The 288358-nt window shown below is 39.5% G+C and overlaps 2 protein-coding genes and 1 pseudogene across 4 annotated transcripts; 2 read left to right on the top strand and 1 right to left on the bottom strand.

Annotated features, from left to right (window-relative positions):
- Positions 1 to 78646: 78646 nt before the first annotated feature.
- EFHC2 (EF-hand domain containing 2) lies at positions 78647 to 277877 on the top strand. Of its 3 annotated transcripts, none has more exons than XM_016947523.4 (15): positions 78647 to 78802; positions 108254 to 108442; positions 148035 to 148185; positions 159599 to 159822; positions 170379 to 170630; positions 171907 to 172020; positions 172413 to 172551; positions 178528 to 178696; positions 185361 to 185503; positions 188131 to 188327; positions 191032 to 191162; positions 242395 to 242592; positions 244572 to 244664; positions 256996 to 257101; positions 272125 to 277877. In XM_016947523.4, exons 1-15 carry the CDS (start codon positions 78761 to 78763, stop codon positions 272224 to 272226), a joined length of 2250 nt encoding a protein of 749 aa, XP_016803012.1. In that variant the 5' UTR covers positions 78647 to 78760; the 3' UTR covers positions 272227 to 277877. The 3 variants fall into 3 exon arrangements, with proteins under 3 accessions (XP_016803012.1, XP_063660843.1, XP_063660844.1); XM_063804773.1 differs by lacking the exon at positions 78647 to 78802 and adding an exon at positions 106702 to 106807; XM_063804774.1 differs by lacking the exons at positions 78647 to 78802; positions 108254 to 108442 and adding an exon at positions 143838 to 143901.
- On the top strand, positions 108646 to 113761 carry LOC104003880 (ribonucleoside-diphosphate reductase subunit M2-like; annotated as a pseudogene).
- LOC107971170 (putative deoxyribonuclease TATDN2) lies at positions 133862 to 137349 on the bottom strand. The gene has a single exon (XM_054677157.2). The coding sequence runs from the start codon at positions 136749 to 136751 to the stop codon at positions 134793 to 134795; it is 1959 nt and encodes a 652-aa protein (XP_054533132.1). The 5' UTR covers positions 136752 to 137349; the 3' UTR covers positions 133862 to 134792.
- Positions 277878 to 288358: the final 10481 nt, after the last annotated feature.

The following is a 288358-nucleotide window of genomic DNA, read 5'->3' as shown; positions in this document are numbered from 1 at the left end:
CTCTTCTAGAAACTTCTGCTTATTCCTATTGTGTTGAAGTTATCTTGATGTAAGCCTATTTTCTCCCACTGTGCTGTGTTCTAGGCAAGCTCCTTTTATCTGACAATTCACATCCCTGAGTTTGGAGAAAATTTTTTTTTATTCTTTCAGTGATAATTTTCCCACCTCTGCTTTCAGCATTCTTTTCTATAACTCACATTTTTCAAGTGTTGTTACCACTTTGTCTGGTTGTTTAATTTTTTCACGTTTCTTTCCTCACTATTTTTCTTCTTTTTGTCCTTGAATTTCACCCCTGAGTTTTTAATTTCTGCTATCATTTTACTTAGCTGGACAGAATCTCTAGTTAGATGTTGAATAGAGGCAGTAATAATCCTTGTTTTGTTCTTGATTTAATTTTTAAGGTAATGTTCTCATGTTTCAGATTTAGGTATTAGGTTGATTTTAGGTGTTTGGTAAATAAATTTTATTAGGTATCTGTTATTCCTAGATTGTTAGGCAATTCTATTCCAAATAGGCACTGAATTACATTGAATGCTTGTACTGTATTTGTTAAGATAATTTGTTTTTTCTGTTTTTATCAGTGAATAAAAATAATGGATTTTCTAAAATTAAATTAACTTTACCTTCCTGGGATAAGCACAGCTTAGTTTTAATGTTTTCTGTCTCTTCATTGCTGGATTCAGTTTGTATATATTTTGTTTAGGTTTTTATATCTGCATTGGTGAGTGAAATTGTTCTGCAGTATTCTTTGCTTATACTTTTCTGTTTTTGCTATGGAGGTTGTATATAACACAGCTCTCAAAGCAGTTGGAGAGCTAGAGAGTTTTCTTTCTATTTCTATTCCCTGGAAGAATGTTTATAATATTGGAATGATTTCTTCTTTAAGTGCTTAGTAGAACTTGACAACAAAATAATCGGGGCATGATGCTTTTACATATTGATTTTATTCCCTCATTGTTTATAGGACTACTCAAGATTGCTGTTTTTCTTTGAGTCAGTTAGGGTTGGTTATATTTCCTAGGAGTTTTGCCTTTTTCAAGTCCTAAATATATTGGCATTAAAATTTTCATAGTATTATCTCTTCAATACACCAGTTTTTGACTTTGTTGATCCTCTTTGTTGTCTGTCTTTTGTTTTTTTGGCTTTTTTTCAGAGACAGGGTCTTGCTCTGTGCCTAGGCTAAAGTGCAGTGGTGTGATCATAGCTCACTCTAACCTCAAACTCCTGAGCTCAAGAGATCTTCTCGCCTCAGCCTCCTGAGTAGCTAAGACTACAGGCATGTGCCAGGTAACTTTAAAAACTTTTTGTAGAGAAAGGGTCTTGCTATATTGCCCAGGCTTGTTTCAAACTCCTGGCCTCAAGCAATCTTCCCACCTTAGCCTCCCAAAGCACTGGTATTAGAGGTGTTAGCCACCATATCCAGCCTGTCTTCTCTTTTATTATTTAGCTTTATTATCTCTTTTCCTTGGGTTTATCCTGTTTCTCTTTTATTAACTTTTTAAGTTCAATGCTTAGCTCATTACTTTTCATTTTAGCTTATTTCACAATTTTAACTTTTTATTTCTAAGTAATTGTAGTTCACAGAAAGTTGTGAAAATAATAAAGAGAATTGCTATGTACCCTTCACCCAGTTTCTCCCGGTGGTTACATCTTAGGTAACCATCGTACAATATCAAATCCAGGAAACTGACATTGGTACGATGTGTATGTATAATTTTATGCCATTTATCACGTGCATTGATTTGTGTAACCTCACCATCACAATCAAGACACAGAACAGTTCCATCATTACCAAGATCTCCCTCCTACCTACCGTTTATAGTCACACCCATTCCCTTCCCATCCACCATGCCTAACTCCTGGTAACTACAAATCTGCTCAGCATCTCTATGGTCTTATCATTTTGAGAATGTTATATAAATGAAATCATACAGTATGTGACCTTTGAGATTGACCCTTTTCACTTGGCAAAATGCTCTTGCGAGCCATATAAGTTGCATGTATCAACAGTTTGTTCCCTTTTATGGCTGAGAAGTCTTCCATGGTATGGCTATACCACAGTTTGTTTAACCATTCATCTAATGAAGGACATTTAGATTGCTTCCAGTTGTTGATTATTATTCAGTTATTAGAAAGAACTATCCAGGAGTTTTTATGTAGAATCCTTGAAATTTTCTATGTAGACCATCATATCATCGAAAAATAGGGATGTTTTTATTTATCCCTTCCTGATCTGTATGGCTTTTATCGTCTTAATGCACTTACTAGGATTCTAGTATTATGCTGAATAAGAGCGATGAGAACAGACATCTTTGCCTTGCTTTTGAACTTAAGAGGAAAGCATTCAGTCTTTCACCATTGTGTATGATGTCAGCTACAGGGTTTTTGAAGATGTTTTTTATTAAATTGAAGAAGTGCTCCTCTATTCTTAGTTTTCTGAGCATTTTATTTATTTTATTTTATTTTACTTTTTTGAGATGGAGTCTCGCTCTGTCACCCAGGCTGCAGTGCAGTGGCGGGATCTCGGCTCACTGCAGCCTCTGCCTCCCAGGTTCAGGCGATTCTCCCGCTCAGCCTCCCAAGTAGCTGGGATTACAGGCATGTGCCAACATACCCAGCTAATTTTTGTATTTTTAGTAGAAATGGGGTTTCACCATGTTGGCCAGGCTGGTCTTGAACTCCTGACCTCAGGTGATCCACCCTCCTTGGCCTCCCAAAGTGCTGGGATTACAGGTGTGAGCCACCTTGCCCAGCCAGTTTTCTGAGCATTTTAATCATGTATGGGTGTTGAATTGTTTTTGCATCATTTTTAGGAAACAAAATTTACATATAAAAATTCATTATTTTAACTATTTTAAAGTGTACAATTCAGTGTTTAGTGTTTTTTAGTATAAACACAATGCTGTTCAACCAACATCACTGTCCAATTTCAGAACACTCTTAATACCTCAAAAGGTATTAAGAGCCATTAAGCAGTCACTTCGCATTTCCCCTACCCTTCAGCCCCTGACAACCACTAATATGCTTTCTGTCTATGAATTTATCCTGGATATTTCGTGTACATGGAATCATACAATATGTATGTTTTTTGTCTGGCTTCTGTCACTTAGCATAGTGTTTTCAACTTCATCCATGTTGTAGCATATATCAATACTTCATTTCTTTTAATGGCTAAATAATATTCCATTGTATGGCTATACCAAAATTTGTTTAACCATTCATCAGTTTAGCTATTTCTACTTTTCATCATTATCATAATTTGAGCTGTTCATCATTATTCATCATTTGAGTTATTTCCACTTTTTGGCTATTATGAATAATGCTGCTATGCACATTCACATTTGAGTTTTTATATAAAGATATGTTTTCAATTCTCTTGGGCATATACCTAGGAGTGGAAGTGCTGGGTCATATAGCAATTCTATGTTTAACTTTTTAACAAACTGTTCAAATTTAGTGGTAGGCAAGATAAAGGCAAGCTTTTTAGCTGGCCTTTCAGATGGGTCAGAGGAAATGATTACGATTCTTGTGAATGCAATCTGTTCTACTCTTTCCCACACCAGCACTAGAAGGCAATTATTTTCAAGGCTACCACTGAGGTGGGGAGTGAAGGATGGGAATAGGGTAAGTTAACATGCCACGCAGTTTGCTGTTCTTACTGAGATTCAGCTTGTTTTTCTTGATTAAGCACTGGGCTGGTCATTGCAAGCTTCTGCTTGTTTCCAGAGTTCTAAAAAAGTTGATTTTTTGCCAGTTTTTCCATTGCTTTTATGGAAGAACAGACTTTTGAAATTCCTTATTCCACCACCTTCAATAACATCTTCAATAATTTGGGTGTTAAATTTTGTCAAGTACTTTTTCTGCATCAATTGATATGATCATATAATTTTTCTTCTCTAGATTTAAATGAGGGCTTATGTGGATTGATTTTCAAATATGGAACCAGCCTTATGTCTCTGGGATAAATCTCCTTTGTTCATAATGTGTAATTATTTTCTATGTTGCTCAATTCTATTTGCTAATATTTTCTTAAGTACTTTTGTGCCTAGATTCATGATGGTTATTTGTCTGCAGTTTTATTTTTTTCTGGTTTTGGCATCAGAATAATATAGGCCTGATAAAATCAGTTGGGAAATGTTTCCTCCTTTTCTATTCTTTTGGAAAATATTTTGTAGTTTTGGTGCTAAATCTTTTCTAAAGGTTTGATAGATGTCACTTGAAATTTATGTTTGGTAGAATTCATATGGGCCTGAGGATTACTTTCTTGGGAGTTTTAAAGTTACAAATTCAGGGCTAAGTGTCGTGGCTCACTCCTGTAATCCCAGCATTATGGGAGGCCAAGGCAAGAGAATCACTTGAGACCAGGAGTTTGAGACCAGCCTGAACCACATAGTGAGACCCCTGTTCTTTACAAAAAATAGAAAAATGGGGGTGGCTTGAGATGGTGGAATAGAAGGCCCCACTGATCATCTCCCCTGCAAGGATACTAATTTAGCAACTATCCACACACACAAAAAGCACCTTTGTAAGAACCAAAAATGAGGTGAGCACTCACAGTACCTAGTTTTAACTTCATATCACTGAAAGAGGCACTAAAGAGGTAGATAAAACAGTCTTGAATCGCCCATGCCACTCCTCCCCTCTCCCCCATCCCCTAGCAGCCAAGGTGTGGTGTGAATGGTGTTTTTGTCCCCTGAGGAGAGGGAGAGCCAGCAATTGTGAGTCATTGAACTCAGTGCTGCCTTTGTTATAGCACGAAGAAAAACCAGACCAAATGTAGCTGATGCTTGCCCATGGAGGGTGCATTTAAACCAGCCCAAGCCAAAGGAGAATCACAGATCCCAGTGGTCAGAACTTGAGTTCTGGCAAGCCTTGCCACAACTAGCTAAAGTGCTCTGGGGCCCCAAATAAACTTGAAAGGCAGTCTATCCCACAAGGACTGCAACTCCTAGGTGAGTCCTAGTGCTGAACTGGGCACAGAGCCAGTGGACTAGGGGGAACACAACCTACTGAGATACCAGCCGGGGCAGCTAAGAGATTGCTGGCATCACCCCTCCCCTAGCCCCAGGCTGTGCAGCTCTAGGCTCCAAAGAGACCCTTTCCTTCCACTTGAGGAAAGGAGATGAAAGAGTGGGGAAGACTTTGTCTTGCATCTTAGATGCCAGCTCAGTCACAGCAGAATAGGGCATGGGTCAGAGTCATGAGGCCCCCTTTCCAGGCCCTAGCTCCTGGGCATTCCTAGACACACCCTAGGCCAGAAGCAAACCCGCTGCCTTGAAGGGAAGGACCCAGTCCTGGCAGGATTCATCACCTGCTAACTGAAGAGTCCTTGGGCCTTGAATAACCAGCAGCGATACTCAGGTACTACATCAAGTGTCTTTGGGTGAGACACTGAGGCTTGCTGGCTTCATGTGAGACTCAGCACATTAGCTGTGGTGGCTATGGGGCAAGATTCCTCTTACCCGAGAAAAGCAGAGGGAAAAGTAAAGGGAACTTTGTCTTGCACCTTAGGTACCAGCTTGGCAACTAAGCGGGTAGAGCACCAAGCAGGCTCTTGGGGTCCCTGATTCCAGGACTTGGCTCTTGGATGGCATTTCTGGACCTGCTCTGGGCCAGAGGGGAGGCTACTCCCCTGAAGAGTGAGTCCCAGGCCAGGCAGCATTCACCACAAGGAGATTGAGGAGCCCTTGGGCCTTGAAGGGAGCATCGGCAGTAGTCCCCAGAGGCCTATGGTAGCAGTGGTCATGAGGTGAAGATCCTATGCCTTTGGAAAGGAGCAGGATGAATGGGAAGGACTGTGTCTTGTGGTTTGAGTGCCAACTCAGCTGCAGTGCAATAGAACACCAAGTGGACTTCTAAGGTTTCTGACTCTAAAGTTTTGATGGCAACTCTGGACCTGCCCAGGTCCTTGGGGGAGCTCGCTGCCTTGAAGGGAAGAACATAGGCCTGGCTGGCTTTGCCACCTGCTGATTGTAGAGGCCAAGGACTTTGAGCAAACATAGGTGTAAGCCAGGGAGTGGTTACAGCGGGCCTTGGGCAAAATCAAGCACTGTGCTGGCATCAGGTGTGATTCAGCACAGTAACAGTGGTGGTAGCCACAGGGGTGCTTGTGTCACTCCAGCTCCAGCTCCAGGTGGCTCAGAACAGAGAGAGACTCCATTTGTATGGAAGAAAGTAAGGGATGAGAACAAGAGTCTCTGCCTGGTAATCCAGAGAATTATGGATCTTGTCTAAGACCATCAAGGCAGTATGAGTCTGCAAGAACCACACTGTTACTGGGCTTGGGGTCCCCCCTAAAGCAGTACAGATTAGATCACAACACTCAAGTGCTTTCAAGTATCTGGAAAGCCTTTCCAAGAAGGGCATGTACAAACAAGCTCAGACTACAAAGACTACAATGCCCAGACACAGACGAACATCTATAAGTATCAAGACAGTCCAGGAAAACGTGACCTCACCAAATGAAGTAAATAAGGCACCAGGGACCAATCCTGGAGAAACACATATGTGACCTTTCAGACACAGAATACAAAATAGCTTTTTTGAGGAAACTCAAAGAAATTCAAGATAACACAGAGAATTCAGAATTTTATCAGATAAATGTAACAGATTGAAATAATTTAAAAGAATCAAACAGAGATTCTTGAGCTGAAAGATGTAATTGGTATACTGAAGAATGCATCAGAGTCTTAAGAGCAGAACTGATTGAGCAGAAGAAAGAATTAGTGAACTTGAAGACAAGTTATTTGAAAATACACTGTCAGAGAAGACAAAAGAAAAAAGAATTTTAAAAAGTGAAGCATGCCTACAGGATCTAGAGAATAACCTCAAAAGGGCAAATCTAGGGTTATTGGCCTTAAAGAGGAGTTAGAAAAAAAGATGGGGTAGAAAGTTTATTCAAAGGGATAATAACACAGAACTTCCTAAACCTAGAGAGAAAGATATCAATATCCAAGTACAAGAAGGCTACAGAACACCAAGCAGATTTAACACAAAGAAGTCTACCTCAAGGCATTTAATAATAATGAAACTCCCAAAGGTCAAGGATAAAGAAAGGATTCTAAAAGCAGCAAGAGAAAAGAAACAAATAACATACAATAGAGCTCCAATATGTCTGGCAGCTGACTTTTCATTGGCAACCTAACAGGCCAGGAGACAGTGGCATGACATATTGAAAATACTGAAGGAGGCTAGGCGCAGTGGCTTGCATCAGTAATCCCAGCACTTTGGGAGGCCAAGGCGGCCAGATCACCTAAGGCCAGGAGTTTGAAACCAGCCTTGATCAACATGGTGAAACCCCGTCTCTACTAAAAATCCAAAAATTAGCTGGTCATCGTGGCATCCACCTGTAATCCCAGCTACTAGAGAGACTGAGGCAGGAGAATCACTTGAACCCAGGAGGCGGAGGTTGCAGTGAGCCGAGATTGCACCATTGCACTCTAGCCTGGGCAACAAGAGTGAAACTCCGTCTAAAAAAGAAAAAAAAAGAAGAAGAAGAAAGAAAGAAAGAAAGAAAGAAAGAAAAAAGAAAATACTGAGGGAAAAAAACCTCTTACCCTAGAATAGTACATTCAGCAAAAACGTCCTTCAAACATGAAGGAGAAATAAAGACTTTCTCAGACAAACAAAAGCTGAGGGATTTCATCAATACCAAACCTGTCTTACGAGAAATGTGAAAGAGAATGTTTCAGTCAGAAGGAGAAGGACATTAATGAGCAATAAGAAATCACCTGAAGGTACAAAACTCACAGGTAATAGTAAGTACACAGAAAAACAAAGAATATGATACCACTAAGAATATGATACCACTGTAATTGTGGTGTGTAAACTACTCTTAAGTAGAAAGACTAAATGATGAACCAATAAAAAATAATAACTACAAATTTTTAAGACATAGTATGATAAGATATAAATAGTAACAATAAAAAGTTAAAAAGCAGGGGGACAATGTGAAGGCATAGAGTATTAGTTTTCTTTTTGCTTGCTTATTTGTTTATACAAACAGTGTTAAGTTCTTAGCAGCTTAAAATAATGGGTTATAGGATGGTATTTGCAAGCCTCATAGTAATCTCCAATAAAGAAATGTACAATGGATACACAAAAAACAAAAAGCAAGAAACTAAATCGTATCACCAGAGAAAATCACCTGCTCTAAAAGGAAGACAGGAAGAAAGGAAAAAGGGAGAGAAGACCACAAAACAACTGAAAACACATAACAAAATGGCAGGAGTAAGTCCTTACTTATCAATAATCACATTTAATATAAATGGACTAAACTCGCCAATCAAAACACATAGACTGGCTGAATGGATAAAAAGACCCATTCATCTGTTGCCTACAAAAAACACACTTCACCTATAAAAATACACACAGATTGAAAATGAAGGGATGGAAAAAATATTCCATGCCAATGGAAACCAAAAAAGAGCAGGAGTAGCTATACTCATATCGGACAAAATAGATATCAAGATAAAAACTGTAAGAGACAAAGAAGGTCATTATACAATCATAAAGGGGTCAATTCAGCAAGAGGATATAACAATTTTAAATATATATGCACTCAACACTGGAGCACCCAGGTGTATAAAGCAAATATTTTTAGAGCTAAAAAGAGAGATCAACCCCAATACAATAATAGCTAGAGACTTCCAGACAGAAAATCAACAAAGAAACATCAGATTCAATCTACACTATAGACCAAAAGGATCTAATAGATATTTAGAGAGCATTTTATTCAACAACTACAGAATATACATTCTTTTCCTCAGCAAAGAAATCATTCTCAAGGATAGACCATATGCTAGGTCACAAAACAAGTCTTAAAACATTCAAACAATTGAAATAATATCAAGCATCTTCTCTGACCACAATGGAATAAAACTACAAATCAATAACAGAGAAATTCTGGAAACTATACGAACACATGGAAATTAAACAATATACTCCTGAATGACCAGTGGGTCAATGAAAAAATTAAGAAGGAAATTGAAAAATTTCTTGAAACACGTAATGGAAACAAAATATACCAAAACCTATGTGATACAGTGACTAAGAGGGAAGTTTACAGTTATAAGTGCCTACATCCAAAAAGAAGAAAAGCTTCAAATAAACAACCTAACAATACATCTTATAGAACTAGAATAGCAAGAGCAAACCAACCCCAAAATTAGTAGAAGAAAAGAAATAATAAAGATCAGAGCAGAAATAAATGATATCGAAATGAAGAAAACAATACAAAAGATCAATGTAACAAAAAGTTGGTTTTTTGAAAAGTTAAAAAAAGAAAACCTTTAGCCAGACTAAGAAAAAAAGAGAGACAATCCAAATAATCAAAATCAGAGCTGAAGGAAACATTATAACTGATACCACAGAAATTCAAAAGATCATTAGTGGCTAGTTTGAGGAACTATATGCGAATATACTGGAAAATCTAGAAGAAACCAACAAATTTCGACCAGGTGTGGTGGCTTGCACCTGTAATCCCAGCACTTTGAAAGGCCACTTGAGCCCAGGAGTTTGAGACCAGTCTGGGCAATATAGTGAGACCCCATCTCTACAAAAAATACAAAAATTAATCAGGTGTGGTGGCATGAGCCTGTAGTCCCAGCTACTCAGGAGGCTGAGGTGGGAGGATCACCTGAAGCCTGGGTAGGTTGAGGCTGCAGTGAGCTGTGATTGCACCACTGCACTCCAGCCTGAACAATAGAGTAAGACCCTGTCTCAAAAAAAAAGAAAGAAATGGACAAATTCCTAGACACATACAACCAATAACAAGTAACAAAATTGTATCCCTGATGAATATTGATGCCAAAATTCTCAGCAAAATACTAATAAACCAAATTCAACAGTACATTAAAAACGTCATTCATCATGACCAAGTGGGATTAATCACAATGCAAGACTCGTTCAACATACACAAATCAATCAATGTGATACATCATATCAACAGAATGAAGAACAAAAACCATATGATCATTTCAATTGATGCTGAAAAAAGCATTTGATAAAATTCAACATCATTTCATGATAAAAACCCTTAAAAAACTGGGTATAGAAGGAACATACTTCAACATAATAAAAACCATATATGACAGAAACACAGCTAGTATCATACTGAATGGGGAAAAGTTGAAAGTCTTTCTCCAAGATCTGAAACACAACAAGGATGCCCACTGTCACCACTGTTATTCAACATAGTACTGGAAGTCCTAGCTTGAGCAATCAGACAAGAGAACGAAATAAAGGGCATCAAAATTGGAAAGGAAGAAGTCAAATTATCCTTGTTTGCAGATAATATGATCTTATATTTGGAAAAATATAAAGACTCCATCAAAAGACTATTAAAAGTGATAAACAATTCAGTAAAGTTTCAGGAGACAAAATCAACATAAAAAATCAGTAGCATTTCTATATGCCAACAGTGAATACTCTGAAAAATAAAATTAAAAAGTAATCCCATTTGCAATAGCCACAAATAAAATTAAATACCTAGGAATTAACCAAAGAAGTGGAAAATCTCTATAACGAAAACTATAAAATACTGACGAAAGATATTGAACAGGACACCATAAAAATGGAAAGATATTCCATGTTCATAAATTGGAAGAATCAATATTATTTAAATGTTCATGCTACCCAAAGCAATCTACAGATTCAATGCAATCCCTATCAAAATACCAATGACATTCTTCACAGAGATAGAAAAAACAATCCTAAAATTTATGTGGAGCCACAAAAGACCCAGAATAGCCAAAGCTATCCTAAGCAGAAAGAAGAAAACTGGAGGAAACGCATTATCTGACTTCAAATTATCCTACAGAACTATCATAAACAAGACAGCATGATACTGGCATAAACACAGACACATAGACTAATGAAACAGAATAGGGAACCTAGAAATGAATCCACATACCTACAGTGAACTCATTTTTCAACAAAGGGTGCCAAGAACATACACTGGAGAAAAGATAGTCTCTGCAATAAATGGTGCTGGGAAAACTGGATATTCTATGCATAGTAATGAAACCACCATGCTTAGCTAATTTAAAAAATATTTTTTAGAAATGGGGTCTCACTATGTTGCCCAGGCTGGTCTTCAACTCCTGGGCTCAAGTGATCCTCCAGTCTCAGCCTCCCAAATAGCTGGGATTACAGGCAGGAGCCACTGCACCTGTAAAAATAATTCTATTCTCTTCAAGAGATATAAAATAAAATAAGATATCCTTTTTCAAATTACCAGATTGGAAAGATTAAAAAGACTAACAAAGTGGTATAGTTGCAGTAAATCAGTTATCACTGACAACATAGAGAGAAGGTAAGAGGAAAACATAAATACAAAACAAAAGAGAAAAAAAGCACTGTTATTTTAAAAATGACAATATTCAGCATCGGATAAGGTATAGGCCAGAGTTTCTCAGCCTCAGCACTGTTGACATAATTCTTTGTTGTGGGGGACCGTCCTGTGTATTGCAAGATGTTTTGCAGCATTCCTGGCCTCTACTCACTAGATAACAGCAGCATCTCCAACTTCTGTCCCCAGATTCTATATTATTTTTGAATTTATTTCTTGGTACAGATTTTTAGCGGTTGCCCTAGGCATTACATTATACTCCCATCGGTTATCACAGCCTTCTAGTGTCTACATTTTACCACTTTGAGTGAAATATAGAAATCTTACCTCCCTGCAAGTCTTTTTACCCTCCTCTGTTTATAATTGCCTGAAATATTTCCTCTACATACATTGAGGACCACATCACATAATGTTATCTTTTTTGATTCAAAAGTCAAACAAAATATAGAAAGCTCAAGAGAAGAAAAGTCTATTATATTTATTGTTACTCTTCCCCTTATTTTTCATTCCTTGCTGATGTTTTGAGATTCTTTCTTTTATCATTTCTATTTTTTTTTCAAGAACTTCCTTTAGCCATTCTTTTTAAATGTAGGTCTGCTAGTGACAAATTCTCTTAGTTTTCCTTTATCTGAAAGTGTCTTGATATTCCCTTTATTCCTGAAGTGTATTTTCACTGGATATAGCATTCTGGGTTAACAGTTCTTTTGTTTTAGCCCTTGAAATTATTATTTTTTTGTCATTTTCTTCTTATCTAAATGGTTTCTGATAAGAAATCCACTGCCACCTGAGTTGTTTTCCCCATCAGTAAGGTCTCTTTCATCTTTTTTTGACTTCTGCATGTCTATTCTTGTGCCTGAACCACATTGTCTTGATTACTTTAGCTTTGTAGTAAATATTGAAATTGGGAAGTTTGGGTTTCTCAACTTTGTTCTTTTTAAAGATCATTTTGACTATTCTCAGTCCTTTAAATTTCCATATGAATTTTAGGATCAGTTTGTCAATTTCTGCAAAGTAGTCATTTTGAACATTGGTAGGGATTGTGTTGAGTCTATAGATCAATTTGGGGAGTATTGCGAGCTTAACAATATTAAATCTTCTGATCCATAAATACAGGTTGTCTTTCCACTTATTTAGGTCTTCTTTAATTTTTTTCAATGATGTTTTGTAATTTCCAGTGTACAAGTCTTGCACTTTTTTGTTAAATTTATTCCTATTTTATTCTTTTTCATGCTATTGTGTAAGATGCTCTCTTGAACCATAAGGTTGAGGGCCACATCCTAGGAATGGCAAAACAGAAGCTGGTAGGAGCCAAGACACCCTACACAGTTCAGTACCAAAAGACATTCCACCTACCAAGACATTTATATAACAGAAAAATAAACTTCTATCTTGTGCAAATGTGTGTTATTTTGAGTGATCTGTCACTCACATAGGAGCTAACCTTAATGAATTTAACTTGTGATGCCATTCATTCATTCATTCATTCAAATATCTATTGAACATATAAAATGTCATAACACCATGCTAGACCCTCAATGAGATGAAAAAGGCATGTAAATTTCAAACCAAGCTACTTAAGAGACTCTCAAGTGGTTGGAGAGATGAGATATTCACACTAATAATATTTTTTGAGCAACGACAAAGTACCATTTGTCTACTTTAATGAATAGCACAGACCATGCTTGCCTGAACAAATGAGAGAAAACAGGGGAGAGAGTGGGAATAGAAGAGATCCCTGGACTGGATTCTTAGAGAAAGATTTGAGGGAGAAATCTTCAACTGGAAGAGAAAGATGCTGAAGCATTTCAGATAGAACATTGAGATGAGCAAAAACAATGTTAACAAAACCTAAAAATAGAAGTGAAGATGGCAGGAAAACTGAAGGGACAGTGGAGAAAGGGGCCAAGGACCCCATGAGAGAACTGAGTGCCCAGCTACAGTCTGTGGGTAAGGTGAGGATCCTCCCGTTAGGTGAGCTAGGCTGGTTTGATTGAGTGGCATACCAAGGGAGGAGCAGTGGGGCCATCAGGCCTCAAGTGCAATCAATAACTTGGTGATTGTCTATAGGGAATCTAAAAACAGTATTAAAGCCAACTTAAAGTCAGTCTGCTTTTTATTGCATTGGCAATTCTAAACAATTTCAGTGATAAAATACTCCTCCCTCAAAAATCTTTTGTCAGTCTACGGCAGTGCTGTCCAATAGAAATATAATGCAAGCCATGTGTTATTTTAAATTTCCCATTAAGAGATAGACAATATAAAAATAAGTAAATTGCAAAAACTTAAGGTAAAAATGTGGGGCTGATGAAGTTAAAATGCAGAGATTTTGTAGAGGTTTTTTTAATTTTTTTTTTTTTTTTTTTTTTTTTTTTTAGAGAGTGTCTTGCTCTGTTGCCCAGGCTGGAGTGCAGTGGCATGATCCATAGTTCACTGCAGCCTCGAGCTCCTGGGCTCAAACAATCCTCCTGCCTCAGCCTCCTGAGTAGCTAGGACTACAAGTGTACACCACCCCATCCAGCTATTTTTTAAAAATATTTTGTAGAGATGGGGTCCACTATGTTGACCAGGGTAGTCTCAAAACTCCTGGCTGCAAATGATCACCTCACCTCGGCTGGCCTGTCAGAGTGCTTGGATTACAGGCATGAGCCTCTATTCTTTTCTCTGTGATCTAAGATAAGTTTTCATCTCTTTAAAATAACTTGTTATATCTATAAAACGTTTTTTGTAACCCTCATGGTAACCACAATACTAAAACCTATAACAGAGTTACTTAAAAAAAAAAAAAAAACAGAGAAAGCTGGGCATGGTGGCCCATGCCTATAATCCCAGCACTTTGGGAGGCCGAGGCAGATGGATCATGAAGTCAGGGGTTTGAGACCAGCCCGACCAACATGGTGAAACCCCGTCTCTACTAAAAATACAAAAATTAGCCGGGTGTGGTGGTGTGTGCCTGTAATCCCAGCTACTTGGGAGGCTGAGGCAGGAGAATAGCTTGAACCTGGGAGGTGGAGGTTGCAGTGAACCTAGACTGCGCCATTGCATCCAGCCTGGGCAACAGAGCAAGACTCCATCTCAAAAACAAAAACAAAAACAAAACAAACAAAAAATCCAGAGACAAATTAAAACATATTATCAGAGAAAGTCACTTAACCACAAAAATACACAGTAGGAAAGGAAGAATGGAAGAGAGGAGTTATAAAACAACCAGAAAAGAAGCAACAAAATGGCAGTAGTAAGTCCAGTAGGGATTGATAAGTAATATCAATAATAATACTGAAGGTTAATCAATTCTCTAATGAAAACATAAGGAGTGGCTGAATGGATAAACAAGATCAACTATATGCTGCTTATAAAAAACCCGCTTCACTTACAAAGACACACAGACTGAAAGTGAAAGGATGGAAAAAAAATATTCCATGTAAGTGGAAAACATAAAAGAGCAGGAGTAGCTATACTTGTATTACATAAAATAGAGTACAAGTCAAAGAATGTAAGAAGAGACAAAGAAGGTCACTATATAGTGATAAATAGGTCAATTCACCAAGAGGCTATAACAATTATAAATATCTATGCACCCAACACTGGAGCTCCCACGTATGTAAAGCAAACATTAATAGGTCTAAAGGGAGAGATAGACTGCAGTGCCATAATAGTAGGGGACTTCAACACCGCACTCTCAATAATGGACAGATCAGCCAGCCAGAAAATCAACAGAAAAATATTGGAGTTAAATACACACTAGACCAAATAGGTCTGACATTTAAATAATATTTCACCCAAGCGCTACACAATACCACATTCTTTTTATGAGCACATGGAACTTTCCACAAATAGACCATACCTTAGGCCACAAAACAAGTCTCAACAAATTCAAAAAAGTAGATATCATATCAAGTGTCTTTTCTGACTACAATGGAATAAAATTAAGAATCATTAACAAGAGGAATCCTGGAAAACACACAAACACATGGAAATTAAACAACATGTTCCCAAATGACCAATGAGTCAATGAAGAAATTAAGGAGATTTAAAAATTGTTTGAAACAAATGAAAATGAAAATACAGCATACCAAAATACAAAAGTAGTACTAAGCAGTACTGGGATATAGCAAAAGCAGTACTAAGAGGGAAGATGTTAGCAATAAATGCCTATATCAAAAAAGTAGAAATACTTCAAACAAACTACCTAACAATGCATCTCAAGGAACTAGAAAAGCAAGAACAAATGAAACCCCAAATCAATAGAAGAAAAGAAAGAATAAAGATCAGAGCAGAAACAAATGACGTAGGGACTAAAAAAAAAATAAGAGATTCACAAAATGAAAAGTTGGTTTTTGAAAAGATAAACAAAATAAACAAACCTTTAGCTAAACCACCTAGCAGAAAAAGAGAGAAGACCCAAATAAATAAAATCAGAAACAAAAAAGGAGACATAACAACTGAGATCACAAAAGTGAAAGGAATCATTAAAGCCTATTATGAGCAACTATATGCCAACAAGTTAGAAAATCTAGAAGAAACTGATAAATTCCTGGACACGTACAACCTACCAATATTGAACCTTGAAGAAATAGAAAACTTAATAAACCAATAACAAGTAATAAGATTAAAGCTCTAATAAAAGGTCTCCCATCAAAGAAAATCCCAGAGCCTGATGGCTACACTGTTGAATTCTATCAAACATTTAAAAAAGAACTAACACCAATTCTACTCAAACTGTTCAAAAACATGGAGAAGGAGGGAACACTTCCAAACTCATTCAATGAGGCCAGAATTACCTAATACCAAAACCAGGTAAGAACACAACAACAAAAAAAGAAAACTATAGGCCAATATCACTGATGAACATAGATATAAAAATCCTCAACAAAATACTAGCAAACCGAATTCAACCACACATTAAAAAAGATCACTTATCATGATCAAGTGTGATTCATCCCAGGAATGGAAGGATGATGGTTCAACATACGCGAATCAATAAACATGATACATCACATTAGCAGAACCAAGAACAAAAACCATTGATCATTTCAAGAGATAATGAAAAAACATTCAATAAAATTCAGCATCTTTTTATCATAAAAACCATCAACAAACTAGGTATAGAAGGAAAATACCTCAAAATAATAAAGGCCATGTATGGCAAATCTGCAGCTAATATAATGAGTGGAAAAAATAAAAACCTTTTCTCTAGGATCTGGAACGAGGCAAGGATACCACCTCTCACCAATCTTATTAAACATAGCACTGGAGGTCCTGGGCACAGCAATTAGGCATGAGAAAGAAATGAAATGCATTCAGGTTGGAAAGGAAGAAGTGAAGTTAGTTTTGTTCACAGACAACATGATCTTATACGTAGACAATCTTAAGATGCCACCAAAAAAGTGTTTGAACTGATAAATAATTCAGTAAAGTTGCAGTAGGAAAAAAATCAACATACAAAAATCAGTATTTCTATATGCTGACAGCAAACAATCTGAAAAAGAAATCAAGAAAACAATCCATTTATAATAGCTACAAATAATATTTTAAAAACCCAGGAGTCAATTTAACCAAACAAGTGAAAGATCTATGCAAGGAAAACTACGATACGTTGATGAAAGAAATTGAAGAACACACACACACAAAGTGGAAATATAGTCCATGTTCATGGGTTGGAAGAATTAATATTGTTAAAATGACAATACTTCCCAAAGCAATTTACACATTCAATGTAACCCCTATAAAAATACCGATGACATTCTTCACAGAAATAAAAATAATAATCTTAACATTTCTTTTCTTTTCTTTTCTTTTCTTTTTTGAGACAGTCTCACTCTGTCGCCCAGGCTGGAGTGCCATGGCGCGATCTCGGCTCACTGCAACCTCTGCCTTCCAGGCTCAAGCGATTCTCCTGCCTCAGCCTCCTGAGTAGCTGGGATTACAGGCACCTGCCACCACCCCCAACTAATTTTTGTATTTTTAGTAGAGATGAGGTTTCACCATGTTGGCCAGGCTGGTCTCAAACTCCTGACCTCAGGTGATCCACCTGCCTCGGCCTCCAAAGTGTTGGGATTACAGGTGTGAGCCACTGTGTCTGGCCCAAAATCTTAACATTTATATGGAACCACAAATTATCCCAAATAGCCAAGCAATCCTGAGCAAAAAGACCAAAGCTGGAGGCATCACACTGCCTGACTTCAAAATATACTACAAAGTTATAGTAATCAAATCAGCATGGTACTGGCATAAAAACAGACACATAGACCAAGGGAACAGAGTAAAGTACCCAGATATAAATCCACACATTTATAGCCAACTGATTTTTTATTGGTGCCAAGAACACTTATTGGAGAAAGGACAGTCTCTTCAATAAATAGTGCTGAGAAAACCGGATAACCATATCTAGAAGAATGAAACTAGACCCCTATCTTTCACCATATGCAAAAATCAAATCAAAATGGATTAAAGACTTACATCTAAGGCCTGAAACTATGAAACTACTAGAAGAAAACATTGAGGAAATGTTTTCCAGAACACTGGTCTGGGTAAAAAAAAAAATTTTGTGTAAGACATAAAATGCACAGACAACAGAAACAAAAAACAGACAAATGGTATTACATCAAACTAAAAAGCTCCTGTACAACAAAGGAAACAATCATTAAAATGAAGGGACAACCATAGAATGAGATAAAATATTTGCAAATTATCCATCTGACAAGGGACTGATGACCAGAATATATAAGGAGCTCAAAGAACTCAATAGCAAAACAAAAACAGAAACGAAAACAAAAACAAACAAACAAAAAAAACCCTGACTTTAAAAATGAGCAAAAGATCTGGATAAACATTACTCAAAAGAAGACACACAAATGGCCAACGGGTATATTAAAAAAAATGCCCAGTATCACCAATCATCAGAGAAATGCAAGTGAAAACTACAATGAACTATCATCTCACTCCAGTTAAAATGGCTTTTATAAAAAAGACAAATAATGAATGGATGCTGGTGAGGATGTAGATAAAAGGGAACCCTTGTACACCATTGGTGGAAGTGTAAATTAATATAGTCACTGTGGAAAACTGTATGGAGGTTCCTTAAAAAACCTAAAAATGGAGGCCAGGCATGGTGGCTCACGCATGTAATCCCAGCACTTTGTGAGGCCAAGGGAGGTGGATCACTTAAGGTCAGGAGTTCGAGACCAGCCTGGCCAACATGATGAAACGCCATCTCTACTAAAACACAAAAATTAACCAGGCATGGTGGCGCACGCCTGTAATTCCAGCTACTCAGGAGGCTGAGGCACAAGAATCACTTGTACCTGGGAGGCAGAGGTTGCAGTGAGCCGAGATCAGGCCACTGCTCTCCAGCCTGGGTGACAGAGCAACACCTTGTCTCAAAAACAAACAAACGAACAAAACTAAAAATGGAACTGCCTTATGATCCAGTAGTCCAGCATTTCCACTACCAGGTATGTATCTAAAAAGAAGGGAATCAATATGTCAAAGAGATATATGCACTTCCATGTTTATTATAACACTATTCACAATAGTCAAAATATGAAATCAACCTAAGTGCCCATCAATGAACAAATGGATGAAGAAAATGTGGTATATACACAATGGAATACTATTCAGTTAAAAAGAATGAGATCCCATCATTTATTTATTTATTTATTGGACAGGGTCTCACTCTGTCACCCAGGCTGGAGTGCAGTGGTACAATCTCGGCTCACTGCAACCTCTGCCTCGTTGGCTCAAGCAATCCTCCCACCTCAGCCTCCCAAGTAGCTGGGACCAGAGACATGAGTCACCACACCCAACTAATTTTTGTATTTTTTTAGTGACAGGTTTTCACCATGTTTCCCACGCTGCTCTCAAACTCCTGGACTCAAGCAATCCGTCTGCTTCAGCTTCCCAAAGTGCTGGGATTACAGGTGTGAGCCACCGCACATAGCCAAGATCCTGTCATTTAAAGAAACATGGATGAAACTGGAGGTCATTATGGTAAGTGAAATAAGCCAAGCGCAGAAAGAGAAAATTTGCATGTTCTCTCATATTTGTGAGCTTTAAAAATGGATTTCATGAAGATAGAGAGTAGATTGATGTTTGCCAGAAGCCAGAAAGGGTTGAGGAGAGAGAGGCAAAGAGAGATTGATTAATGTGTGTGTACAAATATGCAGTTTGATGGAAGAAATAAGATCTAGTATTTGATAGATCAGTAGAGTGACTATAGTGTACAATAATCTATTGTATATTTCAAAATAGCTAAAAGAGGATAATTAGAAAGTATTTAGCAGGAAGAAAAGACAAATATTTAAGGTAATGGATATCTCAATTACATGAATTTGATCTTTACAAATTATGTGAATTATATGAATTATTAAATTGTCACGTGTACCCTCAAAATATGTACATCTACTATGTATCAATAAAAAATTTAATAACAAACATTTCCCAATAGCCACATTAAAAAAAGAATAAGTGAAATTAATTTTAATAATAAACTTAATTTAACCCAACATATCCAAGACACTGTCATTTTAATATGCAATCAATATAAAAATTATTAATAGAATATTTTACCTAATTTTTAATGCTTAGAGTTTGAAATCTGATGTGTATTTTCCACTCACAGCATATTTAAATTTGAACTAGCTACATTGTAAGTGCTCAGTAGCTACATGCAGCTAATGGCTATTGTATTGGACAGAGCAGGTTTAAGGTCTAAACAAAAGCTGTGGTTTTGGTTGCCTAGTAATAATATATTAAGAGCTTCAATTTAGCACAATGTTATTACTTAGCCTTTAATAAACACTGCAGTCTAAATGGTAGTCAGCTTTCAGAATTCCCAGGCATATAGTCAGCCCCTAAAACATGAGGATTGAGACACATGTATTTGTTCGGATATTAATTTTATAATGGTTCACAATTGTGAGAGCTGGTTTAGGCACCACTTTTGTCTCTAATTACTGTGGTACTGCATATTCCTAAGAATAAAGAGTAAATTAGAAATAAGCAATAATATCATAGTGATTGTAAACCAAAAGAAACAGAACATGAGATGGTTCAATTCTATCATTTTATGTTAGCAATTGGAGTTTGTGTTTGTTTTTAAATTTAAAACAGTGAAGCAAAGTAGAAACTGTGGCATCTATTTTTTTTTTTTGTTTTTAGGCTAGCTAAGTAAAGCAGTGGGAGTGGAAAAGGAACAAAGAAATCTATAACTGCTTGTGATCAATTAGTTGTAAACACCGCTGCACGCACACCAGCCTGTGATATTTGATATTTTTGATGGTGAGTCAAAATATTAGTTCATACATGAAATATATTTGTGTATTTAAATAGCATTGTTGTCTTAGTTCATTTGGGCTGCTATAACAAAATACCATAGGCTCGGTAGCCTATAAATAAAAGAAATTTATTTCTCACCGTTCCGGAGGCTGAGAGGTCCAGGATCAAGGCACCCACATATTCAGTGTTTGATGAGGGCTCATTTTCTGACTCATGGGTAATGCCTTCTTACTGTGTCCTCACATGATGGAAGGGCAAATGAGCTTCCTCAGGTCTCTTTTACAAGGGCACTAATTCCATTCATGAAGGCTCTGCTTTCATGATCTACTCACTTCCCCGAGGCCCACCTCCTCATACCCTCACAATGGGGATTAGGATTTCAACATACGGCTTTTGGGGGGACACAAACATTGAAACTATAGCAATTTTGAAATTTGAAATGTATTATTTTTAATTGTTAATTGCTCATTTTTAAGCTAAAAATCAAAACAATAATGATTACTACATTTTCTCATATAGAGATGGATGTGTTAAAAAAATGATCTACTCTTGAGTGTCACATTCAGTAGGTAGGTTACTGGTTTGACCAGAGAACATCTCCTTACACATTACTCCTTCCCATCCATACATATCCTTTTTTATTTTAAAAAATCATAAACAATACTGTGACCTCTACTGACAGAATTTAAAGTAGTTCAAATCATGGACTGTGTCCAAGTCCACACAGAAAAGTTCTTGTTATTGCCTCCTAAAGCAAAACGCCCACGGCTTCTGAGAACATGACTCGTGGTGAACTCACCCTGTCCACTGCAATTATGACAACATTCATTCCCACATAGAGAAGACTTAATCAGAGCCAAGGAATGTACCTCGGTGCCTGATAGAAAAAATACCATCTCAATGCAAATGTGTTTAAGTATTTAATTCCAGGCTAGAGAATGATGTTACTGAAACTAAGACACTTAGAAATAAATCAAGCCATTTGTAAATTCTGTAACTTGGAGGGCAAATGCCATTTTGTGAATGGGAAGTTTGACATTGGACATTCTAATTAAATGAGCTTGGATACTTTATAGGATAAATCTATGGGCCTAAAATCAAAGAGCATATAATGAAAACTTGCTATAACATGGTTAATTTATGTGATAGGCGTCACTCTTACCCCGTCCCTATATTAATATGGAGAAAGTTCTGCCATATGCCTGACTGAATAAGCATATTCCCTCTAGAGCATATAGAGTGAAGTCCATATGCTTCCCCGGGGATGTTCCTTCTATTTCTGAACTGTTTCTTGGCTCTCAATAAATACAGGCTTTATTTTGTTTGTGTATGTATTTGACCTTACTAGTTTCTTTTTTAAATTTTAGTTATCTTGCACTATCATTTATTGTAATATTATATGTCTATCTCGAATGGCATTTCTTACAGTCTCTTACAGATCTTTATATAGATCCTTCTCCTTCAAAATTGTTGAAACCATAAAAAGCATCAGAATGTAAGTACTCATATCATACCACAAATCTTTATTTTTTTATTCTTATGCTGTTAGAATTCCAAACTATTTTAGATGGCAGTTCGGTATCTGAAATGATTAATCTACCCATTCTTTGCACATAGTTACTTGTATGAAACACATAGTCTTTAAACAGACAAGTTATCAATAGGTGCAACCTTTAAGTGCATGAAAAAGTCATTGCAAAACAACTCCCTACTTTGAATCTGTGATCTTATGGTCTTTTGGATGCCACTCTCCTCATCCAGAAAAAAATTGCTCATGTGCAAAAGGCCTTTGGGCATAACATGACATTTACAATGTGTAGAGTGTGCATTTCATGTTTATTTCTCATGTATTTCCCTGGCTAAAGACTAATATACAATCTACAACATCCAAATAAATGATTTAACGTATTTTATACAACACATGTTCAAGTAATTAATTTTCTCATGGAAATGTCATACCATTTAACTCATAGTTACGAGCCAAATATTTGTGCAGTAGTTGGTAATGAATATATGCATAATCACAGATTGCCCTATTTTCTTTGTGCTCAAATGTAATTTAAAGGGACAGAATTAGGGTGCAGCAGACTTCACATTATTTAATGCTTGATACATAGTTGGTTCTCAATAACTGCTTGTTGGATGAGTAAATACATGATTGAACTGTAAACAGATTTTTACCAAATCTTATGAATTTAGGTTTTTGGTTAGTCTTACTAGAGTTGTATTATTATATTATGAACACAATTAACTGTGTGTGATATGTTTTGAAAATACTTGGTTGCCAAAGGATGGGGGAAAAATAATTATGGATATATGTAAGCAAAAAAATCATATAAAAACTTATTTATATGCATCAAACAGGGAACGTCTGTATCAGTCAGGTTATTTCCAGCAGCAGGTAACAGAAATAAGGCTCAAACTGGTTTAAAAATAAGAAAATCCGTTACAGTTGAGTATCCTTAATCTAAATATCTGAAATCCAAAATGCTCCAAAATGCATTGATATAATGCCACGAGTGGAAAATTCCACACATAAGTATTGAAAACAAACTTTGTTTTATACACAAATTTATTTAAAATAGTATATAAAATTACCTTCAGTCTATGTGTATAAGGTGTATATGAAAAACAAATGCATTTCATGTTTAGACTTGGATCCCATCCCTAAGATATCTCATTATGTATATGGAAATATTCCAAAATCTGAAAAAAATTCCATATCCAAAATAGGTCTAGTCCCAAGCATTTCAGATACAGGGTACTCAACCTGTGCCATGTGCAAAGGTAATGCAAGCCTTAGCTCACATTGTGTAGGCAAATAACAGTGTCCACTCCAACACTATCCTTCTTTAGAAGAGGAACTGAACTAGTCAATCAAGAAGTACAGGAGTACCTTGGAGATATTGTGGATTTGGTTTCAGACCACCACAATTAAGTGAATATTACAGTAAAGCAAATCACACAAATTTTTTGGTTTCCCAGTGCATATAAAAGTCATGCTTACACTATACTGTAGTCTATTAAGTGTGCAATAGCATTATGCCCAAAACAAAAAATGAAAAATGCTTTATTGCTAATAAATAAATGAAATAATGAAAAAATTCTTTATTGCTAAAAAATGCTAACGATTATCTCAGCTTTCAGTGAGCTGTAATCTTTTTGCTGGTGGAGAGTCTTGCATCAATGCTGGTGGCTGCTGACCGATCAGGGTGCTGCTTGCAGAAGGTTGGGGTGGCTGTGGGAATTTCTTAAAATGAGAAAACAATAAAGTTTGCCACATTGATTGACTTTTCCTTTCACAGAAGATTTCTTTGTAGCATGCAAGGCTGTTTGATAGCATTTTATCCACAAAATGTCTTTCAAAATTGGAGTCAATCCACTCCAACCCTGTTGCTGCTTTATCGACTAAGTTTATATAACATTTGAAATCCTTTGTTGTCATTTCAACATTGTTCACAGCATCTTCACCAGGAGTAGATTCCATCTCAAAAAACCACTTTCTTTGCTCATCTATAAGAAGCAACTCCTCATCCATTCAAGTTTTATCATGAGCTAGCAGCAACTCAGTCACATCTTCAGGCTCCACTTCTGATTCTAAGTCTTTTGCTATTTTCACCACATCTGCAGTTACTTCCTCCAAGTCATTGATGAGGGTTGTAATCAACTTCTTCCAAACTCCTGTTCATGTTGATATTTTGACCTTCTCTCATGAATCACGAATATTTTTAATGGCATCTAGAATGGTGAACCCTTTGCAGAAGGGTTTGGATTTATTTTGTCCAGATTGATCAGAGGAATCACTCTCTATGGCAGCTACAGCCCTACAAAATGTATTTCTTAAATAATAAGACTTAATCTCAAAATTACTCCTTGATCCATGGGCTGCAGAATGGATGTTGTGTTAGCAGGCATGAAAACAGCATTAATCTCCTTGTACATCTCTATCAGAGCTCTTGGATGACCAGGTGTATTGTCAATGAGCAGTAATATTTGAAAGAAATCTTTTTCTTTTCCTGAGCAGTAGGTCCCAACAGTGGGCTTAAAATATTTAGTAAACCATGCTGTCAACAGATGTGCTGTCATCCAAGCTTTGTTATTTCATTTATAGAGCATAGGCAGAGTATATTTTGCATAGTCCTTAAAGGCTGTAGGATCTTTTGAATGGTAAGTGAGCATTGGCTTCAACTTGAAATCATCAGCTGCATTAGTCCCTATCAGGAGACTCAACCTGCCTTTTGAAGCTTTAAGTCAGTCATTGACTTCTCCTCTCTAGCTATGAAAGTCCTAGATGGCATCTTCTTCCAATAGAAGACTGTTTCATATAGATTGAAAATCTGTTGTTTAGTGTAGCCCTCTTCATTAATGATCTTAGCTAGATCTTCTGGATAACTTGCTGCAGCTTCTCCATCAGCACTTGCTGCTTTGCCTTGCACTTTTATGTTATGGAAACAGCTTCTTTCCTTAAACCTCATGAACCAACTGCTCTGCTAGCTTCCAATTTTTCTTCTGCAGCTTCCTTATCTTTCTCAGCCTTCATAGAATTGAAGAGAGTTAGGGCCTTGCTCTGAATTAGGCTTTGGCTTAATCCTAATCCAGAGCAAGGCCCCAATTCTCTTCAATTCTATGAATGTTGTGGCTGGTTTAGTCTTCTATCCAGACCACTAAAACTTTCTCTACATCAGCAATAAGGCTGTTTTGCTTTCTTCTCTTTCATGTACTTACTGGAAAAGCACTTTTAATTTCCTTTAAGAAGTCTTTTTTTTGCATTTGCACCTGACTAACTGGTACAAGAGGCCTAGCTTTTAACATATCTCAGCTTTCCACATGCCTTCCCTACTAAGCTTGATCATTTCTAGCTTTGGATTTAAAGTGAGAAATGTGCGACTCTTCTTTTCACTTGAACACTTGAAGGCCATAGTAGGGTTATTAATTGGCCTAATTTCAATATTGTTGTGTCTTAGGAAATAGAGAGGACTGAGAAGAGAGAGAGAGAGAGACCAAGACGAGGGAATGAGCAGTCGGTGGAGCAGTCAGAACACAGAAACAACATTTATTAAGTTTGTCATGCTCTATGGGTGAAGTTCATGGTGCCTCAAAGCAATTACAATAGTAACATCCAAGATTGTTGATCACAGATTGCCATGACAGATAGAATAATGATGAAAAAGTTTGAAAGATTGTGAGAATTACCAAAATGTGACACAGAGACAGGAAGGGAGCGCATGCTGTTGAAAAAATGGCACTGATAGACTTGCTTGACACAGGGTTGCCACAAATCTTCAGTTTCTAAAAAACACAGTTGTCTGTGCAGCACAATAAAGTGAAATGCAATAAAACAACATATGCTGTATTCCTATATCTCCACAAAAATAAGGATGTATTCTCTCCTGAAGATACATTCATCAGTGAATTAAGGAAAAGACGACAGGGTGGGAGAATGTAGCCAGTCTGTCCCAAGTCATTATTATTTGTAAAAAATTCACTTTCTTGGCCAGGCATGGTGGCTCATGCCTGTAATCCCAGCACTTTGGGAGGCCGGGGTGGACAGATCACTTGAGGTCAGGAGTTTGAGACCAGCCTGGCCAACATGGTGAAACCCTTTCTCTACTAAAAATACAAAACGTAGCCCAGTGTGGTGGCGGGCACCTGTAGTCCCAGCTACTTGGGAGGTTGAGGCAGGAGAATGGCTTGAACCTGGGAAGCGGAGGTTGCAGTGAGCCAAGATCGTGCCACTGCGCTCCAGCCTGGGCGATAGAGCAAGACTCTGTCTCAAAAAATAAAAATAAAAATAAAAATAAAAAATTCACTTTCCCTTGGTTGATATTTATGAAAACTCCATTATGCTTTAGTTTAGTTTTTTTTTTTTTACCTGCTACCTAGTCTGTCTCTCTTTTTCCTTTCAAGAGTGATCTTCATATTCTTTATATCATTTCTTGAACAACAAAAAAAAAGTCTAAGAATTACCAAGACTCTTAATCACTTCCTGCAGGTTTTGTACCTTCTTCAACTAAACTTGATCTGGAGGAAAAAAAAAAAGCCCTATCATCCCCATTCATGTATATTGAAAATGGGTTTATCAGGTGCATTCCGTAAGGATTTCTTCCCCCCACAGTTATTTAACATTTCCTGAAATTACTCAGATGAATGACTTGGATGGGAAACCCTGTACCTACAGCCTGGATATCATAATTGACCACATCCGGTTTAAGAGGCAAATAAGTGGTGGGTGGGCCCTCTAAAGGGCACACTTTCAGGGCTCTGGACACTTGGACAAAGCGATAGAGATCAAATTAAAGTCTGCTGAACCAAAAAAAGGAATTTTGGAAAGCAAACCATGTAGGCTCCCAGGATCCATTCACTTTCTGTTCAGCCCACTACACATTTTTGGGTGACTATAATAGTCAAATAGGTACAGCTTGTGGTTTTTTTTGAAAGAATTCTTGCCTTTTTGTTAAGGTCTTGCTTTAAATAAACATCATGACCAAACACTAAGGAAAGCAAAGTCCCATATGTGAAAAGAAGAGTAATAATATTGTCTTCTTATTTTTTTAATGCCTCCATCTTTTCCCATGCATATATTGTATAAAATTTTTCTTATGAAAAATGCGGCCTTTGGCCAGATGCAGTGGCTCATGCCTGTAATCCCAGCACTTTGGGAGGCCAAGGCAGGTGGGTCACCTGAGGTCAGGAGTTCAAGACCAGCCTGGCCAACATGGAGAAACACCGTCTCTACTAAAAATCAAAAATTAGCCAGGCGTGGTGGCACATGCCTGTAATCCCAGCTACTCAGGAGGCTGAGGAGGAGAATTGCTTGAACCTGGGAGGCAGAGGTTTCAGTGAGCCGAGATCACGCCATTGTTCTCCAGCCTGGGCAACAGAGCGAGACTCCGTTTCAAAAACAAACAAACAAACAAAAACAAAGAAAGAAAAATGGGGCCTTTTTTGTTGTTTTTGGCCAGGATTTGAGTTTCTATTATTGTTATTTTGTAGAAGCTTCCTATGGAAAATGGGGCCATTCTTAGGTAAAATTTTGTGTCCTGTCTTTCCCACACTTAGGCATTTCTCCATGTTACTAATGGTATTCAGAAAAATGATTTTAAATAGTCATGTCATAAGCCATGCTATCTAAATACCACTATTAACTTAATTATCTCCTTTTAAATGTATTATTTTAAAAAATTTTAGAGCCAGGGTTGCACTCTGTCACCTAGGCTTAAGTGCAGTGGCATGATCATAGCTCACTGCAGCCTGGAACTCCTGGGCTCAAGTGATCCTCCTGTCTCAGCCTCCCGAGTAGCTGGGACTACAGGCATGTGACACCATGCCTGGCTACATTTTAAACTTTTTGTAGAGATGGGGTCTCTTTTTGTTGCCCAGGCTGGTCTCCAACTCCTGGGCTTAAGTGATCCTCCCACCTTGGCCTCCCAAAGCACTGAGATTACAGGTAAGAGCCAACACACCTGGCCTTTTAAAATCCTTTACTTTTATTTTCAAATGGAGATATAATTTATGACTTGAAATGCACAGATCTAAAACACACAGTTAAATGAGTTTTGACAAATGCAAACACACTTTAATCAAGATAAAGACTATTTCCATCACCCCCTAAAATGCCCTCGTGCCTCCTTTGATGGAATATTCCATCTCCTTGCAACCACTGTTCTGATTTCTATGAGCACAGATTTGTTTTACCTGCTCTTGAACTCCATATAAGTAGAATGATACAGATATACCCTTTTATGTCTGGCTTCTTTTTCACTTAACACTTATTTTGCTTAGATTCACCCATGATGTTGTGTTTATTAGCAGTTCATTCTTTTTCACTGCTAGTAATACTCCATTGTATGGACATATCACAATTTGTCTCTTCACCACTTGGTAGACATTTGAGTTGTTTCCACTTTGAGTCTATTGTGTATAATACTACTCTAAACATTTTTTCTTTCAAATCAATTTTAAAGGAGGGTGAGAAATGGTAAAAATGATTGCTGCATTAGTGATGATTTTCTTTTGTAAGAGGAGCTACAGAGAAGCAGGGAATGCAGTTGAAACACTGAGGGTAGGGGAGGTGGATGAAAAATGAAATCAAAGGGGCTTTTGAGAAAGCTAATCCAAGGGGAAAATTAATTTCCCCTTAGCAAGGATACGAAGAAGCAGTAAACAAACAAACAAGCAAACAAACAATTGATGATGGAGAAATGAGAAAGGAAAAACCTACAAAAATGAGAATAAGTAAAAAAGAATTAGAATCATGATACTTCTGTTTTTAATCATGTTCTTCGAAAACTCTTGGAATGAAGACAAACAAACTTTTGAGCCTCTTCCATGGGGACTTCAGCCCTTCACATGTTCCTGATGCTCTAATGTTTCACATTAGTTTTTTCTATGGGCAACGTTCTTTCCTGTCCCTGCCAGAGTAGAAGAGTGTTCAAAGCAGCTTTGATCAGGGCAGCACACTCAAGGCAGTCTGTAAGGGAAGCCAGGAGGCTTTTTAATTTAAAAATAAGTGCTGCTTTGTCTCCCATGTTTCCTTAATTGAGGCAGAAGCTGAATCTGGGACACAGCTTGGTGGGAGATTGGCTATGACATGGTCACATGGAGCCTGGATTCTGAGCAAAAAGAGGCTGTGTGTGTGTGTGTGTGTGTGTGTGTGTGTGTGTGTGAACAGTTACAGGGAAGTATTTTCAACTGTCAGGCCTGTCAGATTAAGATGTCTGAATGGGCTATGAGAGAGAAATAACTGAATCCGCATTAACTGTATTCTTTGTAGAAATTTTGCAGCAGGATTTAAATGCCTTCAACCAGAGACAGAGGGAAGCAAGGAGAGGAAAAAGGGCCAAGGTGGCTAAAATTGTTTTTATCTTAAAGAGACTCTGCAGGCCTGAGACTTGAAAAATTGTTTTTTTCCAGTGATGTTGCCGACATTTTAACCTATAATATCCTCCTCTTAAAATCAGAGAAGAGGCACAACAATAATTATAGGAAATAGGAGGAAAGAAGAATGAGGAAATATACAAAGTATATGTGAAGACATTGCTGATGAAATTGTATGGGGCCTTCTGGCATTCTACCTGCCTCCTCCACATGGGTTTGAAGTAAATTTGAGAGTTAAAAGCATGAAAGGAGGGAGGAGAATGGTCCGCAGCAGCAGTCTACAGCTATTAAAAGGTGTTAACACGGAGGAGGATTTATTTAGTCTGTAAATCCCAGAAGACACAACCATGAGAAATACAGTACAGTTTACAAAAATTCTGATTAAAAAAGAGGAAAAATGTTTTGATGTTAGAACTATTGGAATACAAAATAAAATAACATATACAGACACACTTGGAGGAGTAAAAGTGTTATGCAGATTCGAATCATCATTATTATTCTTCCCTTAAGGGAGATGGTGGTAATTCCACCATTAAAATGCACCAGAGCAGTTATGTACATAACCTGTCCCATAGTGGCTGCTGATACCAAAATACAGGTCCCAAGTATCCTGGGGACCAGGGGAGATCACAGTGTATGTTGAGGTCCCTCAAGGGACGAAAAAATACTCTGCCTGCTTTCCCAAATCCCCAGGAAATTTGGGAAAATTTCACGGGCTTTGCTGCTCCCTGATGTAAATGGCTGCTTCTGTTGAAAAATCTGAAGTGATTTATGTGATTGAGGCCATTGCTTGGTTTGAGGTGATGAGTTAGGTTAGACATTAACCCTTCAAGAAACTTGCTGAATTATCAGCTATTAAATGTTACAGCATATTTCTCGCAGGAATCAGGCTGGAGTGGGGGATTTTTCCACTTTAGATGTTTGAGAGAAATCAGAATGGTGCATGTGAGTGTGAAAGAGAGTTCTTTCTGGGAGGCCCTCCCCCCAATTTTTTTTTTTTTTTCGAAGACAGTGTCTTGCTCTGTCGCCCAGGCTGGAGTACAATGATGCAATCTTGGCTCACTGCATCCTCGACCTCCCAGGTTCAAGTGATTCTCATGCCTCAGCCTCCCGAGTAACTGGGATTACAGGTGTGCACCACCATGCCTGGCTAATTTTTGTATTTTTACTAGAGATGGGGTTTCGCCATGTTGGCCAGGCTGGGAGGCCACTTTCATATAGAAAGTACAGTTTTCTGTTCCATTGCATAGCCTGGGGGTGGGAGTTGCAGGGATTTGCAGTAATAACAATCTCATCTCTTTTTAAGTTCATCCTATATTCCATGACCTTTACATCTGTTATCTTATTTAATATTCACAACAACCCTATAAAGTAAGACTGTACAAGTGAGTAAACTGAGACTCAGAAATAGTATATAATTTGACCAGGGTTACAGAATTAGGATATAGACAATTAGAGATTAGAATCCAGCCCTATCTGACTTCACAAAGCCGGTGTTTGCCTCATTTCACCATTAGTCTGTCAGGGGATAGTGGTAGCTCTCCTCCCTGCACTGTGCTTCAGTGTCTGGGTTTTCATTTGGGTCCTTCCAGAAGCAATTCTTTTAAAAAAATTAAATAAAATAAATTTTGGCTGGACAGTGGCTCATGCTTGTAATCTCAGTTCTTTGAGAGGCCAAGGCAGGAGGTTTGCATGAGCCCAGGAATTTGAGAGCAGCCTGGGCAACATAGCAAACTGTCTCTACAAAAATTTTTTAAAAATTAGCCGGGTTTGGTGGCGTGCACCTGTAGTCCCAGCTACTCAGGAGGCTGAGTTAGGGAGGTCAAGGCTGCAGTGAGTCGTGATTCTATCACTGCACACCAGCCTGGGTGACAGAGCAAGACCTTGTCTGAAAATTAATAAATAGTATTGTGTATATTTAAGGCATACAACATGATGTTATGAGATACATATATATATACACATACATATATACTAAAATGGTTACTATAGTGGAACAAATTAACATATCCATCACCTCGAATTGTTACCCATGCTCCACCTCTCTACCCCCTACACCCACCCCACCCCGTGGCAAGAGCAGCTGTAATCTATCCATTTAGCAAAAATCTTGAGTAAAATACACTATTATTAACTATAGTCTTCATGTTATACATTGGATCTTTCAACTTGTTCATCCTTCCTACATATCTGCTACTTTGTATCCTTTGACTTATATCTCCCCATTCCCGGGCCTGGTAAACACTGTTTTATTCTCTCTCTACATATTTGACCTTTTACAAACTATTCCACATGTAAGTGAGATCTTGCAATATTTTCCTTTTTTTCCCCTCCATTCTCTCATGTGAAATATTTTTCTTTCTGTGTCTGGCTTATCTCACTTAGCATAATGTCCTCCAGGTCCACTTGTGTTGTGGCAAATGGTGGGATCTCTTCTTTTTCTTGAGAGAGACAGGGTCTCTCTCCCTCTGTTGCCCAGGCTGAAGTGCAGTGGTGTGATCGTGGCTCACTGCAGCTTTGACCTCCTGAGCTCAAGCGATGCTCCTGCCTCAGCCTCCTGAGTAGCTGGGACTACAGGTGTGCTTCACCATGCCTGGCTAATTTTTAAAATTTTCTTGTGGAGATGAGGATTCACTATGTTGCCCAGGCTGGTCTCAAACTCAGGAAGGCTCAAGCCTCCTCATTTAAGGCTGAATAACATCCTATTGTGTGTGTGTGTGTGTGTGTGTGTGTGTGTATATATGTATACATATATGTACATATATACATATACATATATGTGTATATATGCACACACATATGTACATATACATACATGCACACATATGTACACATACATACATGCACACATATGTACATATACATATACGCACACACATATGTACATATACATATATGTACACATATATGTACATATACATATATGTACACACACACACACCACAGTTTCTTTATCCATCTGTACATTGATGGACAAATAGGTTGTTTCCATATCTTGACTATTGTGAATAGTGCTGCAATGGACATGGAGTTGCAGATATCTTTATGAAGTGATGATTTCATTTCCTTTGGGCATATACACAGAAGAGGGATTATTGGGTCATATGATAGTTCAATTTTTTTTTTTTTTTTTTTTTTTTGAGACAGAGTTTCGTTCTTGTCTCCCAGGCTGGAGTGCAATGGCGCGATCTCAGCTCACCGCAACCTCTCCCTCCCGGGTTCAAGCAATTAGCCTTAGCCTCCCGAGTAGCTGGGATTACAGGCATGCACCGCCAAGCCCGGCTAATTTTGTATTTTTTTAGTAGAGATGGGGTTTGTCCATGTTGATCTGGCTGATCTCGAACTCCCGACCTCAGGAGATCTGCCTGCCTCAGCCTCCCAAAGTTCTGGAATTACAGGCGTGAGCCACCGCACCCGGCGATAGTTCTATTTTTTTTTTTTTTTTTTGAGACAGTGTCTTGCTCTGTCGCACAGGCTGGAGTGCAGTGGTGCGATCTCGGCTCACTGCAAGCTCTGCCTCTGGGGTTCAGGACATTCTCCTGCCTCAGCCTCCCGAGTAGCTGGGACTACAGGCGCCCGCCACCACGCCCGGCTAATTTTTTTGTATTTTTAGTAGAGACGGGGTTTCACTGTGTTAGCCAGGATGGTCTCGATTTCCTGACCTCGTGATCCGCCCGCCTCGGCCTCCCAAAGTGCTGGGATTACAGGCGCGAGCCACTGTGCCCAGCTGATAGTTCTAGTTTCAAGTTATTTAGGAACCTCCATACTGTTTTCCATCATGGCTGCATTAATCTGCATTCTCACCAACAGTATACAAGAGTTCCCTTTTCTCCACACCTTTGCCAACACTTATCTCTTCGTTTTAATAATAGCCATCTTAACAGGTTTGATAGTGTATCTCACAATGGTTTTGATTTGCACGTCCCTGATAATTAGTGATGTTGAGCACCGTTTCATGTACCTGTTAGCCATTTTTATGTCATCTTTGGAGAAATACCTATTCAAGTTCTTTGTCCATTTTTAAATTGGGTTATGTGTTTTTGCTATTTAGTTGTATGAGTTCTTTATAAATCTTGGATATTAATCCCTTATCTGATATGTGGTTTGCCCAGGGTGCTGGCTAACTTGGTATTTAGCCTTAACTGACTCACGTATCCCCACCCCAGCCCCCATATGAGAGTGGAAGGGAGTTCAGGCACCATTTTGCCAGGAGGGAAGACCACTGTGTTGTGCAGAGAGAGAACAATGGTGTTACTTCTCTTACCAGAGGAGTCTTTCTTAGACATATGATTGCCCAGAAACCCAGTGATGCTCACCATCTATAGGGAGATACAAAAACAAATTATATATGACAATTACTGGAGAGGATGGGGGTATGACAGAGGATATGCTGATTCTTCTAGATGCTGTGTTCCAGCTTCTTTGTATGTTACATAACATTCTCAAGGCTCTCCCAGGTCTCTTAGCAATTAACATTTATCATTAAAATCTTATCTACAATTATACTCCCCAACATAAATTGTAGTTTCAAGCTTTTCCTGGTCTTTCCTTCCCTAAGCGCACAAGTAATTCAGAGGCCTGCAAAATAGACTAACCCCGTAGGGGATTTGATATCCCAAATCACACTGAAATCTCCGATTTCACCCAAATTTACCAAGAAGGTGAAACTTTAAAATAAATCCCACTGAAGCTCAAACGCAGAGGTTGGTAAGCTGTTACTGTTAGTTTGTTCAATACTTTTAGTAACAGAAAAATTTCCCTGAAAGTAGCCAAAGAAGTAACTGGGCTCAACGACATGATGAGAGGGCCTGCTCAAAGCCATCAGAGTAACATTTGAGACATAGACATAAGGATACTTCCAGAGAAAACAAACTGCTTCTATATTTATTGTGTTGTTTGAAAAAAGTAATCTGAGGATTCTAGTATTTGGACATGCAAATCCAAATGTAGTATTCTCTATGGATTACACTGTATGACTTCTCAAAAACTGGAAGTTAAGTGTGCCACTTAAATAACTGATTTTCTTGCTAATAAAAATCCAAATTCCTAATCAAACAGGACATACTCGTTGAGTCAAATACTCTTTGGGACTAAGTTATTCAATTGTAAACTAGGCATCTTGATAATTTCTTAAAATTTTCTGGGAAATTTAGGAAAAGTATTCAGTAAATCATTTCTTCAGGAAACAAAGTCAACTTTTGGTCTGAAAACTACATGAAGTTTACATAAGCAGAATGTAGTTGAGTTCCCAGAAGATCTCCAATCCATAAAAAATGATGGTTCTTTTTATATTATGTTCACTCCTATGTGTACATTTTTACATAACAGGGATCATCCTTTTTGTATTGTCCTATAACTTGTTAGATTTACTAAACAATATGTGGTAGATCTTTGAGTGTCAGTCACAATTAGTTGGCATCTTAACAGCTGCATAGTATTCCATTTGGATATATTTACATAACTGATCTCCTTTTGATAGATATTTAGGCCATGTTCAATTTTTCCCTATGATAAATAATATCTACCATAATTGAGGATTTACTATGTTCCAGGTACTATTCTAAACACTTCATATATAATAACTGCTTTAATCCTCACAGTAAGAATTATAAAGTAAATATATTATTATCCCATTATTGATGAAAAAACTGAGGTGAGAGAGGTAAGCAACTTGTCCAAGATTGTTCAGGTGGTAAGCAGCTACAGTATCAGTATTGATGATCAAACTCAACACCCTTTCCCAACCCTTTCTCCTTTATCCACCTCCACCATTACACTAGAAAAACACCTTCTTTGCAGCTGGGAGAAGTCAATGAGACATACAAAGAAGTCTGCTGGGAGCTTCTTGAAAGACTTTGCATTTCTTGCAGTCTTGAACATGGAAGAGATAATTTAAGATGATGCAGCTATCTCACCATCTTGCAAGTATAAGGAAAAGGTCAAGGGCATTGCAGAGATGCTAGACCTGACATTGTTAAGCTTGAAACCAATGTCAGGAGCTGCCTGCTTTTAGACTTCATATAATGTGAGAAAAATGAACTCCTATTTAAACCATTGCTGATTTGCTTTTCTGTAACTTGCTCCTAAAGCATTCCTACCTGATACGTAGTCATCCCTCAGTATTGAGGAGATTCGTTCCAGGACCCCTTAGGGTAGCAAAACCCGTGATGCTCAAGTTCCTTATACAAAATGGCACATTTCATCTGTGCACATCCTCCTATATACTTTAAATAATCTCTAAATTACCTACAATATTTAGTACAATGTAAATGCTATGTAAATAGCTGTTGTACTGTATTGGTTTTTTATTTGTATTATTTTTATCATTGTGTTATTATTCTTTATCTCTCTCTCTTTTTTTTTTTTTTTTTTTTTGAGACAGAGTCTCGCTCTGTCACCCAGGTCAGAGTGCAATGGCACAATCTTGGCTCACTGCAACCTCTGCTTCCCGGGTTCAAGGGATTATCCTGCCTCAGCCTCCTGAGTAGCTGAGATTACAGGTGTGTGCCACCATGCCTGGCTAATTTTTGTATTTTTAATAGAGACGGGGTTTCACCATGTTGGTCAGGCTGGTCTTGAACTCCTGACCTCGTGATCCACCTGCTTCAGCCTCCCAAAGTGCTGGGATTACAGGCATGAGCTACCGTGCCCGGCCATCTCTATTTTTAAATATTTCCCGTCTGCAGAACCCATAGATAAGGAGGGCCAACTGTATTCTTGAAGTGGAGCAGGGACTTGGGTCAGGTGATCTGCATCCAAAACCCATGTTCTTAATCTCTGCACTGTTGTGCACATTTGTATATCTAAACAAGCTGGGACAAACATCTCTGTGCACACATACTGTTACAAGAAAGAGGTCCCAATCCAGACCCCAAAAGAGGGTTCTTAGATCTTGTGCAAGAAAGAATTTCGGGTGAGTCCATAGAGTAAAGTGAAAGTAAGTTTATTAAGAAAGTGAATAAATAGGGCCCGGCACGGTGGCTCACGCTTGTAATCCCAGCACTTTGGGAGGCTGAGGTGGGTGGATCACGAGGTCAGGAGATGGAGACCATCCTGGCTAAAACGGTGAAACCCCGTCTCTACTAAAAATACAAAAAATTAGCCAGGCGTGGTGGCACACGCCTGTAATCCCAGCTACTCGGGAGCTTGAGGCAGGAGAAGTGCTTGAGCCCAGGAGGCAGAGGTTGTAGTGAGCCGAGTTTGCGCCACTGCTCTCCAGCCTGGGCTACAGAGTGAGACTCCATCTCAAAAAAAAAAAAAAAAGAAAGTAAAGAAATAAAGAATGGCTACTCCATAGGCAGAGCAGCAGCATGGGCTGTTCACTGATTATACTTATTGTTACTTCTTAATTATACGCTAAACAAGAGGCAGATTATTCATGAGTTTTCCCAGAAAGGGGTGGGCAATTCCATGGCATTTGTAAACTGTCATGGTGCCGGTAGGAGTGTCTTTTAGCATGCTAATGCATTATAATTAGCGTATAGTGTGCAGTGAGGACAACTAGAGGTCACTTTCATTGCCATCTTGGTTTTGGTGGGTTTTAGCTGGTTTCTTTACCTTATGATGTTTTACCAGCAAGGTCTTTGTGACCTGTATTTTGTGCCGACCTCCTATCTCATCCTGTGACTTAGAATGCCAAACCTCCTGGGAATGCAATCCAGTAGGTCTCAGCCTCATTTTACCTAGCCCCTATTCCAAGATGGAGTCACTGTGGTTCAAACGCCTCTGACAATACCACTTCTCTTGCTGTTTTATTAAGGAAGAAAAGTTTCCAGGATTACCTATCAGACTCTCTGCTTGTGTCCAAACCAAACAGTATAGATAAAGGATGGGGGAGATAAGTTTCAGCAGCAGCATGCATGAGAACGATTGAAGTAATTTAGTATAAAGAACATTCCTTGAGTCATCTGTGTGATGCTGAAAATCTAACTTGACCTGAGGTGTATGTAGAGAATTGTGATGTCTCCATGGAAATGCGGCGTTTAGCTCTGACAACACAAATGAAGACATTTTCTGACAACAATATGCTGAGTGAAAGAAGCCTTACAATAAAGAATGCTGTCTTATCACAGGTGCATTGAGAGGCAGACACCAAGACAACATTAAATGGGTAAAAATTTTATCAAGGAAAATGACCAAGAGAGAAATAGAGAGGGAGCTGGGAAAAGCTGGGAGAACTGAATCTTTCCAACTGCTTATAAAAGCTTTGACTAGGCCCTTGTGTAATCAAGAGAGCAGCCTGGGCTGGGCACGGTGGCTCACGCCTGTAATCCCAGCACTTTGGGAGGCCGAGGCAGGTGGATCACCTGAGGTCGGGAGTTCGAGACCAGCCTGACCAACATGGAGAAACCCCATCTCTACTAAAAATACAAAATTAGCCAGCTGTGGTGGCACATGCCTGCAATCCCAGCTACTCAGGAGGCTGAGGCAGGAGAATTGCTTGAACCCGGGAGTCAGAGGTTGCAGTGAGCCGAGATCGCACCACTGCATTCCAGCCTGGGCAACAAGAGCAAAACTCTGTCACACACACACACACACACACACACACACACACACACACACACACACACAAAGGAGCAGCCCAGAAGATGGGCCACCAAGGATTTACCAACAGGGTAGGAGGGCACCTATTTCTTTGCCCTTGTTTTCCCCAGGAAGCAACATATGAATGGAGGAGGAAGTTTGAGTCTAAGGAAAGTAATAAAGTGTTATTATTACTATTTTGCATAATAACAGGAGGCTTGCAAATCAGTGCAATCAAGAATTAAGAAGGAAAAGATTTTTTGTAGAAATAGTTTAAAACATCTAAAAGTAATGTGGTGGTGGAAGTGGTGGTGGTATGTGAGACAAAGAGAGGGAGAGAAAGATCCATTCACCAGCTCCCTGTTAGATAAACGAGATTGAGAAGACACTGTGCCGTGCTCTCTGATACCAGCCTGGGAACGCCCACATCTGCCCTGAGCAGCTGTGCAGGGCTTGGAGTCACTTTGGAGCAAATCATCCGGGAGAGAGGGGCTTCATATATAGCCAACCCTTTCTTATCTACCAGGTGACTTACTGGGGTTAGACACAGCTTAGTACAGTTTTAATATAGATTCTCACTCTGAAAAGTAAGGATAATCTGTTATCTCCCTTTTAAATGCATCTAAATGCTTTAACTATAATGAAGGTTTACTTCAAGAAATTTGTAAATCTTCTTTCATGTATAGTTCAAATCTATGTCTAAGGGACTCATCTACGGTGAAAACAGAAAGCAGCTATTGATCATCCTTCATACCATTGTGTTTCTTGTGCTTGGAAGCTTTTTTTTTTTATTTTTAAATCCCTACCTTTCATTTTTCTCCCTTCTTAGATAATTAATCCCAGTTTCTCAAGTTTGGTCCTTTCTTTTAAATCTTGGGCCTTTGAATTCTAGTAAAGTGCTTTGCCTCTTGAGGTTACGCTTTCTTTTTCAGGGAAGTTACAGAAAGATTACATTGTTCACCTGAAAGTTGTTAAAAGGTTTAACAGTCTCTTTGCCTTTTACGTCCATTTCTAGGTTCCTGTCTTGTTGAGAACAGCTATACTGTTTTGTCAATTACCTTTTTTGCTTGTTTTTCCAAAAATAAATTCACATTCTCATTGAGTTTTCAGGAAAGTTGTTTGGAGTACGGGGCCAGGATGAAGACAAGGCAAGGAGGCCCTCGTCCTGACCCTGCTAGGGTGGTTTAAATATGGTTTTGACCAGAGGCCTGGAGATGAAATACATAACCCTCTGGGTTCTCTCTTGCTTCATGGATCATGGATCATGGATCATCACTGACCTATGTTAATGCTATTCTGTTGAATCAGGCATGTTCAATAAACAACATTGACTCTGGGGGAAAAAGAATTGCTTCTTAAGGAATACAGGACCTGTAAATATTAAAGGAACGTTTTCTCTCACATGGATTGTGGTCAACCAAACTCTCTCCAGTGGGAAGTGAATTAACTCAGTGCATCAATCTAATTAGAAAAGCCATAGCAATGGTCCTCAAGAGAGGAAGACTTGGAACAAAATCACCCAGGGAACTACACACATTGCTTCTCCCCTTCTCCCTACCCTCCAGGGTCTGATGGGGGTGAGCATGGCCCAGGGGAAATGGGCACCAGTGGTTTCGACATGTTTCCCAGGCAACGCAGAGAGGCAGCTCTCCCTCACCCAACTGGGAATCACTGGGCAAGAGACATACCCAGTGTTACTTATGAAAGTTTAAGATACATACTCTTGATTTTACTTGTAGAAATTTATTATGCAGAAACACTTGTACATTCATTCAAAGATAAATGTGCAAGAATGGGAATTATAGCACTCTGTAATAGTAATGTTAGTAATAATAATAATAACCTTGATGTACATTAGTAGTGGACTGGTTAAATTTATGGTTTAGCCATACTGTGGAATTCTGTGCCTTGGTTAGAAAAAATGAGGTCGGCCAGGCGTGGTGGCTCACGCCTGTAATCCTAGGACTTTGGGGGGGCCTAGGTGGGCGGATCACTTGAGGTCAGGAGTTCAAGACCACCCTGGCCAACATGGTGAAACCCCCATCTCTACTAAAAATACAAAAATTAGCCGGGCATGGTGGTGCACACTTGTGATCCCAGCTATTCAGGAGGCTGAGGCAGGAGAATTGCTTGAACCTGGGAGAGGGTGCAGTGAGCTGAGATCATGCCATTGCACTCCAGCCTGGGCAATAGAGTGAGACTCCGTCTCAAAAAAAAAAAAAAGAAAAGAAAAAAAAAGAAAAGAAAAAATGAGGTCGATCTTTATGGTTCCAATTTTAGTATATGTGCTGCCAAAGCAAGCATGTGTTCGATCTTTATGCACTAACATGGAGTGATCGCCAAGGTATACAGTTGGGTGGATAAAGTAAGTGGCAAAATGATATGTATAATGTGATATTTTTGTAAAACAAACAAGAACAACCAGATTCTTTGTATACATGTTTAAGTGTATAAAAAATTATGGCAAGAGATACACAAGTTCCTAGCACTGGTTGCTTAGAAGATGAAAGAAGAATAGGGTGGAACTTTCGATTTTTAAAGTGGACTTTGGAATTTGAACTTTTTTTACAACTAAAATTTATTCATGAATTATTTTTGTCCAGTGAAAAAGTCAATTAAAAAAAAATTAGGCTGGGTTCAGTGGCTCATGCCTGTAATCCCAGTACTTCGAGAGGCCAAGGCAGAAGGATCATTTGAGCCCAGAAGTTTAAGACCAGCCTGGGCAACATAGCAAGATCTCATCTCTAAAAAAAAAAATAGCTGGGCAAGGTGGTGCATGCCTGGAGTCCCAGCTACTCGGGAGACTGAAGTAGGAGGATTGCCTAAGCCCAGGAGGTTGAGGCAGCAGTGAGCTGTGATTGTGTCCTACACTCCAGCCTGGGCAATACAGCAAGGCTCTGTTTCTAAAGAAAAAAAAAAAGAAAAAGAAAAAGAAAAAGAAAAAGAAAAGAAAAGAAAAAATGCCCGATAAGTTTCCTTTGCCTCACGTGGTCCTCAATCTCCTCTCCATTACCCTTATGAGCCTCAAGATGACCCTGAGAGGTAGCATTTTCCAGATTTTATCCAAGCCAATCATGATCTCTCTGTTTTGTTTGTTTGTGTGTGGCGGGGGAGTGGGGGAGGTTGAGAAAGATTCTCACTCTGCCACCCAGGCTGGAGTGTAGTGGTACAATCACGGCTCACTGCAGCCTCCATCTCCCAGATTCAAGTGATCCTCCCACCTCAGCCTCCTGAGTACTTGGGACTGTAGGTACATGTCACTGTGCTTGGCTAATTTTTAAATTTTTTTATTATGTAGAGACAAGGTCTCACTATGTTGTCCAGGCTGGTCTTGAACTGGGCTCAAGTGATCTTCCTGCCTCAGCTTTCCAAGGTGCTGGGATTATCAGCATGAGCCATGGTGCCAGGCCTCTCTGTTTTGAATACAGCTTAAAATGTGGACTTAAATTACGAATAAGTAATTCTTAGTCACAACAGGTCAGGCCCTCATAATCCCCCACTGGGATTAGCCAGCATCTTCCCAAATGGACTCAATGTCTTCCATTCCAACCCCCTTTAGTGTGTCCCAAGAGATATTTCTTCCTAACATAAACCTCAACACATCTCTTTCTTGCTTAAAATTCTTCCGGGATTAAACATTGCCTACAGGACAATATCAAAATTCGCAAGCATAGTTTCCAAGTCCCTACACAATCTGGCCTCTGACAATGTTTTCAGTTTTACCTCCTGCCACTTGCCCTACCCTTTGGCAAGCTAAGTTAGTGACAATTCCTTGAATATGCCATTTGTTTTCATTCTTTGGGTCACTGTACATGTGGAATATTGGGGTTTCTCTGATGAATTCCTACTTATCTTTCTAAACTGAATTCATGTATCTGAAACCTTTTCTGATCCACTTAAACTCTATTTCCTCTACTTACTCCATGTCCTGTATACCTGGTGCTTTAGACATTTGTGTTTTTTTAACCTGTTTTATTTTTATTTTGTTGTTGTTGTTGTTTTGTTTTGTTTTGAGATGGAGTCTCGCTCTGTCGCCCAGGCTGGAGTGCAATGGTGCGATCTTGGCTCACTGCAACCTCTGCCTCCTGGGTTCAAGCCATACTCCTGCTTCAGCCTCCTGAGTAGCTGGGATTACAGGCTCTCGCAGCCACTCCCAGCTAATTTTTTTATATTTTTAGTAGAGACAGGGTTTCACCATGTTGGCCAGGCTGGTCTCGAACTCCTGACCTCAGGTGATCCACCCACCTCGGCCTCCCAAAGTGCTGGGATTACAGGTGTGAGCCACCGTGCCCAGCCTTTTTAACCTGTTTAATTGTCCTATTAGACTTTTAACTCCTTGAGCATGGTGACTTTGTTTTCTTTAATATTTGTATCTCCAATACCCAGAAGGCATATGATAGACATTAAATAAATGTTTAGTCCAAGAATAAATAAAAAATGAATACATAGTCAATTTAAATAAATTTGGGGAAGATAAGGATTTGAAGAAGAGCATGTGCAAGAGAGTCATTATTTGAAATAATCTCCCAGGAGTAAAAGTTGAAGGCCATTGATCTGCAAGATTTGGGCACCAGATGATATAGAAGAATTCTCAGGAAGTAAGAGCCTTATTTGAATAAGATGTGATTATCATTGATTTCAAATATTTCCTTGCCTTGGAAGCTTTGACTTTGCTTTATATAGGATTGTATGTTACAGACACATCAACTACACAGCAAAGAAAAAAGAGGTAAAAATCAGACCCATACGCAAACTCAGTACTAAAAATGTAGTTGCAATTCCACACACAACAGATGAGGTGTGGACTTTAAAAAAAAAGTGACTGAAGTGAAGAAGAAATGTTGCCCAGAGGTGTATTTTTATTTTTGTTCTTTTACTAAGTACCTGCATATAAAAATTGATATTAAAAGCAGCTGAAGCAAATTCTAATGGGTGGGGAATGATTTTAAAACAGAAACAGTGGGCCACTGTACTTTCTTGTAATTACTCATCTGGGTAAGGGCTTCAAAATGTATTAGCCGTAAAGGAAAGACTTCAGACAGACATCTGCAACCCAAAATGCTTAGGCTGTTTCAATTATGATGACTATTTTAAGTATTCACTCACTCACTCTCTCTCTCCCTTTTTTTTTTTTTTTTTTGAGATGGAGTCTTGCTCTGTCGCCCAGGCTGGAGTGTGGTGGCGTGATCTCACCTCACTGCAACCTTCACCTCCCAGGATCAGTCGCTTCTCCTGCCTCAGCATCCCAAGTAGCTGGGATTACAGGCACCCGCCATCACACCTGGCTAATTTTTTCCTTTATATTTTTAGTAGAGATGGGGTTTCACCATGTTGGCGAGGGTGGTCTCGAACTCCTAACCTCAAATGATCCACCCACCTTGCCCTCCCAAAGTGCTGGGATTACACCGTTTCCGATCCTTCTTTCTCTCTCTCTCTCTCTCTCTCTCACACACACACACACACACACACACACACACACCCTCAAGGCCCAAATATGTGTTGATTCATTTTACTAAAAGGCCTTTGCTTTAGATCTTAAGAGATGGGAATAATGACACAAGCCATGAGGAGAGAAAAAAAGCACCCATGAGATAAACTGTTACCTCAGTGCAGTAAAGAGTTAACATAGAGTCCTAACTGCTTATCCTTAGAAAGGCTTGCTCACAAGGTTGGCTCTTAGCTGGTATCCCAGAACTTGAATTTCAGGAGGGTTCCCACCATTTCTAGAATTGGTAAGAGTGGCTCACTGTGCCTAAACTTCATGCAAGCAATGCGGTTTATGCTGAACATCTATCTGCTTTCCTTCTGGGAGTCTGGAATTTGGGTACCTGCCAGGCAAGGGGTACTTCCATGACCAGCCCCCCAGGAAAAGCCCTGGGTGCTGAATTTCTAATAAGCTTCCCTGGTAGACATTTCAGAACTCATTGCTGGGGAAATCAAGTACATCCCTTGTGACTCCACTGGGTGAAGATTCTTGGAAGCTTGCTCCTGGTTTCCTCCAGACTTCACCCCCATGTGCCTTTTGCTTTTGCTGATTTTGCTTTGGGTCTTTTGGCTGTGATATATCCGAACCATGAGTATAACGGTATGCTGAGTCCTGTAAGTCCTCCTAGCAAATTATGGAAACTGAGGATAGTCTTTGGGGTCCCCCGCTCCTCCAACAGCAGTTTGGATGCTTTTACAACCTTACTTGAAAATTATTCTTATTTAATACTCTCATACCCTCTCCTAGCATATTTTCCTCTTGGATGTGCTGCAAATATCCAGTCACAGAAGAGCCGGCGTTTAAAAACAAATCTCATTGTTACATACATAGTCCTACAAAACAAAATATAGCTAGAAGTTAAAATTCCCCCCAAATAAGCCAGCCATTTCTGTCTAAACTTAAAGTATTAGAATATTGTAACTGACTTAATGAAAAAATCCGTAGGCACTTGCCACCTTTTGGGAATATTCTGTTTCCCTCTCAAGTCACCTGCCAGACTTTCTAAAAAAGAGGAATGTCTGAGATTTCTTTTCTTCTCTTTCCCACCTGGCAAATCTCTACTCAGCCATTGTGTTAGTCTGTTCTTGCGTAGGTATAAAGGAATACCTGAGCCTGGGTAATTTATAAAGAAAAGAGATTTATTTGGCTCACGGTTTTGCAGGCTGTAGAGGAAGCATGGTGCTGGCATCTGTTTCTGGTGCAGCCTCAGCAAGCTTCCAATCATGGTGGAAGGCGATGGGAAGCCAGCATGTCATATGGTAAGGGTGAGAGCAAGAGAGAGGGGAAGGTGCCACACGCTTTTAAACAGCCCGATCTTGCATGAATTAACTGAGTTAGAAGTCATTCATTACTGCAAGGAGGCACCAAGCCATTCGTGAGAGATCTGGCCACGTGACCCCAACACCTCCCACTAGGCCCCACCTCCAACATTGGGGATCATATTTCAACATGAGACGTGGAGGGCACAAACATCCAAACCATATCAGCCTTCAAAATTTATTTCAGATGTCTCCTCCTCAGTGCAGTCTTCTTTTGTAAAAAAAAAATTTAACTTTTATTTTAGATACAGAGGGTACATATGCAGATTTGTCACATGGGAATAGTGTGTGATGCTGAGGCTTGGAGTATGGATCCCATCACCCAGGTAGTAAGCATAGTACCCAATAGATAGTTTTTCAACCCTTGCTGCCCCCTCCCTCCCCGCTTTGGTAGTTCCCAGTGTCTATTGTTCTCATCTTTAAGTCCATGTGTACCCAGGGTTTAGCTCCCACTTATAAGGGAGAACATTTGGTTTTTTGTTCGCACATTAATTCGCTTAGGAGTATGGTCTCCAACTGCATCCATGTTGCTGCAAAATACATGATTTCATTCTTTTTTATGGCTGTGTGGGATTTTATGATGTATATGTACTACATTTTCATTATCCAATCTACAATTTATGGGCACTTGGGTTGATTCCATGTCTTTGCTATTGTGAATAGTGCAGCAAAGAACATATGAGTACATGTATCTTTTTGGTAGAATAACTTATTTTCCTTTGAGTAGATACCCAGTAATGGGACTGCTGGGTCGAATGGTAGCTCTGTTTTAAGTTCTTTGAGAAATCTCCAGACTGCTTTCCACAGTGGCTGGACTAATTAGCATTCCCACCAACAGTGTATACGCATTCCCTTTTCTCCACAACCTTGCCAGCATCTGCTGTTTTTTGACTTTTTAATAATAAACATTCTGATTGGTGTGCGATAGTATCTCATTGTGGTTTTGATTTGCATTTATCTGATGATTAGTGATGTTGAGCATTTTTTTCATAGGTTTGTTGCCTGCTGATATGTCTTATTTTGAGAAGTGTCTGTCCATGTCCTTCACCCATTTTTAATGGGGTTATTTGGGTGTTTTTTTTTTTTTGCATGTTGTTTGTTTAAGTTCCCTATAAATTCTGGAAAATGAAATACCTAGGAGTATAGCTAACCAAGGAGGTAAAAGATCTCTACAAGAAGAACTAAAAAACACTGCTGAAAGTAATCAGAGATGACACAAATAAATGAAAAAACATTCCATGCTCATGGATTGGAAGAATCAATATCATAAATATGGCCATACTGCCCAAAGAAATTTATAGATTCAATGCTATTCCTATCAAGCTACCAACGTTATTCTTCACAGAATTAGAAAAAAAAAACCTATGATAAAATTCATACAGAACCAAAAAAGAGCCTGAATAGCCAAAGCAATCTTAAGTAAAAAGAACAAAGCAGGAGGCATCACACTATCCAACTTTAAGCCATAATATAAAGCCCAGTAACCCAAACAGCTTGGTACTGGTACAAAAACAGACACATAGACCAATGGAACAGAATAGAAAACTCAGAAATAAAGCCACACACCTACAACCATCTGATCTTTCACAAGGCTGACAAAAACAAGCAATGGGGAAAGGATCCTCTATTCAATAAATGGTACTGGGATAACTGGATAGCCATATGTAGATTGAAGCTGGACTCCTACCTTTCACCATATGCAAAAATTAACTCAAAATGGATAAATATTTAAATAAAAAACCTCAGATGATAAAAATCCTTGGCTGGGCACAGTGGCTCACACCTGTAATCCCACCACTTTGGGAAGCTGAGGCAGGTGAATCACTTGAGCCCAGGAGTTCGAGACCAGTCTGGGCAATATGGCAAAACCCCATCTCTACAAAAAATACAAAAATTAGTAGGGTGTGGTGGCTTGTGCCTGTAGTCCCAGCTACTCAGGAGGCTGAAAGGATCACTTGAACCTGGGAGGTGGAGGTTGCAGCGAGCCAAGATCGTGCCACTGCACTCCAGCCTGGGCAACTGAACAAGACCCTGTCTCGAAAAAAAAAAGAATAAAAAAAAGGAAAAGAAAATAAAATCCTATAAGACAACCTAGCAAATACTCTTCTCAACATTGGCCTTGGCAAATAATTTTTGGCTAAGTCCCCAAAATCGATTGCAACAAAAACAAAAATAGACAAGTGGGACCTAATTAAACTAAAGAGCTTCTGCACAGCAAAAGAAACTATCGGCAGAGTAAACAGACAACCTACAGAATGGGAGAAGATATTTGTAAACTCAGAGAGGCCTTCTAAACACCGCCAGGCTAAGTGGGTCCTTCCTTTATCACTTTGCACGTTGTATTTTGTGCCCACCTCTTCTGTATACTGATCATGTTACATTAAGATGGCTTCTCTCTCTCTCTCTCTCTCTCTCCAGAACTTTGAGGTTCAAGACTATATCTAACGATCCACCAATTCCCAAAGCATACCTAAGTAGGTGACACAAAGCAGGGACCCAGGGATGATTGTTTACCATAGGGGAGGAAAAACTTCTTCCACCCTCTTAGTGTCTCTGGCTGGGTCTAAAAACTGAACTGACAAAGTGAAATTAACAGGAAAAAAATCACACAAATGTATTTAATGTAAGTTTTATGTGACATGGAGCCTTCGTAAGGAAATAAAAACCCAAAGAAACTGTTAAACCTGAGCAGTCCTTTCTGTACCTGCTGTTTCTCAAATTCCTTCGGCTTAAAACATTCAATATGCCAAGGTGCCATATTTTGGGGATAGTGTGTTCTGAGCTCCATCAGCGCATAATATTAAATGAATCATTAGGCATCTATTTAATTCATAGATCAAATATATTTGTGTTTGAGGGACACAAATCTTTTACGAATTGTGGTACTCTGAGATATAACTGAATGATCTTGAAAATTTTTTGAAAACTGTAGAGCATTATATTACTTTTGACTTTTAGTAATTATCATCATCATTGAGAGTTTGTATTATTATTATAACTGTATAAAAACACAAGTCCTGGAATTTTGAAAATCTGAAGTTGAGCATTACTGTTCTAGCTGTTGCTGTGGAGCCAGACAATATCTCATTAAACAATATTTCATCTTTTTAGAAACTGACCAAACATGATCACAGAGGAAGCAGCAAAGGGCTAACAGTTGTACTACTTTAAGGCAAACCAGGTAACAAGAAAGTACTATGGGCCAGTGGCTCTGGTCTCTTAAAGATCAACAAGGACTTCCTACTTAGCAAATACAGTGGCCTTTTCACCTTCAACTCTCTGCAGTGTCTGAAGCTGTTGCCTTCCTGTTTCTTGAGAGACCCTCTTTCTTTGCTTTCTAGGACCCTGCACTCTATTATCCACCTTCCAGTTTTTCTGTCCCTTCTCTACTTTCTTCTGTGGCTTTCCTTCCACCTCCCACCCCTTAAATGTGTTCATTCCATGATATTCTATCCATAGCCCTCTTTTCTTTCTATTCCCTCCCTTAGGAAATAAGATAGTTAACAATTATTAAGCATTTACTATTTAATTTAATCATCAGACTATGGTATAGGTATTATCTCCATTTAAAGATGAGGAAACTGAGGCCCAAAGAGGTTAGGTAAGCAGTCCAAGACCACATTACTCATGAGGATAGAGGCTGGGATTGAAACTCAGACAATCTGGTTTCAGAGTCCAGGCTCTTAACCACTCCATCACTCTTTCTAGGCAGCATCTATGAAGCAGGACCCTTTGGTTCAGTCTGGAAACCATTTGTAGTAGAATGCTGAGTCTGGAAGACCTGAGGATTGGCTGGTTTCTTGTGAATTCCTGAAAGGAATCTCGATCTCAAAATCAGTTTATTTAAAACAGCAGCCGCCATTTACTCTGAAGTTGTGAGACCAGGCAATTGAAAAGTTCTTGGCAACACTGATCTCACACTTGTTTCCCTTATGACTTTCCTGTCTCTGTTATTAATGCTACTGTTCATGCTTTCATCAGACACCAAATCTGAGTTATCTTCAGGTCTTTCTCTTTCATTTTCCAAATCCAATCTGTTGTTTAGTTTTGAACATTCATGTATATAATTTGTCTTCCATATCCACTTCAAATCTCCCTTGTTATTTCTTATCTGTTCTCATCTGTTTGTAATAATCTCCCAACCTGTCCACCTGCCTCATTTTACCTTCCTTTACCATTCTATAGAGTAGATCTCTACTGGCTAATAAATAATAGCCTCACTCCTTAGCCTCACTTATAAGCCACTTCTCAGTTTGGTGTCAAATCATCACATTCTCAGCCTTATCCTATCCCCAACTCCAACCCAACTGTTCTACCTGTCAATTCTTTTTATGTCTTGTTTCGTTTTTGTTTTTGAGACAGAGTCTTACTCTGTTGCCCAGGCTGGAGGGCAGTGGTGCAACCTCAGCTCACTGCAACCTCTGCCTCCTGGGCTCAAGCGATTCTCCCACCTCAGTAGCTGGGACTATAGGTGCACACTACCAAGTAAGTGGGACTACAGGCACACACCACCAAGTAGCTGAGACTGCAGGCGTGCACCACCAAGCCCAGTTAATTTTTTGGATTTTTAGTAGAGATGGGGTTTCACCATGTTGGCCAGGCTGGTCTCAAACTCCCGACCTCAGGAGATCCACCCTCCTTGGACTCCCAAAGTGCTGGGATTACTGGCATGAGCCACCATGCCCGGCCTCCTGTCAATTCTTGAATGAGTCTTGGGCTTTTCCTTATGTTTTTCCTTTTATCTGGAATGTTCTTTTCACCATGTCCACATATTGGAAGTCCACTCACTCTTTAAGGCCATTCTCTAATGCCAACCCCATTCATTAAGTCATCCATCCATCCATTCATCTATCCACCCTTCTTTCCTTCCTTCCTTTCCTTTCCTTCTTTCTTGTTTTCTTTTCTTTTCTCTTTCTTTCTTTCTTTTCTTTTCTTTCTTTCATCAAATATTTAATGTCAGACACTGCTCTAGGTTACCAGTGCAAACATGTCCAAGGCTTAGCCTTGCCCTCCAGATATCCATAGTCCCACAGGGAAGAGAGATGGGTAATATAGAGCATGCTATAATCCACACATGCACATGGTGGCAAGGGAAGAGAGCAAGCAGATCAGCTAACTCTTCTGAAGGGGATAGAGGAGGAAGGCATAATGATGGAGGCTTAACAGATAAGTTGTTTGAGCTCCATGACTGTATCAATTCAAAGTAACCTCTTAACCCTCCACTTACTTTAGGTAAGACATAGACATCACAACCATCACGCATTGCATAATACCAGGCACACTGTCATCTTTTGTGAAAAATATTTAAGGGAGGAATGAACACATTTCTACCAGATTGTAAGTTCCTGAAAAGCGGGGGTGGTGGTTCTCTTAGATTGCATTCTGTAAAGTGCCCACTAAGTAATCCTTCAATTAGGTACATCTGTTAAATGCCATTGATTGGAATTAACTTTTCAGTTGGGCACATCTGAATGCAGTGGAAAGCTTATTTCAGGATTTAAGAAATATTTGCATCACTTTAAAGGAGCTTATTAAATTCTAAAAAAAAATCCAATTTAAAAGCCTTTTTATTGAACCAAGAGTGAAAGTAATGAAAACCAATTTTGTGAAGTTAAAAAAACAGTGAGACTCTTAATAATAATTATTTTTGAACTCCCTATTGCTTGACTCAATACATTTTGTCTCTAGGTAAAACTTTTCCATCCTCTTGGGAACTCCCTAGCCAATCCCAAAGTTACACAATAATTGAAGTTGTTAACTACTCTGCCAAGTGCAGATCATTTGCCTGGGAGTTTGAATCACTTTTAAAAGCTTGCTAATATTGCTTGTGGTGAAGGAACACTTCATGGATGGTTCAGAAAATTCCTGCAGATTCACTTCAGGATTTTTTCTCAAGTTAAATTAAACTATTATTAAATTTCATATGTTTTGTTAGACATAGCATGTCTAGTCCAACTGTATTCTTATGAAATTACTTCGGGGTGTCTGGATGTGTTATATTCTCTATATCCATCATTGGATCTGTTGACATTGGCTAATTCCACCTGATGAGACTCTGGGGGATTTGTACTTTGATGTATTTCTTGAGTTTTTAAAAATAAAGAGCATTTCTCATTTTTATAAAATCAATTATGTCATTACTTGATTTAAAAAAATTTACTCTCTGTGTTTCAGATTCAATTCAGACAACAAAAGCCTATTGAGTTTCTACTATATGCTAAGATGCAACGTTGAACAGGATGGGGTCTATTCCCTCAAGGGCTTTTTAGCTCAGCTGGAGAGAAAAACATATTCATGGACAAAACATGTATGCTGGCAGTATGCACAGGGGACAATGGGAACAGAGGAGGAGGTCTCTTCGAAGAGAGAGCCCTGGCATGACAAGGAGGACAAATAGTAATTGACCAGGAGGCTGGGGGCAGGAAAGGCAGAGGTTCCAGCATGAGCGAAGGGTTAGAGATAAGAAACGACGTGGTTTATATGGCTCACTGCAAGCCTCGCTAGGATTGCTGGTGCTTTTTGAGACAAGGTCTCGCTCTGCCACCCAAGCGATCTTCTCACCACAGCCTCCTGAGTAGCTGGGACTACAGGCGCCCAGTTCATTTCTATACATTTTGTGGATAGATACAGTCAGTATGGGTACAGTGCTGGGTATAGTCAGTATGGAAAGATACTAGAGAGGTGTCCAAAGGCCAGCTCAAGAAGTGCTTCTTCGCTACTCCAAGCCAGCCATGCCATGCTAGGGAGCTTAGCAGGAAATGAGGCACCATGGAAGGGTTGTGAAAAAGAAAGTGACATGGTCAGACTTGCAATTTGGGTAAATCATTCAGGTGGTACCAGGTATGGATGCGAGGCAGGCAAGACTAGAAGCTGAGACCGCTTGGGAGGTCTTTTGCTACGATTCTTAGATTGAATTAAAGCAATGAAAGCAGGAGTAGAGAAATGAGTGGTGGGTTTGAAGCATATTTTAGTGTGTGGAATTACCAGGGCTTGGTGTTTGATTGCTGTGGAGGGTGAGAGGAGAGCCATAGGTTCATCCTCAGGTTTCTGGTTGTGTGTCTTTTCCTGAGACGAAAGACAGGAGATAAATTTCAGGGGAAAGAGTAATGAGCCCTGTTTTGGACTTTTTGGATTACAGGGGCCAATGGACCACCCAAGCGGGCCCATGCAGCAGGAATTTGGATGGAGTATTCTGTAGGGGAGGAAAAAATATTTTTTTTCTTCTACCCTCCTAGGTTCTCTGTTTGGGGCTCTATAAATTAGGTTGACAAAAGACAGATTAACAAGAGAAAAGCATACATATTAACTAAATATAAGTTTTATATAACATGAGAGTCTTCACAAGGAAGTGAAGAGCAAAGAAATCATTAAACCTGAGCATCTTTATACTGGTGTGATAAAGAGTGAAGAGTCATGAAAAAGTGTGATAAGATAAAGTGGTATAAGCTAAGGATAGTTAACCGGGGGAAATTTAGCAAGGCCTCTTCATTTGGATTCTTCTTGGTGTCCCATCTTCGGAGATAAGGATGCCTCTTTCTTCTGGGTCTAGGGAGGGCACCTCTCACATGAGGGTCTTCAGACCTGCTTCAGGGGAAGGTCAGAGAGTCCTTTCTGTACCTGCTGTTTCTCAAATTCTTTCAGCTTAAAATATTCAATATGCCAAGGTGCCATACTTTGGGGTAGCATGTTTTGAGCCCTGTTGATTCTGAAGCTTAGGGGACATTTCTGGGCTAGGGCATAAATTAGGAAGCACTTATGGTTAAGTGCATGAGGTCAAGTCGTATCAATCAGAGAGCATGTTAAGAAGTTATAGACTGAGGATGAGAATCAGGGAGATTGAGAGAGGAGCGTGAAGGAGACACAGAAATAACATTCAGGGGTCATGAAAAGAGGCCCCAGAGAGTGCAATGCTATTGAAGCTGGGGCACTAGGGACTTTCTAGGAGGAACTAGTGGACCCCAGTGTCAACTGCTTCAGGACAATCTAGAAGGTAAAGACAGTAAATGCCTGGGCCAGGCACAGTGGCTCATGCCTGTAATCCCAGCATTTTGGGAGGCCTAGGCAGGTGGATCGCTTGAGGTCAGGAGTTCAAGAACAGCCTGGCCTACAAGGTGAAACCCTGTCTCTACTAAAAATACAAAATTTAGCCAGGAGTGGTGGCATGCACCTGTAATCCCAGCTACCTGGGAGGCTGAGGCAGGAGGATCGCTTGAACCTGGGAGGTGGAGGTTGCAGTGAGCCAATATCGTGACACTGTACTCCAGCCTGGGTGACAGAGTGAGACACTGTCTTAAAAAAAAAACAAGACAGTAAAATGTCCATTGGGTTTGACAATCAGGGGTTCATTTGTAACCTTTGTCAGAGAGGTTGCAGCAGGTGAAAATAAATATTCTAACCTTGACCTGCATGAGGGCAGGCCTATGGGTAATGGGAGATTTATTTCCCAACATAAGCCAGTCCAAGTCAATTAAGCGTCTTTATACAGTCATGTGTTGCTTAACAACAGGGATAGGTTGTGAGAAATGCATCATTAGGGTGATAGGGTGCGGACATCATAGAGTGTCCTAACACAAACCTAGATGGTATCGCCTACTACACACCTAGGCTATATTGTATAGCTTATTGCTCCTAGGCTACAAACCTGTGCAGCATGTGACTCTACTGAATACTGTAGACAACTGTCACACAATGGTAAGTATTTGTATTTCTAAACATAGAAAATACATAGTAAAAATATGGTATAAAAGATAAAAAAAGATACACTTGTAAAGGACACTTACCGTGAACGGAGCTTGCAGGGCCAGAAGTTGCTCCTGGTGAGTGAGCAAGTGGTGAATGAATGTGAAGGCCTAGGACATTACTGTACATAACTGTACACTTTATATACACTGTCCACTTAGACCACACTAAGTTTATAAAAATATTTTTTCTTGGCTGGGCACAGTGGCTCACGCCTGTAATCCCGGCATTCTGAGAGGCCAAGGTGAAAGGATTTCTTGAGCCCAGGAGTTTGAGACCAGCCTGGGTAACATGGCGAAAGCCCTGTCTCCACAAAATGTATAGAAATGAGATGGGCGCCTGTAGTCCCAGCTACTCAGGAGGCTGAGGTAGGAAGATCGCTTGGGTGACAGAGCAAGACCTTGTGTCAAAAAAAAAAAATTTCTTTTTATTTCTTCAATAATCAATTAGCCTTAGCTTACTATAACTCTTTTACTTTATAAACTTTTTTTTTTCATTTTCCTTGTTTTTGAGACGGATTTTCACCCTTGTCGCCCAGGCTGGAGTACAATGGCACGATCTCGGCTCAGTGCAACCTCTGCCTCCCAGGTTCAAGTGATTCTCCTGCCTCAGCCTCCTGAGTAGCTGGGATTACAGGCGTGCACCATCATGCCCGGCTAATTTTGTATTTTTACTAGAGACAGAGTTTCTCCATGTTGGTCAGGCTGGTCTCGAACTCCTGACCTTAGGTGATCCATCTGCCTTGGCCTCCCAAAGTGCTGGGATTACAGGCACGAGCCACCGCGCCCGGCCAACTTTTTCATTTTTTAAACTTTTTGACTCTTTTATAATAAAACTTAGCTTAGAACACAAACACATTGTACAGCTATACAAAAATATTTTCTTTCTTTACATCCTTATTCTATGAGGTTTTCTCTATTTAAAATTTTTATAAATGATTTTTTTCCTTTTTATACTTTTTTGTTAAAAATGGAGACATAGGCACACACACTAATGTGTGCTAATGCCTAGGCCTACACAGGGTCAGGCTCATCCATGTCACTGTCTTCCACCTCCAATTCTTGTCCCACTGGAAGATCTTCAGGGTCAATAACACGCATGGAGCTGTCGACTCTTGTGATAACAATAACTTCTTCTGGATACCTCCTCAATCACTTGCCTGAGGCTGTTTTACAGCTAACTTTTTTTTTTTTTCAATAAGTAGAAAGAGTACACTCTAACATAACAATAAAATCATTTTATAGTATAGTAAATCCGCAAAGCAGTAACATAGTCATTTATTATCATTATCGAGTTTTAGGTACGGTACATAATTGTATGTGCTGGATTTTTATACAACTGGCAGCGCAGTAGGTGTGTTTACAGCAGCATCGCCACAGGCATGTGAGTAATGCATTGTGCTATGGCATCACGATGGCTACTGCGTCACTAGGACAATAATAATTTTTCAGCTTTATTATAATCTTATGGGACCGCTGTCATATATGCAGTCTGGCATTGACTGAAATGTTGTTACGTAGTGCATGGCTGTATCGCCATTGCTGGTGTGGGGAGTGCATCTTAGGGTGCCATTCCACTCAGAGTGTAGCCCTTGTAGGATCCCAGCCTTGTTTGGGCCCCGGGCGTCTTTCTTGCTCCTGCAGCCTATAGACTTTAGTAGTGTCCTAGTTACTGAGGTTGAGAAACTAACCTGGGGTAGAGCAGCTGACACCATCATTGCCTGCTCACTACTCTGATTCTCAGTATCCTCTACATTTTTGGATCCTACGAGTTTCCTTACTTTCATCAAACTCAGCTATCTATTTAAAAGGAATTTATTGCTTTTTGAATCCAGGCTTTATACATGCCTCCTAGTGTTTAAAAGGATAGCTATTGTATAATATTGCCAAAAATGAAAGCACAGTTCTTGTTCTGTACATTTATTAAATACATTGCATGTACATAGTTTTTCTTTAGCCCCACGTCTATCTTATTTTGTTGCTTTACCACCTTGCCTTGAGTTCTTCCTTTATTAAGTTCTTCTAAAGCCTAAAATACTCTTGTGGGGATTTTCTTTTCTATTCCTTGTTATGAGGTATTATTCATCCAGTATGTTGCCAGGTTCAGTTATTTTATTTTATTTTATTTTATTTTTGAGACAGAGTCTCCCTCTGTTACCCAGGCTGGAGTGCAGTGATGTGATCTCAGCTCACTGCAGCCTCCACCTCCCAGGTTCAAGCGATTCTCCTGCCTCAGCCTCCCGAGTAGCTGGGACTACAGTTGCACACCGCCATGCCCAGCTAATTTTTGTATTTTTAGTAGAGACAGGGTTTCACCGTGTTGGCCAGGCTGGTCTTGAACTCCTGACCTCAAGTGATCCGTCTACCTTGGCCTCCCTAAGTGCTGGGATTACAGGCATGAGCCACTGCACCTGACCCAGGTTCAATTTTCTAATATTTTATTTAAGATTTTAGCATCTATGTTATAAGTGAGATTGACTTGTAGTTTTTTTCTTACTCTTTTCTTCGTAACTTTTCTCTTTCCCTTTTCCACTCCCTCCCTTCCTTCCATTTTTTCTCTTTTTGTCTGGTACTCACGTTAGGATTTTGCTAGTCGGCATCACAGAGAGTTGGAAATGATAGATTTGTAAGTTCTTTAACAGTATAACAAGAGAGAACCTGTTCTTTAAAGAGCTAGGAGACATCTCTCATCAAACCTTCTGGACATGGTAGCGTTTTTGCATATTTTTGGTTACCTTTTACATTTCTTCAATAGTTATTGGTTTATTCAGGTTGTGCACTTTTTATATTAAAATTATTACATAGTCAAAGGATGCAAAATTTCAGTTAGACAGGAGGAGTAAGTTCAAGAGATCTATTGTACAACATGGTGACTATAGTCAATAACAAAGCACTGTATACTTGGAAATTGCTGAAATTGCTAAGAGAGTACATTTGAAGTGTTCTTACCTCAAAGTATGTGAGGTAATGCATATGTTAATTAGCTTGATTTAGCCATTCCGCAATGTATACATACTGCAGAACGTCATCTTGTACACCATAGATATATACAGTTTTATTTGTTGATTAAAGAGAAAAAATTAAAAACCCATTGAATTGTACACTTTAAATGGCTGGATTCCCAGCACTTTCGGAGGCCGAGGCAGATGAATCACCTGAGGTCGGGAGTTCGAGACCAGCCTGGCCAACATGGTAAAACCCCGTCTCTACTGAAAATACAAAAAATTAGCCGGGCATGGTTGCAGGCATCTGTAATCCCAGCTACTCGGGAGACTGAGGCAGGAGAATCGCTTGAACCCAGGAGGCGGGGGTTGCAGTGAGCCGATATTGCACCATTGCACTCCAGCCTGGGCAACAAGAGCGAAACTCCATCTCAAAAAATAAATAGGTAAATTGTTTAGTATGTGAATTATATATCTCAATAATGCTGTGACCAAAAATTACCATATAATAAAATTGACTGTTTTTTCTTTTGATGTACAGTTCTATGAATTTTAATACATGTAGATTTGTGTTACCCCGCCACAATCAGCATACAGAACAGTCACAATGCCCCCTAAACTTCCTTGTGCTCCCTTTATAGTCACACACTGTCCTCACCTCTAACTTCTGGCAACCATAGATCTTTTCTCCATCACTATAGTTTTGTCTTTTCAAGAATGTCATGTAAATGGGATCATACAGTATGGAACCTTACGTCGGGCTTCGTTTTCTTAGCAAATTGCCTTTTAGATTTATCCATGGTGTTGCATATATTGAGAGTTCATTTTTATAGATGATTAATAGTTAATTTTATGGAGGTACCATAGTTTGTTTATCCATTCAGTCACTGAAGGACATTTGTGTTGTTTCCAGTTTTTGGCAATTACAGTGAAAGCTGGTATGAATATATGCTTACAGGTTTGAGTTCACACAGGTGTTTGAGCATATGTTCTCATTTCTCTAGGGTATATGAAAGGAGTGGGATATCTGGATCACATGATAAGGGTATGTTTAACTTTATAAGAAACTACTAACTCATTTTCCAGAGCTGCTATACTGTTTTCCATTCCCATCAGCAATATATGAGAGTTCCAGCCTCACCTGTTTTTGTTCACTTGGCTAGTCTTTAAGTTTCTCTGTAATGTTGATGGTGGCTTGTTGCTGTATGTGTTTGATAAATATTCATTGTGAGCTTTTGTGGCTGAAATCTATTTTTACTTATTTGGATTGTGATCTGTTGTACTTTCTGTAAATGATGATTGATGTCGTTCAACCCCTCTGGAAAATCTTTAGTCAATACAACTTTGAAGGTTGCTTTTTCAATGTTCTAGTTTTTTTTTTTTTTCCTAGAACTCTATTAAGCATATGTTGGATCCTCTCATGCTTTTCTACCTGCGTCTTTTTTTTTCATTCATAAATTCCAGTCCTTACCCTCTTTGTTTTGCATCCTGGGAAATTTCCTGTCTTCCAAGTCATCAATTCTCTCTTCAAATAAATCTAATTCTTTAAATTGTCCATTAATATTTTAGTTTTAGTGGTTACATTTGTCATTTCTAGAGGTCATATTTCAATTATTCCTCATCTTGTTTGATGATATATTGTACTTTTCTCAAATTCTTATTTCTTTACTTTAAACATATTTTAAATATATTTATGTTACAATCTTTATTTCTGATATGATTTTAACACCTGCTCTAATTTTTTGCTTTTTTACTCCTATGGTTCTCTCTCTCAGAAAAGAAAGAGGTAAGAGCATCTCTTCTTTGAAGGAAAATAGATCAAATAATGAGGGTACACTAAGAGCCCAGACCTCAATATATGCATGTAAGAAATCTATACTTGTACCCCCTAAATCCACAAGTAATGAGTAAAATGATTCTTAATTTGGTAACTGGGAGGCAAGGAAGAGATCAGCTTACCAACCTGTTCCCTACAATTTTCTCTAATGGAGCTGCCAGTAAACATTGGTGAAATAGTTTTTCTAAATTGCATATTTCAAACTCTGTTATTTTTGTTTGTTTTTTCTTTGTTTGTTTTTCAGATTATGCCAAAATTTGTAGATCACAGAAAATGGAAAATTATTATGAAAATTATATTCCATATAATATACTTTGAATACTTCCTGCATGGAGAACTTTTATGAAAACCTCAACAAAAAACCACATTTTAAAATAATTTTAACACATATGTTTATATGCCTACATATTACTCTCTCAGTCTCTGATCTTCCTGTTTCTAAAACAAAATTTAAAAACAAAGTGGAATTTATTGAGTGCATATTATGTGCATGCTACAACTCTAAGTGCTTTATGTATATTTTTCATGTAATCCTCATGACCATCCATTTTATAGATGAAAAACTAAAGCACAGAGAGGAAAGTGATTTTCCCAAGATTCCTCAGCTAGTAAACAGCAGAGCTGGAATTTGAACACATGCCTTTCTTTCTTTAAGTCTTGTTCTTTCTAGGAAGTAATTTGACTTTGGTAAGAAATATTGATAATTAAGGGAGTTGCTTGCCAAGGCTTATTCTCCAGTTCGCTGCTTTGCCTCTTTTATAATTTCCCGTAAGAGAACTCATTTTCAGTTTTTTTTATTATTATACTTTAAGTTTTAGGGTACATGTGCACAACGTGCAGGTTTGTTACATATGTATACATGTGCCATGTTGGTGCGCTGCACCCATTAACTCGTCATTTACATTAGGTATATCTCCTAATGCTATCCCTCCCCCCTCCCCCCACCCCACAACAGGCCCCAGGGTGTGATGTTCCCCTTCCTGTGTCCATGTGTTCTCATTGTTCAATTCCCACCTATGAGTGAGAACATGTGGTGTTTGGTTTTTTGTCCTTGCGATAGTTTGCTGAGAATGAGGGGACATGGATGAAGCTGGAGACCATCATTTTCAGTTTTAATAGTCATCTTGTAGCAGGACGAGTCGCAGACAAAACTCCTCAGACACCGGATTAAAGAAGGAAGAGGTTTTTTATTCGGCTGGGAGCGTCGGCAGACTCGTGTCTTAAGAGCCGAGCTCCCTGAAAAAGAAATTCCTAGCCCGTTTAAGGGCTTACAACTCTAAGGGGTCTACGTGAAAGAGTCATAATAGATCAAGTAAGCGTGAGGAACATGACTGGGGGCTACATACATCAGCTAACAGAACAAAAAGTTTTACAGTGCCTTCTCATACAATGTCTGGAATTTACAGATAACACCAGTAGTTTTGGTCAGGGGTTAATATTATTATTATTGTAACCACCAGGGCCAGGTGGTGGCGCCAAGGTCGTCTAGCTATTTATCTTACTTCTGTTTCTTTCCAACTTTTTGCTTTCTCCCTTTTCTCCTGTCTTATAAACTAGGGAAAAGGGGAGGTTGGGGAGAAACTGGGAAAGAAAACAGGAGAAGTGGTGGTCTCATACCATAATCTGTGTGTAGCTTACTCCCAAATATTCTATCTTCAGTCCTAACATCTCCTTTAAACTCCCCTGAACTCTAATATCAAAGATGTGAAACTGGATGTTACCTAATGAGTATCAAGAGGCACAGTTGTGTAGTAGTAAGGTGCGAAGGCCTTGCATGTGGACTGCCAAAGTTTGAATCCTGCTTCTACTACTTGCCAGATGGGTAACTTGGGCAAATTGCTCAAATTCTGTGTCGAAATTTTCATTCATAAAAAGAGAATAAGATAAATTTGCTATTATGTCTTAAACATATAATTTCTAAAAGTAATCTCTTCAATCTCCCCCTAAAAGCACATCATCCCTCTTTCTAACTTCTCCCAACCATTAGATTTGGCTTCTTTCTTGTCTCATTAGCCCCTAGAGCCCTTCTGTGAAGTGTTTTGAATCTATCCCTTTCTTTCCAGTTCCTTGGCTACAATACTTTACTTCTGTATGTATTAAGAACTTTTTTTTTTTTTTTTTGGCTCTGTTTTGAGGCTTTTTCTAAGGGCTTTTCTCTTTTAATGCATTTTCGTTCTTATAATACGCTTTGAATACTTCCTGCATGTCTCTGATTCTTTGTTATTGTTTTTTTAATTCTTTCTTTTCTGATGATGAATTGTGAAAAATCCAACTGTTACAGAACAGAGAAAATGAAAGACTGCCAAACTTGCCCTTGGATATGACCACTATCAACAATTTGGTGCACATTTTAATATTAAACAAAACCACTATTAAAATTTGGTGCATATTTTATTGGTGCATATTTCCACTATTATCAATTTGCGCATATTCTATGTAATATTTTATGTAACCACTACTAACATTTTGGTACATACTTAATATTACATGTAGGGCTTTTCAATATTATCATTTAACCATATATGTTGTTGACATATTTCCATGGTAGTGATATAGACCTATCTCGTTATTTTTAAAAAATTGGTTTTATTCAACATGGCACATGTTTACCTATGTAACAAACCTGCACGTTCTACACATGTACCCTAGAACTTAAAGTACAATAATAAAAAAAAATTGGTTTTATTTGGCTGGTGTGGTGGCTCACACCTGTAATACCAGCAATTTGGGAGGCCGAGGCAAGTGGATCTCCTGAGGTCAGGAGTTCGAGATCAGCCTGGCCAACATGGTGAAACCCCGTCTCTAACAAAAAGTAGCCGGGTGTGGTGGCACATGCCTGTAGTTCCAGCTACTCTGGAGGCTGAGGCAGGGGAGTCACTTGAACCCAGGAGGCGGAGGTTGCAGTGAGCCAAGATCGTACCACTGAACTCTAGGCTGGGTGACAGAGCGAGACTCCACTGCAAAAAAAAAAAAAAAAAAAAAAAAAAAAAAAAAAAAAAAAATTGGTTTTATTTAATATTGATTGAACACAAAAGAATATGAAATTTATGTAAGTTATAAAGAATTTTTATACAATGATCACCCACGTTCATACCACCCTGTTTAAGGAATAGAATATTATCATTACCTTTAAATTTCTATTCCCTTTCCCCTCAAATGTAACCTGTATCATTTATTTCCTTTTATCATTTTCTTGCTTTTCTTTATAGTTTGCATATATGTTTGTGTAACTAAACAATATATCGTTTGCTTTTGCGTGTTTTTGAGATTTATATAAGTGAATCATTCTGTATGTTGTCTTCTGCAACTTGACTTTTTTCCTCTCTACATCATGTTTCTTTTAGGATTGTGACTGGAATAACGTTGAGGAGAATTGATATCTTCATGATTTTGAGCTTTTCAACCCATAAATGTTATTTATCCATTTATTTAGGTCTTCTTTAATACCTTTCAATATAGTTTATGATTTTCTCCCTAAATGTCTTGCCCATCTTTTGCTAGATTTTTTCCTAGATCCATGTCACTTTTTAATATTATTCTTAATAGTCTTTTTAAAAATTAGTTTTCTAGCTGTTTGTTGTTGGTAGATATAAATGCAATTGATTTTTTTGATGGAATTGAAGCCTCTATTTAACGTCTAGAAAAAGGAAAACAACACATTTATTGCTTTTTGGATACATGACAACTTCAGTGAAATTCTATAAATTTGGTTGGGAAAGATGGACACAAACTTCAGGAGAGTGTTATTTAGAGAGGCAGAGGGAAAGGAATCAAGGAGAGGCACAAAGAGGGCATTAATGGTATTCATAATATTTTATTTCTTTTTGAAGTAAATATGGTAAAATATTAAGCTTTGTTAAGGCTTCATAGCTGGTACATGAGTGATTGTTTTATTATTCTTTGCACTTTTTGGAAACAGATCATAACTTTAAAAATAAAATATGCAATGTTAGACATATGCTCAAGATAAATTACTTTTATGATGGATGACCTCAGAATCCATTTAATTCCATCAATTATTCTAAATTGGACATTGCAAAATGGGAGCTGTGTGCTGAATCCAAGCTCCAGATGTAATTTTTTTGTGCCCTATGATTAAACAAATGGATTAGTAAACACCAAAGATTTTACATTAGAATCTGGATTTCAGAATTCTCTTAAAACATTAGAAAATCTGACCTTACTGTGTTTCCATGTGGTAATAGTCAATTAGATATAAGTAAGTATTGGCTGCCTCTATGTGTTTATATTATATTATATTATATTTATCATTTAAAGATTCCAAATATTTTCAAAGGCAGAGAGAAGAGCATAATAATCCCCCAGATACCCATCATCGGAATACAGCAATTTTTGGTTCATGGCCAATTTTATCTATTTATTTATTTAAGAGGCAGGGTCTTGCTCTGTTACCTAGGCAGGAGTACAGTGGCATTATCCTAGCTCACTGTAACCTTGAACTCCTAGGCTCAAGGGATCCTCCTGACTCAGCTTCCTGAGTAGCTAGGACTATAGGTGTGCACCATTAGCCTGGCTAATTTTTAAATATTTGTAGAGACCAGGGGTCTTGCTGTGTTGCCCAGGCTGGTCTCAAACTCCTGGCCTCAAGTAATCATTCTGCCTCAGCCTCTAGGAGTGCTGGGATTATAGGCATAAGCCACCACACCCAGCCTGTTTTTTATTGTTAAAATTTTATTTTTTAATTGACAAAAAACTATATATATTTATCACGTACAACATGATGTTTTGAAATATGTATACACTGTAGAATGACTAAATTGAATGCTAATTAACATATCCATTATCTCACATATTTATCATTTTTTTGTAGTGAGAACACTTAACATCTACTCTCAGCAATTTTTAAGAATGCAATGTTATTATCTACTTTCTCAGCAATTTTTAAGAATACAATATGCTATTATTAACTATACTCACCATGTTGCTCAATAGATCTCTTGAACTTATTCTTTTTATCTAATGGAAATTTTGTATCCTTTGGCCAACATGTCCCCAACCCTTCCTCTCTCTCCCTAGCCCCTGGTAACCACCATTCTACTCTCTGCTTTTGTCAGTTCAACATTTTTAGATTCTCTAAATAAGTGAGATCATGCGGTATTTGTCTTTCTGTCTGTCCCTGGCTTATTTCACATAACATAATGTCCTTTAGGTTCATCCATGTTGATACAAATGACAGGATTTTCTTCTCTTTAAAGGCAGAATAGTATTCTATTATATATATGTATATATATATACACACACACCACATTTTCTTTACCTGTTCATCTGCTGATGGACACTTAGGTTGATTCAATATTGTGAATAACGCTACAATGAACTTGGGAGTGCAGTTATCTCTTCAACATACAAATTTCATTTCATTTGAATATATATCCAGTACTGGGATCATATGATAGTTCTGTTTCTTTCTTTCTTTCTTTCTTTTTTGAGACGGAGTTTTGCTTTTGTTGCCCAGGCTAGAGTGCAATGGCGTGATCTCTGCTCACTGCAACCTCCGCCTCCCGGGTTCAAGTGATTCTCCGGCCTCAGCCTTCCGAGTAGCTGGGATTACAGGCACATGCCACCACGCCTGGCAAATCTTTGTATTTTAAGTAGAGATGGGGTTTCACCATTTTGGTCAGGCTGGTCTCAAACTCCTGATCTTAGGTGATCCACCCGCCTCATCCTCCCAAAGTGCTGGGATTACAGGTATGAGCCACCGTGCCCGGCCTGATATTTCTATTTCTGAGGAACCTCCATGCTGCTTTCCATAATGGTTGTACTAATTTACATTCCCACTAATAGTACACAAGGGTTTCCTTTTCTTCACATCCTCACTAACATTTGTTATCATTCACTTTTTTGATAATAGCCATTCTAACAAGTGTGAAGTGGTATTTCATTGTGGTTTTACTTTGCATTTTCCTGATGATTAGCGATGTTGAACATGTTTTCATATACCTGGCTACTTGTATGTCTTCTTTTGAGAAATATCTATTTAAATCTTTTGCCCATTTTAAAATAGGGTTACTTGGTTTTTTGCTATTGAGTTGTCTGAGTTCCTTATATATTTTGAATACTAACCCCTTATCAGATGGTTGGTTTGCAACTAACTCCCATTCTGTAGGTTCTCTCTTCCCCCAGTTGTTTCCTTAGCTCTGCAGAAGACTCATGGCCAATTTTGTTATATCTATTTTCTCTGTTCTCCTGAATTCTAGATTATTTCAAATTCTAGATTATTTCAAAGCAAATACCAGATACTTCATTTCATCCATAGTATTTTATTTTATTATTTTATTCTTTGAGACAGAATCTCACTCTGTCACCCAAGTTGGAGTGCAGTGGCATGATCTCAGCTCACTGCAGTCTTCGCCTTCTGGATTCAAGCAATTTTCCTGCCTCAGCCTCCTGAGTAGCTGGGATTACAGGCACACACCACCATGCCCAGCTAATTTTTGTATTTTTAGTAGAGATGGGGTTTCACCATGTTGGCCAGGTTGGTCTCGAACTCCTGACCTCAGGTGATCTGCCTACCTTGGCCTCCCAAAGTGCTGGGATTACAGGCATGAGCCATCACGCCCGGCCACATCCATAGTATTTTAGTATTTATCTCTAAAAGATTAGTACTTTTAGAAACAATAACCACAATATTATTGTCACGCCTAAAATCGTTAACAGTAATTCCTTAATATAATCAACTATCAGTCAGTATTCAAATTCTCCCAGTTTTCTCAACTTTATTTTACTGTTTGTTAAAATAGAAATTCAAATAAGGCTCTTACGTTGCACCTGCTTAATATGTTTTTGAAATCTCTGGCATCCAGTAGTGAGATCTAGACCAGCAATGTCCAATAAAATTTTCTGTAATAATCAAAATATTCCTTATCTGTGCTGTCCAGTGCAGTGGTAGCTACTAGCCATATGTACTATTGAGGCTTTGAAACATGACTAGTGCAACCAAAGGAATAGATTTTTAATTTTACTTAATTTTAATTAAGTAAAAGTGTTGGCTTGGCGCGGTGGCTCACGCCTGTAATCCCAGCACTTTGGGAGGCCAAGGTGGGCAGATCACAAGGTCAGGAGATCAAGACCATCCTGGCCAACATGGTGAAACCCTGTCTCTAATAAAAATACAAAAATTAGCTGGGTATGGTGGAGCATGCCTGTAATCCCAGCTACTCGGGAGGCTGAGGCTGAAGAATCACCTGAACCAGGGAGGCGGAGGTTGCAGTGAGCCGAGATCGCGCCACTGCACTCCAGCCTGGCGACAGAGAGAGACTCCGTCTCAACAACAGACAAACAAACAAACAAACAACAACAAAAATGTTTACTGACAGCTTTATTGAGATAAAATTCACATGCCATAAAGGTCACCTTCTACAGTATACAATTCAGTGGATTTAGTATGTTCACAAAGTTGTACATTGTTCACCATCTACTCCAGAACATTTACATCACCCCTAAAAGAAGCTCTTTAGCAGTCACTTCTCATTCTCCCCAGCCCCTGCCAACCACGAATCTACTTTCTGTCTCTATTCTGAATATTTCATATAAAGGAGTCCTATCATATGGGCCTTTTACGTCTACCTTCTTTCACTTAGCATCATGTTTTTAAGATTCATCCACATTGTAGCATGTGTCAGTTAATTCATTTCATCTTATGGCTGGATAATGCTCTATTGTATGCATATTCCTCACTTTGCTTATCCATTCATCAACTGATTGACATTTGGGTTATTTCTACTTTTTGACTATTATGAGTAATGCTGCTATGAACATTCCTGTACTAATTGTTACGTGGACATATGCTTTCAATTCTCCTGAGTATGTAACTAGGGTTGGAGTTGCTGGGTCATATGTTAACTCAGTGTTTCATTTTTTTGAAGAACTATCAAATGGTTTTCCAAAGTGGATGCAACACTTTACATTCCCACCAGCAAGATATGAAGGTTCCAATGTCTCTACATTTTTGCCAACACTTGTGATTTTCTTTTATTTATTTATTTATTTATTTTTGAGATGGAGTCTCACTCTGTCACCCAGGCTGGAGTGCAGTGGCACAATTTCAGCTCACTGCAATCTCCACCTCTCGGGCTCAAGCGATACTCCTGCCTCAACCTCCCGAGTAACTGGGATTACAGGCGCCCACCACCACACCCAGCTAATTTTTTGTATTTTTAGTAGAGACGGGGTTTCATCATGTCGGCCAGGCTGGTCTCGAACTCCTGACCTCAAGTGATCCACCAGCCTCAGCCTCCCAAAGTGCTGGGATTACAGGCATGAGCCACCCATCCCAGTGTGGTTTTCTATTTTTTAGAAAAATGATGGCCATTCTAGTGGGTGTAAAGTGGTATCTCATTGTGGTTTTGACTTACATTTCTCTAATTACTAATGATGCTGAGCATTTTTGCATGTGTTTACTGGTCGTTTGTTTATCTTTGGAAAAATGGCTGCTCAAATCCTTTGTCCATTTTTAAATTGGGTTATTTATTGTTTTTCTTTTTGTAGTTGTTCTTGAATTGTAAGAGTTTTCACATATAGATTCTAGATACAACTCAGTTGCTTATTAGATAGATGATTTGTAAACATTTTCTCCCATGTTCTGAGTTGCCCTTTTACTTTGTTGATGATTTCCTCTGAAGCACAAAAGTTTTAAATTTTGATGAAGTTTAATGTATCTGTTTTTCTTTTGCTGTTAGTGCTTTTGGTGTTATATATAAAAAATCATTGCCTAAACCAAGTTCAAAAAAAAATTTACTCCTATGTTTTCTTTTAAGAGTTTTGTAGTTTTTGCTCTTACATTTAGGTCTCTGGTCCATTTCAACCTAATTATTGTATATAGTGAGATCTCCATGTCTTGGTGTATGGCAGGTGTACAATTCCCTTCTTTTGCATGTGGATATCCAGTTGTCCTATCATTTGTTGAAAAGACTGTGCTTTCCCCCATTGATTTGTCTTAGCATTCTTGTCAAAAATCAGTTGACAGTAAATGTAAGAGTTTATTTCTGGACTTGCAATTCTATTCCTTTGATCTATATATGTGTCCTTACCAGGATCACATTGTCATCATTACTGTAGTTTTGTAGTAAATTTTGAAATCAGGAAGTGTGAGTCCTCTAACCTTATTATTTTTTAAGATGGTTTTTGCTTCTTTTTTTATTTTTTACTTTTTTTGAGACAGAGTTTCACTCTTGTTGCCCGGGCTGGAGTGCAATGGCACGATCTCCTGACGTCAGGTGATCCACCCTCCTCGGCCTCCCAAAGTGCTGGGATTACAGGTGTGAGCCACCGCGCCTGGCCAGTTTCTGCTTCTTTTGTATTACTTGTATTACAACATAAATTTTGGGATTATGTATTACTACATAAATTTTAGGATTACCTTGTCCATTTCTGCAAAAATGGGCAGCTGAGATTTTGGTAGGGATTGCAATTAATGCATAGGTCAGTTTGGGGGCTATTGCCATCTTAACAATATTTAGTCTTCTTGGCTGGTTGCTGTGGCTCACACCTGTAATCCCAGGCACTTTGGGAGGCTGAGGCGGGTGTGTCACCTGAGGCCAGGAGTTCGAGACCAGCCTGGGCAACAGAGCGAGACATCATCCCTATTAAAAATACAAAAATTAGCTGGATGTGGTGGTGCATGCCTGTAGTCCCAGCTACTTGGGAGGCTGAGGCATGAGAATCGCTTGGACCTGGGAGGTGGAGGTTGCAATGAGCTGAGATTGTGCCACTGCACTCCAGTCTGGGCTACAGAGCAAGACTCTGTCTCAAACCCCCTCCCCCAAACCCCACAATATTTAGTCTTCCAGTCCATGGAAAAGATGTTTTTCCATTTATTTAGGTCTTCTTTAATTTCTTTCAATGATGTTTTACAGTTTTTAGTTCAAGTCTTGTACTTCTTTTGTTAAATATATTCATCTGTATTTTATTCTTTTTGATGCTATTGTAATTGCAATAGTTTTCTTGTTTCATTTTTGAATTGTTTGTTAGTACATAGACATACAATTGAGTTTTGAATATTGATGTATTCTACAACTTTACTAAATGTGTTATTTTCAATTGTTTGTGTGTAAATTCCTTAAGATTTTCTATATACAAGACTATGTCTTCTGTGAATAGAGATTACTTTTTCATTTCTGATCTGGATGCCTTTTATTTTGTTTTAGCTTAATTGCCTTGGCTAAAACCTCCAGTACAAGTTGAACTGAAGTGGTGAGAAGGAACATCTTACTCTTGTTCCTGACCTTAGGGTATAAGCATGCAGTATTTCACTATTAAGTGTGGTGTTAGTTGTGAGTTTTCATAAACTGCTTTTATCAGATTGAGGAAATTCCTTCTATTCCTGGTTTGTTGAGTGTTTTTATTGAAAAATGACATTGTATTTTGTCTAGTACTTTTTCTGTGTCTATTGAGATAATCATATGGTTTTTGTCCTTTATTCTGTTAATATGGTACCTTACATTGATTGATTTTCAGATGCTAAACGGACTTTGCATTCTTGGAATAAATCCCACTTGGTCATGGTTTATAATCCTTTTTATAGGTTGCTGGATTTGGTTTGCCAGTATTTTTTTTGAGGATTTCTGTGTCTCTATTCATAAAAGATGTTGGTCTATAGTTTTCTTTTCTTGTAATATCTTTGTCTGGTTTTGGTGTCAGGGTAACACTGGCCTCATAGAATGAGTTAGGAAGTGTTCCCTTCTCTTCTATTTTCTAAAGAATTTGTAAAGGATTGGTGCTAATTCTTCTTTAAGTGCTCAGGATGAGGACTTGAAATGTGGATATAACCAAGGAAGCACAAAATAATGAAGAAGAGTGCTAGCTTTCAGGAGCTGAGAGGAATGGGGCAGTGATATTTCTGAAGATATCAAGAGAAGGGAGAATTGACAGACAAGGCTTCGCTGGAGGAGAAAAGGAAGTTTGTGCAGAAATACCATCAAAGGCACTCCTTCCTGCTGCCAAGGGCTCTTGCATCTTGTAGAAAGGCTCCAGATTACAAGATGACCTCATTCCGCAGAAGAAATTCTCCAACCGGGCAAATATTTCCTTGCTCTTAGGCCAGTTTGAGCTTGCTTAGAAGTGTTAGTTCTGTTGGCCTCCCCTGCGCTTTCTTCATCCATGGGTGTGTAACACAGACTCTTTGAACATCAAGAACAGTGCTTCCCAGTGCCGGTCTTGACATGTCCCGAGGTGTCTTCGGTTATTTCAGGGGGTGTCTTGTAATTCCCAGAATTAGTTTACTTTAAATTTATTTTAAAAAGAGCTATATACCATTTCAGATGTTCCTTTGTGGTAGACGTGTCAGGAGAGGCAGTATGGGAAGATATGTGTCACAGAAGGGAAACAAAGCAAGAAGTTACAACTTATAAAAGACTGAGAATCTCAGATCTCGGGTGTTTGGAAGTGTTCACTCTGTCCTAATCACTGATTTGTCCCAGTGTTTGGAAGAGGTTCTGGCACATCAGAGTAGAAGTTCAATAAATATTTGTTAAATGAGAAACTATGGAATCAATTATTCTAAAACTCTGTGTGTGTGTATGGGAGAGCAGACATTATGTGGCGAGTATCTAAATAGGTACAAAATGATAAAGATATCATTGTCCCCAAAGGAAGTGGCAAGTATGAACATGCAGGTAGTAGATGGATGTGTATGGTAGCCTTAGGTCCTAGACTTTTCCAACAGCCCTAATTTAAGATATTTTCCTTTATTACTCCTTAAGAAAATAATTCTTATCAGAACTGCTTTTTGCTTTGTAAAATATCCTCACTGTGAAAGGCAGAGGCCTTCTCGGTGTAGATTGTGGCTGTGATGGAGCAGTGGTCAGCATATGTGAGCTGTGGCATATTAAAGAGAACACTCCACTTGGAATCAGAAGGTGCCAGTCCCACCTTGATGAGTTGCCACATAGGTGGGATCACCATAAACATTTATAAACACATAAGGAAACAATCCACCGTGAAGGAGAGTCAGCCAACACAGGAAGCAGGGTAAGAGGCACCCCATGAATATAAGAGATCAGAATTGTTGGTTAAGGACTCTGCTAAGTATGTTTAAAATGATTAAAGAAATAAAATTAGCAAGGGAAATTATAAGAGTAAGACTCTATTTAAAAGAAAGAACATATAGATTTAAAAAGAACAAATGAGATATAGAGAAATAAAATTAAATTTATTGAAATTAACATTTTAATGTATCAGCTATGTTCACTTTAAAAGGAGTTTAATATTACTTGGTAAAATTGAAGATGTGCGTACCCTATCTCTTAAAAATGTTGTAAGTACAAAGGCAAACACTAGAACAAAAATACAAGCCTTCCTAAATATTCAAAGATATTTATAAATTATAATAGCAAAGACAACAACAGCATGAAGAGAAACAGTAGATATACATAATATACATGGTGATTACAATATAAAATAATATATTGAAGTTGAGACCACAAATATGAATCTTATCAACAAATGTGAATGGGCTTAACTCACTTACTAAAACAAAAATATCTTCAATGTGGCTCATAAAGCAAGACCCAACTACATGTTGTGTATGGGACATACATCTAAATCAAAATAATTCAGATGGGCTAAGAACAAAGGCATGGACAAAAAAGTACCAGGCAAATGGAAATAACAAGTAAGTGGGGGCTGAGATCCTGATATCGAAGTAGAATTTAGGCCAACAAATAATTAAATGTGACCAAAAAAAAGTCAATTTCACAAGGTAGGTTTAACAGTTATGAAAATCTGTGCACCAAATAGCCATCTTTAAAATGCAGAAACTACAGCTGAAAGGAGATACAGATAGAAACACTTGGCTAGTAGGAGAGTATAATACACCACTCAGAGCAAAACAGATCAAGTGGTAGAAATATAAGTAAGGATATAAAGTTAACAGCATAGTCAATAAAATAGATTTATTGATCTATACTGAACTGTAGAATCTAATAATAGAGAATACACCTTCCCTCTCAACTGCATATGCGATAGTTACAAAAATTGATCAAATATTAGATCACAAATAAAACATCAATAAATTCTACACAATAGAAATATTAAGGGCCGGGTGTGGTGGCTCACACCTGTAATCCCAGCACTTTGGCAGGCTGAGGTGAGGGGACCACCTGAGGTCAGCAGTTTGAGACCAACCTGGCCAACATGGTGAAACCCCATCGCTACTAAAAATACAAAAAAATTTAGCTGGGCATGGTGGTGTGCGCCTGTAGTCCCAGCTACTTGGGGGCTGAGGTGGGAGAATCGCTTGAACCCGGGAGGCGGAGCTTGCAGTCAGCCGAGATCTCGCCACTGCACTCCAGCCTGGGCGACAAAGCGAGACTCCATCTCAAAAAAAAAAAAAAAAAGGAAAGAAAGAAAGAAAAGAAATATTAAAACAATTCTTATCAAAGTGCAATAAAACTAAGAACAAAATAAAAGCCTCCCCCCCAAATCTTTTCCAACTAGAAACTGTTAACATTTTCTATTAAACAACTCTGGGGTGAAAGGGAAAATACAAGCCAAAATCACAGAATATCTAAAAAGCAAACAAATAAACAACAACAACAAAAAGCAAGTAATGAAAACACTACGTATCAGGATATTGGATACTTTTAAAGTAGAGATGATATGAAAATTTATAGCCAAAAACACTTACATCAATTAAAAAAAGGATGAAAATGAGTGAATTATATTGTCAACCTTAAATAATGATATTCAGGCTGGGTGCGGTGGCTTACACCTGTAATTCCAGCACTTTGGGAGGCTGAGGCGGGTGGATCACTTGAGTTCAGGAGTTCGAGACCAGCCTGGCCAATACGGTGAAACCCTGTCTCTGCTAAAAACACAAAAATTAGCTGGGCATGGTGACAGGCGCCTGTAATCCCAGCTACTCAGGAGGCTGAGGCAGGAGAATTGCTTGAACCCGGAAGGTGGAGGTTGCAGTGAGCAGAGATGGTGCCACTGCACTCCGGCCCGGGTGATAGAGTGAGACCCTGTCTCAAAAAAAAAAAAAAAAAAAGAGAGAGAGAGAAAGATTCAGAAAATATGATTAAGTATAGAGGTTATCCAAGCACAAAACTTGAGGATGGCCACTGGGAAAGCACAGACTCCAAATGAATAGCGTCAGTGGTTTTAAAATGGAGAAGTTAAAGTTTAAATTATATAGGCAGAGACGGAGATGATCCAGCAGGATTACATTTTCCATATAAGACCAGTGCACATGCGCCACAGTGATTTGATTGGTTACAGATTGCTACATTCCAACGAAGATTACTTTATTACTCTGTGAGGAGGGGTAGTGACTTGAGTCAGGGGTTCTTATCTCTGGAGCTATTTGGTCTTAATTATTTACAGGAAAAAGAGAAAAAAAGGCAGAAGTTGCAGCTGCATGCCTTGTGATCCAGGTTGCATAGTTAGAATCCTCTCAAGGCTCAGGGTAATTTAAAGTTCCAACAGCTTTAAGTTTGAATTATTTAATTTTACAATATCAGCTTAAAAAGTGAAAAAAAGAATAACAAATGAGTCAAAAGAAAGCACAAGGAAGAAAACAATAAAAGTAAAAGCAGAAAAATAGTAAAGGTTAAGAATAGAAAGCAGTGGGTCAAATTAATAAATAAAAATTCTGGTTCTTTGAAAAAAGTAAGAAAATATGTAAACCACTAGCTAAATTAATCCAACTACTAAAGGGAGAAACATATTTATACAAAACAAGACAAAGAAGAAATAGGCCGGGTGCGGTGGCTCACTCCTGTAATCCCAACACTTTGGGAGGCTGAGGCAGGCGGATCATGAAGTCAAGAGATCGAGGCCATCCTGGCCAACATGGTGAAATCCCGTCTCTACTAAAAATACAAAAATTAGCTGGGCATGGTGGCGGGCGCCTGTACTCCCAGCTACTTGGGAGGCTGAGGCAGGAGAATTGGTTGAACCTGGGGGGTGGATGTTGCAGTGAGCCGAGATTGCGCCACTGTCCTCCAGCCTGGCGACAGAGCAAGACTCTGTTTCAAAAAAAAAAAAAAAAAGACATAATGTGGAATATGAATAGGCATGAACAAACCAAACTGTTTTGTAAATGAATAACATAAGCATTCTAAACAGGGAGGGGGGCAAAAGCCTAAGTAATTTTTGAGCCTAATATTTTGACTGTGTACATTAAGACCAAAGAAAAACACTGCAAGCAAATATTGAACTCTAGTTACTAGGTTTGTCTCTTGTTTTACAAAGACATGAGTTAGGTGTTCTGAGGCTGCTTTCAGGGTCTTGTAGTATAGAGCAAATAAGTAAATACAGCTGTCCCTCAGTATACACGGGGGATTGGTTCCAGCACCTCCGAATATACCAAAATCCTTGAACACTCAAGTGCCATGGTTGGCCTTGGAGAACCTATGTATACAAAAGTCAGCCCTCTGTATATGTGGGTTTTGCTTCCCACCAATATTTTATTTTATTTTTACATGGCAAAGTTGCAATAGTCAGCACAGCAGAGAAAGGGCTGTCTGCCCCACGAATAATTTTAAAAGTCTGTGTATAAGTGGACCAATGCAGTTCAAACCCGTGTTGTTCAAAGGCCAACTATATTTTGAGGATAATGGGAATGAGATTTCTTACAGCTTGAGCAGAGCGTCACCAGTGCAGAAAGGGGAATACCAGCAGGGACTCTATTATGTTGATTGGAATTGGAGGTATGAGCATAAACTTATGACTTTTAATATATCTATTTCTCTGTATATCTATATCTTCATCTTTCTATCTGTAGACAGAAACTTGGCACATTTCACCTTAGCCCAGTGATCAAAGAGAACCTCATCATTGATGGTAAAAGCACATTATGTGCCTGTTCCTTTGATGAACTAGAAGGACACAACAGTCCTCCTGTGGCGTTCTTGTCCAAAAGCCATAAACTGAATCTCCTCATGAGGAAACATCAGTCACACCTAAATTGAAGAACATTCTACCAAATACCTGGCCTAGGCTTTTCTTTTTCTTTTCTTTTTCTTTTTCTTTTTTTTTTTTTTGAGACAGAGTCTCACTCTGTCGCCCAGGCTGGAGTGCAATGGCATGATCTTGGCTCACTGCAACCTGTACCTCCCAGGTTTAAGCGATTCTCCTGCCTCAGCCTCCTGAGTAGCCGGGATTAAAGGCACCTGCCACCACGCCCGGCTAATTTTTGTATTTTAGTAGAGATGGTGTTTCGCCATGTTGGCCAGGCTAGTCTCGAAGTCCTGGCCTCAAGTGATCCGCCCGCCTCGGCCTCCCAAAGTGCTGGGATTGCAGGCGTGAGCCACCACGCCTAGCCATGGCCTATCCTTTTCAAAAATATCAAGGTCACAAAAGACGAAGAAAGATGGAAGAACTGTTCCCAATTAAAGGAGAATAAAGAGACATGACAACCACGAGACATGACAATCAAACACCATGTGTGTTGTTGCATCAGATTCTGGGTCAAAACAAATTATTTTTCTTTTTGCTAAAAAAGGACATTATAGGCCAGATGTGGTGGCTCATGCCTGTAATCCCAGCACTTTGGGAGGCCAAGGCAGGAAGATTGCTTGGAGCCAGTAGTTTGAGACCAGCCTGAACAACATAGTGAGACACTTGTCTCAACAAAGAAAAAAAAAATTAGCCGGGCATGGTGGTGTGTGCCTGTATTCCCAACTACTAGGGAGGCTGAGGTGGGAGGACCGCCTGAGCCCAAGAGGTAGAAACTGCAGTGAGCCGTGATTGCACCTGGGTGATACAGCAAGCCCCTGTCTGCAAAAAAAAAAAAAGGACATTATTGGTACAATTGCAAAATTTGAATATGTATTTTAGATTAGAAAATAGTATTATAAAGCCGAGATGGGATTGCTTGAGGTCAGGAGTTTGAGGCCAGGCTGGGCAACATAATGAGACCCCATGTCTACAAAAAATAAAACAAATTAAAATAGCTGGGCATGGTGGCACATGCCTGTAGTCCCAACGACTTGGGAGGCTGAGGTGGGAGGATCACTTGAGCTCAGGAGGTGGAGGCTGCAGTGAGCCATGATCATGCCACTGCATTCTAGCCTGGGCAACATTGTGAGACCTTGTCTCAGAAAAAAGAAAACAGTATTGTATTAATATTAAATTTCTGATTTTGATTATTGCACTTCAGTTATATAAGAGACTGTCCTTATTCTTAGGAAATACACACTGAAGTATTTAGGAGTCAAGGGGCATGATATCTGCAACTTAACTCTAAAATGTAAAAGATACATATGGGGAGAATGACAAAATGAATGTGGTAAAATATAAAACAATTGGGGAATCTGAGGAAAGGATAAATGAGAGTTATTTGGACTGTTCTTGCAACTTTTTACTAGCTTGAAATTATTTCAATTTAAAAAGCAACAGGGAATTTTGAAAATGTTTGTAAGAACATGTAGGAGAATAACTGTTCTTTTGGAGTAGTATAAGATTTTTGAATTCACATACAAAACACCAAACAGGCCAGGTGCAGTGGCTCATGCCTGCAATCCCAGCACTTTGGGAGGCCAAGGTGGGTGGATCACTTGAGGCCAGGAGTTCGAGACCAGCCTGGCCAACAAGGTGAAACCCCGTCTCTACTAAAAATACAAAAATTAGCCAGGTATGGTGGCGCATGCCTGTAATCCCAGCTACTCAGGAGGCTGAGGCAGGAGAATCACTTGAATCCAGGAGGCGGAGGCGGAGGTTGCAGTGAGCCTAGATCACATCATTGTACTCCAGTCTAGGTGAGAGAGTGAGATTCCATCTCAAAAAATAAAAAGTAGAATAAATAAAAAAACCCACCAACCATAACTGAAAGAATGATATATTTGAGTAAAGTAACAAATTTATGTACAATAAAGAACTCTATATAAGTGGAGTTAAAAGACAAACGACAATGAGAAAATATTTGCTATGCCTCGGATTAGTATCCAGAATATCTCTATATCTATCTATCTATCTAAAAAAAAAAAAAACTACAAATGACCAAAGAGAAAAATCTGCAAAGGATATGAATAGCTGAGTCACAGGAGAAAGTAACAACCATGGGAAAACATGACCAACTGCTTAGGGAGAATTAGGGAGAAACAAATTAAAATAACAATAGTATACCATTCACACTTATTCAGATGATTATCCAAAATTATATAATTTGGTAATACCTATTGTTGAAAGGATGAACGGGGAAGGGGACTTTCTTAATTGGTTTATCTATCTGGAGATCATCTAGCAAAATCTAGTAAAGATGAAGGCATGCACTCAGATATGTATGTAATTCCATCTTTCAGTATGTGCCCTAGATCATTGCCAAAGGAACAGGCAGAGTCGCTCACTGCAGCATTGTTGGTAACTAGTGGAAAATTGGAAACAATCTAATTGTCATCAACAGATGAGAGCAGATAGTTAAACAATTTGTGGTATAATCATACAATGCATTTAAAATTAATGAACACTACATGTGTCAATGTGTAGAAATCTCAATAACAGAATTTTATTATTATTATTTTCAAGACAGAGTCTTGCTCTGTTGCCCAGGCTGGAGTGCAGTGGAGCAATCTCAGCTCACTGCAACCTCAGCCTCCCCGGTTCAAACGATTCTCCTGCCTCAGCCTCCCAGTAGCATATTAATATTCTACTAATATTTTTAGTAGAAACGGGGTTTCACTATGTTGGCCAGGCTGGTCTCGACCTCCTGACCTCTTGATCCGCCTGCCTCGGCCTCCCAAAGTGCTGGGATTACAGGCATGAGCTACCGCGCCTGGCCTCAATAACAGAATCAGGCAAAAAAAGCAAGTAGCAGAAATTTAGAGTGTAAAATTTATAAACTCAGAAACAATAATGGATATTGTTGATGAATAAAAAAGGAGATACAGTCCCTGCCCTGGAGGTATTTGGGGGCATTTAAAGAAATGTCAAGTAAACAGGTAATTACAATGTAGTAGGATGAAAGCCACGATCAGAATAGACACCAAATACAGATGGAGGCGGCAGGAAGAAGGTGAAAGAATATATTGAAGAAATGGCAATACCTTCTATGCCCCACTCCCACGCTGACCTCAAGTCCTGAAAGACAAGAAGGGGTTACTTATGTGAAAGATAGGAAGGAAGGGTGTTTCTAGACGATAGTGTTATTTGCAAAAGCCCCAAGAGGAGAAACCGCAGAGCCTGATTTAGAAACTGCCAGTGGTTTCTCAGAGCTGGAGTAGATGGAGGAGGGGGCAAAGAAAGGGATGGAGGGCATTGGTAGGTGCCCTCTGACAAAAGCTCCTCAGACCAGGCTATAAGGAGTTTCACCACCTTCTGAAGGCGGCGGGAAGTCTAGATTATTGAAGCAGAAGAGTAACAGCTGCACCATGAATTATAAAAACGACGGCTCTGGAGGCAAGATCAGTTAGTTTTTTGTGTGTGTTTGTTTTTCTTTTTAAAGAAGAAAACCAGGCAAGAAACAATGGGATCGCAGCTGAAATAGACGAGGTGGTGACTGAGAGAGAGCATCGAGTCCAACCTTTAGGGCTTCAGGGAGGGATTAGACGTAGGTGTCGGGAGAGGAGGTTCCTGGCCCGGCTATCTTGGGGTGAACGATGGAGTGACAGGGGTTGCGATTTGTGACACCTGACTCCGCCCCGGCCACCCCTGATTGGGCCTTACAAACGTTTAGTTCAAATACAAAAATGGGCCGGACACGGTGGCTCATACCTGTAATCCCAGCACTTTGGGAGGCAGAGGCGGGAGGGCTGCTTGAGCCCAGGAGTTCGAGATCGGCCTGGGCAACATAGTGAGACCTTGTCTCAAAACAAAAAACAAACAAACAAACAACAAATATAAAAATATCCAGAAGAAAAACTGAAGGCGGTGGTTACCATTACAACGCGTTTTCGTCAGGGTATATGTGGCTTTAGATTCATCTTGAACGTTTTAACTACAAAATAAAAGCTGATGTCTATGCAACATAGGAAAATATCGACTTGTGTAACATCTCAGTGAGCACACGGGCGTCATATTATTTTCTGTACTTTGCTGTGTGTTTGAACCACATAGCAAAAAACTGTTGGCGACAAGAATTGGAAAAGCAAGAAAGTACAAGAAAGGCTTTGAGTTCTATAAGGGGGTTAAACCAGAAAGCGGCGGGGGCAGGGAACAGTCAATCTTTGTGTGTGCACACTGCGTGTGCAGAGAGAAGACTCCTCAGGAGACCAGGACCTGGCTGAGTGTGTGCGGGGATGAAGCGGGTGGAGGGGAACTGGGGCTGGGGAGGAGGTACGCGCCGCGGAGGTGTCCCCCGCCCCCCACGATCCTTCTCGCCAACCCCCCGCCCCTCCTCCCTCCGTGACGCCGCTTCCCGTCTCCAGGCAACGTGGGGGCCAAACAACACGGCCGGGAGGCGGCCGCTGCCTGCCGGGCACTCTCTTCTGGGACCCTGGATTTTCGGACACTGAGCGCCATGGCCCTGCCTCTGCTGCCGGGCAACAGCTTCAACCGCAACGTGAGTAGGAAGGGCGTCCGAGGTCACAGCTCCCGGCTGGAGTCTGGGGTCCAGGCAGGGTCGTGGCGTGGCCACCTCCGCAGACTCTCCTGGAGGCCCCATGCTGCTGCCCTGGGTTGGTGGCAACTTGGACCAAACTTTATAGGCTGCTTCTCCCATCTCTCCAACTGCATCTGAATGTTTTTCCTAATTTAGAAATATATAGAGAGAGTCCTTATAGGTGGCAGGACCCTCAAAGGTAACAAATAATAGTGACGATAACCATTGGGGGTTTAATGTGTGCCAGGCGCTGTGCTTTAATCACCTTATGCAGCATCCAGTGTCCCAACAGCCCTTTGAATTAGGTAGTTTTTATTCCCAGTTACTATTGAGGAAACTGAGGCACAGAACCACACAGTCTCAGTGGTGAAGCTGGGTTTCTTTTAAGCAACCTTGTCTCCACAGCCCAGGAGCCTAATCATTATCCCCAGTATCCTGTGTGAAAAAAGATACCGTTTCAATTATCAAATCGAAGAAATCTGGCACTTATCAAGAGGGGTAGGTGGCAGATAAGAGTTCTATCAGCCTGTAAAGTTTACTCCCAAACTTTATAGAGACAGGCACCCAAACTTGGAGGGATTTTTTTTTCTCTATTTATAATTGGGAGGGGTTCATTTCTTTTTTTTTTTTTTTTTCTTTTTCTTTTTTTTTTGAGACAGAGTCTCGCTCTGTCGCCCAGGCTGGAGTGCAGTGGCCCGATCTCGGCTCACTGCAACCTCCACCTCCCAGGTTCAAGCGATTCTCCTGCCTCAGCCTCCCGAGTAGCTGGGATTACAGGCGCCCGCCACCACACCGGCTAATTTTTGTATTTTTAGTAAAGATGGGGTTTCACCATGTTGGCCAGGCTGGCCTCGGACTCCTGACCTCAAGTGATCTGCCCGCCTCGGCCTCCCAAAGTGCTGGGATTACAGGCTGAGCCACTGCGCCTGTCCTGGAGGGGTTCATTTCAAAAGAAGATGAACGTACAGAACAAAGCAACACAACACAAAAAACCCTGAGCATGAAAGAACTTTTGCCAATAAATAGCACCTCATTTAAATGACAGCAGGAAAATGATTCAGGCTTTTGTTTATACTGGTTACTACTCTTCACTTGGGTCAGCCATCTGTGTCTGCAGGAGAAGCTAATTCCCAATTAGACGGGAGGGAATTAGATGGAGCCACTCAAGGCAATTGTGTAAACCTTTGATAACTTTAGAAAGCAGGCAGCAGATTGAAGTATTTGGCTTTATGGTTTCCAAATACTGTCTGTATCTAAGTTGTTGGCCCTGAAGTACCAGTTTTTTCTTTGTAGCTTCACGCCATTGAATTCTGACCGCTACACGTCTGGTCAGTCCAACTTTGAACACTGATTTGTGCATTTCTTGGTTGATGGGCAGAGGCTGGCCTTCCAGCATAGCATTGCCCTTTGGTAAGTTTAAGCCAGTCACGCAAACAAGAAAGGCCCCTGAGAGACGGGACATGAAAACAGATTCCAGAAGTAAAGAAGCATGCTGTGTAAAAGTAATTTTAATAAAAAATGAAAGTAAAGCCTACAGCTTTTTGCCCAGCAACACTCTGATTACCAGTGCCTGCCTCCTGCAGAAGTATCATAGCTCTCACGTGCAGTGATTAAGGATGGGAAGGAAAAACAGTGGATGGATGAAATATTAATAAATCTGCAAGGTTCTGCGTGTATTTTTGCTTTTTAAAAAACTTTAAGATCATGAAGTATAACACATATACAGAAAGATGCACAATGGATGATCACAAAATGAATATCAAGAAATTAAATATGGGGGCTGGGCGCAGTGGCTCACGCCTGTAATCCCAGCACTTTGGGAAGCAGAGATGGGAGGATCCCTTGAGCCCAGGAGTTCGAGACCAGCCTGGGCAATATAGTAAGACCTCATCTCTACAAAAGATTGAAAAAATTAGCCAAGCGTGGTGGCACATGCCTGTAGTCCCAGCTACTCAGGAGGCTGAGGTGGGAGAATCATTTGAGCCTGGGAGGTCGAGGCTGCAGTGAGCCATGATTGCATTACTGCACTCCAGCCTGGGCAACAGAGCCAGACCCTGTCTCAAAAAAATAAATAAAATAAAATATGACCTGTTCTCCAAAAATACCACCCTTGACTGGGGTTGCCAGATTTAGCGAATAAAAATACATATCTCAAATACTGCATGGAACCTGTTTATGGGAAAGGATTATTTATTGTTTACCAAATTTAACTGAGAATCTTGTATTTTATGTGACAACTCTACCTATGAACCTTTCTGTTCATTACCCCATCTCTACTCTCCAGATATGACCACTGTTCTGGCTCCTATCACTATAATTAGGTTTTGCTTGCCTTTGAACCTTTTATCAATGGAAATGTTTGGTGTTTATTCTTTTGTGACTGGCTTTTTTAGCTCAACAGTATGTTCGTTAGATTTGTCCATGTGGCTGTCTATAGAGGTAGTTTGTACATTTTTATTACTCTGTAGTATTGCATTGTATGATTTTCACATCATTTATATATACATTTTACTCTTGATAAATATTTGGCTTGTTTGGGGTTGTTAAGAATAGTTTTACTGTGACTATTTTTGTTCATGTTTTTTGGTAGGATTGCTAGATCATACAGTATTCGTATGTTCAGCTGTAGTAGATGCTGTCAAAGTGATTATACTACTTAAATTCCCAACAGCATTTTATGTTCCTGTTGCTCCACATTCTTTCTAACACTTGGTATTGTTAGTCTTTTAAATTTTAGATATTTTGGTTGGTGGGTATAGCAACTCTTTGTAGTTATAATCTGTACTTCCTGATTCCTAATGAAATTGAGCATGTTTTACACATTTGTTGGTCATTTGTATGACCATTTATTGGTCACTGCTTTTTTTTTTAGACGGAGTCTTGCTCTGTTGCCCAGGCTGGAGTGCAGTGGTGCAATCTCGGCTCACTGCAACCTCCGCCTTCTGGCTTCAAGTGATTCTCCTGCCTCAGCCTCCCGAGTAGCTGGAATTACAGGCATGCGCCATCATGCCTGGCTAATTTTTTTTTTTTTAATTTTTAGTAGAGACGGGGTTTCACCATGTTGGCCAGGCTGGTCTTGAACTCCTGACTTCAGGCGATCCGCCCGCCTCAGCCTCCCAAAGTGCTGGGATTACAGGCGTGAGCCACCGTGCCTGGCTTTATTTGTATGACCATTTATTGGTCACTACTTTTTTGTGTAGTACTTACTTATCTCTTGTCTAATGTTTACTGGGTTGTCTGCCTATTTCTTAGTGATTTGTAGAAGTTCTATATAAATTTTGGGTATCTTCTTGTCTGTGATTGGCCTTTTCCCTCTCTTAATGATGTTTTTGATGAATAATTTTTGGAAAAGATCACTCTTTCTCCATGTCTCTGCAGAGCCACTTTGTCAAAAATCAAGCATCCAGCTACGTGTGGGTCTATTTCTAGACTCATGAATATTTAAAACATTTATTTACTTTATGCCTGAGAACAATGGGAGTGTGTGCGCGCATGTGTGTATGTGTGTGTGTACTAGAGAATGACAGTACCTTGGACTCATTCAACAAATCAGTATTTATTTATTGAGTATCCTAGTATATGCCAAAATTAGGTGACTACATTTAAAAAATTGTTACACTAGCCTTGGTACTAAATGTACTGTGTGTTGCCCACAAATTAATATTTTAAAAACTTGTACTTAGTTAAAAGATTGGATGTTCTCTGGCATAGAATGGTTAGAAAGTCAGTAAAGCCATATCTGGCTTTTTAGTCTTGCCCTTCCCCCCCTCCCCTGCTTGCTGAATTAAATTACCAAGTGAAAAACCTTGGCCTCCTGTAGATAGCATAATTACTTGGCTGTTTGGATTTAAAATTATAACACAGCTAACTTTTATTGCTTTTCCATAGAATTGAAAAGGAACTTATGTGCCCCTTACTTAGCTGCCAGTGGTCACTCAAAAGCAATAGATTGATTTCTGTCCACGGCTAGGTGATACGCAACCTGTATTTCTCTCTCTGAAATACAAGAAATATTGTGCCTTCTAAAATATGAACATTTGTACCTCTGATGACATTACAATTATTTTGATATGAGTTGAAAACCTTAGGGAAATATCACAACTAAATTCTAGATACACTGTATCTTTTTTCCAACAATTTCCATGCTGAACTTGTATTGATCAAGAGAATCTTGGGCATATTATCAAAATTGAAAATATTAAAATTAAAAGGGACATTTCCAGCCAAAGCCAAAAATCCTTTCTGCAGTATTTTGGACAGATGGTTGTGTGGCCCATCCTGATCCTGAGTGTCTCTAATGAATGATGAGGAGCTCACTCTTTCTGCTTTTTTTTTTTTTTTTTTTTTTTTTGGAGATAGAGTCTCGCTCTGTCACCCAGGCTGGAGCGCAATGGCGCCATCTCGGCTCACTGCAACCTCTGCCTCCCAGGTTCAATGAATTCTCCTGCCTCAGCCTCCTGAGTAGCTGGGATTACAGGTGTGTGCCACCACGCCTGGCTAATTTTTGTATTTTGAGTAGAATTGGGGTTTTACCATGTTGATCAGGCTGGTCTCGAACTCCTGACCTCAGGTGATCCACCCGCCTCAGCCTCCCAAAGTGCTGGGATTACAGGCGTGAGCCACCGCGCCTGGCCGCTCTTTCTGCTTTTAATAAAGCTACCTTGCCACCATCTTAGGAGGGTTTGCTGTAAATAGCCCATCATCTAATTTGTAGTGAAGCAAAGTCCTCCTTAAGAAAAAAGAAAACATATTTGAATTTGCAGCAATAAAAAAAAAAGGAATTTAATGAATCATGACCAGCTTTTTTTTTTTTTTTGAAAAGGAAAAAAGAAAAAGAAGAGAGTGGGGTAGAATGAAGAATTAGAGTGTATTATGCTTGAGAGGAGTTAAGTGTTTCACGGACCTTTTTGTCCTTCCTGTGTGTGCTTGTGTATGTATGTGAACTGGCCTGCACTAAAATATGCCTATTACTGTGGTTGTGCAATCAGTGTTTGAAAAACACTCATTCGAGGCATCTCCATCTTTTTTTTTGCGATAGGGTCTTGCTCTTTCTCCCAGGCTGGGGTGCAGTGGCAGGATCACAGCTCACAGTTCACTGCACGCAGCCTCAACCTCCCGGGCTCAAGACATCCTCCCACCTCTGTTGCCACAGTAGCTAGGACTACAGACATGCACCACCATACCCAGCTAATTTTTAAAATTATTATTTGTAGAGATGCGGTCTCACTATATTGTCCAGACTGGGCAATTCTTATTTAAATTTAGATCTTCAGCTTCTTTCAAGGTCAGATCTCGTCTCTCACCCTTCAAAGAGCCTTGTCAGCCTTTCTCAATGTATTTTTTTAAATTTTTTGAGGTAAATTTCATGTAACATGAAATTAACCACTAACTATTTAAAAGTATACAATTCAGTGGTACTTGGTACATTCACACTGTTGTGCAACAACTAACACCTCTAACTAGTTTCAGAACATTTTCATCACCTCAAATCTCAATCTTTTCACCCTGGAGGAGTCTTTGAAATGATTTTGAGGTCTTAGAGAACTCCTGCATAAAAACTATATCTATAGCCCATGGTACATTAGCACAATCTGTGATAATAAATATGTAATTACATAAAAAGATGTTCAACATTATAGCTATTAGGGAAATAAGAATTAAAATCAAGATGAGATACCACTGTATACCTATTAAAATGGCTAAAATCCAAAACACAATACCAATTGCTCACATGGATTTGAAATAACAGGAATTCTCACTCATTGCTGGTGGGAATGCGAAATGGTAATTTCTTATAAAGTTAAACACACACCTGCCATATGGCCAGTTCCGAATTTATGTGAAATAAATAAATTCCCATAAATAATTCTGGGTTAAACTCAAAATAAGCACATATCAATTTCATTTTCAACTGGAATGAGAATATTGTAGCTATAATAATCCAATAATAATTGTCTTTTTAAAGTAAAAAATGGTAGTTTTCTGTGGATCTCTTGATTTCAGCCAACTTATTTACCTACTCTTTCCCTTTCTCACAAAGGGTTATCAACCCTAAAGCAAGTGGGAATGTAGAAGAGGAAACTTCAGGTTGTTTTATGGTAAAATTTTCTACTTGATTTATTTTTCCTTTTTACCTTATCCAAGTAGGCCTAAAAGTTCTCTATAGTTTCTATTATAGAGGGTGCTATTGAGGAGTGATATATGGTATATGGTATGAACAAAAGTAGTTTTCTCCCCTATTAAAAACTGAAAAGGACTTTTTACCAGCTTTTTTGAGGGAAAAAAAAACCCAAAACAGATAGTTAAACTTAGCTTACCTTTCTTTCCTTTTCATACATTCAAAAAACTTTTCAGTCAGCATAATATAAACATGTTAAATAATTGAAGTTATTTCTGTTTATATCTAAGATGGAATTTACTTTTTCAAAAAGTAGGCTAAGATGATTTAATTTAAATAAAGGTTGTAAACTCGTAATTAATGCTGTTTTCAACATCAAAATGTATTGACAATGTTACATCATAAAGCTGCTAAAACTATATGACAAAGCATTATGAGTAAAAATATAACCTAAGATACAATTTTATACAAGACTTAAAAATTAGGTTCTTTTACTGACTGACATGATTGGGCTTAAATATAGGCAGTTACAAAATTATGATCTTGATTTCTTTATAGACCTGTATGTACATAAGAGTCTTATTTTTTAAAAGCTAAAAATAAATAATAAAATTTACCTCTCTACTCTGAAATCTGTGTTTATATTTTGCCACATAAATAATTCCGGGTCAAACTTGAAATAAGCACACATCAATTTCATTTTCAACTGGAATGAGAAGATTTCTGGCCTTTTCAATACTTGTTAAACAAGGAAAGCTTTGCTTACATGTATAAGAAGTTGAAAATTATAGCAAAATGGTCATTGCTTTCCTATGAATGGCAGGATGCTTACTTTTATGTAAATTTTGAACTGGCCATATGGTAGGTGTGTGTTTATCTTTATAAGAAATTACTATTTTGCATTCCCACCAGCAATGATTGAGAATTTCTGTTATTCCAAATCCTTGTAAGCAATTGGTATTGCCAGTGTTTTGGATTTTAGCCATTTTAATAGGTGTATAGTGGTATCTCCTCTTTTCTCTCTCTCTCTTTTTTTTTTTTGAGACTGAGTCTCACTCTGTCGCCCAGGCTGGAGTGTAGTGGCGCGATCTTGGCTCACTGCAACCCTCTGCCTCCCAGTTCAAGCTATTCTTCTGCCTCAGCCTCCCGAGTAGCTGAGATTACAGGTGTGTGCCACCACGCCCGGCTAATTTTTGTATTTTGGGTAGAGACGGGGTTTCACCATGTTGGCCAGGCTGGTCTTGAACTCCTGACCTCAGGTGATCCACCCACCTCGGCCTCCCAAAGTGCTGAGATTACAGGCCTGAGCCACCACACCCGGCCTGGTATCTCCTCTTGATTTTAATTTTAATTTCCCTAATGCCTATGATGTTGAACATCTTTTTATGTGCTTATTTGCCATCCGTATATCCCCTTTGGTGAAATGTCTGTTCGTGTCTTCTACTCATATTTAACTGGGGAGTTTCCTTACTTGAATTCCTGACCTGAGGCGATCCGCCTGATGAGTTTTGAAAGTCATTTTTAATATAGTCTGGATACAAGTTGGATGCAAGTCTATTATTGAATGTATGGTCTGTAAATATTTTGTTCCAGTCTATGGCTTGAATTTTCATTCTCTTAAAGCAAGGCTAAAAAATATGTACATATATTTAAGGATAAAATATAACATGAGTTCAAAAACTATTGTTTTCAATGCAAATTAAGGATTATAGGGTTTTTACTTCTTTGATTTTATATATTTACATGTAATCTTGCTTCATAAGTACATTAGCTGAATTACTTATCCTAACATAAATAAAAATATACAACCATATAATAATTTTTAATTAATAATAACATTATTAACAATTTGAGTTTTGAAAATAGTTTAAGATTTCTTTATAGCTATTTCTGTTGTGAGAGTATATCCCACCAGGAATGTATAGTCAAATTACTGGGTTTTAGTTTCATTTAAATCATTGCTGTCGGTATGGTTAAGTCACCAACTCAGTATCTAGTTAGGTTCATTTGTTTCATTGTGCTTTTGTTTCTGAACTTAAAAAAAGGCATTTGTATGGTCTCAAAGTCAAATTTGCAAAGTAAGTTACTTTCAGAGAGCTCTAGCTTTTATCTCTGTCTCTTCAATCTTATTCTCTCCCTCTCTCCATAATAACTTAAAAAAAAAAACTTTATTTAGTTTGGGGTTATCCTCTTTCTCTTCCTCCTTCTCTTCTTTCTTTTTTTTTTTTAATTTTTAAAACAGCAAATTGTTAAATTTATTCACATGTTCCCCTTTTATTCAATACATGGTAGCATAATCTACACAGTCTTTTGAACCTTCCTTTTTTCATTTTAACAGTATATCTTGGAGATCACTTGGTAGTGGTATATAGGGCTCTTCCTCATTTCTTTTTATAGTTACATATACTCCATTTTGTAGACTTACAATAGTTTATTCAACCCATCCCCTTTTGGTGTACAGTTACATTATTTCCAGTCTTTTGTTATCCAATAATGTTGCAATAAATAGCCAAACTGTGCTTCAAAAGACACTATCAGAAAAGTGAAAAAGCAGCTGACAGTGTGGGAGGAAATATTTATAAAGCATATTATCTGATAAGGGACTAGATTCAGAATATGTAAATAACTCCCAAAACTCAATAATAAAAAGACAAATAGGCCAGGTGCGGTGGCTCACGCCTGTAATCCCAGCACTTTGGGAGGCTGAGGCAGGCGGATCACCTGAGGTCAGGAGTTTGAGACCAGCCTGACTAACATGGAGAAACCTGTCTCTACTAAAAATACAAAACTAGCTGGGTGTGGTGGCGCATGCCTGTAATCCCAGCTACTCGGGAGGCTGAGACAGGAGAATCACTTGAACCTGGGAGGCAGAGGTTGCGGTGAGCCGAGATCGCACCATTGCACTCCAGCCTGGGCAACAAGAGTGCAACTTCATTTCAAAAAGCCAACAAACAAACAAAAAGGCAAATAATCCAGTTTTGGTGGTATGGGATTGCTGGGCAGACAAAACAATTGCTGTCTACTATGCTAGATCACAGGATAGTTTTGATATAAAGAATTCTGTCACTTTGTTCCCAGTAACTATTAAAATATCCTTGAAATTACATTATTTCAGATTGGGCCGCTTATTGAAGCTGCCATCCATACTTTGGAAATAACATATTCCATTGCTATTCCTAAATGTTCATTTGAATTTCAGGAATTAGAGTCTCTTTGCCTACGTAGGATTCAAACACCTAATTTTGGTCACCATGCATTCTGTACTGAACTTCGTAGCTCTGTCACCTAGGGTACATTTGACTATAAGTCACAGAATACCTGACTAAAAGTGGTTTAAGCCAAATTAATTTTCTCATAAGAACTTTAGAGGTGTAGCAGTTTCAGATTTAGGCAGTGACTGATGAATGTCATAAAGAACCCAGGCTCTTTTTATCTCTGCATTCTGCCATCTTCAGAATATTGGCTTTTCTTTCTTAGGCTTGTGACCTCATAGTTGCAAAATAGTTGCCTCAGTTCCAGTCATCACAACTACATGTAACCATGTTCAAGACAAGCAGGAAGGAGAGGGAGGGGAAACAGCTCTTCTTATATGAGAAAACAAAATGTTTTCCAGGAGCCCCCCAGTAGATTCCCTCCTTCCATCTTATTTGCTAAAATTGATGCACATGGCCATCCTTTACTACAAGGAATGCTGGGAAATTATCTTGTTTTTTTTTTCACCATCTACTTTTGGAGGTGGGAAAGGGAAAAGAGGGTTCAATAGTGGCCAACAAACTTTGTCACACCAGCCACAGACAATACCTGTGAGTCTGGTATTGTCAGACTTAGTAGTATCGCTTTCATTACAATTTGTGTTTTTAAATTATACAAGTAACACATGAGTTTATCAATATTGCGAAGGATACCAAGAATACTGTTCTTTGTAAACTATCTTCTTTTCCATAATGGGAAACAAGCCTAATACTCCAGTTAATCCAGCATGTTCACTGTTTGTCCTTTGGGTATATTTTGGACCCCTCACCCCATTTGCCCCAATGGTAACATTTTTCTTTTCTTTTCTTTTTGTTTTTAAGATAGGGTCTTGCTCTGTCACCCAGGCTGGAGTGCAGTGGCATGATCATAGTTCACTACACCCTCGACCTCCCTGGATTAATCGATCCTCCCACCTCAGCCCCTTGAGTAGCCGGGACCGCAGGTGCACACCACCACACCTGGCTAATTTTTAAAAATTATTTTTTCTAGAGTTGGAGGGTCTTGCTATGTTGCCCAGGCTGGTCTCGAACTCTTGGACTCAAGCGATTTGTCTGCCTCGGCCCCCCGAAGTGTTGAGATTACAGGTGTGAGCTACTGTGTCCAGCTCATTTTTCAAAGCTATAGTATAATATCACAATCAGTATCTTGACATTGATATACTCCACTGATCTTATGCAGATTTCCCCAGCTTCACTTGTATTCATTTGTAGGTTTGTGTGTGTGTATTTAGTCTAACCTACACATGTGGTGCAATGTATACATTTCCACCACAGTAAAGGTATAAAACAGTCTTATAACCACAGGGATTCCTCATGTTGTCCTTTTATAACCACACCTCGCTCCCTTCCACCAACTCCCCCAACCCTACCGTTCCTAACCCCTGGCAACAACGAATCTGTTTTCCATTTCTAAAATTTTGCTATTTCAAAATGTTACATAAATGGAGTCATAAAGTATGTACCTTTTGGAATTTGTTTTTTCCACTTGGTATAAGTCCCTGGGGATTTATCCAGGTGGTTGCGTATATCAACTGTTCATTCATTTTTACTACTGAGTAGTAGTTCATGTATGTATCACAATTTCTTTACATTTGCCTTTGGAAGGACATTGGGGCTATTTCTAGTTTTTAGCTATTATGAATAAAGCTGCTGTGAACATGTATGTACAGGTTTTTGTGTGAGCATACATTTTCATTTCTCTAGGATAAGAGCCCAAGAGTGTAATTGCGTGTTATTTGATACTTACATGTTTAATTTTATAAAAAAACAATCAAACTATTTTTGAGAGCAAATTACCATTTTACATTCCCAACAATATATGAGTGATCTAGTTTCTTTGCACCCTGGTCCACATTTAGTGTTATCACTATTTTTATTTTAGCTGTCTGAGAGGTGTGTAGTGATATCTCATGGTGGGTTTAATTGGCATTTCTCTGATGGTTAATTAATTGAATATCTTTTCATGTGCTTATTTGTCATCTGTATATCCAGCTAAGTGAAATGTCTGTTTATGCCTTTGGCTCATTTCTAATTGGATTGTTTTTTACTAAGATTTATTTATTTATTTATTTATTTATTTGGAGACAGAGTCTCACTGTGTTGCCCAGGCTAGAGTACAGTGGCATGATCTTGGCTCACTGCAATCTCTGCCTCCCAGGTTCAAGTGACTCTCGTGCCTCAGCCTCCCAAGTAGTTGGGATTACAGGCATGAGCCACCATGCCCAGCCTTGTTTTTTTTACGGTTAAGTTTTGAGAATTCTTTATGCATTCTGAATACTAGTCCTTTGAGATGTGGTTTGCACATATTTCCTCCCAGTTTATGGCTTATCTTTTCATCCTGTTAACAGTATCTTTTGTAGAGCTAAAGTGTCTCATTTTGTTAAGGTCTAATTTATCGGTTTTTTTCTTTTATGAGTTGTGCTTTTGGTGTCAAGTCTAAGGACTCACTGCCTAGCCCTACATCATGAAGATTGTCTCCTGTGATGGTTTATTTTGAGATGGAGTTTTACTTTGTTGCCCAGGCTGGAGTGCAGTGGCACAATCTCGGCTCACTGCAGACTCAACCTCCCAGGTTCAAGCAGTCCTCCTGCCTCAGCCCCCCAATAGCTGGGACAACAGGTGTGCACCACCGTACCAGGCTCATTTTTTTTTTTTTTGTAGAGACAGGGTTTTACCATGTTGCCCAGGCTTGTCTCAAACTCTTGAACTCAAGAGATCCACCTGCCTCAGCCTCCCACAGTGCTAAGATTACAGGTGTGAGCCACTGTGCCTGGCCTCCTATGTTGTTGTTTTTTTCTAAAGGATTTATAGTTTTACATGTTATATTTAATGTGATCTGCCGGGCATGGTGGCTCATGCCTATAATCCCAGCACTTTGGGAGGCTGAGGTGGGAGGATTGCTTGAGGCCAGGAGTTCAGGACCAGCCTGGGCAACATAAGGGGACTTTGACTTTACAAAAATAATAATACAAAAAAGCCCGGTGTGGTGGGGTGCAGCTGTGGTCCCAACTGCTTGGGAGGCTGAAGTGGGAGGATGGCTTGAGCCTGAGAGATGGAGGCTGCAGTAAGCTGTGGTCACACTACTGTACGGTATCCTGGGGGACAGTGTTTGACCCTGTATCAAAAAAAAAAAAAAAAAAAATTCCGTGATCCATTTTAAGTTAATTTTTATTTAAGGTGTGAGATTTAGGTCGTGATGAACTTTTTTGTCCTATAGATGCCCAGTTGCTCAAGCACCATCTGTTGTAAAGGATATCCTTCCATTGAATTGCTTTTGAATCTTTTACAAAACCATTTGAGCATATTCATGTGGGTTGTCTTTTGAGTTGTCTGTTCTGTTCCATTGGTCGCTGTGTCTATCCGTCTGCCATTGCCACACAGTTTTTATTACTGTATCTGTATAGTAAACCTTAATATCAGGTTCAGTTCTTCCTCCCACTTTATTTTTCTTTGTCAAGATTATTTGTCTTTTTTTTGTTTTTCCTAATATATAAAGAAAATTACTCTTTAGATCAGTTAATAATCTTATTCTGCTAAAAAAATTAAAAGATAGCTTTCAGAGACTGCATGCGTTAGTTTGTAATGCTTTCTCCTGAAAGTAATGGAATACCTGACTAATAGAGGCTTAAAGAAGCAGGGATTTATTTTTTTCACCAAGTAGGAAGCCTGGAGGTGTTAACCAGTGGAGGGTGTTCAGGTTCTTGGCATCATGAACAAAGAATTGGACAAAATGCACAAAGCAAGGAAAGAATTAAGCAACAAAAGCAGAGATTTATTAAAAATGAAAATACACTCCACAGTCTGGGAGCGGGCAGAGCATAGGGGCTCAAGAGCCCCTTTACAGAATTTTCTGGGGTTTAAATACCTTCTAGAGGCTTCCCATTGGTTACTTGACGTAGACCCTATGTAAATGAAGTAGTGGCCCAGCAATCAGTTTGACTGGTTGCGGAAAGCAACCAATCACAGGCTGAAGTGAAGTTACAAAGGTTACACCCTATGCAAGCATCTGATTGGTTGTGGAAAGCAACCAATCAGAGGCTAAAGTGAAGTTACATAGTTACACTCCTATGCAAACTTTCTGCAATCAATCAGAGATACTTTTTGCTTTCTGCAGCCAATCAGATACTTTCAATTTTCCATCTGCCATGCAGAAAAAGGTGGGGGTCACGGGGAGATTGCAAAGGGAGTAGCCTCCCTTGGGTCTTTTTGTTACTTAGGTGTGGAAAGTTGTGGTTTTCCTTTTGATTTAGTTCTAAGAAGTCAGCGTAAATTGGCCTTAGGTTCCCTGCCTCCAGACCCTATTCTCTTATTTCAGAGGTAGGTGGCTGCTGGCACATGTATAGAGGCTCAGCATTGTCTCAGCCAGCATTTCTGCAATCTTGCCCATTATCCCAAGATGGCTGCTGCAGCTCCAGGGATCATATATACATTTCAAGTCAAGAAGAGGTGAATGAGGGGAACGTGACCTGTATGTGTCCCTTGGCTCAAGAGAGCAAAAATCCTTCATAGAATTCCAAAACAGACTCCTAAAAAGAGGCTGAGGAAACAAGTGCAGTGTGTAGCTTTTTCTGGAGTTTTTAAATGGAGACTTGCAAGGGAGAAGGAATTTGGGAATGGCTGCACGAATCAGCTACCATGAGCCAGTGGTTTCAACTTACTAACTTACTTTGGGTAAAATCTTTAGAATTCTCTTTATTGATTGGTGCCTTAAGTTGAATTATTTAGAGCAAAAATATCAGAGCCTTATGAGAAAGATTCTGCAGATCTCCAGATCTTATTGATTTAAATTTTGTTTTTCACTCTACTGATTTAAATACATTATTAAATGTATAAAATCAATCTTATTGTTATATTGAGTTGATGGCTAAGAATCATGAGCACAACACTTTTTCAAGTTAGTTTTAGAAAGAGAGGAAATTAGCTTAAAAAATGTTTGAGATTTTCTTTGACGTGCCTTTTTAATTTGCACATTTGGGGTTAGTTTTTGAGTGATTTAGCTTAATTAATAAGTAATGATGGCTTTCACGCTCTTATAGTCTTACATTCTTAGATCCCACTATACCCGAGGCAATTTTGTTATTTTCTCTGGGAGGGTCACAGTATCTGCTGAATGACTTTTTCTTCTCCATAAAAGTACAGAAAAAAAGAAAAGAATAAATGAATTTTTAAAATAAATATTAGATGAGGGAGGAAAAAACCCCACACTATTCACAGAATAGAAGCAAATTAGTCCAGAACCTGATCAGGCAGAAATATCTAAGAATGATAGTTTTAGATAATTCTGTATCAAATTTTCTATTAACCTAAAAAAATAGAAAAATAAGTTTTGTTAATGTTTATTGAAATATTAAATATTAACTGTCTCTCTTCAATTCCCAATTTCCAGCAACTGCTGGTGACTGTAGAGGGATTTCTACAGCACTCTCTTTTAATACTTCCCCAGCTTTTAAGGGATTGAGTCTAGATCCAATTATTTGGTCTATTTCCTCCCTTCCAGGTCATGGTGGGTGTTTTTGCTATTATATTTGCCAAAAGCAAAAGTAGCAATTCAATCCTGATGACTTAAACAAGGAGACATCTATTACTTTTCTCAAAAAAGCACAAAGAATATGAGGCCTATTGCTTAAGGGCTCAGGTGTTGGGTTTGCATTCCTGGATTCACCACTTATACTAGTTGAGTGACCTTGGGCAAATTACTAAAACTCTGTCTCTCAGAATCCCCATCTAGGCCGGACACAGTGGCTCTGCCTGTAATCCTAGCACTTTGGGAGGCCGAGGTGGGCAGATCGCTTGAGCCCAGGAGTTTGAGACCAGCTTAGTCAACATGGTGAAACCCCGTCTCTACAAAAAATACAAAAATTAGCCAGGTGTGGTGGCATGCGCCTGTAGTCCCAGCTACTCAGGAGGCTGAGGTGGGAGGATCGCTTGAGCCCAGGAGGTTGAGGCTGCAGTGAGCCATGATTGTGCCACTGCACTCCAGCCTGGGCTACAGAGTGAGACCCTGTCTCAAAAAAAAAAAAAAAAAAAAAAAAATCAGACTCCTCATGTATAAAATAGGGATGATGATAGAATATACTCAGAGATTTTTCTCTCTGAGGATTAAGAGCTTTAAAAAAATTTGCATATCTCATTTATTAATGAGGTTAACTATATTTTAGTATGTTTATTGGCTATTTCCATTTCCTTTTTTTGCGAAGTGCCTTTTCAAATCCATTGCCCATTTTTCTGTTGGGTTTTCCTTTTTTTAGTGTACATATATATGAGATAAAGAGTGGTCTTTCCATATGTGTATACAATGTGTAATGAGCAAATCAGGCATATTTATCACCTCAAATATTTATCATTTCTTTGTGTTGAGAACATTCAAAATCCTCTCTTCTAGCTTTTTGAAAATATATAATAAATTATAGTTAAACATATTCATCCTACAGTGCTACAGAACACCAGAACTCATTTCATCTATCTACTGTAATTTTTTATCTGTTAACCAACCTCTCCCCACCTCCTCTCCTTCCCCTTTCCAGCCTTTAATACTCCCAATGATTAAAAGAATTTAATGTGGCCAGACATGGTGGCTCACGCCTGTAATCCCAGCACTTTGGGAGGCTGAGGTGAGCAGATCACTTGAGCCCAGGAGTTCAAGATCAGTCTGGGCAACATGGTGAAATCTTGTCTCTACAAAAAATACAGAAATTAGCAGGGTGTGGTAGTGTGTACCTGTAGTCCCAAGCTACTCAGGAGGCTGAGGTGGGAGGATAGCTTGAGCCCAGGAAGTCAAGGCCGCAATGAGCTGTGATCACGCCACTGCACTCCAGCCTGGGTGACAGAGCAAGACCCTGTCTCAAAAAAAAAAAAAAGTTTAATGCTTCTAAAGTGCTTAGAACAGTGCTACAATTGTTAGCTATTGTGGCAATAGAAATGACATTTATATTGGCTTATCTAGCTCATGGTGGTCCTAGTAAGCTGTCCCATTCTTACCAAGCACCTCACACTACCTGCCTTTGTCTTGTGGTTGTCAAGCATCTGGGCTTTTGAGTGTAGGCTAGAAAGAAACAAGAGACTGCTGTGCTGGAGTTCTGAAGTAGAGGTTGCAAACAGATCAACAGCTCCTGATGTAGATGACTATAGCCAGCTTCTCAGTTTGGATTAACTTTACGGTTTCTGTAGCGGCCTTGATAACTAATTGATTAATCAACTTATGCATGTGATAAAATTGCCCTTCCAATTTTTAGCAACGAGGAAGGGGTGCTGATTGTAGCTTTGAATTTGATATGAAGCAGAGTCTGGATTTGGCTGCCACCTTTCCAACAGTGGTGGAATGGGAACCAGGGAGTTGAGATGCCAAGGAGCACTGATCTAGGATCTAGGAATAGTTATGTTCCTAACTTTATCATTTGCTAAGACATTTGCTAATTTCCTTAAATTGAGACTGAGTACCAATACACAGTCACTATGGCAAAGGCAGGTTGCCATGCCATCTTAAGAGGCTATAATGGCAAATCTCAAGTTTTTGTAAGTGTCTGGGGGTGTGTGTGCATGGGGGCAAACATTTTAAATAAGTGCCCTATGGACTGTTACATCATATCAAACAAATTCTCAACGCGTTAGTTTCTAAGGTATAGAATTCTGAATTGAAATTTCAAGCTAATACTCTAATAGTGCAAAAATGGAGTTTTGCATGCTATGTCAATTAGAATAACAATAGCAATTGGCATCACTGAACTTAAAAAAAAGTGTGTGTGTTTTGTTGTTTTGAGTTTGAATGTGTGAATTCACAACTCACAAGCCAAGAGTTTTGGAGAGGTTTTAGTAATAGTTCCTTTCATGCTAAAAGCATTGTTTTAAATAATTACGTGTGGCTGATTTTATTTTATTTAGCAAGAGAATTGGAAATGATTAACAGGTATCTGGATAATACTCTTTGGGTGGAGAATTTGCTCATAAATTTAGCTGCAACTTGGTTGAATGAACTGCATTCTGACTTTGATATATTTTGGTTTCTTCTCAATTTTTATAGCATTGTTGGATTTTATGGGCCCCACATGCTTCCACACAACTCTGTTGGCCTTGGTGGATTTTAATGTTTAAAATTAAAAGGCCCCATCGTATATTCTTAGTTATTGTTACTATTATAGCTGGACAAAGATATGCTGGTAAGAGTTTGTGGCAATTGTGTGTGTGTGTGTATGCAGGGGTTGGGGGAGGTGGGTGTGCAGTTGTTGCTGCCCCTCAAAGAAGCAAGCATGTAGCTATCCAATGGGTTCTTCTTACCCACTGCCCAGATAGAGCCGATTTCTCAAAACAGAGGAATTGCAATAGAGTTTCATACACTCAGAGCCAGCTAAATGGGAGACCAGAGTTTTATTACTCAAATCAGTCTCCCTGAAAATTTTGAGACAGAGGTTTTTAAAAGATAGTTTGGCAGGCAGGGGCCTAAGGAATGGGGAATGCTGATTGGTTGGTTTGGGGATGAAATCATAGGGAATTGAATCTGCCCTCTTGCACTGAGTCAATTCCTGGATGGGGGCCACAGATCAGATGAGCCAGTTTACCTGTCTGGGTGGTGCCAGCTGATCCATCAGAATGCAGGGTCTGAAAATTATCTTAGGTTTTATAATAGTAATGTTATCTATGGGAGCAATTGGGGAGGTTAGAAATCTTGTGGTCTCAGGCTGCGTGATTCCTAAGCCATAATTTCCAATCTTGTGGCTAATTTATTAGTTTTACAAAGGTGATCTGGTCCCCAAGCAAGGAGCAGGGGTTTGTTTTGGGGAGGGGCTGTTATCATCTTTGTTTCAAATTTAAACTATCAACTCCTCCCAAAGTTGGTTCGGCCTATGTCCAGGAATGAACAAGAGCAGCCTGGAGGTTAGAAGCAGGATGGAGTCAGTTAGGTCACATTTCTTTTACTGTCATAATTTTTGCAAAGGAAGTTTCAGGCATACCTCTTTTGACCTTGTTTTTTCCAGCCCCTTCTCTTTCTCTTGCAGCTGTGGTAGTGACTAGGAAAGGAAGGTTAGCCTTGTGGAGGGCTCTTGAATATCAATCCACCTCTTCAGCCTCCTTTAGAAATACTAGCAGAAATGAGCCTTATACCCCGTAAGATGTTGTTTAAGTGTCTGATTTTGCTATTTAAGGCTCTCTATGGATTGATTTCCACATTAACTCTTCAAAGTTCATGTCCCACTACTATAGGAAATGCCCCTGTATCTAGCTGGGTCTAGTCCTGGTCCTTCAACATGTTTCAGTGTCTTTTACTCTGCCCAAATTCAGTGCATGGTTCAAGGTTCACTTTAAGACTCAAATTCTACATGATTTTTTCTCCGGCATCGACTGCTCCATAGTATACTCCTTTGAATTCCTGTAACCCTCATCTATATACATAGGGTTGGCTGTTTGCTACAGTGGGTTGCCCAAAAAATAAATCATAAAAATAGATGGTATGTTTAAGTTGAAGAACTATTGACTCATACCTATCAGGCCCTGTGTTAAATGTTGAATATTTCTTATTCAACATTTAACATGTGGCCCTGCTTCCATGGAACTAAGAGGAACAGTGTTAAAAGTGACATTTAACCCAGGAATGAAGATCAGATAATTTATGTATGTTCATGGAGCAAATATTATTATGGCCAATAATGTCATAAAAGTGGAGATAAATCTATAAATCTATTTGTGGAAAAGAACATAAAAGCTCTTGGGTTGGTTAGTAAGGGAGTCATACTTGGTCCCTTTTTTTTTTAGACGGAGTCTTGCTCTGTCACCCAGGCTGGAGTGCAGTGGTGCGATCTCGGCTTACTGCAACCTCCACCTCCCAGGTTCAAGTGATCCTCCTGCCTCAGCCTCGTGAGTAGCTGGGACTACAGGTACGTGCCACCACACCTGGCTAATTTTTGTATTTTTAGCAGAGACAGGGTTTCACCATGTTGGCCAGGCTGGTCTCGAACTCCTATACTTGGTCCCTTTTTATTGGAGCTCTGACTCAGTTCTCTCTAAAAGCCAATACCAAGTCCTTCCTCTTGAGAAAACAAAATAATAAATGCTAACAGGCAGGCACAGGCACAGATATTCTCTCACTTAGTCCTAACCACTGTCTCGTGAAGCAGGTATTATTATTCTCACTTTAGACATGGCAAGCCTCTGGAGAAGTAAAGTGACTGCTCCAGCATCACATGACCCATAGAGGCAAAGCTGGAAGGTGAATGCCAGGCTTCTGATGCCAGGTCTCCTGTCCTATCCTTTATGACCCTATTACTCCCTGGTGCTGCTCTCCATTCCAAATGTTTGATTATTAGATTTAAGGGGGTCTAAGCCAGGTAACATGAACAGGGAAAGATCAGCTGACAATATCTGATTGTTTGAAAATAATCCACAGCTTATGTTCTATTCATTCGATAGATGCTCATTGAACACCTACTATGTGCAAGGCCCTATAGTCCTTACTGTCAGAAAGTACAAAGCCTAGTATAAAATGCAAGTATATAAACAGGAAACTATAGTATAATATGGTGAGTACAGTGATGGCTGTACAGGAATTATGGGTATAGAATGAATGAATCAAGAATGAACCTTGTGAGATTGTTTGTCTGTACCACTGCTGCCCTTTCAAGGAGCACGTGTATTATTTTTTAAAAAACATTTTATTCTCTGTTCTAGGCACTTGGCCTGGCCCTGGTGATACAGCTGGGGGTGGGGGAGGGGAAAGGGTAAGTTCCTAAATAGTTAAAGACAGGGTAACCTTCCAGACTTTAATAGAAGATCTATGCAGGAACAGAATGTTCTGCCTCTGGCAGTCAGAGAAGACTTTAAGAGATGACATTTAGATGATCTTTTATTTATTTCTTGCATTTTTCTGAGCTTGGGTTATTTTAAGGAAATTATAAATACTAGAAACTCAAGAGTTTTGATTTGCAATACCTTACCTAGAGCTGTTCAAAGAGCCATATGGTTCACAAGCTATTTCTGTCCCCATGATTCTGCTGAAACCATTCTCGTCAAGGTCACCAGCCACCTCCATGTTGCCAAATCAGGGGGTCAAGTCTCAAGCCTCGTCTTCATTTGAATTATTAGTAGCATTTAACACAGTTAGTCATGTCTTCCTTCAAATGCTTTCTTTATGTAGTTTCCATGATACTAAACTCTCCTGGTGTTCTTCCCATCTTACCAGCTGCCCCTTTTTAGTCTTGTTTGCTAATTCTACCCCATCTCCCTGATCACGTAACATTGGGATATTTTAAAGCTCAGTCTTGGACTTCTTTTCTGCACTATCATCATTCATTCCAGCACTGTAGCCTTAAATACCATCCATCAACTGATGTATATCAAATTTTTATATCCAGCCTCGACTTTTTGCTTGAACTTCAGACTCCCATATCCACCTGCTAGTCCACATTTCTACTTGCTTGTCTGAGTGGTATCTTGAATGTAACATGTCCAAAATAGAATTCTGGACTCCTGTGCCTGCCTCCTACCTCCAGAATTCTCATTTAAGTTCTCTCCCACCATTCTACATCCCAGCACCTAAAACTCCATTCTTCTCGTTGTTCAGGCCAAAATACTTGGGGTTGTTAATAACTCATCTCTTTTTCCACACCCTATATCTAATCTATTGGTAAATCCTTTTTGTTCTACCTTCAAGATACATACAGAACTTGATCACTTCCACTGTCTCTACTTCTATTACCCTGGTCTAGGCCACTATCATTTCGTGCCTGGACTATTGCAATATCCCCAGTTCTTTGTATTGTGGCCAGAGCGATCCTTTCTATGCCCTGCTCAAAACAAAATCCAGTGTTCCTTAAACCTCTAAGGCACTGGCCCCCTGTTTATACTCTTAACCTCATGTCTCAAGTTAGAGGACTCTAGACCTTTCAAACATCAGAATAATGTGGTGTCCTGCAAGGTAAGGCCTAACAGGGGAGGTTGTATGATAATCCAGAGTGCAGGAGTGAATGGAGGGGAGAAGGGACTCTCGGTGACTGCAGACTACTGTTTCGTGAAACATGAAGATAGAGGATGGGAGGGAGTCAAGATGGTAACAAAAGCAAGACTAAGGGCACTGAAGGAGGCTTTTCTTCCTCTAAGAGTTGAAAGACTTGAGTGTCTTTATGAGTTCATTGAAAGGAGGCCATGGAAGGGAGAGGCTAATGCTATTGATCACTGACTTATCAGGGACACAAGTAAGCCAGTACTGCAAGGAGAGACAGTTAGGACCCACGTGAATATGGAAATCATAAATTGACTGCAGTCACTTTTGTTTGCTTAGTTGCATGGCTTTATCCCACCACTTCACTCTGTCTTCTGGCCAGAGCCTTCTAATTATCTTGAGTCTACTACCAGCCCTTTTGTTATGCCTGCCAGTTAATCCCAGTGCCTTCTCCCTTGTTCTGCTCCAGGCTCCTGAACACTGTGGATGTGACACAGGTCCTGAGGGTCACATTGCTTCCTGGATCACTATTCTCTGTCTCTTAATTCCTGCCCTCCTCCCAGGTGCTTTAAACTTATCTACTCCAAGCCAGTTGCAGTGGCTCACGCCTGTAATCACAGCACTTTGGGAGGCCAGGGTGGGTGGATCACCTGAGGCTGGCAGTTCAAGACCAGTCTGGCCAACATGGGGAAACCCTGTCTCTACTAAAAATACAAAAATTAGCTGGTTGTGGTGGTATGCACCTGTAATCCCAGCTACTTGGGAGGCTGAGGCAGGAGAATTGCTTGAACCCAGGAGGCAGAGGTTGCAGTGAGCCGAGATTGCACCACTGCACTCCAGCCTGGGTGACAGAGTGAGACTCCGTCTCATAAAAATAAAAAAATAAAAATAAAAATAAAAATAAATAAAATAAATAAAAACTTATCTGCTCCTGTGACATTTGTTTGATAGGGTCAGAGGCTGTGAAACTTTAGAAGCATACATGCTGTCTTTGGAATTTAAAAAATGTATCTACATGCCAACCGATCCATTATTTACTTAATATCTCTCTGTGAATTGAATCACTTTTGGAAAACTAAAACATATTTAAAAGGGAAACTTTATATCCTTACCATAAATGAAAACCACATCATTTGATCTAAGTGGAAGGTCATGGTAAGAAAAAAAGAAATGAAAACAAAACAGTGTTTTTAGATTTGATGCCTACAAAAAGTTAGGAGCCTGAGGCCTGCTTTCTTTTTTATAGGCAAGTATTTGGGAGGTATAGTCAGTACTACCAAACTGAGACTCACCCTTGCCTTAATCGAAAGGAAGAGGATAGAGGAAGATGAACATTCTTGCGCGCCCTCTGAAATCATCTCCATTACCAACTAGGGTGGCATCCCTGGAAAGAGTGAGGCCCCGGTGTTTGTGTGCAGAGACAGTTAGCGCAAGGGTTGGCATGCTGTGGCTTGCTTAATCAGTTTCAGTTTAAGATTGGTTGAAGATCTTCATGTTAAGATATGGCAGTGGCCTCTTTAAAAGTCTTTTGTGCCCGGCGCAGTGGCTTATACCTATAATCCCAGCACTTTGGGAGGCTGAGGCAGGCGGATTACTTGAGCCTGGGAGTTCGAGACCAGCCTGGCCAACGTGGTGAAACCCCGTTTCTACTGAAAATACAAAAAGAGCCAGGTGTAGTGGTGGGCACCTGTAATCCCAGCTACTTGGGAGGCTGAGGCAGGAGAATTGCTTGAACCTGGGAGGTGGAGGTTGCAGTGAGCTGAGATCACGTCACTGTACTCTGGCCTGGGCGACAAGAGTGAGACTCTGTCTCAAAAAAAAAAAAAAAAAGTCTTTTGCCTTCAGACCTTCCCCCTTCCAACCCACCCTGCCCACTGTTAGTGGATCTGTCTTCAGACGTGCTGCCTCATATTGTCCCTGTGTCCCTCGGGAAACTTTAATGGCTCCTTGTTGCCTATTTGATCCAGACCACAATGTTCAATTTGGCAACCAGTGAATCTACCACTCGAGTTTTATGGGCTTCCTGTATCTGCAGCAATATGTTAGATGGTGAGGGGACATAGAAAAAGGCAGAAATATACACCATGGTCCCAGAGTTTAAAAAATGTGTCATCTAGTTGAGACAAATCAAACACGAGTATGTGCACATATTATGGTGCATGTACACGATGAAGGGCTGGTGGTCAGAGAAGGCCTCATGAATCTGCCCATCCCTGGGCTTGGTCATCATATAGCTCATTTGTGGTGTGTGAATCTCATGCTGGCTGGGGTTTTCTTTTTTATTGTGGTAAAATATACAAAGTATAAAAGTTACCATTTTAACCATTTAAATTATACAATTCAGTGGCATTTTGTACATTCACAACGCTGTGCAGCTGTCCCCACTGTTTCAAGAAAATTTTCATCACTTCAAAGGAAACCTGTACCCGGTAAGCAGTCACTCCCCATTCTTTCTTCCTCCCAGTCCCTGCCAACCATTAATCTGCCTTCTGTCTCTATGAATTTGCCTATTTTGTATATTTCATATAAATGGAATCATATAATATGTGGCCCTTTGTATCTGGCTTTTTTCTCTTAGCATAATGTTTTCAAGGTTCATCCACATGGTAGCACGATATCAGTACTTTGTTCCCTTTGGCGGCAGAATAACATTCCATTGTATGGATATACCACAACTGTTTAACCATTCATCAGCTGATAGACATTTGGGATGTTTCCACCTTTTGGCTATTGTAAATAATGCTGCTATGAACATTTATGTGTAAGTTTCTTTCTGTGGATGTATGTTTTCAATTCTCCTGAGAATATACTGAGAAGTGCAACTGCTGGATCATATGATGATTCTATGTTTAACTTAATGAGAAACTGCCAAACTGTTTTCCACAGCAGCCATACTAGTGTACATCCCCACCAGCAAGGTGTGACAGTTCCAATGTCTCCACATCCTCACCAACATTTATTTTTCATTTTAAAAAAATTATAGCCACCCTAGTGAATGTGAAGTGTTATCACAGTATATGTATGTATATATGTATTTATTTTTGAGACAGGGTCTCCATCGCTTAGGCTGGAGTGCAGTGGTGCGATCATAGCTTCATAGCTCACTACAGCCTCAGCCTCGTGAGCGCAAGCGCTCCTTTCATCTCAGCCTCCCGAGTAGCTGGGACTCTACGCATGCACCGCCATGCCTGGCTAATTTTTGTATTTTATGTAGAGACAAGGTCTCACCATGTTGCTCAGGCTGGTCTCAAACTCCTGGACTCAAATGATCTGCCTGCCTAAGCCTCCCAAAGTATTGAGATTACAGGTGTGAGCCACTGTGCCTGGCTTCATTGTACTTTTGATTTACATTTCCCTAATGACTAATGGCATTGGACATATTTTCATGTGCTTGTTGGCCATTTGTATATCTTCTTTGGAGAAATGAGGGTTGTGGTCAACTCAGTATACCACTGGAGGCTATATGAGTAAACAGCAAACTTTCTCATAAATGCAGAATGTTGGCAAACTGACAAACTGTGTCTGCCACCCAGAAGGAATGCTGAGGGCAGTTATGCCCCAAGTGCAGTGTTTATTGTGATTAGGTACATCTGAAGCCTGTTAGTAATAATATGAACCTGTGATCAATTAAGGAGCTGACCAATCATTACCTCCTCCTCCCTACTCATTCTACCCAATAAATACGAAGGGCTGTGGAAGCTCAGGGGGGCTGCCTTTGCTCACTAGAAGCAGGGAGCTCTCTTCTTCCCCGGACCCTTCCTTTAAAACAGTTTCTTTTGTCTTAAGTTTTCATTTCTATGTTCATCCCCCTTCGTTCAGTCTCGTAATGACGGTCTCAAGTAGTAACAATAGTAACTCTTGTAATGACGGTCTCAAGTACTAACAATAGTAACTCTTGTAATGACGGTCTCAAGTACTAACAGTAGTAACTGTTGTAATGACGGTCTCAAGTACTAACAGTAGTAACTGTTGTAATGATGGTCTTAAGTAGTAAAAGTAGTAACTGTCGTGGTGACAGTCTCAAGTAGTAACTGTGGCAGTCTACCACATCCTTTGCCCATTTTTAAATTCAATTGTTTGTGTTTTTGCTGAGTTGTAAGAATCTTTATATATTCTATATAATAGACCCTTATATGATTTCCAAATATTTTCTGTCATTCTCTGGGTTTCTCTGTTTTTTAGAAATGACATCTCACTCTATTGCCCAGGGTGGTCTTGAACTCCTGGGCCCCAGTGATTCTCCCAGCTTAGCCTCTTAAAGTGTTGCTGGGATACAGGCTTGAGCCACCTCACCCAAACTTCATTCTATGGATTTTTTCACTCTCTTGATAGTATCCTTTGACACACAGTTCTAATTTTGATGAAGCCCAATTTATTTTTCCTTTTGTTGCTTGTGCTTTTGGTGCCACATGTATGAAACCCATTGCCAAATCCAGACCCATAGTGACTGGCTTCTATTCTAGGGTTGGGAGCTGTGGCTTGCCCAAGGCCATGTCCCCAAAGTCTCTCACAACTTAGCACCCAATGGATGCTCACCAGATGTTTGTAGAAGGGATGACTATGTAGTGGGATGTGAGCTGACCCTTGGTGGGGAGAGAGGTTTGTGTAGAAGTATAGCCTGACCAGGGACATGACTTTAAATAGACATTAAGGTACCTTATAAGCTGTAAGATGTGGTCTGACCAAAGAGGAGGGTACACATGAACAAATTGTGGAATTCTGGGGGACAGGTAGCTGAGTGAGGCCTTCAACGGTGGCAAGGGCTTTTTCCATGTGATTATGGAAACCTAGATCCATGGAGGAAACTTGTGAGTAGTGGAGAAAGCTCCTCAGGGGAAGGAAGGCTGGCTGTGACTTCATCTTTATACCATACTCTCTAGAATAGGGCCTGGCCGGTATTAGGCTTTAGTAAATATTCCAGTGGCCTGATGAGGGAGACTTTTAAGATATTTACATGAGAGGCTTTTCATGATATAGTCCTCCTTATATATTCTACTCTAGCTCGCCCTCCTTCCAAACTTGACCTTGACTTTCTTTTTTACCAGATTCGCCCCTCTCCTAGGTGCTGTCAGCTCAGCTGCAGTACATCACTCCTAACCCTGCTTGGAACATCCTTGCCTCTCCTCTCCTATCTAATTCATCTCATTCCTCCAGGCCCAAGACAGTATCCAGTTATCCACAGAACCTCAACACTACTACTCCAGCACATCAGTGTATGGCTCTAGTCAGCCATACACTTAGCTATACACTTACCAGAGCTTAGGGTCACATGATCTTAGGTTCAGATGCAGGCTCCACTAGTTACTGTGTAAGCTTGGGTGGGCCAGTCTCCCTCTCTCTGCCTTGGTTTCCTCATTGGAAAAATGGCAGTAATAACACTGCTAAAACAGTTCTGTGACAGTGGAATGAGATAATAAATGAGATATAAAACCCTTAGTAAAGCATCCAGCTCATAGTAAGCGGTCAAAAATGGTAGCTGTACTGTTTTCTAGTTGTTTGCTGTATTTGGCTGTTCTCGTGTTGCTATGAAGAAATACGTGAGGCTGGGTAATTTATTAAAAAAAAAGGCTTAATTGGCTCATGGTTCTGCAGGCTGTACAAGAAGTGTGGTGTTGGCATTTGCTTCTGATGAGGGCCTCAGAAAGCTTCCAATCATGGTGGAAGGCAAAGGGAGAGCCAGTGTATCACATGGTGAGAGTGGGAGAAAGAGAGAGAAGGGGGAGGTCCCAGACTCTTTTAAACAAGCAGATCTCATGTGAAATAACTGAGCGACAACTCATTTATCACTAAGGGGATGGTGTGAAACCATTCATGAGAGATCTGCCCCCACGATCCAATCACCTCCCACCAGGCCCCCACCTCCAACACTGAGAATCACATTTCAACATGAGATTTGGAGAGGACAAACATCCAAACAGTATCATTTTATATATCTAAATCTTGCTTCCTCCGCAAGATTGTGGGTTTTTTTCTTCAGGGCAGGGGCTGAGTCTTATGCTTATTTTAACTCGTATATTTGGCACAAAGTTAGGACTATAGTAAGTACTTAAGAAACATTTGTTGGTTCGAGGTGACTTTGTGATTACTCGGAGTTACTTGCTTTAGGAGACAGTATATCATTATTGAATTCTATATTATTCTACGATTCATTTTCTGAAACCCAACTTTTGCTTTGTTTTATGGGGATCTGGGACTGACTTGTGGTAATCTGATTGTATGTGTGAGCAAGTGTGTGTGTGTGTATGTGTGAGAGAGAGAGACAGAGAGAGAGAGTGGAGGGAATGGTGGAGGTAGCGACAATTGATTCCCTAAGGGACAGAGCCAGCTACAGCTCACCATCCTAACCACTGCATCTAGCTTTCCTCTCCCAGCCCTAGAGCTGGGCTGTTATCTGCCCAGGGCAGCTGTTATGGCCCTGACTTCCCTGGGGAGGGCTGCTCAGGCCTTCCTCATTCTTCCAGGCTGCCTTTACCACAAAAGGAAATGAGGTATTTTTGACCTTATCAGACTTCTCTGCCAAGGCATCATGTTTTGCAAGAGGCTATTGCCCTGGCTATATACAGTCCTGGGCAGTGTGCTAACATTAAAGAAGCAAATTCAGGATAATGGTTACCTCTGGATAAGGGAGGCAGGGCTATGAGCTCTGAGATAAAGCTTCAGTTATCTCTGAGGTATTTATTTTTTATGCAGGGCTGTGGGGCATATGAGTGTTCATTTATTATCATGAACATTATATAATCTTGTATTTGCTGCTTATCATTTCTATGCATGTATTATCCATAAATATTACCGTATTTTTCGAGTATTTTCCAGCTTTATATATGTGTTGTGAAATTTTATGTGTACTTCAGCTACCTATATTTTTTGCCTGGCAGTTTTTGAGATTTGTCTATTTTGTTTGTTTGTTTGTTTGTTTTTTTGAGATAGAGTTTTGCTCTTGTTGCCCAGGCTGGAGTGCAGTGGCATGATTTCGGCTCACTGCAACCTCCGCCTCCCAGGTTCAAACGATTCTCCTGTTTCAGCCTCCCAAGTAGCTGGGATTACAGGTGCCCACCACCATGCCCGGCTAATTTTTTATATTTTTAGTAGAGATGGGGTTTCACCATGTTGGCCAGGCTGGTCTCGAACTCTTGACCTCAGGTGATCCTCCCGCCTCAGCCTCCCAAAGTGCTGGGATTACAGGTGTGAGCCACTGTGCCTGGCCTAGATTTGTCTATACTGATACGTGTAATATTAGACTCTGTATTAATATTCCATGTTATAAAGAGATGTATCTTTTCTGCTATTGGGTAGACATTTCAGTGGTTTCCTATTTTTCACTTTTGCAAACAATGCTATAACAATAGTCTGATATGCAGTTCCTTGTGCCTAAGACAAGATACTTCTGTAGGAGTGGATTGGCTAGGCCATAGGACATATATGCCTCTCTCTTTGCTCGTATTGCCACATCGCTCCTCAGAGTGATTGTCCTACTTTACCTTCCCACCAGCAGTGCACAAATGTTGATGTTGGCCATGTCCTTGCCAACCCTTGGTAGTTGTATCTGTGCTTTCTCCTCTCTCTCCAGATCACCAGAAAAGGTGGGAGTTAAGGTTTTTCAATTAAAGGAGAATGTCAGCTCTGAAGAATTTCCTGTTACATTTACTTTAATGAGGAAAAGATTTTGTTCTCTGTTTTGGTGAAAATAATGTTTAGACTTCTGTGGAAAACAGTTACATACACTTTTTATTCTGAAGCAGAGCAGTTTTTTCTTTCTTTCTTTCTTTTTTTTTTTTTTTGCTGTTTGCATTCTTGGCAAACAAGTAGGAAAGACCAATTAGCAAGCTAATGTTCTAAATATTTACTTGCAGTAACAGTCATTTTTTAATGTTTTATATAGCATGGAACATTAGTTTTATGTTTACTGCTTTTCAATGTTTTGAATTGATTAAAATGAATTAAATTTAAGAATGTGACACAACTTTATGGATAAAGATTGATCATAATTATTTGCCACTTTATTTGCATTTTGTGAGGGAAAAATACATGGTAAGAAAATGTGTTGACATTTTACAAACAGGTTAGAAAAGTCATAAAGAGTAACTTTGACTATTTTATGTTGTCTCTTATGTTCACAGGTGGGAAAGGAGAAGTTTCACAAATCCCAACATTGGGGCTTTTGCAACAATGTTATGATGTTGGTGAGTGATGAAAAGCCTGGAATAGGTGGAGAACCACTTCTGGGGCAAAAGATAAAGCCTAAATGTAGCATATATCCTAAAGGAGATGGAAGTGATGTACCATCATGGGTAGCCTTTGATAAACAGGTAAGTCACATGACACTGGGAGGAATGCAGTCTTAGCATTTTACAGATGCTAAATAATTTAGTTTTGAGAAAGTAGGAGTCTTCAGTGTAAATGTTAAGGCTAGTTCTTTTTCTTTTTGCCTTTTCTACTTATTATTGCCTTTATTTTTAGTGTTTTATTTTTAGTGTTTCTCCCTTTGTCTTTATTTGTTTAAATTGACAAACATAATTGTATATATTTATGGTGTACAACATGATGTTTTGAAATATGTATACACTATGGAATGGCTAAATTGAGCTAATTAACATATGCATTACCTCATGTGCTTCTCTTTTTTTGTGATGAAAACACTATTGTCTTACAATTTTCAAATATACAATACATTGTTATTAGCTATAGTCATTGTGTTATACAATAGATCTCTTAAACGTATTCCTCCTAAGTGAAATTTTGCTTCTTTTGACTAAGGTTAGTTCTTCTGAAAAGATAAATTCAAGAACAAAAGTATCCTAAACAAAGAAAAATTATTCTTGCTCTGCTCTTTTTTATCAGGCACATTGGTTGCAGAATGCCAAATGTTTATCTTTCTTGGCTAATGCTTATTAACCTTTCTCTCATCTCCTTCACTGGACAGGATAATCTGTCCTATAGAAACTAAGAGTCTCGTCAGATTGTCACTTTTGCTTTTGAGTTGCCATTGACTAAATAATTGTGTTTGAGTCTGAATGTGGCTTTAAATAGGAATAGAAAAATGCCTTCTCTTCTTTTCTCCATACTAATTAGTAATAAACCGTAGTAATGATTCCCTATCCCTAAGGGCTAAAATGTGATGTGGCAAGAAGAATAGTGAAAGGAAGTGATGCCATTATTAGACAAGAGTTGGAATTTTTTAATGTATATGTCTATACACATACACACACATATACATATGGACATATTGGCAGTTGGAATGTATTTGAATATTTTTTAAAAAGGCTAAGATCAGAGGAAAGAAAAGGCGACCAGCTATATGGATATGCTGTGTTTATCAGATAGCCCTGTATCACAGCCCAATGTTCTGTTCTCCAGAAAGAACTAGTTATTAGATTATTTTAGATCCTGCAATTGAAAGATAGTTCAGGACTAGATAAAGAATTGAAACCATATCATGCTAAGTTTACCAGGTGGTTTTTAGCAGCTTTTAACATGGATTGGTTGGCAGTACTTTGATTCTAATTAAAATGTCCTCAAATTGACACATCCCCATGTCATCTGTGATAGGGTAGATCAATTAGAGTGCACATTTTTTTTTGAAGCCTAGTTCTGACACTTACAGTGATCTAACAAACCACAGGGAGGCTTCCTTCCTGGGAAACCATTTCTCCTTTCAACATGGGCCAATATTCTTTTCTTGGATTATTTTCAGTACCTGGCTCAGTGCTGGACCCAAAGCTCAAAAACAATTCTGGGCTGACTGACTTGGGTGGATTATGCATAGTTTTCTGTTACTCTCAATCTTATAGGATGTTTACTTTGCATGGGCCAAAGAAAAGATTCTATTTTTACCTCATGTAAAATAGAGGGTATCGACAATATTTTAAACTAATCCACTACTGAATAAGTATCGTAGGCCACAATGTATTAATATTAAACTATTCTCTTGCATTTCAAGTCGAAAAGTCATTTCATGTTTTTCTCAATATTTAATATGTGCCTTTCAAGCCTATTTTGCAGGCCTTTAATTACTTATGTAGAATATTTCATGAATCTGGAATAATTTTAGCTTCAGACTACTTGAGTAAACGAAGAGCTTGCTCATTTCAGGTCTAACTAAATGCAACATAATTCTTTCAGTTATTTTGTTGGTCAACTTCTATTAAATATTCATTGAGCTTTAAATGAGACACTAAGACTGAAATACTTACGTGCTCTGATGAGACTGTGAACTACAGACTAGATCCTGGTTAATACCCCAAGCAAATTATAAAGCGCTTTCTACATTAGCGGTTCAACAAAAACAAGTCAACACTTGTTAATCATTTATCTTAAAAATGAGACATTTTCAGTGCACCCCATCCCAGCCGCCCGGTCCCGGCCCCTCACTCTCCTTTGCCGCGCCACCACCATGCTCTCCGTCCGCGTCCCGCTGCTGCACATTACGGACCCGCAGCAGCTGCAGCTCTCGCCGCTGAAGGGGCTCAGCCTGGTCGACAAGGTGAACAGGCCGCCGGCCCTGAGCGGGACCCGGGTTCTGGCCAGCAAGACTGCATGGAGGATCTTCCAGGAGCCCGCGAGCCGAAAACTAAAGCAGCTGCCCCCGGCGTGGAGGATGAGCCGCTGCTGAGAGGAAACCCTTGCCGCTTTGTCATCTTCCCCGTCGAGTACCATGATATCTGGCAGATGTATAAGAAGGCGGAGGCTTCCTTCTGGACCACCGAGGAGGTGGACCTGTCCAAGGACATTCGGCACTGGGAATCCCCGAAGCCCGAGGAGAGATATTTTATATCCCATGTTCTGGTTTTCTTTGCAGCAAGTGATGGCATAGTAAATGAAAATTTGGTGGAGCGATTTAGCCAAATAGTTCAGATTACAGAAGCCCGCTGTTTCTATGGCTTCCAAATTGCCATGGAAAACATACATTCTGAAATGTATAGTCTCCTTATTGACACTTACATCAAAGATCCCAAAGAAAAGGAATTTCTCTTCAATGCCATTGAACGATGCCTTGTGTCAAGAAGAAGGCAGATTGGGCCTTGTGCTGGATTGGGGACAAAGAGGCTACCTATGGTGAACGTGTTGTAGCCTTCGCTGCAGTAGAAGGCATCTTCTTTTCTGGTTCTTTTGCATCGATATTCTGGCTCAAGAAACGAGGACCGATGCCTGGCCTCACGTTTTCCAATGAACTTATTAGCAGAGATGAGGGTTTACACTGTGATTTTGCTTGCTTGATGTTCAAACACCTGGTACACAAACCATCGGAGGAGAAAGTGAGAGAAATAATTATCAATGCTGTTCAGATAGAACAAGAATTCCTCACCGAGGCCTTGCCTGTGAAGCTCATTGGGATGAATTGCACTCTAATGAAGCAATACATTGAGTTTGTGGCAGACAGACTTATGCTGGAACTGGGTTTTAGCAAGGTTTTCGGAGTAGAGAGCCCATTTGACTTTACGGAGAATATTTCACTGAAAGACTAACTTCTTTGAGAGGGGAGTAGGCGAGTATCAGAGGATGGGAGTGGTGTCAAGTCCAAAAGAGAATTCTTTTACCTTAAATGCTGACTTCTAAATGAACTGAAGATGTGCCCTTATTTTGCTGATTTTTTTTCCATCTCATAAAAAAAAATCAGCTGAAGTGTTATCAACTAGCCACACCATGAATTGTCCATAATGTTCATTAACAGCATCTTTAAAACTGTGTAGCTACCTCACAACCAGTCCTGTTTATTTATAATGCTGGTAGTATCACCTTTTGCCAGCAGGCCTGGCTGGCTGTGACTTACTATAGCAGTGACAATGGCAGTCTTGGCTTTAAAGTGAGGGGTGACCCTCTAGTGAGCTTGGCACAGCAGGATTAAACAGTCATTTAACCAGCACAGGGAGTTGAAAGTTGAAAGATGCAGCCTCACTGCTTCAGCGCAGATTTCAATGTTTACTTAAATATAAAACTGGCACTTTACAAACAAATAAACATTGTTTGTACTCACAAGGTGATAATAGCTTGATTTATTTGGTTTCTACACCAAATACAAAGCATTCTCCTGACCACTAATGGGAGCCAATTCACAATTCACTAAGTGACTAAAGTAAGTTAAACTTGTGTAGACTAAGCATGTAATTTCTAAGTTTTATTTTAGTGAATTAAAATACTCGTTAACCAACTTTAAAGTCAGTCCTGTGTTTAGATAGATACTAGTCTGTTGGTGCCAGATAGAAGACAGGTTGTGTTTTTATCCTGCGGCTTGGGTAGTGTCCTGGGATTCTCTGCCCCCTCTGAGTAGAGTGTTGTGGGATAAAGGAATCTCTCAGGGCAAGGAGCTTCTTAAGTTAAATCACTAGAAATTTAGGCATGATCTGGGCCTTCATATGTGTGAGAAGCTGTTCCATTTTATTTCTCACTATATTTTCCCCAATTTCTAGTTGATAAGAAAAAATTATTGAAGAGTTTTTTTTTCTTTTTTTTTCTTTTAATACAAGAATATGTCTCTTTTTATTGAGGTCTTTTTTATGTGCTATGATTAAATTAAATGAGATAATGCTTTAAAAGCACTTATATGTGGGAACTAAGGTAGTATTGTAAAATTTCAAGTCATCCTTAAACAAAATGACCAACCTAAGATCTTGCTCCTGTTAAGTGGTGAAATCAACTAGAGGTGGTTCCTACAAGTTGTTGTTTATTCTAGTTTTGTTTGTGTGTAAGTACGTTGTATGAGTTAATTCATTTATATTTACTATGTCTTTTAAATCAGAGATTTTTTATTATGTATGTCCTTTTAGATTTTACCTGTAGTTCATACTTTAAAATAATCACCCAGTGTCTTATTCTAGCATTGTCTAAATCTGAGTATTATCTAGGGGAATCTTAAACTTCAGTAGGAAACCATGAGTTATTCATACAGTTTCCATTCAAATATTAATTTCAGAACGAAACAAAAAAATTTTTTTTTTTTGAGACGAAGTCTCGCTCTGTCGCCCAGTCTGGAGTGCAGTGGTGCGATTTTGGCTCACTGCAACCTCTGCCTCTTGGGTTCAAGCAATTCTCCTGTCTCAGCCTCCCGAGTAGCTGGGACTGCAGGTATGTGCCACCACACCTGGCTAATTTTTTTATTTTTAGTGGAGATGGAGTTTCACCATATTGGTCAGGCTGGTCTCGAACTCCTGACCTCAGGTGATCCACCCACCTCAGCCTCCTAAAGTGCTGGGATTACAGGCATGATAAACAAATATTCTTAATACGGCTACTTTGAATTAATCTGCCTTTATGTTTGGGAGAAGAAAGCTGAGACATTGCATGAAAGATGATGAGAGAGAAATGTTGATCTTTTGGCCCCATTTGTTAATTGTATTCGCTATTTGAACATTGTCCTGTTCTATTGTTAGTTTCCTTCATCATTTATGGTATAGTCAATTTTTAAATCTCTGTAATATGATACATTTTCCTATCTTTTAAGTTATTGTTACCTAAAGTTAATCCAGATTATATGGTCCTTATACTTGTACAACATTAAAATGAAGAAAGGCAAAAAAAAAAAAAAAAAGACGTTTTCAACTTGTTGCCAGTTTTTCCAGTAGCTTTTAATCCTAGCAATATATCTAGCATTACACTCTCAAATAATACAAAGTAAAAATAAAGACAGTTCTTTGGAAAGTGTATTAAAATTAATATTTGTAGTAGATGCTCTTTGTGCCCACCCAGATCCATGCTGGGGTGGTGATCCCCCACCCCCAGCTGTGACAAATGGTTTGACAAACAGCTCACACCTGTAACCCTCTCTGGAGATTTGCTCTTGGCTGATGGGAGTTGCATCTCTCAGAGACACCTGAGAGGTTACACCGGCCCCTTTCCCCTAAGAGGGGGCAGCTAATAACTGATTTATCAAGGGTAAAAAAAGGTCAGCTTCCTTGCCTGAAGGGGGGATGATTCTTTGCTATGATTCAGGCTCCATAGCCCCTCGTGCATCAGACTAAGGCTACACTTGACCTGAGAATGCATCCTTGCTTGCGCGGTTCATTTCCCTTTCCTTTGCTGCTTCCCTCACTCCCTTACAGGTTTCTCCCAAGAGTCTGCCCTTAATAAATCACATGCACTAAAATCCCTGTTTCAGGCTCTGCCTCTATGGAACCCCAACCTAAGACAACATTCCAGGTTTTAATCCATAATTCTGAAAGCAACCACCAAAATGCCTTGCTCAAGTAGACTATCACATTACAAGCAGAGAAAATGCCTTTTGCAATCACGAAAAGGAGCCAGTATTTGTTATCCCGCATGGCCCCTGCGGCAGACACTTCTAGCTGTTTATCCTTTATGCATTCTACCCTTCCTTCTTATAGGCAGAACGGTTTTATGCAGGCTGGAATTGTGCCCACTTAAATGTGTTACCTCCCTAGGCTCCTTGCAGCTAGGGCTGGCCGCATGACTCACTTTTGGCCAATGATATATGCATTAAGATTTATTGGGTGGGGCTCGTGGGAGAGTTACTATTTTTCTAATGAAAACAGGCTCAGCAGGTATGATTTTCCTGCCCTTTGCCCTCCTTTTGTTTTTCCTGTCTGGAACTAGTGTTACCGAACCAAACTGGGTCCATTTACCTGCATGCAAGGGAAAGCCAAACGCCAAAGCACCAGGTTTTTGCAGCAAGAAAGGTTTATTGAGTTGATTGGCAAGGAGACAGGAGGAAACACTCAAATCTGTCTCCTGGAGCTGGGGGCTGGGTTGGGTTTTATAAGCATAGTGTAATGAGGTGTGATCTGATTGCATCTTGCAATGAGGTGATGCTGGGAGGCATAATCTGATTGGATCCTGCTATGGGGTGACACCAGAGCGCGATCTCTTTGGTTCCTGGATCCTGCCATATGGGGTCCACTTCTTAATTCAGTCCCTGTTCCTTGGTCCAAGCACTTAGGTTTCACCTGTGCACACTTGGTTCAACTGGGCATGCTCGGGTTGTATGACCTTCAACCCTGGGGTCCACGGCAACTGAAAAACAACTCACGATTTTGTTTTATAAAAGTTGAACTAGATTAGTCTGGTGCGGTTACACTAGGACATAATTCCTAGGGCACAGCAGCTATCTTGTGAGCATGACAGAGATAAAGGAAACCTAGGTCCTTGTTGGCATCATGGAGCCACTGTTTAAGGCCCAGGCTGCCTCTCTTTGGACTTGTAGTTATGTGAGAAAAATCAGGCTATATTTCAGAGATTCTCAACCTAGCAAGGTATTTGGAAATATGTGGAGGTGTTTTGAGTTGTCACAATGATCAGGAGCAGGGCCAGACTAGGGTAAGGCAAATGAGGCACTTGCCTTTGGTGCAACATTTAAGGGGTGCCCCAAAACTCAGCAATTAAGCTAGATAATATTTTATTATCTAATTATTATTATTATCTGTTATTAAGCTAGTATAATATTTTTAAAAATCAAATTAATGCCAGAAATTCATGATGAACAAAATGCCAACATTTGAAATAAAGACAAGATCAGCAACTGTGCCATGGAAGTTATATTGGAGCCTGAGGCAAAAGGAAAAATCAGTAATACTGATCCAATCTTCATTAAAAATTTGGCATTTTGATATTTTGTTTCTCCTGGATATTTTGCATTAATTTTGTTTTATTTTATTATTTTTTTTTGAGGCAGAATCTCGCTCTGTTGCCCAGGCTGGAGTGCAGTGGCACGATCTTGGCTCACTGCAACCTCCGCCTCCCAAGTTCAAGCGATTCTCCTGTCTCAGCCTCCCGAGTAGCTGGGACTACAGGCACCCACCACCACACCCGGCTAATTTTTGTATTTTTAGTAGAGACGGGATTTTGCCATGTTGACCAGGCTGGTCTCGAACTCCTGACCTCAGGTAATCCACCCCCCTCAGCCTCCCAAAGTGCTGGGATTACAGGCATGAGCCACCACGCCTGGCTTGCATTAATTTTGATGTTTTAAATCGCCTCACCCTAGGGCCAGCCCTGACCAGGAGGTGCTGCTACCATTGAGTATCCAGGGGCCAAGTGTATATTTTATATCCTGCAGTGTGGGGAAGGCAACCCTACATTGGGGAAAAATTGTTCTACCTCAAATGCCAATACTGTTTCCACTGAGAAACACAGTGTGTGTACTACTTGCTTAAAACCCGTAGCATTGGGAGAATTTCTAAAAACAGGCAAAAGAATTTTGCTTAATACTGCACCCACCCTTCAAAGACTTCGTTATTTCATTGAATTCATTTAAATAAAAGCAGACTATGATGGGACCAAGACAAAAACAAGAGTATTCCATAATCATAACTGTCTGAACACAGAACACTGTCCAAGTCACAAAATGCATCACTCACGCCAGTTATTTCCAGTCATCATCCCAGTACCTCCATGAGTAAGAAGCAAATATAGACGGTTGTCCTCATCATATAAATGAAGAATCATTCTCAAGGAGAAATGGAGCAGGAACCAGAGTCTGAGACTGGGTGTTGGAGGCACTGATTCTGGTTCTGGTCCCGCCATTAACTATATGTGTGATTGTGGCTTAGTCACTTTACCTCTCTGGGCCTCAGTTTCCTTAACTATAATGCAGGACTTGGCTAGCTGATCTGTAAGGCCCTTTTACCTCTGGCAATTTATGTCTAAAACTTGACTAAAGTCAAATTCAGCTTGTTTATCCTAGAACTGAGCCCAGACCCTGGATCTAATGGCCTAGGACTCTCTAATTACATCAGGCACCCACTACTTCATTATTAATTGAAATTTGGCATTTAGCAGTTTATGCTACGCTATGGTGGCTGTATAAGATCTATAGTTAGCTGCTTTTATAAAACGTTGGAATATTTAGAAATATACAAATGACTGAATGTTTTTATATGACTTTCGTCTGGATGTTAAGCCCCATTTACATAGACTCTATAATTTTGCTCTCATTTTTCATTTGTCAACAGCTCCTAGTTAGCCTAATTTGTTTGCTATTTCACAAATGACTCAGTTATAGTAAGTGGCAAGATAAAAGTTGATCTTATGGGATATGCATACATTTGAAAATATTATTTCTTTTTTTTTCCATCTATTGTAAACATAATGATTATAATCAAAACTACTGACCGCACAATTGAATTTTAATCACTTACATTAATTGACATCGAGCTTGTAATGAGCTGATTATTTATGTAGCTGATTATTTATGTAGCTGTGTGACTCTATGATTTGAACAATATAAAAATAAATTTTTAAAATATAATTTGGTCCCCTGGGTCATCTTAATTTTTTTTTTTTTTTTTTAGATTAAACAAGTTAGTTTATTATTCATTTGCAGCAAGGGAAAAAACATACCCTAAGCAACTGTGGGATGTCTAATGAAGCAGGTGTTAGAAAAGGCTTATTATAGGATTTGGGCTTGTGTTAAGTAATTGTGGGGAGTGATTAAGGAAGCAGGGCTTTGCTCTGGATTGGGTGCTATCAGGAAGTAGGGGTACATCTACAACTGGGTATCTTAATAAATCTCAGAGAGAGAGAACAGACTAGAGTGAGTCTATACCTATAATTGGGAGAGAAGCAGCTGTCACTTCTGTGAGCCAGGAGAGGGGGATGTTTGACATTTCATGGCTGGACAAGGTTCATTTTCTGTGTTTAGATGTGACTGTGGAGTGGTCTTGGTTTTGTCTTGATCCGTCACGGTCACAGAGTGGCCTTGTCTGATGTTGGTGGTCTCTGAAATTATTCTTGTTTAGCAGGAGAACACCAAGGCCTAGCTGTGGATGCCAGGCCAGCTTGTAACAGCACCAAGACCAGCTGATAGTATAGGCCGGCTCCTGGATGTCAGGGGCTACTTTTCTCTTTCTTACCCAGTACTAGCTAGAATTTTTAATTTTCCTGCAGTAGGATTAACGAATGATCAGGTACATTATAATTTCACTTGGTTAACAAAGAACAATACGTAAATACAGATTCTTGAAGTTTTGCCTAAAGCCAGTTAGGAATGTTATAAAATATAATCAGAATATATAAAAATAAAATACAATTAAGCTTTTAAAAAAACTGGAAAATACATTAGATATACCTTTAAACCATACCCGAAATTTCAAATGGAAATCTTTCTATAGGTTTATATAATTTTCAGATTATCTGACTCTTGCTATTACCATGTCATAAAAGACACCAACATGTATAATTATAAGACAACGTAATTGCAATACATTGCCGTTTTAATCCCATGTTTTATATCACAAGTACACAGATCTTCAGCTATTTAGTTTTAGAGAAGAAATAAAAAATCTTGCCTGAAATCAACCATGTCATACCCCAAATTCTCAACTATGCATTCTGCATTTGTCACTAAGAATAAAACACTTAGTCTTTAAATTTATATTAAAGTGATAAAGCTTCCAATTTCATTGTATTATGTAGGTTTCTTTAATCTTCTTTTGAAATTCAAAAGGCACTTAATAAAAATAATCCCCAAGTCTGAAATAAATGTTTTTGGAATAAAAAGAATGAGAATCATAAATGAGCCTTTTACTAAAGAAGAGAGTTCTTCCTTCCCTCTTTTCTAAAACCTAGAATTTAGCTATTTGACAACATTTTAAGGCCCTTCCCTCAGGCCAAAACTTTTTATCAGTAACTAGGCCTGTGGCTTATTCTGATTAGTCCAAAGTTAAAATTGTCTTTTTGAACTTTAACTTTTGTAGGTACCACTACATCCCCATTAGAATGGCTATAATTTTAAGACTCTTACCACTAAGTGTTGGTGATCATGTAGAGAAACTAGAACCTTCATACATTCCTGGTAGGAATGTAAAATGGTGCTGCCGTTTTGAAAGACAGTTTGACAGTTTCTTAGTTAAACATATACTTGCTGCATGACCCAGTAATTCCACTTCTATGTATCCATCTAAAAGAAATTAAAACATGTTCACACAAAAACTTGTGTGTGAAATGTTTATAGCATCATTATTCGTAGTAGCCAAAAAACAGGGAACAACCCAAATGTCCCTTAAGTAATAATGGATAAACAAAATATGGTTATGGTATATCTACATAATGAAAACTATTCAACAATAAAGAAACTTAATGATATATATGTTACAACATGGGTGAACCTCAAAAACATTACACTAAGTAAAAGAAGCCAGACACAGAAGACTTCCTATTATATGATTCCATATATATGAAATCCTAGAAAAGGCAAATACATAGGAAAAAGCAGATCAGCAGCTGACTGGGGCTGATGGTGGGAGAGGGGACTTTTGTGGGGGAAGTGATAGAAATGTTTTAAACTGGATTGTGGTGATGATTACACAGCTCTGTAAATTTACAAAAAGCCATTGAACTGTATGCTTAAAAGTAGTAAATTTTATGGTATATAAATTACAGCTTAAAATATTAGTTTGTTTGGGTTGCCATTGTAACTGCCCAACTGGTTCACCATGCCTGCTGCCTAGACAGAGCCCATTTATCAAGATAGGGGAATTGTAATAGAGAAAGAGTTATTCACACAAAGCTGGCTGTTCAGGAGACCAGAGTTTTAATATTACTCAAATCAGTCTCCCACAAAACTCAGGAATTGGGTTTTTTAAGTATAATTTGGTCGGGGTGGTCGGTGGGGGAGTGGGTTGGAAAATGGGGAGTGCTGATTGGTCAGGTTGGAAATCATAGGGAGTTGAAGCTGTCCTCTTGCACTGAATTGTTCCTGGGTGGGGGCCACAAGGCCAGATGAGCCAGTTTGTCAATCTGGGTGGTGCCAGCTGATCCATTGAGTACAGGGTCTGCAAAATATCTCAAGCACTGATGTTAGGTTTTCCTTTTTTTTTTTTTTTTTTTTGAGATAGAGTCTCACTCTATCGCCCATGCTGGAGTGCAGTGGCGTGATCTTGGCTCACTGCAACCTCCATCTCCTGGGTTCAAGCGATTCTCCTGCCTCAGCCTCCCAAGTAGCTGGGACTACAGGCGCGTGCCACCACACCCAGCTAATTTTGTGTATTTTTAGCATAGATGGGGTTTCACTGTGCTGGCCAGGATGGTCTCGATCTCCTGACCTCATGATCTGCCCGCCTTGACCTCCCAAAGTGCTGGTGTTACAGGTGTGAGCCACTGTACCTGGTGATGTTAGGTTTTGTAATAGTGATCTTATTCATCCCCAGGAGCAATTTGGGGAGGTTTAGAATCTTGCAGCCTCCAGCTATATGACTCCTAAACCATAATCACTAATCTTGTGGCTAATTCCTTAGTTCTGCAAAGGCAGTCTAGTCCCTAGGCAGGAAGGGGTTGTTTTGGGAAAGGGCTAGTATGTTTTTGTTTCAAAGTTTAACTATACACTAAGTTCCTCCTGAAGTTAGTTTGACCTATGCCTCAGAATGAACAAGGACAGCTTGGAGGTTAGAAGCAAGATGGAGTTGGTTAGGTCAGATCTCTTTCACTGTAATAATTTTCTCAATTATGATTTTTGTAAAGACGATTTCACCATAACAAAATACTACAGACTGGGTGGCTTAAACAGAAATTTTTTTTCTCACAGTTCTGGAGGCTGGAAGTCCAAGGTCAAGGTGCTGGCAGGGTTGGTTTCTCCTGAGGCCTCTCTTCTTGTCTTACAGATGACTACCCTCTTGCTGCCTCATCCTCTGTGCACACTAATTATAGTTATTTTGAACATAAAATCCTTGTCATTTGTAAGATTTTAGTTCACAAATTAGGAAGAAACTGATAGTCACTATTTGACTTGTTGACTTAAATTTTAGGCTGATTTATATTTTGTTCTGAACTTTTAATCTATAAAAGTCATGGTTATTTATGTATTCTTCCCCCCCTGAGTTCAAACCAGCTGCAAGTTTATTTGAAATATTAAAAAAAAATTCTTTACCTTCCTTTATTTTGTATTTGCAGGACTCTGCCCTATGGTAAACTCACTTTTTGTAACGCTGATGGTGGGTGATAGCACAAATGCCATAGACCATATAATCTAGCTGTATTCTTAAAAAAATTTTTTTAAAAGTAATTTTGGACTCACAAAAAGTCACAAAAATAGTACAGAGAGTTCCTGAATACCCTTTTCACAGCTTTCCCCGATGATAACATCTTATATAACAGTTTGATATACCTTATCAAAACCAGGATTTTACCTTCTGCAACATGGTAAAACAAGAACAAAAATGCAGGAAATCAGCATTGGCATTGTGAACCCCAAAGTATCTGAGACAGGTCTCAATCCATTTAGAAAGTTTATTTTGCCGAGGTTAAGGATGTGCCTGTGACAGCCTGAGGAGGTCCTGACGACATGTGCCCAAGGTGGTCGGGGTACAGCTTGCTTTCATACATTTTTAGTGAGACATAATACATCAATCAATATATGTAAGATGTACATTGGTTTGATCTGGAAAGGCGGGCCAACACAAAGCCGGGGAGAGGCTTCCAAGTCACAGGCAGATTCAAAGATTTTCTGATTGGCAATTGGTTGAAGGAGTTATTATCAATATAAAGGAATGTCTGGGTTATGATAAGGGCTTGTGGAGACCAACGTTTTATCATGCAGATGCAGCCTCCAGGAAGCAGGCTTCAGACAGAATAGATTGTAAATGTTTTTTATCAGACTTAAGGTCTGTGTTGACGATAATGCTGGTCAACTTTTCCTGAATTCCAAAAGGGAGGAGGGTATAATAAGGAATGTCTGGTTCCCCCTTCCCATCATGGCCTGAAACTAGTTTTTCAGGCTAACTTGGGAATGTCCTTGGCCTAGAGGAGGGATCTGTTCAGACGGCTGGGGGGCTTAGAATTTTATTTTTGGTTTACAGTATAGTACTATTAACTAAACCACAAACTTTATTTGGATTTCACCAGTTTTTACATGCACTCACTTTTCCCCCCTTAGTTTAACAGTCCTATGGAATCTTATCCCATATATAGATTCTTGTAACCACCACCATGTTCAGGATACAGAATAACTGTGTTCTTTAGGATTTTGCTGTTTGAGTCCTCATTTATTGAGGTAAACTTCATTTTAATTCTTAAAATCAACTTTATTGAGGTATAATTTTTATGTAATAAAATGAGCCTTTTTTTTTTTTTGAGACAGAGTCTCACTCTGTTGCCCAGGCTGGAGTGCAATGGCGCGGTCTCTGCTCACTGCAACCTCTACCTCCTGGGTTCATGCAATTCTCCTGCCTCAGCCTCCCAAGTAGCTGGGATTACAAACGCCCGCCAGCATGCCTGGCTAATTTTTGTATTTTTAGTAGAGACGGGGTTTCACCATGTTGGCCAGGCTGGTCTCGAGCTGCTGACCTCGTGATCTGCCTGCCTCAGCCTCCCAAAGCGCTGGCATTACAGGCATGAGCCACCACACCTGGCCAAAATGAGCCTATTTTAAGTATACAATTCCATTAGTTGTGACAAATGTATGCATCTGTGTAACCACCACCCCAGACACCGTCTAGGACGTCTCTGTTGCCTCAGGAGGTTCCCTTATTCCCCCAATTCGTTTAGCCCTTTCCCATTGTTCTGACTTCTATCACCATAGCTTAGTCTTTCATTTTTTTCTCAGATTTCAGATAAACGGAATCTTATGGTGCATCTGCCCTGGAGTCTAGCTTACTGTTTGAGATTTAAGATTTGAGGCGCAGCTTTGACAATGTGTATATAAACAAAGTGTAGCAAGTTCATGTAATAATATACTATAACAGATTTCTGGGCATTTTACAGTCCTTTTTAGTCCTCTGGTTTGATATCCCTTTACTTTAAAACATTCTGCTTCCATTTTTTCAAATTACTCTTCTAACCTCCTTCAGAGGTTTTAAAATACTTTAAGATGTTAATAACACCACGTTATTCAAAGATATGAAGAAATGCTTATCTCCATTCTTTTTTCAATGTTGTCCCATTTCCTTTTCTTTTATTCCATCTCTCTCAACCTTCTTGTCCCTTCCCTTCTGGTGTTTTTTTTTTTTAATTTTATTTTTATTTTTATTTTTTTTACCTTTTTTCTGTTTTCTTTTCTCTTTTATTGGACTTCTGTCTCTTCATCCTCATTCTCTTTACTTTCATCCATTTTTATTCATCTTCTATTGTGAGTGCCCTATTTAACTTTCTTCCTTTCCTTACTTTGTCTTCGCCTGTTTCTGGCCTTGCAGTTGCTGACTTCTCTTCTTAGGAGAGTATCATCATTGTTGTCATCATCATCATCATCGGTTTTTTTTTTTTTTTTTTTGAGATGGAGTCTCGCTCTGTCGCCCAGGCTGGAGTGCAGTGGTGCAATCTCAGCTCACTGCAACCTCCACCTCTCGGTTTCAAATGATTCTTCTGCCTCAGCCTCCTGGGTAGCTGGGATTACAGGTGCACGCCACCACACCCAGCTAATTTTTATACATTTTTTTTAGTATAGATGGGGTTTCACCATGTTGGTCAGGCTGGTCTGGAACTCCTGACTTCGTGATCTGCCTGCCTCAGCCTCCCAAAGTGCTAGGATTACAGGTGTGAGCCACTGTGCCCAGCCCATCATTGATATTATTATTACTAGGGCCTTTCCCCTTCCCCTTTCCCCTAGGGCTGGACCCAGGGTATATATGTCTCTCCAAATGGAGTGTTGTCTGAAATTAACTCTGTGTGCAGTGTCTAGGGTGTTCTTTGGAAACATGGCCTGCCTGCAATACCTCTTTAATGAGAGGCTCTTTGGTATAGTAGAAAGAACAAGGCTTTTCAGTTAGACTGAGGTTTAGAACCTGGATTTACCATCTATTACCTATTTCATCCTGGCCATGTTTTTAACCTCTCTTAGCCTGAATTCCCTCATCTGTCAAGTGGGAATAACAAAACCCACCTTAGAGTTGCCGTGAGTATCAAATGGGTAATGCATGTCAAATGCCCAGGTCATAGTAGTCACGAAGAATTATTTCCTTACATGGGGTGGGGAGAGCAGTTTTCCTAGGGGAAGTGAAGCATAAGCTGGGACTATCCCAATGCTCATTTGTGCTACAGGATTCTTGCATTTTTCTTTGGGAAAAATTCTGGGATTTTCCAGAAGAATAAATTTGGAGATGCTACCACTGAGCCCAGTGAGTTCTAAAAAGCAGCTATTAAGCTATCATTGTATTGCTCTTTCCAATTGTTCTGGGCACCATTTATGTTGAAATTAGGGTAGTTCATAAAATCATATATTGTTTAAACAAAAGATTTTGTCATGTCTCTTCTATTTTAGCAAATTTACTTAATGGTCTTTTAGGAGGAAAGGTGATAAATAACTACCTTTTAAATTATTTTATTTTTTCATTATTCTGAACTAATAGCAGTCAGTAATAGGCTGCTACAATTGTATTTACATGCCTATTATTCATAACTGTACTCATAGATTTTATACCATGATCCTCTAGGTTCTAGAAATTTCATGCAGGTCCTTTTATGTTTAGTTGAAATTGTACTTCCTTTGCAGTCTACCATGTTCCCCCCTTTTTTTGGCTTAAAATATGAAATATGTTTTGCATGCATTTTATTATTTCTCTTTGATTCTACTTGTTGATATTTTTCATTCAGAATTTCAAAGCATTTATTTTTGCATTTATATTTACATATCAAAAATATCATATTTTAATAGTTTTACATATTAAAACTATTTTCAATTCTGGTCTACTTGGCTTTTACAGTCAGCTTTATGAATTGAAGCTTTGATTCTTATGGGTAGGTAATGGAGATAATATTATTGTGTGTTCCCAGCTTTCTCCTTTTCCACATACCCTGCCTGCTAAACAAAAATTTGTCTTTGCTCACTCCACTTTTCTCCACCTCCATCCTCTAAGGATTCTTCTGACTTTTTCAGTTGTTCTTATGCTTTGTGGGATATAGGAAAGGAAGAAGTGGATAGGAGGGAGAGAGAGTATGAGTGGGAGAGCACTGATGGTGATGAAATGTGAAACTCGTGAGAATCGAAAAAGAGAGAAAAGGCTTTTTTGGGGGAGATGTGTGGATGTGCAGCATAAATTGGATCACCTTTAGATTTTCCTTGGAGGTCTAAGTGAAGATGAAACAGGATTTTCAATTGCTATTAGTTGCTGGGCCTTTTCTCTGAATATACTACCATGCTGAGACTAAGCCACACTGGCTTATTATTTGAGTTACTTCTAAGTGTTAACTTACTAAATTATATATTTTTGTGTATGCTTACACAAATAAGAGAACTGCCATTACCCACCCCTCTCCCAACACTGATCAGTTGACCTAAGTCCTCTCATCTCCCTCTGAAATCTCCCTTTCATCAGTCTGCTTCTTTCCATGGCCACTGCTGCCATCCTAGTTCATCTTTCACCCGGAGAGTAGCCTCCATTGAAGGCATCCCTGCCTTCAATATAATTCCCTTTCTCAACTGCCCACTCTGCTACAGAGTTAACTTTCTAAAATGTTTAGACTCCTTTGACCTCCTTTGCATGGCTTAGGGACCACCTATATTTTGGCTCTTGTACCTTTGTAGTCTCATCTCCTTTGCTCCCCCATCACCACTCAACCCTTAGCCACACAAAATGACTTGCAGTACCCCACATACCGAACACTCCTATGCTCCCACAACTTTGCACATGCTGTTCCCCTTTGCAGAGAATGCCCTTCCCTTCTTGTCCACTTACTCCGTCTTTCAGCCCATTGAAGACCCATTTCAGATGTTACCTCCACCATGATGCCTTCTGCTTAATACTTTCAGGTGACTGGCAATTCCCTCTCCTTTTGGAGCATTTTCATAAACCCTTATTACTCTTCTCTGTGTCCTCCACTGAGCAGGAGTGAGTGGAGATTTTGTGGCAGTTCAGGGCATAGTGGTTAAGCTTGTGGCCTCTGAGGCTAGGCATCTTGTGTTCCCAGCTGTCTCATTCTCTTACTTTGAGACTGTGTGTAGATTACTTAACCTCCCAAATCTTGAATTCTATAAAAGGAGAATCACAGTATTACCTACTTTATTGGTGTTTTGTGAGGAGTAAATGAGATAAGAGTATAAAAGTACTTAATACAATGCCTGACCCATTATAAGTACTTAATCAGTGTTGGCTATTTTATTTAGCTTTGAATTCTCAGAGCTTAGCACAACGCCTGACACATGGAAGACAACTTGGCAATATATACGGAGCTACAATATTATTAAGTCTTTCCTAATGGCTTTTAGCTTTTATCTCCAATGCATTATCATTATTTGGAGGTACCATACTCTGTTTTGCAGTTATTTGCATATAGTCTTATTCCCCTTACTTGACTGTGTACTCTTTGTAGCTGGAGAGATTGTCTTATTGAGTGTTGTATCCACAGCACAGAGCTTTGAACTTAGCAGGTATTCTGTGGCTGGTTTGGTTTGTATTATTTTCCATTAGTAAGGGAGGCTTTCAGTATGAAGTACCCATTTTGTGACCTTGGTTGGTGATGCACTTGTGGGAAATAAATAACATACTTTGGGATCATTAAAATCATCCAATGTACTGGGAGGTCCAATTTATTGGGTAATTACTAGAATTATAGAACAAATTCTTTGGACTGGAGGAGAACATAAAGGGCATCATATCCAAGCATCTTTCTTTTGACTCTTTTGCATGGAATCCAGCTTTTAAAAAATACGTAATATTGCAAAATGATGGCATGAAGGAGTGTTTTTGCCTTGGTTCTCATATTATTCCTGCTAATTTTACACACACACACACACACACACACACACACACGTTGAGTATACCAAATCTGAAAACTTTTTGAGTGCTGACATGATGCCACAAGTGGAAAATTCCACACCTGCCCTCATGTGATGGGTCACAGTCAAAACACAAGTGCACAACACAGTTTATTCAGCATCCCAAGGGAAGAAAAAGCCCTTCCAACCCCCTTCACCTACAGTATAGATTCTTTGCACATGTCCAGATTCCCCCAAACAAGCATGCCTACAAAGTGTAATAAAATGGCACATGTGCAGGCTGGATATGCCAACGGCACGTTCCCCACAATTCCCCGTGTAGGACCAAGACCTTCGTGCATTACTCATTGTGTATTTTTGCTTATTCTCTGCTCTGTGGTGTAAAGATATTGTTGAAAATGTCAAATAGGTCTGAAGATAGCCCTATGGGTAAGAGGAAGGATTTATGTGTATCCATAGCATAGAAAGTCAAGCTGTGGGAGAAACTGGACAGCAGTGTAACTGTGAAGCATCTTACAGGAGAGTATGGTGTTGGAGTGACCACTATATATGACCTGAAGAAACAGAATGATAAACAGTTGAAGTTCTATACAAAAGTGATGTATGGAGGTTATTAATGAAAAATAGAAAAACAGTGCATAAAGCTAAAAATGAAGGTCTCAAACATGTATTGAAAGAGTGAGTCCATCAGTATCACAGTGAACACGTGCCATTTAATGGTATGCTGATTATGAAACAAGCAAAGAAATGGCAAAAATTTTGCCATTGCTTTCAATGGCAAAAATTTTGCCATTGCTTTCAATGGCAAAAACTGTAATTATTTTTGCACCAACCTATAATAGCTGAAATGGTTCTAAATCAAGGTGATGATGAAGATGACATTGCTAACTGTAAAAAAAAGTGCCTATAGATGATGTGGTGAAATTGTGATGGGATTATTGGATGACTAGAGCCATATGCATTCATAACAGAACAAGAAATCATGTCAGTTGATAAAATCAGGGGCACTTATAAGACAAAAACCTCTATTAATGAGGCTGATAACTCTGGAGGAAACATTTAAGAAAGCCATCCAGCAGAATGCCTCCTCATCTCTAGAGGACCTACTTCCTGGTCCCTCAACTTCTTCTGATATTTCTTCTCACCTAAAAAAATAGAGTGTATAAATTAGCTGGGCATGGTGGCACGTACCTGTAATCCCAGCTACTCAGGAGACTGAGGCAGGGGAATTGCTTGAACCTGGAGGTGGAGGTTGCAGTGAGCCGAGATCGCACCACTGCTGCACTCCAGCCTGGGCGACAGAGCGAGACTCTGTCTCAAAAAAAAAAAAAAAAAAAAAAAAAAGAAAGAAAAGAAAAGAAATACCTGAGACTAGGTAATTTATAAAGAGGTTTAGTTGGTTCATGGTTCTGCAGGCTGTACAGGAAGCATGGCACATCTGCTTCTAAGGAGGCCTCAGGAAGCTTCCAATCATGGTAGAAGGCAAAGGGGGAGTGAGGCACTTCACATGGCTGGAGCAGGAAGAAAAGGAGTGGGGAGGTGCCACACACCTTTAAACAACCAGATCTCATGAGAACTCACTATAGTGAGGACAGTACCGAGGGGGAAATCCACCCCCTTGATCCAATCACCCCTCATCAGGACCCACCTCCAACAATGGGAATTACAATTTGACATGAAATTTGGGTGGGTACACAGATCCAAACCATATCACATGTGAATAAGTGTAAGAAAATTATTGCTTATCCAAAGCATATAAATTCAGTCAGGAATGATGATTATGCCAAATAACCACAGATTGTCCATATGAGTGGCTGAGATAGTGACACCTTTGCTTTCTGATGGTTCAATGTACACAACTTTGTTTCATGTGCAAAATCATTAAAAATAGTACATAAAATTATCTTTAGGCTATGTGTATAAGGTGTGTATGAAACATAAATGAATTTCTTATTTAGACTTGTGTCCCATCCCCAGGATATCTCATTATGTATATGCAAATATCCCAAATTCTGAAAAACATCTGAAACACTCTGGTCTCAAGAATTTCGGATATGGGGTACTGAACCTACATATGTACATACATATGTGTTTCTGTGTGTGTGTGTGTATATGATAAATGAAAAATATTATAAAAGATAAAGGAACAATCGTATATGTATATATACACACACAAAAAAACACACATATATATAATTTTTTATATGGTAGGTGTTTTTCTTTTGTATTTTTCATATTGAATGTCAGTTTTCTTGATTCAGTTTATAAAACTCCATGATTAGCAATGTGATTTCTGCGGGATAGGGTGACCCCCTTTCTTCTAGTCCTAGTATCATTTTTCCAGGAAGTCTGATTTTAAACAGTGGTTTGGAATCTCTTCTCTTAGTAATATCAAGTGTTTTTTAATTGCTTGCGCAATAGACTCCATAAGGATGTGAAGACTATTTTAGATATGGTTTTGACAGTATTTTCAAGCTTCCAGCTTTGCATCCTACACTGATTTATATATTATTCAGTATTTTTATACATTCATTTTCTCTCCAAAGCTCTGTTATATATACATAATTTTCTTAATTCTTTAAATAGTGCTGTGGTTATCACTGTGGTTAGCAAGTGTTGATTTTCTAATTTTTGCTGAAAGGTTAATCAGTGAACAAAGAGCTTAAGTGGTTTGTACCAGTGATGTAGTTAATTAGTGATAAAGCTACGTGAACATTCTAGCATTCTAGCCACTTCCCTTTCCATTTTCATGCATCATAAAATCATGTCTTATGCAGACAAGTAAAACTAAATTTTATGAATGCTTATATTGCCCATACAGGTGCATTTTATCTTAAACCATAGATTTAGTCATGAAAACTTGAGTATCGATTATAAATAGGTTTATGATATTTTTGTAATACAAAAAAATTCTTTGGAAGTCATCCCTCTGTAATTTATCTTTTTTGTTATTCATTTATGCAACTTACCTTTATTGACCATCTCTTAAGTTCAACATGCTAAATGAGATTCAGGTTTGTATAACTTGAGTTTTCTTAAAATAAGATACGCCTATATAAACACAGTATCCATAGGAACATAAATTTATCAAAAAATGAAGTGAGAGGAAAAAAATAAGAATTTGGAGTGAGATTATAACTTGAGCATTGGTATTTAGATGTACCCCCACCTCCACAATCCCAATTGAAATCACTGCAAAATTTTAAAATGTGGAGAAACTAAATTCATGCTGGAGGCCAGGGAGGTGTTCCACCTTCTTGTTGCAAACTTTGAAGAGTTTCCACCTGATATAGTGCAGATGGGATGATACTGAGGGAATATACCCAAACGAACTTGCAATTTCACTTCCCGAGAAAGTGACAAGAATCGAGTTGGGGGTTAGGACAACCTGTAGGGGTTTCCACCTGGTTTACTTTCACAACTATTGATGGCTTAAGAGTGTCACTAGGAGGCCCAGAAATATAGTCACACTGAAGTCAAAGCAGGCCCTGCATTCGGGCTTTTCTCTGATGGAACAGGCAATGGCATACAAAGGACTGGCCACTCTTCCTGGAGTGGAGGTTGGGTCAACTCATAAAATGCTTATATGGAAAATTAGAAGTTTTTCCTGCTGGGGACTACCCATGGTTCCAGCTCCCTTCCTACTTCTCTTGACCACTCTATATGAATTTATATTAACCAGAGAGGAGGTATCTAAGAACATTAGGATAGATGGTGAAGGGAGTGAAAGAAAACCCACCCACCCACCCTATTTTGTGGAAAACACCAGCCTAGATAGACTGCTCTTTGTTCAGGAATGAACAAAGAAACTTAAGGTTTCTGAAAAGATTCTACAACATAAATGGAGAACATAGTATTCAAGAGGCAGAGGAAGAAAAATACTTATTTTAAAAGTATGTTTTCTACAGAAAAAAATAAATATTTTTGATAACAATGTGCTTTGTGTAAGGAAGTATATAATACAAAGTGAGAAGTAAAAGCAAATTAAAAATATTATTGAATGAGACTGCAGGCAAAAAGTCAAAGGGAGATTGCTGAAGAAGGATGAAATGTGAGGAATCTAAAAATGCATTATATGTAGTAAAGAAAAGTATTAAAACTGGGGAGAATGGGATGAGTGATGGAAAAGGTAAACTTGAGAAATTCTCCTGAAATGCAATGGAAAAAGATAACAGAGCAATGAGATGATGGCAGGTTGGACAGAGGATTGGGCTCTAACATGCAGACAATTGTTCCTAAAGAATTAAAGGCTAGATTAAAAGCAACCGAATTGATTAAGCATACCATAAGAAAACAATACAAACAAAAGCAACTTTCTGGATTACAGAAAGACGTAGACCGGGCCGGGTGCCGAGGCTCACGCCTGTAATCCCAGCACTTTGGGAGGCCGAGGCGGGCGGATCACGAGGTCAGGAGTTCGAGACCAGCCTGGCCAACATGGTGAAACCCCATCTCTACAAAAAATACAAAAAATTAGCTGGGTGTAGTGGTGGGTGCCTGTAATCCCAGCTATTCGGGAGGCTGAGGCAGGAGAATCGCTTGAACCTGGAAGGTGGAGGTTGCAGTGAGCCGAGATTGCGCCACTGCACTCCAGCCCTGGCGACAGAGTGAGTCTCTGTCTCAAAAAAAAAAAAAAAAAAAAAAAGAAAGAAAAGAAAGATGTAGACCGGCAGATAAAATACTTATTCTGTACCAGAGAAAATAAAAAAAAGAGATCAATAATTAGATCTACGCTGACAAATTTTCAAGGATAAAGCAAGGAAATTACCAAGCATCAGGATAGAAAAAGTAATTTAACCCTCAAAGGCAAAGTTGACATTGGAATTCTCAGCAATACTAAATGCCAGAAGACAATGAAGCCATGTCTATAACTTTTAGGGGAAAATGTGACTCAGAAAATCTAAACTCAGCCAAGGTGTTATCATTAGTGAAAACAGCAGTAAGATCTCAGTTATATAATTTATCACTAATATGCTATCCACATACCTTTCCTGAAAAAGTTGCTTAATTGCTAGTCAATTAAGAGATAAAGCAAATTAAACAGTTCAACCATGGGGAGGTCATGAAATAAAATGATTAGTGGTGAGTAGTAGAAAGAAACATATATAATAGGTCATGAAATATAAATAAAATTCAAAACATAACATAAACATTTTGAGTATTTATTGAAAGATAAAAGAATAACAATCATAAAATGAGCCCCAAATCCAAGATAGGGATAGAAAAAAAATATGAATTATTTAGAAGAATATGCAATTTAACAGGCTATATGGTCACAACTATGTCAAGGAAAGACATCAACAATAGTGGGGTTCTAGATAATAGAAATGCCATATACTTTTTCCTGCTACTCTCTATTTCCATATTTTTGTAATACGTTTGTATTTTTATAGTGTGTAAACTTTATCAAATTAAATCTATGTATACAGCAGAGTTATAATTACAGACACATTTGTAGTATTGACTGCTTTGTTATTGCTCTCCAAATTAAAAATAAACTAAGCATTTAGCTTAAGACATTAAAAAATACACAATAAAACAGACATCAGAGAACAAAAAAAATAAATTTCAAAGCACAATTTTTTGTATCAGTAAACAATAGTTTTGAAAAAGCACATGCCATCTGAGTTGAGTATTTAAAACAAACAGAATTAAACCTAAACAAAAAATACAGAAAACAATGTATTTAAATCATAAACTCAGAGAAAGTAAAATGTATAGCTATGCTAACTATGAAGTGAATAGTATTAATTAGCAAAATTGACTTAAGTACAATGCTGGAATTGGCCAATATATGGAAATATTAGAGAAAACTGCCAAAGAGCTACTCCAAATGTTAGTGATTGTCTCTAAGTGGGTAGCATTATGGGCTATTTTACTCCCTCTTTGTGTGTTTTTTTTTAAAATTTTTACTTTTTACTTTTTTCCCCACTACAAGCTACTTTAATTCTTTGAACAATTTTTCCATGCAGGTAAACTGTTACCATATTTTCCTATTAAGAAATATTTTCAATAGATTTTTTTTCTACAGTAAATTTTACTGAAAACATTTGGTTCATTAATTTTTGTCTATATGAATGCTGTCCATCATGGCTTTTGACAATCTGAGTTTTTTTTGATGATCACATTTCTACCAAAATCAATTTTCCTAAGTCAAATTTTGTATATCCAGATTTTGTAAATATTTGACTCTTCTATTGATTTTTAAAAAATCAATTTTACCATGTGCATTTTTCCTTCTGTTGCTTTTATTTTGTTTGGGTTTTTAAAAAATCACGTTTATTTTTTTGCTTGTCTCAAAAATTTTTAATAAGCAGGTATGAATTTTGAAGTTAGATATGAATAAAAACCAACTGAAAAAGCAAATCCCTCTGTCTCCCAAGACAAAGTGGGCAGTTTGTTTCTTTTGAGCTTTAAAGGTAGAAATAGCTGCCTTTCTAAAATTTAAGTGAAGCGAAATGTTGACATGCCCTGAAAGGACTGCCAAGGTTCAGGGAGCCTGTTAATGGGCCTTGAGAGGCTCTGTGACTCTGGACTAATGGCCCAGGGACCACTAAGAGTAAATTGAATTTCTAGATTACTGGCTACTTTCACAGCTCTCTGATGCCTCCAGGATGGGAGAGTAGACACACCAAATGCCAGACAAATAAATGCTAAATAATAATTCTTCGAGGTTCAATGGAATATCTATCACTTAAGTAGCAAACTATTTACTAAGTGTCCCAAATTTTGCACATTTGCATTGCAAGATTTTACTAGTAACATGAGTAGGTGAACTGTTCTTTACCTCACTCACGGAATAAGTAAATGAAGGTTGTGCTTTTTGATTTAGGCCACTCTTGATATACTACACTCAGAACTACATTGCTCACTCCCCTTCCTAAAGAAATAAAGGTGAATTGCAACAAGGTTCTCTCCTGCATGTTAGAAACACTGCAGAGTATAATACTTGCATTTGCCACACAGAAATGCAGGGAGAGAGGAGCAGGTTGGAAAAGTAGTTTTCCCATCTAAAATTTAAAAAAAATTTTTTGATAGAAAAATTCTTTTTGAAAGGAAAACTCATTGTGTGTATATCTTGCTTACCTTGTTGAGTGTATACTTAATTTTTTATTAAAAAAAATTTTTTTTTAGAAACGAGGTTTCACTATGTTGCCTAGGCTAGTTTCAAACTCCTGGGCTCAAGTGATCCACTCACTTCGGCCTCCCAAAGTGCTGGGATTACAGGCGTGAGCCACTGCGCCCGGCCTATTTTTTATTAAAAAACTTTTTTTTTTTTTTTTTTTTAGAGATGGGAGTTTCACTCTGTTGCCAGGCTGGAGTGCAGTGGTGTGATTATAGCTCACTGCAGCCTGAGACTCCTGGATTCAAGTGATCCTCCCACCTCAGCCTCCCAAGTAGCTGGAATTACAGGCGTGTGCCACCACACCCGGCTGTTGTTTTGTTGTTTTTATTTTTTTTTTTTGTAGAGACGAGGTTTCACTATGTTGCCCAGGCTGGTCTTGAATTCCTGGGCTCAAGTGATCCGCTCGCCTCGGCCTCCCAAAGTGCTGGAATGACAGGCGTGAGCCACCATGCCCGGCCGATTTTTAAATTTTTTAAAATAGAATTCCTATAATATACAAATATAATACACAAATCACCTACCTCACTTTTAAAATTCTACATTTTTTTAAAGACAAGTAGGAGGGTGACTTTATTCACCAAGCGATCAAAAGCAGGCTGCAGAGGACAGGGATTTAGATTGGGAAACTCTTTGTATTCTATCAAGCTGTCTTCTTTACTGGCTACCTTAAGGCATTTTTGCTGGGAAGAAAAACCTTAATAACATCAAGGGCAGTTTACCTTAACCCTCCTCCCATCCCATTGTACCCCACCCTACCAGCCAGAAACAGAAGTCTTATGAAAAGGTTTTGAGGAAAATATCCTGTCCTAGTTTACTCCATTCCAACGAATTCTTCAAACACATCCTTGACCCAGGACATACGCAGAGTTCAAATCTAGTCTGTATGTTTTGTTAGGCTACCGGTCTCCTTTCTTGGGAAGACTCCTGACTGTGCCTTTTCTGTTTAAAGATGGTAGAGGCGATGGGTGTTCTCCCGCAAGACGGTCAAGGTGTGGGAGAGCGACACATCTTTGATTCTGGCAATCTCTCGCACAGTATGCAGGGCCAGGCCTGGGTGGGCATACTGGCAATAGCTTTTGGGAACCCAGCGAGGGAGGAAGAAGGGAGCATCGGTTTCTACAATAATTCTCTCTAGCGGGATCTTTCTCACAGTTTCTCGGGCTTGCCCAGCAGAAGAGTAAGTCAGAATTGCCGTGAAGCCCACATACAGGTTGGGAAAGTGGTTCAACAGGGGCTCGATGACTGAGTAACTCCCAGTGAAGCAATGGCGATGTATCTTGTGGTCAGAGGGCACGTATTTTTTCAAGATGTGCAGTAGGTCTTCATCGGCTTCTCGGCAGTGGATCATCATGGGCTTCTTTAGAGAGACGGCCAGCCGCAGCAGTCTCTTAAATACTTTCTGCTGCTCTGGGATATGCGTGGTGCACTTACTGGAGTAATCCAAGCCCATTTCGCCGAATGCCACAGCCTTGGGGTGTCGTAAGGCTTTTAAAATATTTCCTTCTTGATAGTTGTTATAATAATGGGCAAAATGAGGACGACAGCCAAAGACCCCCCAAACCAGATCATCTTTCAACTGATCCTCCCACAGGTTACCACTTAGGTTTTGAGGATTGCAGAAGCAAGAAATGCAGCCCTGAAACTCCTTGGGGAAGGTGTTGCTATAAATTTTTCTGAATTTGGTAAAGGTGCCTTTGAAAGGCAGCCTGGAATATAGCAAGTCTAAATGACAGTGGGTATCAATGAAACCCGGTTGCTCTGGCTGCCAGATGGTCCTTGGCGGAAAGCTAGATGCACGTCCTCCATAAGGATGTCCTAATGTCTCCTCTTGATATACTCTCTCCTCCTTCGCCTCTGCTTCCACATTTCTGGAGTAGTAAAATAAGGAAGAATTCTTGGATCTGCCTTCCTCTGTCATCTTCAGATCTCTGGATGTGTTTTCGGAGCTCGCTGGAAAATTGGTGGAATAATCACTCAGGAAGCTCTGGTGGCTGCTCCTCTCACCCTGGAATATGTTGTTGTTGCTTCTGCTGCTGCTGCTACAGCTGCTCTTCCCAGCCTGCAATGTGTTACTGCTGCTGCCCAAGGAGGGATAGCAAGAAGACTTGGTACTGCTGAGCCAAGAGCTGGTGTAGTCATGCCAAGGACTATAATGAGGTGGAAAAGTGGTGTAGTCAGTGGCGTAGTATGGAGGCTCTGACACTACAGGAAGACACAGTGAGAATGGCTTCTCTTCAGAGAATATGACTGTGGTTCCACCTACATCAGACCAGTCACTCCCTGAAGAGGGGCGCTCAATTGCCATCTTTTCTTTGCGCTTTTGAATTACTGAATGGGAGTTATAGTTATCCGGAACATTTAAAGGTGGAGAGCTTTTTTCACAAATGACTCTACTTTGGTTGCTAAGTTGCTTTTGGATTATTACATGGGGGTTATAGTCATCCAGAAAATTTGAAGGCTGAGAGCATTTTTCACAAATGAGTGTATTTTGTTTTTTAGGTCGCCCCTCACTGAATTTCTCAGGAGGATTAACAGTCACCCTCTTGTCACAGGAGCTGCTCATTTCTGGGGCTGACTCTTTCTCTTTTTGAGGAGCAAAGATAGTGGCATTCCTGGCTGGTCTTTCTCCACAGTAGGGACACTCTCCTAGGTCTGATTGTGAACTAATGACAGCCCCTTCCTTTACTTTTGGAATGTCATCTCCCAGGATCTCCTGGAGAACACTCAGAGACAATGAAGAGCCACTATCTTGAGGTCTACCCTTCCTGTTCTGGAACTTGTTTGGTTCCTCAGTTTCATTTTGACCCTCACTTCCAGCTGTAAATTGAGGGTTCATGGCATTATAGGAGCTACGTTTGGAATTAATTTTAAGGCTGTAGATGCCCTCCTCCAGAGAAGCCATTTCTTTTAAAACGGGGCTGGCAGAGTGCACTGGGGATCACACGGACGAAAGGAACTCCAAATGCTCCAAATGAGGCAGTCTTTGGAGCCGGCCCTAATCAGGCCAGTGGCTGAGGAATGGGAGGAGAAGGAGGAGAAAGAATTTCTGTGGCAGGATGAACCTTGAGAAAAACACGGTGTGCAGGCCACAAAGTAGCCTTTAGGCCTTTCAGGCCTTTGAGGCCTCTCTCCCCTTCCAAACCACGTTACTGAGCTCCGCGGGGCACCTGTGTTTGCTGCAAACCACGTTACTGAGCTCTGCGGGGCACCTGTGTTTGCTGGAGGATCCTACCTAAGTGCCGCTCCGGTGGTACTTTTCTGCGTGCCGACGGGCCCCAGAGCTGGAGGGCCCTCACGCCACTCCGGCGCCTCAGGAACGTTTCCTCCTTTTTTCAACTGTCTATCACAGTTCTCGGTGTTCTAGAGATGCCAAAGCCCTTCCACAATTATTTCAAAGTGCTCTGGAGAAGTCCTAAGGATCCAGGCCTGGTATGGCGTCCGAGCCCGGAACGTACTCCTAAGACTGTCCCAAACGGTCTGATTTTGCGCTGTGCAACTTCCCGGATGTTAAAAAAAAAAAAAAAAAAAAAAAGTACTTCCGTGGAGTCAAAGTGCTTCCGGGGAGTCAAAGTGCTTCCGATCGGCCGTGCGCCGTGGCTTACGCCTGTAATCCCAGCACTTTGGGAGGCCGAGGTGGGCGGATCACGAGGTCAGGAGATAGAGACCATCCTGGCTAACACGGTGAAACCCCGTCTCTACTAAAAATACAAAAAATTAGCTGGGTGTGGTGGCGGGCGCCTGTAGTCCCAGCTACTCGGGAGGCTGAGCCAGGAGAATGGCGTGAACCTGGGAGGCAGAGCTTGCAGTGAGCTGAGATCGTACCACTGCACTCCAGCCTGGGCGACAGGGCCAGACTCTGTCTCAAAAACAAACAAAGTGCTTCCGATCAAAACTCTTACTTTTGATTTGGAATACAAGGCCCTTTGGAGATGTCAGAGTCCATGAAATGACTACAAGACACCTTAGGGATCAGACACAGGGTGCCCCTGGGTGGGCTTCTGGCCTAGAGGCCCTGATCCCCAACGGCCAGCTGGAGGACAGGGCAGAACATACTGTAGAAGCCGAGTCGGGAAGCCTGCCCAGCCCCCATCACCTCGCCTACCAGCCTGGGTCAGGCCAGCAGCCCGCTCCATCTAAGAGCAACACTCACCTCCCCACGGCCATCCAGCCCCTCCTTTACCACGCCTCTTCTCACTGCCCAGCCACGTGTCTACCCGAGCTGCAGCCATTACATGCTTTTTGTTCCTCCCCTCCACCCTCGGTTTCTTCCAAAAGCGTAGTCATGGTTTTTAGAGCATAGTTTAAAAACATAGTTTTAAAAAACATAGTTATGACTGTGGTATATAACAACTTTCAGTCTTGTGGTGTTTTTTTTGTTTTTGTTTTTTTCTTTGTCCTCCTCTCCCACCCCCCCCCCCACCCCCCCGAGAGGGAGTCTCGCTCTGTCGCCCAGGCTGGATTGCAGTAGTGCGATCTCGGCTCGCTGCAACCTCCACCTCCTGGGTTCAAGCGATTCTCCTGCCTGTGCCTCCCAAGTAGCTGGGACTACAGGCTCGTGCCACCACGCCAGGCTAAATTTTGTATTTTTTTTTTTTTTTTTTTAGTAGAGACGGGGTTTCACCATGTTGGCCAGGCTGGTCTCCAACTCCTAATCTCAGGTGTTCCACCTGCCTCGGCCTCCCAAAGTGCTGGGATTACAGGTGTGAGCCACCGCGCCCGGCCCAGTCCTGTGTTTTAGTCACTTAACATTACTGTATAGCCTCAGTATTTTTCTTATTGCCTCATGTTTTTCAAAAATATCATGCTGGTGCCTTTATAATGCTCCATGGAGAACGTAGATGTGCCGTAATTCACCAAGCCCTTCCCTTTTTGTTAACTTTTCAGGTCCCCTTATTCTACCTTTTTTTTTCTATGATAAAAAGCTGCAAAGAACATCTTTGCACATACAAGTTTCTTCTGTATTTTGGGTTGTTTCTTTGGACTACGTGCGGGGAAATGGAGTTCCTGAGAGGAGGTAGGAATTTTAAATTGGTTCCTCATAACATTACATTGCTGCAGAAAATTGTACTAACTTAAAATCTCATCCGTAATGAGTGGTCCATTTAATAGGAGAAACACACACATAAACCCGATGCCTCGTTGTTATTTTAATTTGCACTTAATCTGACAGTTTCTTAGAGTGAACTTCTTTTTATTTGTTGACCCTCTCATGAATTTTGTTTATGCTGTTTTCCCATTTCTCTTTTAGGGTCTTTAAAAAATTAAACATTTTTATAAAATTAAAGTTTAGCCATATTTTCTAAAATGTTTTGTTAGCATGTTTTTGTTTATATTTTAGTATATCGGAGTTATAACTTATGTAGTTAAATCTTAATTTTTAAAAATGTTTTCTTTCTCTTTTTCTCCCAAGCCTGCAATGTCATTCCTCCTTCTGAGGCTTGACACATATTTATTTTTTTGGAAGGTGAAAGGAATTGATTTATTATATTTAAGCCAATACTTCATCTGATATTTGGGTTGGATTTTACAGGAGGCTATACACTGATGCTTTTCCAAGTTGGTACTTTTTTTGCTTATTGATATGTGACTCCTCTTTCATTATGTGTTAAATTCCTGTTAACAGAGTCTATTTCCAGGGCATCTGTTCTTTTACACCTACTATGTCTCTTGTTACTGTGGTATTGTACTACTTTAATAAATGAACTATTATATTAAGGTATAAAGTCTGGGAGAGCTAGATTTCCTTCATTACACTTAAATTTTACAACTATCTTTAATAGGCTGAACTATTTATCAGGTAGACTTAAAAAAATAATTCTAGGCCAGGCCCGGTGGCTCACGCCTGTAATCCCAGCGCTTTGGGAGGCTGAGGCGGGTGGATCACCTGAGGTCAGGAGTTTGAGACCAGCCTGGCCAACATGGTGAAACTCTGTCTCTACTAAAAATACAAAAATAAGCCGGGCGTGGAGGTGTGCCCCTGTAGTCCCAGCTACTCGGGAGGCTGAGGCAGGAGAATCACTTGAACCCGGGAGGCAGAGGTTGCAGTGAGTCCAGATCGCACCACTGCACTCCAGCCTGGGTGACAGAGTGAGACTTCATCTCAAAAAAAAATAATAATTCTAAGTCCCTCCAGAATGACATTGAAATACCCACTTGAAAAGTTATTTTAGTCTGCTTATCCAGAATATACTTCGCCTATCCTTTTAGTCAAGCTCTTCTATTAATATATCTTCTAGTAAATATTTTTAGAGTTTTATCTGGGTCACAGAGTTTTTATTAAAACTATTTTTAAGTATTTTGTAATTTTGTATTATGAACATACTTCCCCCCCACTGTATGGTCTAGCTGGTTATTGCTAACACATAAGAATATTTTAAATTCAGGTATGGTTGTACTGAAATCTTTGTTAGTTTTTCAGCCTTTGCCTAGGTCATTATTTTATCTACCCATAATGATAATTTTTGTCTCTTTCTTGCTAATATTTTTACTTCATATCTTTCTACATTGTCAAGAGCTTTTAAAAACAATATTAAATAATGATGCTAGTAGGGGCATTATTGTTCTATTCCTGATTTTGGTAGGCACATAGTTTAATTAAGTATTATGTTAGATATTTAGGCTGTTGTTTTAAAGCAGATCTTTTTGTAATCTTGTTAAGGAACTACCCTTGCATTTAAAAATGTATGTGGTAGGAAATGTTGTGAGATCATTATATATTTGCTCATATTTCCTAATTGGGAAACATGTTGGCATCTGTGAGTAAAATGCTGTTTTTTTGTGTGTGTGTAGGTGGCTTGTAACTGTTACAGACTATTAAATTCTGTTTGCTTGTATTTTACTTAGGATCTTCTATAAATCATAAGTAGTGAAATTGTTCTGTAGCAGTAGTTCTCAACCTTGGCTTGCAGTTTGTAATCACTTGGGGAGCTTTAAAAATTACTGATGCCTAGGCCCACCCTGAGAGAATCTGATTTCTGTGTGTGTGTGTGTGTGTGTGTGTATGGGGGATGGTGGATGTCTGTGGTGGGGGTTGGGGGGCTGGTGGTGGACAGTGTGGCCAATGCATCAGGATTTTTAAAAGCTCTATAGGTGATTCTAATGTGTAGCCAGGGTGAGAACTATTGTTTTACAGTTACTTTTTTTTCATGGTACGTCTATTAGGCATAGGAATTCACCTTTGTAGCTTTCCATCATTTTTGGTATCCTGGAGAGTTATATAATTTGGTAATTTTCTTTTCCTTGAAAGTTGGAACAAATTCATTAGTAAATCATCCTGGTTGGAGACTTTATTGGGGCAATTCTTTGGTAATTTTTTTCACTTCTTACTTGGTTATTAGCTTATTCATTGTGTTTTTGATAAGTCACGGTTCTTACAGAATATCACTTATTTAATTGCAAAATTTAAAATTCATTTTCATATGTTTGCATGATTATTATAATTTATCTTATGGTTTATATCTTATAATTGCATCTCTGTCATGCACTGTATCATTTCTCATTTTATTTATATTTTTCTTGATGAGCTTTCTAAAATCTTATCTATTTTATTTATTTAAAAAGTCCTTGGATTTATTTATTGCAGTTGTTTTTCTTCTTTCAAATTTATATATCCTTACTATCTTTTTTGCTTTCTGTTTTTCTTATGACAAATTTTTGCTTTTTCAAAACCTTTTGTTTATTGTTTTGAGGCAGTCTCATTCTTTTGCCCAGGCTGGAGTGCAGTGGCACGATCATGGCTCACTGCAACCTCTGCCTCCTGTGTTCAAGCGATTCTCCTGCCTCAGCCTCCTGAGTAGCTGGGATTACAGGCATGCACCACCAGGCCCAGCTAATTTTTTTGTATTTTTAGTAGAGACGGGGTTTCACCATGTTGGCCAGGCTGGACTTGAACTCCTGACCTCAGGTGATCTGCCCGCCTTGGCCTTCCAAAGTGCTGGGATTACAGGCGTGAGCTACTGTGCCCGGCCTTAAAAGCTTTTGTTTGAATCATTGCTCACTGGTTCTAAACTCTGGCTATGTTTCAGAATTACCTGGGGAGAGTAGGAAAGAAAAAGAAGGATCTTGTACTTGCCTATCTCAAAGTTCATGGCTGAGACCTCTATAACAAAAGACAGATTAACAAGAGAAAAGCACACAAATTTATTTAATGAAAGCTTCAGGAGACATGGAGCCTTCAGAAATGATCCAAAGAAACAGGAAAAACTATTTTTATGGACAGTCATGTAGAACTATGACTGGAGGACAAAAGGATATGATCTAATGGTAATAAACTGGGGGGAACTTATAATAGCAAGACTTGTTTGTTCAGATTTTTATTCTTCATCCTTATGTGACACTCCTTTCCTCTGGGTATAGGGCAGGACACCTGTCACATGCGAGTCTATAGGGAAGGAGGAAGGGAGAAGGTCAGAGAATGACCTTCCTAGGTGTTATGACCTGCCTCCGGGGAGAATGATGGAAGAAGGTCAGAGAGACCTTCCTGCTTCTGCCTTTTTCTCAAATGCCAAGGTGCCGTGTGCCTCGGCATATTTGCCGAGGTAGCATGTCCTTAACCCCATCAGTAGCTTTTAAAAAATAGTAATAGTCCCCTCCCCAAGGTTCTGATTTAATTTACTTAGGCAAGGGTCTGGGTTTTTTGTTTGTTTGTTTTTCACGGAATGTCACTCTGTCGTTGCTCAGGCTGGAGTGCAGTGGCGTAATCTTGCCTCACTGCAACCTCCACCTCCCAGGCTCAAGTGATTCTCCTGCCTCAGCCTCCTGAGTAGCTGGGATTACAGGTGTCCACCACCGTGCCCGGCTATTTTTTGAATTTTTAGTAGAGATTGGGTTTTGCCATGTTGGCCAGGCTGGTCTCCAACTCCTGACCTCAGGTTATCCACTCACCTTGGCCTCCCAAAGTGTTGGGATTACAGGCGTGAGCCATTGCGCCCGGCCAGATCTGGTCTTTCAAATTTTTTTTAAAGTTCCCAATGCATAGCCAAGGCTGAGAAACACTGTTAGCAATTTATCCTCTCTCTCAGACTCTAAATTCTTTTATGTAATAATTTTAATCCATTAATTTACCCCAGATTGCAAATTTGCCTATATCCTATAGGTTTGTATGGCCTTATATTTTATTATATACTTTTATATAAATTTATTACATACATGTATATAAATTTTATTTGTATACTTTTTATATTTTTAAATTTATTTTTGGTACAATTATGAGGAGTGACAATTTTCGTTTATAGGTACATTATACACTTCTAGTTGTATTACTTTGTGATCAGTGAATATAACTTGTATAATTTTTCTGTTTTTAAAATTTAAAATTTTTGTGAATTAGCATATGTTTCAGATATATTTCTGTAAATATATATATTGTCATGTATAAAGGAGCCATCCTCTATATGCAACACAAAATGTATTATCGTTTATTTCCTTGATTATGGGACTTCATAATCATGAGAGAAACCATTGATTTAATAACAGCTTTTTCAGGAAGAATAAACAACACTGTATTAAATGTACACAAATTTTTCTTGTCTACTAACATATAGAGCATGCATTTATCCTTACCATTATATCCCTTTTATAGTACTTCACAATTTAAGTCTGAACCTTTTTCATAAAACAGAGCTTAAACATATTAAACTTGGACATGTGATGTTGACCTCTTTATAAAATGTTGAGGTTATTGAACATTGCCGATGTTTTGTCTTTCTTTCCTGACAGCTTCTCTAGAAATTCAGCTGTAAGATTTTTTTTTTTTTTTTTTTTTTTTGAGACGGAGTCTCGCTCTGTCGCCCAGGCTGGAGTGCAGTGGCGCAATCTCTGCTCACTGCAAGCTCTGCCTCCCGGGTTCATGCCATTCTCCTGCCTCACCCTCCCGAGTAGCTGGGACTACGGGCACCCGCCACCACACCTGGCTAATTTTTTGTATTTTTAGTAGAGACAGGGTTTCACCGTGTTAGCCAGGATGGTCTCGATCTCCTGACCTCGTGATCCGCCCGCCTCGGCCTCCGAAATGCTGGGATTATAGGCGTGAGTCACCGTGCCCGGCCTCAGCTGTAAGTTTTTGACATTAGATGTTTGATTCCTGAAGTGATAGTCTTTCTGACTCACGTATTGGCCACATCAGCCTCCCCATCTTTAAAAATTATATGCTTTATTCTAAGAAATTAGGCTTTTGCCTTTGCCTTACAGTTGCATGGTCTAGCCTGCAATGGACAACCTTCTCCACGCAATTATTTTTTGTGTCATACTGCATCAGACAATAATCATTTTCAAACATTTTAAGTGAAAATTAAGAATCTAATGTTAAAATCCAGCTGTTTGGGATATGCAATGCTAAGCAAATAACTCAACTGTCATGAAGATAGGATAGATTCTTCTCTACAAAGCTAAATTTGTACCATATATCAAGTTAGAACTACTTGCCCATCAAAATGCATTCTTGACTGCTTTGAGATTCTTTTGGCTTTAATTGTAAGAAGATCCTGAATTCAGAAACATTAACATTTAAAATTTTTCCTTTGTAATGAGGAAATCATATACCTGTTATTTAAAGCTAATTGATTTCAGATTTCAGGAGTTTTTTCTTTTTCTTTTTTATTTTCTTTTCTGTTTTTCTGTCACCCAAGCTGGAATGCAGTGGCATGATCATAGCCCAGTGCAGCCTTAAATTCCTGGGCTAAAGCAATCCTCCTGCCTCAGCTTCCTGAGCAGCTTGGACTATGAGGCACGCACCACCATACCTGACTAGTTAAATAAAGAAAAATTGTTGGAGAGACGGGGACCCATGTGTCACCCAGGCTGGTCTAGAACTCTTGGCCTAAAGTGTTTCAATCCTCCTGATGTAGCCTCCTAACGTGTTGGGATTACAGGCATGATCCACTGTGCCCGGTCTAAGGTTTTATATCCTCTAGGCTAAGATTAAAATTCCAAATGCCTTGAGGATCAGGTAGGTAACCTCATATAATATCATAGGGCCTGCAGAGCCAGAGGCCTGTGGAGGACTAAAGATCACATGCCCCCACCAAATGATATTTATATTCCGTTTTCAAGAAAATTGCAGCCAATTACATCCTCTAGGACCTTATTTTTCTTTTTTCTTTTTTTTTTTTTGAGATGGCGTCTCACTCTATCACCCAGGCTGGAGTGCAGTGGCACCATCTCGGCTCACTGCAACCTCCACCTCCCGGGTTCAAGCGATTCTCCTGCCTCAGCCTCTTGAGTAGCTGGGATTACAAGCATGTGCCAGCACGCACGGCTAATTTTTGTATTTTTAGTAGAGACGGGGTTTCTCCATATTGGTCAGGCTGGTCTCGAACCCCTGACCTCAAGTGATCCGCCTGCTTCGGCTTCCCAAAGTGCTGGGATTACAGGTGTGAGCCATCATGCCCGGCCTAGGACCTTATTTATCTAGTTCTGCTTGACATCATAAATGATGATAACACCTTACATCATAATTATGTTCCTATACATTTTCATTTTTAACAGTTTTTATTTTAGGTTCTGTTTTCTGGATTCTCTGATACATCAAGTTCCATTGCAATTAGATCATTTATTTTTGTGAGATCACTTTTTAATCTATTTGGTGTCTCTCCTCTTACATTCTACTTCACCACATTTTATAATTTCCTCTTCCTCTTCCTTTTTTATCTTTCCATCTCTACCTCATTCTGACTTGCTCTGTATCTTTCATGCTGGAGTTTGACAGCCCTGTATTCTCATGGGAGCAGAATATGAAATATCAGTCTGTCCCTCATCTAGGCATATTGAAGCCCAACCTAAGATAATGTCTTTCCTTTTTTCTTTATTTCAATTTAGCATCCTTCTCTTTTAATGCATCATTTGATTGATAAATATTTAATGATTACATACATGACAGTTGACCTATGCCAGTTGTCAATTGACCTATGCCAGTGTAGTCATTCACAAATTTATACTGGCAGCATTCAGTATATAGAGGTGGGTGACAGCCAAGAATATTCTCTCTACACTTTCCTACTTGATTACAAAGAAAAAAAAATCTCAGATTAAATATTACGTACACTGAAAGTTTGATGAAGCCCCAGCTCTTTCTCCTTTTAGGTGTTCCAACATCTTTTTTTCCTCCCCCTTTTTAAAAAAAAAATTATTTTTGAGACACAGAGTCTCATTCTCTCACCCAGGCTGGAGTGCAGTGGCGAGGTCATAACTCACTGCAGCCTCGATCTCCTGGGCTCAAGCAATCCTCCCACCTCAGCCTCCCTAGTAGCTGAGACTACAAGTACACGTAACCATGCCCGACTAATTTTTAAATTTTTTTTGTAAAAACGGGGTCTCATTATGTTGCCCAGGCTGGTCTCAAACTCCTGGGCTCAAGTGATCTTCCTGCCACAGGCCTGAGCCACTGTAGCCAGCTCCCTCCCCCTACTTTTTAAAAGTTGAAATATAATTCACATAACAAAAACTCACCATTTTAAAGTGTCCAACACAACTCAGTGTCTAATATCTTTTTTTAACTGAGGTAAAATTCACATAACATAAAATTAACCATTAGCCATTTTAAAGTGTGCAATTCAGTGACATTTAACATATCCACAAGGCTGTGCAACCATCACATCTATCTAGTTCCAAGACTTTTTTGTCACCCCAGAAGGAAACTCTATACTTGTCCAACAGCATCTTATCTGAAATGTTCACTCAATACAAATGTGACAGCATTCTAGCAATGGGGTTTAGCTAACCTAATTGGAGTCAGGCCAGACAAATTCTTTAAGAAAGCAGCTGAACATAGGACTATTTGGGAATGAAGCCAAAGGTGCCATCCTGAAGGGAGTAGATCTCTGGGCTCACCAGACTCTTATAACCTGTTCCTGTAAGGACAGTGCCTGGTTAGTATTTGTAACTGATATGTGCATTTTGAATACAATCATTTCACTAAAATTTATTCTAATATCATTTATGGCAATTGACAAAGCTTCTTGTGTTGATCAAAGAAAAAGCTACTGAGGCATTCTGTTAGCCACTTCTGAAGTGTGGGCTTCTGATAAAAATATGCTAAACACTCCTGGAGTATATATTCTTACTTAGGTTAACTGACCACCACCCCTAGAGGGTAGATTGCATCTAACAGACTCACTCATATATATCATATTGTCCACATTGAATAACCCTGGAGTTACATCATATGCACAGTTAAGTTTTGCAACTTCAATTATAAAAATTGATCAAAAGTGAGAGACAAAGAGAATATTTAAATGGAGCTCTCACAGAGCTTGAGCCGCAGGTCAAGCTTGAAATGGTAGCCTGAATCTACTTTTCCCACAGTTGTCCTCAATTACCTTGTCGTGCTCAGTGTGTGAGCAGGATGCCATATTAAGAATGTTTCCAATGGCTAAAGATATATATTATTCATACAACATGGCACCTAAGCATAAAGAAATGATTTTAACTGGTCTTCAACTGAAGAAGCAGGCAGTCATCTGCTTCAATATGGGAGAAAAATGGGCTGTGTTTTACTTACTGAGAGGCACAGTTTTCTAAAGTAGTTAAGGAATTTTCAAAGATATTTTTGACTATCTCTGAATTTTACCATAACTGCTTTAGAATCCACCTGTCCTTCCCTTCCTTATTCCCTACCGCCCCCATACAAGATGAGTCTGAGTCTAGCATTGGGCTAGGCTCCTTGAGGTTCCCGAAGTGTAAGGTGGGGTCTCCAGGGCATTGGATGAATTTCAGATATGCCTGCTTGAATTGCCTGAAGGCAAGCAATCATCAGGACTAACAGTCAGGATAATTTTATGCCGGAACCAAGGCAGCTTTGTGTTATTGTTAATGGGAAAAAAATGACAAAACTTATTCATCTTGTGAGAAAGAATATTTTGTCTCTATAACATATACATTTAGAATCCCACTGTGAAATCCCAAAGGCAGACTCTAGTTCAGTTTATGGTAGAGCTGAACGATGGATGTATTACTTGAATATCATTTCCTTGTTTTAACCAGATGGTGATAAAAGTATTAAATAATCTTTATGTATTGTATCTTAGATTGTATATCCATTCGCATGGCTGATGTGTAGAATGAGTTCTTGGAAAAATTCTCTCTACTTTTTTCTTTATATTAACAAAAAGTATACAGGCAGCTGCTTTGTTAATTTTAAGTTTGCTGAATTTTCTTTTCATTTCTTAGTTTCTAATTATTATTCCAACAGGTATTATCTTTTGATGCCTATTTGGAAGAGGAAGTACTTGATAAAAGCCAAACCAACTACAGAATAAGATACTATAAAATCTACTTCTACCCTGAAGATGACACAATTCAAGTAAATGAACCAGAGGTGAAAAATAGTGGATTACTTCAAGGTATCTATTTAAAGCAGAGTTATGGTTCCTTCACTTCTGACTCCTGCCTTTATATACTGCCTGCCTTTAGCTTTTCAAAAGACTGCATGCTACTGTTTAGGCTGTCTAACCTGCTGGCAGTGGTGAATATAAACATGCCATTAGCGTGTAGTTACTGATTGTGACTTACCAGCTTTCTACCCTCTGCATGTCAACATTGGCTGGGTCTCTCACTCCTCCGTGGCATACTTGTATCCTTTCAGGTGCTGCTCTGGTATGAGTAAACTCTCCTGTGCCTTTGACTTTTTCCTCAAACCCTTTGGTCGCCTTGCCGTGAGCAGATCACTTCCTTCACAACACCATTAGGGGAGAAGAGAAAGCTCTTCTCTACTGCAGCTTCCAGATTGGCATTCTCTTCTTTCTTGAATTTACTGTCATTTGTTTCAACCACCCCCTCCTCATCCTCATACCTGTTAACTACAGACTTCGATGGTACCTCACCAGAGAGTCATTGTTCCTTCACCCTGTGTATGCCAGTCATCTTTGTCCATACTCCTCTCAGCCACAGATAAGAGTTAACTCTGTGATGTGGCCACCAGAGAAGCTAATCCTAGGTTGCATTAAGTATGGCAGAGATCAATGGAGATGACTGATTTCTTCTGTTTGTGCTGTGGGTCCTTCTCTTGGGATGCTGCGGAGTTCTGAATGACTTCAGGGGACAGCAACTATGACGGTGAAAGAACTGAACATTTGTCATGTGCAAGACAGAATAGTGAAAAGGGATATTTGTCTGTAATGGGGAGACTCAAGTGTGCTTGATAAATGTCCTCAGGAATCTAAAGGGCTGTCATGTGGAGAAGGGGTGACCTTATTCTCTGTATGTTCATGGATGGGACCTAGGGGTCAGAGTTCAGGTCAGTAAGAGGAAGAACTTTCTGGCAGAGAGCTGCTAGAAGTTATAGGGAATGGACCTGGGTAGGGTTGGGGTTAGGGGTCTGGTGTAGGGGCGGAGGAGAGGAGAGTCACAGATTTGTTTGTTCCCTCGTGTAGATAGATGGCCCTGGGGGCAGGTCAGGGGTGGTTTTTCACTGACAGCCTGCTAGAAGTATGAGAGGATTTGAGTGTTTGTTTGGTTGCTGGTGTAAATGACCTTTCAGGGTACTCAGTTCCTTGAGGAGCTGATTCTTGGGTGTGTTGTTGTTTCTTTGCCTTTTAGAGTATTGCCACCTCCAGTATCTCAGTCTCTGAAATTGCCTTCTCTAACTACAATATATACTCCTTTTACTTTCCCTACTTGCTCATAACTACCATCCCTGTTCATCACTCTCCTAGAAAAACATATCCTGAATATGTCCATGTCTTTCCATCCCCTTCACTACCATCCTCACCTAAGCTACCCTCATCTGTTGATTAGAGGAATAGAATAGCTGCCTAACGTGGTCTCCCTGTTTCCATTCTTGCTCCTCCTACAATCTGTTCTGTATGCAGCAGGGAGAGTGTTGTGTGGGATGTTACCTGGATACAGTGGTGGCCTTTGAGAATTGTACATGCAGGCTCTCCCAGAGGTCACAAAACAGAAGGCTCATGGATCACATTAAAATGCATGAATCACATGTTACATTAAAGTAATTTAAAACACATGATGAGAAGAAAGAGGGAAAGAGATAGGGTAGGTTCACACACTTGGGACAGGGTACAAGTAGGCAGAAGGACCATACTGCCTGAATCCTGGGGTCAGCAATGGTTCTGTCTCTGTTTCACTAACCTTCCCTGCTACTAGTATGGTTTGGAGACCAGAACTGAGGTTCAAGCAAGGAGAACCACAGACAGAAGGGGCTTCGGGCTGAGGGCACACACTTTCTCTGTTGGGGAGATGCAGGGAGAAGTGTGCCTGGCCATGGCTGTAGCTTGTCAATAAGCCTGCTGGATAGTCTTGGGTTGTGTTTGTGTTTCTTGGGCAGAGGTCACATGGGGCCAGAATGGGTGTCACCGATGAATGAGTGACCAAATTGAGGCCTCATAAATATTGGGTGCTCATGAATATTTAGTGTCCTTATATATTTAGCATATCATGAATATTTAGAGTCCAGGTGCCTCATGTATATTTACGACCTACTGAAAATCAGTTATCTTTTGGTTTTTCCATCCCTTTCTTTCTATGTTTAACATGCCCATGCTCTACTTAGCATACCTACCTACCTATTGTTATTTAACACATCTCATGATTTCTGCCTATGCTGAACAAATTTTGCTTACTAATTACTAATCTAGGCCCGAGGGCTCTGTATTGATATACCACAATGAGTTCAAGGGGGAGAAGCAGGGATTTGAGGGCCATGGGCTCTGAGAATAAGGTTGTCATGCAACCTCATTAAGTGTGCAAAGGACTTCCTTCAATGCTCATGAGATTGAGGTTTTTCTTAGAGCATGGCTTCATTGTGTCTGGTGGTTGGAATAATGAATTTGGAGCCAGCCAGCATTGCCAAGAAGTATTTGTTGGATGCCTATTCTGTGTCAGGCACTGTGCTATGTTTTGGGAAAATGGACAAAAGGACTGAGTCCCATCATAGCCCTATCTCATGGAGTAATAATAGGCCACCAGATTGGAAAGGAAAGGGAGCAAGGCCACCAGTCCAAGAGTTTTGCAATTGTTCAGGCTAGAAATGCTGAGTGTCCAAACCAGGACAATGATGGTAGGAATAGAAAATTGGGGAAGGATTTGAGAGACATTTGGTTGGCAGAGTTGATATGCATTGGCCAGTGATTAAATACAGAGAGTGAGGAGGGGGAATATCTAATGAAAAAGTGCCTACCTTATCATTATCTCATTTAATCTCCTGATGACCATCTAAAGTAGTTATTGTCACTGTCAGCTTTTACAGAAAAGGAAACAGGCTTAGGGAGGTAATTTGCTCAGTCTGTTTTGCATTGCTCTAAAGGAATACCTGGGGCTGGGTAATTTATAAAGAAAAGAGGATTATGTGGCTCACAGTTCTGCAGACTGTACAAGAAGCATGGCACCAGCTTCTGCATCTGGTGAGGCCTCAGGAAGCTTTTACTCGTGGTGGAAGGTGAAAGGAGAGCAGGCGTGTCACATGGCAAGACGGGGAGCAAGAGAGAAAGGAGGGGATGCCAGACTCTTGTTAACAATCAGATTTTACGGTAACCAACAGAAAGAACTCACTCATTACTGCGAAGACAACACAAAGACATTCATGTGGGATCCACACCCATGACCCAAACACCTCCCAGCAGGCCCCATCTCCAACACTGGGGATCACATTTCAGCATGAGATTTGGAGGGGACAAATATCCAAACTATATCAGCCTCAGAGGTCTCTGTGGTTGAGTCATGATACCTTTATAAAGCCCAGGAGCACAGAGCAAGAAACAGGATTGGGGTTTGAATCTGGGGTGTGTTTCAGGGCATGAGGCCTTTGAAGGGGTGTTAGACATCTGTGTGGTGATGTCCCTCCAGGCAGGTACAAACTTAGGATGTGTTTTCAGGAAAAAAGTCAAGACTAGAAATGGAGATTGGGAATCAGAGGTGCCCAGATCATGACCAGGCTATTCTACCATGTTAGAGGAGAGCCACTGGTGAGGTGATGGAAAGATAAAGGGAATTCAATTTAGTGTCTCTGCTTGGTTTTACTAGTGGTGGGAAAAGACGAAGATTAGTATGAGGAGGTAATATGAACTGTCCTCATTGTTCTTTGTGTTCCAACTGATACACTATCCACTCCCTGGCCATTTTATTTGGTGAATTTGGCCTAATGGTAAATCTTTCAGGAAATATGGAAATACCATAACATTTTAAAAACAGGTTTTCACAAATTTTAAGGTTAAAAGTATGACATTTTATTTTACAAAGGGACAAGAGGTTTTAGATTCTTTAGGGTCATTTAAAACATATAAGGCAGTTTTTAAAGATTGGCAAGAATGCATTAGAAAATGGTTGAAGATTATTTAAGAACAAAGAATTTACAATTTATAATTTCTGTGGACATCTATTTTACTTATGTGTATTTGATTATGTAATAGTATTGCTGTGGCAAAAAGAAAAAATTTCTTACAGGTTTTCACCTAAACATTTTGTTCTGATATTCCCTCACTAAGCTCTGCTTATTTTCTGATTACTTTCCCACCATGACACCAAACTTGCACAAATGATAGACTGGAGGTCACAGGACACCCCAGGCCTGGGTTAGTGACTTGCATTATTGTTTTCATTATTACCTTTAAAGTGAAAGCTCATAATCCTATAGCTCACTGGCCCCTGTCCAGTTCATCTTAGTTTTATTAAACTATCCAAGAAGAAATATGAAATGTAGCTTCTTTTAGAATCTTGGAAAGGCTTTTATTAAGACTTTTCAATTCTTTCAGACTCTTGATTTCAAATCTCACATAGGCAGATTCCAAAGGCAAGCTGAAGATAGTCATAATGATGTACTTGAAAATCATTCTTGTGTAAGGAGGGAGGAATGCTATCATAAAGTCTCAGAAAAAAAAGACCTGAGTAAAAGACAACTTTAAAGTCTCTGGAAATTTTCCGAATTTTCGATTGGCTCACTGTGGTCAGGACATTTCCCTGTGTGAAGACACAGCTCAAGAGTTGTGTATAGAATACACAGTAATCACGCTGCGTAATGACATTGAATTTGTCAGCAGAGTAGAGAAATTTGGAAGGCTGTAGCAAATCCTGTAGAAAGCAAACACGAATAACCACTCTGTCACCAAGCTTTGTTTAGAGAGAAACCAGTCTCTCTTGAAATATTTAATATGATAATTCTTGTTAAGGAAGGTCTATTTGGACTGCAGATAGTTTGAAAAATCATTTAAATGCCTTCTTCAAGCTTTTCTAAATTAAGTGATTGGAAAAAAGAAAACACTTAATGAGCCAGTGGTTCAGACGTCAGTGGGACAGGGTAGGTAGTGTTTCTTTCAGTTGTGACTTGAGTGGCCCGGGCTTGCTTTCCATGCATCTGGGCCCTGGGAAGAGGCAAATGGTCAAGATTAGGTGCTGTGCAGTGATGGCGTTCCTGTCACTTCCATAGGATTTTGATATTTTCTAGATGAACTTGGAGGTCAGATGCACTTGTTTCTTGTGTGACCATTTGGAAATTAGTGCAACTGGAGGAATTATAACCCTCCCCTGCTCCCTTTTGGTTGCCTCTATTATCATGTAATTTTTTAGGGTGGGGGGAGTTTGGAATCAGCCAGAAACAAAAGAGGCATCCATTAGCATGGTACCAAAATAGGCATTCATGCAGCTTCTAATCAGAACAACATATTTTTAATATTCACAAGTTCTTGTTGGCAAGGAGGTTTGTGTGTGTTATGAGTCAAGAAAGCCAGTGTTGCACTTCAAGGCTTGCTTTCATTTCTTGCCAGGACATCACTCTCTTTTCGGTTAGATGTGTTATATTTATAGAACGTGTTGCTTTTCTGCTGGAATGTAGTTAAAACAACATTATATCAAGCCAAGAATGTCAGAGGTTAATCCAGTAGTTTTACCTCTAATTGTCTAACAGAATAATTGTCAGTTTAAATACACCAAGTCCAGACTAATCTGTGCTAAAGAAAGGATAATGATTAGAAATGTGCCGTGATTTTCTGGTATGGTCTATACCAGTTGTTCTCAGTTGAAAGTGATCCTCAGAATCCCCTAGCCCACCCCAGAATTTTTTCTTCTGTAGACATGAGGTCAAGAACTGGCTTCCCTATGATTCTTAGTGCATCTTGGTTGAGAACACTGATTTCCACTAATGACTTGTTTTGGCCCCTTAATAAGGTAGTATTTCTCATATATATATATTTTAATACTCTAAGATAATCTGCTTGATCAGGCAAATGTAATCACACAAAATAGAAGTCAGTCATTCATATGCCATTCACTCTTATTGGGCATGTACTATATATAGGTATTATATCCCATAAAGTGGTGGAGGGGTGGTGGGAAGGTTGCCAGATGAAGTATAAGATACTCAGTTATATTTGAATTTCAGGTAAGCAATGAAGTTTTTAGTATAATTATGTCCCAAATATTGCATAGGACATAGTTATACTAAAGAATTTGGCTGGGCATGGTGGCTTACACCTGTAATCCCAGCACTTTGGGAGGAAGAGGCGGGCTGATAACTTGAGGCCGGGAGTTTGAGACCAGCCTGACCAACATAGCAAAACCTCGTCGACTAAAAATATAAAAATTAGCTGGGTGTGGTGGCACATGCCTATAATCCTAGCTACTCAGGAGGCTAAGACAGGAGAATTGCTTGAACCTGGGAGACGGAGGTTGCAGTGAGCCGAGATCACACCACTGCACTCCAGCCTGGGTGAAAAAAAATTTAAAAAATTAAAAAAAAAAAGAATTCTTCGTTGTTTATCTGGAATTCAAATTTAACTGAGCAGCCTATATTTTAATTTGCTAAATCTGGTCACCCTAGAGGGTGGACACTGGGGAGGGAACCAGGTACTTGAGGGATTAGAGGAGGAAAAGCCAATATCCACTAGAGAATCTGGCATTTGAATGGTACCTCAAAAGTTTCTCTAGATAAAGATGGAAGAGAAAGGCAGAATAGTCAAAAGGAGCAACATGAGATAAAGTGGTGGGACAATAAATTGGGAAGTATTTGGGAGCAGATCATAGATTGAATAGGGAAAACAGGGCAAGAAGGTGGTCATGCAAGAGGACATTAAAGCATCTGTTATTTTGGTGCTTTTTCAATAGCTAAGGGGGAGATGCGTAGGGTTACTGTTTCTTATTGTGAGCAGAAATGTGGAATTTTTAACTTCTTATTCTTTTGCTGCAAGGTGAGTGCCCGGTTGTGTATATAAAAATAATTATTCTTGTGAAACCGAAACTCTAAAGGTGACATTTTAGAAAAATAAAAGTAAAAGTATACAAGTCATTTTAGTAGAGGAATATAGTAAGCACAAGAGGAAGAAAAGACACTCTGTTATGTGTGATTGTGGTTAAGCCTCTTAGTATTTTTAGGGCACAAACTTGTAGATGTGATGACAAGTGGCAATTGCAGTTATATCTTCATTTACCTAAGAAATATCTGCCTTTAGACTTGGATGTACTCTAGGCCTGCAGCATTACTAAAATGAAATTAACATACTTAAATTAAAATAGAGGTGACCCAGGTGCAGTGGCTCACGCCTGTAATCCCAGCACTTTGTGAGGCCGAGGCAAAAGGATTGCTTAAGTCCAGGAGTTCAAGACCAGCCTGGGCAACAAAGCAAGGCTGTCTCTACAAAAAATAAAAAGTTAGCCAGGCGTGGTGGCCATGCCCGTAATCTCAGCTACACGGGAGGTTGAGGTAGGGAGGATCGCTTGAGCCTGGGAGGTTGAGGCTGCATTGATCCATGATCATGCCACTGCACTGTAGCCTAGGCAACGATGTGAGACCCTGTCTCAAAAATAAATAAATAAATAAAAAATAAAATAGAGGTGAGAGTTTGGAGTCTTAATTCTGGAAGGTGAATTCCAGAAAAGTAAATTTAGTGGTATGAGCAAAGATCTAAGGCAAGTCTCAACTGAATAACATGAAAACACATGAAACATAAATGGATATATGGTCACTTTGATCTAAACCACAGGGAAATGTTACAAAGTTAAAGCTTGAAGAGCATAGCCAGATAGCAGGGCTTTTACAAAGGAAGAGAAATGTAAAACATGAAGATGAGGAAAAGCTGGACATGTGTCCCAGTAGTCTTTATTGGGCAGTTAAGATAAACACCTGAAAATTTAAAGGGCAAATATGGTGCTTTAGTTGTTTTTCTGTTTTGTAACAATATCTTTATTTATCTACCTTGATGATTTCACCTGCTCTTCAATGTGGGTCAAGGACATGGTATCCTGCCCATTTCTTTGATATCCCAAAACAAATTCCTGCTGATGGAGTTTCTGCCATTTATCGTGGAAGACTAAAAACATACAAATTCTGATAATTAGAAATTTTAATTCTCAAAGGACACAGTTGAGAAATCCTATGAATATGTTATTGAAAGCTCTCATGTGCAACTGTACATTTCAAATGGCCCACCTTGGTTTTCTGATTAATATGGAATTGTGACGTTAGGTTTTTGGTTATCAAAACTTTACTGTTAGTGTTAGACCTGCCTTTTCTTTCTAACTCATGGGTGTTCAGGATTCTTTTTTGTCACCAAGAAGAACTTCCCTGGCCTTTTCTGAGAAGCATCTAGTGAGAGAAGTGTAGCGGCTAAGAGAAGGAAGAGTTGGGGGGCTTGAGATCTGCAGGCTCCTGGGAGAGGCAAGTCAGCTGGTGGGGCAGGCCCTGCAGGGTGCATTGCCATAGCAGTGGGTGGGCATCTCTGGAAATTTCCCCTTCGAGGAGAGAGGCTGTTCTTTCGGAAGAGCAGCTTCATCTCTCTTTTCTTTTCATGGTGGCTGGTAGCTCTTTTATCCATTTCCATCCTGTTATGCCTATGGCTCTTCCTCCTCAAGTAATATGTAGCTGCAGTACAGTGAGATACAGCTCAGTGCAAACTATGGAAAGTAATGGTATTTAGTTAGAGTCTGAAAGCCCAACTTCAAGATCTTTTACTGCCATTTGTTAGGGCATGACCTTGGGCATGGCATTTAACCTCTCTGAGCTTTGGTTTTCTCATCCTTAAACTGAATATTCATATTTCATGTATTATCTGCCTTATAGAATTATTGAGGATTAAATGAGAAAATGTAAGTGAAAGTTTATCCTAGGGCTATGATGATGATTGTGATTAGTATTATTTAAAAGCCCAGTGGGTGGGCCAGTTTTTGCCACCTAGAAAAATATAGGACTCCTATTCAAAGTCTTATGGAACAAAAATCATCGCTAACTTGCTTATTTGAATTTCTATAATGAAGTAAAAATGCAAGATAGATGGAATTTTTGAAGAAGCTCCTGACTGTTGAATAATTCTTATATATTTTAAAAACTGTCACAATATAAGTATTTTTAAAGTAGTATATAATGGTTCCTGAAAATACCTGAAATGCCCATCCTTTTATACATGTTTAAGTATGCAATTTGTTCTAAATGTCTAATCTTGAATGATTAAATAATTTGCATACTGTTTTCAGTGCTATGAATTAAAGGCTAATTGAAGTATAATTTTTTCACAGTAAAATTGTATCATCTTTTATGTAGTACATTTAAAAATATTCTAGGCCAGTTCTAATTTTATAGTTTTATTATTTTAATTTAATGCACCAAGCAATTAAAAATTGCTGCAAAGAAAAGAAGCTGAAAATGATTTTAGGTAATTTCCCCTCAACAGAGTGAAAAGATGATAAGTAGAATAATGGAAGAGAGCCCAACACAGTTCCTGGCACATAAAGATATTCATTAAATATTCCTTAATGAATAAGCAATGACTAATTTCTAAGTGTCTCTAGACTTTGAGAAAAGGCACCATTTTCAGTGCTGTATAAAATACAAAGAAGATAGGTTGACATCTTTATATTAAAATACCTCCATGCAGAGTTCCCACAAGCCAATTTTTATTGAATCATTAGATCTGCAGTTTGTTCTGCTTTCCTTTTCTCTTTGTTCTTGGAGTAGATTCTCAGGCCTAAGTCAGTTACAGATATTGAGAGACAATTCTCCATGGTATCATGCATTTCTGTATCTCTTGTAAGCAGAGGCACTGACTTCTCTTTGTTCTGGACTATCTCTTCAAGGATGTTTATATAGCAAGTAGCTGTGGAAGACAAAAATAGTCTCTCCCTCTGGAGCAAAGTATAGGTTTGCTTATAGCGTTGGAAGATAGAGGCTTAGTGTCTCCTTCCAGAATAAAGTCTAATAAAGATAGTAGCTCCCTTGGAGATAAAGAGCAGGGATGCTTATTGCTAATTATAGAAGATTTGGGTTCCCTAAGCTAAGGGTTACTCTCCTGTAATGTAACCCACTGCATGTACAAATGTTACCTGGCCCTTACTATGTCATCCTGTGGGAATTGGGGCTTAGGAAACTGGAAAAAGAAATGCTGATATTCAGGCTATTCTTACTGCTGTTGATTAATAAACTGCCTTTTGTCTCTGACCAAGGCACCTCCTGTCTTCTACCAGCATCCATGAAACTATGGAAGGCTAACTTCTCATCTTGCAAGTAGGATAAAATCTCAAACCCTTTTTTCTTTTTTTCAAATTCTTTTTTCTTTTTCTTTTCTTTTTTTTTTTTTTTTTTTTTTTTTTGAGACAGGGCTTTGCTCTGTTGCCCAAGCTAGAGTACAGTGGTGTGATCATGGCTCACTTTAGCCTCGACCTCCTGGACTCAAGCAATTCTCCCACCTTTCAGCCTCCCAAGTAGATGGGACCACATGTGGGCACCACCATACCCAGCTAATTTTTTTTTAATTAATTTTTTTTTTCTTTTGTAGAGACAGGATTTTGCCATGTTGCCCAGGCTGGTCTCGAACACTTGGGCTCAAGCAATCTGCCTGCCTTGGCCTCTAAAAGTGGTGGGATTAAAGGCATGAGCCACCATGCCTGGCCCCTAAACAATCCTTAACAACAGATTGCAGCAATATTTGGGTAACTTGGCTGGTATGGTGTGGTATAGTTGGTACACTCATGTAGGCAAGGAACTCTTTTACCTCCAGTGGCTGACCACTCTTTTGGATATACGTGGGACCCTGGGAACATATTCTCAAGAGGAGAAATGAATGGGCATCAGGGTTGGAAGTAGAAGATGGGATGAGATCTAGAGCTTTTGGCCCAGAGCACTGGCTAGAACTGTGAAGCCTCTGATAACCCTCACTTGAGGTAGTGCTTGGGTGGAGGTGGACAGAGGCTATAGAGGAAGGAGGAGGAAAAATAGGTTGATAGAGGAAAGAAGATTCCATGAAACTTCACAGCAGCCAAAAGTCATTCATCCTTATTGAAACTTCTAAGTCAATGTTGGCACCTATCATTCCAAAGCTTACTAGCTTTTTTTTTTTTTTTTTTTTTTTTTTTTTTTTTTTTTTTTTTGAGCCATGAGTACACATTTTTGTGAGCATTCTGCATTGGTGCCTTAATGCCTGTTGAGTGTGCTCACATTGAGTGCTTGCTGGTGGCTGAATGTGAGCAGGCTTGTTCTAGGAAAAGACATGATGGCAGCGTCTGGTATTTTTCGTCATTCTGCTTATGTCCCCTGTCCTTCATCCCCCATCCTCACCCCAGTCTTTATGGTTTATTAAAATACTTCCCAACCACCACTTAGGCAACTCTAACCACATGCAAGGCTGGCCACAGAGCTCTGAACCTCAGAAGTCTCAGCTCATTCTGACTCCCTCAGAGTTGGAATGTACTAATGCTGCTTCCTAGAACGAGTCCTTTGCCCAGTTTTCTGTTGCGGGAAAGTATTCAGGGTTGTTAGTGAATGTGCTGTATCTTCTTACTTGTTAGCCACATGATAAAACAGTTGTATTTTCTTTCATGCCATAGGGACTTCTATCCGGCGTCATCGGATTACTCTTCCGCCTCCTGATGAGGATCAGTTTTATACTGTGTATCATTTTAATGTCGGCACAGAGGTTGTCTTCTATGGCCGGACATTCAAGATTTATGACTGTGATGCATTCACAAGAAACTTTTTGAGGAAAATAGGGGTCAAAGTGAATCCCCCAGTACAATGTCCAGAAGATCCTTACATGAAGATTCGGAGAGAGGTAAGGAATTGACGTTTGTTGAGTTCTTGTCTTCAAAATAAAAATCCCTTTGGAAAGTCAGTAAAGGGTGTTTGTACTCCTGATGCAGATGTGAAAGAGCTTTTAGAGCCATAGTTATTCCAGTTGTTTTGTTCTTCTTTGGGCTAGAGGGAAGGCTGAGTGTTAGCCACAGAGCAAGAATGACTTCCTCACTGCCTCACCCCAATTCTCTCTGTAGAGACTCTCTCTTTCAGGCAGTAGGAGTCTTCAGTGAACTGCACAGGTGAGACAGTTTCTAGGCACCCACAATTGACTTTGTGGTCACTGATGGTATATGAGTTGTATCCACATTTCCTTGGCTTGTGTTTTTGCATTTTAGTTGTCTAACTCTGGCTAGAAAGATCTTTGCTTCTATACTAGTGATTTAGTGAACCAAGCCTTGGGTACACATTTTTTCTTCCTCCTAGGAAATTCCAGGTCCTCTTAGGATGGCATTGGATGCCAAGATGCTCTGGAAGAATAAGGAGGACCATGATTCTGATATACCCCCTTTAGGAAAGGATGTTTATGTACAAGGTCTGACCCCAGCTAGTGTAAGGGAGTAAAGACTCAATATTTTTAGTATTATTTTTGTCTTCCTATTTTTTAAACAGTCCCTGGGCCCAAATTTTGTTTTCCAGAAGAATTTGAACACTCAAAGGGGTGGAAGGTGACAACACCCAGCTAATCTCCTTGCTGGGACTGGATCGCAAATGTCTTGACTCTTACCCTGATTTCCATCATTGTCACTTGTTTCCTTTTTCCTTTTCTATTGAAGTGTGATTACACACAGTAAAATACACAGAAATTAAGTGTACAGTTGGATGAGTCTTAACAAATACACGTACCCCTATAACCTACCCCCATATTGAGATGTAGAGCATTTCTCTTCCCCCAGAAAGTCCCCTCATGTGTTTATCGAATCGATCCCGCTCCCCACCACAGACAACTGCTGTTCTCATTTCTATACCCATAGATGAGTTTTGTCTGATTTTTATTGTTTTAAAACTTATGATTCATTTCCTTGCAGAGAGGTAACAAAATTTAGAACAAAATTCTCTTTTGATTCTGTTTTGATCTCTTTTTAAAAGCCACTTGTAGTATCATTCATCTATTCCTGCCTCCCAGCCCCAGCAGAATTATTCTTTAATGTTGTTGATCCTGGAATATCTAAGGTGTATATTGATGTACAAAGGGATTTTTTTTGGTTTGGATTCATTTTTATTTTTTCCAAATGCCCTGGATGAAAGAGTCTAGATAAATAGAAAGAATTTAGAACCAGCAGAGAGAACTTGAAGGAAATGGATCCAAATGAATTGCCACCCTTTGCATATGGCTGCACTCATTCACTAACAGTTGTTGTTATATGATAGTGATTGTGAATAATGATGGATTATATGAAAATGCGCAGAGCACTGTGGGATTTCATAGGTTTATGAAGAAAAAAATTTATATATATTTAAAATTATACTTTAAGTTCTGGGATACATGTGCAGAATTTGCAGGTTTGTTACATAGGTATACACCTGCCATGGTGGTTTTCTACACCCATCAACCCATCATCTACTTTAGGTATTTCTCCTAATGCTGTCCCTCCCCTATCCCCCCACCCCCTGACAGGCCCTGGTGTGTGATGTTCCCCTCCCTGTGTCCATGTGTTCTCATTGTTCAACTCCCATTTATGAGTGAGAACATGCAGTGTTTTGTTTTCTGTTCCTGTGTTAGTTTGCTGAGAATGCTGGTTTCCAACTTCATCCATGTCCCTGCAAAGGACATGAACTCATCCTTTTTAATGACTGCATAGTATCCCATGGTGTATATGTGCCACATTTTCTTTATCCAGTCTATCATTGATGAGCATTTGCGTTGGTTCCAAGTCTTTGCTATTGTGAATAGTGCTGCAATAAACACGTGTGCATGTGTCTTTATAGTAGGATGATTTATAATCCTTTGGGTATATACCCAGTAATGGGATTGCTGGGTCAAATGGTATTTCTGGTTCTAGATCCTTAAGGAATTGCCACACTGTCTTCCACAATGGTTGAACTAATTTACACTCCCACCAACAGTGTAAAAGCATTCCTATTTCTCCACATCCTCTCCAGCATCTGTTGTTTCCTGACTTTTTAATGATTGCCATTCTTTTTTTTTTTTCAAAATGGAGTCTCACTCTGTTGACCAGGCTGTAGTGCAGTGGTGCGATCTTGGCTCACTGCAAACTCTGCCTCCCAGGTTCAAGAAATTCTGTGCCTCAGCCTCCTGAGTAGCTGGGATTACAGAGGCCTGCCACCACACCCGGCTAATTTTTTTTTTAATATTTTTAGTACAGACAAGGTTTCACCATCTTGGCCAGGTTGGTATTGAACTCCTGACCTCGTGATCCACCTGCCTCGGCCTCCCAATGATCGCCATTCTAACTGGCATGAGATGGTATCTTATTGTGGTTTTGATTTGCATTTCTCTAATGACCAGTGATAATGAACTTTTTTTTCATATGTTTCTTGGCTGCATAAATGTCTTGTTTTGAGAAGTGTCTGTTCATATCCTTTGTCCACTTTTTGATTTTTTTTTTTGTAAATTTGTTTAAGTTCCTTGTAGATTCTGGATATTAGCCCTTTGTCAGTTGGATAGATTGCAAAATTTTTCTTCCATTCTGTAGGTTGCCTGTTCACTCTAATGATAGTTTCTTTCGCTGTGCAGAAGCTTGTTAGTTTAATTAGATCCCATTTGTCAATTTTGGCTTTTGTTGCCATTGCTTGTGGTGTTTTAGTCATGAAGTCTTTGCCCATGCCTATGTCCTGAATGGTATTGCCTAGGTTTTCTTTAGAGTTTTTATGATTTTAGGTCTTATGTTTAAGTCTTTAATCCATCTTGAATTAATTTTTGTATAAGGTGTAAGGAAGGGGTCCAGTTTCAGTTTTCTGCATATGGCTAGCCAGTTTTCCCAACACCATTTATTAAATAGGGAATCCTTTCCTCATTGCTTGTTTTTGTCAGGTTTGTCAAAGATCAGATGGTTGTAGATGTGTGGTGTTATTTTTGAGGCCTCTGTTCTGTTCCATTGGTCTATATCTCTGTTTTGGTACCAATACCATGCTGTTTTGGTTACTGTAAACTTGTAGTATTGTTTGAAGTCAGGTAGTGTGATGCCTCCAGCTTTATTCTTTTTGCTTAGGATTGTCTTGGCTATACGAGCTCTTTTTTGGTTCTATATAAAATGTAAAGTAGTTTTTTCTAATTCTGTGAAGAAAGTCAATGGTAGCTTGATGGAGATGGCATTGAATCTATAAATTACTTTGGGCAGTATGGCCATTTTTATGATATTGATTCTTCTATCTATGAGCATGGAATGTTTTTCCATTTGTTTGTGTCCTCCCTTATTTCCTTGAGCAGTGGTTTGTAGTTCTTGAAGAGATCCTTCACATCCCTTATAAGTTGTATTCCTAGGTATTTTATTCTCTTTGTAGCAATTGTGAATGGGAGTTCACTCATGATTTGGCTGTCTGTCTATTATTGGTGTATAGGAATGCTTGTGATTTTTGCACATCGATTTTGTACCCTGAGACTTTGCTGAAGTCGCTTATCAGCTTAAGGAGATTTTGGGCTGAGATGATGGGGTTTTCTAAATATACAATCATGTCATCTGCAAACAGAGACAATTTGACTTCCTCTCTTCCTATTCGAATACCCTTTATTTCCTTCTCTTGCCCTGGCCAGAACTTCCAATACTATGTTGAATAGGAGTGGTGAGAGAGGGCATCCTTGTCTTGTGCCAGTTTTCTAAGGGAATGCTTCCAGCTTTTGCCCATTCAGTATGATATTGGCTGTGGGTTTGTCATAAATAGCTCTTATTATTTTGAGATACGTTCCATCAATACCTAGTTTATGGAGAGTTTTTAGCATGAAGGGGTGTTGAATTTTATTGAAGGCCTTTTCTGCATCTATTGAGATAATCATGTGGTTTTTGTCATTGGTTCTGTTTATATGATGGGTTACATTTATTGATTTGCATATGTTGAACCAGCCTTGCATCCCAGGGAGGAAGCTGACTTGATCTTGGTGGATAAGCTTTTTCATGTGCTGCTGGATTTGGTTTGCCAGTATTTTATTGAGGATTTTCGCATTGATCTTCATCAGGGATATTGGCCTGAAATTTCCTTTTTGTGTTGTTGTTGTTGTTGTTGTTGTGTCTCTGCCAGGTTTTGGTATCAGGATGATGCTGGCCTCATAAAATGAGTTAGGGAGGAGTGCCTCTTTTTCTGTTGTTTGGAATAGTTTCAGAAGGAATGGTACCAGCTCCTCTTTGTACCTCTGGTAGAATTTGGCTGTGAATCCATCTGGTCCTGGGCTGTTTTTGGTTGGTAGGCTATTAATTACTGCCTCAATTTCAGACTTGTTATTGGTTGGTCTATTCAGGGATTTGACTTCTTCCTGGGTTAGTCTTGGGAGGGTGTATGTGTCCAGGAATTTATCTATTTCTTCTAGATTTTCTGCGTAGAGGTGTTTATAATATTCTCTGATGGTAGTTTGTATTTCTGTGGGATCAGTGGTGATATCCTGTTTATCGTTTTTTATTGTGTCCATTTGATTCTTCTCACTTTTTTTCTTTATTAGTCTGGCTAGCAGTCTATCTATTTTGTTGATCTTTTCAAAAAACCACCTCCTGGATTCTTTGATTTTTTGAAGGGTTTTTTGTGTCTCTATCTCCTTCAGTTCCACTCTGATCTTAGTTATTTTTTGCCTTCTGCTAGCTTTTGAATTTATTTGCTCTTGCTTCTCTAGTTCTTTTAATTGTGATGTTAGTGTGTTGATTTAGATCTTTCTCACTTTCTCCTGTGGGCATTTAGTGCTTATAAGCACTAAATTTATAAATTTGCCTCTAAACACTGCTTTAGTTATGTCCCAGAGATTCTGGTATGTTGTGTCTTTGTTGTCGTTTGTTTCAAAGAACTTATTTATTTCTGCCTTAATTTTGTTATTTACCCAGTAGTCATTCAGGAGCAGGTTGTTCAGTTTGCATGCAATTGTGCGGTTTTGAGTGAGTTTCTTAATCCTGAGTTCTAAGTTGATTGCTCTGTGGTCTGAGAGACTGTTATGATTTCCGTTCTTTTGCATTTGCTGAGGAGTGTTTTACTTCCCATTATGTGGTCAACTTTAGAATAAATGTGATGTGGTGCTGAGAAGAATGTATACTCTGTTGATTTGGGGTGGAGAGTTCTGTAGATGTCTATTAGGTCCACTTGGTCCAGAGCTGAGTTCAAGTCCTGAATATCCTTGTTAATTTTCTGTCTCGTTGATCTGTCTAATATTGACAGTGGGGTGTTAAAGTCTTTCATTATTATTGTGTGGGAGTCTAAATCTCTCTGTAGGTCTCTAAGGACTTGCTTTATGAATCTGGGTGCTCCTGTATTGGGTGCATATATATTTAGTATAGTTGGCTCTTCTTGTTGCATTGATCTCTTTACCATTATGAAATGCCCTTCTTTGTCTTTTTTGATCTTTGTTGGTTTAAAGTCTGTTTTATCAGAGACTAGGATAGAAACCCCTGCTTTTTTTTGCTTTCCATTTTTTTGGTAAATATTCCTCCCTCCCTTTATTTTGAGCTTATGTGTGTCTTTGCATGTGAGATGGGTCTCCTGAATACAGCACACTGATGTGTCTTGACTCTTTATCCAATTTGCCAGTCTGTGTCTTTTAATTGGGACATTTAGCCTGTTTACATTTAAGGTTAATATTGTTATGTGTGAATTTGATCCTGTCATTATGATGCTAGCTGATTATTTTGCCCATTAATTGATGCAGTTTCTTCATAGCGTCAATGGTCTTTATAATTTGGTATGTTTTTGCAGCAGCTGGTACTGATTTTTCCTTTCCACATTTAGTGCTTCCTTCAGGAGCTCTTGTAAGGCAGGCCTGGTGATGACAAAATCTTTCAGCATTTGCTTATCTGTAAAGGATTTTATTTCCCCCTTGCTTGTGAAGCTTAGTTTGGCTGGATATGAAATTCTGGGTTGAAAATTCTTTTCTTTAAGGATGTTGAATATTGGCCCCCACTCTCTTGTGGCTTGTAGGGTTTCTGCAGAGAGGTCTGCTGTTAGTCTGATGGGCTTCCCTTTGTGGGTAACCCGACCTTTCTCTCTGGCTGCCCTTGATACTTTTTCCTTCATTTCAACCTTGGTGAATCTGACAATTATGTGTCTTGGGGTTGCTCTTCTTGAGAAGTATCTTTGTGGTTTCCTCTGTATTTCCTAAATTTGAATGTTGGCCTGTCTTGCTAGGTTGGGGAAGTTCTCCTGGATAATATGCTGAAGTGTGTTTTCCAACTTGGTTCCATTCTCCCTATCACTTTCAGGTACACCAATCAAACGTACGTTTGGTCTTTTCACATAGTCCCGTATTTCTTGGAGGCTTTGTTTGTTCCTTTTCATTCTTTCTTCTCTAATCTTGTCTTCATGCTTTATTTCATTAAGTTGATCTTCCATCTCTGATATCCTTTCTTCTGCTTAATCGATTCAGCTATTGATACTTGTGTATGCTTCACAAAGCTCTCGTGCTGTGTTTTTCAGCTCCATCAGGTCATTTATGTTCTTCTCTAAACTGGTTATTCTAGTTAGCAATTCCTCTAACCTTTTTTCAAGGTTCTTAGCTTCCTTGCATTGGGTTAAAACATGCTCCTTTAGCTCAGAGGAGTTAGTTATTACCCACCTTCTGAAGCCTACTTCTGTCAATTCATCAAACTCATTCTCCGTCCAGTTTTGTTCTCTTGCTGGCGAGGAGTTGTGATCCTTCGGAGGAGAAGAGGTGTTCTGGTTTTTGGAATTTTCAGCCTTTTTGTGCTGGTTTTTCTTCATCTTTGTGGATTTATCTACCTTTGGTCTTTGATGTTGTTGACCTTCGGATGGAGTTTTCATTTGGACATCCTTTTTGTTGATGTTGATGCTATTCCTTTCTGTTTGTTAGTTTTCCTTCTAATAGTCAGGCTTCTCTGCTGCAGGTCTGCTGGAGTTTCCTGGAAGTCCAATCCAGACCTTGTTTGCCTTGGTATCACCGGTGGAGGCTGCAGAACAGCAAAGATTGCTACCTGTTCCTTCCTCTGGAAGCTTCATCCCAGAGGGGCACCCTCCAGATGCCAGTCGGAGGTCTCCTTTAAGAGGTGTCAACCCCTGCTGGGAGGTGTCTCCTAGCAGGAGGCACAGGGGTCAGGGACACACTTGAGGAGGCAATCTGTCCTTTAGCAGAGCTCGAGCACTGTGCTGGGAGGTCTGCTGCTCTCTTTAGAGCTGGCAGGAGGAACGTTTAAGTCTGCTGAAGCTGTGCCCACAGCCACCCCTTCCCCCATGTTCTGTGTCCCAGGAAGATGGGAGTTTTATCTATAAGCCTCTGACTGGGGCTGCTGCCTTTCTTTCATAGATGCCTTACCCAGAGAGGAGGAATCTAGAGAGATAGTCTGGCTACAAAATCATTGCTGAGCTGTGGTGGACTCCGCCCAGTTACAACTTCCTGGCAGCTTTGTTTACACTGTGAGGGGAAAACCGCCTACACAAGCCTCAGTAATGGGGGACGCCCCTCCCCCCACCAAGCTCCAGCGTCCCAGATCGACTTCAGACTGCTGTGCTGGCAGCGAGAATTTCAAGCCATTGGTCTTAGCTTGCTGGGGGGATCCACTGAGCTAGACCACTTGGCTCCCTGGCTTCCACCTCCTTTCCAGGGGAGTGAGCAGTTCTGTCTCACTGGTGTTCCAGGCGCCACTGGGGTATGAAAAAAAAAAAAAAACTGCAGCTAGCTTGGTGTCTGCCCAAACAGCTGCCCAGTTTTGTGCTTGAAACCTAGGGCCCTGATGGTGTAGGCACCTGAGGGAATCTCCTGGTCTGAGGGTTGCAAAGACCATGGGAAAAGCATAGTATCTGGGCCAGAGTACACTGTTCCTCACAGCACGGTCCCTCACGGCTTCCCTTGGCTAGGGGAGGGAGTTCCCTGACCCCTTGTGCTTCTCGGGTGAGGCGATGCCCCACCCTGCTTCAGCTCGCCCTCCGTGGGCTGCACCTACTGTCTAAGCAGTCCCAATGAGATGAGCCAGATACCTCAGTTGGAAATGCAGAAATCACCCTCCTTTTGCATTGATCTCTCTGGGAGCTGCAGACCAGAGCTGTTCCTATTCGGCCATCTTGCCAGCCACCCCCAGAAAAAGATCTTTTGTGCCAGGAATTGAGAATAAATACCAAGAACAGCTAAGAAATGTTTTAAATAATTTCCTTTCAGAGTGGGAACATCATTTTAGCATTTATTCCCTCAGGGAGAAAATTCTTCAATAAATATAGAAATCTTTGGGAAATTAGGAGTTTAATAAGAGGCTTCTATATTGACTTTCATACATTTACTTCTGCAGTGTTTGCTGTCTTGAACTGTAAAGTTAAAATTAAACAATTTAACTTAGACTGAAAAGAATCCCAATGGTATATTATCAATAATGCTTTTCTTAGAGGCCTCATAATGCCAAAGAAACATTTTTCAATCAATTGAAATAGTGGTCCCATAATTTCATTTAAATATCAGAGATAAGACTGAAGAGTCTTTGGAAAGCCATCATGTCTCCCCACTGTCTTGGGTTAAGACTGCACCTAGACTGCCCTCGACAGATAGAAATTTCAAAAATTTACAAAAAGATTGTATAACCTGATTTGGGATAACATCTCCCTTGTCAGTGTGCACTTCCTTATATAACAGTCCTATTTGGTTACATCAGATGAAATGGGGGCAGTTTTACTCCACGACAGGGCTGCGAAAGTGCAAATAGAGGGAAGAGTTGCATCAAGAAGACTATGGAACTAACTAGTGGTTCCTGGGACAGAGGACAGCCGAGGCAGAGGCTCTGCAGACCTTAAGACCTTCTCCATTTGCTGTGCTCCTGTTTCTCCGGGGCATTCTTATCCTTGATACCTAAAGCTTTTTGAGCTAAAATAAAACAGTGAATATATTTCTTCCCTTTTACCTTCACAAAAATCTTTGAATGAGTAAGAATTATGTACACATATGAATTTCCCAGTGAAAAGACAAATTATGTTTTTGGTTGAGATATAATTAATATGGAGTCAAACACATAAATCTTAAGTACATAGGTCAACAAGTTTTGTAAAATGTGTGCAATTGAGTAACCAACACAAAAATCGAGATGTAGAATATTTTTACCACCTCAGAAAGTTCCTTTCTCCCCCTTTCTGGTCAAATTCCCTACCCAGAGGCAATTACTGTTCTGATTTCTGTCACCGTAGATTAGTTTTGTCTGTTCTTAAATAAGAATTTTAAATCTTTTTGAAAAGTCAATTTTAAAAAATATTAAAGAAGTATAGTTTTTTTCTTTTTTTAATCTTTTTTTTTTTTTTTTTTTTTTTTTTTTTTTACAGAGTATTGCTCTGTCGCCCAGGCTGGAGTGCAGTGACACAATCTCGGCTCACTGCAACCTCTGCCTCCCAGGTTCAAGGGATCCTCCTGCCTCAGCCTCCTGAGTAGCTGGGATTACTGGCACCTGCCACCAGACCTGGCTAAACTTTTTTGCATTTTTAGTAGAGACAGCCAGGCTGGTCTCAAACTCCTGGCCTCAAGTGATCGACCCACTGTGGCCTCCCAAGGTGCTGAGATTACAGGTGTGAGCCACCCCACCTGGCCAGAAGTATAGTTTAGTGTATTAATGTTTAATATGAAAAACTTCCTCAAACTTGTTTGTCTCTATTCTTTTTTTTTTTTTTTTTTGAGATGGAGTCTCACTCTGTCGCCCGGGCTGGAGTGCAGTGGCGCGATCTCTGCTCACTGCAAGCTCCACCTACTGGGTTCACACCATTCTCCTGCCTCAGCCTCCCGAGTAGCTGGGACTACAGGTGCCTGCCACCACGCCCGGCTAATTTTTTGTATTTTTAGTAGAGACGGGGTTTCACCGTGTTAGTCAGGATGGTCTCGATCTCCTGACCTCGTGATCCACCTGCCTCAGCCTCCCAAAGTGCTGGGATTACAGGCGTGAGCCACCGCGCCCAGCCAGTTCTTAAGGTTAAAACTGGTTATAGATGTGTATGTATCTATGTCATAGTTGAAATTAAAAACAAAATCACAGAATAATCTGTAGAAAAATATATCTTTTTTGTTTTCTTTTCTTTTTTTTTTCTTTTTCGAAATGGAGTCTCACTCTGTTGACCAGGCTGTAGTGCAGTGGTGTGAACATGGCTCACTGCAGCCTTGACCTCCTGGGGTCAAGCAATTCTCCCATCTCAGCCTCCCAAGTAGCTGGGACTACAGGCGTGTGACACCACATCTGCCTAATTTTTTTTTTTTTTTAAGAGTTGTGTTTTTGCCATGTTGCCCAGGCTGGTCTTGAACTCCTGAACTCAAGCAGTCTTCCCGCCTTGGCCTCCCAAAATGCTGGGATTACAGGCATCAGCCACCGTGCCTGACCAAAAATATATCTTTATATATTTGTCACTTGATTGTGTATATCTGAAAAGCGATTATGCAAACCCTGCAACTATTATTGACATTTTCTCCATTTGCAGGTTGTAGAACACGTAGAGCCCTTACGTCCCTACGAATCCCTCGACACCCTGAAACAGTTCCTCCAGTATCATGGCAAGATTTTGTGTTTCTTCTGCCTGTGGGATGACTCAGTCTCAATGTTTGGAGACCGTAGAGAACTCATCCTGCATTACTTCTTGTGTGATGATACTATTGAAATCAAAGAATTGCTTCCACACAACTCAGGCCGAGATGCTCTAAAAATGTTCCTCCGGAGGAGTAAGCTACCCAAGGTGAGCAGTGGATATAACCACTTTGAATTTGCTTGTGGGTCAAGAGACTAGTCACTGTTTGGAATGTTGTGTGTTATGACTATATGATGATAGTAACCATGCACTAGTGCAGGTATTTAGAAAACTTTCCTTTTGTGCCCTCTGTTAATATACATCTGTGAAAGTAATACAGAGAATATGATCAATTAGAGTTGGAACATTGAAGTTAAGGCAAGTAAAGGAAAAAAGTCAAATGTAAGAAAAAGCACCTATTCATCATTGAGTTCACATCCAGTTTTATGAAACTAAATGACTCCTTAGTAAAAGAATTGCTTGTGGCTTTGGACAGGGCACTGCAGACTACTGAAGAGAGCCCATGGTTTGGTCTGGGTTGTGAATACAAACACACACTTATACACGTGCACCTACATGTGCATGTACACATGCACTCACAAACATACACATGCAAGTTTACAAACCAAAGTGCCTTTTCTGAATGTAGCAACTAGTCACCAACTAGCCACTAGCTAGTGGCAGTGATGACTTTTGCATTTTATTTAACATTAAAAAGTGTTGTCAGATTGATTTCTACAAATATTTATGGCCATTTGAGAGCTCATGTAATTTGGGTGCAGCAGAAACAGCCCAGACCTGGATTAGAGTTGTGAGTCTGCCCCTTAATAGCTGTGTTACCTTGGGCAAATCACTTAACCTCTTTGAGCTTATTTCCCCATCTTTAAAATGTCATAACATAGTAAAAAAAAAAAACAAAAAAACACCATCTAAGGACCTGTAAACACCTATAAGGACACTTAAGAACATAAAGGCTTTTTCAAAAGCTCTATGTTATATTTTCTTTCTTATTTGGATAAAGTGTCTTCTTAGTGCACATGAAAAGGTTACCATAATGCTAATTTCCGAGGCAAATAACTGCTAGCCATTCAGTCGTCACCGGGAGGCTTTCCCAGATTCTCTGAGCCCACTGCTGGAAGCCCTACTGCGTTTGCTTGGAGGCAGGAGAGGCACAATTTGTCCCAGAGGGAGCCCTGGGATACCCATAGCAGGCAACCAGGAGGTGCCAGAAAAGCCTGTTTTTAGAATGGCTTTGAAAAATAGGCTAAATATAAAATAATAATGACATACCTGACATTTACAGTGTGCCAACATTAGTTAATTCATTTTATTCATTCATTCAACAAATATTCATTGAGTGCCACCTCTATGCCAGCCCTGGGGTTATAGTAAGAAAGGGAATGGATTAAATCCTACCACATCTTGTTTTGATTTTGTCTTCCAGAATTGCCCACCTAGAGTCTATCAACCAGGCCAGATAACAGATCGAGCAGTTCTCAATTCATATGGTGACTTTATAAAGAACCAAGCAGATGGCTACCTGTTCGATAGATATAAGGGAAGGAACCTCATATTTTATTACCTGTTTCTAGTGTGACTTCTTTGGAACCTGAACAGTGGGGCGAGTTACGTACTCTTCTCTTGTGAGATTGTGAATGAAATCGATGAATACATAAATGTATGCATTGTACTGCTATTTATCAGTAATAAACATGCTGAAATGTCTATATAAATATATGCAATGCATTGCAGTTTGTAAGTATAATACTACAGTGCTAAAATAATACTTTAGAATATTAACATCAACTGGTTGCTTTTTTATTTGATTTTAAAAATTTAGTTATTAAAGATTGAAGTTTTATTTTTAATTTCCTTTTTTTCTCTGGGAAGGGGTTCCTGGTTCTTTGGAGGGTCCATGGTGCCAATGCTATGTTCCTTTGTCTTTTTTAGCTAGGAAAAGTAGACCAAGAGTTTTACAAAGATAGTGACCTGTCCCTAGGAGTCACCATCAATGTGTGGGGAAGAAAAGTGCTCCTTTATGACTGTGATGAATTTACGAAGTCTTATTATAAGTCTAAATATGGAATTGGTAAGTGATACATATGTCAATTAAAAATATTTTTTAAATTAAATTGTTTGTTCCCTAATTAAGATTTTACTTTGGAGTTTCAAATGCTAGGCTCATAATAGCTACCACTTATTGTGCATTTGCTATCTTCCAGCCGTTTGTTGTCTTATATATTCCTAACAATTCTCCATGGATAGGCTCATTATCCCCATTTTAGAGGTGAAAAAAACCGAGGCTTAAAGGGGGCTCATTTGTCCAAGGTTATACAGTGAGCAAAGAGTGAGCCAAGATTTGAACTTGTCTGCCTGATGCCGGGGGGCTAAATGTTTTGGTTTAGCAATCGAAATGGAAATCTGAATGCTTTTCTTTTCACTTACTTCTTCTTACCACAATGGATATACCTAATTGAGTTATTGAGGGAATTCTCTTCTGCTAGTTTGCTCTACCTTTCCTGGTGAGGCTCAGCCAGGTTTTAAGCTTCTCTCTTCTCAGATATTAACTCCATTCCAGTAAGGTTAGTTCAGTTCAGAATGAAAATGAGCGATTGATTAAGCACCTACTATATGTAGGTCACTGTAGTAGACTTAGGAGATAGAGTTGTGTAAGAGGTTTCTAGGCTGGAAGGGGAACTGAGACCTGCAGCGTGTGACACCGTGTTATGAGTGTCTTGGAAGCTGGCGGAGGATGTGACGTGAAACCTAAAGCATAAACCCTCATTTGTTAAACTCCCCTCTACCTGAGGCTCCAGATACCTGCTGCTGCTAGGAATTGATGGGACTTGCTGACCTCCCAGTTTGGGACTGGAGTTGGGATAGTGGGTACTTAGTCCTGTACTTCTTTCTGAACCTTGGAGTATTCATATGAACACACTTCCCCGAGGGGCAAGATGGAAGCCAAGTGCAACCGCAGCTTCTTGAAAGACAAGGTGCTTTGTCACTAGAATGAGATGAAGCCATGTTATGTGTCTTGTTGTCCGCATTGTGTAGTATTCCTGGCCTTCTGGGAATCTTTATATTGTGAGAGAAGGCACATCAAGTACACAAGGGGGTTAGAGTGAAAAAGGCTTACAGTTTTACTCTTAGGTTCATTAGGGGAATTTGTTGCACTGCATCTGCATGCCAGATTAGTCAAAATGTATGGGCCCTACTGGGGCCAAATTGGTGGCCTCTTTTTATTTTATTTTCTAAAATTAGTCCCCTTCAGTGGACACAGTTGGGCATATTTGCCTTGGGGACTGTGGACAAGAAGCAGCCAGGAATGTGCAGGTGGCAGCTGCTATAGAGAAGCTGCTGGTGGCCCCTAGACTGTGGGAAAAGAATTTGGCCTTTAATAAATGTAGATGCCTGTTTGGAATCCGTCTTTAGTGTAGAATGAAAATTTAAATGTATATATCAAGATGAGTCACCAAAAACCGTAACTTACACCTGATGATTACCTTAATATAAAGGATGTGGTGTTCCAAAGCATTATATGATTCCTTAAACATAAAGTCTAACTTTTGGTTGATGTTTGTCTGTCAGCTTGGTGAGAATATGAAAGTTGCATTTGGGAAAATGAATGTCCTACTGGTGGGACTTAGTATGTTGTTAGGGTCTTAACGGCTTCTCTAGAAAAATTTTCGAGGCAGTGTGAATTCCCTGGTGTGCTCCAAATCGAGCCATCCTGGGTAAATGTATCAGCTTCAAATGTCCTATGGTCCATTTCAGTCGAGTCCTTGTGCTAATTTCTTTCTGTTCACTTCTTTTGTTCACTCTGTGGACTAATTGTATTATGTAAAAAAAAAAGTAGTCTGTGCCTCTAAAGCTAATATAACATGAGCATTATGCATTTAAACAGAAAATTATGCAAATGCAAAATTATGATGCATTTCATAGTCACACTGACTTTTTATATTTCTCATAACATATGTTAAAATATCCCATTTAACAGACACTATTATTACACAACATTTCTTGAGTTACAACAGTGTACTTAATGTAAGTAAAGACTAGAAATTATATCTATGATGAGGTGGAGGGGAGAATGAATCAGTGTTCTCTGATAATCTTTGCATTTGCTTTTCCTGATTTTTTGGTAAGGTTAAATTAATATCCTTAATGTTACTTAGATACAGTTATTTCTGCCATTTTAATTTTATTTATAGTTCATCTGGTCTCAGCAATTTTTTAAATTGACCAAATTACATGCGTTATGTTTTGGTATCCTTAAAACCCAAACCAGGACAAAGTCCCATCAATCATTGTGGTTCTGTCAATAATTGTGGTCACATTTCCTCCTTTGTCAATAATTGTGTTCAGTAGAAAACCTGGGTATCTCCACTGTGCAGCACGCAGGAAGGATCTGACAAGCAGCAGCAACACAGCTAGGGGCGTCTCTAGCAGGAAGTCAGGGGAGATTTCTAACGCAGTACGCCGCCTTGGTGCTTTAGTACCTTCTCCTGTGTAATGACACCCCAACATATTTTGGGGGAGAAAAAAATGGCAGACAAAGAGAAGGAGTTGGCCACAGTCCCAAGAAAGGTACATGGATAACCTTTCTATTTATGTAGAAGTGGAGGGCTTGCTAAAATTCCAAGAGACATTTGAGCTCCTGTGTAAAACTCAATCTCTTAAGATGATTCCTTCATACATTTAAGGATTCTAAGGAGAAGGTGATTCCATAGATTTCTTCTCTTTAATAGTGCAGTGGGACCCCCTCCATCAGGCAGTTTGGCCATCCTGCTGGCCCTGGCTTGCCTGCCAGGCTGTAGCATGTCACTCCCTCATTATTTTATGTGAATGAACACGGTCCGGCAGATGGAGGTCTGTTGATCTTTCCTATAGCATGAAGGTTGAAAAAGGCTCTAGGGGTTCCAGCAGGTGTTCCTTTCACTAAAAGGACAGGGATCAAATGTAAACTGTTCTTACGTAGGAATTTCTGCTTTAGGTTATTATTTGTCTATCAGTGGACTTTCTTATTTTTTCTTAGTGGCTGGGACAATGAAACTAGTAACAAGATTGTTCATTCTCATTGCTTTTGAACACTTATTGGGCTATGCTTAGATTCAACAAAAATCTTAAAGCACCTTTAATTTTGTGGAGTCATTTCTGGCCATCTCTGAATTTTTAGGAACAGCAGGACATTTAAGATGAGTGTTTAATGATTATTTGAGTGAATTGGACACTTAAAATTGCACCAATAGGATAGAATTGGCTTCTGGTCTCATCACATGGCCCTGATGGACCTAACAATTTTGTTTCTTTTGCTTCCCCTATGAAATGAAGATGGTTGAGATGGGAGGATTCTTAAAGATTTTATAGCTCTAACATGATGTGATTCACGAATTTAGGTTTCATTGAAATCATTTGACATGGGCATTGAATACAAGCACAAGTGGATTTACCTTGAAGCTAATGAAGCATAATCTTTAGAGGTCTTCCTTTCCAGGGGTCCCAATCCAAGGCCCTGGCCTAACTTTGTCTTAGTAATTTGACATTCTTTGCCTAGAAGAGCTTTGCCCAAATTATTTAAGCTTCCAGCCTCTCAAAACCTGTATTCATCTCTAGACTACTAGAACATAAGCAGTGAACGTTGAGGTAACTGAAGGCTTTTCCCAGTAGTCTTTCCCACTGAGATGGTAAATAGAAAATCACCACGAAGAAGCATTAAGACTCCTTTGTAATATGTATCATCTGTCTGCCAATTTGTTGGAATCTAGTCAACCATGGATGGGCATTCGATATATATATGTTTTGACAAGTCACTTGGAATTAGAAGAATCAGATAATTAAAAGACATATCTGTCTCAGGATCTAGCAGAATGCCAACTTGAGACATTGGGGAAGATGCTTTGTACAAAAATGTATACTTTTTCATTTATTCAATGAATATTTTTGAACACCTAAAACACGCAGGATGCTGGGATGATGGAAAACCAAAGTGAGGAAACTTGTCATTCAGCTGTGAGTCCAGAGCTTTGTGAACGTATGCAAATTACCCAGATAAATGGGATTTAAAGTTGGATCTTGAGCCAGAGTTTCCAAAAAGATGTATGTGGTGGTATAAAAGTCAGGCATGATGGAGTGGAAAAGTTCTCAGCTTTTATACACTAGATGGCACTGTGGGTGCAGAGGAAAGCTCTAAATTGGTTCTTTTGTTACTTAAATCTGTTGCAAAAATTATATGGTTGAGAAAACAACAGTGTGTTATAAGCCCTGTAATTCTAGGGGGAAGTGTAGAATGCAGTCCTAATTACTTTGAGATTCAATATGTGTCCTCTTTTGGTTAGACTGCTTAGATTGGTATGTAGAGTTGTATGTATATGTCTCCTGTTGAAAGAAACTGCTCAGGCCCAGATTTTTAAATAATCACATACAGCTCTCCTGCCATGGCTATGATGTTCTTCCTGAAATGAAAGACCAAACAGTGGTGCGTTAGATGTAATGGTTAGCAATGATAGAGTCTACCGCAATTCTGCCCAATTCCAAGATTTGAACTCTCCTCTTTATTTCCAAGACTTTTCTTTAATCACCATAAAAATAGCAATAGTTGAAGCTCACAAGTCACTTCTGTACTGGCACACTGGCTCCCCCCTTTCACTGAGTCACCTTTATAAACATGTCTGCTGTAAGCAGTCTCTGTTAGGATGTAACAATACTCTTTTGGGGATTGTTTTTGGGGAAATTTCACACAAAGGCTGCTAGGAAGTCTAAGGACATATGAAAGCTGAAAATGTTTTCAACAAGAGTTAGAAATGGCCTCAAGCCCTTAGCCTTTTGATCATCAGTTAAAAAACAAAACAAAACAAAAACCAAACAACCACCTTAATATTAAGAGTTAGGTTGTCTTGGATGAAAAATTGATCTCCATTTTCTCTTCCGGAGGTGTGCACTAAAATTTGTACTCTTCCTCTATGGGAACTTTGACAGTGGAAAAGGAAATATTTGCTTATGTAGAACTCCTTTCATACAGGATTGAAAACACCTATGTCATACTGAAGCTTGGGGAAGAAGTAGAAAATAGATTCTGTGGGAGTTTGTTTTGTTTTGTTTTAGGAAAGATGTGGCATCTTTTTTTGCCATTTATGTTGGGGACAAACACAGCGACTTGGATAGACCAGGTCAATATGTTCCTTGCTCTGGAGAGCACGGTTGCTTCTGAGATTGTACAGCCTCGCAAATGAGTACCTGAAAGCTCCTAGGCTATTACAAATATGTTACCAGCTCTCTCTCCACCTCTCTTTCCTCACAGATGATAAGTATATAAATAAAATCAACAGTATTTACCGCGTAGCACTCCCTTGGAGAGAGTAGGCAGTTGGCTATTTTAAAAGTTTTTTCTTTTTCTGTTTTGTTTGTTCGCTTCATTGCATTTGAGTGCAATTGTAGTCTTTTCTTGGGCTTAACAAAAGCTACCTGGGGCCGTGGCTGGTGAGAGGAAAGTTCTGTTTTGGTGCTTGTTTTTGAACTACATAGGGAAGTACTATGACCTGGAGTTGCTTTGGAGGCAATGGAGGGTACTCAAATAGAGGGTGCAGTAGGAGGAGATGGTGGATGGGGAAGGATAAAGGCGAATAGTCAGGAGTAAGTCCTGTTTGGAAAAGAATTTTATTAGTGAGTGTTGACTGAGATAGGAGAGGGCTAAATTACAGGTTAAAATGTGGAACGAGTGGCCTAAAGTTTCAAGTTTGAATTTTCATATTATTGGAAAAATCAGAGGAGAACAAAAAATATTCAGAAATGGGAATGTGATGACAAAATATAAACGTTTACTTATTTGACATAGATTCTTTTTTTTTTTAACTTTTGAACCAATGGTGATTATTAAGTGAGTTCCATGGTTTTTGTAAACATGATTGAAAAGTACTCTCACAGGATTTTGCTGTGTTTTGTTTGAAAGAGTTTAAAATAGTCTACAAAGATCTCCATGTTCATCTTGAAAACATAACAAACCTTTCAAAACAGCCATAATCAGGGCAAAAAAAATATTGATGTTTTGTTTGCCTTTGTTTTGTTCTAGAGAACTTTACCTCAGTTTCATGCAAGCCTCCTTCTCCTCCTCCAAAAATAGAAAGGAAATTTCCACCTTACAACGGTTTTGGTTCTGAAGAGGATTCTCTCCGTAACTGCATAGACCTCAAGCCCACACCTCATCGGAGGAACTTCAAGAAGTTTATGGAAAAAGACAGGTGCTTGAGGGAACCATGATTTTAGTCTGATCTTTCCCAAATGTGTTTGGGGTTTATAACATAGTTCTCATGACGAAACAGATGTCACGCAGCTCATCTAATTGCAAGTCCAGGGAGACATTATTATAGGCTTTTAATGAGGTTGATTAACATGCACGTATTAACAGGTTCTTACTTGAGTGCTTATTTTAATAAGTATCATCTGGAGGCCCCTAAAGTAATATTATCTCTAGTCTATGTTGCCTTTCCATATCTATCTATATATCTGTCTCCCGAAAATAGGAAAGATGTAGAGTAGGAGTTAGCAAGCTCTTTCTTAAAGGGTCAGATAGGAAATATTTTTGGCCTTGTGGGCCATACGGTGTCTGTCACAACCACTCAGATCTGCCTTTGTAGCGTGAAAGCACCACAGACAGAATGTAAATGATTGTGTGACTGTGTTCCAATAAGACTTTTTTTATGGACACTGACATTCAAGTTTCATGTAATTTTTACATATCACAAAATATTACTCTTATTTTGATTTTGCCAACCATTTGAAAATGTAAAAACCATTCTTATCTCAAAAGTCATATGAAAACAGGTGGCCTGGTAGATTTGGCTCACTGACTGTGGTTTGCCAACCCCTGCTATAGAGATTTCAAGGATTTATACGTGTTTTTAAAAATGTTATTTGGTGATTAATGTTGTTTTCACTTGAGAGGTTGGTTGAGTTCAGTAACCATAGGTTTCTCACTTGGCTGAATATAATTTTAAATGATGGACTTTCAGAAGTATTCCTAATAGACATGGAGAAAAACCTGCCTGTAAATCATGCATATAGAATGTAGACACTGCCCTCGGCTACTTTTTGCTTCTGCAGGGAGAGCAGGCCCTGGAGAAAGAAGTCAGGGGAAAAGTGGTGGGGAAACATTGTAGATGCTTGAATAGGATGTGGGCTAAGGGTTACAGTCCTGTGTGAGGGAAATAATGGATCAGGAGATTCTGGGGAGAAGCAGTGATAAAGGGAATGTGGTAAGTCTAGGAGAAGGAGAAGAAAAAGACATCCTGAATTTCATAAAATTGATTGGGGTCAGGTGCTGTTGTAGCACATTTGAAGGAGAGAGAACAGTAGTTATGTTGTATCTATAAAAGTGGTAAAAATTGATTAAGAATTATATAGAATGTCTTAAAGTCTGCCTTTGCTATGACATGATGTCCTTTGTCTTTCTAGAAATAATCTTTTACTTTTAAGGATTTTAGGGTTCTATTTTTAAGTTTTAGATTTGATGCTTCTCAGGAGTGGTCCCTGTACTTTTTAGAAATGCTAATTATTGTGTCTCCCCCACCCCCAGACTGACTGAGATAGAAGCTCTGGGGAAGGGGCCCAACATTCTGAATTTTCTCACGTCTTCCAGTGGATTCTGAGACACACCAGTGTTTGAGAACCACTGATTTTTATCACATAAGAGGGTTGCCAGCTTATACTCTGTCCTCCCTTATCGAGAACAGTGTTTAGGTGAGGTTCCAGGGTAGGATTTTTGATGGCTAACTGCTGTTTTTAAGGACAGCCACCCGAAGGAGGTGGGCAGGAAGAATGTCCCTATTGTAAAAGGAGAGGGAATTTTTCTTATAAGTAAACAAGATGAAATATTTTCCAGGGTGTTGCTTCTGGAACCCAGGGGAAAACCGTTCTTTGTGAGTAGTTGACTTAGTCCCTCTTTCTGTCTACACTGGGTAAACTTGCCCACAGAACACTGACTGTAGATGGTATTCCATGTTCTTGTCATGTTGTCATGGCTGGAGAATGGTAGTATAGGCACAAATGTCTCTCATTTTGTTCTTTCTGTCCACTGCTCAATCTGTGCCAGGAATACACTTTCCTCAAGCTCTTCTCACACAGGGACCATGTTTCCATAGTAACTAGCACATTCGGCTGGAGACTTATAGATGAGTTTGAATAACCCAAGGTTTTAAAACTGTAAGAACCTAAGGAAGATGATTTCACAAAGCATACAAAGAATAGTTTTTTAAAATACAAATAAACTGTGAATTGAGACATGGAATTGTACATGACACATTGATTATATGTATATTGCTATTAAAAATGTACTTGGTGCTATTGTTATGAGGTTAATGCTGATCTATGAGTCATTGGAGGGAATAGTTTCAGATTAAAGCATATGAGCTTTTGATGGATATAAAGATCTTCTTTATTATCTGGGTAGATATCACTGCGGTAGCCTGCTGGGCAGATTGTCTAGTCTGAGGAGGGAGAACCAGGATAATATCTTTCTTGCTGCACCAGGCTGAATTAGTTACTCTGTTCTTTGTGTGCCCACAGTACTCTGTTGATTATATTTCTAATAATAATATTACTACTATTACTGATTACTCATAATAAGCCATTAGTGGTTACTATGTGCTATGTTACAATACTTAATCTAATTTAATCATCAAATCCTTGGAAAGTAGATAATGTTATTGTACCCATTTTTTACATGAGAAAACTGAGGCTCAGAGAGGCCATACAACTTCCTCAAGGTGACACAGCTAATTTTTAGCTGAACTAGGAACTGAACCCAGGGAAATCTGACTTCTGGAATTTACCTGTCTTTCGACAGAACCTATACATATAACAGTGCATCTTAATGACTTGTTTATGTAATTTGTGGGCTCCTCTTAGACCAAGAGCTCCTTGAGGGCAGGGGCCAGCTTTATTGCTTCCATAAGAGTTAGTGCTGGCTATATATTTGGGGATCAATAGTTTGTCTAAGAAGAGAAGGAATGGATGAAGAAGTGAGCAAATAGAATAAATGTTCACTCATCCAGTTCTTAATCATGGATAGAAGAGACAGATGACTTCTCACCAGGAGGGTTATTATACCAGACTTGTGCCAGTCATAACCATATAGCATCCAAAAATTCATGGTTTAATCTTCATCTCTGTCTTGTTACAGATATTGTCCATCTGCTGTCCCCACCAGTCATTTTTTTCCTTCTTTTAAAAATGTTTCCCCATTAATAAAAATAAGCCTTCATGTGTCTTCCAACCATAAGACTCTATAGCTCTAGATATATTTGAGGTTTTTAGTAGGTGTATAGCCCTGGATGAGCCACTCATTATCTTAGTGAATAACTAGTTCTTGAATCCCTGCTGTGTGCCAAGCAGTGTTCTGGGTGTTTGTGATACATCAGTGAACAGAATAGACACCAAGGCCTGCCATCGTGGAACTTATATTCTAGTTCTGGGAGGTGGACCATCAATTAATACATAAGTAAATTATGAAGTATTTACAAGACGTTAAGTACTGTGAAAAAAATAAAGAAGGTATTAAGTTGCTGTGGAAAGAATAAAGGCAGATTGGGAGTATGGGGCTGAGGAACATTCCTGGTTGCAATTTTAAATAGTGTGGTCTTGATGGACTTTACTGAGGAGAGGAAATGTGCTCCAGGCAAAAGGAACAGTCAGTGTAAAGGCCCTGAGCAAGAAGTGTGCTTGGGATGTGCAAGGAGCATCCGGGAGGCCGACATGGATGGAGTAGATGAGTAAAGAGCAGAGCACACAGAGAGGAGATGAGAGTGTATGGGGGACTGGGTACACAGGGCTCTACAGACTGTTTAAGGATGCTTTTGACTTTGAGTGATAAGGGGGCCATTAGAAAATTTGAGCAGAGAAGTGACTTGAGCTGATTTTCTTCTTAAAAGAACCATTCCAGTGTAGTGTTGAGAGCAGACTATAGATGGCAGTGGTGGAAATTAAGACTGGGTAAGAAGCTACTGCAGTAGTCCAAGAGAAAAGTTTTGGTGGCTCAGATCTGGGTGAGCGCAGTGGAAGTGATGAAATTAATTAGTGGATCCTGGAATTATTTTGAGGGTAGGGCCAGTGGGATTCCCTGACAAACTGGTTATGAAGTATGAAAGAAGTGAGGAGTTAAGATGACTCTCAAGATTTGGGCTTGAGCAACTGGAAGGGTAGAGTTGCCATCTACTGAGATGAGAAAGACTGGAGATAGGGTAGGTTTAGGGACAAGAGTAGAAGTTCAGTTTTAGAACCAGTTAAGTTAAGGATGTCTATTAGATATCAAGTGGCAATACCAAGTAGGCAGTTGGATACATGTGTGAGTATAGGGTTCAGAAGATAGGTGAATGTGGATGCCATCAGCATGTAGATGGTATTTAAAGCCATGATACCAAATTGTATTAAAGCCTTGAGATTGGATGAGATCACCAAGGGAGTGAATATACCTAGAGCAGAGCATGACCAAGGAATAAACTCTGGAACATCCCCAATTAGGAGCTTGGGGAAAAAAGGAGGAACCAACAAAGGAGACTAAAAAGGAGCAAACAAGGAGGTAGGAGCAAAACCAAGAGAATGCTGGATCCCAGAAGCCAGTGAAGCAAGAGTAACACTGAAGGAGTGATCATTTGTGCCAATTGCTGCTGATTGGTTAAGTTAGATAGGCACAAAAAATTAAGCATTGGAATTGGCACCGTGGAGATCATTGTTGACCTCTACAAGAGCAGTTTAGGTAGAGCAAACCTAATGGAAATGGATTCAAGAGAAAATGGGAGAAGAATTTGAGGTAATGATTTTAGATAACTCTGGGCTGTATGTAGAAAAAGTTAAGACATGGCTTCTGGACCTAGGAACTTATAATTTGTTTGGGGACAACGGGAATAAACACATTTTTAAAACAACCATCCAAGAGTACAAGTCTATATAGAGCTAAATTGGGTGTGGCCTTACAATTGATGCAGGAGGTATAAGTAGGTGGTCAGCTGGAGCATTGTGATAAAAAAGAATATTCTGGGAAGTTTGAGAAGTAGTTATTAGGGAAATATCTGAAAACATTTGCAGTGCTTCTCAAAGTATGCCCAGGGGACCACCTTATCAGAATCTTCTGGGGTGCTTATTAATAATGCAGGTTTCTGGAGATGTGAGCTAACTACTGAATCCCCCCATATCTCTGGGGATTGGACTCTGGATTCTATATATTTAACAAGCTCCCCAGGTGACTTTTATATATAATAAACTTTGTGAACTGCTATTCTAAAAGTTTTATTGAGTAGATTATATTCTCAATTGATGAGATCTCCAGAACACTAGATTTAGGTGAAAAAAAAGGCATATTGAACGTGTGAAAAACCCACACTTAACATGTACACTTATAAATTATAAGAAGTTAAATTTACAGTAATATTCCTTTTCCTGAAGTTAGACCTTCCTCAGTTGTTTCAGTGATATTTCTAGTATCTGAAATGTTATGGCTTTCTTGTGTGAGAGGGGCTACCAAATCTATTTGTTACATATAAATCCAATTATGTACCAGAGAAGATGGTTGACAAGGCATAGCTTCCCCCCACACTATATGAGGTCTGTCTGAAGCCTGGAAACTGGGTACAGAGAAAACAGCCATGCAGACCTGGCTGCTTTGCTCAGGCTGTTCTGGGGTGAGCCTTCCAAACTGCTGCACACCGTCTCACATGGGGCCTCAAGCCTAGGAATCTTGGTGCTATCCTTTTTCAGCCCGGATTCTTGTACAGCCTGAGAAAGGAGCAGAGAAAAGCACTTTTTGCCTCTGCAAATCAGAAATACTTGGTTTATTTTTTAAATCACTGTGAACACAAGGAAAGAATGATTTTCAGTATAGGAGACCCTGCAAGGGAAGACTTCTCTGCTTAGAGTTGTGACAGAGGACATGGTTTATTCTCCTGTGTACCTCCCTGGGGTAATGATTTTAGTTATCAAAGACCTCTCCAAGGGTTTACTGTTTCTTACAAAGTCCACCTTTCACTAGCGGATATCCACAGACATGCTTCTGCTACAGACCATAAATCAATTTCTTCAGTGACCAGGCAATCAACTTTGGTAACTTTTAATTCTATAATTTGATCCTATCTTTAGTCTACTAGACTATTCTATTTATGCGTAGAATTCTGAGTGCAAATTCCAATCAATGCAGATCTCATAACAATTTTCCATAAACATTTATTGAATACTTACAATGTAAAAAGTATTATATTAGATAATGGTTAATAAGACAATCTTTGTCCTTGGAAAACAGACTTGTAATGGCTTACAATACGAGTGATAAGCACTATTTAAAAAAAAAAAGGTGGGTCTATCATATTTATTATAGCATTTGAAAAAGAAAAGTTAATTTTTCCCTTGAAGGAAGTTGGGGGGTTGCTGGGGAGCTGGAGGAGTGAGTCTGAGAGGGGAGGATGTGGGCTGGAAGACAGAAAAGTAAAGGGCATGAGACAGTGAGTGGTGAATGGGGGAGGTAGCCCCAGATACTGGCAGAGCCCAGGATTGCCCAGGCAGTAGGGCTAGGTGCTTGCTCTTCTTTCCAGCATGATTATTGTGATTGGTGACTAGCCTTGTCATTAGAGAACAGCCTGTTAGTGCAGCTGGTTTGAACAGTGGGTTTATGACGTTTGTTTTGGGTTCATTTTCCCAATGTGTTACCCAGGACATGTAAAGAATCAGAGATATCTTAGTATACTGAGAAAATTCCTCTGCATTTAGATTTAGAACCTTAATTAGAAGATGGTTGAACTCTTTCACTTTGGACAGTTTATGCCTACTATATTAAAGCCATATTATATCTTTTGCAGACTTTTAAAAACATGTGGAAGATTACCTGTATAATGCTCTAACTCTCATTTCTCTTCCATTTAGCTATGGCTCCAAAAGCAATATACTCCGTTTTTTTGCAAAACTAGTCACAGACAAATGTGTTGACTTGGACAGGATGTTTGTTATTTCATATTATCTCGGTGATGACACCATTTCAGTGTTTGAACCTATAGAGAGGAATTCAGGTAAGAGATATACTCTTCACAGTATTTTCTTGAGAACATTTTAAGTGTCTCTTCATGTTGAAAATTAGGGAACATGATCTGATTTTGTAGCTTAGATTATCTACAATAGAGGCTTTATAAAAAAAAACCCTGAACAATAGGGTTCTTTTTACAGATCTCTTAAATGGGAACCTAAACATTTAAAATGATAGAAGTGGAACAGTTTTGGTTGGCTTAGGGCTGGGAGACCTGGGGTTACCTCCTTCTTGCCACTATCCCCACTTCCGCTGTGGCCTCTGAGGCACCTCTGTGGAACCCAAGGGCTTCAAAATCATGGTCTGAGTACCACTAGTTTTACTTGTAGCCAGCAAGCCAAGAGGAAGTCTGTGTTCTTGGTAGTCCCACTTACAACATTTTTGTTTGGCTGTAAGACAAGAATCCCAGGTACACAAATTCAATCGTCAGGGTCCATCTTTATCTGGTCCTTCTGTCTGTTGAGGTTGTTGCCAAGGTTCCAGCACTCAGGCCCACAGAATGCCTCTCTGTAATATGCTGGTACCACCGTCATTGCTGAGGAGAGGCATTGACTTGCCCAATCATGGCACTGTAGGATCCTGTTCTTTGTCTCAACATGTTTAGAACTTTTATCAGTGCTGAAGACACGCATTTGGGAAGAATAATCAGTGATGTGCTGGTTAACTGGCTCTTTGAAAAGATTTTAAAAGCCCTGATTTGTACTGTTTGCCAGTTTCCATGGTGTGAATACCCCAACCATGGCCAATTTCAAGCAGCCAAGAGTTTAAAAACTGGCTTGCAAAATCTCTGAAAATTCAACTGTCAGCTCCTATGAGCTGGTATGAGCTACTTAGCACACCAATGAGTAAGGAATAACTTGTATAACTAAGGCTCCAGAGTGATTTGAATAATGGATCAAATCTTAAAATATGAAATTGCATAGGGATGAATATAAGTCATGCTCTTACAGGTCAAAAATCAACTCTATACACTTAGAATGGGGAAGATGTGGCCAAACAAGTTGCAGCATGTATGAAATAGAAAGGAGTGATGGTAGTCAACAACAAGCTTACTAGTAATCCTAGTGGCCATGATTGAGAACTTACTATTATCCTTACAAGGACTTTATGAGGTTAGGTTTTGTGTTAGTCCAGCTCATCTAAGAAGCAAATGCCAAGACAGGATTAAATATGCAAGAGATTTAAGAGGGGGAATGCTGGTGAGGGAAAATGTGGAAGGAGCCAGAAGAGGCTGGGAGAGCTGTCAGACTGTAGTGCAGTTCTGATGCCTGTGAAGCACAAAGGAAAGGAAGAAAGAGGGAGTCTTAGACTGCAGTGAAATTCTAAGAAAATTTCGACAAGGTTGACAGGGAGTCCTTGAGGCAAAGTTGCTAGTTGGAGGAGTCCTTGTTTAGTAGGAGTGAGCCTGTCTTACTGTCCCTGCCTTGCTCACTCATCTGTTGGCAGCAGCCTGTGGGAAGAGTGACCTCAACACACACCTGAAGATTGATTTAAGAACACAGCAGCTGGGGCCTTCCATCAGTTATGTTCCCCACTATAGGCGACCTGAGAAGTACATTTTCAGGGCCTCCACACATCTGATTCCCATTTTACCAATAAGAATTCAGAGAGATTAAATAACTCCTAAAGATCACCCAGCGAGCAAACAAATGACAGAGCTCGGAAGCCTGTGTCTTTTTACCACCTATCATTTCTGAATGTGGTAGGAGGAGTGGGATGAAGTGACCAAAAAGCTTATCTGGTCTCAGGCTATATTTATAGGTCTGTAGATTTCAGTTCAGTATCAGAAGATGCTGGAGTTCCCTGTTCAACTCTACTGGCTACTTCCCAAGAGGTCAAAACAAATAATGTCTAGAAGAGAACAGATGAAATGATGACAGTTCTGGAAAGTAAGAAATATGAGGCATTACTAAAAGAAGCAAAGGAATTTTACCTGTAGGAAAAAAAGACTTAAGGGGACTCCCATAGTTATCTTTAAACACTTAAGTAATCTCCTTTACAGAAGTAGGGCATTTGCTACCTAATCTGCACGTCAGATTAAGTATAAGACATCATCTGGGACAAATAGGTGGAAATAAGCACAAGTGAGGAATTTTCTAACTGGTACTGTTCAAACGTGCTCTAAAGATGAGTGCCTTCCTGATGTTCCACACTCCCAGTATGCTGCTGGGCATATATAGGAGGTCCTTGCCAAGTGTTTATTGGACTGGGAAGGGAGTAGACAGAGAGAAGAAAAGGCTAGAATTACACACCATTTTTTCTCTGTTTTTTCTTTTTTTTGTTTTTTTGAGATGGAATCTTGCTATGCTGCTCAGGCTGGTCTTGTACTGCTGGCCTCAAGTGATCCTCGTGCCTCAGCCTCTTGCGTTGCTGGGACTGCAGGCACATGCCACCATGCCTGGCTTTGCTTTTTGTCTTGAACATCCTCACCTAGGAAGTCTTATTTCTTCACTCACTGCCTCATTCTTCCCTTAAGTCCAAAAATAACAGGCAATATGAGTTCACAGGTAACTTATATGGTGGTCTGTGCTTGAAGATAAAGTAACTCTGAAGGCAAGTCACGTGGTTCTTTTAAGAATAAAGGCTGCTCATGAACTTTTCTATTTTTTATAGGAATTGCTGGTGGGATGTTCTTGAAAAGAAGTCGCGTTAAGAAGCCTGGACAAGAAGTCTTTAAAAGTGAACTATCTGAATATATCAAGGCCGAGGAGCTGTACATTGGAGTCACGGTGAATGTGAATGGTTACCTATTTCGTTTGCTCAATGCTGATGAGTATACCTTAAACTACATGGAGCAGAATACAGATAAGGTGAATTTACTTTGTATAATTCTTGACTTGCCTCTCAGCCCTCCGCAGTCTGTGTTTTTCTTTCTCTAGGGCCTTTTCTTCTTCATCTTGCCACCAGTTGTACATTGTGCATTCACACATGTGGGCATGAATAATGGATTCGTGTGACTTGGCCACATGTCCCATCACAGAGGCCAGGTTCTTGTCTACTCTGTTTACATGCTGGGTTCTCTTCTGCCCAGCATCACGGATTCCAGGCACAGGCAGGAGGCAGGGCCAGGGTTGAATCAAGTTTCCTGGGTTTTCTGCTGACGCTAACAATGTTTTCAGAAAGAAATTCAACAACTATAGGAAAGGAAGAAAAATCTGGTGCCACACACTGTGCCGTCCCAGTTAATTGGCACAGGCCAACAGAGAAGGCCAAGACCTGAACAAACAGAAACCTCAAGGGAACTGAATAGTTGCTGGGTTTGCAACTTCCCATAACAGTAGCCACCTGAGGCCTAAATAAGGATTTAAGGATAAACTGGCAACAGTGAGCTCAAAGAGTTTTTTTTTTTTTGAAATAAGATGGCAGATGGGTACTGTTACTGCAAGTGCCATTATGGCAATGCTGTTCGGTAAAAATAACATATTGATAAAATCTTGATTTTAAATGTGGACTAGTTCGGTGTACAAACATGTTTATTTGGGAGTCATTGCCTAATATGGAAAAATCTATCTGGAAAATTTTATTTTAAAAGTTTACCTATAAGTGATAATATTTATGTGCCATTTATATACATACAGTGCCAATTTTGTCTCATTTATATATAAAATGGCTGGGGTTAAGTTGCTAAGATTGATGTCTCTGTGTACATCACATCATTCATATCAGTTTGGATCCTCTGAGAAGCAGACGCCAAGACAGAATGAGAAGTGTGAGAGATGTTGTGGTGGAAATTTCTGAGAAGGATAAAGGGGGAGGGGGCAAGGAGTGGGCAGGGGGGACCTTCAGACCGGGAGGCAGGTTGAACCCCTGTGGAAGGAGAGCGAAAGGAAGGAGGGGTGGGTAGGGAGAGCCTCAGCTGACAGCACAGCTCTGAGAAAGTCTCAACCAGGCTGATGGGGAGCCCCAGAGCACAGACTGCCCATCAGAGAGGTCCCCTGTCAGGCAGGAATCACCTGGTTCTAGTCCCCCTGCTGTGCTGTGTCATTGGGTGGGAACAGCTTGGGGAGAGTGTGGCCCCAGCAGCGACATTGCCTGTGAACTCTGTGTGAATCCGGAAGGTATGGCAGCTGGAGTCTGTCAGCCAACAATGCTCTTCTCCACAGGGTCTCTCTTGATAGGAGGCCTGAGAAGCGCCGTCCATGGCTGCCATGCCATCTCTCCATTTGTAGTCTTAGGGATTCAGGTTATCATAAAACCTTGAACCAGTAGCTATTCGAAAACACTGAATCTAGATGAGAAACTCAGTAATTGGGAGTTTAGATTTCTGGAGACCAGCAGGCCTGGCTTGGGAACCTGACTCCACATTAATAGCTGAGGGACCTTAGATATTGTATTTTTCCTGAACTTCAGTTTCTTCATCTTTGGAATGGGAGGAACAACAGTGCCTATTTGATAGAATTGCTATGAAGATTAGATGTGATAATGTGTATGAAGCGCTGAGCTAACCATGAGGCCCATGGTAAGCTCAATCAGTGTTGCTATTGTAAATTAGAGTTCTATTTCTAATCAGAGGGTGAGCCTATACCTTAATATAAAATATACATAGCATAAATATAAGATATAAAGGTTTTTTTTTCCTTTGAGGACAATAAAAGCAGGGTAGGACATTATCTGGAATCAGCATCCCAAGTCAAAACTGCATTATTTTAAAACTGCCCTTAACAAAGACATTCTAAGCAGAGAAAGATTGCTATACTATTTAATATCAGCCTGAGGAATCTTTTCAAAAGAGCTAATAGATCCTGTCATGGAAATAGATGAAAGGAAATGCAAAAAAAGTGGGAGGAGTAGGGGTCTGCGATAGGTGCCAAACCACCTGGATCATTTTCTGGTGGGAGAGAGGGATCTTTAGACTAAATTGCCATCAATATTTTTATTTTAAAATTTAATCTTCTCATTTTTGGTCTCTTACCTATAATTATTTACGACCTTATGTTTCACTGGATGCAAGAAGTATTCTTACCAAGTCAAAAAGCTAGTCACAGGATAAGAGACAGGAACAGTGGACGGCCCAGAGAATGACTGTGCGAGGGTTAGGGTGCTTGCGTGGATCTTTGATACCCAGCCTTGCTCTCATCAGTGGGTTGCCTAATGGACAGCAGTTCCAGGGGGACCCCATTCTAAAGATCTAGAGAAAATGGAGGGCTACTTATCCAGTTTTGAATCCCCATTTTCTCCATTAGGATCTCCCAACATATTGGGCCACTATCCAAGGGTTAGAGGGAGGAGGCTGAGATGGAAGCAGGGGTTGTTTTCTGATCTCTGTGGCCTGGTGTTCCTTAAGCTCATTTCCCTCAGAGCTGGGGCCTATGCTGATGTCAGCTGTTGTCCAGAAGCTTTAATTGAGGAGATACAAAGCTAGTCATGCCTTCTTGGTGTTGGTTTCTTTGCAAAGACAAATCTGCTAACTTCATATTCACAGTGTGAAGTCCCTTTGCTGGCCATCAGCAAGATTGGGCTCCTGAACTGTTAGGAATATTTAAATATGTTTTTCCTTTCATTTCCCCCTTACAGTATCCTTTCAGTAACCTCAAACTTGCCCTACAAAAGCTGAAGCAAGAAGAAGGAAAATCCAGAGAGCTCAAGCAGGTATTTAAAGCTGCTGACTCTAAGCACACAAATATGGTGGATTATAATACATTCAGGTAAGCCATATTCTGCTAACAATCACCTGTTTTCCCCTCAAGGTTGTCCAAAGAACAGAAAGAACTATTTCTTTCCTAATCAGTTAACTATTTTTTGTTAGGAATTGGCATTTCTTTGAGTTTGTATTATTTTGTGGTAAAGTTTTGGCCACTAATACTCTAGTAAATGTTATGAATTTACATATAAAAGGAGTTTGTACATGGGAACAGAGGGACAAGAGCATAGAAAGTCAGCTGGTCACATTGTCTTATGAATCAGGAGGTTGAAGGATCAGCAGAATGCCAGGAATGATGCATCTGAGTGAGAAAGACAGAAAAAAGCACCGCTAAGAGCACCTCCTCCCTACCAAAATCTGGGGGACAAAGGAGGGACATCTCCAGGAATGTGATGAAGTTGGAAAATAGTAAAAACTTCACCGATTATCAGAGCAAAGGTGATATGTATGCATCTGTGTATACATGTGCTTACACACATATGCGTATTCTGAAAGACATGAAAATATAGGAATCGAGGGAAAAATATATGCCAGTAGTTGGAAATATTATAACAAATCATGATTAAGATTTTCTCTAAGGTGAAGCGGAATTCTGGGACTATCCAGTGGCTGACCGAGGCAAATTTCCAAACAGCAGAAACACAGGGAAATTCAAATTCAGGGTCTAGTACAATTGTGAGACTTCTTAGGCTGAAAACAAAGTGAATGGAGCATTTAGGAGAATAAATTAAATCATGGATGGAGGACAAAGGGGACTTTCTCTTTAGGCTGAGAATTCTGGCTCCTGACAACGATAGTGGCTGAAAGCTATATAGTAAACTCCGCTTGATGCAGTCAAGATGTGGGCTGAGAAATGAGGAAGTGAGCCCAGGAGAGGGTAGCAGGGAGGTCTTTCCAACTTTGTGTCTGCAGTCGCCTATTGCATCACTACCTGGTGGCCTGGAGCCCACCATTAGGCCCAGAGTGTCCCAAGAGCTCATTTGTTGTTTTAACAAAGCTCTTTTGTGTCTCCAAAATGTTCTTTGGAGAGAAGCAGTCAGAGGACATATTTTTATTGTTTAGAATTCCCAACCTTCTGGGATCAATAAGAATTTATAGTTCTTTGTTATTGTTCATAGTCACATACACATGTTCATAGTGTTTTGGAAAATAAATGGAGACAGTAAAGAGCAGAGACAATTACACAGGCCATGGGCTAATGGAAAGCAGTGGAGGTGAAAGCAAGAAATTTCCATCAGAAATGAGGGAGTGGTTTCGTTTTATTATTTGTGTCCTTTTACAAAAGCATCCATTTTTCCAGCACTCGCAAAGTCTATTGGAAACACTTTAGTGAGTTTATAGGGCTTTTTGGGAAGCACTTAGGCCAGGCAGGCGATCCAAGGAGGAAAAGTTGCTTTGCAGATGGAGGCCTGACCCTAATTGTGGGTGGGATAAAGGGCCACTACGCTGTGATTGGAGGGGTGGCCTCAAGGAGCTGCATGCTCTAAAAGAAGGACCTCCCCGTCCCAGAAATTCCTTAAAATGAAACTCAGATCAGGTTTCGCCTGGCTTGAAAAATCCTTCAGTGGCTTGCCATTGTCCTCACAATAAGATCCAAACATTTGACTGCAGCCAGCAAGGCCTTGAGTGATGTGAGTCTGTTTGTATTTCCAGTGTCATCACCTCTTTTTCTGCAGCCCTGTCTTTTGGCCTTACTGACTGTCTTTCGGTTTCTCAAACACATCAAGCTCTTTCCTGTCTCTGAGCCTATGCACACCAAGTTCCCTCTGCCTGAAATGCAGTCACCACCATCCTCTGCATGGCACACTCTAGGACTCATCTCAAATGCCAACTCCCAGAGGGGCTTTCATTCAGAGGGGCTTTCTAGATCCTATCTAGAGTAGATCACCTGCTGTTATTCTTAGCCACTTGTTTATATTTTTTCACAGCACTTAGCACAACTTGCAGTTATTTTATTTAGAGATCTGTTTACTTGGGGGTGGGGTATCTATGTGTATGTGCTGTGTGTGTCTTCTCCTATTCGAATGTGAGCTTTCTGAGGGCGGGGAACTCAATGGTGTTGTTCCCTGCAGCATCCCCTACTGCTGGGCTCAATACATATAGTTACTAAATGAAATAATGAACCACTAGAGTTGTTCCTGGGGGTTCTAGTTTGGAGGTGATGGCATGGCCTTCAAATGAGAGCGTAGACCAAGAGTCTAGATGTCTCGATCCATATGACATGCTTGGTGCCGGATGCTGAGCCCTCTGTGCTTGGGGCTGCTCATTTGTGCTCAGCCCACAAATGGTCCCTGCACCTCGTCTTCAGCCCCATCTTATGCTTTTCAAACTCTTTGAGCAAAGAAAAAGGAACTACATAGCCCATGTCTATCACATCATACCCTAATTCAATTCTTTGCTCAGTGCTTTTACTAGCTAATATTTTCCTTTCATTATGTATGTGTATGTGTGTATGTGTGTATTCTGACTCTCCTCATCAGAATATAACCTCTTTGAGGGCAGGGACCTTCTCTTTCTTGTTTTCTGCTTTAGCCTTATGACTTATTTCAGTGTCTGGCAAACAATAGGGTGTTAATAAATACTAGTTGAATGGGTACATTTTTTTTTTGTTTAGTGTTTAATATGCCTCAGATGAAATAATTCTCTGAGATAATTCTCTGCTTTTGTGTCTTTTGTGTTCTACCTTCTCTCTTTTCTTTTGTCCTTCCTTCCTTCCTTCCTTCTTCTTTTTCTTTTTCTTTTTTTTATTATACTTTAAATTCTGGGGTACATGTGCAGAACGTGCAGGTTTGTTACCTAGGTATACACGTGCCATGGTGGTTTGCTGCACCCATCAACCCATCATCTACATTACGTATTTCTCCTGATGCTATCCCTCCCCTAGGTCCCGACCCCCCGACAGGCCCCGGTGTATGATGTTCCCCTCCCTGTGTACATGTGTTCTGAACGTGTACATTTTATCTAGCCCTCACTGCTTTGGCTTTGACCTGTAGGCTGATTGTGTCCATGCTAGTTCTTCAAGCTCAGACCTTTCTCCTGAGCTATAAACCTGGAAACACGAATACCTCTGGGACGTTTCCCCCTCGCATGTCTCTTAGGCATCCCAAAAATAACTTTCCCTAACTTGATCTCATTTTCTTCTTTCATAAAGTAGCAGCTAGGAGACTGTATCCTGATAAAGGCCATCATGGGCATCCCCAAGAGTCCAGACCAGGTGTTGGCTTTGTGTCTCCCCTCTCCCCTCTCTCGACCTCTCCCACTCACCCTTTGGAATTATACGTCTTGAACTACCTCTGGGAACTTTCCCTTCTTTACATCTGCAGCTTCACGGTTGTAGTTCAGCTTTTCATCACTGTTTACTTGGACCCTCTGGAGAGCAGTGTAACTGATCTCTTTTTCTTAACTCTCATCCTGCAAAGTTTTGCCAGAGTGACCTTCCTAAACTCTGATCGGATCATTCTTCTGCTCTTAACCCTGCATCAGTGTGTCACATGAGTTTGCCTACCTTTAGCTCCGTATTTCCATCTCACTAGAAGAATACTTTTGTAGAAGCCACCATGTATTGAGCACTTACTGGGGGCTAAGCATCGTGCTAAATGCTTTATACCTACTCTTCACTGGTAGCCTCCTGTCAAGTTGTTACTTGTTTGCTTCCCTGCCTCCACATCAGCTCCTGCCAAGTGCAATAGAGGTTTGCTGAATAATTTAATGAACGATCCTATTTCTCAAGGAACGTTCAGTCTAAAGCTTGCAGCAATCAAGTAAATAATTGATTTCCTTGCACCAGGGAAGGGCCATCTGGCTCTTACTTAGGGAAGTAAGGAGAAGCTAGGCCTGATCCTCACTAGCCAAGTAACTTGGGCAACTCACTTCACCTACCTGTATCTCACTCATTTGTTCATATATTGGTCTCTGAGGTCCCTTCTAGGCTCTGACAACTGGAAACTCTGAAAATGTAAGTTTATAATATTCTTGTAAAATGTTCTCTTTTCAAATTTGTACATTGAGATAGTAGAGAAGAGCAGAGGCAAGCAAAGGCAGGACTGCAGCATAGGCCTATGGGCTTGGCCTCTGTGGCCCTGACTCTCTTCTGCTTAGATACCTGGCACTCTCAGCATACACCTGGGGCTTCAGGGCCCAGACCTGCTGCTCTGGGCAGTGGTCCAAGCCCTCAGCATTGCCCTTTTTCTCAGAGATGTGCATCTCCTCTCAGAAAAACTTTGAGGGTAGGAGCTGATAAACTACCTCTGTATAAGGTGCCATGGTCAATAATGGATTAATGTGTGGGCCTCTCGGAGATATTTGCCTCAGAATAGACCTGATGGAATGCAGGGACAGGCAGCCATCAGGAAACAGAAGTAGGGAATGGTTTTTGTTTTTTTTTTTTTTAATTTTTTTATTTGGGTAGGGAACATTTCTCTTTTGCCTTGTGGGAATTCACCACTTCTGCTTCTGTTTCATTGATCCTCTTTAGAATCTTTTTGGCATGGTCTATCAGATTCGCCTGTGAGAGCTGCTGATCGTTATCCAAGAGAGTGCAGATAACCTTTCTTAGAGCCTTAGGATAGATACCTGGTGGCAGTGGTGGGCAGATTTCAGCAGGGAACAGGGCAGGGACTAAGCTTGGCAGGGCTAGTATTTCATGCAGTTGGGAACATAGGCAGGGTGGGGCTTCCCAGTGAGGGCCCTGGACTCTGAACCACAGGCAGCAGCAGCAGCAGCAGCACGGAGAGCCCAATGCCAAGGAAGATGTGGTCAGTCCATCTCTCTGGCCACCTCCCTGAGCCTTGATCTACCCATCAGAGATGACACCTGGCCCCATGTAGCCTGTGTGTATTTTGGTTAGCTGAGTGCTTGTCTCTTCTCTCCACCTGGGGAAGCTCTCAGAGGGCAGGGCCCATGCCTGGTTCACTCTTGTGTCTTTCCCAGATGCCTCCAGAACCCAGTGTATCAGACCTCAATGAACATAGTGAATTATTACAGATTTTTTCTTCAGGTCCCCATTATCAGTTGCAGAGTCAGTAGCTCTCCTGTGAACATCCATGTAATAAATTCCTTCTAAGATTTAGAACCTCAAGGAGATTTTCTCCCTTGTAAAACTAAAATTCTTCCTAAAAGAGGTAATATAATAGAAATAGTTCTTATCACTGGTTTTGGAGTTGGCAAACCCAGATCTAGCTCTTGGCTCTCTTGTTTACCAGCTTAGTGGCCTTGGGGAAGCTGCTGAATAATTTTTTCATCTGTAAAATGGGGATAGTAATACATAGGACACAGCTGTTGTGATGAATACATTTGATACTGATATTAAAATTCTTATTGTAGCTGACTAGTGCATGGTGGATACTCAGAAAGTGAAAATGCTTTATCCCAATAGTTGTGAACTGGTGTCACCAACAACAGTAATAGGAAGGTACATCTTGTTTCCAGTATTTCAATAAGCTTTATATTTACTCATGGTGGGGGTCATTCAAAACATTCTTTAATAAATGAGGTTGAAAGAGAAACTCTAAAAACTTGTAGGCCTTGAAGATGGAAAATAATAAACATCATTGTTGGTGGACCAAGGCTGGGAAACATTAATATAATCTACCCTATTGCTGTCCTTTACTTCACGGAAGCAAATTGTAAATTTAGTGCTTAGAACATGGTAATGATCTCATCCTGATTTATCTAGGACAATTATCTCTCCCTTTATATGGTTTTGCCCTATTTTTATTTGGACTACTCTGTGTACATTGCTATTGGTGTTTTTTATTGTAAGCAATCTAGCATCTTTTAAGGAAGCCACTAGTCTATGAATCTATATGAACAAAAGCAAAAACAAAGACAAATAAAATCCCAAAGCACTCAAACATAGGTTCTTATCATGAACCAAATAGATTCTTGGACAGTATTCATAGCCTGTCTTCAAAATGGAAATTTCCATATATGTTTTTGAAAACAGCATTTTGAACTTTCCTAAAAGCATTAAATATAAATAATGTGATGTTGTAGAAAGAATGCTAGCCTGGGAATCAAAAAGATGGAGATCTTTGATTTGATTCTGTCACTGTCTGGTGGTGGTGTTTGTATTGGTGAGGGCTTAGTTTTAAAAAGGAATATCCTCTCTGGCTAGTTAAGCAAAAAAAAAAGGAATTTATTAAAAGGAGCCTTGGTGGTTCACAGTGTCTTTGGAAGGGCTGGAGAAACAAGCTCAAGGCTGAACTATAGGAACAGTGCCCAAAACAGGGCTGTAGAACTTGTCTGATGAGAAAATGACCTCTGTTACCACCACCCATGACTCATTGCTGCACTTGCATTGCTGCCAAGAACTTGATTTTACCACAGCCATAACTACCACTATTTCTGGCAATCGTCCTTTACCACCCCTGAAGGCTGGGCTCCTTTGACACCAAACGTGGCCCACCCTGAGCTGCTTTTCTTCTGTTAATCCCTTCTGAGGCACAGTCTTAAGTAAGCTTCCCTGATTGGTAGAGAGCCTGGGTCACCTGCATATTTCTAACTGCAAGGAAGTCTGGGAAATTGAGCTCTGACCTCTATGTTGGGGTGGTAGGAAACTTATGTGGGAATTTCCCCAAATAGAGAAAGGCTATTTAAAAGATAGCCTTTGTAGAAAGTTTCAGTTAGACAGGATGAATAAGTTCTGGAGATCTGGAGATCTATTGTATATCATGGTGACTATAGTGAATAATGATGTATTATACACTTGGATTGCTAACAGAGTAGCTCTTAAATGTTCTCACCACAAAAAAATAAGCGTGTGAGGTGATAGATATGTGAGTTAGCTTGAGTTAATTACTTCTAAATGTATACCTGTATCAAAACATTACATTATGTGCTGTAAATATATACAATTTTATTTGTCAATTATACTTTAATAAAGCTGGGGGGAAATTGAATAAATAAAAGATACCCTTTTCATTTGCCATGAATATTGCAGGGATAGTAAATCCAAACCAACATGAGCCAAACAGGGAACACGAATATATGTTGACAACAGGGACAAAGCACCTACCTAGTTTTAGTACTTTGAAAATATTGTTTTGACTCGCCAAGCAGCTAAACAAGAGGCAAAGCCCTCCCCTACGCTTGGCTACTTTTGCAATCTCTGATGAACTTTTCTGAGTTTCCATTGCCTTAAATGAAGGTATTGGATTAAAAACAGGTTTATAGGTTGAAAGCTGGCAGTTATATTTTGTATGGCTTTTGTTTAATGTTTTTTAAAATTTGGAGTTTAAACCTAAGAATATATATATCTGGTGCCTCTTGGAAAATAGAAATTGGACCCACATTTCTCTATGGCAACAATCTTTTGGGGGTGAATGGCACTTGCCCTCCTTAGATAGAGCCTGTTCTCTGCATTTCTTCTCAGTTTCTGCAAGTCCTTATTGTCTCACGCTAAGGCACTTTCTCCTATTTATCTTACATACCTACCCCAGTAGGTACTAGACTAGGTAATTCTTGGATTAGATCATATAAGGCACCTCCCAGACATAAAATTCCATTATTTTGTTACTCTAGGTATTGTGGAAATAGGCATTTAGGAATCACTGTATAAATAGTTCAAAATAGAACTGAAGACTAATTTTTTAAAATTAGAATCCAAATATGATTGTATACTTGGAAAATCCAAAGGAATCAATTTTAAAATGGTTGGAACTATTAAGAGTATTCAGGAAAGTAGCTAAATATAAGAAAGCTATATATAGAACAATAGCTTTACTTTATATCAGCAATAACTAGTTAAGAAGTGCTCTGAAAAGGGGAATACTATTTGCTGTAGCAACAAAAATGAAATATCTGGGAATAAATTGGACAAGAAGCATAAGACTAAAATGAATGCAATTTTTAAACTTGATATCTCTGAATGGGAAGACAATATTGTGAAAATTCTAATTTTCCAAATTTATAGATTTGAAGCAATTCCAATCAGAATTGCACAGCAGGTTTTTGCTCTTGCTGTTGTTAGATTTGGTTTTGTTTAACAGGGTTAAGGGAGATAAATTGACTGATTGATTATGAAGGTTCATCAAGAAGAATAAGGGGTTGAGAATATCCAAGAAAATGTTGAAAAGAATATTAAAATGTAGATACTAGAAAGGTATATGGTTTACATACATTTGAAAACATTTTCTAGCAGAGAAACAAAAATATCAGTGAAATACAGTGTAGAGTCTATAGAAGACCTATTTTTATGAACTTTCGTATAAGTGTGGAGAACATTTCAAATCAGTAGAGAAAGAATGGATTATTAATAAAGATTTGGTGACAGTCAACTAGAAAATGCCTTTATACGCTTATTTTGTGGTGGAGCACAGTTTCCAAAAGCCATAAAGGAAAGATTATATTGACTACAGAAGAATTTTATATCTCTCTATGGCAAAAGCTATCACAAACTTAAAAGACAAGGGACAGACTAAGAGAAAATATTTATAACCAGTGTAAGAGCCAGGGTATTAACATTAAGTACTTAAGAACTCCTATAAAATCAACAGACAGAAATGGATCAAAGGCAGGAATAGTTCACAGAAGAAATACAAATAGTCTTTAAACCTATGAAAAGATGCCCAATAATGACACAAACTGAAACAATGATGAAATATTATTTCCACTTACTATATTGGCAACATTTAAAAAGAATAATATAACTGACTCCAGGTGAACATGTGTGGTAACAGGTACTCTCATTTTCCACTGATAGGAGTTTAAATTGGTTCAGCATTTTGGAGGGCAATCGGCAGAATGTGTCTAATGTTTAGACTCTTACCTGGTAGTTGCACTTGTAGAAATTTTTTATTTGAAAAAAATTTGGACAGGTGGATTGATAAATATATGTGTATGTGCATGCACAATATTTATTGCAGCAAATTTTGTAATAGTAAACATTTAGAAAAATAAAATGCCCAACAATAGGGAAATAGTTGGATATATTCTATTGCATTAATTTCAGACAATATTTTTTAGCCATTAGAGGTAGACCACATATGCATAACAGAAAAAATGTTTGATGTATCAGTTAGGATTGTCTAAGTAATGCTTCAGTAACAACAACCCCTGAACCTCAGGGAATTAAACCAACCAAGGTTTATTGTTTGCTGACTTTATGTATCCATTGTGGTTGTCAGGGGAATTTTGTTCATAGTAGCCACTCAGAGACTGAGGCTGACAGAATAGCCACTACCTTGAATGTTCGCAGTCACATTGCCATAAAGGAAAGAGAATTTTGGAGGGTCAAGTACAGCAAATTCTTACTTGGCAAGAAATACATATCATTTACACTCTCAATTTATTGGCTAGCACTAGTCATAGGACCCCACTGTTTTGTAGATAAAGCAAAATCCAGAAGTATGTTAATATCCTACTTATGCCAAAAATGTAAAAGTTGTGTGTGCATGTATATTTATATAAATATTTCAAGGAATGTATATCCTTTGAAGAAATGCTAGCAGGCTACACACCAAGCTATTAGTGGAGTATGCTTCATTCCTTGATTTTTAATTTTTTTTACAATGAGCAATTATTTTTTATAACTTCAATTTAAATAAAATAAAACCCAAACAAATAAAACCAAAAAGCCTGGGAAAAGAGCTTATGGAACAGTTTTTCAGAAAGAACATTTTTTATTTCTTGCTTCAGTTTCCAGAAACAGCTAATGGCAGATGCTGGCAGAATGTTCTGAGCAAAAGTCAAGAGGCTTGGAATCATAGAGTAGCGCACAGGTTGCTGTAGTTGATACTCTACCTACTCTGATTATTGACTACAGTCACATAATTGTAATGTGCTTACTTAAAATTCTTATTTTAGGGGCCACAATATTTTATGTTTATGCAATTACAAAGTTTCAGAGGTTTAAAGTTAAGTTTTGAGATGAAATAGTTTTTATAATTTTCAAATTCCTATCAAATTAGCATGTTTTACCCATTCATTTTCTCCAACATTTTATGAAAATTTTAAAACATCCAGAAAATTTGGCAAGATTAAACAGTGGACACCCCATATATCCACCACTGTGCCATTGACCTCTTACTTTACTTGCCTTGTCACACATCTCTCCATTTATACATTCTTATATCCATCTATTAACCCATCTTAATTTTCGTGCATTTCAAAGAAAATCATAGACATCAGTTACCTCCCTCTAAATATTTTAGCATGCTTACTATTTATTTATAGTTTTTCTTTTGATGTAAAATTTATGTTCAATAAAATGCACAAACTTTATACATTTGCTGGGTTTTGACAAATGTACGCTTGTGCAACCCAGATCCCTACTAACACACAGAACATTACCATCACTCCAGAAAGTTCCCTCATGCTCCATCCTAGTCAATTCCTGTGCACATCTGCCATTCAAGAGGTAACTACTGTTCTGATATATATATTTTTCACTTTAGGTGCTTTTTTTTTTTTTAAGCTATAGGTGGTTTTTCTCTGTTCTAGAATTTCATATGAACGGAATTATACAGTGTGTACTCTTTTGTGACTTCTTTCGTTCAGTATGATTTTGAGATTCATTCGTATTATAGAGTGTATCACTAATTCCTTTATATTACTGAGTAGCATTCCATTGTATGAATATACCACCATTTGTTGATTCATTCCCCTGCCAAAGGGTACCTGGGTTGTTTTCGATTTGGGGCTAATATGAATAAACCTGGTCTGAATATTCCTGGCACAAATATTTTTGTAAACATGTGTTTTTATTTCTCTTGGTTATACCTAGGAATGGAATTGCTGGGTCATACATAAAGTAAGTGTGTGTTTAGTGTTTTGAGAAACTGCCAGACCTTTTACCAAAGTGGTTGTATCAGTTTACATTTCCAAGTCCACATTGTCAGTCTTTTATGGTTGTTGCTTTCTGTGATCTGTTTAAGATGCCTTCGGCTGGCTCAAAGTCGCCTAGGATAGTCTCCTATGTTTCCCTCTAATAGCTTTATGGTTTTAGCTTTCGCTTTTAAGTCTATGACTTATCTCAAATTAAATTTTGTATATGGTGTGAAGTAGGGATCAAGGTTCATCTTAAATTCTTAAAATGCTTATTTGGAATTCTTATATTATGGGCCAGCATATTTTATATTAAAGTAAAGAAAAAATAATTCTAGAGCTTTAGAATATAATTTTGAAATGGAAGAGTTTTCATAATTTTCAAATTCTTATTTAATTACTGATGTCTTACCCATACTTTTTTTTCTTATTCTATGGTATAGTTTTGACTGTTAAAATATCAAAATCTCCTTTTGCAAAGGAAGCTAAACTACTGGCCTTTTATGTTTTCTCAAATCTTATAGTTTTCAATAGTTTCCTTATGTAATACATTCATATTTCTTAAAAATTGAAGTATTCTCACTAAAATAATACCTTAGTTAACTGAGGAATGCTGGATACCAATGATCTTATTAACTGAAAGAAACTGTATACCACACATATAGTGGATTATATTTTCCAAAGATTGCTTCAACAGTATCTCCTATCCAACATGCTCCCCTATAATGTGAACTTGACCCTTCTTCTTCTGAGGGATAGGGCTATGTCATTTCCCCTTGAATCTTTTTTAATTTACAATTTCTTATTTTTGTGGGTACATAGTAGGTGTATATATTTATGGGATACCTGAAATGTTTTGATACAGGCATGCAATGCATAATAATCACATCATGGAAAATGGGGCATCCCCTTAAGCATTTAACCTTTGTGTTACAAACAGTCTAATGACACTCTAAGTTATTTTAAAGTATGCAGTTAAATTGTTATTGACTATGGTCACCCTGCTCTGCTATCAAATACTATCATTCATTCTATTTTTTTTTGTACCCATTAACCATCCCCACCTGCTGCCCTCCCCTCTCCCCCACTACCCTTTCTAGCCTCTGATAAGCATCCTTCTACTCTCTATCTCCATGGGTTTGCTTGTTTTGACTTGTAGATCCCACAAATAAGTGAGAACATGCGATGTTTGTCTTTTGTGCCTGGCTTATTTCACTTAACATAATGAGCAAATTTCATTCTTTTTTTTGACTGAATAGTATTCCATTGTGTATGAGTACCACGTTTTCCTTATTTACTTACCTATTGGTGGACACTTAGGTTGCTTCCAAATCTTGGCTATTGTGAACAGAGCTGCAACAAACATGAAAGTGCAGATATCTCTTCGATATACTGATTTCTTTTCTTTTGGATATATACCCAGCAGTGAGATTGCTGGATCACATGGTAGCTCTGTTTTTAGTTTTTTGAGAAACCTCCAAACTGTTCTCCACAGTGGTTATACTAATTTACATTCCCACCAGCAGTGTACAAGGGTTCTCTTTTCTCCACATCCTCTCCAGCATTTGTTATTGCCTGTCTCTCGGGATATGAGCCATTTTAACTGGGATAAGATGATATCTCATTGTACTTTTGATTTGCATTTATCTGATGATCAATGATGATGAGCATCTTTTCATATGCCTGTTTGCCATTTGTATGTCTTCTCTTGAGAAATGTGTATTCAAATTTTTTGCCCATTTATAAATCATATTATTAGATTTTTTTCCCTATAAAGTTGTTTGAGCTTTTTATATATTCTGGTTATTAATCCCTTGTCAGATGGGTAGTTTGTAGATATTTTCTCCCATTCTGTGGCTTGTCTCTTCACTTTGTTGATTGTTTCCTTTGTTGTGCAGAAGCTTTTTAACTTGATGTGATCCCATTTGCCCATTTTTGCTGTAGTTGCCTGTGCTTGTGGGGTATTACCCAAGAAATCTTTGCCCCGACTGATGTCCTGGAGAGTTTCCCAATGTTTTCTTGTAGTAGTTTCATGGTTTGAGGTCTTAGATTTAAGTCTTTAATACATTTTGATTTTATTTTTGATTTGATATGGTGAGAGATAGGGGTCTCATTTCATTCTTTTGTATATGGATATCCAGTTTTCCTAGCACCATTTATTGATGAGACTATCTTTTCCCCAGTGTATGATCTTGGCACCTCCCTTGAATCTCGAGTGGGCTTGTGACTCATATGTAACCAATAGAATATGACAGAAGTAATGCTGCGTGGCTTCCGAGGCCAAGCTAGAAAAGATGCAGGTTGTGCATTGTCTGCTGTGACACTTCCCTTTGGAGTCTGAGCTACTGCGTGTGTAAGAGGTCCTGCCACCTTGAGGCTACTATGCTATGAAGAAGCCCAGGCTACACGGAGAAACCAACCACATGTGGGTGGTAATTTGATTGAGAGCCCCAGCTGATATCTCAGTTAATGGCCCTTGTCAGGCATAATTCAAGCCTCCAGTTATAGAATCTTCCAAGTTAAAGCTCCAGACATTCTTCTGTGCTCTGTCTGAATTGCTCACTCTCAGAAACCATGAAAATAGCAAAATGGGTGTTATTAGCTGTTAATTTTTAGGGTAGTTTGTTAAAAAGCAGTATTAACTGGAACAGCATACATCAATGCCTTCCAGGGAAATGAAATACTGAAACTATACTGCATTCACACGAAGTATTTAATTTTTGGTTATTTGGAGAACAATTTGATATCCTTTAGTGCCTCAAAGTCATGGCTTTCCAGTTTTTTAAATGCAGGGGTAGAGAAATCTCATGCCACATCTTGGAAGAATCTCTTGTTCAAAGACCTTCCCTTGTCATACATATAATTAAAATGCAGAAATATGTATGTATGTGGATATATATAGATACATACACACACACGTTGTGTGTGTGTGTGTGCACGTCAAGATTCTTTGTACTTGTGTCTTCCATCTGCAAGAACAGTAGGGAATCTCTTCCTTTCACCTGAATTCAGCCAGGTGAGGTGGAGGCTTTTGTGAGTTTAGATGTGTTTTCCATCCAAAGAAGATGTGGTCTCCTTTTCTAAGACCACATTTGATTTTTAAAATTTTAATTTAAATTATATTCATATACAATAAGATTCACTTTTTTGGTGTACAGTTCTGGTTGTGATGCATTCCTAGAGTTGTGTAACTGCCACCACAATAAAGATACAAAACAATTCTATCACGCTGCCTTCCCCCTTCCAACACCCACCACCCCCCCCATGGAAGTATGCTTTCTCTTGAGTAAACACATAGGAGTTGAATGTCTTGATCATATGGTAGGTGTATGTTTAAACTTTGTAAGAAACTATCATTTTTTTGTTTTGTTTTAGAGGTTTTCTACATCTTTCATTAGATTTTTCCCTAGATATTTGATATTTTTGGTGCTATTGAGTGGCATAATTTTTAGTGGTTGCTCTAGAGTTTGCAATATACATTTACAACTAATCCGAATTGTATCAGTCAGTTCTCACAGTGCTATGAATAACTACCCGAGACTGGGTCATTTATGAGGAAAAGAGGTTTAATTGACTTACAGTTTTGCAGGCTATACAGGAAACATGACTGGGAGGCCTTAGGAAATTTACAGTCATGGCGGAAGGTGAACGGGAAGCAAGAACCTTCTTCACAGGGTGGCAGGAAAGAGAGAGAGAGCAAGCGGGGAAGTGCCACATGCTTTTAGACCATCACATCTCTTGAGAACTCACTATCATGAGAACAGCATGAGGGAAATCTGCCCCCATGATGTAATTACCTCCCACCAGTTCCCTCTGCCAACACTGGGGATTAAAATTCAACATAAGATTTGGGTGGGGACACAGAACCAAACCACATCATAAGTTCAGTTTCAGATAACACTATACTAGCTTCACCAGTAGGCAAGTACTCCTTCCCCCTTCTCTTGTATCATTGCTGTCATTCATTTCACTTACATATAAGCATACATAAGTATAAAACCATGCATAATCAAATACATTGTTGCTATTATTTGAACAAACTTTTATGATAGATCACTTAAGAATAAGATAAATAAAAGCTTTTACTTACCTTCACTTACTCCTTCTCTAATGCACTATCTTTCCTTATGTAGATCTAAGATTTTTACCTAGAGAATTCCTTTCTCTTCGAAGAGCTTCTTTTAACATTTCTTGCAAGGCAAGTCTACTGGCAACAAACTCCCTCCATGTTTGCTGAGAAAGTCTTTATTTCTCCTTCACTTTCGAAGGAAAAATTTCACAGGATACAGAATTTTAGATTGGTGGTCTTTTTCTCTCAACACTTTAAATATTTCAGTGTACTCTCTTCTTGCTTGCATGGTGTCTGAGAAGTCAGATGTAATTCTTACCTTTGCTCCTCTATGGGTAAGATTTTTTTCCCTGTAGCTTCTTTCAAGATATTTTCTTTAACTTTCATTTCCTACAGTTTGAATGTGAAATGCCTAGGTGCAGTATTTTTGTTTTGGTTTGGTTTTGGTTTGTTTTGTTTTTGGCATTTATCGTGTCTGTTGTTCTCTGAGTTTCCTGGATCTGTGATTTGGTGTCTGACATTAATTTAGGGAACTTCTCAATCATTACTTATTCAAATATTTCTGCTGTTCTTTTCTCTCTTTCTTCTCCTTCTAGTATTCCCATTGCCTGTTTGTTACACTTTTTGTAGTTGTCCCACAGTTCTTGGATGTTCTCTTCCATTTTTTTTGTCAGTCTTTTCTCTCTTTGCATTTTGGTTTTGGAAGTTTCTTTTGACATAACCTCAGGGTCTGAGATTCTCATCCATGTCCAGTTTACTACCCCATTGAAAGTATTGTTCATTTCTGTTATAGTTGTAAACCAAAAATAAAATTCAAAGCCCCCCACCTCATCTGGATGGATCCCTCCTCTCAGCAAGGGTATCCTTGAGGGACTAACTTGAGGGACTAGTTCAGGCCATGATGAGGGGCAGGGGTCAGACATACTTCATTATACCCTCTTCCCTTTTGGAATTACTGATAGAACATACTCTTCAAGTCTGATGAGAAACGTGTACAATCTATTCTCTCTGAAGCCTGCTACCTGGAGCCTTCATCTGCATGATAAAACTTTGGTCTCCACAATACCCTATCACTGTAACCCAGACATTTCTTTCTATTGATTCAGGATCTTGAGATAATAACGTAACTCTTTGAACTAATTGCCCATCAGAAAATTTTAAAATCTACCTATAACCTAGAAGCCCTCGCCCTTTGAGTTGTCCTGCCTTTTCAGACCAAACAAGTATATCTTACATGTATTTGATTGATGTCTTACGTCTCCTTTAAGTATATGAAACTAGGCTGTGCCTCAACCATCTTGGGTATATGTTCTCAGGATCTCCTGGGGGCTGTGTCACGGGCCACTGGTCACTCATATTTGGCTCAGATAAATCTCTTCAAATATTATAGAATTTGACGCTTTTTATCGACATAGTGTTGTTGATTGCTAGCATTTCTTTTTGAGTTTTTCTTAGAATGTCCATCTCTCTGCTTACATTATTCATCTATTCTTGCATATTGTCTAATTTTTCCACTGTAACTCATATCATATTAATTATGGTTGTTTGTTTTAAATTCCTGGTCTGATAATTCCAACTTCTCTGCCATATCGGAGTCTGATTCTGATGCTTTGTATTTTCAAACTTTTTTTTTTTTTTGCCTTTTAGCATACCTTGTAATATTTTGTTGAAAGCCAGACATGATGTACTGGGTGAAAGGAACTGTGGGCCAGGCACAGTGGCTCACGCTTGTAATCCCAGCACTTTGGGAAGCCATGGTGGGCGGATCCCTTGAGGTTAGGAGTTTGAGACCAGCCTGGCCAACATGCTGAAACGCTGTCTCTACTACAAATAAAAAAAAAATCAGCCTGGCATGGTGGCTCATGCCTGTAATCCCAGCTACTCCGGAGGCTGAGGCGGGAGAATCACTGGAACCCAGGAGGCAGAGGTTGTAGTGAGCCGAGATCGCGCCACTGCACTCCAGCCTGGGCGACAGAGCGAGACTCCGTCTCAAAAAAAATAAATAAATAAATAAAATAAAATAAAATAAAATAAATAAATAAATAAAAGGAACTGTGGCAAGTAGGCCTTTAGTGATGTGATGGTAAGGTGTGGGGGCAGGGAAATATTCTCTAGTCCTCTGATTAGGTCTCAGTCTTTTAGTGAGCCTGTGCCCCTGGACTGTGAAGTACCCTCAGTTCCTCCCCTCCCCTCCCCCTACTCTAGATGGGACCGGATGTCTGGAGGGGACTGGAGTCACGTATTTCCCTTCCCCCATGTGGATGGCTAGAGCAGGCTGCAGTTGAGTGTTACCCTTACCCCGGGTTGTTAGGCTCTGATAAAACCCCAGTAGGTCAGGCTCGCGGTTACTTTGCTACTCTCTCTGCCAGAAGTCTGAGGACATATTTTTTAATAGTCACTGTGAGAACCTGATGGAGATCGTGGAGGTAAAATTCACTTAAGTGCAGGCTCTCCGCCCCACCCCCCTCATCCACTTTGACTGGGCCGTCTACAGTTTTAAAAGGCATTAAAAATTTTTTTGTTCTTTTTTAGAAGTGGGATCTTGTTACATTGCCCAGACTGGATTCAAACTCCTGGGCTTAAGCAGTCCTCCCACCTCAGCCTCTCAAGTAGCTGGCATTACTGTGTCCTGAGACCTCAAGAGTTTTTATCCCTCAGGCATATCCACATTGAGCCTCCAGCATTCCAATTACAGTCCAGAGTTTTCTACCTCAGTACTGGTTCCCACAGAGGTTTCTGCTCCAGTAAATTGTGATTCTCTGTATGTTCCTGCTTGTCTGTCTAATTTTGGGGACAGTGATTTGCCCTGTGACTTCACTTCTCTGACAGATCTAAGAAGAGTTCTTGATTTTTCAGTTTGTTCTTTTTTTTTTTTTTTTTTGAGAGGGAGTCTTGCTCTGTCGCCCAGGCTGGAGTGGCGTGATCTCGGCTCACTGCAAGCTCCACCTCCCGGCTTCACGCCGTTCTCGTACCTCAGCCTCCCCAGTAGCTGGGACTACTGGTGCCCGCCACCACGCCCAGCTAATTTTTTTGTATTTTTTTGTATGTTTAGTAGAGACAGGGTTTCACCATATTAGCCAGGATGGTCTCGATCTCCTGATCTCATGATCTGCCCGCCTCGGCCTCCCAAAGTGCTGGGATTACAGGCTTGAGCCACCGAGCCCGGCCAATCTTTTTTTATTTTTTATTTTTTACTTCCCAAACTGTTTTTTGTTTGTTTGAGATGGAGTCTCACTCTGTCGCCCAGGCTGGAGTGCAATGGTGCGATCTCAGCTCATTGCAACCTCTGCCTCCTGGGTTCAAGTGATTCTCCTGTCTCAGCCTCCCAAGTAGATGGAACTACAGGTGCACACCACCACGCCTGGCTAATTTTTGTATTTTTAGTAAAGATGGGGTTTCACTATATTGGTCAGGCTGGTCTTGAACTCCTGACCTCAGGTTATCCACCCACCTCAGCCTCCCAAAATGCTGAGATTACAGGCGTGAGCCACTGCCCTGGCCTCCAAGCTGTTTTTTAAAGTAGTTGTATATTTTTCTTTTTTACCAGGAGTCTTGGAGAGTTCTAGTACCTTTACATGCTTATCACCCTCGATATGGTCTGTCTTTTAAATTTTAGCTATCCTAATAGCTGTGTAGTAGTATCTCATTGTGATTTTGATTTGCATTTCCCTAATGATTAATAATGTTGAACATCTTTTCTTCACTTATTTGCCATCCATATATCTGGTGAACTACCTATTCAAGCCTTTTGTTCATTTTTAGTTTCTCTTATTCCTGAATTTTGAGAGTTTTAAAAGTATGTGCTGGATACCAGACCTTTATCAGATATATGATTGCCAAATGTTTTCTATTTCTCTGTGGATTTTATTCTTTTAAAAGTGTCTTTCAAAGAGCAAAAGTTTTAAATTCTGATTAAGTCCTATTTATCAGTTTTTGCTTCTATGGATTATGCGTTGGTATTGTATCTAAGAAGTCTTGGCCTAATCCAAGGCCACACAGGTTTCTTTTCTACTGTATTTTCCTCTAGAAGCATTATCATTTCAGATTTTATATTTAGGGCTATGATCCACTTTGAGTTAATTTTTGTATGGGTGTGAAGTATTTGTTAAAAAATTTTGCTCGTTTGCATATGGATATGCAATTTTTTTTAGCATCATTTGTTGAAAAGACTATCCTTTCTCCACTGAATTGCCTTGTTGAAAATCAGTTGTCCATGTAGGAATGGGCCTATTTCTGGACTCTGTTCTGTCCAATTGACGTATTTGTCCATTTTGATACCAATACCGCATTTTCTTGATTACTGTAGCTTTGTAAGTCTTGAAATCTGATAGTGTTAGTCCTCCAACTTTGTTCTTCTTTTTCAAAGTTATTTTGGCTCTATACTGGATCTTTGTATTTTCTTTTGAACTTTGGTATCAGCTTGTCAATTTCTATAACAAACCCTGTTGGGATTTTGATTGAGATTGCTTTGACTCTACAGATAAATTTGGAGACAATATTGAGCCTTTTGACTAATGAACATGGTATGTCTCTCCATTTATTTTGGATTTCCTTTATCTCAGAAATGCTTTATAACAGTGGTCCTCAACCTTTTTGACACCAGGGGCCGGTTTCATGAAAGACAATTTTTCCATAGGCCCAGGTGTCAGGGCTGGGAGATGGTTTCAGGATGATTCAAGCACATTACATTCATTGTGCAGTTTATTTCTATTATTATTACATTATAATATATAATAATTAATGTAGAATCAGTAGGAGCCCTGAGCTTGTTTTCCTGCAACTAGAGGGTCCCATCTGGGAGTGATGGGAGTCAGTAACAAATCATCAGGCATTGGATTCTCATAAGTAGCGTGCAACCTAGATCCCTCGCATGCACAGTTCATGAAAAGGTTTGCACTCCTATGATAATCTAATGCTGCTGCTCATCTGATAGGAGGCAGAGCTCCGGCAGTAATGCGAGCAATGGGGAGTGGCTGTAAGTACAGATGAAGATTCGCTTGCTCTCTTGCCCACCCACTGCTCATCTCCTGCTGTGCAGCCCAGTTCCTAACAGGCCACGGACTGGTACCAGCCCCTGGCCTGGGGGTTGGGGACCCCTACTTTATAGTTTTTAGGGTATAGTTCTTGCACATCTCGTGTCAAGCTTGTCACTAAATATTTTATTTTTGATATTTTCATAAATATAATGTTTTAAAATTTAGTTTCTTATTGTATATTGCTAATATATAGAAATAAGATTGATATTTGTATATTGATCTTATATTCTGCAACATTGCTAAACTCATTTATTAGTTCTGGTAATTTTCCTTTTTACTCTATCAGTTTTTCTACGCTGATGGTCCTGTCGTCTGTGAATAAAGACATTTTCACTTCTTTATTTTCAATCTGGATTCCTTTGATTTCTTTTTGCTTGCTTTATTGCACTGGCTAAAAGTGCCAGTATGGTGTGTTTTGTCACATGAAAGCTTTAAATTTTTAATTATACTTGAATTTGTCCATCTTTTCCTTTATGGGTTTGTGAATTTTGCATTCTGTTTAAGAAATTATGTATGCCCCACATATATGAAGATATTCTCCGTTTTCTTCTAAAAGTTACAACATTTGCCTTCCACATTTGGGTCTTAAATTAATCTAAGATTAATTTTTGTGTCTAGGTTAACACACACACACACACACACACACACACACACACACAGATTGCCAATCAACCCAGTATCATGCATTGTCTGTCCTTTCCCCAGTGGTTTGTACTGATACATCTGACATATGTCATGGACCCATATCCATATGAATTGGTTTCTAAGCCCTCCAATTTTTTTAAGTTTGTTTGCTTGTCTATTCTTAAATCAGTATTATCTGTTTTCATTTATTACTATAGCATCATGATATGTCACGATGAAATATAAGCAGGGTAGGTTCTAATTTTTCTTCAGATTTGTCCTATTTGCAGACTTTTAATTTTCCATATGAACTTTATGACCACTTTTTCTAGCTCTATGAAAAGGTGATTGTATTTTGATTGGAATTGTGTTGAATTTATACATTAATTTGAGGACAGAAATTTTTCACAAAAATTTTAGATTCAGGAGGTACATGTGCAGGTTTCTTACATGTGTATTTTGCATAATGCTGGGGTCTGGGCTTCTACTGACCTTGTCACCCAAATAGTGAACATAGTACTCAATAGGTAGCTTTTCAACCCTCGCCTTCCTCCCTTTCTCCCCCTTTTTGGAGTCCTCAGTGTCTATAATTTCCATCTTTATGTATGTGTGTACGTTTTGTTTAGCTCCCACTTACAAGTGACAATATGTGGTATTTGATTTTCTGTTTCTGCATCAATTCACTTAAGATAATGGCCTCTAGCTGCATCCATGTTGCTGCATAGGACATGATTTCACTCTTTTATTTATGGCTGCAGAGTATTCCATGGTGTATATGTACCACATTTTCTTGCACTGATATGTTTATAAAAGTGGTATTCACAATAACCACCTCATAGAATCAACCTAGGTGCCCATCAACAGTGGACTGGATAAAGAAAATGTAGATTTCTTTTCCTTTGGGTAGATACCCAATAATGGGATTGCTGGGTTAAATGGCAGTTCTATTTTTAGTTATTTGAGAAATCTCCAAACTGCTTTCCACAGGAGCTGAACTAATTTACATTCCCACCAACAGTGTATAAGCATTCCCTTTTCTCTGCATCCTTGCCAGCATCTGTTATTTTTTGACTTTTTAATAGCCATTCTGACTGGCGTGAGATGATATCTTATTTGATTTTAATTTGCCTTCCTCTGACGATTAGTGATGCTGAGCATTTTTTCATGTTTGTTGGCTGCTTTTATGTCTGTCTTCTTTTGAGAAGTGTCTGTTCATGTTCTTTGCCCACTTTTGAATTTTGTTGTTGTTGTTGTTGTTGTTGATTTAAGTTTAGATTCTGTATATTAGTCCTTTAGTCAGGTTCATAGTTTGCAAATATTATCTCCCATTCTGTGGGTTGTCTGTTTACTCCATTGACAGTTTCTTTTGCTGTGCAGAAGCTCTTTAGTTTGATTAAGTCCCGTTTGTCAATTTTTGGTTTTGTTACATTTGCTTTTGAGGTCTTCAATATAAATTCTTTGCCTAGGCAAATGTCCAGAAGAATTTTTCCTAGGTTTTCATAGTTTTAGGTCTTACATTTAAGTCTTTCTTTTTTTTTTTTTTTAGAGACGGAGTCTCACTCTGTCACCCAGGCTGGAGTGCAGTGGCATGATCTCAGCTCACCGTAACCTCCACCTCTCGGGCTCAAGCAGTTCTCCTACCTCAGCCTCCTGAGTAGCTGGGATTAAAGGCACATGCCACCATGCCCAGCTAACTTTTCTATTTTTGTGGAGACGGAGTTTCACCATGTTGGCCAGGCTGGTTTTGCACTCCTGGCCTCAGGTGATCTGCCCACCTCTGCCTCCCAGAGTGCTGGGATTATAGGAGTGAGCCACTGAGCCCAGCCACATTTAAGTCTTTAATCCATTTTTAGTTCATTTTTGTATATAATGAGAGTTAGGGATCCAATTCATGTCTAGCCAGTTTTCCCAGCACCATTTATTGAAGAGGGTGTCCTTTCTCTATTGTTTATTTTTGTCAGCTTTGTCAAAGATCAGTTGGTAGTGGGTATGTGGCTTTATTTCTGAGTTCTCTATTCTTTTCCATTGATCTATTAATACGTGCCTATTTTTGTACAAGTACCATGCTGTTTTGGTTACTATAGCCTTGTAGTATGGTTTGAAGTTGGGTGATGTGATGGCTCTGGCTTTGTTATTTTTGCTTAGGTTTACTTTGGCTATTGAGGCTCTTTTTTGGTTCTATATGAATTTTAGAAATGTGTTTTTTCTAATTCTGTGAAAAAATGACATTGATAATTTGATAGGAATTGCATTGAATCTGTAGATTGCTTTGGGCAGTATGGATATTTTAATGATGTTGATTCTTACAATCCATGAGCATGGGATGTTTTTCCATTTGCTTGTGTCATCTATGATTTCTTTCAGCAGTGTTTTATAGTTCTACTTGTAGGGGTATCTCACCCTTTGATTAGGTGTATTCCTAGGTATTTTATTTTTTGTGTCTATTGTAAATGGGATTTCATTCTTCATTGGTTCTCAGCTTGAATGTTATTGGTGTATAGAAATGCTACTAATATTTGTGCAGTGATTTTGTATCCTGAAACTTTACTGAAGTCATTTTTCATGTCTAGGAGTCTATTGGAGGAACCTTTGGAGTTTTTTAGGTGTAGAATCACATTATTGGCAAACAGAGATGATTTGACTGCCTTTTTCCCTATTTGGATGCCTTTTATTTCTTTCTCTTGCTTGATTGCCCTGGCTAGGACTTCCAATACTATATTGAATAGAAGTGGAGAGAGGGGACATACTTGTCTTGTTGCAGTTATTAGGGGAAATGCTGCCAACTTTTGTCTTCCTGATGTAAGCCTTTAGCACTATAAATTTTCCTCTGAACACTGCTTTTACTGTATCCCACAGGTTTTGGTATGTTGTGTCTCTGTTTTCATTTGTTTCAAATAATTTTTTGCTTTAATTTCATTGTTTACCTAAAAGTCATTCAGGAGCAAGTTGTTTAGTTTCCATGTATTTGTGTGGTTTTGTGAGTTCCTCTTGGTACTGGTTTCTAATTTTATTCCACTGTGGTCCAAGAAGATGCATAGTAGAATTTTGATATTTTTGAATTTATTGAGACTTATGACTGAGCACGTGGTCAATCTTAGAGACTATTCCGTGTGCAGATGAGAAGGATGTATATTCTGTGGTTATTGGGTGGAGTATTCTGTAGATGTCTATTAGGTCCATTTGGTCAGAAGTCCAACTTAAGTGCAGAGTTTCCTTGTTAGTTTTCTGCCTCAGTGATCTGTCTAGTCCTGTCAATGGGATGTTGAAGTCCTCCACTATTATTGTATGGCCGTCTATGTCTTTTCTTAGGTCTAGTAGTAATTGTTTTATAAATCTGGGTGCTCTGATGTTGAGTGCATATATATTTAGGATAGTTAAATCTTCTTGTTGAATTGAACGCCTCATCATTATATAGTGCCCTTCTTTGTCCTTTTTTAATGTCGTTGGTTTAAAGTTGTTGTTGGTTTTAATGTTGTTGGTTTTATCTGATACAAAAATAGCTACCTCTGCTCTATTTTGTTTTCCATTTGCATGATAGATCTTTCTCCATCCCTTTACTTTGGGCCTATCAATGTCATTACATGTGAAATGGGCCTCTTGAAAACAAGAGAAGGTTGGGTCTTGTATTTTTTTTTTTAATCTAATTTGCCATTTTATGTCTTCTATATGGAGCGTTAAGGCCATTTATATTCAAGGTTAGTATTGATATGTGAGGTTTTGTTCCTATTGTAGTGTTGTTAGCAAGTTGCTTTGTAGTATCAATTGTGTAGTTGCTTCATAAGGCTCTCGGCTTTATACTTATGTGTGCTTTTGTGGTAGCAAGTATTGTTCTTTCATTTCCATGTTTAGAACTCCTTTAAATATTTCTTGTAGACTGGTCTGGTGGTGATTAATTCCCTTAGCATTTGCTTGTCTGGTAAAGACTCACCTTCGTTTATGAAGCTTAGTTTGGTGGGATATGAAATTCTTGGCTTGGATTTATTTTCTTTAAGAAGGCTAAAAATAGGTCTCCAATCTAGGAGGTCTACTGTTAGTCTGATGGGATTCCCTTTACAGGTAATTTGGCCCTTTTCTCTAGCTGCTTTTAAAATTTTTCCTTATGTTTTGACCTCAGATAGTCTGATGACTATTTGCCATGGGAGTGGTTGTCTTGTATAGCATTCTGCAGAAGTTATCTGAATTTCTTGTATCTGCATGTTGACCTCTCTAGTGAGACTGGGGACATTTTTCTGAATTATAGCCTCAAATGTTTTCCAAATTGCTTGCTTTTTCTCCTTCTCTCTCTCGAATGCCAGTAAGTCATAGGTTGGGTCACTTTACATAATCCCATATTTCTCAAAGGTTTTATTCATTTTTTAAATTATTTTTCCTTATTTTTGTGTGACTGGGTTAACTCGGAAGACCAGTCTTTGACCTCTGAAATTCTTTCTTCTACTTGATCTAGTCTATTGTCAAGGCTTCAAACTATATTTTGAAATTCCTGTAGTGAACTTTTCAATTCCAAAAGTTCTGTTTGGTTCTTTCTTAATATATCTATTTCATCTGTCATTTCCTGGATCATTTTTCTGTTTTATTTGTGCTGGATTTCAACTTTCTCTTGGATATTGTTGAGTTTCCTTGCAATCCATATTTTGAATTCTTTATCTGTCATTTCAGACATTTCAATCTGGTTAGGATCCATTGCTAGGGAGCTAGTGTGATCCTTTGCAGGTGAGAAAACACTCTGGTTTTCTGTACTGCCAGAGTTCTTGTGCTGATTCCTGATTCCTTCTCATCTGAGGCTGTTGCTGCTTTTTTTTTTTTTTTTTTTTTCTTTTTTGGATTTGCTACCATTTCAGAGGGCTTTCTAAAAATTTGTTATTCTTTTTTCCTTTGAGGGTATGACTGTGGTGTATGTTGTGTGTGATTGATTGGCTTCATTTCTGGGTGCTTTCAGGGGGCAAAGCTCTGTACAGTTTCCTTGGTTGCAGATAGGTTCTGTGCTGTGGCTTTGTCAGATGCTGCTTATTGTAGCAATGCATTTTTGTTTGGTGGTGCAGTTCAGGCTGCAGTACAGTAGATGGTGCTTAAGAGTAGCAGCCAGTAGGTAGGTTGGTGTCCAGGTGGACGCACCTGCCCTGATGGTGGTGGCAGGAAGAGATGATGATGGGGTGTGCTAAAGTCTTGGGGGACCAGGCTTGGTGGCTCACACCTGTAATCCCATATTTTAGGAGGCCAAGGCAGGAGAATTACTTGAGGCCAGGAGTTCAAAGCCAGCCTGGTTAACATAGTGAGACTGAATCTCTACGAAAGAAAAATTTAAAAATTAGCTGAGTGTGGTAGTGTGCACCTGTAGTTCCAGATACTGGGGAGGCTGAGGTGGGAGGATTGCTTCAACCCAGGAGTTCAAGACTGCAGTGAACCATGACCATATGACTGCATTCCAGTCTGGGCAACAGATCGAGACTCTATCTCAAATAAAAAAAATGAAGTCTCAGAGGCGGGTTTGGGGAGTGCACCAGCTTCTTGTCTTAGACCAGCAGGAATCCATCTATTTTCTTATCATGTCACTCTCAAGGGCTCACGACCTGTTTGTAAACGTTTTGTCCTTTGGTTCTATGCCACTGTGTGGCTGTGGGCCGTGAATCCACCTTTCTGATGGCTACCATTAGAGTGGGGGTCAGAGCAGAGCCTATTCCCACAGTCCAGGGAGGGTAACTCCGAGGTCTGTCCTTCGTTGCTAGGGCACTGCCATTCTGTTTAGGGAGGGGGAGTTGGGCCTTACACTTTGTGCAAGCACAAGCAGACACGGGCTTGCTTTCAGTGGGGGTGGAGCTGTGGGAAAAGTGTGACAAGCACTTTCTTTCAGTGTGAGCTCACTTTCAGCAGGGATAGAGCTGCTAGAAAAGCATGAAAAGTGCTTTCTTTCAGTGTGCTCTGACTTTCATTGGAGGTAGAGCTTCCAGAAAAGTGTGAAAATTGCTTTCTTTCAGTGCACATTCACTTTCAGGGGGAATGGAGCCACCGGAAAAGTGTGAACAGTGCTTTCTTTCAGTGCATGCTCATGGGGCCCTGGTGGGGAGATCTGCTGCTGCATCTCCAACAGTTACTGGGAGAGGGGTGAGAGATGACCCGTCTCTCCATATCTGTTCCCAGGCATCAGTAATATCCCCTTCAGCAGTTGGTACCACACCCATCATTCCTTTGTCCCAAAGAATGCTTTGGTGGGCTGTGCTCCCCTCTCCCTTAGGGGCAGCCCACAATGAAATTAGATCTCCAGGGGACCTACTGGTCCCCTGTGCTTGCCAAAATTATAGTGGGTTCTGGGGTATGTTTGTGGGTTGTCTGGTGGTGCAGTGGCTCAAATGCAGAGGATCCCTGGGCACGGCAGTGACACCACATGTGCACTGCTGGTGTGGTACCCTCCATCTCAGTTTCGGTCTCAGAGTTGTGTGGCATGGCTGCACAAGCTGGCCACCTGATTTTGGGGACATAATTTCTGTCACTTTGAAATAGAAACTTCTCATCCATAAATATAATACATCTTGTTTTATAATACTTTATAGTTTTATTGTTATTGTAGCTGGTATATTTACTTTAAAATTACATTTTCTAGTTGATGGTATGTATGAATGCTATTGTTTTCGTTTGTTTGTTTGTTTTTTGTTTTTGATGGAATCTTGCTCTGTCGCCCAGGCTGGAGTGCAATGGAGCGATCTCCGCTCACTACAGCCTCCGCCACCCGGTTTCAAACAATTCTCTGCCTCAGCCTCCCGAGTAGCTGGAATTACAGGTGCCCACCACCACGCCCGGCTGATTTTTGTATTTTTAGTAGATACGGGGTTTCACCATCTTGCCAGGCTGGTCTTGGACTCCTGACCTTGTGATCCACCCGATTATGTTTTGTATATTGATCTCATTTTATTTTTTGAATTCTCAGAGTCTGTAGATTCTTTTGGATTTTAATTTTGGACCATATTATATAAACTATAAATAATGACAGATTTGCTTCTTCCTTTCTAATCCTTATGAATTTTTTTTTCTATTTTTATTATATTGGCTAGGGCCTACAATGCAACATGTGAGTAGTAATAGCAGATCTCCTTGTCTTTTTCCTTACCTTACAAAAGATATTTTTACTAAGTACTTAGCTTATTATGAGTTTTTGGTAGATGCAGATATTTTCTTTAGGATTTTCACATCTTTATTCATAAAGGAGATAGGTCTATACTTTTTCTTTCTCATACCACCTTTGTCCATGTCAAATGTGTGTTTTATAATTGCTTCATAAGATGAGTTTCAGAACATTCACTGTTTCTTAAAGCAGCTTGTAAAATGTAGGTATTGTCAGTTTTTTTAAGGTTTTGTGTAAGTTGTCTGTAAAACCATATGGCCCTTCCTTTTTTCAGTGGGTAGATTTTTAATGATTCACTTCCTCTAATACATTTTATTCCAGATTTCTATTTCTTCTTGAGTTGGTTTTGAAAATTATGTAGCTTCTAGAAACTTTCCCATTTCACCTAATTTTAAATTTTTTATAACCTTTTTAGTCCTGTTACTGTTGATTTGTACCTTTTCAAAAAATCAATTTTACTAGAGTTGTTTTTTAGATTTTTTTAAACAACCAAATTTTAACTTGTTAACCCTCTTTTTAAACTTTGTTTTCTATTTCATTAATTCATCAATTTGTATTCTTATTTTTATCATGTTGTTCTTTGTACTTTTTCTGTGTTTATTTTCTAACTTCTTGACTTGAATATGTGTTTCACTGATTTTCAGTGTTTCTTTTCTAAGAAATACACTTAAGGCTTTAATTTGCCTTCTGAGTATTACATTAGCTGTGGTGTATTTAGTGTTTATTATCCTCCATATATAAATATTTTCTAGTATTATTTCTTTTTTGACCAATTAGTTATTTAAAAGTTTGTTTTGACATTTCCATATGTGTATGAAGTTACTCTCATTTGGTTCTTAATTTCTCTTTTTATTACGTTTAGTTAGAGAACATTGTCTGCATCTTCTTAATTCTTTGATATTTAATGAGACTTGCTTCATAACCCTGGGAATTAAGTCTTAATTTCTGAAATGCATGTATTTTTCTCTTACTTTTGAAGTTTAAACGGGTACATAATTCTAGATTTAACTATTTTCCTTTGATCTTTTGAAGATACTCTATTGTCTTTTGCCTCCATTGTTGGTAGTCTCTTGTTAATATAATTGTTCCTTTGTAGTCATAAGCCTTTATTCCCTCTGGCTGTCTTTCTTTGTTTTTGGTGTTCTGCAGTTTTATTACAATGCATCTTGGGACTATTTATAATTCTTCAGTTTGAGAATTATTCTGAGCCATTATCTCTTCAAATAACTTCTCTTGTTCATTTTGCCTGTTTTCCTTCTCAAACTCTCAACCTGTTCTTGTTATCTCTTAATATCCTGTCAAACTCCTCTTTTTTCTCCGTGTCTTTTGATCTTTCATTCTTTTCATTTATTTTTCATTCTGTGCTGCTACATTTCTGGAATTTTCCTTAAATCTCCCATCTAGTTCATTGATTCAGTGACTCTGCCTTCTTATTCTTTAAGTACTATTTAATTGTTGTGTTTCATGTTTCCGTTCTTTTCCGTAGCATCTTGTTCTTTTCTTATGGCTTCTCTGTGTTTTATCTCTTTAATAATTTTAAACATCATAATTTCATGGTTCATTACTGATTTTTGTTCTATTGTCCCAAATTCATGGAATGCCAATTTTTCTGTTATGTCTGCTGACTTAGGGTGGATTGTTTCCTTTTGTTTTCTGAGCTCATCTTAAATTGGACTTTCTTCCTCCACTTCATTGTTCCTTTGTTGCTTGGGTTGACCATTTAGAGTAGTTTTTTAAAAATCTTTTATTTTGAACTAATTGTAGACTTACAGAAAATTTACCAAACTAGAGTTCCCATATTTCCCTCACCCAGCTTTTTCTATGTTAACATCTTACCACAGTGTAATTATTAAACCCAAACAATTAACACTGGGACAGTTCTACAGACTAAAAACTTCATTTGAATTTTACCAATTTTTCACTGTCATTTTTCTGTCCCAGGATCCTATCCAGGATCCCACATTGCATTTAGTAGTTGTTTCATGTTAGTCTTCTGTGGTCTGTAACAGTTCCTCAACCTTTCTTTGTCTTTTATGACCTTGATACTTTTTAAGAATAGTGGTCAATTATTTTGTAGAATGTTGTTCAATTTGGAGTTGTCTGATGTTTTCTCATAGTTGGACTGAGATTATACACTTTTGGAAAGAATACCACAGAAATGATGTTGTCTCCTTCTTAGAACATCATATCAAGTGGTTCATGATGTCAGTATGTCTTACTACTGGTGATGTTGGCCTTGATCACTTGATTCAGGTAATGTCTGCCAGCTGTCTCCATTGGAAAGTTACTATCTTTCCTTTTGCATTTAATAAATACCTTGAAAGAGATACTTTGAGACTATGCAAACCCTACTTTTTCTCAAACTCACCTGCTAATTTTAGCATCTGGCAATAGAACTCTTTGAGTAATTTTGATTTTACCTTTCCAGGCTAGCTTATAAACTGGTCTAATTTCATGTTAATTTTGATGTTAATTAATTGCCTTGGAACATGGATTAGTCAATTTTTTTTGTTATAAAGGAATACCTGAGGCTGGGTAATGTATAAAGAAAAAATGTTAATTTTGGATTATGGATCTTCAGACTGTACACGAAGTGTGGTGCTAGCATCTGCCTCTGGTGAGAGCTCAGGAAGCTTACAATCAGGGCAGAAAGCAAAGTGGGGAGCTGGCATATTACATGGTAAGAGGGAGCAAGAGAGAGAGTAAGGAGGTGTCAACTTCTTTTAAACAAGCAGATCTCATGTGATCTCAGAGCGAGAGCTCACTCATCACTGAGGGGATGGCGCTGAGCCATTCATGAGGGATCTGCCTCCATGATCCAAATCCCTCCCACCAGGCCCCACCTCCAACACTGGGGATTACCTTTCAATGTGAGATTTGGAGGGGACAAACATGTGAACTGTATCAGAGCTTTATATAGTAAGTGGGCAAAATAAATTTATACTCCAAATTCTTATTAGGTGGAATATTGGCTTTGATTTCTATCAGATAACTTATTTTTTTTATACCTAGAGACTCAGCAGAGAAAAGCCTCATTGTCATCTCTCTTGTCCAATGGGTAGAATTTATTAATTCTTTCACTTCACTTGCAGCCTTTTACAGTTCTAGCTTTATGCATAGGTTTAATGTGTAGGAGTTCCCAATTGCTACTCTCCTGGACTGGAGGTCTTGTCTTTTGTGCCCTGGTGAGTGTTAAAAATCTAAGCTCTTACCTGCTAAAGGGTTTGATCCCACTTCCTCCCCACCCCAACTACCTCTCATCCTGCTGCCACCTATTAGCTTGTTCACCTTCCTCTCTGGCTGTCAGCTACCTCTTCGCGTTGGTACCTGGGGACATTTCTCTCTGTTTTCGCAAGCTCAGCCAGGAGTGTGAGTTTTAATTGCTGCCTAGTCTACCATTTTGCCATGCACAATCTCTCTCCCATGCCATAAGACTCTCTAAAATTACACTGGGGAAAATACTGACTAGACACGTTATTATTAGGGAATGTCACTTTATTATTAATACCTATGCTAAACTGGATTTGGCTGTGATCGTATAGGCCTAGTTAAAATCAGTTCCACTATTTAAAAATCTTAATCACGCTTAGGCTTCTCTCTTTCTATTTTTGAAGCACATCCATTCTTATAACCTTGAATTTTATGGGACGCTAGAAAAAATTATTGGCATTTTAGAATAAATAAATCATATAATGTTGTGCCAAAACAGATAGAGTATTTCTTATGTTTCTAAAGAGTGGAAAAAGGACCAACTCTTTTTCTGGGGTTTTATATATACATATATATTTATATTGTGTTTATTTTATTTCTTTTTCCATGATTATATTCTTGTGGAAATGAGGAAATCATTAACAGTGAAACTACTGTTTCATCCAAAATACAGTGTTCTAATGGTCTCTTTTCTAAATGAAGCTTCTATGAATAAAAGCAAGGCCGCTATATAGCCATTTAGTTGCTAACAAATGACCTGGTTAGTGCCACCCATGATTTCTTCTTTAATTAGATTGCAAATTTTGTGTTTAAAAATGGGAGCAGTAAGTAAATGCTAATTTGTAGTTCCTCAGAGGGAGAATTGTGATGTAAAAATTAGGATATAAAATGAGAGGATACTGCAGGGCAGGAGGGTAATGGCACTTGGGCCACCATAGGGCAGGCCCTGCCAGGCTGCTTTTCATTCAAGTAAATTTTGCAACTCAAAGTACTGGGTATGGAAGGCGTGCCACATAGTACAGTGTTTAATCATGTAAGTTTATTCTTTCTTCATTCAATAAACATATATTGTGCGTGTGCTCTGTATTGGGTCCCATGGTGGATGACAGAGGCTCAGAGGTGAATGAGCTGCCTTTTGGGAGTGCCAGCCTCATCTGTGGCCTTGGACTGCTGGTTCTGTGCTGCCAATCTGGGTCACTCTCTTCCCACACCATTTTGGAGGGGTCTCTCCTTTGCTGTCCAGTTTCTTCTGCCTGCTCCTGAAGACATGAACTAAATTATATTTCTTCTCTTAAGATGTTCCTTACCACTGCAGCTCAGAGTAATCCTTGCCTCTTTGAACTCATTTTATTTATGGCTGGTGCTACCCAGCATATCTTTTTATTCCCACATGCATGTTAGTTGGAGAATAGATGGATGAATGAATGAATGAATGAATGAATGAACGAACAAAGGTGGTGCCTTTTGTTTGGATTCAATTTTCACTCACTTAATAGGATCATATTGACAGGGCATTCCTAGACTTATTTTGACCTTTCTTGAAGGATGATTCATTCTACCACTTACTAATAATTATCATAAAAGATAACATTTATATGCTTGCTGCTTACCATGTGACAAATGTTGCACTAAATGCTTTCTACATATTAACTCATTTACTCCTCACAGCAATCCTACAAAGTGGGCACTATTATTATTCCCATTTTGCAGATGAGGAAACTAAGAAGCAGAGAGGTTAAGGAATGTACCCAGAATTACATATTAAGTTGCAGAGCTGGGATTTGTATCAGGCAGTCTAGCAATTTCATCGTGAGTTAAGATTTAGAATCAAACTAGCTAAGGTTGACAATTCATTCTGCCTCTCTAATGCTTCAGGTTCATCATCTGTGAAATGAGAATCATTCAATGGCTTACTGGGGGCGTTAGATGAATTAACATATGCTAAACACTGAGCCAGCAAATATCCATGACATTAGTTCCATCCATTTCTTCTTACCACTGGCCACATGGAACTTACACTCTGGGTCTAGAAAGCATCTATGTGCCCCTGGATGGCTCAGCAGCTGTCTCCACCAACTTTGAGATCTTGGCTCTGATTAAAATCTTTTTCCTTGACTCTGCCTTTTCTGGAAGACTGTCTTTTGGAATGGGGGCAGTTGGGGTAGGATTAAAAAACACTTTCTGAGTAAATACCCCTTCTGTTCTTCTTCTCACTATTGTATGTATTTTTATATTTATCTATTTTGCCTTGTTTCAGAAATGGATTTAAGGTAAGCTAGAAAGATGTAGACAGTTCTGTAGGATAAAATGAATATGCAAATGCTAAAAATAAAAGAAAAAATATAAGTAAGAAAGAACAGGGGAGCCAGGAGTGGGGCTGGCATACAGAGTATATTTACAGGCTCTGAAGTTAGAGGCATTTACTAGCAGTCAGCCACAGACCTGGCTCTGAGCTTCCTAGAAGTCAGTGCAAAATAGGAGACCATGATCCGTTCATGGTGTTCATAAAGTAACTATAAGCTGGGTGTGGTGGCTCATGCCTGTAGTCTCAGCACTGTGGCAGGCCAAGGCTGGTGGACCACTTGAGCCCAGAAATTTCTGACCAACCTGGGCAACATGGTGAAACCCCATCTCTACTAGAAATATAAAAATTAGCTGGACATGGTGGTGCACAACTGTGGTCCCTGCTACTAGGGAGGCTGAGGTGGGAGGATCACCTGAACCTGGGGAGGTCGAGGCTGCAGGGAGCTGTGATCACACCACTATACTCTTAAGTTGGACAACAGAGTGAGACCCTGTCTCAAAAAACAAGCAAACAAACAAAAAACAAAACCCAAAACACAAAAAACATAAAGCAACAATAAGCCAAGTTGCTTAGGAAAAGGGATCCTAATGCAGAGTGCAAGAAAGAGTTTCTCCACTGGCCACTCACAGAAAGGACTCTCTGGTAGGTGAGTGGTGGTCTCAGTAGCGTGCCCCAGGATACCCAGGGATAAGGTCCAGGTGGCTGTTTCTGACAGTATTCCCTAGAAGAAAATAATATCATTCCATCAGAATACTGTTCAGTCAAATTAATTCTGCCAGAGGCATCATGTGCCATAGCCCAGGTGTCCAACTTTCTGAGGTCCAGCTTAACACTGGGGTTTGAAGCTGCCTCATAGCACTGGGGTGTGAAGGAGAAGAAAGTGCAAGAAGGCAGGACTTAGGAGAGTACATCAATCATCAATTGCCAGAATTTTGATGTGTAATAAATGACCTGAAAATATCTGTCACGCAAAAAAAACAAACAAAACAGCAACAACAACAAAAAAAACCACACACACACACATTTATTTAGCTTACAGGTCCGTGGGTTGGCTGAGGGTTTGTTGATCTGAGCTGGGCCCAGCTGGGATGGCTCTGTTCCATATGTCTGTCATTCTCCTTCAAGGAGCAGCGGGCTAACCCAAGTATGTCGTTCTCATGGCGATGGCAGAAGTGCAGTCAGAGTGGGAAACAAGAAGACCTCTTGAGGCCTAGGCACAGAACTGGCACACTTTGACTTCCACGTCATTCTCTTGGCCAGAACAAGTCCTGTGGCTGACCCCATTGTCAAAGAGCAGGAAAATTGTGCCCCTTTAGAGAGTGCGACAGCAAAGCGACACAGGAAAGGGCATAGATAGTGAGAGGGAAGTATTGAAGGCAATGATGCAGTATCCCACAGAGGGAATGGAAATGACTTTGAGAAAAGCTCACTGCCCCTTGAGGCACAGAGGCCCCTGCACTGGTTGTATCTGCTGCCACCATGCAGGTTTAATTCCCTGCTGCAGGAGGCTTAGGCATGAAGTGGCTCTGGCTGTGGCTAGTTACCATTGCGACAAATGAGCTCAGTACAAATTGGACCCTGCGAGTCACCATTCTGTAACCTGGGTAGAACTTTGTGCCAGCGCCTGCTAGAGTTGTACACTCCCTCCCTAAGCTGGAATATGGCTGGGCCCTTGAAGTGGTAGGGAAGTTAGGGTTATAACTGACAACCAGCTCCCCCATTTTGTTTGATCTTAATTAATTCGTGCTCATTTTCCCTTATATTTTATAAGTAGAAATGTGAAACACTTACTAGGTGAGCATATTTACTTTATTTTTTGATTTAGAGCCACCTAAGTTTTAGAGATGAAGCTATCAGCATATGGATTTCTTCCATTACTTTGAAAACTGCTATATTTAGTACTGATGTTCTGTGGTTACATGCTGGGATCCCTTACATAGAATTTAAGCACAGAGTGTTTAAAACAAGGAGCCAAGAATAAGTTCTCATTACATTATCTGGATTGAAAATGATTTCTTACTGACATTGTAAAGTTTCAAAATTCCAGCCACTGTCAAAACGTAACCGGGTAACTTGCCTAGATCGTGTCTATGACTTCTAATTCAGATTTGATTCTCAGCCCAGTACTACCCTCTCCCAAGCTCAGAATTCTTCATAGAAGACCCAAAACAAATAAAAAAATAAACCACAACAATAAAATGTAAGAAATTCTCCTACTTCATATTCTGGGAAGGAAGTAAATCATTTTATTCATTGATGGACTTATATTTCTGCCTTTTTGATTTATTTCCTGGCATGAGAGACCTAGTTGCCTTAATGACAATTTGTCAATTGAGCACAAGCCCAAAAGTCTACCCTGGGGCTTCCATGTGAGTCAGTGGTCCCAGGGAAGAGCCACTGCTAAGGGTTGTGCTGGTTGTGAACTACACAACTCTGGAACACTGCATGGAGAGCCTCTCTTGGAATTCCTTTGTCATTGGTTGGGGTATTGGCACAAGGCTCCCAGCTTTTACTCTGCCCCTCATCCTCTTCTTTTCCTACCAAACACCTATCCCAAATTTGGCTTCTTGGTCTCTAAATCAAAAGCTGGTCTTTCTTCCTCCCTCCCACCCTCCTTCCCTGAATAAATATGCCCTCTTTTCATAGTGATTTGGCACATTTATTTAGAATGGATACAACTAGGTCCCTCCTTTCCTTGACCACTCTCCCTCTGTCTACACACACGGACACATACACATGCATGCCATCTGTGACAGAGCCTGTGGAATTTGTGAACCATAGCCACACACCAATGCCCAGGACTGTTCTAGAGACCTCTTTGTAAAGTTGCATGAGCAGAGAAAAACTAAACCACGCAGTACAGGAGAATCCATACAGATTCTGAAAAGTTAGTTTTATTGTGTGAAAAGTTAGTTTTTGTTTGTTTGTTATAAGAAACTAGTTACGTTATTGTAAGTCAAAAGTATCTGAGAAAGGTCTCAATCAATTTAGAAAGTTTATTTTGCCAGGGTTAGGGACATGCCCATGACAGAGCCTGAGGAGGTCCCGAGACGTGTGCCCAACGTAGATCAGGGCACAGCTTGGTTTATGTATTTTAGGGGGACTTCAGACTTCAATAAATACATGTAAGATGTACATTGGTTTGGTCCAGGAAGGTGGGACAATTTGAAGGGGTCGGGGGTGGGGCAGGCTTTCGGGTCATAGGTAGATTTAAAGATGTTCTGATTAGCAATGGGTTGAAAGAGTTATTACCAATAGAAAGGATTGTCTATTACCAATAGAAAGGGGTTGTGAAGACCAAGGTTTTACTATGCAGATGAAGCCTCCAGGTAGCAGGCTTCAGAGAGAATAGATTGTACATGTTTCTAATGGACTTAAAAAGTCTGTTCTATCAGTAATTCCACAAGGGAGGAGGGTATAATGAAGCATGTCTGGCTCCCACTTCCCATCATGGCCTGAACTAGTTTTTCAGGTTAACTTTGGAATGCCCTTGGTTGAGAGGAGGGGTCCATTCAGATGGTTGGGGGGCCTTAGAATTTTCATTATGGTCACAACAAGATATATGAGAGTCTCAGCAGGAGCAAGCCATTTTGAGAAGCAAGCAGAGAAGAATAAAGAAAGATGTGTTAGAACTTACAGAACACATTTTCTGAATTAAAAATTAGAGGCACTAATAGAAAACTGGACACTGCAGAAACTTGGTAATAAACCAGAGAACTATCTTTAGAAATACCGCCAAGAGAGCAAAATTAGAGAGGGATTGAAACAATGACAAAGAAGAGAGCAGAAACGAAGGTAGAGAGAGAACTAAATAAATGTAGCTAAAGTGATAATCAAAGATCGTTTAAAAAAATCATTTTCTAAGCTAAGTAAAGTATTTGTAAATTGAGAGAATTTACTCTGATCCCTGTAAAATATACGAAAAGAGATCATTAAATATACCTTGGTAAAAATGTGAAAGGTCACATAGAAGACTCTTCTAAGAATCAAAGCAAACTTATCCAAAACAACGCTTAAAAATACCACCATCACCAGCAGAACCAATGCCCTAAAACCCAAAAAGATATGACCTCAGGCAATACACAGAGGCAGTGGTTAAATCTTCAGTGCTTTGAGGGTAAACAAGTTGTTTTTTAAGCATGGAACAATAGAAATGTTTTTTAAACCTTTAAGAAAACAAAAAATATCTAGTTTCTTTAGTAAATTGCTCAAAGTAATATATTACCTTAATAACTTAATCCAGAACATGATGAAAAAATCAAAATTAAGAACTCAGGAGGACATCATATCTTTAAAAATTGGAGCAGCATTGGACATTAAAACAGGTTTTATACACACACACACACACACACTTACATATGTGAATTCAAAGTGAAAACATTGTTTCAAAGAGGTGAATGACATGATTAGAAAAATTAAAAAGGTAGATGAAATGGGTTATGCCACAGATAAAATAACCAAAACTCAGAAAGAGAGTATAAGGAGACTAAGGGCAAAATTCCTCATATTTTATCTGAATGTGAAATCATATTTCATCCATTTCTTTGATAATTAGGTATATATAGGTTTAAGATATTTTAGGGCAATTTCAAGTTAATCAAGAATAAGATTCTAAATGGAATTGCAGAACCTAAGAGCAAACCAAATATGGTAAATCCTTAATGCTGTCAATAGGTTCTCAGAAACTGACTTTAGGTGAATGACATATAATGAAACCAATTTTCCCTTAGGCTAATTGAGATAAACGAAAGTTAAGTTCCTATAGCATATTTCTCTTCACAAAAAAATCACCAAACTTCTAAATAAAGACCCAAACACTTATAATATCAAGCATTGAAATAAATGTGAGTTATACATACATTTAAGAAAGATGAACAGACTGGGTGCAGTGACTCATGCCTGTAATCCCAGCATGTTGGGAGGCCGAAGCAGGTGGATCACCTAAGGTCAGGAGTTCGAGACCAGCCTGGCCAACATGGTGAAACCCCATCTCTACGAAAAATACAAAAAATTAGCTGGGTGTGGTGGCGGGCGCCTGTAATTCCAGCTACTCGGGAGACTGAGGCAGGAGAATCGCTTAAACCCGGGAGGCGGAGGTTACAGTGAGCTGAGATCACACCATTGCACTCCAGCCTGGGCAACAAGAGTAAAACTCTGTCTCAAAAAAAAAAAATTAATAAAAACAAGACAATGATTTACCCAATTTTGGTGAATCAGTGAGTGGCAGTGGCCATGGTAGTGATGGGTTAAATCAGGGAATAAATGTTTGCAGAGCGAACATTGTAAGGAGCATCTTTTCCCACCTTGCAGTTCAAAACCAAAAAATCACAAGTAGAGCAGGCTTGCTGAGTGCTTTTGTCCCATGTCCTTTATTGTCATAGACTTGATGAGTTTTTATTTTATCCTAATTTGTATTCATTTGTTCATTCATTTTCCAATGTGCTTATTCCAGTTCAAGGTCATGGGTGGCTGGAGCCTGTCCCAGCAGCTCAGGGTACAAGGTGGGACACCATCCCATCGCAGGGTGCACTCACACATCCACACTCAGTCACACTGGGACCATATAGACATGCCAGCTCACCTCATGTGCACAGCTTTGGGATGTGAGAAGAAACCAGAGAAAACCCACGCAGACATGGAGAGAAAGTACAAACTTCATGCAGACAGTGGCTCCAGCCTGGAGCCATTTTTTTTTCCCCATCAACATTATCATAAAATGATGTTGAACGAGGTGATGTTATTCAAGAACCTGCTATATTTAGGATGTATTGCAAAAGACAAGAAGCAATCAATATAAGGTAATAGTAACAATACATGAAAAACTGAAAACACAAAATAAGATGACAGGAGGAAAAAAAATCAAGAGAAATCCTCACCATAAATGTGAACTCTTGATTGCCCTGGAACCATCATGACACATTCCACCTGCTCCAGATTGGCATATGGTCACCTCTCTTTTACTTTCTCATTTAATTCCCATTTGCCATATTATCTTGAATTCCTCTTGGAGATTTGTCAGTATATTCTTGAGACCTGTTCTCTTTTCCTTTGCCCTTCGTTGTCCAGGAACCCCAGGGATGCTTATTTTGTCTGGAGAGGGCCAGACCACTGCCAAACACTGCTGCTGTGGCTTCTTGTTGTCACCAGGCTGCTGTGGAAGACAGGTTCTGCCAGGCTGGTGGACACTACCAGGATGACTTTACTGGGCAGAAGGTCATGGGCTGGGTTTTGCTGTTGTTTTAAGTTGAGAGAGACATGAACATTCTATATGCTGAAAGGAAAGGACCAATAAGATCCAAAAGGAAAGGGCCAATAGAAATCAAAGGCACAGATGACAAACTGGACAACTGATGGATCAGTGAGTAGCTGAGGATGAAGAAGCAGTTAAGGAGGGAATCAAGGCCTAGTTGTACCTGTTTCCACTCTCCACAATGGATATTTCAGACTTTCTCACTCTTAAGCTCCTAACTTCACCATTTTCCTCCAATTTATAACAGAAAACCTCATCTCCAGGTTAATAGAGCATATAGAGATCCTGAGATGTAAACCACACCCATGCCCCCACATCCACAACTTGCCATTCCTTTTTCATCTCGGTAGAAAAGGTGTCCCTCCTGCTGTCCAAAGCTGGCTTCCATGATGGCCCTGTCTCCCTAACACTCAACAAGAGGCTTAGAGTCCATCTGAGGCCCAGCACATTCAATTCTAGTTTATGCCTCTGAGCTGCAACCTCAGCCCATTCTCTTCATCCCAGATGCACTCCCGTGCCTACCTCTGCATTGCTTCCTGAGTGGTGGGGCTTCTAACTCTCTGCTCATATTGCTGTCTTGCTCAACACCCTTCAAGAGATTCCGTTCACCAAAAGAAGAAAACCTGGGTATCCTACATGTCGTACACATGCATCTCTCATGAGTGGGCCCCGCCTGCCAGCTCTCTAATTTATCTCTTGCTTTGCTTTCACTATATTCTAATCATTCTATGAATCCTGAACATTGTGGTTCAATTCTTGGCTCCACCACTTACTATTAATAGTACTGTGCCCTTGGGCAATCTGTTAAAGCTCTCTGGACCTTAGTTCCTCATCAGTAAAATGGGAACCAAGTTCCTACTGAAAGGATTGTCATGAAGGTTAAATGAGTCTATGTGTGTGAAGCAGATCAATGTTTGACATACACTGAGCTCTTGATAATGTCTGTCCCTGTTATTAACACTTTGTACAGCTTCTCAGATGTATTATACCATCTTCTTGCCCTCTTTTTTTTTTTTTTTTTTTTTGAGATAGAGTCTTGCTTCGTTGTCGCCCAGGCTGGAGTGCAGTGACACAATCTCCGCTTACTGCAACCTCCGCCTCCCGGGTTCAAGCAATTCTCCTGCCTCAGCCTCCGAAGTATCTGGGACTACAGGTGTGCACCATCATGCCCGGCTAATTTTTTTGTATTTTTAGTAGAGATGGGGTTTCACCATGTTGGCCAGGCTAGTCTCAAACTCCTGACCTCAAGTGATCCACCCGCCTCAGCATCCCAAAGTGCTGGGATTACAGGTGCGATCCACTGCACCTGGCTCTTCTTGCCCTCTTTGAATCTTTGAGGATATGATTCTTTCTCCCATTCCTCTCAGCCTCCTTCCCTTACTCAGCTCCCACTTCTCTGGTTGGCAGATTGCCTTTCATCTTCAAGATCTGCTCTGCTACCACCTCTGCTGTGAAGCTTTCCTGGATTTCTCGCTATATGTATACACATGTCAGACTGGATGAGGGGTACTTTCGCGGAGCTTTTGGACATATCTTTATTGTAGCACTTTTTCTGCTTCCTTGACTTGGCTTTCCCTCTAGTCTGTGATTAATTCTAGGATGTAGATATTGAGGGTTGGGGGTCAAATCTGGTCCATTCCTCTATTATTCTCCATCATTTGACATAAAGTTAATATTCAATCAGTGTTTATTGAATGAATGAATGAATGGATTCATGGACAAGGGATGTGTGCAGACAGAACACAATAGAAGAAATATTTCTTAACAAATAAGGGGAAGAGATGTTGAAGTTTATTAGTAATCAAATTATTATTGATTAAAATGAGACATCATTTTTACTTGTTGAATTAGGAAACACTTTTTATGGCCAGGCGTGGTGGTTCATGCCTATAATCCCAGCTTTGGGGAGGCTGAGGCAGGCAGATGGCTTGAGCCCAGGAGTTTGAAACCAGCCTGGGCAAAACAAAAAGCCAACCCCGTCTCTACCAAAAAAAAAAAAAAATTGCTGGGCGTGGTGGCACATACCTCACATACCTGCAGTCCCCAGATACTCGGGAGGCTGAGGTGGGAGGATCACTTGATCCCAGGAGGCAGAGGTTGCAGTGAGCTGAGATTGCACCACTCCACTCCAGCCTGGGTGACAGAGCGAGACTCTGTTAAAGAAAGAAAAAAAAAAAACACTTGTTTTTTTCTTTTACTTCTGTCTCCATGTTTGACAGGAAACACTTTTTGAAAGGATATTCCATTGCTGTGGGCTCTTACTCATTGCTGATGGAAGGGTAAAAGCAGCTTAGTACTATGTGTCAAGACCTTTTTAAGTGTTAGTTTCTTTTAAATTTTTATTTTACTTTTCATTTTTGAGACACTTTCTCACTCTGTCACCCAGGCTGGAGTGCAGTGGTACTATCATAACTCACTGAAGCCTCAAACTCCTGGACTCAAGCGATTCTCCTGCCTCTCAGCCTCCCAAGTAGCTGGGACTGCAGGCACACACCACAATGTCGAGCTAATTTTTAAAAATGTCTGTAGAGACGGGGTCTTGCTATGTTGCCTAAGCTGGTCAAATGTTCCTTTGTTTTGCCTCACTAATTGTACTTCTGGAACACCATCCGAAGGGAATAATTGTAAATACAGACAAATGTTTATGCATATAGATGCTCATTATGGCATTATTTATATAAAAATTTGGAAAAAAAATGTGTAATATCTAGTAACAGAAGTATGGTTTAGCATTTTGGTTTCAGAATAGTCTGTAATAACATGGAAATGTATTAGTTAAGTGAAAAAGATGAAAATATGTTCACACCTATTAAGAAAAAGACAAATGCCCATGCATAGTAAAGAGACTGCAGAGGAGTGTACCAGGATGTTTACTTGGTTATATTTGGGTGGCAGGGGTGTGTATGGTTTTTCTTTTCTTTTTTTTCCTTGCTTTTGCATATTATCCAAAATCTCTATAATTGGAAATGTATTACTTTTATAATGGAGTAAAGCCTATATATATATATACCTATATATATATATATATAGGTATATATATATATAGGTATATATATAGGTATATATATAGGTATATATATATAGGTATATATATATAGGTATATATATATAGGTATATATATAGGTATATATATATGTATATATATATAGGTATATATATATGTATATATATGTATATATATGTATATATATATATAGGTATATATGTATATATATATAGGTATGTGTATATGTATATATATATAGGTATATATATATATATATATATATATATATATATATACCATTTTGTTTTCCTTTGAGACATGGTCTTGTTCTGTCACCCAGGCTGGCATACAGCAGAACGATCATAGCTCACTACAACTTTGACCTCCTTGGCTCAAATGATCCTCCTACCTCAGCCTCCCGAGTAGCTGGGATTACAGGCATGTGCTACCATGCCTGGTTAATTTTTTAATGTTTTGGTAGAGATGGAGTCTCATTAGGTTTCCCAGGTTGGCCTTGAACTCTTGGCTTCAAGTCACCCTCCCACCTTGGCCTCCCAAGTTGCTAGAATTACAGGCAAGAAACTCTGTGCCTGGCCCAAATTTTATATTTTAAAGTGTGTGTTCAAAAAGATTTAAGAATCTGATTATATTACTGATAATTATTTGATATGAGTAAGTCTTGAATTACTAAATTGATTACAAGCACCAATATGGCACAGACTGTGTTTTGTATTCAACCGTTGTGTGATCAATAAGTACCTGTGGGTTTATTTGGAGGCACCCTTCATCATGTAAGGCCCCCTGATTGTCACAGAGCTCACCATGGTCTTGTAGGCCTCTAAACCATCGGGAACCAAGTGAGAGACAGTTAAAAACAAAAAGCCAAACAGGTGGGATTTGCTTGGAGACAAATAATCCCTGAACATAAAGTGGGTGTTAATGCAAAGGCAGTGGTAGAAAATGAAGAACTCTGCTTGTAAATGAAATGAATATTCACTCCTTCTGCTTACCTTGCAAGTTAAGCACCAGTATTGAGACTTCATTTGCTGTTACCAGTTACCAAAAATGTTGACACAATTTAAAAAACAAAACTAAAAAACCCACTGTTGCTTTAGCTTGTTTAAATGCATATTGTACCAAATCATGGAAGAATTATAGATGAACATTTTAAAGGATTTCTAAAATTATACTTCTATGAAGAATAGACTGTTAATGGTATACAGCAATTACTCTTAACTGCATGAAAATATCTCATTTTGTTTGGCTACACTTAAACAGGCCTGAAGTCTAGTGCACCAAGACATACTGAATTTCAAACTAAATAAATTAAAATTACCATGTACATTCCACTACATGTCAAAACAGGAAAAACCATAGTATTATAGTTGATATGAAATGAAGATTAGAACAGTAATACAGAGAAAACATGAAGCTGCTTATATTTATTTGGAATAAGACAACAGGGTCAATGATTTTCACTGCAGATGTACTTCTTTTTGAGAAAATATATCAAAAAATCAATTTACAAGGCAGATGAATTTGGCTGTTATTATTTATAGTATGTAAATATTATTTAGTTTCAAAAGGATTTCTTTAAACCAGGCACAGTGGCTCACACCTGTAACCCCAGCACTTTGGGAGGCCAAAGTGAGAAGATCACTTGAGCCTAGGAGACCAACCTGGGCAACATAGCAAGACCCCATCTCTACAAGAAAGTTTAAAAATTAGCCAAGCGTGGTAGTGCACACCTGTGGAGCTAGCTACTTGGGAGGCTAAGGTGGGAGGATCGCTTGAGCTCAGGAGTTCGTGGTTGCAGTGAGCCATGATCACACCACCGCACTCCAGCCTGGGTGCAGAGTGAGACCCTGCCTCTTAAAAAAAAAAAAAAGGACTTATTATTTATTTCAGGGTTCAGTGTCCTTGCTTGTCATTAAGAACTTGACAGAAATTAGAGGAATTTAAAGCTATGATGTTAGATGCCACTGCCAATTTAAAATGACCAAGATAAAGATAGCATATCTTTATATGTAATAGAGAGTGAAAGAGGGCATCTAATTCAATTTCTAAAAATTAAGTATTTATGGAGCATTTCAGATCTATTCATTGTATAAAAGAAGGCACACCTGGAGTTTATTTCTTTAGCACTTTAGACTTACTCCTGAATATGACTGTTTAAAACAAGCATGCCATTTTCATTTTATATCCTGCAGATAGATTCTAAGGTTTCAGAGTCATCAAAAGCATTTCACATTTCTCCAAGATAAACTTACTTAAGAGAAGTAGTGCTTTCAGTTTAATACAACTTGAAATTATCTCCATTGTGAGATGGTGAAAATAGTAAAAATTGCTATTATTTATTGAGCATTCATAGTTCAAGGTACTATGCTGAATGCTTTTTATATCTTGCTAACTTAATCCTCATTTTTCATTTATTCATCAGACTACTTGTTATAGAGAGCTTACTATGTGCCAGGGGCTACTTAAGGTGTCACAGATTCAACAATGAACAAAATAGACAAAAACCACTACTCTCTGTGGATCTTACACTCCAGTGGGGGTGGGAGGGAGATAAAGACTATCTTCAAAATAAGTAATTATATACCGTTAGAGTGTGATGAATGACACTGAGGAAAAGAAAGCAGGAAAAGGGTTAAGAAGTGCCAGAGTTGTAGAGGAAGGGGTCACACTTTTTTTTTCTTTTTTTTTTTTTGAGGTGGAATTTCGCTCTTATTGCCCAGGCTGGAGTGCAATGGCGCAATCTCAGCTCACTGCAACCTCTGCCTTCCAGGTTCAAGCGATTCTTCTGCCTCACTCTCCCAAGTAGCTGGGACTACAGGCGTGCGCCACCATGCCCGACTAATTTTTGTATTTTTAGTAGAGACGGGATTTTGCCGTGTTGGCCAGCCTGATCTCGAACCCCTGACCTCAGGTGATCTGCCGGCCTCAGCCTCCCAAAGTGCTGGGATTACAAGTGTGAGCCACCACGCCCGGCCAGAGGTCACACTTTTAAGAAGGTTGGCCAGAGAAGGCCTCACAGAGAAGCTGACATCTAACAAGATAAGATGCCCTACAGGAGGTGAAGGAACAGCCTATGTGACTGTCTTGGGGAAGAACATTCCATTCTAGGTAGAGAGAACAGCAAGTACGAAGGCTCTGAAGTTGAAATGTGCCTGGCTTGTTTTAGGCAGGTGTAGAGGGAAAGATGGGAAGGGTTGTAGAGGATGAATTCCTAGCGACAGCAGAGGAGGGGCCCGATCATGTCAGGCCTTGTAAGCCATCATGAGGCTTTTGAGTTCTACTTTGAGAGAGATGGCAAGCCCTCACAGGGTTTTGAATAGGCAAAGAACATGATCTGACTTCTGTTTTAACATATCATCCTGGCTTCTATAGGAAAATAAAATTCTATTTCACAAGTGGTCTTGTCCCATTTCACAGATAAGGAACTCAGGTTCAGAGAAGTTGAGTAGTTTACCACAGTTCCCATTTACTGGTGAATTAGTGGGACTAGAATTTTAATACAAGTCAATGTAATTTGAAAGCTCACACTTTTTCCACATTGCCTCCCAATTGAAAACAAGCTTGTGACCTCAGCTGGAGTAGTTTTCTGATAGTCTACAGTGACCCCTTTTTTCTCCTTTTCTGTGGAATTCCTTGGTCTCTCTTGTGAGGCCACCATGTTGCATAACTCCAGAAGAAACCACTTATACCACAAGTCTATAACTGTGCTCTCTGGAGGTGGGCAGTATGAAGCCAAAGTGAAGTGGCCATCTATAGTGGCCTTGTTCTCCAGTGAAGTTGAAGAGCTTTGTACATGGCATTAAACTCTAGTTAGGCCTGTAGCAAAACCTGTTTGGTCAGACATTTGTGTCGGACTCTCTGTGATGTATTTTGCCATCTCTCCTTCCTCTGACACATATTCTACCAGCTATCTCTACCACCCTCTACTGTCTGGCAATACTCTAGCTGCAGATTCAACAATGAACAAAACCACAGTATGACATGCTGGAATATAAGTGGCAATATGGCAAGGGTTTCTGTTTTGTATGGGCAGCTTAGGCCCACAAGTGTAAGAGAAAGCCTGAGGGAGGGTAGGATATGAGCAGGTGTGCACAGCTTCTGATTACAGGAAGCAAAACACATTTTATTTGATGAATATCAAATTGAAAGTAATGAGAAAGGGTGCTACCTAATTGTCGCCAAAACTGCTGCTTGGCTTAATTTAGGCTCAACTAGATTTTGTTGTATGCCTTAGGGTCTGAAGGCTTAGGCTCTTGAGCCCTTGTTTATGCTAAAACTAATTTTTTTTAGTTTATTTGAAAGACATTGCTTAGACTTTAATGATTCAACAAGTAAGAAAATACCCTGAGATTCAGAGCTTTAAAAGGAAATTTTGATTCACCATTTTACTGGATGACTTTAATGGAATTATGTCTTATAAAGCTGTTTAGCGTTTCATGTTTCAGAATTCTGCGTAGAATTCTCAATACCCTAGAGCATCTTGGCATTTTTTTGAGTCTTATGACTTTAGTTACTAAAGTCAAGAGAAAATCATGGCAGCATCCTTTATAAGATTAACTAAATAATACTGTGATAGTATAGTATTATACTGTATAAAATATTAGTGCCAGGAATGTAGTGCAATGTTGGCTAAAGGCAAAGGTAACTTGCTATCTAAATCTTCAAGATTAGTAATAATAATCACAGGACACAAGATCAATACAATCGCAACTGCCTTTTAAAATACATTTTTATTTCCCTGAAATGATTGGTCAAGAGGTACTGAGATCAGATTTTGCTATCAGATCTTATTTCAAGTTCAGTATGACATTTTAGGTGAGGAAGGGCTATGCTTGATGGAAGTTGTACCTATGTTTTTGTGGCTGCTGCTAAGCAAAAATAGAGTGTGCAGAAAGCAGTTTGGCAGTGCCACAATAGGTTAAACAGACTTACCTGTGACTGAGGAGTTTCACTCCTTGGTATATATACCCCAAAGAATTGAAAACAGGTGTTTACACAAAACTTGTACACAGATGTTCATAGCAGCACTATTCACAACAGCCAAAGGTGGAAATAACCCACATGTCCATGTATGTATGAGTGTTTAAACAAAGTATGGCACATTCATACAATGAACAATAGTATGATAGTACAATGAATAAGAATTCAGCCGTGAAAAACGATGAAGTCCTGATACATGCTACTACATGGATGAACCTTGAAAATGTGCTGAGAGAACCCAATCACAAAAGAATACATATTACATAATTCCATTTATATAAAATATCCAGAAGCTGGCAAATCTGTAGAGATAGCAGATTCTGGGTAGGGAGGAGGGTTAGGAAGGAGGGAGGAAAGAGGCGTGGTTGCTCAATGGGTATGAGCTTTCTTTGGGGTGATGGAAATGTTTCAGAACTAGATAGAGGTGGTGGTTATACAACATTGTGAATATACTAAATGTCACAAATGGCAAATTTTATGCTATGTGTATTTTACCACAATGAAAAATGGAATGTGTGACTTTTGATTTTTAATTCTTTGTGAATCCTACTAAAGTTTAACAGGGCGGGGGTGAGTCCTGAAAAACACACTTGTGGCAAATGCGGGGCAGAGTGGTGACAGCCATCTGAGGTCTGCAAGGTGAGGCTTGTACATCCTGATTGAGATCCCTGGTGCAGGAACCTGCCTCATGTGGGCACAGCAGCCACACAGGCAGCCGCTCCAGGAGCCCCTGATGCCCTGCAGGGCTGTTGGCAGTTTCAAATATAGCACAGCTTCTTTGAAACTTTCATGTAAAGTCATGTAAAACTGGAATACTGAGCTGTTTAAAACCCAAGCATACAGAAACCCAGCAGATATAAATTTTAACTGCAGTGAAGCCAGGATAATTTCAGTTTATCCAATGAAAAGGAAAATAAACTTTTATGTTCTGGTGGTGCTATAATAAGTTTAGTGAAAGGTGTATGGAAAGTTTCTAGTTATTGCTCCACATGTTCTTTTTCCTTGTCCTTGGGAGCATGCCACTTTCTCTTCTTCACGCCATATTCTACTCTCAAAAGGAAATGCTTTTGAATGTTTTTTTTTTCATTTAGACAATGAAAATAATATTTGATTATTACAAAAATTCAGAAAAAATGGAAATACTTTTTTTTAAAAGACATCTCAGCCATTCAGGATAATACTATTGATGTTTTGGCATGCATCCTTCTGGTCTTATTTCTATGACCATATGTGCACCTGTATCTTGATTTTTCACTGGGATCATACTACATTTATCAACATAGCATGGACATCTATCCTACCAATAAATATCAATCAATACCATACTTTTCTTTTTTTAGAGATGGGGTCTTTGTCTGTCACTCATGCTGGAGTGCAGTGGTATGATCATAGCTCACTGCAGCCTCAAACTCCTAAACTTCAAGTGATCTTCCTGCCTCAGCTTCCCAAGTAGCTGGGATTATAGGTGCATGCCACCATGCCCAGCTATTTTTTTTTTTTGGTAGAGATGGGTTCTCACTATGTTGCCCTGACTGGAGTACAGTGGCATGGTCATAGCTCACTGCAGCCTCAAACTGCTGGGCTGAAGCAATCCTACCTCAGCCTCCCAGACATCATAACTTCTTTTTTTTAACTTTTAGATTTATTCTTCTATAATCTTCTTTTTTATTTTTATTTATTTATTTATTTATTTATTTGAGACAGAGTCTCACTCTGTCACCCAGGCTGGAGTGCAGTGGCATGATCTCAGCTACCGCAACCTCTGCCTGTTGGGTTCAAGTGATTCCTGTGCCTCAGCCTCCTGAGTACCTGGGATTACAGGTGTGTGCCACCATGCCCAGCTAATTTTTGTATTTTTAGTAGAGATGGGGTTTCACCATGTGCCAGGCTGATCTCAAACTCCTGACCTCAGGCGATCTGCCCGTCTTGGCCTCCCTAAGTGCCGGGATTACGAGCGTGAGCCACCACGCCTGGCCCCAAACATAATGCTTTTAATGGTGGTGTAGTGTTCCATTTTACACACATGGCATGACTGTTTCTTGATCAGCATTGTAGAGGAGCCAAGGGCTTTCCTTGGAGTGGCTCTTTTGTGGTTACTTAGCCCTCTGTCAGAGATGGTTGGTGACTCAGGTTTTCTGAAATTATTTTCTCTTACTTTTTAAATAATGATTAGTGATAGCCCTCAAAGCAGAGATGATGGACAATAAAGGCAATAAAGGTCCATAAAAAATCAGCTTAAACCCCACTGCCTTTAGGCACATTTCCTGACTGAGCCCCACTCCATCAGTTCTCTCCGCCTTCTGTGTCCCAACAGAAGAGGGATAGAGTAGTAGGCAAGAGCATGAGCTTTAGAGCCAGACTACACGGGTTCACATTCTGGCTTTTGTGACATTAGGCAGGTTATTTAACATTTCTGTGCCTCAGTTCACATCTGTACAGTGGGGATAATAGTAGCACCACCTCCTAGGCTAGATGCCAAAAGTCCCTGCTAGCACAGGACCTGGCACACAGTACTCAACAAATGGCAGAGGTTATTGCTATTACTCAGTTTATTTAAGTGGCCCTACCAGTTTGTGGCTTTGAAAGATCATCTATATGCTTGGACAGTGCAAATAGATAACAGACTCTGAAAAGTTCAAATGCCAGAGAGCCTTTTACAGTGTTTTCCATATAGCAAGCCTCCTGCCAATATTACTAATTGATTGTCTGACCTGACTTGCTGAAATTCTGGGATCATCTTGGTTGGATTTTGCATTCATTTCCCATTAAAAATACAAAAGCAAAACCAAATTTAAACAAAACAAAACAGAACAACCCAGGAAACTTGAGAAGTAGATGTAGATTAAATGAATTTCTTTTAGATAGGTCAACATCAATGCTGTGGGCTTTCCTAGACTCTATGGAAATTCTTGACTAGGAGAATCTAGAATTATTAAATGATAATGTCGAGAAATACCTAAAAGAACTGAAAGCATTTATTCTGAAAGACCTCTTTCTAGCAGAAGGCCAAATAAAATTTTCTATTCCCTTGTTTATTCAGGATTCTTGGGAACTGAATTATTTCCAGTAAATAAATTTTCTAGACAGTGGAAGCTTATTCCTGTAATCACCATAACATTTTGCATTTTAATCATTTTGATATAATTCTGTCTGGTGTATGCTGCTTAGTTTATGGCTTTCATACAGAGTTACATTGAAAACAATTCAGCCAATTTGCTAGGCCTTGAGTCTTCTTCATTGATATGTTGTTGTTTAGTTTTTTTTTTTTTTAGCTCTGCCTAATAATCTCAGTACCATTTGCCTTCTAAAGATGCAGACAGCTGTACGCTTACATAGGTCTTTTAACTTTTCATTTTTTTTTCTCTTGTTTTTTTTTCTCACTGCCAGGGTGTGTCCATTTTTACTTTTTATTACAGAAATGTGCATGATTGCTTTCCCCATCCCAAAACACCTTTCTAATTTATTAACTTACAAATTTTATGTCCCAGGAAACCAGAAACCCAAGCCTGTTACTATTTTGTGTAAGGAAGATTAATAGGCATTGAATAAAGTCATGTACTTAGTGATAGGTTTTTTGACCATTCAAAGCCTTTAAAAATTTACTTCCTGGTTGCAGGCTGTTATTTGGTAGGTGTTTAACTCTGGGCAAAATGCCATTTTATTTATAAGCTACAGTGCCTATGATTTTCCATTCTGGCATTGGTGCCTTCCTGCTGCTCCCAAATTAAGAAGAGAAATTAAGTTAAAAAAAATCACATGACCTCTGTACAGTTGGTAAAAGTTTTGTAAAATGGAATTTGGATCTTTTAAATAGAAGGAGATGTAAAATACTGTATTCTTAGATATCAGTTTATAAATGTTTTTCCATTTTTATTACAGAGACATATTGATGTCTTTGACTGTTGGAAACCTTGCCGAGCAAGAATTTGTAACCATTGCACGTCACTACCGTGTGCCTGAGGGCACATGTTCAGATATGGATTTCTTAATCGCACTGGCCCACGAAAAGTTCAAGAAAAATATGTTTGAGAATTTCGACACTTTCATTTATTCCTGTGTGTATGAAGATCGAGAAAAGTAAGCTTTTGTTTTATTGATTCTAATCATTTACATTTCTGTGAATCTGAGTAATGAAGGAATTTCTATTTTATCAAAAAGTGCAAAAAGAAAATAGACACGTGTCATCATACTCATACTCTACTATTTAGCACAAACACCTTAAATCATTTTCGGAGAAGTATTTGGGTACAGATATTTCCCAGTGATGGAGAGCGTGTGTGTGTGTGTGTGTGTGTGTGTGTGTGTGTGTGATATGGCATCTGGCTCTGTCGCCCAGGCTAGAGTGCAGTGGTGCAACCTCGGCTCACTGCAACCTCCACCTCCCAGGTTCAAGAGAGTCTCCTGCCTCAGCCTCCTGAGTAGTTGGGACTACAGGCTCGCACCACCGCACCCAGCTAATTTTTTTTTTTTTTGTATTTTTAGTAGAGACAGGGTTTCACCATGTTGGCCAGGCTAGTCTTGTTGATGGAATAGGGGAGGCCCTGTATCTTTGAAAGAATAGGCTTCTCCCTTGCATGTTCTTTTCATTTGTTTCTAGAAGCTTTCAACTGAAGCATAGTAAATCAAAATGTTAGGAGGGTTAATTCTGAGATGTCGTCTTTTTACATTATTTTAGTACTGATGGGGATTTATAAATGTAACTTTTATAATAAATAGAAAATGGAATTTTCAAGCAAACATTCTGTAGAATTTCTTTGAAATTATTTCTTCTTGAAAATAATGAAGTTCAGTATAAGCTATTTCTTATACATTGATTGTGTGCGTGTTGAGCTTCATTAAGTCATTGTTACATACAACTGGATGCAAACAACTTAATGTGTTTTTTTTTGCATTCATCTTACAGACCTTATACAGTGGGGAGAAATATAAATTTACTGATTTCATCTGGAATTAGAAAAATCTTAGTTCTTGCTCTAGCTTCTAATCCGTATTGCTGCACACCACTGCCATCTCTCTTCCTTGTGACTTCTTGCCTTATCCCCAAACTTGAAGTCTGAACCCAAGTGGCCAACTGCATTCCCTGAATATCTGTGTAGGTCCCATGGTTTGTCTTAGAAATAATCATTTTTTTAATTAATCCATAATGCATCCTCTTTGAGTTTTTATAAAGATGGAATTTTTCCTTGACTCTTTAAGCTTTCCCAAGCTTCCTAGAAGATGTGTGGCCTGAGTTTTGCATGGCCCTGGCCCTGCCTTCCACCCTGGTGTAGCCCCCTTCCCCAGAGTGAGAAGTGTGGCCCTCCTTCATTCAAGTAACACTTCTTAGGAACAATGGGGCTGCTTGACCAGATAGCCTGAGGTTCTTCCAGATCCATCAAGCTTTGATTCTAGATATAAACATTCTCATTGCAAAGAAAAGAGCCAACTTTCTTTCCTGTTGGTTCTAATTTTGCCCAATGCCTGGAAAAGTGTTGGCTGAATGAGAACATTGGACAAGAATGTCTTTGCCCCCAGAAGACTGGAGAAAATGACTTTTGGGCTGCTCTAGAGAAAACTGCTAGCATCTGAAAAAATTGAAGTGAATATTGAGGCCCCAGCTGGGGCTTCCAGGTGATAAGGTTTGGGTCCAAGGAAAAGAACAGAAAAACACCCTCAAGTCATATCATACTTGTGTTGGAGGCTCTAGATGCCTGTCAAATTAAGAGATGTTTTCAAATATCAGAACCATTTTTGACTAGTGGTCAAGAATGCAGATCAATTACTTAGAGCAACACTTGTGGCTGCAGCCTTAATAGGCTGTACTGTTACCAACCAAGAATCTGCATCTTGAAGGAAAAGCCTTTGTAAGGATGGAGTCTGGTGGCCTCTGAAATAGAAAAAGTTGATGAAATGAAATGTGACTGTTCTTCCTTATTGTGAATTCCAATACCAATTTTCATACTTCCATGTGTACATTCTCAGGAAACATCACAAATGTATTTTCTTTCCTATAGTATGTAATTATTACTAAAGGTATACAAGGTATATAAAAGCTCATTTACTTTGTTTTAATGCAGAAAAAATGTATTACCCACCAAAGACATTAAAAGGCTGTGCAAATCCTCCAGATTACCTTTGAGTGATGATCTTCTAGAATCCTTATTGTCAAGGTAAGTTAGAGTTCCACTCTTGATAGGGATTGTCCTGCATAGTTTTATTTGGGGGACCATTCCTGGTTTTACATCTCCCTTTAATTACCCTTGATTTACCCTTAACTGTTTTGATTATATTATTGGTGACCTGCCTTCATTTAAGTGTTACAGAAGGAAAAGTTTGTCTTGATTTTGAATGTTAGAGAGCCTATTACAAATTATTATTTTATCTTTTTAACATGAATACACACTTATAGATCCACAGATTCCTGGGACAAAATGAAATACGCAACTTTGTTGGTTAGGAGGACATTAGATGTAAAATTCAGGGCAGGTTTTTCAAAGCAGCGGTTCCTGATAGCTATAGACATGCAGTAAGAGAACCTAGGGTTATTAGCATGGGGCTCTGTCCTGATAGAGCACCAGATGTAAAACATAGAGATTATGATGCTATAAAATGAGAGCATGGTGAACTGCTTTCTAAAACACATCAGTTCTCCTGTTGAACCTGACTTTTGATTTCCTGGCATGTCCCTCTCAGCCACCTAGACTCTGGCCATCTCTTATGCTTCCTATAGCATCACTCACTCTAGCTCCTCCTCTGACTTATATATCTTGATAATTCTGACATTTTTGGCTGTGTTCTAGGCATTGTGATCATTGTTTTGGATATATTATCTCATTTACTTTTTGAGAACAGCTTGGTGAGGTCGAAACTGTTATCCTTCTTATCTCATACGTAAGGATGCTGAGGTTTAGAGAGATGAGGTATTTTGCCCAAAGTCACATAGTGTAGAAGAAGAAGAGCTGTGATTTGAATCCTGAACTTTTCAAATGCACATCCTCTGCTTCTAATCATTTTGAGTTACTGTCTGCAAATAGCCAGTAGATTAGGATGTCTTGACAGTTCTACCTCCTCCTTACTGCTTGCTTCTACTCTCTCCTCTCCATTTCCACTATCATCATTCTTGTTCTGACCCACATTGCTTCTTAAATACTGCAGTGCCACCACATTGGTCTTTCATCCACCAGTCTCTAAATGTTTAAATCCATCTTTACATATAGCAGCTAAGTACCTTCTAAGAGCAAAAATGTATGTCATCTTATTGCACTTTTACTCACAAACCTTCTGTGGTGTCTCTTTGCTCTCTAAGGAAGGACCAGCTCTTTAACTTTGAATTAAGCTCCTTCTCCATAGTGGGGCTTAGGGTTCGCAGCTGGAGCATTGTTCTCAAATAGGGTCTGAAGTAGGGAGTCCTTGTTTGAGACAAAAGGAGAAACCAAAGGAACAGATAACGCCAAATTCTATGTCAGGGAACTAGGGTCCAAGGTATCAGGAGGGAAACCCAGAAGAGGGCAAATCTAGTTGGATGTGTATGTGCATTGAATCAACCTGGAATAATTTTCTAGATTATCAGTTCTATTTGTTTTGTTTTGATTTTGTTTTTGTTTAACTCTATTTGCTTTTATTTGCTAGCAGCCGTGTGAGGGATCCTGCCGTAAAGGAACTGAGATGAAGTAGGCAGGCCTTGGACTCAGAGTTCTTCACAGATATCATCCCCCACTCCCAAAACTCCCCTTCCTGTTCCCAGTAGTCCAGCCACATGGGCCGTTTAGCATATTACACATATACCTCCTGCCTTCCCCCTCCCCACCCCCTTTTTTTTTTGGCCTTTTCCCTTGCTATTTCATCAGTAGGCAATAGCTCCCAATGGTTTTCACTTGCTGAAAGCTTGCTCTTCCTTCAAGACCCATTTCAAGTGGCACCATATCCATGAAGCTCTGTTGCATTCATTTGGCTGATAATCAGAGTGATTATCTCCTGCTCAGAATTCTCACAGTGCTATTTATGTGTCTCTTTATCCCTTACCTTGGAATGAAGAGTTGTGACTTGAACTTCGATTCATTCAGATGCAGACACTGCTTCTGTTTGATTTACCACCTATAAATAACCAATGGGTTGTCACATCCTGACAATTTTACCCCCCTCCTTCACTCCCATCTCTTAAATTCTTTGAGTCCACTTATTAGCTGTGTGATCTTGTGCAAGGGTGTTGACCTGCCTGAACCTCAGATTCCTTATCTCTCGAATGACGTAACAGTACCTATTTCCTAGTGGTTCAGAGGATTAATTGAGATAACATACATAAAGTACCCAGCACAGTACCTGGTGCAAAGAATTGATTGAGGACTAGGAGAGAAATTTAATTCAGGGACCATAGACCACACACTCAGACTTAGAAATGAACTGGAAGAAACCTGTGTCTTTCTATGTAGAGGAAGCCATGTTTTTCAACAATTGGATCTGAATGCCTTTCACACATTAAGCTGTCTTCTAGTCAGGAAGCTGTGGATGTTTATTAGATTATCTTTTGATGGCCTTGAGGATGAGTTGTCCTGGAAAGTCCAGTAATGTGGGAGCCTGGCCTCTGGAGGACCTACATGTTTCTTATCCAGTGCTGAGGCCACCAAGTCATCATCCTCTCATTCTCTCAGCAGACTGTTTTGTCTTTGCCTTTACGATTTGACATTAAATGCAAAAAGATTGTTTCAGAACTTGCTTCGAAGTCATCTCAGTCTCTGAACACATCTGTCTCCAAGCCCAGCTTAGCTTTGAGGAGGTCATCCCGCTCAGCTGCTAAGCAGACCATGTTCAGTCTAACTTTGCCTCTAATTGTGCAGTGACCCTTCTCCACACTCAGGGGAAACTTCAGACTAATCAGATTAGAAAATGTCTCATTCCCATTCCCCTCTCCCTCCAATATGCCCTGCCATGATTTGGGTCACATGCTTAGTGTTTTGCATCATCTCTGCAGATTCCTTTCAAAGACTGCCCTAATTCCTAATGGGCCCATCAGCCTGCAGCTTACATTTATATTCTGCATTCTTATTGTTCCCCACAGACTCCACAGGGCTTTACAGAGCCCTGACCAGAGTCTCCTTCTGCACAGCCCTCCTTATGGCACGCTAAGCCAGAGCCCCCTCTGACGTCTACAGTCTCCCGTGGGAGGCAGGCATGGAGCTTGTTGATTTTGTTCAATGCATGCTCTTGCCCAGGAATAGTTTTACCTGCCTTGGAATGGAGCTGGGCAGCTGCTGAGCAGCCGTGTAACCCTGCTGTGTAAATTCAGATCAGGAGATGAAAAACAATATGGCTAAAGGGTTGGATGCTTTCTTTCACCCAGTAATTGTTACCCATGTATTTCTCCTAACCCTATATTTTGGTACCAGGATTTTCCTTCTACTCCATTCCCATTTTTCTTATAATTCAGCTTGATCTTTTCCTTATTATGTTAACATAACTCAAACTGGAATCAGGACTTCAAAACCTTTTTGTACCTGGTTACCTCAGCCCCTGTCAGTTTGTGCTGTGGGAGCTGGTATAAGGTCACCTTACTTACCAAGCAAATTCATTTCATTAATGCACAGAGCATCAGACTTAAATGTTCTATATAGTGGTAGCGATTATCCATTAATAATAGGAGTGACACTTTGTATTGATGTAGTGCTAAGGGCCTTAGAATATTTTGTAAATTTTTGAGCATATTAAAAGGTACATTTTAATTGACAGTAGGCATTATTCCTCATTTCATAAGTATAAACTCTGAGAGCCTCTCACTGAAAGACTGTGCTCCAGGCCAAGATGAGCCTCTAATGGAAGTAGAACTACAACTGCCTAAGATACTCTAAACCTTTGCCTCTATCTGAGCTCCTGAGGGTAGGGACTAGATCTCGTTCATTTTTGCAGCCTCAAAGACTTGTCCTGTGCTAACGCACTGGACATGGGGTAGAAAAACATGGGCTCGGTGTCTACCAGAGCTGCTCCTGCCTCTGCAGGTCAACTCTACTGTTTCCTGGCCATGCGATTCTTGGGCATTTACTCAACCCCTCTGAGCCTTCATTTGGATATTCATATTCCTCTGTAATAATAAGCAAAAAATTCTGATTGTTAGACCATAAGAGGTAGAGGGAATTCTGAAGCCATTCCATTCTGTATTCTTCATGGGACTGGGAAGGAAAGAGGCAGCCTTCTCCCCTAATTGTGGCCTTCTGAATCTAGACTTGGAATAACTAGAGATTCAAGTGCAACTCTTTCCCCAGCAGCTCTGTCCTGAGCTAGACTTGGAATAACTAGAGATTCAAGTGCAACTCTTTCCCCAGCAGCTCTGTCCTGAGCTAGACTTTTATAGTTGGCTTTGGGTTCCATGGAATGCCTTAGAACTGGCCTCCCAAGAGAGCTGGTGCCTCATCCAGAAATATCAGTTAAAATGGAAAAAGTTAACAGGGCTTTAAAATCATCTCATTATAGTCTACCCAGCCTTGCCCCCTGCCCTGCTCCCAGAGGCACGGTTAGTGCTCCTGTGATTTCACCCAACAATACCTGGCAGTGAGGCTGAAGGGCAAGGGCTGAGCCATGTGGTAGTTATTGTGGCAGAGTGTTTGGTGTACTGATGAAGTTTTCACAGAGAAGCCCCTTCTCTCTGTCTCTCTGTCTCTCCCTTTTTCCTCCTTTGTGTGCTCTCTCCTCTCACTCTCTCTGTCTCTTTGTCAGACCCATCCACCCACCCAGATGCTTTCTACCTTTTCAAATATAAGGGGATTTCTAGTTGAAAAGATTTTTCTTTTAAATCCCAAACCATATGGACAAACAGAGTATCGACTCTATGTACAGGCCTTACCTGGCAGCTGTGACCCACCTCACCAGAGATCTGTGCTGGAGTCAGAATTGGAATTTAGAGGCATGACTATTTAGAGATAACCAGAGTTACTTGTTGGCAACTTGACGCAGAGGCCCAGAGCTCCATCTCTTCTCAAGTGTCTGGCCTTGACGACTTTTACCAGGTGTTTCAAGATGCACCCCTGGGTTCGTTGGGTAATGGACTGAAACCAAATACAACTGAGTCAAAAATGGATCTTCACCGTCTTCTCTCCCTTCCAGACCATTCCCCTAAATGATGAGGTGACCTTTGCAATAGAGGAGAAGAAGGCTCCTCTTCAGCAAAATACAGCTGCCACTGAGCCTTTTACCTCTATCAAGGGTGGAAATAGAGCAGTTCAGGATTATTCCCCGTAGCAAGAAGATGGATGGCTTCTTGGCTTCTGTGGTTTTCAAGCCATTTATCATTTTGGGGAGGGGGAGTATGAACATCAGTCAAACGTCACATCAGACTCAGTTCTAAGAACTCCCACCTAGCATGACATCAGGAAGCATGTTCGAGGGGTCGTATTATCTAGAAAGGAACCAGAGGAATTGCCTTCCCTCCCCCTTTTTCCACAAACATGTCTCTGAGTTTGTGTAGTGGAGAAAATGGTGGATTCGCAAGTATCAAAGGGAAAGAAGAATTTATGGAGGTTTTAGGAAAACACTTTCGCACTGTGAGCTAGGACTTGAAAGTAAGAAGGCTGACTTTTTAACAAGCGTAGAAACACTTAAAAGCCAGAATTAGTGCTGCCCTTTAGGGCAGTCACCCTGGAAGGCTGCACACTGATTCCAACAATGTGGCCATAGAAAGTTCTTCTTTGGAATTGCCTTCAAAGCCTTTTGAAAAGAATTTCCTCCAGAGTGGCAAATCTTTGTCCTTTGACCATGGATCAGAGTTTTAACAAGAGCCAATGTCGTTTGGAGAGGAGTGAAGCAGGGGACTCAGGTGGAGAATTGGGACCACTTTTTTTTTTTTATGGAAAGCACAGCATGGCCATGAAATAAGGAGATTTATCTTCTATATGATTCGTAGGCTTTTCCAGATTATTTTGAAAGGATGGCTAGGATTTGGTAAATGATGCTTCTAGCCATGAGACAGAGGGAGGCCTCTGTGATGGGGGACTTGGGGAGATAACCTTCAGGGGTAACTCTAGTCACTGACTGATTGATTTGTTCTCACTCCTGTAATATTCAGACCTTTCTCTGTCTCTGAACTGCTTCCCCTGCCTCCTCCTCCTCCTCTGACCTATACTATTGTTAGGACTGGAGATCTTCCTTATGTCCTGATTCTCTCCTTACAACTTCATCTAACAAGCATGGTGTATATTAGAGTGCATGTTATAATAACAAATGATGGCATGAAAAATCACCCTATGTCAGTGGCCCAGGAAGCTACGGGCAGAATTTTGGAGCAGGGAGGAAAACTGAGAGACTCATTCCTCCTGAATATACTCCTGACTAGTAGCACTTCTTTCTTTCCACATCTGACTTTTACATGTTTACTACCTGGAAAATCATGTCTCAGAGTCTCTCATCTGCTTTTTACACTCCTTAAAATTTTCTTCATATCAAACTGACATATGTTGATAGTCAAAAATTATCAAATCATTCTAAAAAGCTTATTTCAACAACAGCAGTCTCTGGCCACATTCTTCTCCACCCCCCAGACCCATTCACAAGAAGAAGCCACTTTCAGCACTTCTAGCTGCTTCTGCTATTTAAAATAGCATGTACATATTGAGTGCACTGCACATGATATCATAATTGATCATTTGCAGATACTGTCTGCTAACTTCCTGTTATAGTGACTGAAAATTTAGCTTAATATTGATTTACATTGCTATTTATTCTTTTGGAATGCTCTTAGGATCTTCTCTTTATTCCTAGTATTCTGGAAGTTCATGATGAGAGAGTGTGTGTATGTGTGTGTGTGTGTGTGTGTGTGTGTAGCTATATATAGATTCATTGTGCTTAACACCCTATAGGCTCTTCTAGTTTGGAGTCACTGTCCTTTGGTTCTGAGAAACTTTCTATTAATTATTTAATAATTTCTTCTCTATTATGAGAACTCCTATTGCTAAGATTTTAAGGCCAGGTGTGGTGGCTCACACCTGTAATCCCAGCACTTTGGGAGGCCGAGGCAGGAGACTTGAGCTCAGGAGTTCTCGGCCAGCCTGGCAACATAGTGAGACGCTGTCTCTACAAAAAATAAAAATAAAAAATTAGCCAGGCATGGTGGTATGCACCTGTAGTCGCAGTTACCCAGTAGGCTGAAGCTGGAGGATCACTTGAGCCTGGGAGATCGAGGCTACAGTAAGCTATAATTGCACCACTGCACTCCAGCCTGGGCAACAGAGCAAGACCCTGTATGAAAAATAAATAAATAAATAATAAATAGAAAGATTTTAGAGCTCTCGAATTTGGATATTTTCTCTCCCAGATTTTGTTTTTCATTAGGTTGCATTTACTAAGGGATTTCCTTAAGTTTATATTCCAGCCCTTCTACTGCATCTTTTACTATCATATTAAAAATTTTAATTCCAAGAGCACGTTTTTCATCCAGATATTCCTTTCTTGTAGTCTTCTGTTCTTTTTTCAGGAATGTAATACATCCTCATATCTCACATCTTTCCCTGTGTTCCCTGAATTGCCTTTGGTTCCTTTTGTTTTTTGTTTTTTTTTTTTTTTCTGTTGCTGTTTTGGCTTCTGTCTTTAATGTTGGATGTTTTGGTCAGGGGAAGGGGTTTGTTGATTAGTGGATTTCACTACCCAGTCAACTCCTGAGCCTTCATTTTATTAGAGAATCCCCAGAAGCTGGAATCTGGAGATTCCTCTGGAACCATTCAGAGTGTGGAGAGAAGAATCCTATCTTCTCCTGCAAAGATAGGAGGGCGGTTGTGATGGGGAAAGGGAGAGTTTACGCATGGCCACTGGTATTCTAGGAATAGAAAAGGGGAAGGAAGGCACCTGACCGCCCCTCATCCTCTGCACTCCATTTTGCCTCCTCTCCCCAAACTGGAGCTTCTTTCATTGAATTTATCTGGAGAACAAGCCTCTGGTCTCTACAGGGAGGAGCACAGTACGGAGGAAGATACTTGGCTGTTCAGTTGCTCTTGCTTTCTTTTTTTTTTTTTTCTTTTGAGACGGAGTCTCGCTCTGTCGCCCAGGCCGGAGTGTAGTGGCGCAATCTCGGCTCACTGCAAGCTCCGCCTCCCGGGTTCACGCCATTCTCCTGCCTCAGCCTCCCGAGTAGCTGGGACTACAGGTGCCCACCAACACGCCCAGCTAATTTTTTGTATTTTTAGTAGAGACGGGGTTTCACTGTGTTAGCCAGGATGGTCTCGATCTCCTGACCTCGTGATCCACCCGCCTCGGCCTCCCAAAATGCTGGGATTACAGGCGTGAGCCACCACGCCCGGACCCCGCTTTCTAAAGGCTTTCAAACAATCCGTGTTTTCAGTGCCACACCATATTCCTGCCTTTATTGGCACCTGGAGTCTGCAGTCACTCAGTCTCCCAGGAATTTTGTGGGCCAAATCGACTGGACTCTGAGTGCCCTCTCCCCACTGACAGGGACATTTAGGGTTCAGCTTCTCTTCCTCAGCTCTGCCAAGTTAGTTACCAATCCTCTGTTTACTTTTCATCTTGAAAACAGTTTGACGTCTCTTCTCTACCGTGGTCTTTTTTCCAGTTCTCTTTGTCATTGTGGGTTATAACCTATTTTTATTGTTTTTTGGTCATTTTGGTAGGATTTTGGGGAAAAGGGAGAGAAATACTTGTGATTGATTCATCGTGATTTACTGCAACCCTATCTACTTCCCAAGAGCAAAGAATTCTTCCAAGAAACATGAGCTAGTTTTATTCCTTTTAATTGAAATATCCTTTGTTCTTTTCTCCCTTGTGCCTCTTGGGGGGATTCCCACACACACTGAGATCCTCTAAGACAGAACTGAAAAGAAAAACTTGGAGTATTTTACCACATTACCACAACTCTTCCTTTAGGCCTGGCTCTGGGATTTTGGAAAGATGAACTCGTTCAAGCATTTTTTCTCAAAAAACTTTTAGACATTATTTCTGAGCTATGTATACTTTTATTCAGTGGACCTTCCTGAATATCATTTGATTCCTAAATATTCTTCTTAAATGTCCCCCTAAATGGATAAATGGTTCAATGTTTTGAGTCTGACATATGAACTGGGCAGGAAGGAAGACTGGGTGTTATGAGGTAACAAGTAAATATCAGAGTTAGTGGTAACAACATTTAATGATAGGACTTCGTGTGGTGACTTCCAGAAATTTTCCAGTAAGTTCCAGAGCCATCATCTAGGGCAAATGCAAATTCAGGCATAGGGACTCAGATAAGAGGAACTTCAGGAGGACTTTCTAAGGAAGCAACATTTGAAATGGGACTTTCCAGACAAAGGGACCAGAAGTGCAAATGCCTTGCATTTCTGCCAGCAATCTTGGCATGATCAAGGAACCAGAAGAAGGTTAGTATACCTGAAACATTGTAAACAGAGAGAGTTTTCAAGTGAGGAGATGTAATCAGAGAGGCCATCAGCAGCCAGATTAAGTTGGGTCTTATAAACCCTGATAAGGAGTTTAGCTTGTGTTCTAAGTGGATTGGGAAGCCACTGGAGGATTGCAGGCAAGAAAGTGATTGATCTGATCTGTGTTTTAGAAAGAGCACTGTGGTGGAGGATGGTCTGCTGCTAGGTAAGAGTAGAAGTAGCAAGACCAAGACAGGAAGTTATTGCTATAATCCAGATGAGAGACAATAGTGGCTTGGAATTAGGGAGTGGTAAAAGAGATGGAGAGAAATAGATAGACTTGTTATATGCTACAGTGGTAGAACTCACAGGACTGCTTAGTGGATTGTATATGAAGAGTGAAGTCTGATGTGATCCTAGATTTATTTAGTAGTCTTTGACTGGTTCCCAGATTACCAGGATACTATACTTCTGAAACCCCTAGGATTGAGTAAGTGCCTCTTATAATTGATGTAATGGGAATTTACTGACAAATTCTGTACTTTAAGAACAGATAGAGAAACTTATTTTATTGATGATCTCCTCAAGTCTCCCAATTTTATGGCTTTAAATACCTTCCATATGGCTAATGACTCCTACATTTATATCTTCAAATGGACTACTTCCTTGAGCTTCAGACTCATAGCCCCACTTGCTCACTTTCCATCCAAATGTGGCATATCTAAAACTGAGCTCATGATCTTTCCAACCAGCAGCCCCTGCAGTCTTTCTCATCTCAGTTAGGGCAGCTCCATTGCTCCAGTTATTCAAGCAAAGGCATTGGAGTCATCCTGAATACTCTCTTTTTCCCTCTCTCTCTTACGTAATATATATAGTCTTTTAGGAATCCTACATTCAAGATATATTCAGAATTGGCCACTCCTGACTGCCTTCCAGTGCCACCACCCTCATCTAAACTGCCGTTATCTCTCATCTGGATCCCTGCCAGGGACTTCTAACTGTCCTTGCCACTTCTGCCTTGCCCTCTGTGTTCTACTCTGAATATATCAGTCAGAGTGATCTTTTAAAAATATCATAAGTCCCTTCTTAGTCTGTTCAGATTGCTATAACAATACCGTAAACTAGGTGGCTTATAAACAACAGAAATTCATTGCTCAGAGTTCTCATGGCTGGGATGTCCCAGACCAAGATGACAACAGATTTGGGTCTGCTGCGGGCCCACTTCCTGGCTCACAGATGATGCCTTCTCTCTGAATCCTTACAGGATTACATGGCAGAAGGGGCAAGAGTGCTCTCTGGGGTCTCTTTAATTAATATAAGGGCACTAATGTCATCATGAGGGCAGAGCCCTCACTATCTAATCACCTTTCCTAAAGCCCCAACTCCTAATATCATCATATTGATGAGGCCTCAATATATGAATTTTGAGGGGACACAAACATTCAGAACATTGAAGGTCTCATAACCTTTCTGTATAATATGCCCTAGTGACTCTTAGTTTTCCTCAGCATAAAAGCCAAAGGTCCTACATGATCTCATTCTTTGACCTTAGCTCCTACTCAGGATATTAGGAAATACTTTCTTTCAAGGCTCTGTGCTAAAAAAAAGTTTATTATGAGACATCTTTAATTGAGTTTTCATTCTTCCCCCAAAACATACACAAATAAAAGAAATAATGGTCCTACATTTTGGCTATAAATATTTCCATAAACAGAGTATGTCCTTTAAAGGAGTTGAAATGACTAGTGAGCCATAATTTAAAGGGTAAACAGTGGGTAGGGGGCAGCATATTGGAATTGTATCTTAGAATCCTTGGCCAAAGAAAATGTACACAAAAGAATTACAGAATTCCCCTTTCCCCTCTTCTGGTCACTTTGTTTATTCCATTTTGTCTAGATTGATGAGGCTATGTGACTTCAGCTTGTAACATTTAATTTATTGCTGCTAATTTTTATTAGTTTATAAATATAAGCTGTTAATTTTTTAGTACTTTGAGAAGAAAAGAGAAAAATCTTTGGACTGATTAGGAGTATATTTTAAGGGCAGGAGCCTGGAATAGGGTGCCTGGAACAATGTCTAGTGACCACTTTGTATTTTCCTTCAAAAACTGGTGTTACATGATAATTAGCCTTAAAAACTGGCAGAATGTGATCAAATTTAGGATAGGTGGCATTGAGGCATTACACTAAGAAGTATTTTGTGTTTAGGTCATTGTAGCAATTGTGTTGAAATTACTGTATCTTCATGGCCAAATCTCTATTATGGTTAAGGAAGAATTTTATCTAATATCCATAATTAGGAAATAGTGGTCAAAGAGATTCATTATTTTTGACCTATATTTTTATGGTACAGAATAATCATTTGTTAATTTTTGTTCAAAATGAAAATGAGCTGAAGTTTTTCTGATTATAAACTTAAAACAATTCAGATGATACACAAAAGTCTAAAGAAAAATCAAAAATCAGAATCTCTCTTCCCAGAGATATCTATTCTTAATATGTAAGTCTATTGCTACCATATTTTTTCTGTTTTTTAATATATAAACCTAAAGTGGGATTGTAACTCTACAAACCGTTTTACAGCCTCCTTTCTACTTAACAGTGTATCAAGAACATATTTATATGATAGCAAATTTGGATCTAAATAACCCCTTTTAATGGCTACATAATAAATGATAAAGATGCCTTTTATTTTTTCAAAACATATACTGGTAGAAAAATGAATCTAGCTTGCCTTAAAGATTTAAAAGGTATGCAATTTAAGAAATATAAGGACATTCTATTTTGCTGACATGTAATATCAACCATTAAACTAAAAGGACCTTTAAATCTTTTTAACAAAATTTCACTATAGTCTTCATTACTGAATGAGCAAATTTGCGTCTGTGGCAACTACAACAAGTATTTATTGAACACCTACTAAGTGCCAGCACTGATCTTGTTGTTGGGGATATTATGATGAATTAGATAGGCAAGATCCCCGCTCAAAGAATTTACATTCTGGAGGGTCAGAAGCAATAAGAAATTGTAAGAAATAAGAAAACTATCAGATATTGAAGCATATATGGTATTATGTTTTCATGATAAAATTGAAACTGACATTTTGGTCTTGAATTCTGCAGATTGAGTCAAATTATGTATTATAATTACATTTTCAGGTTTGAAGACAGTGAAAAACAAATAGATTATAAGTCATTTTTCTCTGCCCTGAACTGGAGAAAGAATCCAGTGCCTGAATTGCAACCAGCATCATACCTTAAAGAGGTAAAATGAATACCTATTTTAAAAACCATCTATGGTTACTTCCCTTGCATGTTTAATATCCTTTATCTTTAAATTATTTTTCATTATAAAATATTAACATCAGTGCTTTTGGAAAGAGTGCTTATGTGTTTCTGGGCATTTGTGTTAAAGGTTAATTTACTTTCCATGCTGAGCAAACATCTGCTCTGTAAAAGCATGACTTTTCTTATGCAGCTGAATTTTTTCTAACCTCGGTCGCATCCAATTATATGGAAAATAGGATAATAGGTTACAGTTATAAATAGATATAAACACTGTTATCAAGGGATTCTGGTAACATCATCATAAGCCACAAGAGCAAATCTCAAATGGTGCCTATGGCAAGAATCCCTAGGGTATCCGCGGCTGTGCACACAGGTTTGCCATGGGTGAAACAATAGAGAATGGGGATGCACATTTCACAGTGAAACCAAATTTAAAATCAAAATTCTGTAGAAAAATGCTTGGTTAGGGAAAACAAAGTTCACGTGATCAGATGGTGCTCTCAACATTGTGGAATTGTCTGAATTCTCTAAGATCTCTTTGGACCAATTGTCTTTAAGAAGTGGGTGGGTGGGTGGTGGTTTGTTTGTATTTTAACATGCTCCAGAAATTGATTTTCTTGGGAAAGTCCCTTGATAAAGCAAATGTCATGTGGTTGATACTCCCAGAAAGGAGGCATTTATTTCTCCTGGTCTCTGCTGACCAGCTCATTCTGGCTGGAGCTGGTCTAGTGCCCCTGGGAGTTCCCTCAGGCATGCAGCTACTCCAAGGGCAGCCATAGAACTTCCAGATGGTTGGGGGAAAGTAGTAGCCTTTGGAGTCAAACAGAGCTGGGTTTGAATTTTGGCCCTGCCACCTACTTAGCTGAATGACTTTGGGTCAGTTAAGTTACTTATCTTGTTGATTTATGAATGTAATCCCCAGATAAATCAGGATTAAGTATTGACTCTCATCAGGTTCTCTGCTGTAGGCTGGGGTCCAGAGACAAACATTGTCACTGCTACCTTTGAGGGGCCCACTACTGATGGGGGAATTGGTACGTTCGTGATTTGGAGTGTGGCGTGACACAGCCTGCATGGGATTCTATGGGATGAGGTGGTAGCTGCTTCTAAACAGACTGGGGGGGAACAGGAAGTATTTTCAGGGGAGGTGACATTTGAAATTTCAATGATGAGTAGTAAGAGTTAGCAAGGTAGGAAAGTGACATGGTCTGGAAAAGGCATTTCCAACAGAATTCTCTGGACATGGGACAGCATGGCACTTGTACAGAACCAGGAGGAATTGGTGTGGCCAGAGCGAAGGCACATGGGGAAGAGGTGAAAAGGATGAAGCTGGAGATACCTGTAAGGGTGACATTTGAATATTGTCCTGCGAGGTCTGGAGACCACTGACTAACTTCAAGGAAGACAGCAACATGATCAAGAGTGCCCTTTACAGGGAACTTGCTTTGGCTGGATGGTGGGTAGACTGGAGATGGAGTCTCACTCTGTCGCCCAGGCTGGAGTGCAGTGATACGATCTCAGCTCACCACAACCTCCACCTCCCAGGTTCAAGCGATTCTCCTGCCTCCGCCTCCCGAATAGCTGGGATTACAGGTGTGTGCCACCACATCCGGCTAATTTTTGTATTGTTAGTAGAGACAAGGTTTCACCATGTTGGCCAGGCTGGTCTCGAACTCCCGGCCTCAAGTGATCTGCCTGCCTTGACCTCCCAAAGTGCTGGGATTACAGACGCGAGCCACCACGCCTGGCCATGGAGGCTCTTGTCCTGTTGTCCCCATACATAACAGCAAACACTTAAAGCATTTACTGTGTGCCAACTACTGTTCTAAGATCTCAAAATCACCTAGCTTATTTAATCCTCTTAGCAATCATAGGTGCATTTATTATTCCCAGTTTAGAGATGAGGAAGTTAGGGAAACAGCAATGTAAGGCAGAGTCAGAATTTTAACTCAGGTCTCTTGCTGCAAAGAATACAAAAGAAAACTGTCCTTTAAATATAATTATTTTTGAAGACATTGGATTGGATTAACCCAAATCTGAAACACTATCACAAAAACAAATCAATACTGTCATTTGCCCTGATAACCCTTTCATTCTCATCCATGTGAATATTTAATTTTTACATACAAATAGAAACATGGTAGATGGGATTTACATTCTTCTACCTTTTTGTTGAATGTTCTAGTAGTCTATATTGACTGTGTCCCTGTGTCCCTTTAGCACTGCTCTCCAGAGCCCTCTACCGTGCTCTGACCCTGCCCAGGCCAGTCCTTGGCAGCTGACCTTTGTAGGCCACATCAGTGGGTCCCCTAGGCCTCCAGTTGGGTTGACCAGTGGGATGCACCAGCAGGAGAGTAGAGGGTGAAAGGAGAGAGAAATCTTCTTCCTCCCTGCCAGTCACAGCAGATTGACGGCCTCCTCCTTCCAAAGTCCACAGCACTTGTCTAGAGGCTCTTTGCATATGGCTGGTCACTCCAGGCGCTGGTAACCACCCTCATGTGCCCCTTCAGCCTCAGGTGGTAGTAATGGCTCCCTGCTGTTATAAACCCAGGGGACTAGCCCCTATTGGTTTTTCTAAACACTTCCCACAACTTTGTAACTAGTCACTTTATTAAACTCTTCTCGATTTCCACAGTTTGTATATGTCCGCCATTTCCCATGAGCCCCTGAATAATATACAGGACATACCTATTTTTGCTATAAGCCTCTGTCATTGTTTTCCTTACTTTCTACTTCTCTCTTTCCTCTTCCATTCCACTCAATCCACCACCCAAATGTTTACCTCTGTGTTGGGGGTTTTATCATTTCATCATGTATTGTATGAAAATAAGATCATACCACATGCATTTATCTGGAGTGTGCTCTTCCTTCTTAATCGTGGAAAATTTCCCTAGTTTAATATGTATAGACCTAAGCCATTCTTAATAGCTGTAGTATGAATATATAATAATTTATTAATCTCTTTTTTTTTTGAGACGAAGTCTCACTCTGTTGCCCAAGCTGGTGTGCAGTGGTGTGATCTCGGCTCACTGCAACCTCCATCTCCCAGGTTCAAGTGATTCTTCTGCCTCAGCTTCCTGAGTAGCTGGGACTATAGGCACACGCCACCATGCCTGGCTAATTTTTTTGTATTTTTAATAGAGACAGGTTTTCACCATGTTGGCCACGCTGGTCTTGAACTCCTGACTTTGTGATCCGCCTGCCTCGGCCTCCCAAAGTGCTGGGATTACGGGCATGAGCCACCGTGCCTGGCCCTATTAATCTGCTCTTTATTGACAGGCATTCAGGTTGTTTTTACATATTTTGCCTCTGAAAACATATTTTACTACTTTAATTTTTATTTTCCTGATGACTACCTATTGAGTTTGAATGAGATCCCGTCATCTTTTTGTACTACAACCTACAGTAAGAAAGATTTTTTTTCATAACAACACAGTATGCACATATATAATGGAACAAAAGTTTCACGGATTAATGTTGTTCTGACTACATGTGGTGCAGTATGATACATTTTCTTTTTTCATTTCTCTCTTCCTTTCTTTTCTTTTCCTTTTTCTCATTCCCCACCACCTCTTTTTCTCCTCTCTTTTGAATGTTGTTCGTGACCCATTAAATTGATTTCATGACCCACAAAAAGATCACCATCCACACTAGAAGAGAAGTCACTGCATGGGAAGGCCAAAGATCCACTCTGCCTTTAATCACCCCTCCCCAGTTTCATCACTTCAACTCTGTCAACTGGGACAGGTATCGAGCTGTGGACCTCAGATGCTTTTGAGAGGCAATGTGGAACAGAAGGTCTCCAATCACAGGGACCCTAGTTCAAATCCTTAGCTCTACGATCAACTAACTGGGTGACTTTTTACAAAGCACTCAACCTTTCAGGTTTTCCCATCTCAAAAATGGTGATAAGAATAGTTCTTCCATTAGGGTTGTGAGGATTAAGGAAGTCAATATACACAAGTCACTTACCACAATACCTCTCCCATAGTAAGGGCTTAAGTGTTAGATGCTATTATTTTCTGTAAAATTGAGATGTCTTTCTTTCCTCAAGTCAGGGGGCTGGGCAGTCCCTGCCAAGGTTAAGATGGGAGATTCTATTCTTTAATGGCAAGAGAATGGTTCTAGGCCAGGAATGTCACATCAGAAACAGCTGTGCTTCAGCACTAGGTTCTTCTAATTGCGATTCATTTACGGTGAGAACTTTACTCATAGGGCCTCATCATTTCTGCTGATAAAGCCTAGAAATATTTCAGTCTGCAGGAGGCATTCAGAAAGGACTATTCTTTTTCAGCCAATTAAAAAGAAAAGAAAATAGATATAAAATGGTACCTGATCAATTTCACCAATAATGAGAACTTAACTAGATTCCAAAGAGTTCGAAGCACTCTGGTACTGATAAGCTTGTTATTATTTCATAAAGAAGACATAAAATACCTTGGGAATGTTACCAGTGAGTCTGTAATCTCATGTGAAAATATTTAGCATGAAGGGGTTGAGCACAATGTTGAATAGTTTATACAGTAGAATACAGGAGCAAAAAGTATAGTATCTACTGACCCATGTAAGTGTGCTCAAATGTTATTAATAATGTTGAATAATGCCCTGAAACACTGCTGGGTCAGAGTTTGTCACAGGTGGGGTTCTCCAGGAAGCAGATGGAGTCTAATGTGCAGGATGTTTATTTGGGAGTGTCCTTGTGATCAACTCCCATGGAAGGTGGGGGAAAAAAAGAAGAATGGGCAGAGGGAGAAGTCGAACTGCGATGGAAGCCCAAAGATAGCCTTGGCCAACCCATAGGGAGCTCTGGAGTTAGCATGTCTTTTCAGCGTTGTCCTGAGTTGGGCCAGAATGGCCTGGCCTTTGTCCTGGTGGGTTGGTTCAAGAAGAGATATGACTTTGTGCAGCGTGGCTCTTTGCAGCCAAGACATGTTTGTAGCTCGGGAAATCCAGGAAGGGGACTCCCAGCAGCTGGGCCACCAAATCCCTCCTCAAGGGGATTCTGGATAGTATATCACAGCTTGGCAACCAACTACTCTTGAAGCCCCTGTTGACTGTTCTTGGTATCAACTGAGAGCCTGGCAGTGTGACAGCCTCCTCCCCAGCTTGTTCCTTGGTTATTTCCTGATCTTCTATTCATGGTAGGGAACTGAGAGGAGAGTGGTTATGCCATAAGAGGCCATGGTGGAGTCAGACCAGATGTGTAGGTCCCGGGGGTGCAACTGGGCAGAGAAAACCTCCCAGTTATGACTTTGGGGATTGCCAACGTTTGGGGAGTCTTCCATAGCCAGCCAGTCACATGTAGGGCTTCAGGGTAAGATCCATCAGGTTGTGAAGGCACCCCAGCCCTGAGTGTGAAGTGATGAGACCAGAGGTCTTTTGAGAAGAAGGAATGGCAGGCTGAGCTCTCGTGTGGAAGCAAAGCTTAGATGGAGACCCCAGGGTTGGGAAGCTGCACCCTTCCTCCAGTATATGAGCCGGACAGGCTGGCTCGGGTTAAAGTTTCAGAGGTGTTATGAAGAGCTCTGTAGAAGTTACCAGGACAGGCCACCACCTGGAACCTGGATATTTTTACTCCTGGGCTGCATATTGTCATCAGCAGGATCTCATTTCTGCACTGGGAATCTTCCTTAGAAATAAAAAAAACTTATTGGCTGATGAAAGCTGAGTAGGCTTCAGTACTAGATTCAACTCTAATTCTGTCTGCATCAGCGTGAATGGATAGGATGGATGTTATGGGTGGAAATTTGGGACACCTTCCCAGTCTAGTGTGACTAACCATCATGGGGTGAGAAGGGAGAGGCCAGAAACCAGGAACAAGACCACAGGCTTCAGCCAACCACAGGCTGAGTAGGGGTGTGGTCTGGTCCACAAGACTTGAGATTGGAAGGGAGTTCTAGCAGGGCATCCCTCCAAAACAGTGAGCATAGTGATGGGGAATCTTGAAGTTAGCACCATTCGGCAATCAGAGGGAGCCACTCAGCAGGCTCAGACCAAGCTTTCACCCTGCCAAGGGGACAGAGCTGGCTAAGCCCCTATACCCGTGAGGTTATAGCTGGAAATACACAGCATACTCAAACGGATCCTGGAGATGGATTTGTTAAAGGGACTGTTGACGGGGTGGGTAGGGTTAAGGGAACCAAGCGGTGGTGGGGCGGGGAGGGGGGTGGAGCACTCAGGGACTGGCAATAACGGGAGAAGCAGGGAGGGACAGGGGGACTGGTGTTATTGGAGCCCAGCAGAGGAGCTGGAACTATAGCAGCAGGTAGAGTAGTGTAGCCACTATAGCCACTCCCAAACCATGGCCTGGCAGGGAGGGAACAGGATGAAGGGAAGTGAAATCCATACTCTGACCTCTTGCTTCTCCTGTTTTCTGATCTCCTGATGCTGCTTCACATTGGCTGAACCCACCCAGAAGCCAGAGAGCAAGGAAGCTTGAGGAGTGATGCAATCCACAGAGTCAGTCTCCCAGGGCAGAAAGCAGAGTGAAAAGGGCAAAGAATGGATCTTGAGGGGCAAATGGAGACTGACCCAGCACAATCAGTTTGTTACCAGAATAAAGCCTTGAGCTCAGAACAAGCCCCACAGCCAGGATAAAAGCCAGGTCTACACTAACTGCTTCTGGGGCTTGGTCTGCTGGATTTGAGGACCAGTTTCCTGGACTCAGAGGTGGCTCCCCTACATGTGCTAGTTAGGTGGCCTCAGCTAGTAAGAATAGGGGTCAACAACAAACAAGGAGAATTTAAGGAGTACTATAGTATAGCTAGTCTAGCTTTGATTAGTCCTACTGTCCTTTGGTGACAGGTTTTTCCTACATGGTTGGATGTAAGCCATCATCCATCATGACTGTCGGCTATGGCCTGTAGCCAATGGCCTGTAGCCTGGATTCTCATTGGACTCCCTTGGTTATCCCTCTGCCTGGCCCCTCAGCAGCCCATGGTGAGCCATGGGGCTGTAATTTAACTCTCACTCCATTATGTGACTATCTGTGGTCTCAGCATGTTGCCCTGGCACTGTCATGGCCTGGAGACCCCATTTCCATTCTATTGTGTTTGCTCACAGATGGTAGCTGTAAAACTGGCAGAATAGGTCCCACTGTTTAGAGCCTGTCTGGTTAATCTCAGAAGTCACGTTTTAAAAAATAACACTAAATCGGTTCTCATATAAACTTTATAACTTACACTGTGTGACTGGCGTCTTATCTTTTGACGTTTCTGAGAAAAATTGGATGTGGCTTCATTTTATGAACATCGTAACTGCAGAAGCATTAGCAGTCAGCTCTAAAGCACTCTCTTTCACAATAGGATGATATACGGCCTTGGCATCAGGAAGTAGGGGGCAGTTGGGTACACCTTGGGAAACATCTTTGGACACCCGCCTTGTTGAGACTCTCCTTTTGGTATTTAGAGCATGGAATAACCTGTGACATTTTGTTGTCCCAACAATCTTGCAAGAATAAGTATTATCCCCAATTTATAGACAGGAAGCTGAGGCTCGGAGATATTCCTAATGGTAAGGATTATATAGTCAGGGGCTGGTGCCAATTTTTTAAATAAGTAAAGTTATTTCTAATATTTGTGGTTGAATATAACAGTCGAAATAAAAGGTTGTTAACCATTCCTCTTACACTTAAAAAATAACTGGCAAACACATACTGGTGACCTAACACAGAGCAATAACCTAGTAGGAAATGATACTCCTGGAATCCACTTTCATCTACAGCATCGGGTTATGTCCACTTGAATTGTACACATAAGCCTATCATTGAAGCTCAAAAATCCACATCTCCCTGAAAACTTTACTTGCCCTGCATTGCACTTCCAAGGAAAGGTTTTGTTTAGAAACTACGCCTGTCTTTTAGCTACAACTCACACATAGATGACAACTCTGTTGAAGCTTTGTCTAGGGAAAGGGGAGACAATCATGAAATATTGGCATTGCTGTAAAGTCAGAAATGTATAGAAATATAAGCTAATCTTCTGGTTTTATATATGAGCTTTTCCTTATGTTATCAGAACGCTCTTGATTATCTCAAGAAATATTCGCAAAATCCTCTTCCCCAAATTTATTTCAATTTGATTTGCTTAAAATTTAATTGCTTTTATGATTTTGTCAAACTAATTAGATTATTTCCAAAGCCATGTTAACTTTGTTTGAAGGGAGAAAATCTGAAAAAAACACAATTTTAATACTATACACACCACTGGCCTTTTCCATAAATGTATAGATATTTCTCATAGAAACATCCTTTTCCTAGTGAATAGAGGGGAGTAACATGGTGAAATCACCAACATGACTCTATCTGCCTTGCATTTGGGAGGAATAAAAATAACCTTATTTCAGTGAAGCATGGAATTTAATTGGCTCCCGATCTTTTCCCCTCATGCATCTGGTGGCCAGTATTACAGCAGAAAATTTTAAACTAGAAGGAGACATAATCCAATTAAATTTCCTTTTAAAAATGTCAAAGCAAATAAATCTAGGGCCCATTAGCTCACACACAGCTTTGCTATTCTCACTGGGCAGCTGCTGTTTACTGGGTTTTCATCCAGTGCCATCTTTGCTTCCCATTTCAAGGGTGTGCGATTTTACAGATCGGCAGCTACATTTTTTCACCACTGATGAACGAGTAATTTATTGCCAACTGGTTTGACATCTTAAGTGCCTCGAGTGACAGCCAGCTTGGAAGATGTCATAGGGCCTTCTTGGAGACAATGATTCCCAGACATTTTAGAATCATGATTTTTGTATCATTGAATTTCACTCTGCATTTCATAGTTCTTCCTTCTTCCAGAAAACACTATGTGGCATGTATTGTTTATGCTCCAGATTACATCAAGTTTTCTTCTGAGATTTGGGTGCTGTCTTTTGAGTTATCTGGAAGTGACTTGGAGACTCTGGATCCATCCAGTTTGCCAGGAAGTTGCTTTGTTTCAAGCTGTGCTGTGGCTTTCTTAAACATATTCTTAATTTTGATAAATGCAAAATTGCATAGAATCTACATCTGACTTCCTCTAGAAGCAGACTTGGAGACAAAGATTTAAGTGTAAATCATTTTTGGGGGAGGAGTGAAAACACTAGTAAGGAAGTGGGAGAGTGAGAAAGGAAAGGGAAGGAGCTACTAAAGGCATATTAGCAAACCAGTTACAAATGTAGATGATGTAGACGATTAAGAGTTTTGTTTTGTTTTGTTTTGGGACAGGGTCTCACTCTGTCACCCAGAGTGGAGTGTAGTGGTGCGATCATGGCTCACTGCAGCCTTGAACCCCTGGGCTCAAGCAATCCTCCTACCTCAGCCTCCCAAGCAGCTGGGACTACAGGCCCACACCACCACACCCCGCTACTTTTTTTTTTTCTTTTGTAGAGACAGGGTCTCACTATGTTGACCAGGCTGGTTCAGAAGTCCTGGCTTTAAGTGATTTCCTACCTCAGCCACCCCAAATGGTGGAATTGCAGGTGTGAGTCCCCACACCTGACTTAATGATTAGAGCTTAATGCAACTGGGAAACACTGACACTTCAGAGTCATCCCACCCAAAGTGCAAGGGAGCTGCGGTATTCATCCATCAACTCCCATCAGTCACTGTTTGAGGGCTGCTCTTGAAGTGGAGGAAAGGAAATAATTCCCTGGCACTTGTGGCTTGCCACAGGGACAGCCAAAGCAAGCCTCAGAGGCCAAAGAGAAGCCCAAGGGCAAAGGAACGCAGGTGCTGGCAGTTGGAAGTCAGATTGGTGTGCTCCAGAGTGGAAAGAATGAGGGGATAGGAAGGGGTGCTGGCAGAGCCTGCTGCACGTAGACAGTTAAGATCCCAAATTCCAAACCTGCACTGCCAGGGGAATCTGTTTTACAGAGACACAAGTAAGCTTGTTCTCACCTGGAATGGGTGGGATCAACTTCTGTGGATGACTCCTCCTGTTGTAAAAGTACCACGCAGTTATTCCCACTTAAAATTGATATGCATTGCTGGGAAAGCCATATGATATGAGTTTGCTTTGCATTGCATAGCATAGGATTAATAAAAAGTCAATGAAGACAGTATTTTAACTCACTGCCCAGATTTTCATAAAGATTCTATAATATTTGGAACATTTGCAGATTTATTAGGAAGTACAATTAGGCAGTGGTAATATGTGGATTTCTTATGTTGCCAAAAATGTCGTCATTTTACCAAGGGGCTGGCCATGAGATTCCTTAAGTAAATCCGATTATAGACAAAATTATGAAGAAAGTGCCTTTCCCTCTACTTAATTGATGCCCCTCACCCCATCCCCTGAGCCTTGGAAACCTCCCCTGTTTCCTAACCTTCCTTTGGTCCCAAATTTGATTCCATTAGTCAATTGTAAGCCAATAGGTGTGATAATCTCCCTGAAATTGGGGGTTGGCAATAGATGGACCCACAGCACTGTTAATGTGCTTGTGGCATTTATGAAGTATTTGGACAGAAAGTCACTCCCATCTGGAACCTAAGGAAGAGTGACAAAAGGAAAAATAATCAAGGGAAGTGGTATTGATTCGAAAGAAAGAGCACAATGGGGCCGGCATAGTTAGGAGAGCTTTGTGAGAGCCATGGGGTTTAAAGTGGTCAGGATTTAAAGAAATGGACTACTGTTATCTTTTCATCTTAAATTATCCTTAATTCCAAATCTCATGAATATTTACTTGAGTTTCCTTGTGCCCAAGTTGCTAACAAATTTGATCTCATCTCCAGATTCTTGAGTTGTCATGATTGCATTTTAAGTTCTATTATTTTCTCTGTATTGTCAGCATTTAAATCACAATTCCTTGCTCAAAAAATACAAAAACAAGACCACTTTTGCTGACTCATAAGCCATGAGGCAGAATCTTCTAGTCCTGACCTGTTTCATAAGAGGATCCAGTCCCCGAATAATTTCATCATATTTATATGAGTTACATAATGCATTATTTCTGTGTTGAAAACTTTTATTTGAAAGACCTATTAGAGGATGGTGATTTTTGAAGGCATATATTTGTACTGTTTCTCTATAATGAGATTAAATTTACAAACATCACTTAAGAGCAAATATTGCTGTAAGTTTTGTAATGAAATTTTTGAGGACATGTTAAATAGTGGAGTTGAATGACTATTGATCTTAGCCTTCATTGATTAAAATATATTGTTTTGTGTGTGTGTGTGTGTGTGTGTGTGTGTGTAATGGTTTACTACTTTTTGGTGTAAGTAGTAAGTAGTAAAGTAGCAACTTTGTTTTACCAAGTTCCATGTGGTATGAGTTGCACAAAACACCCCTTAGGAGTGGGTTTAGCCATCAGCCGTCTGAATGGTGATTTCCCTCTTCATACTGCCAGTTGGTGGTTTGGGCTCAACTTCTGAGAGGCAGCATCCTTGAGAGAGAAGAGTAGTGTCGCTTCAAGAACTGCCTTGTTTTCTACTTAACTTTTCTTGTTGGAAGTGTGAGGACCAAATGTAGCTATGTAGGACGAAAGCCAGCTGCTTCTGAATAGATCCTTGTCAGCTCTGGAGGGTAGCCCCGCAGACGAGCATAGTTCCGCAGCTCCACTGCCCAGGTTATTATAATCCAGGCTTCTCCACTGACTGGAGGTTTGACTTGAGACAATCTATTTAATCCTTCTGTGTCTCAGTTTCTTTTTCTGTAAATAGATTATCATCATAATACTTATCTCATAAGGGTTTCTGTGATGATTAAATAACTTAATACATGTAAAACACTTAAAAGAGTATCAGCCATGTAGTAAATATCCAATAAATTTATTGTTATTCCTATTACTACTAGGTAATTACAAGATTCCTATCTATAACCCTGCACAAATCTGCAACTAGTTTATCATCATCATAAATCATCTCTGAAATTAAGGTTTTACACCTGAATTAGAGATGCTGGTACTTAGTTCTCTTCTGATTCTATGACAATGTTATATTTCATATATGACTCATATTTCAGTGACTTCTATATCTTTGCACAGTTCTGGATTCTAGCTCTGTGCTATATAGAACCGTATTTACAGATGTTTACCAGAATCTTCACCTTGATGTCCCATGGACACCTGAAAGAAAAAATGCCCACAGTTGAACTTAGAATTTCCCTCTGAGCCTTGTTTTCCTACTAAAAAATGTTTTTCAACTTTTCCTGCTTTCCTTATGATATAACACTGGATTGAATATTGTCCCCTCCAAAACTCATGTCTACCCTAAACCTCAGAATGTGACCTTATTTGGAAATAGTCTTTGCAGATATAATTAATTAAAATGAAGTTATGCTGGATTAGAGTGGACCCTAAATGCACTGACTGGTGACTTTATAAGAAAGCTGCGTGAAGACATATTGGTATACACAGAGAACACCATGTGAAGTTGGAGGCAGACGTTGGAGTGATGTGCTTACAAGCCAAGGAATGACTGCCAGCCACCACTAGAAGCCAGGAGAGAGGCATGGAATAAATTCTTCCTTAGAGCCTCCAGAAAGATCCAACGCTGCCAACACCTTGGTTTTGGACTTCTGGCCTTCTGAACTGTGAAAGAATAAGTTTCTGTTGCTTTAAGCCACTTACTTTGTGGTACTTTGTTACGGCAGCCCCAGGAAACTAATAACAGACACTGTCAACTATTACTGAATTTAGAATTCTTAGAACCATCCTTACCTGTATTAGTTTCCTAGTGATGCCCTCACAAAGTACCACAGACTGAGTTGCTTAAAACAATAGAAATTTATTCTTCCACAGTTCTGGAGGCTAGCAGTCCAAAATCTAGGTGTCAGCAGGGCCATGCTTCCTCTGAAACCTGTGTGGGAATCCTTCCCTGCCTCTTCCTAGACTCTGATGGTTTTCTGGCAATCTTTGGCGTTCCTTGGTTTGCAGCTGCAAACCTCTAATCTCTGCCTCTATGGTCACCTGGTGTTCCCCCTGTGTGTCTCTGTCTTTACCTGGCTGTCTTTTTATAGGGAGGCCAGTCATATTGGATTAGGGGCCCACCCTACTCCAGTATGATCTCATTTTGCTCATCTTAATTTACCTAATTACATCTGCAAAAACCCTATTTCCAAACAAGGTCACATTCTGAGGTACTAGGGATTAGGACTTCACATACCTCTTTTGCATGAGGACACAACTCAACCCATAGCACTACACCTTTCTTTTGTCACCATTTCAAGTTGATCCCCTTCTAGCTATTTCATGTTCTCCTGCAGCAGCATCTCTCAGAGTAGCTCCTGTCCTCCATGCCCGCTTCAGCCACCCTGGTTATGGCACAGCCATTTTTCTGCGGTATTATAGTACTCACCTCCAGATTGATTTTCTTACTTCATGTCATTCTCTGTACATCCAGCAAGTTAGCTAATCAGTTTCTAATCAGATTTCTGTCATTTCCCTGGCCAAGACCTACCGGTGACTTCCCCTAACCACAGCCTCAAGTATAAACTAGCACAGAAGGCCAGAAGTTTGGCCCCAGCTTCTCCTTCTAACCATCTCTCTTGCCACTTTGCACCATGTGCCACAAACCACACTGGGCTACTCACCCTTTCTTGAAAATAGATTTTAGATCTCCAGGCCTTTGCTTACGCTGGTCCCTATGCCTGGAATACCCTTCACAACCCTAAACCCTCTGCTGAACTGTTTTTCATCCCGTAAGGTGCAACTGAATCACCACTTATTCAGCTTGCTTCCAAAATTCCATCACATCAAATTATTGAGCCTTTACCTATGTTTCTGTGACACCTTGTGATTCTGGATACTAATGTAACACTAGTAAAGATATAGAACCTCTTATATACAACAATTAACCTTGACAGTCATATTTTAACCTTGACAGTAGAAATATAAGCAACCATATGTATGGACTTTGCCTCCTGTTGATATTAATTAACCATTGAGGCATATGCAAAAAGTTTGTGTGTGTGTATATACACGTATTTATGTATTATATAAAATGTGCATCTGTGTGTGTATATGTGTACACACACACACACAAATAAAGTGGCTTATCTGCAAGATCATACTGTGAGTGATCCAGTGTTCTTTTCATTGTTTACTGAAGAAACAGTAACCAATCAGCCAGTATAGATACCAGTTTGTATTTTAAAAATTGGGTTCTTTAGGCAGCAGTTCACGTCTGTAATTCCAGCACTTTGGGAGGCTGAGGTGGACGGATAACTTGAAGCCGGGAGTTTGAGACCAGACCAGTCCGGCCTATATGGCGAAACCCGTCTCCTAGAAATACAAAAATTAGCCGGGCGTGGTGGCATGTGCCTGTAATCCCAGCTACTCGGGAGGCTGAGGCATGAGAATCACTTGAACCCGGGAGTTGGAGGTTGCAGTGAGCAGAGATTGTGCCAGTGTACTCCAGCCTGGGCAACAAAGTGAGACCCTGTCTCTAAAAAAAATAATAAAATAAAAATAAAAATTGGGTTCTTAAGAAAGTATAGGAGGATCTATCAGCGTATTCATGCTGCATAACAACTCCTTAAATTTCAATGGTTCACAACAAGACACATTTCTTTTTCTTGTCTATGGGCATGTAGGTCAGTGAAGCATGGCTGGATGCAGCTAAGCTTGGCTCTTAGTCCGCAAGTCCAGCCTGGTCTGATCCACCTTGGTCATTCTAAGAACAGCAGCATCCTGGGCCATGTTCTTTTCATGGTGATGGCAGAGGCACAGAAGGCCAAGCCAAATGATGCCAGCACGCTAGAGCCTCTGTCCATGATATGTCTGCTAATAGTACATAGGTCAAAGCCAGTCATGTGGCCAACCCCATATCAAAGGAACAGGAAAATATACCCTTCTTACTCCACGGGAGGTTCTACAGAGTCATATGACAAAGAGTGTGGGCACATAATTCTTATACAGGGAGGGAATGAAGAATCAAGAACAAGTATCCAGTCGACCACAAAGTCCTTATGAACCTAAAGTAGATGGTAGAAATTTTCACTTTGCAAATAAACTGGTGTTGAATTTTCAAAACTGTACTTTGAAATGTGGTTCTAATCATATCCATTTTTGGTTTTTTTCTAGAGATGTGAAGATGTTTGGCTTGGTATGCCATCACCTATTCCTGCGAAATACATTGACTACTGGACCTTTTTGAAGGACGTGTTTGGCTTAGAGGAGCAATAACCATGCCAGTTTTGGTCAATTCTCTATGATTTACTTCTCTCATTTTGCCACATTTACTTTAGTAGATATAATTTCATTAAAAACAAAAAAGAAACAAGGTTTATATTAAATGGAAATCCATAAACCACAATTAATCCTATTTTGTCATGTTAGTTTTACAGAACATCATGTTATATTGCCGACATACTGTTACTATTTAAAATGCCATCTTAAAACATGTTGAATATTTTTATTATATGTATGGTTTATTAATACCAAAAAATCTTCTGATAATTTTTAATCCAACATAATTTGATTCATTACTATATGAACAGAAAATGACTTTTGAAGGTTATACATGACAATACAAAATCAAATTATATCACAGCAATAAGTTGTGATTCTATTAAACATTTTTGAAACCTTTTTGACACGTTTATTACTTACATAATTAAGTTTTGTAGCAACCCACCTCATCAAAATAATTCTTAAACCTCTCTAGAGTAAATATGTTTATCTTTTGAACTTAGTAAAGCTATGGGAAGAAAAAGAACCTCCAACACACACACACACACACACACACACACACACACGCACGTGCACACACACTGGAAACATATGCAGTATTTATATTTGTAATGCCCTTTTTTCTATCTAAAGTCAGCTTGTTAGCTTAGGAATATATGCATGTGTGTATAATTATAGTTTGACCAAAACTTTATTATGTCTAAAATATTTACAAATGTGAAAGCTGAAGATTTTGAGATTTTTGTTTTTTTGGTTTGTTTTACACACACATCCCACGCGCCCCACCCTAGAGGTTTAAATATTCAGAAACTACAACATTTTTCCCCTGCATTTTTCTAGTTCTGTTTTTATTTTTCTTCAGCAGAACTCTCGTCATGTAGTGTACATTTGATTAAAACCCATAGCCATGTACCTCTGGGAATTCAGTGTAAGAAGTCTATCCCAGTCTATGCCATTGTTCAGTGTTGGATGCTATGTATCATAAATCCATTTGCCTGGTGTTCTGGGAGACAATGGAGGTCTCTCAAAAAGGAGCTGCACCATTTACCTTTCAGGGACTACCCTGAGAAAAAGAAGAGCTGATGACATCTCAAGGGACCCTTCGGACTCATTATTCTTTCACTCCACATTTGCAGCAGTGTCTTGCTGGCTTCTTGGCACTCAAATGTACCAATTTATTCTCCACAACAATGGCCCTTTCATTTTTAAAAAATTGGAGTTAATCAATAAACGATTTCTATATGTAAGCCTAGGATAATTCCACATGTGCTGTTGTTAGAATAGACGTTCCTCCCAACCCTTTCAGGACTTAACACTAAACTAGTATACTCAATTTCTATACTAAAACTATCTACCATAAATCCTAAATTTGACTACTTGATTTTTGTCCCAGGTTTTTTTTAAGGCAACTGACAGTGCCAAGCCATTTTGTCACTTTAAGATTTTTCATTCCCCAGAGAGCAGGCTTTTAGAAGGATGACACTTTCCTGGAACTTTTCAAGCTGACACATTCGTCACTTACCTATTCAACTCTTCAGTCAGTTGTCTTTCCTTCAAGAGTTTAAATATGTAGATAATTTAGCCCTTGTAGAGGCTCATAATGTAGTTCATTTGAGAAGTGGGGGGAGAAAAAGAAAGGAAGCAAACCAATGACAATGCTCCTGAGTTGTGGGGTGACAACTGCTTATTCTATTGCATAGATGTGTGTTACTGCCCTGGTTGTTTCTGGTTCAAGCCCACAATTAGCAATGAAATGGCCATTATAGGATTCATGCCGATAAACATGATACGTTGCAGCCATACAGACACTTTAAGTAATTATTCTTTTTATAACTAAGCCATATACTGGACAAGATTTATAATTTAGAGATAATATCCCCATTAGTAAAGTTTATGACCCAATAAACAGCTCCCACTAGTTAATAAATGCCAAAGCCATAAAAACAAAGACTATTAATGTAATAGAATTTCTGTACCTCCCTCTTTTGCTGGTGGTCTCAAGACACTGAAGGGAAATGCTATCTTAGGAAAAACATTTATTCTCGTTATGTAAATATCAGTGAATTGTCTTACAATCCATCTGGAAGTCTCCCAGCCCCCCTTGGTCCCAGGTGGTCCTGAAATGCTGATGCATTCTGCTTAGGTTTCAAGCAGTAGATAACTCTGGTTTTCAGCACAAATAAATCCCGAGACTAAAATTTTGGGGGGAGGAGGACTGGAATTTCTGCCTCTTCTCTTCCCTCTGCAAAAGAGAAATCCCAACTATTGTCATTGTTCCAGGGTAATAATTTGAAAGAAGTTTCACAACCTTTCCATATACTTACATTTTCAGCTGCTAACATGATCTCATTTTGATGAAAAAGCAAGTGCCGCCTTTGGATGTCTGGGTGAGTTGAAGGTTAATATAGGCAAACCTTTTGTCCTAAGAACTAATTGTTATTTAGTATTCTTGGAACTGTGGGAATGATTGATAAAGCCATTTGAAAACCCAAATCAAATCATGTCTTTTCATACAAAACTGATTAAAAGCTGTTGAAGTTCACATTAAGTGGTTTGCTGAGGCACTGTTGTGAGGTATGATGTCGCCAGCAGAGGATTAATTTGCAGTACTTATTTGCCTTTTATTACCTTTTTTACCTAACCACTTGAAAAGTAATGTGGGTAAGTCTGTTGGTTTACTTTAGCTTAAGTTTACTAAAATGGTTAAAATTTTAGACAACAGAGGGGAGATTTGTAACTTTCAAGCATTATAATAGTTTAAACATTTTGCCTACTTTATTTCCTGTATTGCCTTTGATTCAGTTACTGACAAATATACTATTCTTGTTATTATTATTTTTTTTAACGCTAGAGTATTTGAAGTTTGATTATTTGGAGTCATAGAGCTTCCAGGCTTTATGGACCCCTCAGTCATGAGTTTAGAATATTTAAATTGCCCTTCCTTCTTTCAAATAGGGAATTATTGATGAGTAAAATGAAATCTCAAATCAATACAAAACACAAAACTCTTGCCTTTCCAACTGGAATTTATCTTGAGTTGGGGTTGCTTCCTAGCCTTTTCTATTTATTTCTTCTTTCTCCTTTCCCTTCCACCACACATTATGATTTTGCTATAAGTTTAGTAGTTGGAGTCATAACGAAATAGGGCCTTCCACAAAATATTTATGATATTGAATAATGCAGAATCCATTATAATAAAGTGCCATGCTCTCAATTACATGTACATTCATTTTAGTTATGAGTATAGATCCCTGAATTTTGAATACCCCAAAAAATGGTCTGTAAATGACCTTTCAGACAAACAGCTTCCCAGTGATGGTAGAAACATATACACAAGTGATGTGTCTCTGCTCTAATGTTTGTTTGGGCAAAGTCTGAATTGCTTCAAGTTGAAGGCAGGTTAAGACCTTTTCAAAAATGAGTGTTTTCAAGTTGACTGAGCATCTTCAGAGACACCGTGCTTTTCAATTCCCGAGAGAATGTAATGTGTAAAAATGGAAAGCCCACTGAGGCAAGATCAATGAGGCTGTTTAGAAAATAATAAACCTGGAGCGATAATGGAGCAAACATTCATTATTACAAAGGGTAGGGCTGACTGTGCAATTAGTTTAAGAGAATTTTGTAACTCACCTCCTCCGCTTATTCTACCAGGTTATACATATTGGTTTAAATATACATTTTCATTCAAGGTCAATTAAGTTCCCTAAAACTAAGAGTTCTGAGACATCTTTGTCAACAGAGTGGCTAGAATATGCATCTTCTTTGTAATTTGTTCCTGGTCCCCAGTAAAATTCCTTGCAAGGGGACTTTCAAGCCCATTATGTGTCTGGTGTGTGGTACACACAGGAGCCCGGGGTCAGCACTGCTACTCAGAAGCAACTTGGTAAAAGCTAAAAAAATGTGGCCGATGAAAAACTCCACAGTGGCTCTGCAAGCAGAGAATTAATGACTCGCTGGAATCAGTAGGAGCCTTTACTTCTAAATACTCATTAGTTAAAGCAGTGAGGCCTGATGTTATGCAAGTTAGAGAGGGAAAGGGGGGACTGCCCCTCCCCATTGTCTATTTTGAACAGAATATGCACATTTAACTCAAAGTGCTGAATGATTCAAATACATCAAACCCACTATTCATCAGTCTCCTAGCTTCCTGAGCACCACTTTGCATCTGTGTAAAGCCAACAATAGAGGAAATGCTTGTTATGACCCCACTATAATATTAAAATCCAGAGGAGCTGGTGAAAACATAAAAATGCATTCTCCTTTAGAAATACTTCCACCAAAGTCATCTTTGTGTTTCTTTTTTCCTACTTTGCCTATACAACAAGAACCTCTGACTGAAATAGGAACTTGATAACATTACTTTTGCCTGCTTTTTTCTCCTGTGCTACCACTGCTCATTATTGCTGTGAGGCCACCCGTTGAATAAAGAACAGGAGCTGAACGGCCATTTCAGGCGCCTGCGAATACCCCTAGTTTTAACTATGACTGGAGCTAGGAGAGTGAGAAGGGAAGTGGCAAAAGATGACCATTTTAGAGGGGAGTCAGGACAAAAATAGGGACCACCTTGTGTGTGACTCATGTTGAAGAGTTTGCACTTTATCCCAAGGGAATGAGAAGTTTCTGAAATATTTTAATCTGGGGAATGGAAAGATCATGTCTGTATTTAAAAATCTCTGGCTGCTTTGTGTGTGTGAACTCTAAGAGTGAGTTTGGCGGCAAGAAGACTGATTAGGAGACTGTTGCCAGAGAAGTGATGGGTAGTTTGGATTAATGTAATGTTGGTGAGAAGTGGAGGGATTCATGATGCATTTGGGATGTTGGAGATGAGGGAGAAGAAATCAAAATTATGACTGGGTCATTTTCACAGCTGGATAGATGGTGTTGCCTTTCATTGTGCTGGGATACATGAGAGAAAAATCAAGTGAAGGGAGAATATCAAAAATTCTGCCTTGGGCATGCTGAATTAGGGTGCTTGCGGAACTGATAAGTGGCCATGTTAAGGCAGCTGGATTAACAGGTCTGAATCTCAGCAGAATGGCCTGGGCTGGAGATGCATATTTGGGAATCATCAGAGTATGGATGGTAATTGTGAGTTCGGATAAGATTACCCAGGGGAGGCATGTTGTCTGAGAACCATAGTGCCTGGCATATTACTAACAGTAATAACTTTCTAAAAACCAGCTTTATTGACTTAACAGTGAACTGCACATATTTAAGTATACAATTTGATGAGTTGGTATATGTATATACCCATGATACATCACCCCAATCAAGATAATAAATTGTTAAATTAAACTAAATTTGGCCTGAGGCTGCCTTCCTCCTTTGAGTCCTAACTTAATGAGCTGTAAATAACTGAAAGCCTGACTTAGGAGTGTCAGAGACATTTGAACTAGAGCGACTCCATCTTGAATAGGGGCTGGGCAAAATAAGGCCGAAACCTATTGGGCTGCATTCCCAGGAGGTTAGGCATTCTTAGTCACAGGATGAGATAGGAGGTCAGCAGAAGAAACAGGTCACAGAGACCTTACTGATAAAACAGGATGTGGTAAAGAAGCTGGCCAAAATCCACCAAAACCAAGATGGTGATGAAAGTGACCTCTGGTTTCCAGCTTCATCCATGTCCCATCCTGCTCAGCAAACTGTCGCAAGGACAAGAAACCAAACACTGCATGTTCTCACTTATAGGTGGGAATTGAACAATGAGAATACTTGGACACAGGAAGGGGAACATCACACACCGGGGCCCGTCGTGGGGTGGGGGGAGGGGAGAGGGATAGCATTAGGAGATACACCTAATGTAAATGACGAGTTAATGGGTGCAGCACACCAACATGGCACATATGTACATATGTAACAAACCTGCACGTTGTGCACATGTACCCTAGAGCTTAAAGTATAATAAAAAAAGAAAGTGACCTCTGGTCGTCACCACTGCTCATTATATGCCAATTATAATGCATTAGCATGCTAGAAGACACTCCCACCAGTGCCAGGACAGCTTACAAAGGCCATGGTGATATGGTTTGGTTCTGTGTCCCCACCCAAATCTCACCTTGAGTTGTAATCCCTATAATCCCCACGTGTCAAGGACAGGACCAGGTGGAGATAATTGGATCATGAGAGACAGTTTCCCCCATGCTGTTCTCATGATAGTGAATCAGTTCTCGAGATCTGGCATTTCTCCTGCTTGCACTCACTCCGTCCTGCCGCCATGTGAAGAAGGTGCCTGCTTCTCCTTTGCCTTACACCATGATTGTAAGTTTCCTAAGGCCTCCCCAGCAATGGGGAACTGTGAGTCAATTAAACCTCTTCCCTTTATATATTACCCAGTCTCAGGTATTTCTTCATAGCAGCGTAAAAATGGACTAATAAACATGTCAACATCCGAAAGTTACCCTATATGGTCTGAAAAGGGGAGGGACCCCCAGGTCTGGGAAATCTCCATTCCTTTCCCAGAAAACTCATGAATAATCCATCCCTTGTTTAGCATATTATCAAGAAATAACTCTAAGTATACTCAGTCGAGCAGCCCATGCCACTGCTCTGCCAATAGAGTAGCTATTCTTTTATTCTTTACTTTCTTAATAAACTTGCTTTCACTTTATGGACTCATCCCAAATTCTTCCTTGCATGAAGTCCAAGAACCCTCTCTTGGCATCTGGATTGGGACCCCTTTCCAGTAACAAAAACACAATACCCCAAAGTTTAGTACCTTGATGTGCTGAGTACTTTAAAGGAGGTTTGAAGTCCTCAAAGGCAACGTCTCTCTGACCCTCTCCTGCCCTCCTCTCTCTATCCCCGGTTTTCTCCTAGAAAAGTGTCATAGAAACCAGAATTCCTCTTCCCCAATGCAGGTCATAGAACCTAGAAAGGTCGTTCTCTGACCTTCCCCCTTTTCCCTTGGAGACCCTCATGTGACAAGTGTCCTGTCCTATACCCAGAGGAAAGAAATGCTACACAAAGAGGCCAAAAAGCATATGAATGAACAGGCCTTACTGAGCGTCCCCCTTCAGTCCATTACCATTAGATTGTACCTTTTTGTCCAATCACATTTCCACACAGCTGTCCATTCTTCATCAAACCTAAGCATAAAAATAGACAGTTTGTCCTGGGTCTTTGGGTCTGAAGGCTCCCATGTCACATAGAACCTTGATTAAATAAATTTGTTATGCTTTTCTCTTGTTAACCTGTCTTTTGTTATAGGAGTGTTGGCCATGACTCTTACCGTGAGGAAAGGTAGTACACATTTCTACCCCTATACTTGTTATGGTTAATCTTTCAAATTTTAGCCATTCTAATAGCTGTGTAGTAGTACAGTCAATTGTTCATCTCCATGGGTTCCACGTATGTTGATTCAACCAACTGCAGGTAGAAAACATTTTTAAAAAATTGCATTTGTACTGACATGCACAGACGTTTTTGCCTTGTCATTTTCTAAACAATGCAGTATAACAACTATTTACATGGTGCTTACATTGTATTAGGTATTATAAGTAATCTAGAGATGATTTAAGGTATATGGGAGGACGTGTACAGGTTATATGTAAACTCCTATGCCACTTTGTATATCAGGGACTTGAGCATCCACAAATTTGGGTATCTGCAGGAGGTCCTGGAGCCAATCGTCCACAGATATCAAGGAAAGACTGTAGCTCATTGTGATTGTTTCTATTCTTCTGATTGAGTTTTGAGAGTTCCTTATATGTTCTGAACACAGGCTTTTTATCTGATGTGTGATTTCCAAATATCTTATCTCGGACTATAGTTGTCTTTACATTTTCTTTTTTTTTTTTTAATATGAATGTTAGATCTTTTGTTATAGTACCACAGGTTCCTGATTTGTTTTGTTTTTGTTTTTTCCAGTCTGTTTTATCTCTGCCCTTTTTTTTTTTATATATACTTTAAGTTTTAGGGTACATGTGCACAACGTGCAGGTTTGTTACATATGTATACATGTGCCATGTTGGTGTGCTGCACCCATTAACTCTTCATTTAACATTAAGTATATCTCCTAATGCTATCCCTCACCCCTTCCCCCACCCCACAACAGGCCCCGGTGTGTGATGCTCCCCTTCCTGTGTCCATGTGTTCTCATTGTTCAATTCCCACCTATGAGTGAGAACATGCGGTGTTTGGTTTTTTGTCCTTGCCATAGTTTGCTGAGAATCATGGTTTCCAGCTTCATCCATGTCCCTACAAAGGACATGAACTCATCCTTTTTTATGGCTGCATAGTATTCCATGGTGTATATGTGCCACATTTTCTTAATCCAGTCAATCATTGTTGATCATTTGGGTTGGTTCCAAGTCTTTGCTATTGTGAATAGTGCCGCAATAAACATATGTGTGCATGTGTCTTTATAGCAGCATGTTTTATAATCCTTTGGGTATATACCCAGTAATGGGATGGCTGGGTCAAATGGTATTTCTACTTCTAGATCCCTGAGGAATCACCACACTGACTTCCACAATGGTTGAACTAGTTTACAGTCCCACCAACAGTGTAAAAGTGTTCCTGTTTCTCCACATCCTCTCCAGCACCTGTTGTTTCCTGACTTTTTAATGATCGCCATTCTAACTGGTGTGAGATGGTATCTCATTGTGGTTTTGATTTGCATTTCTCTGATGGCCAGTGATGATGAGCATTTTTTCATGTGTCTTTTGGCTGCATAAATGTCTTCTTTTGAGAAGTGTCTGTTCATATCCTTCGCAAGGACTTCATGTCTAAAACACCAAAAGCAATGGCAACAAAAGCCAAAATTGACAAATGGGATCTAATTAAACTAAAGAGCTTCTGCACAGCAAAAGAAACTACCATCAGAGTGAACAGGCAACCTACAGAATGGGAGAAAATTTTTGCAATCTACTCATCTGACAAAGGGCTAATATCCAGAATCTACAATGAACTCAAACAAATTTACAAGAAAAAAACAACCCCTTCAAAAAGTGGGCGAAGGATATGAACAGACACTTCTCAAAAGTCTTTACATTTTCTTAACGGTCTTTTGGAAGGCAAAAGGTTTTAATTCTGATGAAGTCTATTTTATTAATTTATTCTTTCATGGATTATGTTGTTGGTGTTATACTTAGTAAATCTTTGTATAAACCAAGTTCACAGAGGTTTTTTTCTGTGTTTCCTTCTAGAAGTTTTGAAGTTTTAGGTTTTTCATTTAAGTCTGTAATCCATTTCAAGTTCATTTTTGTGTACAGTACAAAGTATGGCTCCAAGTTTATTTTTTTTTTGGTATATGGATATCCAATTGTTATAGCATCATTTGTTGAAAAGATTAACATGTCTCCAGGGAATTGACCATTGCAGAAAATCAGTTGTCAATTATGTGTGGATCTATTTCTGGATTTTCTATTCTGTTCTACTGATTTATGTGCTGATCTTTACATTAATGCGACACTGTCTTGTTTACTATAGCTTTTTAATAAGCCTTGAAATCAGTAGCATTAATTCTCCAACTTTGTTCTTTGCATAGTAGTTTTTGCTATTCTAGATCTTTTACAATTTCTTATGTATCAGCTGGTCAATCCTAAAATCATGCTGGGGATTTTTATTGGGATTGTACTGAATCTACAGACCAATTTGAAGAGAATTGTTATCTTAATAATATTGAGTCTTCTGGCCCATGAACACAGTATATCACTCTGTTTATTTAAGGCTTCTTTATCTCAGCAATGTTTTGTAGTTTCCAGTGAGCAGGTATTGCACATATTTGACAGATTCCTTGCTAAGTATTTCAAATTTGTTAATGCCAATGTAAATGGTAATTTTTGAAAGTTTTAATTTTTGATTGTTTGTTGCTAGAAGATAAAATACATTTTTAATTTATTTGATTTTTATACATTGATCTTGTATCCTTCAACCTTAATAAACTCATTTATTAGTCTTGCAGCTTTTTTTTAGACATCATCAGATTTTTCACATGGACAATACAAAGACAATCATAGATGATCAGATTTTTCATATAGATGATATTAGTCCATGAATAAAGTTTTACTTCTTCATTTCAAATATGGATGCCTTTTATTTCCTTTTCTTGTCTTATTGCACTGGCTAGAACTTCCAGTACAACACTGAATAGAGATGATGAGGGTGGACATCCCTTTCTTGTCACTGAACTTAGAAGGAAAGCATTCAGTGTTTCAACATTAAGTATAATGTTAGCTGTAGGATGTTAGTAGACATCCTTTATCAGGCTTAGCAAGCTCCCTTCTATTTCTATTTTGCTGAGAGATTTTATCAGGAATGGATTTTGGATTTTGTTAAACATTTTGCTGCATCTGTTAAGATAATCATATTTTTCTTTTTAAATATAGTAATTATTTAATATAGTAAATGACTAATTTTTAAATGTTTTTTTATTAAGATAAAATTCATACAAAATTAACCATTTTAAATTGTAAAATATGGTGGCATTTAGTACATTCACAATGTTGTGCTACCACCACCTCTAGTTCCAAAATATTTTTATCACCACAAAAGGAAACCCCATACCTGTGAAGCAGTCACTCTCTGTACCTCTTGCCCTCAGCCCCCTGGCAACCAGTAATCTCCTTTCTGTCTTTATGAGTTTACTTACTCTAAATATTTCATATAAATGGAATCATACAGTATGTGACCTTTGTATCTGGCTTCTTTCGCTTAGCATAATGTTTTTGGTCATCCATGTTGTAGCATGTATTGCTACTTCATTTCTTTTTGTGGCTGAACAATATTTCATTGTATGGATATACCACAATTTGTATATCCATTCACGCATCAGTGGACATTTGGGTTCTTTTCACCTTTTGGCTTTTATGAATAGTGTTGCTATATAAACATGCATGCACATGTATTTTGTTTGAGTACTAGTTTTCAGTTCTTTTGAGTATATACCTAGGAGTAGAAGTCTAGGGTCATATAGTCATTCTCCATTTAACTTTTTGAGGAACTGCCAAATTGTTTTCCATAGTGACTGAACTATTTCATATTCCCACCTTAAAGGTATGAGGGTTCCACTGTCTTCACATCTTCACCAACACATGTTATTTTCCATTTTTTAAAATAGCTATCCTGCTGCATGTGAACTGGTAGCTCGTTTGATTTGTATTTCCCTAAAGACTAATGACGTTAAGCATCTTTTCTGTGTTTTTTGGCCATTTGTAAATTTTCTTTAGAGAAATGACTACTTGAATCCTTTGTCCACTTTTTGATTGAAAATGACATTGAATTTTGAATATTAAAATTTTGAAACCAACTGTGCATTACTGGAATAAACCCTATTAGGTCATGATGTGTTATCCTTCTTATAAATTGCTGGACTAAATTTGCTGAAATTTTGTTTAAACTTTTTCTCCTATGAAAATCTATGAAGGACATTAATCCACAGTTTTCTTTTCTTGTCATGTCTTTGTCTTGTTTTGGTTTCGTGATAATGTTGGCCTCATAGAATAAGTTGGGAAATATTCCTTCCTTTTCAATTTTATGGAAGAGTTTGTATAGAATTGGTATTATTTCTTCCTTAAACATTTAGTAGAATTTACTAATGAAGCAATCTGGTAGACAGTTGCTCCTGGGGAGGGGATTTATGACAATTGAGTTCTTTTGGGAGGCACTGCTTTTAGGCAGAGAAAGTTTTTCAGGAGCTCAAATGCCTTCAGCTCAAAATAATTTTTATGCCACAGTGGCTTATTCTGGACCCTTTCATTGTAACTCTTCAATTTGTTATTATATTGGTTGTTTTAGGGTTTGCAGTATATGCCTTTAACTTAGCACTATCTACCTTCCAATGATGTATGGTATAGTATAGTAATCTTAAAATAGTATACATCCATTTCTCCCCTATTAAATTTTGTGCTATTATTACCTTACTTTTCATATGTTTTAAGCCCCACACTGCATTGCTATTTTTATTTAATAGTCAATTATCTTTTAAAGAGATTTAAATAGCAAGAAAAAACTAATATAGTTATCTATGTAGTTACCCTTTCTTGTGCTTTTTAACCCTTTGTGCAGATCCATATTTCCATCTGCTATCATTTCTCTTGTGCCTAAAATACTTCGTTTAACATTTCTTGTAGTATGGGTCAGTTGGTGATGAATTATTTTGCTTTCTTTTTAAATGTCTTAAAATGTCTTTATTTTGCTTTCATTTTAGAAAGATATTTTCACAGGGTATAAATGCCCGAGTTGAAAGTTTCTTCTTTCTATATTTTAAGTACATTGCTCCCCTTTATTTCTGGCTTACATTGTTTCACATGAGAAATCTGTCAACTTTTTTTTTGTCCCTCTGTATGTAATATATGTTTTCTCTTTGGCTGATTTCAACATTTTCTATTTATCACTAGTTTTAAACAATTTGTTTATGATGAGCCTTGGGCTAGTTTTCTTGTGCTTGGGATTTGTTGAGCTTCTTGGTTCCTTAAATTTATAGTTTTCATAAAATTTGAAAAATGTTTGGCCATGTTTTCTTCAAGTGCCTTTTTTTTTTTTTTTTTTGAGATGGAGTTTTGCTCTTGTTGCCCGGTTGGAGTGCAATGGCACAGTCTCAGCTCACTGCAACCTCTGCCTCCTGGGTTCAAGTGATTCACCTGCCTTAGCCTCCCAAGTAGCTGGGATTACAGGTGCCCGTCACCACGCCTGGCTAATTTTTATATTTTTAGTAGAGACAGGGTTTCACCATGTTGACCAGGCTGGTCTTGAACTCCTGACCTCAGGTGATCTGCTTGCCTCAGCCTCCCCAAGTGCTGGGATTACAGGCATGAGCCACTGTGCCTGGCCCAAGTGCTTTTTCAGTTACCACTCCTCTCTTTTCCATTGGTGACTCCTATTACATATATATTAGGCTGCTTAAAGCTGTCCCGTGGTCACTGATGCTTTGTTCACCCTTTTCTCATTTGTGTGTGTGTGTGTGTGGGGGGGGGGGGGGTTCATATTGGATAGTGTCTTTTGCTTAGTTTTCAAGTTCATTAATAATTTTTTCTGTAACATCTAATCTGCCATTAATCCCACCCACTATATTTTTCATCTTGTACTGTACATGGTGTTAGATTTAGGTCTTTTTATATCTTTAATGTCCCTACTTAACATGCTCAGTTTTTCCTCTAGCTTCATGTATATATGGAATAAAGTTATAATAATGGTTCAAATATCCTTATCTACTAATTTTATCATCTAAGCAATTTCCGTGTCTGTTTTGAGTGATTTTTCTCCCCATTATGGATAATATCTTCCTGCTTTTTGCAGGCTTGCTAATTTTTTTTTAGATGCCAAAATTTAGACTTTTATTTTGTGGTGTGCTGAATATATTTGCATTCTCTTAAACAGTTGTGAGCTTTGTTCTAGGGTATGGTTAAGGTACTTGGAAACAATTTCCTTCTTTAAAGTCATGCTTTTAAGCTTTGTTAGGCAAGACAAGAGCAGCCTTTAGTTAAGGGCTAATTTTTTCCCAAAACTGAGGCAAACCCTTCTTAGTACTCTACCCAATTCTTCATCATTAGTAAAGTTTTTGACTCTGACTGATGGGAACAAGAATGTGGTGGGCAGAATTCTAAGATGTCTGCCAGTGACCCATACCTTTATATAATCCCTTCCCATTTGAATATGGTTGTGAATCATGAATATGATAGGACAGTCACTACCATAATTAAGTTATGTTATGTGGCACAATTGATTTGAGAAAGACTGGGCCAGGCACAGTGGCTCATACCTGTAATCCTAGCCACTTGACGTTGGGAGGCCAAGTCAGGTGGATCACTTGAGGCCAGGAATTCGAGACCTGGGAGACACAGTGAGACTCCATCTCAAAAACAAAAAAACAAAACAAAACAAAAAAACAGTAGTTATATAATTTTTAGTTGGTAGTGTTCTAGTTCTAGTGCCAGTTCTAGTGGCAATTTCGTTGGTAGTGTTCTAAACATTTTTCTCTTTGGCTTCATATGCATGATAATTCTACTTCTTGCTAGTTTCCACAGTGTTTAGCATGATGCCTTATATATAGTAAGCACTCAATAAATGCTTGATTTGATATTTTAAATTTGATTTTTTAAAACCATTTATTTTCAGTGAACTTTCAGAATTGCTGTGGGTACTATTTCACATTAGTTTTCAAAAGTATCATTGCATAACTACATCCAAACTAGATTAATATATGCATATATACATGTCAATATTCTATGTTGTCATATTACGCTGGCTTCCCCTAAGAGCAGATCCAAAGATTAAGTCTTGTTGGCAGGTAGTTTATTTAGAGGTGTGATTCCAGGAAGCAGTTGTGCACAAGAAGCAGAGTGGAACAGGGAAGGAGGAAAAGAGCCAATCTAAGCAAAAATAGAGTTGGCCACCACTATAGAACATTGGTGCTCACTCCACCTGGGATCTCTTGTAAAGTGTTAAGAAATGAGTCTCAGAAGTGTCTGCTCAACAGTCAAAGGAGGAAATCAGTTATCTATTGGCCCCTGTTCCCCATTGGTCAAGAGCAGCTCCATGTGTGTTAAACTCCCTCACACTTTCTGGTTGTCTATGTCTAATACAGAGGAGGTTCCTAGTGATGGACCCAAGCCCCAGGAAAGGAAGTGAGAAGTGTATGGAACCAGCCAAGGAGGGGCACTGTCCAATTGCACCCATGTGAAGCCAGTCAAAGTGTGAATGGAACTGGGTGCTGCAGCAATGCCTGGAGTAAAGGGAGAGGCTAAGAGGATTTTGGAATGGTATAGAGGAGTTGTCCAACATACATAATGTTCTGTAAGTTATTTAACAATTTAATCCACTCCTGGTTTCTAATAGTCTTTTAAATTGATATCCACACGATTTCGAGTATCCTCAAGCTGCAGAAGGACTTCCAAGGAAGTGATGAGAATAAGCCACTGAGGGGAATGCACCCAAATTATCAATAATATTCTTGAAATAATGATTTTTAAAAGTGTTACTGTTCATTAGAGTTCTGCTTCAAGCCAAGATATATAGTATGGGGGACCAGATTTATCCTCTTGCCTGAAACAACTAAAAAACTGTTCAAGATATATGAAACAATTATTTTCAAGATACTGGACTTCAGGCAATGAAGGAGAGTGATCCATGAGAAAGAGGAAAGTGGTGAACCTCACTTTTGCCCTAGATTACTGCCTAGGGAGAGTTTCTTGCCAATGTTGAGGGAAGAGGTAAACCAAGTAGAATATAGCAGACCCCATGACTACACTCCAGGAGATAGGGCCAAGAGTCGAAGAGTACCCAGGGAGCTAGAGTTCACAGGACAGATTATTTGAGAGGAGAGAACTGCACAGAGATAGAACTTCAAAGATCTGTAGGGGGCTCCTCACATATTTAGCTGAGTACTGAGCAGTGCGTGTGTGCAAGGAAACTACCCAAGACTGGGGAAAGAAGCACCTGAAAGGATTAGAAGAAATAACACTTGGTACACAAAGATAGTAATAATGCCTATTCTCAACAAATTGTCTGCAAAGTCTTATAATTCATGAACTATTGTACCCAGAACGTTCTTGCCTCAGTAATGAGGAATAATTAACCCTAGATGAAACATGGTGTTATCCCACCTAACAAATTTCAAAAGTGAGACCTAAAAGGATCAAACTGTTTCCAAGTAATTTAGCCATGTCCTAGAAAAAAAGCTGAAGAATATCTATAGGGATACATAAATATCCAGCACTTAAAAAGGTAAAATTCACAAGGTATGGCATCCAGCAAAAAAATTACCAGGCATGGATAGGAAAGGAAACTTCAACTCACAATGAGGAAAAAAAGTCAATAGGAACTGATCTAGACCTGACATAGATGTTATAATTAGCCGACAAGGACAATCAAACAGCTATTATAACTATCTTCCATATGATCAAAAAGTTAATGAGAGATATGGAAGATAAGAAAAGACTGGACTTCTGATAAAAACTACAGTGTGTGAGGTGAGATGAAAAATACCTTAAATGTGATTCATGGGAGATTAGACTTTGCAGAAGAAAAGATTAGCAATAGAAATCCCAAAATGAAGCTCTAAGAGTAAGAAGATCGTAAAAAAAGAAAAAGAAAAAGAATAAAGAAAAAAAATGAGCACAGCAGTGGACTGTGGGCCAACTTAAGGCATTCTAATGTGTGATTATAGTAGCAGAGGCAGAAGAAAGAC

Source organism: Pan troglodytes, chromosome X (assembly GCF_028858775.2).
Source record: "Pan troglodytes isolate AG18354 chromosome X, NHGRI_mPanTro3-v2.0_pri, whole genome shotgun sequence".
Classification (NCBI taxonomy): Eukaryota; Metazoa; Chordata; class Mammalia; order Primates; family Hominidae; genus Pan; species Pan troglodytes.
This window is presented reverse-complemented; position numbering and strand designations above follow the sequence as displayed.

What these genes read in the sequence shown, in the direction of transcription:
- EFHC2 (XM_016947523.4), top strand. Translation starts at nt 78,761, where the DNA reads ATGGCCCTGCCTCTGCTGCCGGGCAACAGCTTCAACCGCAAC. An exon ending in GGGTAGCCTTTGATAAACAG is followed by an intron (nt 108,443 to 148,034) that starts GTAAGTCACATG and finishes TTATTCCAACAG; the next exon opens with GTATTATCTTTTGATGCCTA. An exon ending in GTGTATGAAGATCGAGAAAA is followed by an intron (nt 242,593 to 244,571) that starts GTAAGCTTTTGT and finishes GTTTTAATGCAG; the next exon opens with AAAAAATGTATTACCCACCA.
- LOC107971170 (XM_054677157.2), bottom strand. Translation starts at nt 136,751, where the DNA reads ATGGCTTCTCTGGAGGAGGGCATCTACAGCCTTAAAATTAATTCCAAA.